Source organism: Cervus elaphus, chromosome 8 (assembly GCF_910594005.1).
Source record: "Cervus elaphus chromosome 8, mCerEla1.1, whole genome shotgun sequence".
Classification (NCBI taxonomy): Eukaryota; Metazoa; Chordata; class Mammalia; order Artiodactyla; family Cervidae; genus Cervus; species Cervus elaphus.
In genome coordinates, this window is record NC_057822.1 from 27,350,104 (window position 1) to 27,608,535 (window position 258,432).

Below are 258,432 nucleotides of genomic sequence, written 5' to 3' on the forward strand. Positions count from 1 at the left end.
CTCCCTTCCTCCCCAGAATACCACCTAATATTCATTATTCCCTTTCATAAATTCCTTTCCAGTTGAGAGTAGCTGTTGTTTGCAGCTCGGCATCCTGACTGACAGAACCAAAGAAACGGGCTCTGAGTCCAGGGCATGGGCTGAACAGGCACCAGGCATTAGAGGCATTATCAGGGAGCTGGGGAAGAGCACAAGAGAGAGAATGATATCCTATTAGCAGGCCCAGTAGCCCCGCCTTTTCTGTTACTAGTCATTCCTCACCATATTCATCCTTTAATCCTAAAGATAATGAGAAAGACGTCCCTGGAGATCCAGTAGCTAAGACTCTGCCCTCCCAGTTCAGGGGGCCCAGATTCAATCCCTAGTCAGGGAACTAGATTCCACATGCCACAACTGAATTTTCACACACTGCAACTAAAGATCCCATATGCTGCAACTAAATCCTGAGCTGCAACTAAGACCCAGTGGAGACAAATAAATAAAATTTTTAAATACAAAAAAATTTTTTTAAGATAATGGGAATTCCTGGTTGGCACAGTGGTTAAGATTCTGGGCTTTCATTGCTGTGGCCCAGGTTCAATCCCTAGTCAGGGAAATGAGACCCTGCGGGCCCCACGGTGCAGCCAACAACAATAACAACAACAAAAAAAGTAAAGGTAGCAACCATGATCATTTCATCACCCTAAATTTAGGTACAAACCACTTTAATATTCATATTCTCATGAGCTCACAACAACCCTCTAAGGTAGAGCATCTTAATCCCATTTAACAGGCGAGAAGAGTGAGGCTCAGGAAGTGCAAGCGACTTGCCTAAGGTCAAAGGCTCCTAGCCAGCATGGCCGGGAATTGAACCTGAGGACTTGTGGCTCCATGTCTAATGTTTATCCGCATACACTACAGTGCTCCCTGCCCCCACCACCACACCTTGGTGCCTTTCCATAGCTGTTAAAGACCCAGTAGAGAAAAATAAATAAATTGTGTATATTTGTAAATAAATATATAAATAAATTTATATACAAATAAATATACATATTTTGCATACAAATCTGTATACAATAATTTTGTATACAAAATATATTTTGTAAAAATATACAAACAAATATACAAATAAATAAATAAACCTTCCATGCCCAGAGAACAAACTGAAATATACCACTCACTTTCCAGATGAGTTTTTTAAGGAGACCGCATCTTTGCTACCAGAAGCCATACAGGGGAGGGATCAAGCAGCACCAGTTCATAGACCAGTCATTGGTAATTGCATGACCTGGAGCAAGTTATTTACCCTCTATGGGCCTCAGATTTCTCATGTGCAAAATGGCAATCAGAACTGGAATGATGGGCTTCCCTGGTGACTCAGTGGTAAAGAATCCGCCTGCCAGTGCAGGAGACACAGGTTTGATCCCTGGTACAGGAAGATCCCACGGCCATGGAGCAACTAAGCCCATGCACCACAACTCCCGAGCCTGTGCTCTAGAGCCCAAGAGCCACAACTACTGAGCCCACATGCTGCAACTACTGAGCCCACATGCTGCAACTACTGAGCCCACATGCTACAACTACTGAAACCCACATGCTGCAACTACTGAGCCCACATGCTGCAACTACTGAGCCACATGCTGCAACTACTGAAGCCCACATGCTGCAACTACTGAGCCACATGCTGCAACTACTGAGCCACATGCTGCAACTACTGAGCCCACATGCTGCAACTACTGAGCCACATGCTGCAACTACTGAAGCCCACATGCTGCAACTACTGAGCCACATGCTGCAACTACTGAGCCACATGCTGCAACTACTGAGCCCACATGCTGCAACTACTGAGCCACATGCTGCAACTACTGAGCCACATGCTGCAACTGCTGAGCCCACATGCTGCAACTACTGAGCCACATGCTGCAACTGCTGAAGCCCACATGCTGCTACTGAAGCCCACATGCTGCAACTACTGAGCTACATGCTGCAACTACTGAGCCCACATGCTGCAACTACTGAGCCACATGCTGCAACTACTGAGCCACATGCTGCAACTACTGAGCCCACATGCTGCAACTACTGAGCCACATGCTGCAACTACTGAGCCACATGCTGCAACTACTGAAACCCACATGCTGCAACTACTGAGCCCACATGCTGCAACTACTGAGCCACATGCTGCAACTACTGAGCCACATGCTGCAACTACTGAGCCCACATGCTGCAACTACTGAGCCACATGCTGCAACTACTGAGCCACATGCTGCAACTGCTGAGCCCACATGCTGCAACTACTGAGCCACATGCTGCAACTGCTGAAGCCCACATGCTGCTACTGAAGCCCACATGCTGCAACTACTGAGCTACATGCTGCAACTACTGAGCCCACATGCTGCAACTACTGAGCCACATGCTGCAACTACTGAAGCCCACATGCTGCAACTACTGAGCCACATGCTGCAACTACTGAAGCCCACATGCTGCAACTACTGAGCCCACATGGTGCAACTACTGAGCCACATGCTGCAACTGCTGAGCCCACATGCTGCAACTACTGAGCCACATGCTGCAACTACTGAAGCCCACATGCTGCTACTGAAGCCCACATGCTGCAACTACTGAGCCCACATGCTGCAACTACTGACCCACATGCTGCAACTACTGAAGCCCAAGCATCACAGAGCCCATGCTCTGCAGCAGGAGAAGCCACCGCTATGAGAAGCCTGCACACCGCAGCTGGAGAATAGCCCCCACTCACTGCAACTAGAGAAAAGCCTCTGCAGCAACGAAGACTCAGCACAGCCAAAAACATTTTTTTTAAGTTAAAAAAAAAGAACAGGGTTGTTAAGAGGATGACATGAACGCCTCTGTGTGAAGCACTTAGACCAGTACCTGACACATAGTGCTTGATAAACATTAAACTAGCCTCAATACTACTACAAACCAGAGACACAAAAGGTAACTCGCAGTTTGAAAAATGATGAAATGTACACACATGGAATGAGTGAAAATTGGCTTACATCTCAAAGGGCAGTGTGTCTTGCAGCCAAACTGAAGCTACCAACCACACCAGTTCAGAGAAGACAAAGATGTGATGCAAAATCTACCTCCACCAGGTAGGTTCTGACAGTCCTTGGCCAGTGGACCAAGCTTTGCATTTATAACCCTAACTTGGCAGGATGAAGAGTTTCTGGAAGACAGTAAGGTCTGGGTTCAGGTAACTCCAGGCTGTCACTGAGACTGGCCTGGAATTCCCTCTTGCCAAGAGCATCTCCTCCTTGCTCCCCAGACCAGACCACCCAGTGCTGAATGCTGTTGACTGGCCTCATTTTGTGTGTGTGTGTGTGTGTGACTCAGTCATGTCTGACTCTTTGGGACCCCATGGACTATAGCCCGCCAGACTCCTCTGTCCATGGAATTCTTCAGGCAAGAATATTGAAGTGGGTAACCATTCCCTTCAGGGGATCTTCCCAACCCAGGGATCAAAACCAGGTCTCCTGCATTGCAGGCAGATTCTTTACCATCTCAGCCACCAGGGAAGCCCCAGCCTCATGGTGAACAAGACCTTTTTTTACTAGAGAAGCAACATGGCTTTGATAAAAAGCCCAGACTCTGGAGTTAGAGATGCTATATATAAATGCCAGTTCAATGCTTGGCACAGAATAGGTGCTCAATAAATGTCATTCTTCTTATTTACTATTGTTGTTACTCTGCAGTGGTTTATCCTGTAGTAGTCCGTGTGTCCCTCAGTAAACCTGACCCAGCTTTGAAACAAACCCCTCCCAGGCTCTCACCCTACAGAGTCCACCTTTCAGCTCCAGAGGTGCAGAGTTATTTGCACTGGGGTGGCATTTTGACATGAGTCTAGGTCCTTTCACTCTCCTTCCCCAGACAACTAGCCTGCTTTAGATTTCATTATTTGGGGGAAATGGGTGAGACAGAAAGCCAGCGAGCCTTTCTGCCTTTTGTTCATTCAGAGCCAAAGTCTTGGGAAACCTAGGAAAGTCTGAAGAGGAGGAAAAGAAAAGGTTGGCAAGACCCAAAGTGTCTTGGCCAGGAGCTGGGGGCAAGGAGGGAGGTAGAGAAACTACTCTTTGCCTTCCCCCATTAGCAAAGAAGGAGGTTCCCCCACATCCCAAGGTGGGGGGCCAGGAGGAGGCGGTCAGTGAGTCCTGCCAACCCCACGGGATGGGGACTTGAAATTAAAGGTTGTGTTGAAAATGTCATGTTTCCTGCACCCCAAGTATGTAAACTGAGACCCACACACTCACTCTACACTCTACACCAGGTGTTGGGTACACATCAGTGAAGAAAATCTGACGTGGCTGCTGCCCTTAGGCACCTTACAGACAACAAGCAAGCAAATGCATAAATTTATAATTATGAAATGGGGCAAGTGCCACGGGGGGAAAGGCACATTTACAGGGAACACTCAGGTAACGTAGTTACAAACGTGCTCTGTGAGGAGGAGACAGTTATGCAAAGACCTGAATGGTGAGAATCAGTCATGCAATGAGGGGGAAGCAGGAGAAGCACTCACAGCAGAAGGAGGAGCTCTGGAAAAGCCCTGTTGTGGGAAAGAACAGCATCTGTGTGGGGATTTGGGTGCGGAAGATCTGTATGGTGGTGGGATGTGGCAGCCCGGGAACCTGGTGCCACGAGGAGACAGATTTAAAAGGACTAGAGGGTGGGTATCCTGGAAGGTCTATGAGGGTATACGGTTTCATGGAAGCAGAAAGAGAGCATGAATTTGGGATCCAGCATCCCCTTGGTGAGAATCACCTTTCTTAACCTGAGTCTCAGCTTCCTCCCCTGGAAAGCAGAGATCACACTTTTCCTTCAGGATTGTACTGAGTGCAATGATGTCAATGAAATGATTTGAACAAAGTGCTGGTCTAGAGTTTAGTCACTTCAGTCTTGTCCAACTCTTTATGACCCCATGGACTCCTATGTCCATTTGACTTCCCAGGCAAGAATACTGGAGTAGGTTACCATTTCCTTCTCCAAGTAGAACAAAGTAGATGGCCATTACGATGACCTTCTCCTTCTATAATCTTTCCCGTCCTCAAGACCCAGCTCCAAGGCGTCCTTCCCCAGTCCCTTCCTGGGAGGTAAACCCCTTGAGAGCCAGAGCCTCATATCCCACCTTCTTCTCACAGAGAGCCTAGTGCACCAAGAGTTCAATTATGTCATGGCATTGAAGGCCAGTGCACAAGTAATTATAGTAACTAATAAACTGAAGAGTGTTTTTGTGGAGGGCATAGAAGTCACTAGTTTCAAGATGATCAAATGACCAACTATGGGCCAAGAGAAACATGTCATGGCCTACTCACGTGCCGGGCACTGTCTGAGGTTCCCTTTGAAGCACCCTGGAGAATTAGCCACTCATAAACACCCAGGCAGAAGATGCAGTCTTTCCTGCTTACAAAGGACTTTTCTAGGCAACAAAGCATGTTGTACTAACAGGCAGGGTTTTTTAAAACCAGCTATTTACTGCCTCGTGGTTCACCTAGCACTTCCATGTGTATTACCACACTCAACAATTTTGTGACCTGGGTAAGTGATTGATTAGTCATCCCCTCACTGTAGACGAAGGAGCCACAGAGCAGCAAGGGCAAGTTGCCTTCCTATGGTTAAACAGTGAGATGCGAGACTAAGACATAATCTTGGATCTTTCAGATCTAAATCCCCTGTGCCTTTTCATGTGTGACCATCACACATGCTGACTCTTGAGTAGGGTGCAAACACTGGTGCAAAACACTGCACACACCCAGAGATGGGCAGAGCAACCACACAGAACAGTGGCTGAAGTTCCAGACCCAGCTACCCAATCTGGGCAAAGTCTTCTCAGAAGCTACTGCAGCAACTTGGCAAAGGAGGACACCACCCCTCAGTCCACGTGAAGTGACCCATCAGCAAAGAAAGAGGGCGAGGTTTTCAAGTTGACCTGCTCCCCTTCTTCCAAAGTTTACATCACTCAGTTTGGCAACTGATCCCCACCCCAGAGCCTCATATAAATGTTTAATATAATTTTTGAATCCTAATACTTGAGTTTTAAATATTTCTCAATAAAAAGTTTTTTAAAACCCTCAATACCACCCCTCTCCATCTACCTTGTCCCATCTTCACTTTTTTTTATTTAATAAAATATTTAATGTGTGTGTGTGCTAAGTCGCTTCAGTCGTGTCCAACTCTGTGTGACCTCATGGACTGCAGCCTGCCAGGCTCCTCTGTCCATGGGATTCTCCAGGCAAGAATGCTGGAGTGGGTTGCTGTGTCCTCCTACAGGGCATCTTCTGGGCCCAGGGATCGAATCTGCATCTCTTACATCTAACCTGCCTTGGCAGGTGGGTTCTTTACCACTAGTGCCGCATGGGAAGCCCCCAAATCCTTTTATTCCCTCCATAATCTATTTAATACAAATAGAAGTAAATGTGAATGTCTATTTCCCCCTCTCTCACCTTGTTTCTACAGAAAATGTGACATAGTGTTGTTGTGTACAATTTTAGGGAGCGAATCCTTTCTCTCCACCACCTCGGGCCTCCTCTGCCTGCAAGCCCAAGGCCAATCGGGCAATCGATAAGCACTCATTGGAAGGGAAAGGCCAGGCTGAGCGGCCAAATCGATCTCTGGGGTCAGTTCACGGTGTAGAAGGCAAGTCCTGCTGACTAACATCTATGCATGCGTGCCAGGTGGCAAAGCTGTGGTCCGTCAGAGGACTAATGTCCCAGCACCTCCTCCAGGTGGGGTGCAGGGCTGAAGGTCAGACACCCCCAGGAGCGTGATGGCCGCGGCGGACACCACCAGCACCTCTGTGCTCTGGCTCACCAAACAGCATCCACAGGACAGAGGGTGCAGAGGACTGCTCAATTGTCACAGAAAACAAAAACATGCCCAGAGATTTTAAGCAGGAGGAAATGGATGAAGCTTTTCTTTCAGGTCCCCCAGCCTCACACCGCTTTTCAGGTCACACTGAGATGACTGGAGATTATTCTACCCCATCTGAACCATGACCCAGTGGGGCTCCTGGGAATGTGCTCATCCATGGACTCAGCCTCCCTGAAAGGCGACTCTGGGCCGGCAGCTGGGGAAGGCCTTCGGTAGGACCAGCACAGACTCTTGTTTGCAGATGGTGCCAAATCACTGATGGGGAAGGGGGTGTGCTCACTGCCAACAAAGTGGACTAATATTTTTGGGAAGTTTTAATTTGCATCAATTAAAAATTCAGGCCAGCTCTGAGCAAAACAGAAGTAGGTGAACTTATTTCCTGAACCTCTGCACTGTCTTCCCTGGGCCCCTCCAGCCCTCTGCAGGCCTGTCAGTGAGGGAGCCTCCACCCTGGCCAGCGTTTCCCAATTGGCCAGTTCTCAGATTCACATGGATTTATACCCACTCTTCTGCCAGACCAGACTAGGGCCCTGTAGGGAAGGGAATAGAGAAACCATCTGGCTCCAAGAAAACAGGAAAAACCCGTCTCTGGAGCCTCAGCACCAGCCTTCAGGTCTGGGTCATGTCTATACACTGAAGCCTCTTTTCTTGAGCTTATCAGCTCTGTTTATCTTTTGACTAAAGGAATATGAGAAATGCCTGGGAAGATTAGATGCTTTAAGCAATGCATGGAACGTCATAAGGGCTCACTAAGCCATGGCATCTTGCTACAGGTGAGGACTGTTTAGGTGTGTTCCTCTGTAAATCTCCAAACCTTAAGTCCTGACCCCACCACACCCACCCTGCCGTCCTGGCCCAGAGAGCAGTTGTTTCATGGGAGTCATTTATGAGCAATGGAGAACCTCTCTTGCCCTGAGTTATGCTCTAATAGGCTCTGCGGCAGAACCTGTGTCCTTTTAACCCCTGCTGAGTGAAGGGACGGATGAACGCATCCCATCAGTGGATTTATGAATGAGTATGTAATGCACATGCTTCAGGAGACAGACAATGCTGACCCACACAGAGGCCAGGAAAGGCAGAGCTGCTAAGAGTGACCCTAACTACCCTAAATGCCTTCTTCCCACTGGGGCCCAGCAGTTCTTCTCCCTCCTCAAAATCCAAGAACCTGGAGACAGGACTTTCAGCCATTCATGGGAGCCTGAGGTTGAGTGACCGTCCCCCAGCAGTACTGATTCTTTCTCACACGGTTCCATTCTCCCAGGACCCAGAGTTTACAGAGGGCTGGGTGGGTCAAGGATGGCCAGACCCCAGAAGGATTTAAGTCTCCTCCCTGCCCCCCAGCCGAAGGAGCACCTAGGGGTGCTTTTTCCTCTATAACTCAGCTTACCTTTGTAATGAGTCCTCACTGATAACCAATAGGAAAGTTAGCTTAACATTCCAGTGAACTCAGTCCAGTGATTTAAACACAATCGGTTTGAGTCTAACTTGGTCACTTCCCCACATGGCGGCCAGGCCTATCCCATTCTCTGCAGTGGCCCCTGCACACTCTCCAGCACCCTCTCAGCTGGCTTCTGGGCCCCACTATGGGCCCACAGGATCTTCTGGGCCAGCTTCCTTCTCCAGTCGAGGAATATCTGAGCAAGTGTCATCAGCCCTATTCTTTTTTCATTTTTATTGGTATATAGTTTACAGTATTGTGTTAGCTTCAGGTATAAAGTGCATCAGTTATATACATATGTATCTCCATTGTTTTTCAGATTCTTTTCCCATATAGGCCTTACAGTTTGAGTAGAGTTCCCTGTGCTATACCGTAGATCCTTTTAGTTATCTATTTTGTATATAGGAGTGTGTGTATCAGTCCCAGTCTTCCAATTTATCCCTCCCACTGCTTTCCCCCGGTCACCAAACATTTGTTTTCCACATCTGTGACTCTGTTTTGGAAGTAAGCTCATTTGTACCATTTTTTAAATTCCACATAAAAGTAATATTATACAGCATTTGTCTCTTCCTTCACTATGACAATCTCCAGGTCCACCCATGTTGCTGCAAATGATGTTATTTCATTCTTTTTATGGCTGAATAATATTCCATTGTATATATGTACCATATCTTCTTTATCCATTCCTCTGTTAATGGACATTTACATTCTTTCCATGTCCTGGCTATTGTAAATAGTGCTGCAATAAATGCTGGGGAGCACGTTATCTTTTCAAATTACGGTTTTCTCTGGACATATGCCCAGAGTGGGATTGTTGGATCACATGGTAGCTCTATTTTTAGTTTCTTAAGAACTTCCGTACTCCATACTGGCCGTGCCAGTTTATATTCCCACAGTAGTGTAAGAGGGTTTCCTTTTCTCCACACCCTCTCCAGCATTTCTTATTTGTAGATTTTTTGACGATGGCCATTCTGACCAGGGTGAGGTGATACCTCATGGTAGTTTTGATTTGCATCTAATTACTGATGTTGAGAATCTTTTCATGTGCTTTTTGACCATCTGTATGTCTTCTTTGGAGAAACGGCTACTTAGATCTTCTGCCCATTTTTTCATTGGGTTGTGTGCCTTTTTGATACTGAGCTGCATGCGCCATTTATATAGATTAATCCTTTGTAGATTGCTTTGTTTGCAAATATTTTCTCCCATTCTGAGGGTTCATTTTCTTTATGGTTTCCTTTGCTCTGCAAATGCTTTTAAGTTTAATTAGATCCCATTTACTTATTTTTGCTTTTATGCACCAGCCCTGTTCTTCCAGGTCCTTCCAGACCGCCGAATCTCCATCTGCCATGGTGGCCTGCCCTGACAGCATCTGACAGGTCAGTGTCTTCCCTAATTCCAAACAGGGGACAGGGCCCAGGGCCCTCCACCAGGAGAACCTCCCTACAGTCCAGGGAGTTGCACCAACATTGCCTCTAATGCTCTTCTCTAAAGACCCTCCCCTCTCCCACTCCAGACCTCTTACTAGTTATGACCCCTTTCAGATCTCTTCCTACGGCTTAGTCCTTTCATTTAAAGCTGGAAGACCCAGCATCTAGTGCTTCCCAATCCAGCTGGGAGGGGTGAAAAACAGCCATGAATTAATATTTCTCTTAATATCTCACCATCTCACCATGGGAAAGAAGAAGAACTTCAAAGACGACGCTTTGGGGTCTGTCTGTCCTAGACAAGTGTACAATTATTCGAAGATCCCCAGCCCACAGCAGGGTACAGGGTGACGCCTCTGTAAGCAGGCCTGGCACAGAGGCCCAGGCACTGCAGGGAAGCGGTGGGGGTGGGGTGAAGGGGTGGAGTGTGGCACTCTCTAGGTCCAACCATGTTGCTGCAAATGCTGTTATTTCATCCTTTTTATGGCTGAGTAACATTCCATCGTATATATGTACTGTATCTTCTTTATCCATTCCTCTGTTAAAGGACATTTACACTCCTTTGCTGACAGCCCAGGTTTGAAGTCATATGAGCCTGGACCTCATCAGGTCTCCTCTACCTACTGATGGGATCATGGCCAGTCATTCACCTCCTCTCAGCCTCAGTTTCCTCACCTGTAACAAGATGCCACTGTCTCCTAGGATCTCTGCGTGGAGCAGACCACCAGCACTGAATTCAGTGTCTGGTGTGTACATGCTCCCGAAATGAAACCCACTTGTTAGTTCTCAAAACCACACACAAACTCAGCCCGAGCCGGGCTCAGGAGTTCAAAGGGAGTCCCCAACACTCCCTGCTCAAGTCCTCTCACAGGACCTCTGTACACAACTATATGGGTACCACCACTCCCCTTGGGTTATTCTTGCATGCCGGAAACAGATCCCGACTCAGGCTGCCTCAAGTCAGAGTAGGGGTGTATGCAATGAGGGCCCTTTCAGTGCCTCATATCTGGCTCAAATTAGCTAAAGCCAAAAAGAAACGAACAGGTCTCCTTTGGCTCACAAAACCAAAATTTCCAGGGATATCTGCCTCTGGGCACAGTCGGACCCCAGGACTCCATGGACACCACCCAGACTTGGCCTCATTCACCCCACCTGCCTCTCAGCTCTGACTCCCTCTCCTGGCCTGGGTACCCGCCTCTCACGATCAGCGGCTGCAGGCTTATTCTCTCAGCAGCCCTCCTGGGGGAAATCTGCCTCTTTCTTGGTTGTTCTGGCAAAAAGCCAGGCCTGAGGCTTGGTAGGCCAAACCATGGGCATTCCTGAACCACTCACCATGGCTGTGGAGACACAGGTAAAGCAGTGGGGTCAACCCACCCAGGCCCTGGGCTGAACGAGGTGGTGAGGAGAGAAGGCGGCAGGGACGGAAACCCCCAGATGCCCGCTCGCCCGTCCTCCCTCCACACCCCAGCTCTGCACACCCGCTCCCCAGTCACACTCCCTTCCAGCTCACACTGCCAGTGGCCTGAGATGCTCGTTAGTCCCCAGCTGAAACTCGAGAGAGTGGGAACCTAGCTGGCCCAGCTGTTGGTTGGGCAGGGATTTCCTCGCCAGGTCACATGACAGGCGCTGCTGGCTGAGGACGAGTGCCCGTGGGTAGGAGTCCAACTTGATCCCATCGGCGGAGCCAAAGCAGGGTTGGAAGATGGTTGGTGTTGCAGTTCACACGAGGTTGCCTGGCTGGTCCATTGTGGAAGAGCCACGGGCGGGGCAGTTTCTGTTAGAAGAAGCGGGGGACAGCAGGCCTCACGAGTGACACTTCCAGGTGCCCCCATGGCATCTGGAATGGAAACAGCTTTATTGATACCTGAGGAAAGTGCAAGAGAAACACTCCTTCTGACCACTCAGCCCATCCCCTGGGGCCAGGTCAACTAGAGGCCGGACTAGTCCTCTCACCCTGCCCATGCGCCGGGGGTCATCCGGGGCCTTGCTGGCCAGTGCCCAGAGGCCAGACGAGTCAGCGGCCAGAGTCTGGAGAGAGGACATCTGTAGCTGTGGCTTCAATGGCAGGGGCGGGGCCAGCCTGGCAGCCTCACTGGTTAAGGTCCAGAGCCTCCTGGGTCACAGTTCGGAGTCCGATGGAAAACAGCTCCTCCCAGGGCTTCCGGATCCAGGCCAGCAAGGCTGTCAGCTGCTCCGGACACACAACTCGGACTGCCCAAAAGCTCTCCAGCCGGGACACCTGGCATACAAGCAGCAGTGAGGTGAGACGCACGAGGGCCGTGCCCAAGCAGGGAGGCAGCAGGGTGGGTCTCAGGAGCACCCACTGCCCCTCCCAGTTCAAGGCATCCCCAGGCCTGTCTCTCTCCAGAAAAGATCCTGACCTAGCTTTTAAAACAGAACGCAATCGGCACTGATGGAAGACCCCCCAAAAAGGCTTTCTCGTTTACCACCTTGTATCTTTAACCCTCCCTGCTTTCAGACTGTCAGTTCTGGAGTCAGCTCCAAGGAATCGCTGGGACTTAGTTCCTGGCTCTGTCATTTATGACCTGGGCCCACTGGTTAACACCCCCCAGCCTCAGAGGCCTCAACTGTAATTGAGCTAAAACCATACTGCCTCCTCACGCAGAGGCTGTAAAAATCACACGGCTGGCGCACAGGCCCAAAGAGATACAAACTCCAAGCAGCGTTTGCTTCGTCAGGGCCTCCGAGCTAACACAAAGTTGGGCTCCAAGTCCACAGTGTTCCCACTGCCCATAACTGCTTCCTCACTACTGTCCACACCCTGTGACAGCCTCCCAGGTCCCGGCACCCTGTTCTCTGCGTTCCCCCCATCATGACTGCCTGTGGTTAAGTTCCCTAGAGCCCAGATCCGAGTCTTCCTAGACCCACTTGCCGCACCGCCCCCCGCACTCGATCCACACCTCGTCGTAGAAGACCAGCCGCAGGGCCTCCGGGGCCACGCGATACAGCAGCACGGAGCTCAGGCTGCTGAGGGGCTGCTGCTCCCTGACGCTCACTGAGGGGCCTGGCCTGGGGGGTGGGGCCTTCTCAGACGCTTCGCCAGACGCTGCTGGAGGAGGGGGCTCTGCCTGGGACTCTACAGGGTCCTCATCTAACAGGTACAGGGTGGACAGAGTCAGCAACAGGGACACAGGGCAGGCAGCGGGTCCTAGGGTATAAGAGACAGGGTAAGGCCCGGAGAAGAAGGCCCTGGAAGAGCCTAGATCCCCAGGTCAGTGTCCCAGTGCTGCTCCGGAGAGGAGAAGTGACCACACAGAGGCGGCCACAGCATGGCCTGTACCTCTAGGGGCCAAGGTCCTCCCTTTCCCAAAGTCCAGGGATCTCTAGCCTCCAAAAGCTCCGAGGCCCAAGTCAAAGGGAACTTGCCCCACCCCCATCCCCACATCAGAAAGAGGCACCCGCTCTCCCCTCACCAAAAGGGTAGGACAGGGCGGACTGAGATATCTGCTCCACTTCCCAGAGAGCCTGGGCCCCAAAGCAAAGGCAACCCAGGGCACTCCCTTGCCTCTCCAAAGAGGCTGAGACACCAAGACTGCTACTGGATGAAGTCCACATCCCAGCACTGCGAATTACTACAAAGGCACAGAGAGGTGCCCAGAGGCTGGAGGGTTGGAAGGCCGGGGCCGGACCTCACCTTCAACCAGGAACGCTCGAAGGTAGAAGAACCGGGGAGGCTCCAAGGAAGAGTCTGTCTTCAGCAGTGGCCTGGGGAAAAGGCGGCAGGCCCAGGAAGGAGCGGTCAGCCACACGGTGGGAAGAGCCACGGAAGGGTGGAGTGAGGAGGCTAGGCCCAGGTCAGGAGGCACGGGGGCTCAGGACTCCACCCGGGGCTTGTGAGGGGAGGGGCTGTGTTCCACGAGCAGCCGTCTGGGCCTCAGCCTCCTCTCCAACTCACCAGAGCCTGTGCTTCGGGGTCACCTCCTCCTCCGTGGCGCTGACACTGCTCCTCCGAGTGGGGGGCAGGGACTGCAAGACATCTGGACAGAGCCAGCCGGGGACAGAGAGCCCTCAACGACTCCGGCTCTTCCATCCCAACCTCTCCACACCTTCCCATCCTCCACGCTGCGGAACTTCCAAGAGGGATGGGTCCTGTTACCCGTCTGTCTTCACTGCGGGCGCCACTGTGGCGCTGTGGTCCACAGCCCCCCGCCCCAGCCTTCCTCCGCCCCCTGCCTCTTCTCACCAGTGAGCTCCTCCAGGAAGGCCCGGCAGCGCTTGGCCTCTCGGGGCAGCAGGACACAGGCCCCCATCCCAGCTGCCCACTCCAGCCGCAGGCTCTGTCCCGCCAGGCCCAGCTCTATGTGCCGCAGATCCTGCAGGGGAACAGCCAGGGCCGGCTGCAGCCAGCTCGCCGGGGGCCCGCTGTGGAGATGGTGAGGGCAGAGTGGCAGGAAAGTGAGAGCACAGTCAGAGCCTGGGGGCCCGGGCCCTTCCCTGGCAGCGGCCCTGCCCACTCACCAGATCTCCCCTGTCACCTTCAACACGTAGAACCTTTGGTCAGACACAACCACAAGACACAGAAATTCCCCCGGGTGGCCTGCCAGCGCCAGCGGCACCTAAGGGGAAAGGAAGGTTGACGAGAAACAGAGAGGACTAGGGAGGCAGCCGGCAGATTGAGGGCCAAGCTTCTGGTGACACTGTTCAGCCATCCGGCCTCTCCGTCGGCCTCGCTCTCTAGCCCATAGCCCCGCCTGCACTCGGACCCACGTCAGGCTCTTAGTAGGTCTCCCTGACTGTCATCTCGCCCCCTCCAGCCCACCCTCTGAGAGGACGACTGCCCCCAAACACAAAACCCACCGCCACTCCCCAGCTCCCCAGACTTCAGAAGCTCCACAGGCCTCAGGATCAAGTCCGGGCTACGACAGACACCAGACGATGCTTCCTGGCTCCTCTCGGGACACCTGCCCCGCCCACACCCTGGCTGCGCCACTCAGCCACTTCTCCCCACCAGCTCCTCTCAGGCCTCTGTGTAGTTGCTGCCTCCTTTCCCTAGAACACTCTTTTTCTCCCTCCCGTCACTCATCCTGCAGGAAGGAGAGGCTTCCCCGAACCCCACAGGCTGGGATCAGACGCCCCTCGAGGGCCTGAGCCTGATTCTGGCATGGGCACACCTCATCATGGCTGCCTGTTCCTCACACCAAGAGAGAGGATGGAGAGCGAGACTGTGGTCCTCTAGGCCCTCAGTGTCCTGCAAGCGCTCACAGATCCAGAGAGGGACCGAGAGCTAGGTGGATTTGCAACAATGGCCAGAGGCTGCACCAGGCAGCCTGCAGACACCAGCTCGCACATAGGCCACACACCCTGTGAGGTGAGCAGGGTCCTCCCCGTGGGAAAGGGGACACTTCAGAGGCTCAACTACCAAGGAGCAGGTCCAGAGCCACACTGAGAGTCACCATTGGGATTCAAACTGGAAGCCAAGCCTGGTGGCTCCAGAGTGACTGCCCAGACAGTCTGCTGTGGTGGAAACAGGCAGGGGGCACACAGGGCAGGGCGGGCTGGCACAGACCTTGAAGCAGCACTGGAACTCCTCCTGGGCATCGTTGAACACCTCGACATCCAGGAAGAGTCGGAGTCGGTGGTCCACGGAGCGGAGGCCGCAGCGCTCAGGGGCTGGGGGTGAGCAGTGGGCCGTCAGCCTGCCCGGGCCACCCCTGCACCCCTCCCCCAACACCTCTGTTTGCCTATACTCACGCGGGCTGAGGCTCCAACTGTGGTGGTCATGGGAGGCTGGGGCCTGGGATGGGGCACTGCCAGCCCCGTTGCTGGGGTCGGTGTGGCCAGGAGGGTCGTGGACAGCACTCGGGGACTGCGAGGGGGCCAGGGATTGCTCTTCCCGTCTCCGCTCCCCACTGGGGGTTCCGGGGGACACGGCCAGAAGAACCACGTGATCACTACCACAGTATGGACATACAGCAGATGATTCTGAAGGGGGGATGGAGACAGGTCATCAACCACACACATACACACATACATAATATCCCTCCCCCCTGACCCCACCCCGTTGTGCTCACAATACTTCCTCCACACTCTGGGACTCACCTGGGCCCCATCTCCAGCTTCACACGCTCCCCATGCTCCCACCCAACCTGATGCCCTCAGCAGGCCAAACTGCTGACCAATCACTCCCCATCCCAGTGATAGATGAGCAGGCCCACAAGCTCCTCAATACACCTGCCTTCTCATTTCAGGAGGCCCACACCCACCTAGGCCCTGCTGTGGGCCCCTCCCACAGCCCTGGGCTGGGCATGTACGTGAAGTCTGAGAGCCCAAAATCAACAGATAAGGGTAGAATTCCAGGTTCTCTATGCTCGGTTCCCCATCTGTGAGATGGGGATGATGACGATCCCAGAGGTTTGTCAGGACGAGTGAACGGAATTGGGTAAAGAAACCAGGCCACAGATCAGCGACGAGACAGGAAACACTCTTTGAGCAGCTATGACATGCTGGAATGTGCTAGAGCCTCTGACAGCTGTATCGAAACTCTCCTGACCCTATTGTGCAAGTAAGGAAAGCAAAGATGGAGTCACTGATGTGCCCTGCCAAGGCCATGTAGCTGGGGTCAAGGCAGCAGCTACTGTGTGTGGAAGACCTCGGTTCTGAGCCAGGCATGGTGCCTGGTGCTGTTCTGTCACACTGAACTCTCCTCATGTCACGGAGCAAGTCCATCCTCCTCTTTGCTCAGACGAGGTGACTGAGGCTCAGATCAAAGGAGGCCAGAGCACATAGGAATGTACAAGACTAATGCCACCACCGAAGGGACGCCAGGGCCACATGACCCTCGGAGGATAGACAGGGTCTGGGACCAGGTAGGGCTGTTTCTGTTATACACACTGTACTGCTGGGCTTGCAGCTGCCCAGGCAAATTCAGGTTGGAGAATGAATGAAGAGGGCTCAATTTCTGAATAAAACTTAAACCCCTGTTCCAGCTACTGCCACGGAAAAAAAAAAAATGTGATTAATAAAAATCAAACATTTCAGTGCAGGTGTTACCAAGAATATTTTTTTCTTCTTCAATGTCTTCAAAGACATGACTTTTTGACTGGTCTGCAATGGAAAAATCTGTCATCTTAACAGAGTGTGAAGAAATGCCATGAGGTGTTACTCAAGTGACTCACAAGGTCAGTCAGGGAAGGACAATCTAAGCCCCCTCACACAGCACCCCACTACGGCTGCCAGACAGCCCCGCACTGCAGGGAGTGCTCGTATGTTTTATGTGGCTTCTGAAACAGGAGCCCAAAAAAAGGAGGGAAATGCTCCAACTTATGGGAAAATAATGGATATGTTTAAGCAGTTACACAGACTGTACTTCCTGACTTAAGAGGAAAAGAGGATATAGTTTATTTTTTTGTAAATGTGGCAGGCAGACAGTTTTAATTTTTCCTCCAGGCTGAAAAGCTGGCCCCTGCTCCTTTCTTCCCTAGGGTTCCCCCTCCACACTCCCAGCTCAAAGCCATTTTCCCTGAAGCAGCAGGCGCATGGACACTGAGGTCAAGGGCAGGGCTGGTACCTGTCTTCTGGAACAGCGGCCTCCAGCCTTCCTCATTGTCCAGCCCCAACCTGGGCTCCTCTGGCTTGAACTCGCGGCCACAGCGCAGACACTGGAGTCTGTCCCCTGGCGGGCCCCCTGCTTCCTCAAGCTGATGCTGAGAGGTGGCTGCTGGCGTCAGCACAGCCAGCAGCTCCTGAAACAGGGTGGGCCGGGCACAGCTGTGAGCAGGACCCAAGTCCTCAGGCTTCCAGCCTCCCCCAGCTGCCTGGGCCCCACGCTAGGTTCTGTCACCTGGACAGCCGCCTGGGCATCTGGCTCCAGCACCACGTAGCGACGCAACTGCCGGTCGGGGCAAATGTAGGAGAAGCGGAGAGCAAGGACTGGGCCCTGGGGTCGTGGATCTGAGCCCTGCATAGGAAGAGGGGTCAGCAGGATTAGGGTTATGCTGAGAGCGTGACAGAAACGAAAGCTCTGGCCTCTGTCAAAGTGCTTTTGCTGACAGCCACGCTGCAGCCCAGAAGCTCTGCCCCTCAGCCCAGCCTCCGAGCCACCTGGGGCCTGCCTCTGCCCCCTTAGTGCCCCTCCCAGCTCCAAGCCCAGTGACAGAGCATGGGAAACACCCGGCCCAGTGCCTGACCAGGCTGTCAAGAGTCAGTTCCAGAAAAAAGCCTAGCACCCCTTCCAGAAGCCCTGCTCCCACAGCTCACCTCGGGCACCTGCTCACTCTGGGTCTGGGTCTCTGCCTCTATCTCAGCTGCCTCCAGACTCTGAAGCTCAAGCCGTTGCAGGGTTCGAGCCGCTTGGAGCTCCACCTCAAATAGGTGGCCCGTAGTGACCCAGAGAAAGCACTCGCTGCCCCGCACGCCCTCGGGCCCCTCCAGGGGACACACCAACATGGGCCGGCAGAGCTCCACTGAGGAGAGACGGAGAGGGGGACGCCGTGAGGAGGAAGAGGTGGCCAAGACTCGGCCCCCACTGTGGGGCGGCCGTCCACCCCCATACGTGGGCTCTCCTAACCCCCGGACACATGACCACCACCTGGTTCTGGCCTCCCTCGCGGCCACTGAGCGCTCACCCTCCACTTCGCTTTGCTCCTCTCCTCCCTCCTCTTCTCCCTGCTCCTCCAGCTCCTCTTCCTCCTGAGGCTCCAGCTCTGGCCGGACCTCCTCTGCCACCTCCTGCGGAGACTCCTTCTCAGGCGGTGGAGGGCTGGGCACAGGCCCTGGGCTCAGGGCGTCCGGGGACACCGTGCTGGGGGCAGAGGCCTCCAGGTGATTCCGATACTGCAGCCAGTCACAGCCAAACCGCTCCCGAAAGCTGCTCATGAGTTCCAGCTCCCGATGCTGCTGCACAAACCACCCTGGGCAGGCGGGGGAGCGCGCGGCTTAGCAAGCCCAGCCCCACCACGACCCCCAAGCCGCCCCATCTTCTGGGCGTGCCCCTCAGGGTGAGGTAAAAAAAGGGGGTGTGACAGCAGGGGATGGCCAGTTCAGAGGGAAGCCGAAGTCTGCCCCTTCGGCAGCAGGTCCTGAATGAGTTCTATATGACACTGGGGTCACAGGCAACTCAGAAACACAAAGCGCCTGACACTTAGGGAGATTGGAGAGACAGGGCAGCGCGTTTAAGGTCCGGAGACGTCCTCTGGTTTAACCCAGCTTTTCCCAAACTGATGGGGCCTCGGAACCCTCTCATTATCCAACCCGCTGACACCCAACAAAGATAACATTCCCTGAAAAACCCTTTGGAAAGTGCTGCCCAGGAGCAGTCTCTTCTCCGTCCCTCAGACTGAAACAGGAAGGAAGACGAGGTCCCCGCAATGCTCCACTCCACCAAAAAGAGAAGTCCTCCCAACTACAAGACTGGAGCGCATGGGACTGGGGCCGGGGGCCTGGGGGTGGGCCGACTCACCAGCCGGGGAGGGGTCCAGCGTCCGGGGCTCCGGGTCTGTGTCACTGGGTTCCGAGATACTCGCCCGCCTCACGCGGACTCGGCTCTGAGGTTGGGAGAGGGAACCCACGTCCTATGAAAGCCAATGGCCTCCCACCCCACCCACCCGGAACACCCACCCGCAGGCAAGGACATGCCCTGACCACTCCCAGGACACCCGCAGCCCAGAGCCCCCGTAAACGCACCCAGGCCCAGGCACGAGGCAGCCTAGGACCCCACTTACCTTCACCTTGCGGAGCGGGGGCTGGGCAACAACGCCCCCTGACGAGGGGCTGTCACTCAAGTCAGGGCCACCGGAGGTTTCGATCATACTCCCCACTGGCCAGGGCGGAGGTGGTGCCGTGGTGCTGAGCCCCGAGGACGTGGAGGTCTGGCGTGTGACGACAGGTAGGAGACAGAGGTTGGAGCCAGGGTGCACCCCTCTTCTGCTCATGCTCCCGAGAGACGGGGCCTACTTTCCAGCCGACCGGACAGATCCTTCCCCAACTCCCCTCAGTTTCCCTCGGTTAGTGCCCTTCCTTCACCTCCTCCCAAATCGATCCTGCCCCGTCACTCCCACCACACGAACCTGTAAATCAGTCAGTGACAAGGCCTTTCCGTCAAGAAGGAACTGAGCAAAGATAAAAGGGGAGGGCGGTGTCAGTGGGGAGCACACACTCTGGGGAGCCCCTAGCCAGGGTTGGGAGCCCTCCTAGTCCTGTAAGGACCAGCAGGTTCGGTGAGGGGGAAAGGCATAATAAGCCAGCAGCCTGAGGCCTCAGCCCCTCACCAAGGGATGTGGGGAAAGGCAAGAGCGTGCAGGGGTGAGGGAGGCCTAGCAGGAAAGGGAATGCGGAGCAGACACGGGCAGACACTCACCCCAGCAGCAGCATCCCGGGCGCGGGGCGACAGGTACCGGGCGGTGGCCACGCGATGTTCAGGGTGGAACCACAACGGGTTCCCCTCCAAGCAGAGCTGGGCACAGAGGAGGAGACTGAGGTGGGCCTTGGGCCTCCTTCTATGAGGAAGGGGGCTGACCAACTCAGCATGGGGGGAGGTGGGGGGAGGGCACGAAGCCAGCTCCCCGGGCCTCACCTTGCGGAGCTCCGTCAGCAGCCACAGTGGCGCCAGCTCCCTGTGTCTCTCCAGCAGGTTGTAGGCCACATCCAGGTGCCGCAGGTTCCGCAGCTGTTCCAGGCCTGGGGCAGAGATGAGAGGGGAGGTGTGAGCAAGGCTGTGGGTGAGCAAGGGTGGAGGGGTGTGGGGTGGGGCAGAGTGGAGTGGAGGGGGCGTGCTGGGGGAAGGCATGGCAGAAAGGCCAGCCTGGGCACCCCATACCTGGCTGAAGGCCGCAGGAGGCTTTGGTAGGCCATGGATCCCAGGCCACCCTGAGTCTCATACCGCCCCCATTCCCTTCCATGCTGGACCACCACCCCCACCAGCACCCCCAGCACACTCCCCCACTCACCATGCAGGCTCTGGAGCTCATTGCCCCGCAGAATCAGGGTTCCCAGAGCAGCCCCTGAGGGTCCCATTTTCGGCACCAAACGCAGGTGGTTGTAAGAGATGTCCAGGTGACAGAGCTCAGACAAATCCTGGGAGGGGATGGAGGGGACGGTGACACAGAGTCTCTCCTTGGCCACACTCTAGCCAGGCTCCTCTGAACCCGCTTCTTGACTAGGCCTCGAACTTGGCCTACAAAGACTACAGACTCTCAGCACAAATGATTTCACCTGCCCCTCTATCAACCCCCACGTTAAGACGAACAAATCTACCAGTTTCTAACAGCTCCGGAATGACCACCCCAGTCTCCTGACGTCACTTCCCAGGAAAACTGAAGGTGCCAGAAGGACTGAGTTTGCTCCAGACAACACCTGAAAGATAGGGCCCAGCTCTCTGACTCCGTGGGACTTTGACAAGTGCCGGTTAGCAAACTAGACAGGTTCACATGGACCAACGCCCCTTCCTGTTTTTCTTACACGTCCACTTTCCCAACTTCAGAGGAACCCGACTAGGGTTTGGTCAAAGAGAGAATCTGCCCAAGCCCCCACCGTCCCACTTCCCACTGCCTCATGCTCCCTTGAAAATGCTCACCTCTGCACAAATCAAACTGGAGTTCAGTTCACACCAAAAAGCTTATTACTGATTAAAACAGTTTTACTACTAATTAAATATCACCCATCTTTTTTGCCATTTTTTTGTTTGTTTGTTTGTTTTCTTTTCTTTTTTTTTTTTTTGTTTTCTGCCATTTTAACCAGAATCCAGCTTTATCTCTGACAGGGAGACATGGGAGACGGGTTCAAGTTCACCATGAAAGCTACCCTTTACTGAGCTAGACCTTCAGCTAAGTATCATCAGATCCTCTTCACAATCATTTTCATACTATAAAAGTAGGTACTCGTATGATGTATACTTTACAGATGAAAAAATTGAGAAGTTAACTAATCTGTCCCACGGAGATTAGGAGTTGAGGTTAGAACATTGGTTTGTCTTATGCCAGAGTCTGTGCCTCCAAAGAGTACTGCCTCCCAAGATGCGACTCCATGAGGAGTAGGGGTGGGGAAGCAGGGGGGTGGCAGATGAGAGGCAAGAGCAAGGTGGGAGCAAAAAGAGTCTACAAGAGAAGGTCTGAGCCGCGCAAGTGGAGGCCCAGGTGGCACCTGCCCAGCCAGGCTGTTCATACTCACCATCAGGAAGCCCTTGCAGTCCTGGACTTGATTGTGGCTCAGGTTCAAGAAGCGAAGAGCTGACAAGAGACGCTGAGGGGGGATAGGGACAGGAAGCAGAAAATCGGACATCCCTAGGCAGCCAACTGGCCCTCCACCCTAAGGGCCCATCGCTGTGGTTCCCCAGTTTCCCCAGCCCCTCCTGAGGCTCACTCACTAGGGAGCTGTCTAAGGCAGTCAGGGCATTGTAGCTGAAGTCAGCAGACAGCAGAGCCAGCCAGGGCAGGGCAGAGCAGAGGTCACCACCGCAGGCTGACAGCAGCTCCTGCACAGACAGGCGGGTGCTGTTACCTCCACTCTCCGCCCCCCACCACGCCGAGGCCACGCTCTGTCACCTGGCCGTGCATTCACTCTATATACTGAGCTCTGTCTGGAGATGCAGACTTAAAGAAAGGCCAAGGCCCCCTTCCCAAGAAATGTGAGCAGACAGAGCAGAGGGGAGGCAGACGTGAGATGTCGAATACAACATGCTCGGTGTGACTGTAAGCTCCACGGGCACAGGGTGCTGTGGGAATACAGCAGAGAGGGTGAAGACACTGTCTAGCAGGACACAGGAGGCAGGAGGCAGGGCACGCTGCAGTGAAGGGGCAACATCAGAGCTTGGTCCTCCACGTCCCTCAGGACAAGGCTGCCGGGCTTGCCCCTGACCCTCCTTACCTCTAATGCCTGGAGGCTCCTGCTGCAGATCAGGGTCTCCAGTTGGGAATAGATGCCACGGAGGCCATGGAGGCAGTGGAGGGGGACACCTCGGAGCTGGAGCAAGGGAAGGGAGGGAGGGACGGAGGGAGACTGAACTTCACGGAGGACAGATGTCTCATCCCCACCTCCCAATGGGGAGGAGGGGAACGATGACAAAGCTACCTACGGTTCAGGGCAGCCTTAAATGGAAGAGTGGGTGCGTGTCACTGCAGAGCAACAAGCATACTCCGGTCTGCCCCCCACACCCCACCAAGAGGCCACCTCCCTGTCCCTGCCCCAAATGTCTACTCGAGCTGGGTTTTATGCACCAACATCCCCCAATGCCCCATACCTCCAGCTGACGAAGGGACTTGAAGGGAAAAATTTTGATGGGCCCTGAGAGGCCAAGACCTGGGACATGGACCAGCTAAAAAAAACAAAAAACTACTCAGGTCACTGAGGCCTGGCACACGTCCCTTTCCTTGGCCTCTCTTCCCTAACACTGCCAAGCACAGCACGCTCCTCACCTGGGTCTGGACCCTGTAGATTTTGTGCATGCATGCCACACCCCCAGCCCCACCTCCCCTCTTCTTTTGTGCTCTCAGTACCCCCCATCCCATCCCCACCCCAGAACCTTGAGTGAAAGCGTTTTCTGCAGCACATCGAAGAGGAACTGAAGCTGGAGGATGATGGGGGAGTCGGCGGGATGGGAGGGCAGAGCCACAAAGCCTATCTGGCCAGGGCCCCATGGCCCCAGATGCAGCTCAAATACGTGGTTCAGGTGCTGCAATGTGGCAGTCAGCAGGGTCAGGGTGCTATGGCCAGACAGCACCACATCCCCTGCAGGGAGAGGGGCAAACAAGAGGGGTTCCATTTATTCTAAGATTTACAACCCCAGGGTACATCCACTCCCACTCACAGACCTGTTCCCATTCTCCACAACAGGATCAAACTTCACCACTCTTCCTCGCTCAAAAGTCTTCAACGGCTCTCCTCTATCTTTCAAAACGTCCTAACTTTCCTGCCTGGTAGATTGCTTCACTATAAGACTCCAACTTTTCTAAGTTTTCCTTCACCTTCTGCTCAAAAGAGCCCGGCCTACTCATAGTGCTGGAAACAGCACTGGCTCTCCAGCTTCCTCATTTTCTGACACACCCCCTTCCACTCTGCCCAGCTCAAGGCCCACCTTCTCCCGGAAGCCTTCTCAGCATGCACCACTGCTGAACTTTTCACCATAACTACTCACTTTATATGAGAGCAAATGAGAAGTTTTATCTGTATTTCTTTGTCTCATTGTACAAGGAACATGTGCACTTACAGAAACTTTCAAACAACACTAAAATGCATGTCAAAAAAGTAACCACTCATTTAAGCACTAAGGTATTGCTACTTGCTCTCCAGGTTAAAACTGCCTTCTCTCGTCCTTGAGGGCATCTTCTGGTATTCATTACTGCACCTAAAAAAATACAGCTACAAGGTCCTACTGTATAGAGCAGGGAGCTATATTTAATACCTTGTGATAAACCACAGTGGAAAAGAATACCTAGAATGTATATGTGTATATAACTGAGTCATTCACTGTACAGCAGAGCTTGGCACAACACTGTAAATAAATTATACTTCAATAAAAAAAAATAAAAGTACAACTACAAGGTAGGTACAGAGATTTTTAAGTTTCTTGGAAAAAATAAGGATTGACTAGAAGAAGTTTGCAGAAATAATACAGAGAGATCTCCATACCCTTATATGTAACCACCAATGGTTTTATTTTATATGGAGTACAATATCAAAATCAGGAAATGAGCATTGTGGACAACGTGTACATATAGTTCTATGCCATTTTGTTACATGTAGGTTCCTGTAACTACTACCACAATCAAGATATAAAACTATTTCATCACTGCAGCATTCTCCCTCCTGCTACACCTTTAGCCACTTGTGTGCCTGTGCACACGGACTCACACACACACACACACCCTATCAGCCCTAACCTCTGGAACGAAGTCAGATTCTTGCTAAATAAGTTATCAAATCCTACAACCTTGTATGAAGGATTTTCTATGTACTAGACAGTAAGGATAGATACAGACAAGGTTCAAGGACTCTCCCTACCCCGAAAGAGCCTCCCAGTCTAGAAGAGGAGATAAGACATGTGTACAGTTAATACTACAAGCCAGAAAGTAAAAATGCTATACAGATACCACCAACAGGAGTGCAGAGAGATGGAAAGGCAGCTAACATTGAATAATACGTGTCAGACGTATGTTACTCCATTTAAACTTCACCAAAATCTCCTAAAAAGCACTGTTAATACCTGCTTACAAATATGGAAACTGGAGTGCAGAAAAGTTAAGAATCTCAATTGAGATCATAAATCTGATAGGAAGTTGTTACTTCCATCTGCTCTCAAAGCCAGAACTTCTACAACTAATGCCAACCATTACTGAATAACTACAATGCCACTGTGCCTAGGCTCGGAAGAAAAAAACTATAATAATTACTACCAATTTTGAGTGCTTACCATATATGCAATCACTGTTCTAAATGCTTTATGTGAATTAAAATTAATCCCCCTAGCAGTCTTTCAGTTAAGTACAATCGTTATCCCATTTTGCTGATGAGGAGGAACTAAGGCTCAGAAAACTTGAACAATTTGGTCATATTTGAAAGAGCTGGGATTCCAACCCAGGGGCTTTTAATTATGCTATACTTCATGCTTTGCCACTGTCAACTACAAATTGGCACTTGCCACTAGCATTTGTCATCCACCTCTACAAGGATTAAATCATGTGGTACTGCAGCTGCTGATTGTCGACACCCCCTGCAAAGAGTTTAGGGTGGAGAGCAGAAATGAGGAACTTGGTGCTCTGGAACAACAATTTAAAAAAACCTGGCAGCACAGGTCTTCAGATAGATATTTTCAGGAACCAATTTTATTATGAGCCCAATTCTTGTATCTCTTCACATCTAACCCTCCTCATAAAAACACTAAAATCCTTCGTGGTGACAACTGTTGCTCATCACTAGCAGAAACGGTCTGCAAAAAAATATGTGCTTGATAGCATTTACTCTCCCTTCACCAAAATCACATATATACTGACCATCCCCCCTACCTCTTTGGAGCAGTTTCTGAGAACCATCTGAGATGCTAGCTCATGGGCTATAGTCTTCATTTTACCCAAATAACACCTTTTTTAACTTAGCGCCACAGGTCAACGATTATGACTAGTCCTTGGACTAGAAAGGCTTACGGCCAAGTAACGATCACTCCCCTCTGTGAGTATCAGAGAACGCATGAAGAAAGTAGCACCCGAGTTTGGCCTAGAAGGATGGCTAAGGTTTACACCATCAAAGACAAAGAGCGACAAAGCGAACTAACTCCGGAAGGAGTAGAGAAATTAATTCTTTGACACCCAAAACCTCGTGACCCTGAACAGCTGTAACCTCATGACTCCTAACTAGGCAGGTCTATAGAACGTAGGAAGTAGCCCCTCTCGCCCAGCCTCAGCCCAACCGGAAGTTCACTCACCGGACTCGCGCAGAAGCCCCGCGAGCTTCCACACCAGAGAGTCCCGCGGGGCGGTCGTCATGGCCACAGGACGCTGGGGGCGGAGCCAGAGAAAAGAGGAAGCGGAAGAGCTTCAGGTGGTAGTAGTGCCAAAACGCCAGGACGTCCGCGCAAACCGAAGCCTCGCGGAGGAAAAAAAAATCAAACAAGAGGGCGAGAAAGAGCTCCTCTTTGGATCCGTTTCAAAGAGCATAAGGCCTGACCAGCCAGACTGACCTTCCTGTGTGATCCTCCCACCAGCTCTACAGCCGGACGCCTATCAATAATAGACAGGAAGTCCCGCCCCGGAAGAGAGGCGCTCGGAAGGGACGGCCAGAAAGTAAGCCTGCGCTGCTGGAAAACATGCCGTAAGTCGTGCGAATGTCGAATGGGGGAGGTGCCCTCTGGTTCGGGCGAAGGCGGTCCTTTCGCGTCTCAGCGTCCTGAGCCCAAACCCCAATCCCAAGCTGGGCCTCCGCCGTCCCTGCCCCTTTGTGGGCCCCGCAATGCCTGAGACACCCGCTGAGCTCGGCTGGGGCCGCTCCGGGTCAGTGAGGAAAATCTGACTCCTTGTTTGCAGACTGGGCAGGGAAGCAAAGTTGGGAGAAAAGGAGTTTTCTGTTGCTGAGGAAAAGACTCATCCACTCATCCGAACACTCCTTTTTCAGTTAAAGGAGAGCGTGTCCGCCATGGGAGGCTGTTTTTTAACATCTGTGTGAAAGAGCTGGGGCTGACCGAGGTGCCATTTCTGGGGTCTCTTTGACCGTTTTTCCTTCATCTTCCTGCAGACTCGCTTTTCTTTTTCCTTCGTGAATATCAGCCTCTCACATTAGCTTCGTAACGCTCCACATGCACCACGACCTTTATTTTTCCTTTGTTTCGACTCCTAACACTTGAATTTAAAAGTTATTGTTTTGAGTTTGAAAATGTGAAAATAGATTCACAAAAGCCTAGGTTACTTGGGAAGGTCATTCAATAAGTAACCGATAGCTCCGAGACTGCAGCGTTCCCATTGTAGCTTTCACCTGGTCCCGGTCAAATACAGATGTTGACTACAGAATTAACGAGTAATGCCTCTTAACAGAATTTCTTGTTTTAAGGAAGGGTTTGGTTTTTTTAATGTAACACCCAATCTCCTGATTTATTTTTTAAATTAATAGTAGGCCAATTGAGATTAGGATTAAGGTCATAGTCATTTTTATTCCGAGTTACAAAATTTGAAGGATCTTCTTTTCTGAAGACAAAATATTTGAAATGGCAACTTACGCCTCTAAAGCACACAACTTGGCGACTGTGGCATACTGTGACCTGAAGCCAGAGCCTAGAAGAGTGAATCAGACTTAAGAGGAAACACATCATGAACAGCAAAGCAGTATACAAATATAAAGTAACAGTGGGACCTCAATATATTTTTGTTGATTATTAATCCCATTAAGGTGATGATTGTCAGTCCCGGTTTATCAGTAGCCTGGAACTAGGGAGTGGCTGAAACTAGGAAGTGGGTTCTCCCGTAGGCTACTGCTAATTCTCATTTTTTTAGACAAGAAGAGACAGATTGTTTTGATGTTTCTGACATTGCAGTGCTTTGAAATCAATTTCATTACTTTACAATATTGTAGTGGTTAAAAAAAAAAATCAATTTCAGGGGTGCCTCTCCAGCCCACAGAGTTTTTCACCATTCATATGGGTAGCCACCCCCACCCCCGCCAGATTCGTTCTGCATCCCCTTGAGTGTAAAAGTGGAGGCAAAGAGCAGCAAAGAAAGCTTAACTGGAAGAAGAAAATAGCTCCTGAGAGAAGCAGCAACAAGAGACTAAGCAGCCTTTTTCCCCCAGCCCTTGGTGAGGCCCATTCTCCTTTCTGCCCTTGCCTGGAGGGGAGGCCTTGGCCACCTTCCAATGAATTCTCCCCACCCCACCCCACCCCCCTTTTTCCCTCTAAGTTAGAGTGTATTTCTGTAAAGTCCTGCCATAAGGACCTAGACTAAGACAAAACCTTTGCAAAAACTTAAAGTCTTAAAGGGAAAAAAATTACCCTTTTACCATAACAGAAAAAAAAAAAAAAAGACAGCATACACTTATATTTTGAGAAATATGCAATATCTATATGCAGAAAACCAGAGAATTTTAAGGACATTAGAAATGACCTAAGTAATTGAAAAGACAACATGTTCTAATGAAAAGATTCAATATTATACTGATGTCAATTTTATGTAATTTCCATCAAAATTTCAGTGGTAAGATTTTGGAACTCGACAAGTTGATTCTAAAAGTCCTCTGGAAGACTAAACATATGAGCACTGCCAAGAAACTCTGAGGAGAAAATAGAACAAGAGGCACTTAGAGGGACCATGCCCTCCCTACCAGATAGCAGAGTGACCTGTGAAGCCACAGTAACCAAAGAAGCATGATACTGACAAAGAGATAGACAAATATCGACAGAAACAACTAAGATTACATGGCAATTTTTTTTTAACTCTCTCTTTCTCTTTTTAGTCGCTAAGCCATTACCAACTTGCGACCCCATGGACTGTAGCCTGCTAGGCTCCTCTGTCCATGGGATTCTCCAAGCAAGAATACTGGAGTGCGTTGCCATTTCTTCTCCAATTGACTTTAATGGTATAAAAAAGTGAGTTGTCCATAGTTTTGGAACAACTAGCTTTCCATCTGAAAAAAACTTAAGTTCCTAACCTTACATCACACAGATTAAATTCCAGGAGGATCAAAGAGCTAAACATTGTTTTAAAAATTAACCCTAAGGAATCTTTAAAGTTTGAAGTTCAAATTCACCTGTTAAAGAATTACTATCTTAATTTTAAAAACATGCAATGTCATTTCAAAAAAATTATCCTTAGAAAATAATAATACAGGCCTTGCTACTGCATAATTGCATATTGTTCAGTCGATAAGTCATGTCTGACTCTTTGCACCCCCAAGAGCTGCAGCATGCCAGGCTTCCCTGTCCTTCACTACCTTCCTGAGTTTGTTCAAACTCAGGTCCATTGAGTCAGTGATGCCATCTAACCATCTCATCCTCTGTGGCCCCATTCTTCTCTTGCTCTCAATCTTTCCCGGCATCAGGGACTTTTCCACATTATCATTAATAAAATTATGTTTCGCAAAGAAATGTTATGACATTATGCTCTTAATTTACGAACACCCTTCTGAGTTTTGTGCCACAGGAATCACACTCCACCTAAAATCAGAAATGTGCATTAGGTTTCATCTCCATATTATTGTGTGAGGAGGAAAGTGAGCTATAAGCAGCTGTTACTGCTAGCTTCCCTGACACCTCAAGTTGCCTGGAGTAGCATCCGCAAAATGCTTGTGTCTAAAGGGGTAAAGGAAGTTGTGCTGGTGACTAGCTTAGGCATCAAGGGAGGAGAGAAGGAAGGAAAGGTATCTTCATATAAGAATGACAAAATCAGCCACCAGAGAATGTAAACCTCAGCATCCTGGTCCAGGGCTTGTTTGTTTCTGCAGCCTTGGAGCATGCAATCCCCTGGACTGTTGCCCATGGGGGAACAGAAGTAATAGTTCATCTTTAGGACGTGAGCCTAGTCTCTGACCTGGACCTCACCACTCTGGTGCAACAGCCTCCTGCAGCAGATCAGATGACCAAAACCTAAGGATTCCTTCGTAATGAAAAGTTCACACTTGAAATTACATTGTGGGTAGGAAGGGTGAAATTGGATGCTTTGTTTCATCAACTAGGTATCTTCGAGAAGTGGAAAGGTGAGGGTTGGGGGGAACATGAAAGGGAATGAAGAGGTGCAAATATTAACCTCCAAAAGTAGATTTTGGTAAAAGAATTTGTACTAGTTAGTCTGTGTGCCTGGCACCCACAGCCCCAGAATTCAGTGGTCAGAGGCAGTCTATGTTAGAACCACATATCATGTCTCTTGGCTCTGCTCCCAGACTGAGCCACAAAAGACTGGTCCAGGAACTGACCAAGTCACCACAATCAAACATATGGGACAAGTCAGCAGTACTGGAGGAGATCTGGCTTGAGAACTCTGCGTTGGACCGCAACTAAGCAAGCCCATCCTGCCTGGTTACAGGAGAGACTGAATGTTAGGTGCACGGAGGGAAAGCTGGAGAGGCAGAAGCCGAGTTCAATATGAAATCAGCGAAAGCCTGAGAGCGAACAGCTGGCTGAGAAGCTGCAAAATAATGTTTCAGTGACCCAGCAGCAGCCGTGGTCACCCAGCCCAGGAGGAATTGCAGTTCTGCATAAGTACACTGAGGGATTCCCTGAGTGGCTTTATAGTAAACCTGAGGTCACCTGAGAGTGCCTTTAATTCTTTTCATTATCTATCCTGGCAGCCCATGGAATCATCTGAGAAGAGGGCTAAGAAGGGCTATAAAAAGATTGACCTTGGGTTTAATTCAGAACACAAAAAGGGAAAGATGGTACGAGAACTACATTCGCTATTCAAGCTCATGGGAAAACAGCAAAAGCCTGATAGGGGATGAGAGTGGAGGCAGCTATGGAGAAGAGAAGAAAGCAGACAAAAGTCACTGTTTAAGGCATAACCCATTCAAGACCTGTTGACAAAGACAGGTACATATGTGACAAGTGTCTGCCTTTGCAGTTCTGCCTACATGCAAGGCTGGAGAGAGGAAAGAAATGGTGCACAGCAAGGGAAGAAGCTGCAAATAGAATAGCAATAAAAACCTGCAAAGTGAAACAAAGAGAAGTGAGATCAGAGAGCTTAGGGTCTCCAGGACCGAGGGAAGGGGAAAGGCAGAGCCTGCTTTGGAATCTCAGAGCTTCTGTAGAACCTCAAACTTAAAGCACTCTCTCACTCATTCAGCCAGTATTTACTGAGCCCTGACTATGTGCCAGATTCTGTGCTGCATTCCTAGTAGATATAGACGACAACAGTGCGGCTCTTGTTCTCAAGAGCCAGCAGTGTAGTGGAAGAGAGACTCCAGCAATCACATATCAACGTTGTATTGCTTCCTATCATTGCTGTAACAAATGACACCAAACAGTTGCTTGAAACAACACATGTTTATTAGCTTATAATTCTGAAGATCAGGAGTCCAAAATGGATCTCATTGAGCTAAAAATTAAAGTGTCCTCGGGGCTTTGTTACTTTCTGGAGGTTCCAGGGGAGAATCTGTTTTCTTGTCTTTTCCAGCTGCCTGCATCCCCGGTGGGCGGCCCCCTTCCATCTTCGCAGCCAGCAATGACTGAGTCTTTTTGACATCACATCACTCCTGACACTGACCTTTCTGATTCCCTCTTCTCCATTTAAAGAGGATCATTGTGATTACATCGGACTCACCTGGGTGCTCCAAAATAACTTTATTTTCTGGTCAGTTGATTTACAGCTTCAATGCCATCTACAATCTTAAATCTCCCTTGCCATATAACATAACATTTTTAATTGAATAAATTTGACATATAACATTGTGTAAATTTATTAGAGTGTACATGTAACATTTGCCCAGATTCTGGGAATTAGGACATAGACCTCTTTGGGGGGAGGGGCCATTATGCTGCCTATCACAAGCATGATGCATGTTATAGTAGAGATAGTGATATGGGAGATGGGTCTCATCCCAGACTGGAAACTGAATTCCTGCTGCAGCCTCTCCCTCTCATCCCAGATAGTTAGAAATAACAAAACATATGAAAATAGGTGAATAAATTCTTAATCACCCTGGATAACAAGGAGGGCCCTTAGTGGGCCAGAAACCATGAGGAGTCCCTGAAAGAAGGATGGCAAATGGAAACTGGACAAACAAGATCACAGCCCCAAATGTGCGTAACAGTAGACTGCCACAGGAGTTGAAAACAGCCGCAAGAGCATGCCATGCCTAGAGAGGGCGGATCCTGGGAGCTCCCGGCCTCAGGAGTCATCAACAGCGCACTGATTATTCAGCATGCTGCAGCATGTCAGCCACTCCACACAGGCCCCCCCTTCTTGTCTCCTGGGGCCACGAAATTCCAGCAGAAGTATATGCCTTCAGGCGGGAGCAGTGGATAGAAGATCGTCAGATGAAGAAAAAGGACCATGTTCTTGGTGACTGGTGACATAAAGGAGGAAAAGGGAGCACCTGATTGTGGAAGATGAGCTGCCAAAACATCCTGCCTCTGAGTGTATCCCCCTGCCCACAGTAACTGACAAGATGATGATGTATACCATGACATTATCTCATACCCCATTTTGCTGAAGAGTGTACAGTCATACGGGAATCTGAGGTAAAGGAGGAGCCGCCAACCAATAATTACCATTTTTTTCTCCCAATAATTAACTTTGGGAGAAAGCATCTTAAAAGAGACAGCAGTGCATAGAGAAACTTTCATGCAGTGAAATAAATCAGAGAGCAAAAACAAGACTTTAGAAGAATTATAACATTCTTGAGTGGCAAAAGATATCACACTGACTTTTTCTAATCAACAGAAAAACTGAACATGATTATGAAGCAACAAAAATCCTCAAAAGAGTGATCAGAGTAAGCCCAGGTAAAGGATACATGTGTGACCAGGAGGATTGAGCAAATATGTGTTTTTCCAGCACATAGCTCAACACCAAATATACAAAGTATTTTATTTTTTTTAAACTAAGATACCCAGGGGATTGATCTAACACTTTCAACATCAGCTAATAATAAGGCTCTGAAGGAGAAAATAGAATATGAAAGGAAGTTATACACAAAGGAACAAAATATCCTAGAAATGAAAAAAATTACAAACGTGAATCTTCAGTTTGAAAGGTCCCATCAAATGCCAATTTGGATCCCTTTTACAGATTAACATGAGATTTAGTGTGACACAGTTTCAGATGCATGGTAAGGAGGAAATCTTGAAAATTTCCGATTGGAAAAAATAAATAGATGAAGTACAAAAGTATGAGAATCATATGAACATTAAGTCTCATTGGAAACCAGGATACAAGAAGCAGAATTTTTTAAATTCAGAGGAAAAAATCTTTGACAATAGAGTTATACCCACAGCCCAACCATCATCATTCAAGTGCAAAAATAAAAAGACTTTTTCTGTTGAAAGGACTTAGAAAGTTTATCACCTACAGACTTACTCTGAAATAAATAATAAAAGAAGGTAGATCAATACTAAGAAAAATGAGCCCAAGAAAAAGGCAAAAAGCAATGGTCAGCAAAGACATCAGTAAATTGATTCAAACTAAAGAATTTCACAACCCAGGAATGAAACCAGGGTCTCCTGCATTGCAGGCAGATTCTTTATCAACTGAGCTATCAGGGAAGCCCTCTCACACTAAAGAGGAGGACAAAATGGAGGTGGGGGGGAAGGGTGTGGGGAGAAACATTAAAAGCATAAGAAGCCAGGAGATGGTGGCAGATGGTGACGGCAGCACCTTGCCAGAGTAGGAAAGGAAGTCTTCACAGCTGTGGCCCGCACAAGCCCAGGATTTGCAGAATTTAATAAAAGTGTGAAGATCTTGCCAGGAAACCTGAAAACAAAGCGATGATGTATCAAGAAATAAATTAGCAGAACTGTATAAAGACAAAGTGAAATGCAAATCTTCCAAATCTGATAGACCTAAAGTTAGTCTTTAAGAGCCCACAGACATTTTCCCACTACTGGGGAAAACATTCACTTGTTTTAAGGAGCTGATGACCACATCATTCCGTCACCACATCATTCTATCGTAAAGGTTCTATTCAAGTGAACATGGATACAGGGAATTACATGTAATTCAACTTTCTACTGGGAAAATTGTAAATGAGCTAAAGAGTCAAGGGAACATGGGACTGCTCCTCTAAGTGAAGCCTCAGGAGCTTTGGGTCATGAGAACTCTAAGTCATCTACAGGTGGAGGATAGAGATTGGGTCATTCCTTTTGTAAGCGATCTGAATACATCAATGGAGAAAATCAGCAGCCAGATGTTAGATTCTGCTTAAACTGTGAAGCAGCAGCTTCAATTTATTTGATGGAGAATTGAGACCTTACAATGACCTAACAAATGTTCAATTTCTGAAGTCTGTTAAGAGAACTGTAACTGTCTTTGCATGTATGCCTGAAATTCAGCAACGAATATTATAAATCCTTTAAACTGGCATTATTTTGTTCATTTATTTTTAATTGACTGATAATTGCTTTACAATACTGTGTTGGTTTCCATCGTACACCAGCATATATCCTCTACCTCTTGAACCTCCTTCCCACCTCCAACCCCATCCCACCACTCTAGATTGTCTCAGAGCACCAGATTTGAGCTCATTGTGGTTTTGATTTGCATTTCTCTAATAATGAGTGATGTTTAGCATCTTTTTGTATGTTTATTAGCCATCTGTATAAACTGGCATTGCTGGCAGAACATTTCAAAAGAAATTCCTCTGGAGCTTCTGCAACTGGTTCAGAGTGGCCACGGGAACTTGGGTACAGAGGAGTATCAAGATCAGTAATACATATAACCTAGAATAAGATTCAAAGCTTTTTAGGAGATAAAGCAAAAACTTGGAAGCCTTACACCTGAAATCATTAATACACCTTCCCCCCCCAAAAAAATTCAGTACTTAATGCAGTTGTTCTTGTTGACAATTTAGTGCCAATGACAAAAATTCCAATCAGGTTAGCCAATGAGAGTCATTTGATACAAAGATTCAACATTACACACAGGATCCTGGATGTTCCAGATTTTATTGTACACTCTGTCCTGAATTTGCAACATTTTACTTATTCTTGGCCTTCATTTCCAGAGTCAACAAGAAACAGATAATTCTTAATGACATGGTACTCCAGCAACTAAAATAATATTATTCCTATCCAAGCAGTAGCAGATCAGAAAGATGGTGTGTTGTATTAATAAGAAAAATACTTCCAGCATAAAAACAATCAAATTATTTTTATTACTTTTTTTTTTATTACTTTCCAGATGCATTTTGGTTTTATTGTTATTCTATCTTCCAGCCTTAGTATAGATACATTTGGATCAGGAACAGATAAATATGTTCCAATTTTTAGTTGCAGGGCTGGTTTATGTTGAAACTTTTAAACATCCAGGCAAACCAGTTTGTTACAAGCTCAGTATTAATGTAACAATATTTGTTTGCAGGGGCAAAAAGTGAACAAAACCCCTTTTGATAAATCATTAGGTGGAATTTGCATTGAAGTTTCTCTATAATGTTTTGACCAACAGCCATTAAGAAATCTTTTTGTCAAAATAAGTTTTTTGTGATATATACTGAAAAGTATTTATATTCTGATTTTGAGCTAGTTTGATCATTCAATAATTATTTCTCCTATTAAGACATTATGCATCTTTTAACTTACTGATTTAGCTATATATTACCAAAATAAAAAAATACAGCTTGGCATTGTTACATGTAAAGCTACGACCATCATAAACTAGAAACACAAAGACATTAAGGTCAGCAATCCTTGGGAAGACATATTAAACAACATTCTATTTATTTATTTATGGCTGTGCTGGGCTTTATTGTGGCTCATGGGTTCTTCGTGGTGTGCGGGCTCTCTAGTTACAGCACACAGGCTTTGTTGCCCTGCACAATGTGGGATCTTAGTTCCCCAACTAAGGATCGAACCCTCATCCCCTGCATTAGAAAGCAATTCTTTACCACTGGACCACCAAGGAAGTCCCTAAACAGCACTTGAAAATTGAGTAATTACAGTCCCTTTCAGAGCCTATCTTGATCACACTCACTTATTCATTGAACACATTTTTCTAGGGGACACACATATATATTGGGCTTCCCTGGTGGCTCAGCAGGTAAAGAATCCGCCTGCAATGTGGGTGACCTGGGTTTGATCCCTGGGTTGGGAAGATCCCCTGGAGAAGGGAAAGGCTACCCACTCCAGTATTCTGACCTGGAGAATTCCATGGACTATATAGTCCATGAGGTTGCGAAGAGTTGGACACGACTGAGCAACTTTCACTTCTTCACTTTCATTCTAACTGTTCAACCCAGAATATATTCTACTCCAAGACAAAACTCGTGTAGAAATTCAGGAATGTGTTATTCATCAAACATACTGAATCTGAAGAATGATCCATATAAATATTCGAAATTCTGCCGGAGCCAAGTATTTCCTGGATGAGACAGACTACATCAGGAAGCAGAGAAAAGCTTTTTCTTCTCTCCAGACGCCACTTCATCTTTGGTCACTATTTCTGGTTAGTCTTCTGTTAACTGCCATAACAGAGCATCACAAGTTTGGTGGCTTAAAAGAACACAGATTAATGATCCTACAATTCCTTAGGTTAGAAGTATGATATGGGTCTCCCTGAGCTAAAATCAAGATGACAGCAGGGCTGCATTCCTTTCAGGAGGCTTGAAGGAAAAAATCAGTTCCTGGCCTTTCCAGCTTCTAGAAGCTGTCTCTGCTCCTTGACATTCAGCCCCCTTCTTCTACCTTCAAAGCTAGTAATGTTGCATCCCTCTGACTCTATCCTGTCATCACATCTCTCTGACAACAGCCAGAAAAGAGTCTCTGTTTTTAAGGACTCGTGTGATTAGATTGGGCTCACAGGATAATCCAGTTATCTCCCTGCATCTTAGGGTCTGTAGTAGCCTTAATCACATTTGCAAAGGCCACTTTGCCAGGTAAAGTAACATCACAGGCTCTGTCGGAGGCTTTGGGAGAGAATCTATTCTCAGCTTCTCCCAACCTGTGGCACCTGCTGGCATCCCTTAGCTCATGGCTGTATCACTCCAAGGCTGCAGTGACAGGTGTAAGATCTATTGGAAAGGGCTGTTACACCCCACAAAGCAGGTTGAACTTTGTATAGACAAAGTTTTTAAGTCACCTAAGGGATAAAATCATCCAAGAAGTTACCCCTGGGCACCAGGAGGGACATGGACTGGAGAGGTAGGGAGTGACTGCTTAGAGTAAGGAGGCTGCTGAGCTGCCCAATCAAGAATGGCTCTTTAGAATGTAAACTGGTGCAGCCACTGTGGAGAACGCTATGGGCAGTCCTTTTAAAACTAAAAATAGAGTTATCATATGGTCCAGCAATCTCACTCCTGTGCATATGTCCAGAAAAGACAAAAACTCTAATCCTAAAAGATATATCTACCCAGTGTTCATAGCAGCACTATTTATAATAGCCAAGACTTGGAAACAACTCAAGTGCCCATCAACAGGCGATTGGTTTAAGATGTATTGTGTGCTAAGTTGCTTCATTCATGTCTGACTCCGTGATCCCATGGACTGTAGCCCACCAGGCTCCTCTGTCCATGGGATTCTCCAGCAAGAATACTGGAGCAGGTTGCCATGCCCTCCTCCAGGGGATCTTCCGGACCCAGGGATTGAACCCGAGTCTCTTTCATCTTCTGCATTGGCCGGCAGGTTCTTTTACCACTGAACCACCCCCTGGGAAGCCCTTAAGATGCAGTGTGTGTATATAAATATATAAAATGGAATGTTAGTCATAAAAAAGAATGAAATATGCCATTTGCTGCAACATGGTTGGACTTAGAGAATATCATACTAAATAAAGTAAGTCAGAGAAAAATGAATATCATATGATATCACTTATATGTGAAATCTAAAAAAAAAAATAGTGCAAATTAATCTACATACAAAGCAGACACAGACTCATAGACATAGAAAACAAACTATGGTTACCAGAGGGGAAAGCAGGAGATAAATTAGGAGTATGGGATTAACACATATAAATTACTATATACATAAATTACATAAGCAATAAGGATTTACTGTATAACACAGGGAGCTATATTCAATACCTTGAAATAACCTATAATGAAAAATTATCTGAAAAAAATATATATAACTGAATCACTTTGCCGTACACCCGAAACTAACACAGTACTGTAAATCACTTATTCTTCAATTTAAAAAAAAAGAACTGCCCCTTAAATGGCAAAGTGGTGTTCATGTAGAGAGAGGGAAAGGGCTAGATTTGAGAACTGGGAAAAAAAACCAACAGTGCTTTCTCTCAGCATCTACCCCTCTTTGTGTGGTGATTGCACTCTGCTGAGGGGAAGCAGGGGTAACTTCACCTCCTGCTTCAGGCCCTGGACTCCAGGGGTGGGACTCCTGCTCTGAATCGTTAACTTGTTCTGTTCCCGCTTTTCCTGGAGGAGCACATGACCCTAAGCAAGATAGTCAGGCCACCAAGACCCAACCTGGGACTTCTGTAAGCAGACTCCCTCCTGCGAGACCCAGTGGCGTCACTTGGGCATCTGGGCCAGCCCCGGACAGCCGTGGACCTGAGATGGAGCCCACCCAGGGGCTTTGGAGCCGATAGCTGAATCCTGGGAGCATCTCTGAGCCCCGAATCGAGCTGTAATTTAGCCAACTGTGCTTGTGGACTTGTCATAGACTGCTGGGGTTTTTTAATTTTATTTTTTTGGTCTAAGCCAGTTTGAGTTGAATTTTCTGTTCAAATGGACTCTGAATGAAGATTATTCAGTGTCTCTAATGATTACCACTGGGAACAGGGAAAATCTCTGAAGTCTCCTGCTCTTGGTCTCATGGCCAGGAGTGGACACAGATTTTCTTAGGCACTGTTGGCCCCTCTTAGGTAGGGGTGGACATTTTTTCCTCACTTGCTAAGCTAGTGGAATCAAAGGCCTTGGAGATTCTGGAAGGGGAGGCCCAGACCAGTGACTCCCAGACTTTAGGATTTCACAGATGTTGAGATTTCACAGATTTCAGCAGCAAAATTACAAAGAAAAATCTTAGGATCCAAATTTGAATTGCCAAGTTTTAATTTTGTTAAGTAAAAATCTGAAAACAAACACATTTAAAAAAAAAACACTGCTATCTACTATCACCATAATATCATAAAAGAAATGACACTTAGACACACACCCATGAAGGATAACTGTAGAATACGGGGCAGTCATTTAAAACGAATACCCTTAGCTTAGTGACAGTTACTCTGTGGCACTCACTTCTCTCTGTCTCAGATATGTGACACTTCCCTAGCAACACCAATCTGCTAACTGACCTAGTAGAGAACCTTGTGCCCCTCAGTAGAGGGTCCCCAGCCCTCCAGTGTCACCCACATCCCTGGCAGAGTAAACGCCTGGACAGCTCTGAACATCTGTCTCAGTGGGGCCCCCAAAGCTGTGATCTCTGGCCAGCCTGTAGATCACCCAACCTTGAGCTCGTTGTCCATCAGCTAGGGCAGAGTGGGGTGGTTATGACACTTGAGTGTAAGCACTATGAGGTGTGCGTGGCAGACCACCCAGTCGACACATCAGGGCCAGCTTGTACGAGGGCCAGTTCTGGCTCCAGAGTTGCTTTCCTGAGCTGACAGCACCTGTGGGTCCTCCGCAAGCATGGTAGCTTCCCGCCAGATACACATCCAGTTACAGCTGGCAAACCCCCATCTCCTAGATCAAGTGAGGTTGAGTGACCTGAGCCCCCATAATCCCATGCTCCTGGGGTCCAGACCTCACCCCGACAAACACACTTATCAGAGAAGCCTGAGAAGACATGCCAAGTCATATGCGCTATGTCATTTATTGTCACATTCCTCGTGAAACAGGGGCAGGAATGGGGAGAGGGGAGCCTCCTGGCAGAGAGGAGGGAGGGAGCGGGCAGCCTGCCCTTCCTCCAGGCTGGTGACCGTGGGGGCTCGGGCATCAGCAGGATTCCCTTAGATGCAAGCACAGTGCTGGGTGAGAAGGTTGGGCACCATCTCATACTTAAAAGAGTAACCTCCATCCGAGGTGGTGCGGACATGTAGGGGCCTCATGGTCCCCGGGAGGGCAGCGCAACAGGGCTGGGCCCCTGGCACCAGAGAGGGGGGCTGGAAAGGGGTAGGGGGCACCCCGGGGATGGACAGGGGCAGGTCCTGTGGGGTGGGCAGCCCACACCCCCCGTGACAGTAGTGGAAGATGAAACTGGGAGGGTGCACAATCCACCGGTCCCAGCCCAGCTCCTGGAAGGAGATATTGAGGGCGGCTCTGTGGCAGTCGGCATGGGCGGCCGGCTCCTCTGGAGGCCTCTGCAGCAGGCGCAGCGCAGCGGGAGACCAAGGCCAGGGCAGCAGGGGCGTGGAGCGCCGGGCCCTCTCCCCTCCACTGGGCGGCCCGGCCCGTGTGTGGGCCACCAGGAAGGGGGTGGCCTCGGGCCGGGCGGAGCAGGAACAGAGAGGACACCGCAGCAGGAGCACCAGGATAGGGTGGGTCAGCAGAGGGAAGGCGGAGGTGGCCAGGTGCAGGACAGCCCAGCGAGGGGGGGCCTGGCCCAGCGACATGGGCACAGACGTGGGACCCCCAGATGTCAGTACCAGCAGGTCGAGCAGGGGCTCAGAGCTATTGGCGGCAGTGGTCTCCTGTCTGTCCAGTCCCGTGTGGAACCACAGCTGGGCCGAAGTCACCTGGCGGCTGCGTGTGTGCTGGGATGGCCGGAACACGTACGTGAAGAGGCCCTCCTCAGCCTCCCCAGCATCTGGCTCATCACCGCAGCTGGCACCTGCAGGGGGCAGAGGGAAGGGAGAGGGCAGCCCCAACCGGCAAAACCTGGGGCCCCTCCCCCTCAGCAGGAGGGATCTGGCTGCCACTCACGAGCCTGCCAGGCGCCACGCGGAGTGCTTGGCCAGAGACCAGGACCCTCCCCAATCTTCGGGCAACTGACAGAGACCCCCCCCATGTGTTCAGTTCCCTTCAATTCAGTCGTTCAGTCGTGTCTGACTCTTTGCAACCCCATGAACTGCAGCATACCAGGCCTCCCTGTCCATCACCAATTTCTGGAGTTTACTCAAACTTATGTCCATTGGATCGGTGATGCCATCCAACCATCTCATCCTCTGTTGTCCCCTTCTCCTCCCGCCTTCAATCTTTCCCAGCATCAGAGTCTTTTCAAATAAGTCAATTCTTTGCATCAGGTAGCCAAAGTATTGGAGTTTCAGCTTTAGCATCAGTCCTTCCAATGAATATTCAGGACTGATTTCCTTTAGGAAAATCCCCATGTGTTACTTCAGCATTAAAAGACTTAAAAAATGCGAGCCACTGCCAACTTCTCTCTGAAGTGGTTTTACCAATTAATATTCCCATTGGTGATGTGTAAGATGCCCTGCACTCTCTCCCTTCACCATTGCTTAGAATTGTTAGTTTCTATTTAAATTTTTGTTTATCTGATACTATGAAATGGTACCTTGAATGCTGTGTACACAGGCATTTGTTATATTACTCATGTAAGAAATACTGCATGAGAAATCCTTTAAAATAATTCCACTTTAAAAAGGCTAACACCAAGAAGAAGAAGGAGGAAGGCGATGGGGAGGAGAAAGGATTCAGCTCAGAATCAAAAACAGTGCTTTCTAAGAAAATGCAGTTGGCATCCTTACCCTGACAGGTATATAGACTGCATCAAACAGTCATGAACCAGCACGAGTTAAAGAACTAGCAACTAGGGCTGTACTGTTATGTGGAACATCTCATTATAAACCTCACAACAACTGATCCATCTAGCAGATGAGAATTGTTAGTCCCTCAGTCATGTCTGACTCTTTGTGACCCCATGGCCCACCAGGCTCCTCTGTCCATGGGATTCTCCAGGCCAGAATACTGGAGTGGGTTGCCATTCCCTTCTGCAGATAATCTTCCCAACCCAGGGATCGAACCTGGGTCTCTCACACTGCAGACAAATGTTTAACCATCTGAGCCACCAGGGCAAACTGAAGGTTAGAAAGATGAAAAGCCATTAAACTAAGTGCCCAGGCTGGGATTCTGCCTGATCCTAAAGCCACACTCTGTGCTGCCTGGGGCCCGAAGCACAGGGAGGCAGGGCATCCTCTCTGAAAGAAAAATGAGCCAAGTTACAAGAAGGCCCAGTCAGAGGAGGGCTTTACTCACTGAGTCAGTGCAACTGACAGGGAGATGAGAAGGGAATTCAAGAGAAGGTAGGTTAGTTTCCCAGCTAACTGTTCTCCCAAATCCCTGATATCTTCTCAAGTCTCAGCTATCTGGAGCTAAAGAAACAGTGTTCGGAGCAGGGAGCAAAAGCAAAGGTAGGAGGAAAGATGGCAGGAAGGGGCCCATGCCCAGATATCTCTGTCCCTAGAGACCCTTGGCCTTCTAGATGACTATCTTCCAAATGGCTCCTATGAACCAGGCACTCTGGATACACCATCTCACTCAATCCTGCGAAGTAGGCATTATGGCGCTTTTCACAGATGAGGAGACAGGAGGCTCAGGAAGGTTTAGTAACTGGTCCATTATTGCAAAGTCAGCTGAGTGTCAGGTCTCGGATTCAACCCCAGACCTGCCTAGCTCCCGAGCCCAGGCTACACCACACTCTTTGTCAGAGTCAAGGTGCCAGTACCCCATACTCATTACCTGCAGCCGGGAAGAGGATGGCCTGGGAGACATCTTGGTCCTCCGGCTCAGAGCCCCTGCGCATGAAGCCCACGGCATGTCTTCGGGGCAGACGCCTGACTCCAGGTTCTCCACCTTCCCCAGTCACCGGCGGGGGCCCCAAGGCATCCAGGAACAGGGCCCTCACCTTGGCCAGGACGAGTTCCCGGTCCAGCTCCGGCCCATGACAGCCATGCCTGCCCTGAGGGGCCAGCAGCAAGAGGAGCAGCTGAAGCCACATAGCTCACCTGGCCCTGCCCACCAGGAACCCACACCCTGCCCTGTGCCCCTTCTGCCAGGGTCTGCCCAGGGCCTCCCCACTCCACCCTCCCCATCCCACCACCGCCCTCTTCTACCCTTCTCACCCCAGTCTTCCCCAGCCCTTCCCACGCCCCGCAGTCGAGTTGCCCCTGCCCATGGCATTGAGACCTCCTATCTCTGACGCAGATGTCTGTGGCCCTGAGCCTTATCTCCCACTCCCGCCAGGAATGTGGGGGAGGGGCTGGAGAGGGCTTTCACCCCAAGTGACCTAAACCACACATACAAGCCCTCACCCTCCACACACACACACAGTCACAACCTAGCACCCAGCACAGAGATGACACCAGATGGGCCAGGAGCCTGTTAACCGGGGGTCTGCCAGCTCTAAAAAGCGTTATTTGTCAGGGAAACAGAGCACGCCAGGCCCTCGCAGCTTCTGGGGCCCCTTTCAACCCAGCAGCTGCTGGGCCAGTCCTGGGGGGAAGGGCCGGGGCGGGGGCTAGAACTGGGGTTAGGGCGGGGGGCAGGGGTCCCGCCTGCTCTAAACTTAGCCTGGAGGAGCCGATCTGGGCTCTTGTCCTCCAGCTGTGTCATCAGAGAATATTTTTGGGATTGGCAGCTGCAGGCTTCTCTGTCACTCAGGCCCGATCCTGGCGGACTGCTGGGGACCTGGCGGCTGGAGGTGGGAGGGAGGAGGAGAAAGAGGCCCTGGCTGTGGGAGGGGGCTGGGAAGGCCGGCTCTCCGGAGCAGGAAGCCAGGCCGCAGGCAGGGGAGGCTGCGGGGCCCCTCGCTGGTGAGGCAAACAGGAAGGACTCCCCCCGAGCCCTGGGCCCCCGGCCCGAGAATCGCTGCCGCCGCCGCCGCCGCCGCCGCAGAGCCGCAGCTCCGGGCGGAGGGTAAGGAGGCGAGCCGCGAGCGGGCGGCCAGCAGAGAGCCCCGCGGGTCCCGGCGCCCAGTCCCCGGACGCGCCCCGCCTCCCAGGCTCCCGCCGCCGCTCGCGGCCTGCCCTTGCGCCGCCGCGATGAAGGCGGGCTCGGGGGATCAGGGGAGCCCTCCGTGCTTCCTGCGCTTCCCGCGGCCCGTGCGGGTGGTAAGTGGCGCGGAGGCCGAGCTCAAGTGCGTGGTGCTGGGGGAGCCGCCGCCCATTGTCGTGTGGGAGAAGGGCGGGCAGCAGCTGGCGGCCTCCGATCGCCTGAGCTTCCCGGTGGACGGCGCCGAGCACTGCCTGCTGCTGAGCGGCGCCCTGCCCACCGACGCTGGGGTCTACGTGTGCCGCGCCCGCAACTCGGCCGGAGAGGCCTACGCGGCGGCCGCCGTCACCGTGCTGGAGCCTCCGGCCCCCGAGCCCGAGCCCCAGCTCGCCGAGCGCCCGCTGCCGCCGCCCGGAGCCGGGGAGGGCGCCCCGGTGTTCCTGACGGGGCCCCGGTCCCAGTGGGTGCTGCGGGGGGCGGAGGTGGTGCTAGAGTGCCAGGTGGGGGGCCTCCCCGCGCCCACGCTCTACTGGGAGAAGGATGGGATGGCGCTGGACGAAGTGTGGGACAGCAGCCACTTCTCACTCGAGCCGGGCCGCGTCGAGGGTCGCGCGGGCGCGGGCGCGAGCCTGGCGCTTCGCATCCTGGCGGCTCGGCTGCCCGACTCGGGCGTCTACGTGTGCCACGCCCGCAACGCGCACGGCCACGCGCGGGCCGGGGCGCTCCTGCAGGTGCAGCAGCCCCCCGAGAGCCCGCCCGAGGACCCCGACGAGGCCCCCACGCCCGTGGTGGAGCCGCTCAAGTGCGCGCCCAAGACCTTCTGGGTGAACGAGGGCAAGCACGCCAAGTTCCGCTGCTACGTGATGGGCAAGCCGGAGCCCGAGATCGAATGGCACTGGGAGGGCCGCCCGCTGCTCCCCGATCGCCGCCGCCTCATGTACCGCGACCGAGACGGCGGCTTTGTGCTCAAGGTGCTATATTGCCAGGCCAAGGACCGCGGGCTCTACGTGTGCGCCGCGCGCAATTCGGCAGGCCAGACGCTGAGTGCCGTGCAGCTGCACGTGAAAGGTACCACGGCGCCCCCGGGCGGCCGGGGCCTGGGAGGGGCCTCCAGCGCCCTCCCTGACCCCCCTAACTCCAGCCCCACTCAGTGCCTAGAAGGCAGCGAGGAGTAAGGGAGGCTGAATATTAAAATGCCATTTCCCACCTACCTCCCTCCCATCCCCCAGGGATTCGGGTTTAGGACGTCTCCAAGGTACCTGCTCCAGGAACTTCTTAGCAAGCTCTCCAAATGATTCTGAGGCAGATGGTGGAAAACCACTCTTCCATAAAGGGCTTTAAGGAGTGATTGAATGATTGACCCAGAGGGGCCTACAACTCTGGTAGTTCAGTGTTTTTCAGCCTCTTTGTTATTTCATCACCCATCCCCCAATGGAAACCCCATTGGGGGCCCCGTATATTATATAAAAGGATTGTTTTATGGGTGTAAATTTCTAAATCCAAATTTGTAACATATATTTATAAAGTCAGTCAATGAGAACAAGGGATCTGTCTTATTAAGCACACACATTTTAACCATTCATAACTGGGTCTAGCTTTTGAGCCCATGGGGAAAGCGTAGCTTCAGGTGTCACACTGACAAACTACTGATTCACACCAAAGGGAGAAAACTTGAGGGCAAAAGAAATGCCCCCCAATTTTTGACTATTCTGTCATCAGACTGCTCTCCAGGTTTGCAAGAGGAAGAAGGTGAAGGAGAGGAAATTTTATATTTCAAAGTTGAGCCTCCAATGGTAAATAAACGCTTACATTGCTCATAAATAGAAAAGTCAGGGGTGAAAAACACACCAAATTCACATTGGAAGTTAAAGCTGCCTATAATAGGAGTTCATCACAACTCATGGCATAATACCTTCACTAGTTATTACCCAACTCTTTCCCTCAGAGGAAAAATAGTTGGCAAATCTTCCGAGTCCGGCCTGGCACGCAGTCAAGCATGTGGCACCTGTACCACGGGTGGTGGCCTCTTGGGTACAGTTTGATGTGCACAAACCGGCCAGGCAGAGCTGAACTCTCACCCCCTGAGGACAGAAAAGCCCAGGACGAAGGCCAAGATTCCCAGAGCCAAGTGACAAGACAGACGTGCTCCCCTGGCAGCCTGAGTGACCCCACTGGCGGTTTCTGTCATCATGCTTTCTTTTTGTAAAATGCAGTTTTAAAAATGGTTGAAGTACTTTCAAAATGAAGTTCAACTCAAACCCTTGTAGAATTGTGTGTGGCGCCCATGAGGGGCCCCACGGAATATTTTGAAAATCCCTGATACAGCCCCAAGCCCTTTCATCCCTTTCTCTGCTTTAAAAATAAAGAAACTGCAGCCCAACATCTAAGCCCAAGATGGCCTTGGTCAAGGTGATGTGTTAGGGTCAACTAGAATTCGGGTCGTCTGACTTCCTTTCTGAGGGTTTCTCTGATTATACAACACCTCTAGCTCTGGGAGAAGAGCAAATGGCCCGAGCTACCGTGGGTTTAGGCAGTGGGTTACGGAGGAGGGTCTTTCTCCCGGTCAGGGCCCTCTCCAGAACCCTCTCTGGTCTCTACCTTCTCCACAGAGCCCCGCCTCCGCTTCTCGAGGCCGCTGCAGGACGTGGAGGGCCGGGAGCATGGAATTGCGGTGCTGGAGTGTAAAGTCCCCAACTCGCGCATTCCCACCGCCTGGTTCCGCGAGGACCAGCGGCTGCTACCCTGCCGCAAGTACGAGCAAATCGAGGAGGGCACGGTCCGCCGCCTCATCATCCACAGGCTGAAGGCGGACGACGACGGCGTCTACCTGTGCGAGATGCGCGGCCGGGTGCGCACCGTGGCCAACGTGACGGTCAAAGGTCGGCTGGCCGGTGGCGGGGGGAGGCCGAGACCGAGGCAGTCCGGTACCCAGACCGCGGGCTGATAATATCCCATCCTTGTCTCAGGGCCGATCCTGAAGCGGCTGCCCCGGAAGCTCGACGTTTTTGAGGGCGAAAACGCGGTGCTGCTGGTGGAGACTCGCGAGGCTGGGGTGGAGGGACGCTGGAGCCGCGACGGGGAGGACCTGCCGGCCACCTGCCAGAGCAGCTCGGGCCACATGCACGCCCTGGTCCTTCCAGGGGTCACCCGAGAAGATGCCGGGGAGGTCACCTTCAGTCTCGGCAACTCCCGGACCACCACTCTGCTCAGAGTCAAATGTGAGGGCCCCAAAGCCCCTAGGCAGCCTCCTCAAGGGCTGGACATGACGGTCAGGGTAGGATGGTGACCAGATGACAGAGTCTGGGTTGACAAAGTCGACTTTAGGTCGCAGGGCTGTGGGAGGCTGGAACAGGGCTCGGATGCAAACCCTGCCTCTGTCTCAGGCGTCAAGCATAATCCCCCGGGACCCCCGCTGTTGGCCGAGATGTTCAAGGGCCACAGGAACACAGTCCTGCTCACCTGGAAGCCTCCAGACCCCACCCCCGAGACCCCCTTCATCTACCGGCTGGAGCGGCAGGAGGTGGGCTCGGAAGACTGGGTCCAGTGCTTCAGCATTGAGAAAGCTGGGGCCGTGGAGGTGCCCGGGGACTGCGTGCCGACCGAGGGCGACTACCGCTTCCGAGTCTGCACCGTCAGCGAACACGGCCGCAGCCCCCACGTGGTGTTCCACGGGTCTGCTCACCTGGGTGAGTCGGTCCTGTCAGCCCAGGCTGTCAGCGGCTGTACCTGAAGTCGCGCCCTCCCCGTCACCCTTCCTCCCTTCCCCGTCTCTCTGTTACATGCTGTCTGCCTGCCAGCCTCTGCCCACCCCCTGGTTCTCATAGCTGTGCTCTGTCCAAACTCAGTGCCCACAGCTCGCCTGGTGGCTGGTCTGGAGGACGTGCAGGTGTATGACGGGGAAGACGCCATCTTCTCCCTGGATCTCTCCACCGTCATCCAGGGCACCTGGTTCCTTAACGGGGAGGAGCTCAAGAGTAAGGAGCCAGAGGGCCAGGTGGGGCCCGGGCCCCTGCGGTACCGGATGGAACAGCATGGCCTGCAGCACAGGCTCATCCTGCAGGCCGTCCGGCATCAGGACAGCGGCGCCCTGATCGGCTTCAGCTGCCCCGGTGTGCAGGACTCGGCAGCCCTCACCATCCAAGGTTGGTGCTGGTGGGGACCACAGTGGGCAGACAGGGTCAAGACATAGAAGTCCTGTTAGCAAAATGAGGCACCCGCTATTCGTGCTTCTCACATCTGGGCCAGGAACCAGGAGCATCCCAGGTGAGCTCAGATAGAGCACTCAGGGATCCAGAAGTCCAGTTTCAACCCGTGCTTAGTCGCTTAGTCGTGTCTGACTCTCTGCGACCCTGACAGGCTCCTCTGTCCATGGGGATTCTCCAGGCAAGAATACTGGTGTGGGCTGCCATTCTTTCCTCCAGGGGATCTTCCCAACCCAGGGATCAAACCTCGGTCTCGTGCATTGCAGGCCAATTCTTTACCGTCTGAGCCACCAGAGAAGCCCGTATAGGAGACCCCTTGTTATCTTCACCAGCCTCATATCCAAATTCTCTAGGGGTACTTTGTGGTTTGCAGAATTCTGTCATGTTTGTCATCTTAAAGACACAGACCTTGGCCCCTAGTCCCTGACCATTTCCTGCCCTAGTGTGTGATGGCTAACACTATCGGAGTCACTTCCTGTGTGCCAGGCACAATCCTAATTGCTTTACATGTATTAATTAGCACAGACCTCTCAACAGCCCTGCAGGATGTGTTTTTTGTCATACCATTTTACAGATTAGGGAAACAGACACAGGTTCAGTGACTTGACCAAAATCACAAAACTGATGAGTGCTAGTGCCGGATTATGAATGCAGGAGGTCCGGCTTCAGTATCGCACTCTGCCACCCTGAGGAAAGAGGAGAGGAGAGGGAATGAGGCCTCCCTGAGGATGACAGTTCTTGGCAGGAGTCTGAAAGTTCAGGGAACGCACTGGCATTTGCTATTGCACCATTGCTGGAATTTATAAGGCCAGTCATGGAATTCCTCAGTGTCCACGCACAGGACCTGGAGGCAGTTAGCCGGCAGCAGCCCAGGAGGAGGACAAAGTAAGAAATAACCACAAAGAGAGCAGCATTACTAAAATACAACCCAGGTTCAGATGGTAAAGAATCTACCTGCAATGCAGGAGACCTGGGTTCAATCCCTAGGTTGGGAAGAACTCCTGCAGAAAGAAATAGCAACCCAATCCTTCTTGCCTGGAGAATTCTGTGGACAGATTAGCCTGGCAAGCTACAGTCCATGGGGTCTCAAAGAGCCAGACACACAACTGAGCAACTAATATTTTCACTTTCTTTCACTAACATTGGGCTTCCCTGGTGATTCAGGCGGTAAAGAATCTGCCTGCAATACTGGAGACCTGGATTCGATCAGGTCAGGAAGGGTCAGGAAGCTCCCTTGGAGAGGGGAATGGCAATCCACTCCAGCATTCTTTCCTGGAGAAGTCCATGGGGTTGCAAAGAATCAGACAAGGCTGAATGACTAATACTTTCACCAACATCAGAGTCATGCTGAGGGCTGGTTTATAATGCAGATTCTTTGACCCTTGCATGCTGGGACGGGGGGTGGGGGTGGGGGGGCAAAGCCTAGGAATCCGCATTTTTAGCAGGCTCTCTGGGAATTCTTATGCACACTAAAACCACTGCTCTTGAGAGTTGGTGTGTAAGTGCAAAACGAATTTTTAAAACCAACAAATGCATCACGACAGTCGTCTGGCCTGATGTGCCCAGCCCCCTCCCCCAGCACGTGCCCTGCAGTGGGGTGCTCACTGGGTAAGCAGAGCACGACCAGGGCGCTACCCATGACCACACCTCTCCGCACGCAGAGAGCCCTGTGCACATCCTGAGCCCCCAGGACAAGGTGTCGCTGACCTTCACGACCTCGGATCGGGTGGTACTGACCTGTGAGCTCTCGCGGGTGGACTTCCCAGCGAGCTGGTACAAGGATGGGCAGCAGGTGGAGGAGAGCGAGTCACTGGTGGTGAAGATGGACGGGCGCAAACACCGCCTGATCCTGCCCGAGGCCCAGGTCCAGGACAGCGGCGAATTCGAGTGCAGGACGGAAGGCGTCTCAGCCTTCTTCATCGTCACCGTCCAAGGTCAGGGACTGAGGCGGCCTAGGCTCTCCTAGCTGAGGCTGACCCAGGGGGCTATGCCCATCCTACCCCACCCCCTGCTCTGCCCGCTTGAGGGTCCCTTCCAGGGAGGGCCTGGGGGGCCAGGGGACATGTTTGCAGATCACGCTGCCCCAACACTACCCTCCAGCACACTTGGCCCTCATGTACCCTCTGCTGGGAGGGATGTGAGGGGACCTCAGATCAGTGAAGGGCAGGGGAGGTGGGAGCTAACATTTGTTAGGCACCTGCTAGCCAAGCCCTGTGCTGGATACTTGAAATGTACACTTTCATTCAACATTCAAGGCTACGTGAGAGCCAGTATATCTCCATTCACGGATGAAGTAGCTGAGACTCAGAGAGGTTATGCAACTTGCTCACAATCACACAGCCAGCAACTATGCTATCTGGGTTCACACCCAGGACTGCTTATTCCGTGCTGCAGGAGGTCAGGGTCAAAGGAAAGCTTTAGGTGCAGTGGTCCAGAGGTTCTTGGAAGCCAGTCTATGTTCTGGCTGCTTCAGAGACACCCTGGAAACCTGTTATTAGTGCATAGCCCCTCCCCACCCCCCACCCCCACCCCAGGCCTCCAGAGCCAGAATATCCAGGACAGAGCTTTGAGATCCACTCTAGGAGGACAACTCTGGAACCATTGAACCAGCTCAGTCTTCTCACTTGAGTGGAAATCCTGTTACATCCCCATTGCCAGAAGGTCCTCTGCCCCTGTGCCCTGTGACGGGGAGCTCACTACCTGTAGGTGGTGTTACACCAAGGTGACAACACTGAATCATTCCCATCTCCCACCTCCTCCCTGTCCTGGGGTCAATGCACCAGGGACTTCCTGGTAAAAGCAGCAGCAAGCAGTGATCTCCTCTCAGCCTAGACAAAGGCCCTCTGTGTCCCCACCCAGCACCCTAGGATCCTCTGGGGACTCACAGGCCTGTCCGCAGGATCGGCGATACTGACCTGTGACTCCTCACCCACCACGCCCTGAGTACTCCACGTCATTGCCCCAGAACCCGCCCTCCTCCCAGCCACCATGGACTCAGGTGTTCCGGGTGTGGGTGTCGGTGTGACCCCATCTCTGCTCCCCCAGACCCCCCAGTGCACATCGTGGCCCCCCGGGAGCACGTGTTTGTGCACGCCATCACCTCCGAGTGCGTCATGCTGACCTGTGAGGTGGACCGGGAGGACGCCCCCGTGCACTGGTACAAGGACGGGCAGGAGGTGGAGGAGAGCGACTTCGTGCTGCTGGAGAGTGAAGGGCCCCACCGCCGCCTCGTGCTGCCCTCCGCCCAGCCTTCTGTCGGGGGCGAGTTCCAGTGCGTCGCTGGGGACGAGCGCGCCTACTTCACTGTGACCATCACAGGTGGGGCTCCAGGCGGGCCACGGGATGGGGCAGCTGTGCCCTGCTCCCTCCTGAACAGCCGGCACACTTCTGGGCTACCATTCCTAACCCCCCCAGCTGATCACACCCCACCCTTACCCCCAACCCATGGTCTGCATGCTGAGGTTCAGCCACTGCAGAAAATGCATTGTCATAAGCGCACTAGTCATAGCTACATGGCACAAGGAAGCCCGCCTTCTCTGTGCTCCTGAAGGCCCTCCAAGGGGAGCCTTAGGGATGGTAGTGGGGTGAGGAGACCCAAGCCCTAGAGAGGTCAAAGGTCTCCTGTGGGAGATCCCAGCTCCATCTGGGCACCCAGCCCTCCTCTCCCCAACCTCACCCTTCGTATAGCCCTGTCCCCACCCAGAGAATGGAGAGAGTTTCCACAGGTAAGGCTGACACCACGGTCCCCACTGTGCCACCACGCCCCTGCTGTGCTTTGGGGACCGTGGTCGTGTCTCTAGCTGTGAGTAACCGTCTGAGCCGCTGTGAGCCCTGGTCCAAGGGAAGACCCTCTTCTTCAGCATGCAGCCCACCTTCTGGGAGTAGGAAACAGGCGTGAACCGGGCAAGGTGGCTGGGCACCTCGGCCCCAGCCCCAGATGCCCAGCCACAGCTGTGTCGTGTCCTGCAGACGTCTCCTCGTGGATCGTGTACCCCAGCGGCAAGGTGTACGTGGCGGCCGTGCGCCTGGAGCGTGTGGTGCTGACCTGCGAGCTGTGCCGGCCCTGGGCCGAGGTGCGCTGGACCAAGGATGGCGAGGAGGTGGTGGAGAGTCCCGCGCTGCTCCTGCAGAAGGAGGACACGGTGCGCCGCCTGGTGCTGCCCGCCGTTCAGCTCGAAGACTCGGGCGAGTACTTGTGTGAAATCGATGACGAATCCGCCTCGTTCACGGTCACCGTCACAGGTGTGGGCCCACCCCCCGCCCCCGGGGTCACCAGAGGACAGCCCTGAGCCCTCGGGGAGCTGGCCACATAGCCCCTAGCTAGCACATTGGGGAGGGGGAGGGGGGCTTCGGGTGCATGAACTGGTGGTGGCGGGGGGGTGGTCCCTGCCCAGAAGACCCCAGGGTCCCTGTTGGAGGAAGCAGGCTCCTCCCTGGCGCCTAAGGCCGGGAATAGCTGTGCTCCACCAGCTCACTTACTGAGCACTTTATATGTGTCAGGCACTGGGCTAGGTGCTGTGGGTCGCTGATGCTTATTGCAGATAAGGTCCCTGCTCTCAGACAGCTGCCGGTCTAGCTGGGCGGAGGGTGCAGCTGTTAACCAGGGGTCGCAAACCGGCAGTCCCTTGGGCTCCATACAGCCCACAGGTGTATTGTGTTTGGCCTGCAGAGTCATACCAAAGTCAGGACAGTTCCAATAACAACCCGGAGTTATGCATCCTCTTGAAAAAGCCGAAGACCCGGCGCCTCTGGTCCCGCTTCCCCCCTTGGCGACGAACAGCTGGCGCTGAGTAGCAGCTGCCCCCATAATTCGGGGCCCACATTCCTCTGTCTCACACCCACCCCCACCCCCCACTGTTCTTTTTTGCTCCCCTTCCTAGACTGCTTCAGCCTGGCCCCCGTGGGCATTTGAGTTTGCGACCCCTGTGTTTAACCAATAAACACGCAAATAAATGTACGGTGACACTTCGTGACAAGTGCTGTGGAGGGATGGGGGCTCAAGAGAGCCCGACAGGTGGTCAGGGAGGGCCTCGGGGAGAGTCACCGTGCCACCCGCAGGAGCCAGTCCTGGGCCAGGCTCTGGACCCTCGGTAGCTCACAGACACACGTGCATCCTACGCAGGAGTGCATATCCTGGCAGGAAAGCCAGACACCTTAAGTCTTAGAGGGAGTGTCGCAGTAAGGTGCAGTGAGAGCTCAGGGCTGGGGGCTGCTAACCTGGTTGGCTAGCAGGCAGGAAGTGGCTTCAGAACAGATATTTGGAGCAGGGGCTGAGTTAGCTAAGTGGGGGTCTGGGTTTGGACTGAAAGTCAGAGGTGAATGTTCAAAGCAGGAAGGCACAGGATGATTATGGAAGTGATGGTTCATTGCCAGAAACTTTGGGGCTGCAGCTCATAGCGCCGATCCCAGTGTGTACCTGAGCGGGGCAGGGAGTGTAAAACCCAGGCGGCTCTGGGTGGCACCGAAGAACCCACCGGCTGCACTGGAGTGACCATCCTGATGCCGAAACCTTCTGGTTGCCCTCCCCACTGCCCTGCTCTAGAAACAAGGCTTCAGCCTAGATTTGAGCTACTTAGGGCCCCCCAACTCCCTGCACCCCAGACAGGACAGCCTGAAACACACAAGCCACAAAACCGAAAAAGACCTTTCTGCACATATTCTGTCCTGTAGTGGGTCCCTTCAACCTTTCCCAGCCCAAGCCCTGGCCAGACATCGTGGCTGCAGACACACACATTCCAGCCCATAATTGGCCTCCCCACAAAACACCAGATTCTTCCTGGGAAGTTCGCACAACACACCACCTTGGCTGCGGACCAGGAGAATCAGGTCCAATGCCAAGCTGCACAGCCGTGCAGGCTCCCCAGTCCCATGGCTGCATGCCATCCTCACTCCCCTGCCTCCATCACCTCCCCCTCCACTCAGGCAGCCACACTCCGACATCTCATGGCGCTGCTAGGCCCAGAGAACCAACCTGCATCCTATAGACTCTGAGAACAAGCCCGGTTAGGGAGGCAGAGGCAAGAGCTGGATGTGCACTGGTGGGCATGTCTGCCCATACTCCCCACTCCAAAGACCGAGACTGGGAAGCTAGCAGTTCCCCAGCCAGCCACAAGGGGGCCGAACGCTGAAGTACCACTTCTGAGTCTTGGAGAGGATTCTTGGAGACCTCCAAAGTGCGTAGATTCCTGGGCAGGCAGGCACTCAATGCCCTGGTCACCTCCCACATTGACATGGCTCCTTTCTGTGAAAGGCTGACCACTCCAGAGCAGTTAGAGATGAACTCGAATCGGCATTTAACATCCCCAGGGGACTCAGGCACAGATGCAAATTCATTACTGAGTTTCCTACAAGCCTTCGCTTAGAATCCCTACCACTGCTGGCAGAGTCTGTCAGTTCAGTTCAGTCGCTCAGTTGTGTCTGACTCTTTGTGACCCCATGGACTGCAGCACGCCAGGCTTCCCAGTCCATCACCAACTCCCGGAGCTTGCTCAAACTCATGTCCATCGAGTTGGTGATACCATCCAACCATCTCATCCTCTAGCATCCCCTTCTCCTCCCACCTTCAATCTTGCCCAGCATCAGGGTCTTTTCAAATGAGTCAGTTCTTCACATCAGGTGGCCAAAGTATTGGAGTTTCAGCCTCAGCATCAATCCTTCCAATGAATATTCAGGATTGATTTCCTTTAGGATGGACAGGTTGGATCTCCTTGCAGTCCAAGGGACTCTCAAGAGTCTTCTCCAACACCACAGTTCAAAAGCATCAATTCCTTGGTGCTTAGCTTTCTTTATAGTCCAACTGTCACATCCATACATGACTTTTGGAAAAACCATAGCTTTGACTAGACAGACCTTTGTCGGCAAAGTAATGTCTCTGCTTTTTAATATGCTGTCTAGGTTGGTCATAACTTTTCTTCCAAGGAGCAAGTGTCTTTTAATTTCATGACTGCAGTCACCATCTATCTGCAGTGATTTTGAAACCCAAGAAAATAAAATCTGTCATTGTTTCCACTGTTTTCCCATCTATTTGCCATGAAGTGATGGGTCCAGATGTCATGATCTTAGTTTTCTGAATGTTGAGTTTTAAGCCAACTTTTTCACTGTCTTCTTTCACTTTCATCAAGAAGCTCTTCAGTTCTTCTTCACTTCCTGCCATAAGGGTGGTGTCATCTGCAAATATAAGGTTATTGATACTTCTCTTGGCAATCTTGATTCCAGCTTGTGCTTTATCCAGCCTGGCATTTCATGTGATGTACTCTGCATATAAGTTAAACAAGCAGGGTGACAATATACAGCTTTGACATACTCCTTTCCCAATATTGAACCAGTCTATTGTTCCATGTCCAGTTCTAACTATTGCTTCTTGACCTGCAGACAGATTTCTCAAGAAGCAGGTAAGGTGGTCTGGTATTCCCATCTCTTTAAGAATTTTCCACAGTTTGTTGTGATCCACACAGTCAAAGGCTTTGGCATAGTCAATAAAGCAGAAGTATATGTTTTCTGGAACTCTCTTGCTTTTTCTATGATCCAACAGATGTTGGCAATTTTATCTCTAGTTCCTCTGCCTTTGCAAAATCCAGCTTGAACATCTGGAAGTTCACAGTTCACGTACTGTTGAAGCCTGGCTTGGAGAATTTTGAGCATTACTTTGCTAGCGTGTGAGATGAGTGCAATTGTGGGGTAGTTTGAACATTCTTTGGCACTGCCTTTCTTTGGATTGGAATGAAAACTGACCTTTTCCAGTCCTGTAGCCACTGCTGAGTTTTCCAAATTTGCTGACATATGGAGTGCAGCACTTTCATAGCATCACATAGGATTTGAAATAGCTCAACTGAAATTCCATCACCTCCACTAGCTTTGTTCATAGTGATGCTTCCTAAGGCCCACTTAACTTCGCATTCCAGGATGTCTGGCTCTAGGTGAATGATCACACCATTGTGGTTATCTGGGTCATGAAGATTTTTCTTCTGTGTATTCTTGTCACCTTTTCTTAATATCTTCTGCTTCTGTTAGGTCCATACCATTTCTGTCCTTTATTATGCCCATCTTTGCATGAAAAGTTCCCTTGGTATATCTGATTATCTTGAAGAGATCTCTAGTCTTTCCCATTCTGTTGTTTTCCTCTGTTTCTTGGCATTGATCTGTGAGGAAGGCTTTCTTATCTCTCTTGCTATTCTTTGGAACTCTGCATTCACATGGGTATAGCTTTCCTTTTCTCCTTTGCTTTTTGCTTTTCTTCTTTTTTCAGCTATGTGTAAGGCCTCCTCAGACAACCATTTCACCTTTTTGCATTTCTTTTTCTTGCGGATGGTCTTGATCACTGCCTCCTGTACAATGTTGCAAACCTCTGTCCATAGTTCTTCAGGCACTCTGTCTATCAGATCTAATCCCTTGAATCTATGTCTCACTTCCAGTGTATAATCCTAAGGGATTTGATACAGGTCATACCTGAATGGCCTACTGGTTTTCCCCACTCTCTTCAATTTAAGTTTGAATTTTGCAATAAGGAGCTTCCCTTTATCGAATGATGGTTTTTCCTCCTGCCCTAGGGTAGGTCTAGCCAGCTGTGACCATAAGGAAGTTGTTTAACCACTCTGTGCCTCAGTTTCTTTGTCTGGGAAATGAGTATAAAACAGTACCTACTCCCTAGGATTGCTATCAGGGTGTAAAGTGCTTACAACTGTCCTGGAACTTTAGCAAGCGATATACAAGTACTTACCAATACTATTGAAGATCTGCCATCCCTTATCCACAATCCTGAAACAAACAACAACAAAAAAAACCCACTTAAAATCCAAAGGCTTTTTGTACGTTTGGTATTAAAAGTTATTTCTGTAAAACCTGAGCTTAACTCTGTGAAGCTATTTGCAGTTTTAACTTATCCTGCTTAGGGTGTATCTCCATATGTTACACTGCAGAGATGTTAATATGATTGATTACGGGGGGTCCCACAGTGAGGGCTGAGGAGGAGTATATGCTATATGATAAATGCACCATTTCTAGAATTGGAAGCATCCTGGATTCTGTAACACTTGTGGCCCCGGGGATTTCAGAGAACAGATTTTGGACCTGTTACTATCTTTATCACTCTTAACGATTTGGGCGACCGGGACTTCATGCTGCCAGATGGCTCCAGGGAGGCTGACGGTGAGTCTGTGACAGGCTACGGTTGTCCCCACTCCGCAGAACCCCCAGTGCGCATCCTGTACCCCCGGGACGAGGTGACCCTGGTGGCCGTGAGCTTGGAGTGTGTGGTGCTGATGTGTGCACTGTCTCGGGAGGATGCCCCGGTGCGCTGGTACAAGGATGGGCTGGAGGTGGAGGAGAGCGAGGCCCTGGTGCTGGAGAGCGACGGGCCCCGCCGTCGCCTGGTGCTGCCCGCCGCCCAGCCCCAGGATGGGGGCGAGTTCGTATGCGATGCCGGAGACGACTCAGCCTTCTTTACTGTCACCGTCACAGGTGGGCAGTCTCTGAGACCCCCCTGGGGAGGAAGAGAGGCAGGAGGCTGAGGGACAGACACCCACCCCTCCCAGTTCCTGCACCTTTGGGGCCCCCACGTGCCGCACACAGCTTTCCCCCTGTCCAGCCTGCCCTCCTCTCCCAGCCTCCTTATTCTCAGGCATCAGAGAGCCCTGAGTTGCCTTAACCAGGTTGGGACAGTGGCCAGAGGCCTGGTGGAAAGAGCCTAGCAATCAGGAGTGCTCATTCATTCTTGTATTCAACAAACACTGATCTGCTTCGCACTGTTCTGTTGCTGACGGATTCAGTAATGAACCAAGGAGAGAAAACCTGTCTTTATGGCGCTTGCCTTCTTGTGAGAGCAGACAGACAGCAAATAAGGGAAACAGGTGGTTTTTCAGGTGGTGATCAGTTCATCGGAGGCAAAGCAGGGAAAAGAGACAGGAAATGGGGTGTAGGGAGGGCTGTGCTTTGGGGTTAGATTGATCTGTGAGTGTGGGTCTACCTCTTTCTGTCCATGCAACCCTGGGCAAGTCAGTTCCCTGTAAAGAGGCTTCAGGTCCTCATCTATAAAGTGAAGCCAGCAATAGGGAGTGTCAGGCGTAGCTGAGAAAAGAACTGTAGTGTCCTTAGCATGGCACCTGGCACACGTAAGTGCCCATGGATTGTGGGTGGTACCATTTCCCAAGAGCTGCTCTGCAAAGGGAGAGGATTGAGAAGCCAGTGGTCAGGCTGGTAGAGGCCGAGCCCACCTGCCTCTCTCTCTGTTCACCCACCAGCCCCTCCAGAGAGGATTGTGCACCCAGCAGCCCGCTCCCTGGACCTGCAGTTCAGGGCTCCAGGGCGCGTGGAGCTGCGCTGCGAGGTGGCCCCGGCTGGGTCCCAGGTGCGCTGGTACAAGGATGGGCTGGAGGTGGAAGCATCGGATGCCCTGCAGCTGGGGGCCGAGGGGCCCACCCGCACCCTGACCTTGCCTCATGCCCAGTCGGAGGACGCCGGGGAGTATGTGTGTGAGACTCGCGATGAAGCCGTCACCTTCAACGTCAGCCTGGCTGGTGGGTGCTCCTGGCCAGCCCGGGTCTGGGAGGCGGGGGCGGGGGGCATCACTGAGCTGACACACCCGCTCTCTGTCCAGAGCCCCCTGTCCAGTTCCTTGCCCCAGAGGCCGCCCCTGGCCCGCTCTGCGTGGCCCCCGGGGAGCCGGTGATGCTGAGCTGTGAACTGTCCAGAGCTGGTGCCCAGGTCTTCTGGAGCCATAACGGGAAGCCGGTGCAGGCAGGCGAGGGCCTGGAGCTCCGAGCCGAAGGACCCCGCCGCGTCCTCTGCATCCGGGCTGCAGACCCGGTCCACGCAGGCCTCTACACCTGCCAGTGTGGGGCAGCGCCCGGGGCCCCCAGCCTCAGCTTCACCGTCCAAGTGGCTGGTGAGTATAGCCCCGGACAGGAAACCTGAGAGTCTCGCCCCTAAACCCTCGCGTCTTCCCCCTCTCTAGTGCACCCAGCCCCCGCCCCTGCCCCGCGGCTCTCAGTCCCTCTCCCCATCTGGCCTCCCACCACCCTCCTCCCCAGCCCTTGAGCCATTCCCTCCCAATGACCCCCGGCCCTGACCCTACAGAGCCCCCCATGCGGGTGGTGGCCCCCGAGGCAGCCCAGACGAGGGTTCGCAGCACCCCAGGCGGGGATCTAGAGCTGGCCGTGCGCCTCTCCGGGCCGGGGGGCCCTGTGCGCTGGTACAAGGACGGGGAGCGCCTGGCCAGCCAGGGGCGGGTGCAGCTGGAGCAGGACGGGGCGAGGCAGGTGCTGCGGGTGCGGGGGGCACGGAGCAGGGACGCTGGGGAGTACCTGTGCGACACGCCCCAGGACAGCCGCATCTTCCTCGTCAGCGTGGAAGGTAACAGTGCCCCCCTCACGCCCCTGGGGCCCCGGCCTCCCACCAGGGGCCTCATGCCCACCATTCACCCCCACCCACCTCGCTGCCCACCAGTGCATGCACAGCTATCCCGTGGATGAGGGCTCAGGGCTCCCCTTTCCAGGCATCCTCAAAGAGCAGGGACAGAGGGCTCTGGAGTCAACCCCCCAGGTTCCGATCTCGAATCTCCTTCCCAGTAGTTGTCTAACACACTGGCAAGTTACTTAAACTGTCTGAGCCCCGGGTCCCGAGGGGGAGGATAGCGTTTGTCCTATAGGGCTATTGTGACAGTTACATAAGATCAGCAGGGTTCATCCTAAACAGTCTGTTACTATTAGGGAGTCAGAGAGGTGGGTACCTGGCCAGCATGAAGACGAGGTGGTAAGGAGTGGCAGGCAGGGAGTTGACATCTTGTCCTTTAAAACAGCTCATGACTGACCCACAGCTGGTCCTCGGGAAGATTTTGTTTAATAACTGGGGGATGAGGGCCTGTTACTGGGGATGAAGAGGGGCTGAGGAGGAGGGCAGTAGAAAGACCCAGCCCACCTCACTGTCTGATCCTGTCCCCCCCACCCAGAACCCCCGCTGGTGAAGCTGGTCTCAGAGCTGACGCCACTCACAGTCCACGAGGGGGATGACGCCACATTCCGGTGTGAAGTCTCCCCACCAGACGCCGACATCACTTGGCTGCGCAATGGGGTCGTTGTCACGCCAGGGCCCCAGCTAGAAATGACCCAGAATGGGTCAAGCCGCACGCTGACAGTGCGAAGCTGCCGGCTCGAGGACACAGGGACTGTGACTGCCCGGGCCGGGGGCACGTCCACGAGTGCCCGGCTGCACGTTCGAGGTTCGGTCCTGGTGGAGACGAAACAAGTTCTGTTCCCGAACCTGTTCTCCCAGCCCCAGCCCTGGCAGGAGACCAGTCCCTGAGAAGAGGGAGCCAGGGTTCGGCCCACCAGGCTCCATGGTCCGCTCTCTCTTCCTGCCCAGAAACGGAGCTGCTGTTCCTGCGGCGGCTGCAGGATGTGCGGGCGGAGGAAGGCCAGGACGTGTGCCTCGAAGTGGAGACCGGCCGTGTGGGGGCAGCAGGGGCCGTGCGCTGGGTGCGAGGTGGGGCGCCCCTGCCCCCTGACTCCCGCCTGTCCACAGCCCAGGACGGCCACGTCTACCGCCTCTTCATCCACGGCGTCGTGCTGGCCGACCAGGGCACCTACGGCTGCGAGAGCCACCATGACCGCACCCTGGCCCGGCTCAGCGTGAGGCGTGAGTGCCCTGTCTTCTCCTAACGCCTCCCTTTCCCCACAGGGCAGCCTCTCCTGGCTGGCCCAGGGCCCCTCAGACCGCCCCCCACACACACCAAAGTGCCCCTCACCAGCAAGGCAGGTCAGCCCTGGCTGACCCCCAGGAGCGTGACCCAAAGCAGCCTGCCCAAAACAAAACTTTTCTTTTTCTACTGTTTTCTATTTACCGTAGAAGTCCCTGTGGATTTTGGTTTCCATTTCATATGTCCAAGTTGGCTTTGCTATAAACATAAATATTATACTCCAGAAAGACTTGCCATATTTATCCTTCAGTCACCTGCCCCAGGATATACAAGCCCATCTGAGAAGCAGGGGTGGTTGGCAGTAGCACCCCCCCACCCCCAAGATGGAGCCCTCTATCAACTGTATGACCTCAGGCAAATTACTTAACCTCTCTGAGCCAAGTTTTCTTTAAAAAAAGGGTCTTGGAGAACCTTAATCAGGATAATATGAGAAATACCCACACAGAACTTGGTAAATGGTTGGTGGTGATGTGTATTCTTTTCTGATTTATTTCATTCATTCAATCGCAACAAACCCATGTCTCACGGCTATTAACATGTCTAATGGCTATAGTACAGTTGGGGAAACTGAGGCCCAGGGAGTTCAAGCAGTATGCCAAAGGTTACATAGCAAACTGCGTGGCAGAGTTGGGGTCTAGTCCTGATGTGTCTGACTTTAAATCTGGGCTCCTTCCAGTGTCACAGTACCCCTCACCCCAACTCCTCAGCCCCCCCAACCACACATCACCCCTTTCATGTGTCCCCTCTCCTAACCCCAGTAAGCCCCTCTCTCCACCCACATCTGGCTGGTTTCACTCCCTTCTTCCTGCTCCCTGGTTCTGAACTTTGTTCTTAGGGCCTTACTAGATTAGGGGTTAGAAGCAGACAGAGCCAAGGGGTGTGTGGGGCTCCCAAAAGCCCTGCCCAGATGTGGAGGCCTCATTTTCCCCTTTCCCCATCTCCCCCCACTAGCAAAGCAGCTAAGGGTGCTTCGACCTCTGGAGGATGTGACCGTCATCGAGGGGGGCAGTGCTACCTTCCAGCTGGAGCTGTCCCAGGAGGGGGTGACTGGGGAATGGGCCCGGGGTGGAGTCCGGCTGCAACCGGGGCCCAAGTGCCAAATTCAGGCCGAAGGCCACGCTCACCACCTGGTCCTCAGCCGCCTGGGCCTGGCTGACTCGGGCTGCATCTCCTTCACTGCGGATGCGCTGCGCTGCGCAGCCAGACTCACCGTGAGAGGTGTGGCCTCTAGGACTGCTGCCTGCCTGCTGACTGCTCCAGTGTGATTCTGCTGACCCCACTACCCGTGTGGCCCCCACTAACCCTCCCAGAGTGTGACGCCCTGACTCGCCGCGTGTGGCCCTGGTGACTGCCCTGCCTGTGTGGGCCCACTAGCCACCACTGCCTGCTGCAGCTCTGCCTGCCTGCCTGAGTGTGGTCCTCTAATCACTAAGCCTCAGCAGTGCCAAAGAGTGACTCCATGGACAACTCTGCTTCAGTGACCCCTTCTCTTGCTTACAGCCCTGGCGTGTTCCCCACTGACCACATCTACTCTGGAGTCCCCCCATTGCTCCTCTGAACCCCTGGTGTCCCTCACTGGCCAGGGTCTCCTGTCCATTCCAGCCAGTGTGACTATGCCTGCCTATGGGTGACTCCAGTGGCATCTCTGCTCCAGTCTCTCCCATGCCCCTCTGGCCCCACCATGTCCCCCACTGACCACCCCCGGCTGGGGGGTGACCCATCCCCGGCTGGCCATTCCTGCCCTGTTGACCCCTCTGATCTCACTGTGTCCCCCACTGACCAGCATCCCCTTTGGACCCCTTGTCCCAGCATGCCTCCCACTCACCAGTGGCCTCTGTTGATCTAGACAAGTGACCTTGTCTAAATGTGCCCATCAGTGACCCTTGTGTCCAAGTGCGTCCTCCTTCTCCCACTCCCAGAGGCCCCAGTGACCATTGTGCGGGGGCTCCAGGACCTTGAAGTGACCGAGGGCGACACAGCTACGTTCGAGTGCGCACTTTCCCAGGCCTTGGCTGATGTCACCTGGGAAAAGGTCAGAGCCCAGCCCCAGTCCAGCCCACCTCAGCATCATGAGAGCAGTAACAATGCCCCAACAGAAAGAACTACTACTCAGTAAGCCATGTGCCTGGCATGTGCTAAGGTTTACTTTACATTTAAGCCTCTAACCTTATAGCAGCCCGATGAGGCAGGTCTTATGATCTCCTTGTTATCTCTAAGGAGACTGATGTTCAGTGGAGTGAAGTATTGCCCCAGGCAGACAGAGTTCACATTTGAATCCAGGTTCCCTGATTCCAGAATCCACACACATGGCTGACATGATTGGTACATGACTCTCAGCTTCCCGCGTCGTGGCGCCCCTTCTCAGACCAAATGTCCCCAAAGGGTGACACCGTCCCAGTGAGACTCCTGGCGGGGCCCAGAAGGCACGGGAGGCCCCTACCCCGTAGCATAAGCGTGCCTCGAAAGTGTTTGGTATCAACAGAGGGCGCCGCCGCCTACCAGGGCCGGGGCCGCTTATTCCCGGCCGAGTTTTCACCGCGACCCTTTGCAACCCCCGCCCCTAGGATGGGCAGCCGCTCACCCCTAGCGCTCGGCTCAGGCTCCAGGCCCTCGGCACGCGCCGCCTTCTCCAGCTGCGGCGCTGCAGCCCCTTGGATGCAGGGACCTACAGCTGCGTGGTGGGGATGGCCCGAGCTGGGCCCGTTCACCTAGTGGTGCGCGGTGGGTACCAGGTGCTGCCCGGGCCGGGCGCTACTGTGGGTGCCGGGGCTGCGGACCGGACTTGCCCCGGGGACTTGCGACGCGGCGTCTATGGAGGGGGCGTGACATGGGCGGGGCCTGGTACCACCCCCTCCGCCCCGCCCTCCTCACGCCCCCTGGCTCCGCCCCAGAGCGCAAGGTGTCTGTCCTCTCTGAGCTGCGGTCCGTGAGCGCCCGCGAAGGCGACGGAGCCACGTTCGAGTGCACCGTGTCGGAGGTCGAGACAGCTGGGAGCTGGGAGCTCGGAGGCCGCCTGCTGAGACCCGGAGGCCGCGTCCGCATCCGACAGGAAGGTCTGCCGACTCTACCCACTCTGGCCCCCTTGCTGCCCCACCCACCCGGCTCAGACAGACCCCGCCCTAAGGTCCACCTCCAGCTCAGATGAGTCCCGCCCCGCGGCCCCAGAAGCTGTCTCTCCGCCTCTCCCTGACCTCCAGCTCAGGAGTCCTGGGTCCTGGACCGCCCCCTCTTCCCCCTCGGCATCCCCGTTCCTCTCCGGGACCTACTCTGGCCCCACCTTCATGCCCCCACCCTCCCCAGAGGCCGCTCCGGCCTCGCTAGCGCCCCCTATACCCCCAGGGAAGAAACACATTCTGGTGCTGAGCGAACTGCGCGCAGAGGACGCTGGTGAGGTCCGCTTCCAGGCGGGACCCGCCCAGTCCGTGGCTCAACTGGAGGTGGAGGGTAAGAACTGGGGCAAGGACGACCAGGAGTGAACACGGTTTCCCCCGGAACTAGCAGGCTGGCGATTGGTCCGAGGAAACCTGCCTCCCCACCCCTTCCTCGAGAGACTCTCTGGGGGCGGGTCACAGAGGGCAGTGCGTTTCCTGGTGAAGAGGAGACTTTGCGTTGAGGGTAGAGAGAAATGGGCTGGTGGCATAGAGATCTAAGATCAGGAATGGAGGCCAGAGCGGGAGGGAAGATGCGTCTCTCCTGGGGTCCTGCGTGTCCCTATTAACTTAATAAGCCCTCGTTCTCCACCCCCAGCACTGCCTCTGCAGATGCACCGCCGGCCCCCTCGTGAGAAGACGGTTCTGGTCGGTCGCCGGGCGGTGCTGGAGGTGACAGTGTCCCGGCCGGGGGGTCAGGTGTGCTGGTTGCTGGAAGGGGCCGAGCTGTGCCCAGGGGACAAGTATCAGCTGCGCAGCCACGGCCCCACCCACAGCCTGGTCATCCATGACGTTCGACCTGAGGATCAGGGCACCTACTGCTGCCAGGCCGGCCAAGACAGCGCCTACACACGGCTGCTGGTAGAGGGTGAGTAAAGCTGACTGGGCACAGGTCAATGAGGTGAGCCGGCTGGCCAGGGGGCTCCTAGGAGCTGGTGGGCTGAGACACACACCTCCTGCAGGTTTTCCAGGACTTGGGATGGCCAGCTGGTTCTGAGATATGTTGGAGGTGGGGAGTGGGGAGGCAGGAGATCACACATCCAAGGCTGAGAAGAGGAAGCTCTAGGGTGTCAACAGGAACCACTTGGTTCAGGGAGGCTATTCCCACCTTGCTACATCCCTTCCCGTCTGAGCTTCTCCTCCCTTCCTCCCACCTCTGGACCACACTTATCTCTCCCAAACACTCCCATTGTACCCAAGTTCCTCTCCCTCCAACCTGCTGGCCCCGGGTCTGTGCCCCCAACCTGTCCCTCATCCTCTTCTGCTCTCTGCCCATCTCAGCGAGCCCCACCTTGGCCTGGGCAGAGGGCTTCTGAGCTAGTCCATCTCTTTCCTCTTCCACATAGGAGATGCCCCACTCTCCACCTGAATTCCTGCGTTCCCTTCAGATGCCTGCCTTGCCCCACCTCTGACTGACCACCCGCACTCTCCTGCTTCAGCCCTGACAGGCCTAGAAGGGGTGGGTCAGAGGGTGAGGGCCCATTTCTTCCTGTGTGGGTACCGAGGCTCTGCCAGGGGACAGGAATGTGGTACCCACTGTCTCCCCAGCCCCACTCACAGTCATTCCTCTGCAGGTAGCTAGGAGGCCAGAACCAGGCCAGGCAGGTGCCCTCAGATAGCCTGGAGGGCACACGCCCTTACCCTGGGAGGAGGGAGGGAGGGAGGGGACCCGAGGTTTTGGGAGACAATAAAAAAGGTACAGCTCCTTTCCTGGCTCTGTGTGACATGGGAGGACAGAACTTGCCTGGAGCCCCCGCAGAGTGAGTGACGCAGGGGACCAAAGCCTGCAGTGCTTCCATCTTGGCCCCTAGAAGTGCTAGCCACCAAAGACCACCACTCCTGGCAGAAGCCGCACAGTTTGGCACATTTATAAAAGATGTAAAACAGGGTGGGGTGGGAGGAGACAGAAGCATGAGGTGTCCAGGGTGGCATGACAGACACCGGACATGCACCGCGCACTTAAGCCCCCTCCTCCAAGCCTCCTTCCCAGACCCAGCCCCGAGCAGCACCCCCCACTCCATCCCCTGCCACTCCCCTCAGGCTGGTGACTTGCAGAGGACAGGAGACCAGAGTGAGGACCACTGCAGTCTGCCCCATGGACAAGGACAAGAAGCTTAGATGAGTCTGGCTGAGAGGTGGAGGTGATGGGGGAGGAAGGCAGACTTCCTCCACTTAGACATGCAGGAGAGTGGCCCATGGGACCCCAGCAGTGGGTGAGGAGGTGGGGCCACCCTTGGAGAAGCCCTGCCAATCAGAAATCTAAGGCAAGGGTCCCAGGGTCCCCTCCAAGCCCACCCCTCCACACGCGCACACACAGGCGACACACACAACCCTGAGCACAGCCCAGCGGGGCTCACACTCGCGTCCCTCAGGAGCTCCCGGGGAGCTTGTGAGGGGGCTCTCCCCTCGGGCCAGGCCAAGCCTGAGCCAGGTCCTCCCATCTGGTGGCCAAGCCATCCCTCTCCAGGGTGGGGAAAGGAACGGCCAAAGGGCACAAGGCCAGGTGGCTGAGCCTTGGCCCAGCAGGCCTCCCCGAACCGGCAGAGCTGGTGACCGATGAGTGTAGGCGGGCAGGAGCAGCTGGACTGCTATACCCGCACGGGAGGCCCAGAGCAGGCCGTCAGCGGGCCCCGGGACCCGTACTCATAGTCCGCATCTGTGGGCGAGGCCATGAAGGAGCTCAGAGAGCTCCCGGTCTGCCGATCCCGGAAGCTCTGGATGTAACTCTGTGGGAGAGGAGAAACAGGTGTGAGAGTGCCACTGCAGACCCCTGCCCTGAAAGCTACCCAGGCAGACGGCCTCAGCCCGCGCCATCACAAGCCTGGGACCCATCCCGGTCCTCTGCCAGCCTGGGACCTCACCACCCCGAGTCCACGGCCCTGAGACCCTTCCCTGTACCATGCCTCATTAAAATCCACACTCAGGACACCTCTCCCCCACCCATCAGGCCCCTAAGTGGTGGACAAGCCCTAGGCCTTCTAGGCGGTGACCAGCCCTGGGGAAGGCCCAGTCCTGCTTGGACAGAGTCCAACACCCTCTTCTCCCCACTCCGGCTGGAGGGAAGGGCTCGGGGTGCTCACCGGGGAGAGGATATCTCCATTGAAGCGCTTGATGGGCACTGGCCTACGCCGATAAGCAGGGTCAGGGGGCCCAGGCCTCGGAGGAGCCCGAGAGCCTCTAGGGAGAGCCCTTGGGGGTCTCTTTTTGCGCCGCTTCTCCTTGCGTTCTTCTTGCTGCCGAATCCGCATCAGCTGCACACGTCGGCGCTGCCGGCTGATGACCACTGCGAAGGGTGGGGAAGAGCAGGCTCTCAGAGGCCCATGTACCTCATCTCGCCCAAGTGTCCCCACCCCTTCCTACCTGGGGACTCCAGGCCCCCAGATTCCCCTGGTCTGAAACCTCTCCTCCTTTACTCTCCTGGTCTCCCACTTGCCAGATAGGGCCTCCCACAGGTCTTTTCTTACAAAGGCCTTTAGGGGAGATTCCTAGGCTCTAGGTACCTCTTCCAGGCTGCTACCCTACCTCTCTCCTTATCTGGAGCCATAGGTGACTCACCTAGATTGGCCATCATCATCTCTAAACTGGACAACTAAGCTGCCTCCCCACTGGCTTCCTTTCTACACCTGCCTTCCCTGATGCTTTCTGCACTCAGCAGCCAGAAAATAATTAGTTTATATCCTTCCTGCTAAACTTCCAATGGCATCGCACCAGCCCTCTAATAAAATCCGGAGTCCTCATCATGGCCCACTGTGGCCACATAGTTGCCCCCCTCACCCCCTAACTCCCGCCCCACCTCCTCACCAGGCCAAGCTCGTTCCCTCTCAGGCCCTCGCCCTTGCTCTTCCCTCTTCTCTAGGTCTTTGCATGGCTGGTCCCTTATCCTTCAGGTCTCTGCTTAAATGTCACCTCTTCCATGTGACACCCCTCCTTGGCCACCCCGTCCATATGTCACATTACCCTGCACACCTCTTTCATATCAGTCCACACAATGGGAATTATCTCGTTAGTCTGCCTGTCTGTTGTCTGTCTCCCTCACCCTGAATGTAACCCTGGAAGGATGGGGGCATTTTCCGTTTTTGTCTCTGTTGCATCCCCAGATGTCTGGAAGGGGCTTGGCACAGAGCCGCTGTTCCATCTGTTGTTGTGGCATGGACAGTGGCACTGAGGTCCTACTCTCCCAGACCCTGAGCCAGTCTGCTCTCTGTAACTCAACTGAGGCCTTCTGCTGCTGGTGCCTACAGCTCCGTCCCCCATCCACAACAGCTTAGACCCCCCACCCAACCACCCATCTCTGTCATGCCCACCCTGGCCTGTACCCTCTCACCTTCCGTGTGGGAATCCCGCTCGGCCGTCACCCGCCACTGCACCAGAATGCCCATGAGGCTGAGCAGGGGCCACAGTGCCAGCAAGGCCCAGCTCCGCCAGCAGAGCGGGGGTACGGGGGCAGCCCGCAGACGCTCCACCGCATAGCGCGCCAACAGCAGCAGCTCGGCAAAGTAGTCAGCAGCTGTGGCGATGAGTGCGGCACCGGTCACCGCGGTGGCCAGGGTGGTGAGTGGGCGGGGCCAGCGCAGAGTGAGCAGGGCGCAGAGCAGGCCGCCCCCCAGCAGCAGCCCCAGGGGGCCCCAGACAGAGCCCGGCTGGTAGTAGGGTGCGGAGCCCAGCAGGGCAGCAGCGGCAAGCAGAAGGCCAAGCAGCAGGCCCACCAGGAAGAGGCCCACGCTGCGCACCAGCATGGCCACCAGCCCGCAGAGCAGCCCAATGCCCAGCGCGATGCCTGCGCTTGCCCCGGCACTCAGCTGCGTCTCCAGCACCCGCTCTCGGTAGCACAGCAGGAAGATGACCACCGAGCCAAACAGCAACCCGGTGAGAAAGAGTACTGCCTTGAAGCAACGGTAACCTGGAGGGAAACAGGGGCTAGTGAGAGGCCAAAACAAGGTCACAGGGCTGGAGGTAGGAGGTCAGAGGGGTTGAGAACAAGGAATCACAGGGGAACCAGAGGCAGGACACTAAGCTCAGAGAATTGGGGGTCCCTGGGGTCCTGAGGGCAACAGTGAAGGGACCACTGGGGTCAAAGAAGGTCAGAGAGGTAGGTCATTGGGAGTCTGTGGGAAACAGACAGTCATTAAAAGGAATGTTGGGTTTTTGAGATAGAGATAGATCATTGTATCAGTTACAGGGTCACTGGGGTCTTTGGGATCATAGAGGTCAGGGAGAGAGGTCACTGGGGTCACAGATAGATGACCAACAAAATCCCTGGAGTCCTTAGGGTGGGATTATTCAGAGAGATGAGGTATTTGGTAGTCAGAAAGAACATGAGAGACAAGGTCACACAGGTTCAGAAAAATGAAGTCTTTTCAGGTCAAGGGAATTGACAGATGTGGTATCATTGAGCGTATTAAAGGGTTTTTGAGAAAGGGTAATAATATTGGAGCCAGAAAAATGTAATCATTGAGATCATAGTGGGGGCAAACAGACAATGGGGTCGTAGGGATTCCCCTGTGTTAGGAGTAATAGAGTCAGATGGATGGAAGGTAATGAGATAGCTTGGTGGGGGGTGTCAATAGGGCTCACAAGGAGCCATAGGGAGTTAAAGAGGATTATAGGGCAAATAGTGGTGTGGAGTTTCAGAAAAATGTAGGTTAAAGAGCCATTAGGCCCAGTAAGGGTACCTGGAAGTGTGAGGGACCCTGAAAAGCTGAGAAGATGGAAGTCAGAGATGGGGGTCAAATGGTCAGGGAGAGCCAAAGAGAAAGGTTATAAAAAGGAGAATCAGTGCTAGGAATGAGAGGAAGCCCTGGAGTCCTGGAGGTTCTAGGATCAGGAAAAGGAGTAGGGCAGGCACAATGGCTCAAAGGGTCCAAGAGCCTAAGAGTGGGCACCTCCAAGAGCCACAGGGCAGGGAAGACCAGGAGAGGGATTGGCAGGCTGCATTGAGCAACTGTAGAGGGATTGGTATAAATAGTGGAGGGGGTGAGGTGACACAAACTCCTTGGAGACCCAGAATGTGTCCTGAACCTATAGAAGGGCTCTTCTTCCTGCCCACTCTGCAATTGTTCAGCCCAGAGTTTGGAGGTGGAAGGAGAGGGACCATCTGGCTTCCATGCCTGCCTACTACCCAGCCATTCTAGGGGGAGGTGTAAAGGCTGCAGAACATAAGTCCTGCCCTATTTCTGCCCAACCTGGAACTCAGACCTCGAAGCTTCCTTTGCACTTCATCCAGCCTGGAGGCTGTAATGCTCTGCCTGGAGGCTTTCCCTGGATGCTCAGCCAATAAACCTCACTTCCCTATCTGAAGTTCTGTACTTCTTGCTGTAGAGTCACTGGGCACCTACTCCACTAGACCATCTGGCACTTTGGTGCAAATTAGAAAAAGTTGTGCCTTCCTCTAGGCAAAGCAGCCTCGCACCAAGCTCTAGAGTTTGGCAAGTAGAGCATGGTCTGGATTTCAGCCCCCACTTGCCTATCCAACCGAACTCCCTTGTGTCCTGGACAACCATTCACAGTAGCACTGATTACTGGAGCTTTCCTTTTACACATATCCCCATGTATGTGATCACCATTTAGCTCCCTCTAATATGTATTGTAGGTATGAATGTGGCAGAAGTCTCTCCCTCATTAGACATTATACCCTGTGGTAAGGGACCATGTTAACTCACCCTTCTAAATGTTTTCGGAGCCTCCCTAGCATAGTGACCCAAACACATCTTCACCACAATAACTATTATTTATTGAGTGCTTATTAATTTTCACAACAACCTCATGTGAGACAAATATCATTGTTTCCACTGTTCAGATGAGAAAACTGAGGCTTAGAAAGGTTAATGTGCCCAAGGCATCGTAATTAGTAAAGTGCAGAACCACATTCAAATCCAAGCATGCCTAATTCAAAATCTGTGTTCTCTAGGATTTGGAGTGTAAATTATCTACAAACATGTAAGGGATGAAAAAAGAGAAAAGAAAGATAGTTCATGGTAAAGTTCCAAAGAAGGTTTGAGGTGCCTCAGAAAAATAATTTGGGGAACCAGCGGGGGGTGGGGGGGCGGGCAAGTGAGGAATGAGATGGGGTCTTACCGAAGAAGCAGTAGACGACTCCAAATAGACAGCACATGATGCAAACGAGGGCCGGCAGTGCCTCGTACCTGCGCTCCAGGGGCTGTTCACAGGGTGCTCCCCAGAAGGCATCATCTGGCTCTGGGGGCAGTAGCTGGAACCGAAGTGTTGCCACAGTGCCCGGCATAGTGCTGGGAACAGAAGGGAGTCACCCTCCCACGTCAGCCTGACAGAGAGGAAGTTGGGGGTCAAGGAGGAGTCCTGGGTCTCCACCAGGATGAGGGTGAGATGGGAGTGGAGAACTAGGCAAAGATACAGTGGACAAAGGAGTGGTGCCCACATTACACAGCTCTGGAAGCATCCCTGAAGTAAGGGACAAAAGACAAAAGAGGGAAAGAGTGCCTGGCTAGAGGGAGCTGGGATGAAGAAGTTAAAAGGGGGACTGAGTTGGGGGGAGATGAGGGCAGTGTGCTGCCGGTGAGAAGGCAGCCAGGACACTGGTCTGTGGGCGGCTAAATCTGGGATTATCCAAGATCTACCTGGGCTGGAGGCGACCTGAGCTTCTGAGCGAAAGAGGCTGTGCAGGGACCGGAGGGGCCGCGGTCGCCAGGCGCCAGAGCCTCCAGCTGACTGGGGTCCGGTAAAAGTCCGCGGTGAGGGGAAAGGGGCTGCTGGGCCAGAGGGACCGGTCCCTGCGCGGCGGCGACGCCGCTCCGCCTCCAACACCGGCTGGCACTCCAGTCCCGCGACGTCCGGGGACTTAGGTTGGGCCTGGGGAAGGGAAAGAAGCAGGAACAGGGGCTCGGGCTGCCCCAGAGCCGCGGCCCCATGCCCTGAGCCCGCCCGCGGCCTTTGGTGCTGATGGACAGCTCCGGCCTCTGCTCCTTACGTCACTCAGGGCGCACCATCCAGGCAGGGGCGGGCTGCTTCTGACGTCACACGGGACGCACCAACCACGCCGGGGGGGAGGTAGGGGACTCCGCCCCCGACGTCTGCCTCTCCCGCACTGAGGAGGGGGCACTTCCGGGGGTCCTTCCCCTTTAACCTCCCCCATCTCCTCCCTCTCCGGTAGCTGGAGCCCGAGACCCCACCCCGGGGGCGGGGCCCTTCCAGTGACACGTCGGACAGCGGCGGCCTCGGCGGAGGCTCCCGCGCCCAGCGCCGGGACCCTACGCGGTACCGAGCGGCAGCTGGAGGGGCACAGGACCGCGGCGCAGGGGATTCCGCTCCGGCGGCTGGCCTTGCTCGGCGGGGAGGGAGGGGACCCGCCCGCTTGGCTCAGGACCTCCGGATCCGCCCCCTCCCCGGTCCCGCCCCCTCGAAGCCTCCTTTTGCTGCTCTGGGGCTGCTCCAGGGCTGGGGGCCCGCGGTCCGGGCGCCATGCGGGCATCGCTGCTGTTGTCGGTGCTGAGGCCCGCGGGGCCCGTGGCCGTGGGTATCTCTCTGGGCTTCACTCTGAGCCTACTCAGCGTCACCTGGGTGGAGGAGCCTTGCGGCCCAGGGCCGCCCCAGCCCGGAGATTCTGAGCTGCCTCCGCGCGGCAACACCAATGCGGCGCGCCGGCCCAACTCGGTGCAGCCCGGAGCGGAGCGCGAGAGGCCTGGGGCCGGTGCAGGCGCCGGGGAGAACTGGGAGCCGCGTGTCTTGCCCTACCACCCTGCACAGCCTGGCCAGGCCGCCAAAAAGGCCGTCAGGTAGGGATTGGACCCGCCAGCCCCACCCCCTGGGAACCGGCTGGGATGGGTGCGCAGCGGAGGCCGCCTGGGGCTGGGTCAGGCCCCGGAAGGAAGGGTCTAATAAGCCAGGAAGTCTTTGGGCACCGATCATTTCCTATGGCCCTGCTCCCTGGGAAGGTTTGGAGGCCCCATCCAGACCTGGGCAGAACTCACTCGCCTCTGACCTAAACCTGCTTGACCCCCTGGACCCTCAAAGGTCTTCAGAGCTCACTGACTGGGTGTTAGGTTTAGAGAAATGAGTAGTATATAAAGTGGGTGCATTGAGAGAGGGAAAGAGAAAAGAGAGAACTAGGATTTACCTATGGGGGCTTCCCTGGTAGCTCATCAGTAAGAGAATTCGCCTGCCAATGCAGGAGACCTGGATTTGATCCCTGGGTCAGGAAGATCCCCTAGAGAAGGCAATGGCAACCCACTCCAGTATTCTTGCCTGGGAAATCCCATGGACAGAAGAGCCTGGTGGGTTACAGGGGGTCATAAAGTGTCAGATGTGACTTACTGACTAAACAACAACAAGGATTTGCCTGTATCTCCTGTTCCTGGGTGGGCACCTGGGAAAGAGAGAGGTTTGTGGGGAAAGGGTGATGTATCCATCCCATTAATGCCTCTGCCTATGAGTTGAAATAATTTCTCCTAAGTAACACTGAGTTCAAATTCCAGTTCTTCAGCTTACCTTCCGTATTATGGAAGGTAAGTTTCTGGAACCCCTGAGCCCCCCCAAACACATTCACTATGCCTCAGTGTCATCTACCCCTTTCCATCGTTTCTGTGATGTATTTGTGGTATAATGGCATATTATTTAGAAATAAGTATGTACATGATGTGTGGAGTATCTGTGTGCCAAGAATTTGGCTAAGTGTTTAAAGAGATACAATCATCCCATTTTACAGATGAGGCTACCCAAGGTTTAGGTGGGTTAAATAACTCGCTCAAAGACTCAACTACTAAATAACAAAACGGAGAATCAGACCCATAATATATCTCTCATATCTGCATGGATAATACTATCTCCCTTTTAAAAGCACTTGGGTAGGTAGGGTCAACAATTCCCTTAAATCCTCATGACCCCTGGAACAGAGTTATTCTATCATAAACGAGGAAACAGGCCCAACGAGGACATGACCTGCTGAAGCCTACGTATGCTACCCTCTGCCTGGCCTACTTGTGTTTTTGATAACCTTGTGCCATCTTTCCCCCACCCCCAGGACTCGCTACATCAGCACGGAGCTGGGCATCAGGCAGAAGTTGCTCGTGGCGGTGCTGACCTCACAGGCCACGTTGCCTACGCTGGGCGTGGCCGTGAACCGCACGCTGGGGCACAGGCTGGAGCGTGTGGTGTTCCTGACAGGCTCGAGGGGCCGCCGGGCACCACCAGGTATGGCCGTGGTGACGCTAGGCGAGGAGCGGCCCATTGGGCACCTGCACCTGGCACTGCGCCACCTGCTGGAACAGCACGGCGACGACTTCGACTGGTTCTTCCTAGTACCCGATGCCACCTACACCGAGGCACACGGACTGGCTCGCCTAGTCGGCCGTCTCAGCCTGGCAGCCGCTGCCCACCTCTATCTGGGCCGGCCCCAGGACTTCATCGGTGGAGAGCCTGCCCCAGGCCGCTACTGCCACGGGGGGTTTGGGGTACTGCTGTCGCGCACACTGCTGCAGCAGCTGCGCCCCCACCTGGAAGCCTGCCGCAATGACATCGTCAGTGCGCGCCCGGATGAGTGGCTGGGCCGCTGCATCCTTGATGCCACCGGGGTGGGCTGCACTGGCGACCACGAGGTAAGAAGAGAAGCCACCCCACTGGTGCCTCCCATCTGGGCGTGTGCGCATCCCCCTGAGAGGCAGAGAGGGTGGTTGGAGATATAGGCCTGGGTTTCTCTGCAGTTCTGTCATTTTCTATCCCTGTGACCTTGGGTAAGTTACTGAATGTCCTGAGCGTCCTCATCCATACCAATGGAAATAAGTATTTCTCAGGCTTGTTATAAGGATTAGAAAAAATAAGGGAGGCTTGCACATAGTAGGTGTTTGGTATTGGCCATTATTATTTTATTTGAGCCCCTGGACAGTTCTGAGATAGGACACACGCCTGTTTCACAGATGAGCGGGCAGAGGCTTACCCAAGGTCACACAAGCTCACAACTGGTCAAGGTAGGCCAACACCCAGAGAATTCTGACCCTAAGTCCACAACAGGTCATAGGATGGAGAGATGAGACACACACTATTGGGGGGGTGGGGCACTGTCCCTTCATACTTCCCACTGCCCTTCCTCTCCCCAGGGGGTCCACTATAGCTACCTGGAGCTGAGCCCTGGGGAGCCCGTGCAGGAGGGCGATCCTCGTTTCCGTAGTGCCCTGACTGCTCACCCTGTCCGTGACCCTGTGCACGTGTACCAGCTGCACAAGGCTTTTGCTCGAGCTGAACTGGAACGCACATACCAGGAGATCCAGGAGTTACAGGTATGGTCTGGGCTGGGGGTGAGGGGTAGGGAGTCTGGCGGGTAGGGAGTTAGTAGGGGGGTGTGGAGGGTAGGGGGTAGGGGGTGAGGAGGGGAGAGTGGGGTTTCCTAAGAGGTCTCAGAGATCCCAGGAAAATAAAAAAAATTAGCACAAGAATCAGAGCATCTCTGCTTTCTGGTCCCTGTCTGCTTCTACCTTTTCTGAGGAGCCTCTCCAATTTAATTCTTGGGCTGCCTCCCATCTGGGGAAAGGACAGGTGGGAGCATTGAGTGGGCTGAGGTTGGCAAGGGACTGGGGACTTGTGCTAAGTGCCACGTGCTCCTGCCCAGCCTCCCTGCTGCGTGCTGGCCCCCGTGGTCCGCGCCTGGCTCATGGCCTCTTTCTCCAACCCAGTGGGAGATCCAGAACACCAGCCGCCTGGCAGCAGATGGGGAGCGGGCAGCCGCCTGGCCAGTGGGCATTCCAGCACCGTCTCGCCCTGCCTCCCGCTTTGAGGTGCTGCGCTGGGACTATTTCACAGAGCAACATGCTTTCTCCTGCGCTGATGGCTCCCCCCGCTGCCCGCTGCGTGGGGCTGACCGGGCCGATGTGGCTGACGTTCTGGGGGCAGCCCTGGAGGAGCTCAACCGCCGATACCACCCGGCCCTGCGGCTCCAGAAACAGCAACTGGTTAACGGCTACCGACGCTTTGATCCTGCCCGGGGGATGGAGTACACGCTGGACTTGCAGCTGGAGGCACTGACCCCCCAGGGGGGCCGCCGGCCCCTCACCCGCCGGGTGCAGCTGCTACGGCCACTGAGCCGCGTGGAGATCTTGCCCGTGCCCTATGTCACGGAGGCCTCGCGTCTCACTGTGTTACTCCCACTGGCCGCAGCCGAGCGTGACCTGGCCCCTGCCTTCCTGGAGGCCTTTGCCACGGCGGCGCTGGAGCCTGGTGATGCTGCCGCAGCCCTGACCCTGCTGCTATTATATGAGCCCCGACAGGCCCAGCGGGCGGCCCACGCTGATGTCTTTGCCCCCGTCAAGGCCCATGTGGCAGAACTGGAGCGGCGTTTCCCTGGTGCCCGGGTGCCCTGGCTCAGCGTGCAGACAGCCGCACCCTCCCCGCTGCGCCTCATGGATCTCCTCTCCAAGAAGCACCCACTGGACACGCTGTTCCTGCTGGCCGGGCCAGACACGGTGCTCACTCCTGACTTCCTGAACCGCTGCCGCATGCATGCCATCTCTGGCTGGCAGGCCTTCTTTCCCATGCACTTCCAGGCCTTCCACCCTGCCGTGGCCCCACCCCAGGGCCCAGGCCCCCCCGAACTGGGCCGCGATACAGGCCGTTTTGATCGCCAGGCGGCCACCGAGGCCTGCTTCTACAATTCCGACTACGTGGCGGCCCGAGCACGGCTGGCAGCGTCCTCGGACCAGGAGGAGGAGCTGATGGAGAGCCTGGATGTGTACGAGCTGTTCCTGCGTTTCTCCAGCCTGCACGTGCTGCGGGCTGTGGAGCCGGCGCTGCTGCAGCGCTATCGGGCGCAGACGTGCAGTGCACGGCTCAGCGAGGACCTCTACCACCGCTGCCGCCAGAGCGCGCTCGAGAGCCTCGGCTCCCGCACGCAGCTGGCCATGCTGCTCTTTGAGCAGGAGCAGGGCAACAGCACCTGACCTCGCCCTGTGCCCCCGGAACTGGCAAGGCGGCGGCGCCCGGCCCGGCTCCTCCCCCAACCACCCGGAGCAACCTGCCAGACTCGCTGGATAGGGCTGGCCGCAGCCCCAGACCCCAGGGTCCCCTCTCTCTGGCGTGGGGTCACCCTCCGACTCAGAGCAAGCCTGGGAAGAGGTACCCTTGGAGCCACCTTTTTCTGCCCCAAATCCCGTCTCCCTGGTCCCTTGACGCTGCTGATTCAGGCTGTGGCCTCCGAATATTTATGCAGTGCAGTCTGCCTGACGCCAGCCCCACCTCCTAGGGTCAGCCCAGGGGGCCTGGGCTGCAGATGAGTTGTTGGAGAAGGGTAGCTGAGAGAGGAGGGTGGGGCATCTCCCATCTTCTCCCCTCTGCATTCCTGATGAAGCTCCCTGACTTTAATAAAATGGCTGAGTGTGGACTAATGTCTTGAGTCTTTGAAAGGTGGGCGTGGGGGCAGGGAGGACTGAGGATGGAGGCTTCCTGGTGCTGGCTGGCGCCTGGATTTCCTCTTCCAAGGGACCGAGTCATGCGTGTGCCCTGCCACGCCCAACTCCCGGCTTAGTCACATATAAACAGAGAATTCTTAATGCCTCTTTATTCCCAATTTTGTCAGCACTTTATAAAACCAGATCAGAAGCAGAGAGGCCTGAGGAAGCCCCCTTTCCCAACCCCAAGCTCAGCCAAGGTCTGGAAGAGCTGCTGCTCCCTGTGGCGCAGGCTTCGGGGAGTGGAGTTGGGGCAGGGGAAACTGGGAGCTGGGCCAGGCCGGCTGGATCACCCACTCCCCTGCCGAAAGGGGAGCCGGGTCTGGAGCAGGGCAGGAAGCAGGACCAGCCCAGCTGTCCTGAGTCCTGGGGGCCTGCCCTCTCCTGCTGACACTGCAGGACTGGGGTCCTGGCTGTCCCTAAACTACCCACCCCGATCACCATTGTCCCACCCGCCTTCTACATCGGTACCCTACCCCCACCCTGTCCTCCCAGAATATATACAAATGTACAGAGAGTTCCACTCCTGGAGTGGGCCCCTTTTTCCTCCTCCCTCTTTCCTCCCCCACCCCTTCTCTCTTCCTCAGGGGCCCACGTCCTGGTCTGCAGTTCTCCCTGGTCACCAACCTGGGGGTGGAGGGTGTGCACAAGAGGAAGCCTTGTGCAAAGCAGCTGGCGCCAGGGTGAGTGAGAGACCCCACCCTTCCAGTGGGCACCGCTCTTGCTCCCTCAGCCTTGGGCCCCCCCACCCCCACCCCAGGCCTCCTGTTCTGGGAGCCGGAGTCCAAGGGGGGATCCAAGGAGGAGTCCCAGACTCCTGGGTCCTTTTGGACACAGCACCATCCTAGCAAGCGAAGTCTTCAAAGAGGCCTCCTGGGGGGCCGTGGGGGTGGTGGTGGTTGGGGAGCAGGCTGCTGGCACCCCCGCCTTCAGCCCGGCCCCGGCTTGGGCAGGGACTCTGCAAGGTGAAAAGGGAGGGGGACAGGGAGAGATCGAGTGGAGCCCCCAGGCCTCTCACAGACAGCCTTCCCTTGTCCGTGGGGGGCAGAGGCTTCAGGAACCCCACCCTGGAGGGCTAGGTCAGAGGTTATGGGGGGATTCAGTCCTGGGAGACAGCGCTGGCTGCATACTCATCCTCACCTGCTCCTTCAGCTCCTGAAGCCCCAAAGTGGAGATGCCCCCGGTGGAGGTCCGGAGGGGGGTCTTGGGACGACGCCACGCCCGCTTCAGTCTGTCCCAGGACACCTTGGGGTTCAGGGTGGGGGGACAGCAGTGGGCTCAGGAAACTTGCTAGAGGAGAAGGACGGGCTTCACCAGCCCCACTACATAGGACTTGCTGCCGCAGCAAACCCCCACCAGGACACCCCAGCCCTCCTCCCCCATCCCCCTTCTCTTTGCCCCTCCTTGCGCTCAGACCTTCTGGCCAGTCAAGGGAAGAGGGAGGGTTAGTAAAGAACCCTGAGCTTGACTTCCTGCCAGTCCAGGTGTACCAGAAAGCCTGCCGGGCCTCTCTGCTTTCCCCTCAGCCCCTCCTCCTACCCACCGGGCCCCCGTCCCTTGCCTCGTAGATGTAGTCGAGGATCTCTAGCAATGTGAGGATGCTGGCCCCGATGAACAGTCCCATCTGTCCCCCAAGGTCTCCTGGGGAGCACGAGAGCAGGGTCAGAGGGAGGAGGCTGGCTGCTCCATCCCCGTGCAATCACAGCCCAGGCTCACCCAGCAGGGCTGACAGGCCGTAGGCTGCTCGCTGCTCCGTGGCCTCAGAGGTCAGGGCTTCAAAAAAGACATCGAGAACCAGGAAGTTCTCTCTGCAGAGACAGGAAGCAGGGTATCCCTGAGGGGCCATCGTCTCAAGGAGACAGCTGGCGGGACATCCCAGACCCAGCAGACCCAGATCTGAGGCCCCTGCACAGAGACGCTGGTGATCACCCCCAGGCTCCCAAAGGCTGTGAGGAGAAGCAGGCCCAGATTCCTGTTAGCTTCGTGTTCTGGGAGCTAGCAAAAGGCCTGGGAGAACAAAACTAAACTCCCAGGCCTGCCCTCCCTCCGGCCTTCTCTAAAGCAGCAATTAGCATTCACTTTGCCTCATCCCCGTACCTCTGTAGAACCTTCGTGTGTGTGGGTGTGCATGCATGCTAATTTGCTTCAGTCATTTCTGACTCTTTGCAACTCTATGGACTATAGCCTGCCAGGCTCCTCTGTCCAAGGGTTTCTCCAGGCAAGAATACTGGAATGGGTTGCTGTGGCCTCCTCCAGGGGATCTTCCTGACCCAGGGATCAAACCTGAGTCTCTTGTGTCTCCTGCATTGGCAAGCAGGTTCTTTACGCCTAGCTCCACCTGAGAAGCCCCACAGAACCTTCAGTGGCTCCCCATTACCCTGCAGTCTACTCCATAATTCCTCTTCCAGACTTTTAAGACTGCCCATGATCCGCTGCACTGTACGTTCTTGTCCAAACTGCACTCTTATCTGCTTCTCACCACACAGCCTTCCTGACGCCCAGGCTGGTCTCCACAGCATCCCACACATCTCTAACTGGGATTCCCCCCTCCCTCCTCTTCTCATGGACCCAAACCGGGGGTCCACAGAGGCCCAGCTCATGCCTCCCCCACTCCCCTTAACCCACCCGCAGTCGTCTCTCCTAGGGGCCTAAAAACACTTTCAAACAAGGCCTTATCCACAAACTGTGGCATGAGTTATAATCATCTCTGTCCCCACAGGGCCCAGCGCTGGGCCTGGCACTCAGAGGATGCTCAGCATTTGTAGATTGGCTACAGGATACCAGATCCAGGGCTCAGTGGGGCCACCTGTGGGCCACCTGGCTCCTCCCCAATCCCATCCAGTTCCTCTCCCTCTGCACAGAACTGGACATGCACCGAACAGTTCCCAGGTTGCTGGGGCAGAAAGACATGCAAACAGAGGGTTCTAAAACAGCAGGTTAATGCAACGATAGAGATACGGACAGCGTGCTGTGGGAGCTCAGATAAAGGCATTTGGGCTCAGAAGGGCTTCCCTGGAGGCGAAGACAAAGGATGTGACTTGGAGGGTGGGCAGGGGTTAGTTAGAAAAAAATAGATCAAGATCCTGAAAGGCATTCCTGGCAGAACGCTCATTATTAACAAAGCTGCAGTCCATTCCTAGCCTCCATCATATACTAGACCTATTGAGGGTGGTCTCCATTACACACACACACACACACACATACCGTATATAGGTCTCGTTGCGATTGTATTTTCTTGCCAGGTACCGGGCCGAGCCTCTGTTGGGGATCCTGACCATGGAGATCTCTTTCCCGTAGCGGGTCAGATTGCAGGGAGTAGGACAGAAACACGGGCCTCCGGAGCCCCCACCCAGGGAGTCTGCAACACAGAGGCAGAGAGTGCAGTGGGGGAGGGCAGGACGGCCCAGAGGCCCACCAGCTGTTGGAAGGAAGCCTCGGGGTGGTCCTAAGGCAGCCACGCCCACACGGAGGGCTGGTTCTGACCAGCTCTGGCACCAGACGGGCTTCCTGGTCCAGTTTCAGACCATTCAAGAAAGTGGGCGGGGGCAGAACCCCCAGCACATTCCTTCTCCCTCTGCTGCCCAGCCCCGCGGGGTGGAGAGGTCCTCGTGGCTTAGAGGGAGGGCTCAGCCCACCTACCAGAGCTAATCAATCATGTGAGGCCACAGACACACGAGGGGCTTGGAGAGGATGCTGGGATGAATGGAATTAATGCATGTTTTTACATAGGCCTATGGGAGAATGGATGGATGGATGAGTAGATGAATGAACAGACAGAAGAACAGTGGGCAAGATCCCTGTGCTCAGTGTACTGGGTTTTCCCTGTTCACCCCTTCAGATCCACTCTCCCCACCTGGCTCTGTCCCAGGAAGCTGATCTCTGCCAAATGCATCACCCAGACTCCCTGACCTCTGGTTTGGGGTAGAGTTTACATCTCTCCTCTTGTGGCTCCAGCTCCCAGCTCCTGTCCCTCTCGGACAGTCACAGGTGCCTCTCTGGGTGGCCCTAGTTCTGTGGAGTCTCACCCTTCCTTGTGGTCCCCTTATCCCCATTCATATCTGTTTCTTCATGAAACACTCTTCAGTCACCCGTTTGACAGATGAAGTTGTAGGACAGAGAAGGCGTGACTCTGTCCCCGGATCTCAAGCCCGCCCCTGCGGCCAGCATCTGGATTCCTCAGTGTGCTTCTGATCAATCACCGAGTCTAGTCTTCCTCCTCTCTTCCTCCTCGCCTTTCCATCCTCACATCTCATCAGAGTCCCCTTTGTAAAAGCAGAAGGCATTCTTGCCTGGCCTTAAGCCATTGTTGGCTTCCCAGGGCCTCCTCTGCGCTTACCATGCCCTCCTTTGTTCTCTGCCCTCCAGCCACACTGACCTTTCAGGGCCCCAGACTCACCTGTGCTCTCTCTGGCCACAAGTCTTAGCAAGAGCTGTTCCCACCACCTAGAAGTGTCCCCCTCTTCACCATCCTTCAAGCCTCAGCTCATATGTCACTTCCTCTGGAAATCCTCCCTGCCTGCCCAGGTGGGGCTGCCTGCCTTTGCTGGGGCCCCACAGAATCGCTGAGGTTCCCCTACCCAAGGACTAACAGGCTACATTGTGATGCCCATCCACACCCCTGCTGGGTAGTAAGCACCCCAGAGCAGGGCTCTCATTCCCATTCTTACCTCTGGCACCAGCGCAGGCTGTAAACATCTGTAGAATGAATAAATGAATGAATGAATGAAGTGTGGATCAGGTGAGATCTAAGGACAGAAGGGGTTGCCTTACCCACACTGACAGCCAGCAATGCACCTTTCCTCACACCAAGGGAGAAGTCACTTCCCTTTCCCCGGAGAGGCAAGCTCATATGCTGGACCAAGATGAGAAGCCCCGCCCCTCACTCTCAGTTCCGGTTCTCGGCAACCTCCCACCCCGCGGCCTCCACTTACCCAAGTACCACACCTGCAAAGGTCCTCAGACCCCTGGAGGTATGGGATAAGGCTCAGCCCCCAGGAAAAACCCCAGGAGGAGACTGGGAGGGGAGGAGCCAAGGCAGTGAGGAGAAAGGTGGACAGAGAGATGAAGAGGAGTGGGGCGGAGAGGCAGGACGAGAAGGCAGCACGGACCCAGTGTGTGGTCGGCACACTCGATGTAGATATTTGGCGGGCAGATGGTCTCATTGCCTGAAAGGAGAGATTATTCCTGGAGTCTATGGTTCCATCCACTCTCCACCCCGCACATTCCCAAATGTGGGCACACATGTTCATGTGCACACATGTGGGTGTTTGCACATATATGTGCATGCATGAATGTGCACGTGTTTGTGCACAGAAGCATGGAGATGTGTGCGTGCATGTGTGCATGCAAGCCATGCACGCTTGCATGGACACGACTATGCACATGCATTTACATGCACATGATGAAGTTTGTGCACACAACCCAAGTACACAAGTACAGATTACACAAGTACATGTATGCAGAAATACATAGTAACAGGCATAGATACATATGCGTATGTGAAAACATGCACAAAATCCCAAACACATACCAGGTACCCTCACGTGGGTAGACACATGCACACATGTGGTCATACACACGCAGCTGCCCCCATGCACATGAGCAGTGTTCTGCCCTCAGAGGTTCTGGAGCCTGGCAGGGTGGCACGGAGGGCTGGTGGGGGTGGGGTGCCCACCTGGCATGTGCACCATTCGGCAGTGGCAGCGCTGAAGCACGGCCTCCTTTTCACAGCGCAGCCGGCAGGCAGACACGCTGTAGGCTGAGTAGCCCTGAAGCTCAGGCTCCCCGAGCCCACTCTCCGCCCGGCAATTGCCCCAGGGCTGGGGCAGGTAAGTCAGCTGAAGAGGCAGGGCACGATGGAGTCACGCACAGAAGTCTCACCTGGCCCCCAGCACCCACAGCCCCAGCAAAGGCTGTGAAAGGGCTGGGGGTATGTGAGCTTCTGGAGGGCAGATCTGGTGAGCCTGCACTCCGGGCCCAAAGGCCCCACCCCACGGCCAACCCAGGACGCAGTTGGGCGTGCTCACCCGCTGTTCCTGGCAGGACACAAAGGTCTGAAAGCCTGGGGACACGCCGAATCCCAGCTGGTGGATGTAGGGTGGCTCCTCCTGGCTGTGGATCTGCACTCGGATGCCCGCTTCAAATGATGTCTCATCTGCACAGTGAAGATGGGGTCCTTAGGAAACCTTCGCCGCAGGCGGAGGACCCCGGCTGGAGTCCCTGTCCCTTTCCCGCCTGAGTACTTGTCTCTCTCCAGATGGGCAGGTACTCCTCCTGCTGAATGTCCAACATGATTTCCAGGCCGCTGCCCATGCCCCCCGCCCGGCTGGGCAGAGAGCTCTGCGGATCCGCGTTGAAGGTGTAACACTTTCCATAGCGAGTATAGACCTGGGGTGAGAGAGAGGAGGGGCGGGGTGTGGGATGAAAGACAATCCCTTAAGCTTTGGTGGTCTGTAAGGGCCACCAGACCAGCCTGGTCACCCCTGTCCTATATCTCAGCAACCAACCTACAGCCCAGCCGCTCCCTCAAGTTTTCTACTGATATCCTCTCTTCAATGATTAAAAGTCACCTTCAGCTTAATGGGACTTCCCTGGTGGCTCAGCCAGTAAAGAATCTGCCCTGGGTCAGGAAGATCCCCTGGAGAAGGAAATCGCAACCCACTCCAGTATTCTTGTCTGGTAAATCCTATGCACAGAGGAGCCTGGTGGGCTACAGTCCATGGGGTTGCACGAATGAGTGACCAACACTTTTACTTTTCTTTTCCAGCTTCATATACCAGTAGCAGAACTCTTGATGTTTTCCCAAATCCTGTCCCTGACTCCTTCTCCTCTTCTGAGTAAAGTGCCCCGCTCTCAACCTAGTTTCTAGGGTCGGAATCCCTGAAATCGCCTTCTCCCGGTAAGTTGGTTGCTGAGATACGGAACAGGGGTGACCAGGCATCTAATCCAGCAGCCATCTTGGGCAATTCTACTTCCGAAATCTATTTAGAATCCATCCAGTTTCCTTCCGTCTCATGTCCCACTTTCACTATCATCTGCCTCTGGCCATGGCGGCAGGCTCCTAACTAGTGTCCCTGCATCCGCCTTTGCCTCTCCCTTCCAAGTCAGACATGATTGAGCATCGGCGTGTTTAAGTTTTTTCCTGCCAAGCCATTCACAACACGGTAGCCACAGTGCTCATTCTAAATTGTGGAGATCCAATCAAGTCACTTGCCATCTTAAAGCCCAACAACTGCTTCCCATTCCCCAGAGAATAAAGCCAAGTTCCCTCCTTGCCTGAAAGTATCCACAAGAGGTGACCTTTGCCTCTCTCCTGCTTTTCCACCCCCCAGATCTTCATGACAAATTCAAACTTATGGAGCAACATCTCTCCCAGGGCCTTTGTTCATGCAGTTCCCTCTCCTGGAATGCTCCCTTCCACCCAGCTGGCATGGCCCAGCTGCTCATCTTTTAAACCTGAGCTTAAGTGTCCCTTCAGATGCACACTCATAGGTCACACCCATGTTCACAGTGTCACCCTTCCTTGATCAGTGTGTTTGTGGGTTTGCTCAAAATACTCATCAAGACCTGAGATAACCTTGCTCATCTGTTTGTCTCCCTGAGCAGCAATCATCATCCCTCACTCGACTTCATGCTACACAGAGACAGTGAGTCGAGCATCCCCAGTGCAGGGCACAAGGGATGCTTTAAGAAAAGACGACCCGCGCTGAACTGAAGCCTATCCCCGGTTTCCTCTGCGGAGAGTTCTCCCATATGGACACCAGATGGCGCCGGCGCCCCGGAGATGGAAGCCGAGGCTCCGGCGGGGACAGAGCTGCGGTTGGGAGTTAGTTGTAAGCGACTGGGGGTGGGGAGGAGGTTGAGGGAGGGAGGCAGATGGAAGTTCCCCCCTGCCGGGCTCACCCCACAGAGACCAGCCCCCGGGTCAAACCCATCACAGGCAGCACCTTCCCTGGGGGTAAGGAGGTCAGCGCACTCAATCTCTCTCTCTCTCTCCCCCTCTCCTCAGGAACATTTTCACTCTGGTGAAAGCTGGGAGGAGAAGCATGAGGAGGCCATGTAAGGGAAAAGATTCCTAAACGCCTTGCTCCAGGGAAAGGGGAGGGCTGGGTGGAGGGCAGTGCGAGTGAGGAGTTCTAGGAACTGGGGGCCGGGCGTACCCCCATAATGGGGCACGGTTGTCTCACCCTCCCATCTCTACTAGGTTAATGATCCTGCTAATTCTTCCCTCTCAGACAGTTCTATCACCCAAGCACCTCGCCTCAGATTCTCAAAACAAAAGGACTCACGTAACAAGCACTGTGCAGTTTACAAAACACGGCAACGTCTGCTGCCCCATTGCATCTCCTCGGCCACCCTGGTATCAGGTAGGTTTAATGAGCCTGATGATTACAGATGAGGAAGCCGCAGCTCAGAGAGGCGATGTGAGTTGCCCAAGGTCACACAACTAGTCAGTGGGAGAGGTGCAGCTGACTGAGATAGAACTCAGGGGTTCCCACCATCCAGTGCTGGCAACTCCCCCAACCCCAGCCTACCCTGCCCCAAGTCCCAGCCCCTGTCCCGGCCCCATCCAGCCAAAAGGAGACTGGAGTCTCAACACTCAACCCCTTTTCTTCCATCCCGCCTTCCCATTCACTCCAGTCCTCTACACCTTCCCTACTCTCTTTTCCATATCTGCGGCCTCTCGGTTCAGTCCCTCACCTGTCCCTCCCCTCCGCCTTCACACCCATGCCAGCTGCTGGGCTCCAATCGTCATTGACCGTGTCTGTCACACCCCTGCCCCAGCTCCCTGCGGTGTGGCCATCAGTGGGGCAGGAGTGGGCATGGCTGACAGTCCCAGAGCATTCGCTCTGCCCCAGGCACTGCGCTCAATGCTTCACAGGCTCTTTCCAATTCCAATCAAATCTCACAGCCACCCGACATCCTACAGATGAGGAAACTGAGGTCCCAAGGTTGGCTGATTTGCCAAGGTCTCCACGATCAGTGCTTCTTAAAGTCTAGTGTGCACACCGAACACCTAGAGGTCTTGTTAAAAGGTAGGTTCTGAGTCAGTAAACATGAGTTAGGGAGTAGGACTGAGATTCTGCATTTCTAACAACCCACTGGTCTGCAGACCACACTATGGGTCAAAAGCCCCTAGACAAAAGGGCCAGAGTCCAGCAAGACAGCCCAACTCTAGATCTGTGTTTTCACATGTCCCCATAGGGAAGAGAGCTTTGAACAGGGCTGGGGGCAAGATCACTGGATCCTCAGTGGTATGGGAAAGGCAGAGGGGGGAGAATATGTAAGCATTTGCCCCAATTCTCAAACCACTCACCCCCTTCCTATTTTGGGCCAAGCAGATGCTGGAATCAGCTTTTGATGCTGCAGCCATTTTTCAATGTGGGTTCCAGGGGGGCAGCTAAACAAGGTACCAGGCTGCATAGGGGACCCTGGTAGGGAGCTGCTCACACGTTCCCCCCAGCGTGCGGTGACTGACCCTGACCCCTGGGCACTGTCATGATCTCTCCCATGGGACCGTGGACTCCTTGAGGCTGGGAGCCCCCATTTCACCGTCTTGGTATCCCCAGTGCCTGCTAAGTCGCTTCAGTTGTGTCTGACTCTTTGCAACCCCATGGACTGTAGCCTGCTAGCCTCCTCCTCTATCCATGGGATCCTTTAGGCAAGAACACTGGAGTGGGTTGCCATGCCCTCCTCCAGGGGATCTTCCTGACCCAGGGATCGAACCTGTGTCTCTTGAATCTGAACCTGGGTGGGGCCAGGGCTGCCTCCCTACCTGATCCTTCCACCACACACACACAGACACAGACTACATGATACTGAGACTAGCCTTGTGCAGGGCAGAGCCAACTGGGAAGGCTTTGGCTCCAATGGCTTCAGATGGGGGTGGCTACCTGGTACCTCTGCCCTCGAGGAGATTGTGCAGAGAGAAGGTGACAAAGGAAGATGGGTGGAAGGACTCTGGGTCTGATGGACAATGCTCTGCAGGGAGTGGACAGGCCAGAATGGCAGGGCCAGGCCACCTGCACCGCCCGGGTCAGGCCCCACTGCTGGGCAGAGCAGAGCGTTGCCCTGGAGACAGTCCCTGGGCCAGGCAGGCAGCAGCGGGTGGAGCTGCCGGCTCCTAAGTGGCAGAACCCTGGTGGCAGCACAGTCCACAGCCTCTTCCATGGAGACGGCACGGCTGCTCGGCCACAAGGTCCCACTGGCTGCCCACTGTGCTCTCCCCAAGGACTGGCCCCAGAGGAGGGTGTGTGCACAGGAGTTGAGGCTTCAGAGTCCGGCCACAGAAAGAGGCATGTCCTGGGCCAGGATGTGCCCTGATGGACTGAGGGGCTATTTCCAGATCTGCCACCACTAGCCTCAGGCTTCAGCCTGTTCCCATCCCAGCAACACCTCCTTCTCCCGCCTGGTTCTCCCTCTTCTCGGCCCTCCTTTGCTATCTGCCCTCATTCCTAGGTCTGCCCTCCTGGACGTGGGCAGAGCCCCTCTGGGCCTGGGCTGGACAGCTTCTAGACAGTACTGTGTCCGCACTGCAGGCAGACCCCTGGACCCCTCCCCCAGCTTACTTCCTGCCAGCTCTCTGCCTGTTCCTCGCCTTCAGCGTTGGCCTGGGTCTGTCTGCCTCTCCAGCCTCCCTGTTCCCTGATCTCAGTTTGTCTGTCAAGCCTCTCTGCATCCTCTTGGGTCTTTCTGTGTCCTCAGCATTTGATCAATTATTCATCTGGCCTGTGTCTCTGCTCCATGCCCTCTGTCTGCCTGTCCATCCCCCTGGCCTGGGTACACCACCCTATCCCCCCGCCTCTCTGTTCTTTTGCCCGTTGCATCTCTGTTTGCTTTTCTGTCTATCCCCTAGACTAGGTATCCAGTGTCTTCCTCCTCTTGATTTTTCCCTGGGCCTGAAACCACCTCCCTGACCAAGAGTCCCTGCCTAAGCGCGCCTCCCTCCTTCTCCCTGCCTGCTTCTCCGGGTCTGCCCCAGATGGTGACCAATGACCAGAAACTGGGAGAGATCTGTCCACAGCGTGCTCCTCTGAGCAATGGCTTCTCTCTCAGCCCCTTGAGTTCCATCTGTCCACAGCTCCCATTGCCTTGGCTGGCTGGTATCTGCCCTCACCCCTTCCCACCCCCTCATCCTCCCTGCAGTCCTGGAGCCCACGGGGTTAACAGGCAATTAGCAGGGCCAGGGCTCAGAGCAGTAGGGGAGAGGGCTCTGGGCCTCCAGAAGATAAGAAGCAGCCAGGAGCAGCCGAGGCTGGGCTAATCCCGGCACTAATCTGCGGCCTGGGCTTTATCTCCAGTGCCTTCTGGGCACCCTGCCTCTGCCAAGGCCTTGGCACCTCCTCCCCACCCCTCTTTTCCACGGCAGCTTTATCCCTCCAAATTCCATCAGCCCTCCCCTGATGTGGTCCAGCCCCATGCCTCTCACTTCAGCACCTGGAACGAACTCCCCTTAATCCTACAGTGCTCAGGGGCCCTGGGTAGCCAGTGGAGGGGTTATATTTTCATCTGCTGTGGACCGTGACTAGCATCCCAGGTCAGATGGCTCTCCAGTCCCAGCTTCACTCAGGGGTGACCCAAGCATCCAGGTTCAAAGCCTCCTCCTTCTCTGTCCTCGCCAGGGAAGACAGTGCCAACTCAAAATGCTGGGGGTGTCTGCACTGGTCAGAACTGGGAGGTCACTTAGTCCAAAGCCTCATTGTACAAAGGCCAAATCTAAAGCCTAGAGATGGCAAGGGACATACCCAAGGGCATATAGAAAAAAGAGGGCCCATTCAGAACTAGTGTGCAGCCCCCAGCCCCCACTGGGCCCCAGCATTGTCCACTAACCCTCATTACCCACCCTGGAGGTCAGTAGACCCTGGTCCTAGCCCTGCCTCCACCAGTGACTGCTGTGTAACTTGGTTATTAAAGTGATTTACTGACTTCTTTGGTCCTCAGTTTCCTCATCTGTTGAGTGGGGATAGGAATTCCTGATCGCCTTATCTCACAGGTTGGTTTTAAGTCTCAAAAGAGATGAAGTAGGTGAAAGGCATTTGCAAGGTAAAATCACATACATGAGGCCTCAATATTAGTTATAAGGGTGTTGTGGAGATCAATAAGATCCAAACTAGGTCAGAGATCAGTCAGCGGATGTGGTGCTAGGAAAGGATCCACCTAAGATTCATAAGGTGGAAAAATAGGTGCACATTTTGAAGTCTAACAGAATAGGGTTCATATCCTGGCTCTGCCACTAACCTTGGACAAACAAGTTTGGGTGGTGATTTAACCTCTCTGAGCCTCAGATTACTCTTCTGTAAAAGGGGTAATGGTAATTCCTCCTCCTGAGGTTCACAGTGAGGATCAGAGGTAAGTCCAGAGAGATGCATGCAAAGTGCTCAAGAAAGTGGGGGAGCCCAACTGGGGCAGCCATTTGACCTTGGATCCCTCCAGGGCCCATTCTCACTGGGCACAATGCCCCTTAGTAAAGGCTCTCTCAGCAGTTGTGGGCGAGGATGAAATGCTGTCAAAGCAAAACCCCCAGGCTCTGAGATCTGGCTGTCCTACCAGAGGAGGGTGCAGGCCAGCAGCCCTGCGCTGTCTGTGAGATTCGGTTTCAGTCATTTAACCTCTCTGACCCTCCATTTTTCTTCTGTAAAATGGGAATAATAATAGGCATCGTCGGAGGTGTAATGAAAAAGAGAAAATGTATCCAATACATAAATAACAGCGACAGTTAACATTTATTCAGTGCTTACTCTGTGCCAAGCACAGTCCTAAGCCTTTTATATAAATTAACTCCTTGTGTACATGCATGCTAAGGCACTTCAGTCGTGTCTGACTCTGTGCGACCCTATGGACTATAGCAGTCCATGGAGTTGCAAAGAGTCGGACACGACTGAGCGACTGAACTGAACTGATGGCCTATAGGACTGCTGGGCTCCTCTGTCCATGGGATTCTCCAGGCAAGAATACTGGAGTCGGTTGCCAGGCCCTCCTCCAGGAGATCTTCCCGACCCAGGGACCTTAATTCTCACAAAAACCCTCTACTGGAGATGTCTTAACATCTCCTTTTTACAGACAAGACAATGGAAGACCAGAGAGGGTAAGGAGCAGGCCAGAGTCACGTGAGAGAGCAGAGGAGGGGACGGAGTCAGGGGCATGGGACTCGGGGCTCAAGGCCACTGTGTCCTGACACACCCCTGGTACAGCCCCAAGGACTAGGCGGAGCTCATGAAGTGGCAGACGTTCACAGCAGGCTTACTTGTCCTACACTGGTCCTTGAGCCTGTACAGCATGCCTGGGACTGTGCTTGCTGTTGGGGATAATTCAGAGAAAAAAATCGCTGGCTTCTGCCCTGGAGGAGTTGGCTGTTTGGCCCCAGAGGCATTTATTCATTCCAAAAGTGTTTGTTGAGCACAAACACTGGGAGCCAGGTGTACAACAGTGGAGAACAAAGCACAGAAAACCAACAATCCCCGGGACAAGCAAATGTTAGTAGCTGGGATGTGGGCTGTGATAGGGGGACGGATCCAAGTCCTATGACTGTGGAACAGGAATTCAACTTGGGTTGGAGAGTCACGCTTCCCAGAGCAAGAGCACTCACCCACCCAGGAAGGGCATCTGATCACAGAACAATCAGACCCAGAGAGCATACCCCCCTCACCCCACCCCCTTAAGGGATTCCTAAGGGGCACTAGTAGTAAAGAACCCACCTGCCAATGCAGGAGACATGAGATCCCTGGGTAGGGAAGATCCCCTGGAGGAGGACATGGCAACCCGCTCCAGTATTCTTGCGTGGAGAATCCCAAGGACAGAGGAACCTGGCGGGCTACGTCCCCCACCCCATAAGCCTGGCCCCCTCCCCTACCGCAGGGACCATGACGCAGCACACCCCAGCCCCCAGCCGCCCAGGTACTTTTCAAGGCGACTTCTTCTCCAAGGTAGTGGTGCTTGTGAGTCTAGCAGGAAATGGGCACGATGTTTCTTCAAACGTAAATGCATGAGCAGTGGTGGAGAAGTGCCAGACAGTCAAGGCCTTGCGACTCCAGGCCGAGGCCGAGCAGGAGCACGTGAGGCCGTGGGAGAACAGGGCGATTTCAGGGAGCGCCTTGTCTCCACGGAGGAGGAGAGAGGGCGGGCCCCGGGACCCAGGTAAACAGCCGGACCTGTTCCCAGTAGCGACCGCATTGGCCTTAAACCCTAGAAAGCCAGTCTTGCATAAGTGAAAGTCGCTCAGTCCCATCAACTGTGGCCCGCCAGGCTCCTCTGTCCCTGGAATTCTCCAGGCAAGAATACTGGAGTGGGTAGCCGTTCACTTCTCCAGGGGATCGAACCCAGGTCTCCCGCATTGCAGGCGGATTTTTTTTTTTTTTTTTTTAGCGTCTGAGCTACCAGGGAAGGCCCCGTCTTGCAGGCAGGAATATATTACATTTGTAACGAAGTCCCTCCCTGATGTTCCAGCCTTCGATGCAAAGTTAGTAGTTACTAGAGTTTGCTTGCACAGTGAATCGCACCCGTAGCCCGGCGGGCGTTTAGGAGCTGGGGACGAGAAGGTGGCAGCGGCGGTGAAACGGTGGGTGTGCCACCGCCCCCACCCCGCGGGTGCACCGGAGCATCCAGGCCGGGCCCACGCGCACCCAGAGGGCCGCACCCACCGCCTGGCGCTCCTCGCCGCCTCTCTCGTCCCTCCCGCGGGGTAGGCATCCATCACGGAGCCCGGGCGCCCTCCCTCCCGTCTCCTCCGGGCTCCTCCGCTTTCCTCCCTGGGTTTGCCTCATTTGCATTCCCCCGGCTCCCGGCTCCTCGGCAAAGTGACCTCCGCACACAGCCGCGCCAAAGGCTTCCACCGCGGAGGGAGACCCCGCCTCCCGCCGCCCTCCTCGGCCGGGGATGGGCGGGGGCCCCAGCGGAGGGCTGCAGAGGGGAAGGCGAGGTGCCCAGGGCCGCGGAGGGACTCCGATGGGATTTGAACCTGCGGCCTCAGATCCTCAGCGGGGCGAGAGTGGGATGTGGAGGTAGCACAGGCCGGCGAAGCTGTGCCCCCGAAATGGAACCCCTGCCGGGAACCCGGGCTCCCCAACACCCCTGTTTGCTTGCGCTGCACTCCCACTGGAGAGGAGCCAGCCCTCTACCGGGCCATTGCCTGAGGATCCCCTGCCCTTCCGGGGGCCTCCCCAGCCCCCCAGCCCCGCTCCCCTGGCCGCCGAGCCGCCTCCCCTCCCCCCGTTTGGTATTTACACCTTTCACACATTTGTAAGCTATTATCCTGTCCACGCTTAGTCACCGCTGAGCCAAGCGCCACGGATTTAGCTCCTTTAATCTTTCCTCCTAAATCAATCCTCCATTTCCCCTTAATCATCCCGTGGCTCCTCTCTGAACTCTCTCGCTGCTGCCTCGGCGGCTGCAGCCTCTGCCTGTCTTTCTGGAACTGTTCCCCCTCTGACTCAAAATGGGTGTCCCAAGGGCATAGTGACCATTTGGGGGGGGGGGGGGGGTTGGATTTTCAGTGCTGCCAGCCCCGGCCTGGGGGCTGGGAGCCAGGGAAAAACTGCAGGCACCCCTCCCTCTTCTGGAAAACTGCACTCTGAAGCCTCTGATCTCCACCCCTGGGGGGTCTCTGTCCTCCCACCCCCATTCATGTGGGATGGCTCCAAGACCCTAAGCCTCCTGCGGGATTTACCCCCTCACTCCGCCCCCCCCAAAAGAAAAAACCTCTCTTGCCTCCTGTCCACGGTTCTGACTGTCCCCACCCTCTCTGCCCACTGCTCCAAGGAGGTAGCATTACTGGGAGAGCCTGGAAGGGCAGGAAACACTGATAACTCAGCCTGAAGCTGCCCTCTCACCCGCCTCCTCCAGGGAGGCTATCCATCTCTCGAGACCACCCTGAGTCTTCACCCGCCTTCACTCCCCCTCCTCCTCCCGTGGGACTCACTGACTCAAGGGCCCCAAACTGAGTAGCCCTGAAGCTCTGCACTCGGAGTGCTCCTTGAGGTCTTCATGCCTCCCAGACCACCCCCCCCCACCCCACCCCCGCCCCAGTTCCTGATCTCTTCTGCCCCTAGCCTGGGCTTGGCGGTGGAGTCGGCCCTGCCACCAGCCAGGAGAGGGAACGTAAGGGCAGGGGTGGGGGGCCCGGAAGGAGCACAGGTAGGGGAGACACAGGGAAGACACGAATGCGGGGGCCATTTCTTCAAATGCTAATCAGCATCTTCCGGCAGTGCCACAAGAAGCTGAGTTGATAATGAGCCCAGCTCGGGGCTGATTCCTGATTAATAAAGAGGCCACCGGGCTGCTGAGTGGGGCCGGGTGGGGCACGGCCCTCCCCTTTGCCCTTGCAGACCAGCCCTGGGTAACAGTAACAGTTCCTGCCCGCGGTGTCTGGGCCACGCCACTCAAATCCCCCGCAGCAACGCCACTAGCCGATGGGAGGTACCCAGGCTGAGAGCGCCCCCTTCAGGTGGGCCAGAGGGGCAGCAGCCAGTGATGGGGTCCGCGGTGGGGAGGGCAGGCTCACTGAGTTCTGCAGTCCAAGTTGTAGGTAGCCCTTGGAATTATTTTTTTAATCAATAAATTTTTAATTAAAGTAATCAAGACTCTCGGCTTCTCTGAACAAATGGGAAAACCCTACCCCCCCCCCCTTCCCGACACCGGGCATCCTGACCCGAGGGCAACAGTTAGGTGAGGCTGAGAAGCTGCTGCTCCCTTCAAGGGTAAGTGACCGTCCCTTCTCACCCCCCCACCCTTCCCTACTGGGTGAAAGGCAGGACCAACCCTGAACTAGATGTTGAGTTAAATGTTCTCCCGGTTCTTGCCTCAGGAGAAGTTGGGGCTGGAGGGCACAGAGGGCTGGACTGGCAGTGAGGGTCAGAGGCAAGTTCATATGTAGATGAGTGCCCTGGACCAAGCTCAGCCGGAAGCCTCTCCCCTCCTGCGTCAAGGGGGCGAGCAGGGGCAGCCTTCAGGCAAAGGTATGGAGCTGGGATGTCTGCGGAGGAGCCCCTGCTACAATCAAAGAGCGGGTGTGGAGACTGTCAGTACTGGCCTGACCATACCAGGGAAGGGGGTACTGGCTTGACCACACCGCGGAAGGGGTGGGTTCAGGTGGAAGCTTGGGTTGAAGGCAGGAGATGGTGGAGGAGCCTCTAACTAGGGGCTGGGACAGCCAGAGAGTGATCTAGGGTGACTTGCTGCTCCCTCTGCCTCCGAGCCATCCTGATGGCAGCTGGGGTGGGGCTGGGAGAGGAGGGAAGAGGGCAGGGAGGGGGACTGCCCAGCTGGAAGAGGCCTTGTCTAATTGTGCCTGATTAGTAGAGAGGAAGAGAACAGGGCGAGTGATTAATAGTCACGGCAGTCACCAGCGCGTGGGGAAGGAGGGTTGGGAGGGGGAGGGAAGTCTGAGAGGGGATAGAGACAGGGAAGCGCACACAGGTCCCCGGGCACCTGCCCCTCCGGGGGGCTGCCCAGACCCCAAAGGACAAACTGAGATGAGCTGGCCTCCCTCTACCTCCTCACAGATTCTCCACCTTCCCCCTGCCTCAGTTTCCCACACAACAGAACGGAAAAGACCAAGGTCACATCCTACACCTGGGAAGTAAGGTGTACCTGCTCACGTGGTGAGCAGACACCTCGATGTCCCCAGGCACAGGCCCCATCCTTGGCTCAACCTGGAACCTTAGTAGATGGCCAGACTTCTGATCACAGCCCACCGCCACCACTTCATATCCTTTGATGCCAGTTGGAAAGCCTACCCTCCCCAACCTGGCAGCTTGAACCCCATCCCCACGACCACCTGGAGCCTCACTGTCCGATACTGCAGTCACTGGCCACGCTCGGCTGTTTGAATGGAATGTTAGTCCTCCATGCTAATCACACCGCAGATGCTCCCTGGCCAGTGTGGCTAGTGATGACCACTGTGGATAGCACAGATTCAGAATGTTTCCATCATCACAGAGTGTTCTGTGGTTCAGCATAGATTGTGAGTGTGTGCACTCCTTTGCATGCACACACATGCCTGAATCCTGGGGAGGAGTGGGGAGCATGGGGATGCTATGACAGAGGTGGGGTGTGGGCTCGAGGGTCAGGAGAGGAGCAAGGCTAGGTGGTGGAGAGCAGCGAAGATGCCAGCACACGGGTTGGAAAACAGCAGGTGGTGCTGGGAACAGGCAGGTTAAGGAGGGCCAGGAGCTGGGGTGGTGGCGTTTCTAACAGCTGACACTTTGAATGCACACTACGCGTGTGTGTGTGTGTGTGTGCGCGCCAGGCAGTGGACTAAGCCCTTTACAGCCATCTCTTTTGATTATCACAACCACCCAATTTTTTTTTAGGTTCTACTATTGTTTTTAACGAATACAGCAGTGTATGCTCACAGCAGCTTTCTGACTTCTCCAAGGCCACACAGCCAAGGTTCGAATCCAGGCAGCCTGGCTCCAGAACCCACACTCTTGATTGCTTCACCATACAATCCCCAGATGAAAGGAGATGCTGAGTTTTAGAGCTGCATTTTACAGCTGAAGAAACGAAGCCTAGGGAGAAAGAGTGATTTCTGCCTTCTAGTAAGTGGGCAGGCTCAGAGCAAGCCGCAGCCAGGGAAAGTATGGATGGGGCTTGGCACACTGGGGTGGGGGAGCCGATGGTGGTAGGAATCGAGGAGGAAGAGAGAGTATATAGGTGGTGATGGAAGGAGGAGGTGGTGGTGGGAGTGGGCTGGTATGAGACTGGGTGAGGCGGGGGGTGCAGAAAAGAGAAGAGATGGGGTGAGCTAAGTGGAGGCGCGTATGGGTGGAGAGGTGGGAGCATCCCCCACCACCCAGGAGCCCTCTCCTCTCTCTCAACCCTCTCCCCTCCTCCCTAGACCTAGCCCAGCCTGCCTCATCCCTTTTAAGCCTTCCCAGCCCTCTTCAGCAGAGTGCCTCTCCGAACCTTGGCTCTCACTATCCATGTACCTCGTTTGGCAATTAATCCTGGCGCCTCCTGACACTGCTTGCATGGCTGGTTAACTCTTGCATGGTTGGTTAAGCTCTGAAGTCTTCCCGTCCCCGCCCCACCACGAGACTGGAGGCTGCTTGAGGACAGGGACTGGGGACCGGGGCTCCCCCATTCTTTGCCCCCACAGCACCTGGCAGGGAGCCTGGCACATAGTAGGTGCTCAGAATTCCGTGTTGATTGAGTGACTGGCTGGAAGTCGGTGAGGGGACATTAGGGAGCCAAGGGTAAGAGCGATGGCAGTGGTAACAGAAGCAAGAGCTGCAGCTGAGGGGACTGGGGGAGGGTGCATTACCCAGAGTAAAAATAGGCTGGAAAATGTGACATTTATTAACTTGGATTCGGAGGAAAGGTCACAGCAGAGTGGGGAGTGGGAAGGAGAAAACGGGGAAAGCAGCAGAAAACACACACCAGCCCCTTACCTATACCCCATCCATCGCTGTCACTGTGTCTCAGCACCCATGGGCTGGAGGTTCTCATCACTGATCCCTGTACCCGTCTCCCCTCCATGGATCCCAAATCCCCATCGTGGGCTCCATATTCTCACCACAGAGTCTACTGTGACCTCACGTCCCCATCAGAGAGCCTGATGTCTTTGTCTCTCCATACCCCTTCTCCAGTCTTGCCCACACAGCACACTCCCAGTTTCCCCATTGCCGTGGATCCTCCCATCCCAACCATAATGCCAGACCGTGGTAAACGGCCAATAAGGACTCAGCCCTAGAATGCCAGGTCCAGGGAAGAGTTCCACTTGGCAGATGGGGGTTGGGGTTTGGGAGAAGGGTACGGGGCCTAGGCTGGGTGGGGGGACAGGTGGGTCCAAGGGACATTCGTCTCCCCCCGTGAGGGCTCTGCTCCTCTGCCCCTCACTGTCCTGCTGCAGCCAGAGCAGAGAACCACAGTCTTCAGTCCTTTTCTCTCCATCGCAAAGGGCCTATGGGAGATCCACCCTCAGCCGTGCCTGGCCATCCCCACATTCAAAGGGACTCACCAGCTTTGATCCCGGGACTCCCCATTCCCACATCCTGCAGGCATGTCCCCCTTCCCTGGAGGCCAGGCAGGAACCTCCGGCCTCCCTCACCTTGCTTCCTTGACCCCTATCTCTCCCTCCCCACTGAGGTTTCATCACTCTTCCCCTTTTCCTTCCACCCCCGCAATGGGGCCTGGGACACAAACTCCCACTCAGGGACACAAAGCCCCCATTGATTTCTGCCCCAACAACACCTGCTGACACTGGGCTCTGTCCCCCCACCAACCCAGAGGGGTGGGGATGTCACAGGAGGAGCCCCCGGGACCCGAGAGGCCACATTCACACACTCCTTAGGGACAATCACTTTGAGAGCAGTGATTTTTCCTGGAAGAAGGGGTGTGTGGTTGGACCACAAGGCCAGTGCCCACCTGCCCCCATTCCTCTCTCAGCACAGTCCTCCTTCTCATCCCTTCCTCCATTTCCACCCCACTGCCCCCACCCCATGGCAGGAGGACCCCGAGACTGCAGGCTTGGTGGGGGCAGGAACATGGCTGGAGCATATTTCCTGGTGCTACTGAGGCAGTGAGTGAAGGAGACCCTGGGTGGGGAGCCCTGGGTCATGACAAAGAAGAGCACCCCATTTGGGGCTGGCTTTAAAGCCTGGGCTGGACGGGCACCATGTTGATGCCATGTATTTGCATATGTGCTGGGCACGGTCACAAGAATGAAAACACACTCCCCACACTCCACACATACATAATGCCGGGAGTAAACTAGACCGGGGACAGCATTTCAAGCCCCGGCAATAACAGACACAGCCTGTGACTGTGGGTGAATGGAGCATCAACAGACAGACAGCATACAAGACACACACCCCCACACACACACACCTCACACACCTGGATTGTGGGAGGTGTGCATGGGAGGGCGGCCCCACGCCTCCATGTGAGAGTGTGTGTGCGTCTGCGTGCATTCACACATACGTGAGACAGGGAGCCGGGGCTGACATAGCTGGGGTCACAAGATGGGTCGGTATCCAGGGGGTGACCCTGTCCTGGGCAGCTGAGTAAGGGCTGGGCTGTGGGCACGTGGATGAGTAGCTCTCTGGATGCGTGCGTGGGTGTGCAGGTGTGCACATGAGTGTGGCGACAGGGACGCTGAGTGTGTGTGAGAAAGTGTGCAGGAACTATGTCCCCATGCAGTAGGTGTGTGTGTGCGTGTGTGTACACGTGTGTGTGTGTTGTACGCACGTGTGTGCTGGGGGCAGCAGTGAGGGTGAGCCACGCTCGTAAGAGTGAATGAGTGATTCTCAGTGTAAGAGCCAGAGCCAGGCAAGGGAGCAGCAAGAACCAGGAAACAGAGGGAGGGCCTGGGCAGCCGGAGAAGCTGGGAGCATGAAAGAGGGATGTGTGAGGGAGTTCGTGAAAGGGGGTGTGTGTGAGAGACACAGAGACGGCGAGAGACACTGGCATCCAGTGTCTGCAAAGATCGACTCTATCCAGTCTGCCAGCCGGGTCGGCTCCCCCAGACGCAGCCCTGAGTCCCTCCCTTGCTGGAGCCCCCAGATACGCTCTCCCCAACGCCCTTGTTTGGTGGGGGGGTAGAAAAATCCAGCGGCCACAGGAGAGAAGGGGAGTAAGAGAAAAGCAGGGGTCAGTTGGTCTGACCATGGCCTGGTGCATCCCTTCCCAGCAAACTGACTGGCTTCCAGGCCCCCCCAGGCCCATCCCAGGACCCCGGTCCAACAGACCCTGGCGCTGCGGCAGCAGGAGAGCCGGCGGAGGAGCAGCAACAGCGGCTGGGTAAGCCCCCAGGAGCGTCCACTGCTCCCCGCCAGGGAGCCCCGAGGGAAACACCAGGCTGGGGGGTGACACGAGGCCAGCCTCTGGCAGCGGAAGGAGGGGAAGCCCTGTCGAGGATGCCCTGCGCGCCACCCGCACCCCCACAACAAGCCTCCAGCCACCCCAGGCCGGCCGGGCCGCCTGGCAGGACTCACCACGGAGAAGTTGCTGGCAGAGCAGTGGTGCCCGCTGAAGTTGCAGCTCTTGAGCATGTCGGCGAGCTGGTGGCCGGTGCGGTTGAGGATGTCTACCATGTCGGGCTCTGGGTAGCGCAAGCCAGCAGCACGGTGCCCATCCCGGTCTTTGGGGGGCAGCCCGGTCAGGTTGGCCAGGTGGAAGATGTCGGCGTCGCTGAGGGCCGAATGCCGGAAGCGGTTGATGTTGCAGAGGGTGACGGCGGGGAAGCCGGCCGCCGGGGCTGGGGCAGCGGGGTCCATCACCACCAGGTGAGGCCGGGTCAGGTAGCCTCGGGCCAGGCCGGCCGCCTGGTACAGGAAGGCAGCCAGAGAGGTGAGGAGGGCCAGTGCCCAGAGGGTTCTCCGCAGTCCATGGGGGCCTGGGCCACAGGCCCGGCCCAGCCCATGCAGAGTGCTGGTGCTGGCGAAGGTGGCCAGGTCCCGGGGGGCTGCTGCCCCCTGAGCGGCCCCCAGGAGGCTCTGCTCATCCCCTGCCTCCTTCTCCTTGGGTTTCGCATCCTCCTCTGCAAATTTGATTTTGCACACAATCTCGATCGGCATCTGTCCCCAGCTGCTGGGACCAGCCGGAGCCTTCCTGCCCCTGTCCCTCCCTGGCCAGCAGCCCCGGGTGCCCTCCGGAGTGGCGGCGCTGGCAGCAGCGGCTCTTCTAAACTCAGGGCAAACGGGGAAGAGGATGGGGACAGGGTGGGGGCCGAGGTGGGGGAGTCACTCCCACTCCCAGCAGCTCCGCAGCCCTGATGATGCCTCTGCCTCTGCCGCCGCTTGTCTCTCTCCTCGATCGTCTCCTTGTGGCTTCCCTTATCAGCACCAGCACAGCTGTCAGCCCCTGCGTGTGTCCCTGCGAGCGAGCGAGTGAGCGAGGGAGCGAGCGCTGCTCCGCCACGCCGTGCAGCCCCAGCCGCTCCGCTCAGCATGTGCTCCGGAGCCCACCCCGTGCTTAATAATTCAGGACATGTCAACAGCGTTTCACCGGCGGCACGGGCGGCAGGAGCCAGGCCAGGGGAGGGGGGCAGCCCCCAGCCCCGGACAGGAATCTCCGGGCCCTGCCTGGGACCTCGTCGGGAGGCCCCCAAACTCTTGCTACACCCTCGTCACGCGTGGGGTCCCCACCTGGCCCCACTCCCAGGCCACCAGGGAAGAGGTTTGCACCCAGAGTCCTTAGCTTATTCTGCCACTTTTCTGGACCACACCCCGAGAAGGGTCAGCCAACTCCATCCCCCACCTCCTGGCCTCCCTGACTCCTAACAGCAGCACCCAACCACCACCTGACCTCGCTACCCCACTCACAGCACCTTCCAGAGAACTCCTCGGGAAAGCCACTTGTTTGAATGAGGGAGGGGAGGGGAGGGCAGAGAACGGCAGGCAAGACAGACAAGGGGTCAGTGATGGCTCCATCCAGATACTTGACTTCCTTAGAGCTTTGCTCCGGACTTAACATCCACCATGCCCCTGCCTGCTCTCCGATTTTGGCCGCCCTCTCCCCGACTTCATCTCCATCCCCAAACTCAGTCTCTCCTGTGTCTGTGATAGAGGGCACCCTGACCGGCATAAGCATCTGTGGCCACTTTGCCTCCCCAAATATTTCCCAAATCCCTTGCCACAGCCAGGCCTGTGGTGGGGGCGGGGGAACGTGTTGGGTGGCCAGGCCAGGGAGCAGAGGCTGTATGATGTGGGGGAGAGGGTATCGCATGGAGGTCAGGAAGAGCCCAAATGGGGGTTCTGGAGGGAGCCCAGATGTGCTGGGTTTGAATCAGAGGGAATGCAATCCTAAAGAAGCAGGCACAGGGGGTGCTAGGCAGAGGGGCAGGGGAGCGCTGGGGTGGCTGCACCTTGCAGAGGAGAGGCAGGATGGGGCCCATGGTGGCTGGCCCAGAAGGGATGATGCCGGGGTACCCCCAGGGTGGAGTGGTCACAGTGAGCTGCCTGTGCCCTGGATGGGGGAGCTGTGCGAGAGTGAAGCCCTCATGGGAGAGGAATCACTTGTCCCCTAGAGGAAAGGGGGGGCCTGATTAATCGGGGCGCTAATGAGCAGCAGGGAGAGGAAGCTCAGAGGGGCGGGGAAGGCGGCTCCATCGATCCGAGCCGCGGAACCAGCAGCTGAAAAAAAAAAGTGAGAAGGGAATCGATCTGAGGGAAACGGCAGCAGCCGGGGATTAGAGCCTGAGGTCCACCCGCTGCCCAGCGGCCACCCCTCCCCTGCGGCAGGCCTGCCCTGCCCCAGAAAGGGGCCCAGGAGTGGCTCCCCAGGGGGGCAGGGAACGGCTCTGCACACCCTTGGCTGCAAGCCCAGGTCAGGCCATGTCCACTGCAGGTCACCCAAGCGTGGAGCCCACACACACACACACACACACACACACACACAGAGCCCCCCCAACCCCAGCCCTGTGTAGCACCCTGCGGGGGTTGGCCCCAGCCTCTCATCAAAGTAGCTTCTTCAGGGGCCCCTTGGCCGGGCCAGCTCCTTCACTCTGAGGAGCCCAGACTCCTGGGGCCAGGGGCTTCGTCTGGCCAAGTCCCAGAGGGGACAGGGGTTGGTACTGAGAGCAGCTGCTGAGTTAGCACTCAAGAGTCGCCAAGTGACCACCGAGAGCCCCCATCGCTGCCTCCGCCCAGGCAGCCTCTGCCATGCTCACCCCTCCCTGTAGACCACCAGACCCTTCCAGCCTTCCTCCCCCACCTCCTTGTCTTCCCCAGCCTCTCTCTTCCCCCTTTCTCCTGGTATTGATTTTTCTTTACTGTTTTTTTTTTTAAGGTGATTTAATTGCTTTTTTAAGGTTACTTCAGTCTGGGGCTCTGCCAAGAAAATGGGGAGCTAACCCCCAAGCTCTCCCCCAGCACTGGTTGCTGCCCAGGACTCCGTGCATATTACTAAACTGTCCTGTGAACACAGGTCGTGCCCCCCAACATAACTGACCTCCATCATGAGCCCAAAGCACACCCTTTTCCTCCTGAGGGTGCGTCAGGAAGCCTTCAGCCTCTAGCAGGAGTGAAGTTGGGTGGTAACCCTGTGTAGGGGGCTAAGGGGGTCAGGGGGCGGAGGGTGGTGAGGGGAGTTCCAGGCCACTGCAAAGTGGAGCAGCAGTGAGCCGCATGCGCCCCCCTCTTCCTACTGCCCCACAGCCAGCTGTCTCCAATTGTTCCCAAGTCCCCACCATCCAGTCTCCCAGACCCCGGGAATATGGCTGTGCTCAGTGGGAGCCCCTCCATGTCTTTCCAGCTCATCCCTTGGCCTTCCCCCCAATCCCTCCAGCCTCCCCTGTCACCCCCACCCCATCCCCTTTACACCCCCTTCCCCTCTGGCCCCCGTCCCTTCTCCCCTCCCTCTCCCCGCTTCCCTGCCTGCCTCCCTCTCTGCCCGGCTGCAGTTGGGTGATAATCTCCCTCATTTAGCCTCCCGGCTGCTTCCCCGGCTCATTGCCCAGCTGGTCCCTGGGGCCCGGCCCAGCTTCTTCCCCACCCCCACCCCCAGCCCTGCGCCCAAGCTCCCCCTTCCTTTTCCCCCCTGCTTCTCCCACCCACTCCCAGGGGACCGGCTGCCCCCTGCAGTGAGCATCAGGGCCAAGTGTGGCTAGCTGGGACCCGGGCCGGGTGTGAGCAAGGGGGGAGGGGCTGCCCAGGACTCTGGGGGTGGGAATGTGGGTGCAGGTTGGGGGGGAGGAGTTGGGGGGAGGGGGGGAGGGCAGGGTCAAGACGTGAAGCCTTAGCCAGGCGTCCTCTGCCCACCCTCCCGTTGGCCCCACTGCCCAGACTTGTTCCCCAGTCCAGTTCTCCACACACCCCCACCCGGCTGAAGTAGGCTTCCCGACAGAGAGAGCCCGGTGGATGGACTGAGGCAGCGATTAGAGTGGTGCATCTGTGTGGCCTGACCAGGCAGGGCGGGGGAATGGGGGGCAGATAGGTGAGGGAGGGCCGGAGGGTTCTGACTCAGAGCCCCTGGTAGGGGGCATGGAGGTTTCATTTGGGCAAAGTGCTCCAGAAGGTAGACCTGGAGGCCTCTCAGGATCCAGTTTGGGGGTTCCCAACTACCTTGCCCCGCACCCTCAGGCCTTGGGTTGCCTCTTCTCCCAGCTGGGACCCCCAAGCTAAGCTACATTGGCCCCTTCCCCCCACCCTCTTCGTGGGTCTCACGTGCCCAGCCTGGGTGAACCCACTCATAAATGACATGACCCCCCAAACTCCTAGGCAGCATAGTCCTAGAGGGAGGCCCCAGCTGCCCTCAGCTCCCAGAGTACACCGCCCTGCCACCCTGCCCAGCCCAGCTGATACCTGTCCCAGGCCTGGCTCTGCTGGGGACCCCGGGCACCGGCCAGTGTGGGACAGACGTGGGTGGGAAAGGGACACGGATCGGGGGGCGGAGGCCGGGACTGGGCCAGTCCTGGCTGGTGAGCGAGCAGCGGTGACAAACGGGCTGTGCGGGGGCCGAGGGGCGGGGGGCGGACGGCGGCTGATTTATCTGGGTTATTTATGCCGCGGACGAGGCAGGAGAAGCGGTTAATGAGAGTCCCAGCGAAGGGGGTGGGGAGGCCCGGACGTGATCTGAGGCAACTGAAGAGGGTTAGCGTCCCGCCGCTGGGCCCTGCCCCCACTGGCCGCCAGCACTGGGCACCCCCTGCTCTGTCCGAGGGCCGGTTAGCCCAGCCTTGACCCGTCTCCTGTGGCTGGCACCGAAAGCCCCGCATCAGGGTTGGGGGCCCGCCCAGGCCGAGGCAGTGGGGGCAGTGGGTGACCGGGGGTTGAAGGCGACCACGTCTGGGATCGAGGGGGCCGCTGGAGGAACAAGGGGCGGGGGACAGAGAAGGGAGGGCAGGGAGGGAAGAAAGATGCAAAATCTCGGCTGGTTAGAAGCTGACCAAGTCTGTGGAGTCTGTCGGGGGAGGGTTGGGGTGGGGAGAGGCCAGTGCGGGGCCGGGTAGGCAGCTGGCAACCTCGGAGCTGAGGCTGGAGAAAGGGCCAAGGGCACTGGCGTTCGTATCTGGTGGCAGCCAGGAGTCATCGTAGGGGCCCGAGAGGCAGAGGCAGGCCGGGGGTGCGGGGTGGTGGTGGTCAGAGAGAAGAGAGGACGCGGAAGGAGGGGAAAGAAGATCCAGGGAAGGAGGGGGGAGAGGGCTTTGCAGCAGTGAAAGCTGCTGGGAGCAGATAAGGCGGTACGGCAGCGGGAGGGATTAAAGCTTCGAGGGGCCGGGGCCGGGGCCGGGGCGGGGGCGGGGTGGGGGGAGGCGGGGAGGAAAAGGCTGAGGGCCAGACCCCGGGGCCAAGGAGATGAGTGCGGGAAACGAGGGCTGCGAGGGGGCAGGATTTAACCAGAGGCCACACGTGGTCGTCGCCTGGTTGAGGAGTGGGGAGGGGACGGACTCCTCCTGCTCATCTCTGCTGAGGACGGGGTACTTTTCCGCCACTGATGGAGCCTCCATACGCTGCTCCCGTTGGGGTGGCAGAGCTGAGCGGAGAGGGGCATTCCTTGGGAGTGGGAGGCTACTGGAGACTGCCGGGGAGGCGGGTGGCAGGGGCCGGCCCTGGGAGCCTCCGAGCTCCGATTAGAACTTGGACAGACAGGACACGCAGCGCCTCCTTGAGGCGGCCAGTGGAAACCGTGTCACAGGGACCTTGTCCACAATCAAGGGCCCACTGGGGGATGGAGACCACCACTTACGTCCAGGGTGGCAAGGACCAGTGTTTCAGAGGGGAGGGTGTCTCTCTGTGGGTAGAGGCGTGGGCGCGGAGTGGGGCAGTGGCTTCCCCCAGCTCAAGCCTCAGACCCGATGCCCCTTACCACCCGCTGCCCACCTGTTCTGCAAATCTTCCAGAAGGGTGTCTGGGGAGGGAGAAATCCCCGCTCCCTACGGACGAGGGCCGAGGGCGGTTCAGAGCTGGCCCGGGCGGCGGAGGGGAGCCTCGAGGGAAGGAAGGGGAGGAGGCGGCGGAAGGGGCGAGGGCGGCGGGCGGGGCAGAGTAATTGCATGTTTGTGAGTGCTCCAGTCTCCGCGCACGAGGGAGCCTGTGTGGCGGTGGGTGTAGCTTCGCCTCCAGGAGTCTGTGTCTGTTGGCAGAGGTGTCAGGGGGTCTGGGCTCTCCCTGGCCCCCCCGCCCCCACGTCGTGTTTTGGGGAGCGCGGCTCTGGGCACACCCAGCTGTGCTCCGTGCTGATGCGGCAGATGCGGCGGGGCCCCAGCTGTGCCGGCTTCCCGGAGAGGGGGAGGGGCTGCAATCTGCTCCCCCGATAATGGCTGCTAAGTGCCAGGGGGAGGGGATGGGGACGGGGTGGGAAGGAGGCCCGGTCCCTGCCACACCCCACCCTGGCCGGCCTCCCCCCAATCTGTGCTCTTGGCTCGGCCTCTTCCCCCTGCCTGGCTCCTGAAGCCCGTCCAAATTTCTCTCCACGCTCAGGCCCCTCAGTCCCCCTCCCCAGCTCTCCTCCTCTGTCACCCCATCCAGCTTGGTGCCAGGGACCCGCCCCCCCTCCCCGGCCCCCAGCTCGCTCCCCCTCGCTGATTTTACAGAATAATCTTTTTATAGAAACTGAAAAAAAAAAAAGGCGCTAATGGCAGAAGCAAACCCCTCCCCCGCAGCCCTCCCCTCTCATCCCATACTTCCCACCCCAGTTCCCTGTTTTCCCCAGGGCCAGCACCCTCCTACCCCTACAGGGCCAACGAAGTCCCGGAGGTAGTGAAGGGGGACCCCAGAGCTCTCCCCTCAGGAGGCCGGACACTCCCACGTGCTGGGTCCTGGGATGTTCCCTTAGGGGTGGAGGGGGACTAGGCCCCTCCCAGACTATGCTTGAAGAGAGTGGAGAGCAATGGAACTTCTCTCCTTAGACGCCCCCTCTCCACCTAAGCACATAGACAACAGTGACCTGCTCTGCCTGGGGCGGGGGTGCACACCACAGGGACCTCAGCTTCACTAGCCCCCTCCACTTTTAACACTGACCCTGCCCCTGCCCCCACCCGCACTGGGCCCAGGAGGGGGTTCCTGGGGGCCAGGGCCTGACACAGACTTATTGGATTTCACGGTGTTTTGCTGAGAAAATAATTAAATTATCATATTTATGATGAAGCTGCCATGGCCTCTGCCAACCACTCGGAACAGAAGGGTCAGGACTGGGGGGAGGAGAGGAAGGGACCAGGCCCCTGGCCCCGTGGCCCACCCCTCTCCCAGCCCTTCCCTCAGGGGCTGACCCCAGCCTAGAGGAGCCATCTGCAGCCCCCTGCGGACCCCACGCAGAGGCGACAGAAGGTCGGGGCTGGAGGCAAGAGACTGGAGGGACGAGGAGTGGGAACGAGGCAAGAGGCTGAGTGAAGGCAGACTGTATTGTAGATCAGGAGTGCTGAAACCCCCGGGTAGTTTCACAGGTGCTCTGACTCGGCCTGCAGGGGCCTCCAGGGGCTGGGAGGTCACACCTAGCCCAATCCCCAGGTCAGCCTCAGCCCAGCCCCTGAGAAGGCACATCTTTCCAAGTGCCCAGCTCCAAAGCTCTGAAATCCTGGGCTTTGATAAAGGCCCTGGCACCCTGCTGCCTGCCACCCCTGCCGGCTGCCAGGACCCCCTCCTCCCTCCCACCCACGCCCTGCCCCCCCATTCTCTTCGGGTAATTAGATTCCTCTCAATTAGCAGATTACGATCATTACCAGCTCATCTGGCAACCAAGCTCTGCACCCACAGCTGGGGAAGGGGGGGGCACCAGGAGGGGCACACGGGGGTCATGGGTGAACACCAGAGAGAGCTGGGTTTCTCTGGGGCTTCAGGAATGTGAAAGAAAGACTGAGGACCTTCCACCTACCCACCCACTGGCCCGCAGAGGGCAGAGCCAGGGTGTAGGAGGTGGCCAGGGCTCCTCCCCTCCCAGAATGGAGTAGCTCCCACTGTGCTTCTGGAGAGAAGGCAGCAAGCAGCTCAGGTTCATCCTGCCTGCCAGGGACTAGAAGACAAGAGATGTGGCCTCGGGCGGGGGAGAATCCCCCCATCCTGCCAAAAGCCAAGCTGGGAGCAGATGGAGCTGGCAAAGCGGAAAGCGGGCCGGGACTGCGCAGGAACCAAAGAGACTGGACACCAGGTGATCCAACCTTGGGCCCTGGGCTCCCAGGCCCAATCCCCATGCTTGCCGCCTGCACCCCACCGGCCAACCGAAATCCCTCCCCCTTCCCCTTGGAAACCTTACACTCCGGAGCCTGAGCCAGGCCCAGTGAAGGGGAACAGGGAGGCAGCATCAGGGTGAAAGCAGGACCAGCGGGCTAGGAGCCTGGAGGGCCTTCCTCCAGAGCGGCAGAGAGGCTGAGGCAGTAGGAGGGGGAAATTTACCAGGGCTCCAGATTCATTATTCATGAGCCCGCAGCAACGACTCCAATTTAAATGCTAATGTGGGGGGGCCTGACTCAGCTGCCCCCCTTCCACCGTCACCCCCAGCCCAGGCACAAGCGGAGTCCATGCAGGCTCCAGGGTTCACCCGGGTTTATTAGGGAGTGGAGAGGGAGGGCAGAGTCCTCCGACCACCCACGTTGCTCCCCGCAAGCGTGCCTGTGAAGAGCCTGCCTGGACAGAGGCTGGCCACGCAGGCAGGCAGGAGCCTCAGGGGAGCAGACTGGAGTTCAGGGGGGCCTTCTGGCAGGCCCCCTCAGAGGATGATCTGGTTGGTGAAGCTGCGGCTCAGCTCCTTGTGTGGCAGAACAATCGAGTTCAGGATGAGCACCTCGGCAGGGATCCGGACGCGGCAGCCTGCAGTGTGGACCAGGGCACCAGGGGGAAGCCATGGGGAGGGGAGGCGAGGGGCAATGAGCTGGGGGCCACTGCCATCTGGGGGGGGGGACCCCTCCCTGCCCATCTGTGCCCCCTGTGACTTACACAGGACCTGACACACAGCAGACACTGGGTAAATGTTTGCTCAAGGAATACACGCACGCGCACACACACACACATACACATAGGCACACAAATGCTCCCACAGGGCATGGCCATCACCTGTGGAAGTTTCTTGCAGTCCAGCGGCCAAGAAAGCATACCTAGGATAGTGATGGCGGGCAGCAGCTTCCCGTCCTTGAACAGGCTCTCACTGTCCATGTGGGCTCGGGGGTCATTGGGGTTGGGGTCATTGGGGGTACCCTCCACGCGGGCCCAGCGCCCCACGGTGCTCCCCCAGCCCACGATGCTGTGCAGGACACACGTGTGCTCCTGACAAACAGCAAGAAGGGAGTGAGGGGCCAGATGCAGAGCTCATGGGGCACACCCCTCCGCTTGGCCTCTGGGGGCGCCACATGGGCAGCGTGGGCCTGGGTGCCTACCTGCAGTGTGGCTCCGTGGAGGACGATGCTCTCTCGGAGCCGCACGCCCTCGCCTATGGTCACTCCCTCGCCGATGGAGACGTTGGGGCCCAGCTGTGGAGAACAGCACAACCGTAGGCCTTGGAGGGCCCCCAATCCAGTCCCCTCACAGAACAGATAAAGGGGAAGGGACCTGTTTGAGGCCACCCTACAAGCCGTGCATGAAGGAGAGACCCCATCCTGAGCTCGGGAGAATCTGTACCACCCCACCCATTCTGATGGCCACCTCCCTTCCTCTGGGCTGGGCCACTGCTTACCACTGCCGACGGGGCCACCTTAGCCGTCGGGTGGATGTAAACATTTCCTAGAAGCAGAAGAAAGGACTGGGGGCAAATGCCCCTAAACCACACCTGGTTCAGGGAGGGTGGGGCTGAGACTTCACCTCTGGATCTGTGACCAGGAGTCACAGCTCAGAGGGGAGCAGGGCTGGGCTGGGGCGCAAGGATTAGGGATTGGGACAGGATGGGTACCTCGAATCCGTGGACCCCCTGGAGTGTGCTTGGCCAGGCGTTCTGGGTGAGTGAGCTGGTACTGGCTCAGATAGAGGCGGGAGGCATAGAGGGCTGAGCTAGGGGCCAGAAAGTGGAACCGGGGGCTCAGGGGCCAGCAGGGCCTGTGCCCACTGCCCCAAAGTCTCAAACGACCCAACCATCCCATCAGAGGCCACTCCCATACCCTGCAGACTTGATCTGGCTCCAGATCCCGTCAGTGAGGTGCACGTAGATCTGGCCCTGCCCGGCCAGGGCGGAGAACACATCCTGCTCCAGGCGGATGGTACCTGCCCCGGGCCATAGGCCTGAAGAGTCCTCCCTGGCACGGAGGGAGGGATACTGACATCAGTTCCCCAGCTGAGCCCGACTGGGGGCCAACACAATCACTTGGGGACAGGGATCAAAGCGAATCCCACGACCTCTCCAGGTCTGGTCAGATCTGCTCCAGAGGGATGCTTACATCTCAGGAAGCTCTCCCATCACCCTCGCACACGTCACACCCCTTTCCCCACCCCCACCCCCCGAGTTGCTGTGTTCCCAGGCACAGACCTGCTGCCCATCCTGCCCTTTGACCAGACCTGGGTTCTCCTCCCTTTTCCCATTCTCCCCACCATCCGCCCTCCCTCTCACTGGATGGAATGAAACACAGACAGACTCACCCCAGAGGAAGGCAGCTGGTGAGGGCAGAGACAGTCACAGAGAGAGACGGAGAGAGAGAGAAAAAGAGAGATGGTGGAGATGCCAGCTCAGCAGAAACAGACAGAGAGGCCAGGAGAGATGGAGAGAAAAGCAGAGAGATGGGTGGGAGTGAGAAAATGGTGATGCGTGAATGAGGCATGAGATGGGAGATGGGTGGGGGAGGAGGGAGTGAAGGCAGGGATCCAGGGAAGGAGCAGGTCCCAGCCTAGGAGGACGACCCTGGGCTGTGGCCGATGGTGAGCAGGGCTCTGGGGCACTGTGCTCCAGGCGGAGCCTGAGCCTGAGAGTACAGCTGTACACGCGCACGTGCGTGTGCGTGCACACACAAGCCTGTGTGCACCCAAGTGTGTGTGTTGCCGTCTGTTCAGAAAGGCATCTCTGGGACACTCAGGGGTTGAGAGAAATGGACCAGAAGGGGAGTGGGCAGGCAGTGACAGAAGACGAACTGAGATGGATAAGGAAGAGGGACAGAATGAGGTTAGGAAGGGAGGGATGGGGAGGCTCGGCTGGAGATGACAAGTGGAGACAAGAAGGACAAGGAAGGTGAGCGGGTGGACGTGGAGCCTGCGGAGACTGGGGGTGAGGTGGTGGGGTGGGGGTGGGGTCTTTGACCAGGGGCACTTGGGGTCACAGGGTCATGGGGCCTGCCTCACAGTTGCCTATCCTGCTGATTTCGCTGGAAGACATCTCGGAGGGGTTTCAGGGCTTCCGGGGAAAAGAGGTAGATGCCGCAGTTGATGATGTCACTGACGAATGTGCTGGGCTTCTCCACATAGTGCAAGACCTGAGGACAGAGTAGGCTGGGGTTAGGGGAGGAGAGGCCACTGCCACCGCCTCTAAGACCCCCTGAGCTCCAGATCCTCCCTGCTGCCAGAGCGGTCTTCCTGCAACGCAGACTACCCCCAGCTGTTGGCCTTCACCTTCAAGGTAAGTCTGAACTACATGCCTTTCTCCTTCCCACCTCCCAGTGTTCCCGGAACATAACTCCATGCTATTGCATACCTACTCCAGGAATGCCCCTTCCCGTCTCTTCATCTGAAAAACTAGGCTTTCAAAACCCAGTGTGAGTCCACTCTGCCCCAGAGCTGGCTTCTCAGATCTGGGCACCCCTGACCTCTGGCCACACCTCACATAGCACTGTATCATTTGTGATGGCTGGGTTTCCCACTAGTCTGAGATGCTTAGAAACAGGGATTGTCCTTCAGCTCTACTTCTCTTACACCTAGCTAGTGCCTAGCCCAAGACTTCAAAATAAAATTTATGCACACACGTGTGTGTGTACATGTATTTTTAATGCACAAATAAAAAGGGGTGGAATAAAAGGGGTGCATGAAAGTCAGGCTCAGGGAGCTTCACAAACAAGGACAGAGACTCTCCGCCTTGCTGCTTATGCTCTGACTTCCGTAATTCTGGAGATGCTATGTGGTTTCCTGCCTCCGGGCCTTTGCACATGCCGGTCTCTCTACATGCAATGCCGTCCGTCTCCTTCATCTAAACAGACCTTCTCCAGGTAGCCTTCCCCTCCCCCAGCCAGGTAAGGCTGGGTTGGGCCTCTTTTTGTGCTCTCAGTAGCACCCCAGGCATTTATCTACTGTGATGCCTTCACTCTCTCCAATTTCTCTAGAAGGGATACATGATGAACGACCAAGAACATGCCCCACCTGTTTGACGAGAGTGGGCCCCCCCCCCCCCCCCCCCCCCCCCCCCCCCCGCCAAAGTGGTGCAGCATTTCCAGAGGTGGAGTGGCTGGGGAATGATGACACACACAGGCCCTCCGCTCCCTCCGCCCACGCCCATCTCCGATCTCACGCCTCATTCACTCATCACCATCTTCTCATCCCTAGAGCAAGCCAGCCCCCCTCTGCTCTCACCTCGTGCGTCTGTGGATTCTCTACAATGCAGCCGTAGTTGAGGGACTGTGTCCTATTAGCCTGAAAGACAGACCCATCGAGACAGTGACCTGCTAGCTCCAGAGCAGCAGGGTCTGTTTCCTCTTTCTTTCCCTCTCCTACAGCACTTGGCACACACCCCCACGGCAGACAGGGCTTCGGCAAGGGTGAGAACTGACAGCTGCCGCCACCCCCTCACCCGCTCCCTGCGGCTGAGCAGCCAAAGGGCTTGGGATCTCCACCGCCCCCTCCACTGCTCCTGCAGTTTCTGGCACACCTCCCTCCTGATGCCCGTTCCCAGTCCAACCGCTGGGCTGCCTCCCCGACACCCTGCATTCCAGAAACATTTCTGGATTACCCCGCCTCAGCACCCTCCAGCCCCTCAGGGCCCCCTCACCGTGGTGCCAAGGAGCAAGAAAGGGTGTGGCTGGTGTCTGTGGACATCCAACATGGCACTCAAGGGGAAGTCGGAGCAGACGTCAGCATTGAGCACGAAGAAGGCTTCAGGGCTTCCAGCCAGGATCTGGTCCCGGAAATGGTAGAGACCACCCCCTGTGCCCAGGGGGGCAAATTCCTGCAGGTACCTGTCCCCAGGGACCCCAGGGCCAGCTCAGTGAGATCAGGAGAGACAGATACAAGGAGCCTCGGTACGTGACTCCTCCTGCTCCCAGAGGTACACCTGTCTGCGGCCCACAGAGAAACTCAATAAACTCAGGGATTCACAGATGCCCCAATAAGAATCCTCCTAGTGTGTGAGGGTGAAGTCTAGTGGATGGACCCCACTCCCGAGAACCAGAAGTTCAGGGCACTGCCCCCCAACCCCCACACCACCCATGTGCACAAACACCTGATGGGAAGGTTAAACTCCTGCTGGGCAGCTTCCAGGAACCGGGTAAGGGGCTCATCAGGCTGGTAGAAGCCAATGAGCAGAATCTCCTGCATCCCAGGGACCTGGGGATAAAGGAAAAGGTTGGAAGAAAAAAAATATCTGATAGGAAAGAATGAAAACGGGGAGAAATCCCTGGTGCTGGCTGCGAAGTCTGGAGACCACAGTTTCTTTCTCAGCTGTGAGGCCCCTGGGCACTCACTTTACCACTCTGGCCTGTTTCCTCCTCTGGACAATGAGGAAGTTTGGAGAAGCCTCAGTCCCTGATGTTTTCATCTTTTATTATTCTATTATCCCCTGCCCTCTCACATCTGAATTGGGGCTCACCCTAGGGAAGATTTTGCCTATCAAGCTGTGTTAAAGAATAACCCATTCATTTCCGGCCCCCCCCCGCCCCCGTATTTATCATCTGTCAATCTGAGCTTGAGATGAGGATATTATTTATCAAGCACCTATACTGTACTAGGCACTTTACAAACACGATTGCAAGCTTCGCCACCTCACAAAGCAGGTCTAATCATCTCCATTTTTACAAATAAGGAAACTAAGGCTCAGAAAGACTGGGAAATTTGCTCATGTCCTTACAGCAGGTAGAAACGAGATTCAAATAAAACCCTGCCTGCTTCAATACCAAAAGCAATAAAGAAATTAGCTCCTCAGTGAGCAAAGGTATGAGTTCTGCGCTTTGCTATCATTAAGGTTCCCCAAGCTACAGCGTTAAATTGTCTCCAAGATTTTTGCCTGATCTCACATTCCATGCTTTAAAAATAGGAGCGGAATCTGAGCAAGAGGCCAGATGAGACTAGGTTAGGAGAAGACAGTAGGGCAGCCACACAGAACAACTCCAGAGGGCAACATCCACATTTTCATTTGTAAATGGTGGTCCCTGAAGTTATGCCTTGTGGGAAGGTCATGGTTGGAAAAGGGGGAAATATGGCATGAAGGAGATGAGCAGGAAGTGAAGTGGGAGAGGGGAGCCTACGGGGTTACCTGGGCACAAGCCTCAATATGGTGCTGGATCATAGGCACCCCCGCCACAGGAAACAGGGGTTTGGGCACCTCAAATGACAAAGGCCTGAAGCGAGTCCCTGGAAGAGGAGAAAGAAGCACATTTCAGGCTTCCTGCCTCTCTCTGTGCTCACCCAGTTAACCACTTCAGCCCAACCTCCTCCCCTCATTCCCCTGGCTCCTCACCCTTTTGAGGGCCTCCAATCAGGATCACAGCTTTGAGCATGATGGCGATTGCTACCTAAACCTCAAATCCCAACAGAGAAGTCAGGCTCAGATCTCACACCCCAACCCAGGAACCTGATTCATACCCCAACTAGGCCCCAAATCCCAAATAGCAGCACTTAGCCCTCTCCAAGGATGTAAATCCAAAGTTCAGTATGCACCTGCCCAGGATACAACACCTTGTATATTTCACACAACTCAAATCCCAGCCCAGACTCCAGCTGGCCTTCAAACCCCACAATGAATCCACCCAAATTCTGAAATTCACACCCCACAATTTGACCCCTAACAGTCTTCCCTCTGGCCACAGATTCAGCAAACTCAGAAACTCAGCAAGAGACACCCTTCTCAGATCTCAAACCTCAAGAAACCTAAACTCCAAACCCATCAATTCTCAGTTGTTGCATCCTGACTCTAGATCTTAAGCCCTGTACCCCAACAGTGAACCCTGAATATTGAACCTCAGAACCCTGAGTTCCAAATACCTAACTACAATCCTAAGAATGGCTCCCAAGTACTGAACTAACTCTGATGCGTATATAATGCATCCCAAATCCAATTTAAAATAAACCTATATAGGCTGAACCTGAATCCTAAAACTAACCTCTAGGTGATGAACCCTGAGTCAAAAGACAGATTCCTTTAGCGTCCCAAACACCGAACCTACCAAGCCCTGAGCACCGACACTGACGACAAGTAATGAATCTCTGGATTCGGAGAACTGATTGTTGACCCTCTAAACTGCACAACTGACTCTAATAAATCCTAGCCTCGCGCAGCCAGAGACTGTGGGACCCACACGAGAGCGTTAGGGCGGAGAGCCAGTCGAGACCTCCGAGCCGCTCTCGGTCTACCGTCCTCTGCACTCTACCCCTTTCGGCGCCCCTCCATCAGCTTCCTTTACCACTAGTCCCCTTTCGCCAGATCTGTCGCCCGCTACTGCTTGCTCCTTCCGCGCACGTGTCTTCTCGCAACTCGCGAGAACTCCGTCGCAGAGTCTGCCGGGAATTGTAGTTCTTAACTATCCTCTTGCTTTCTAACCAGGAGCGAGGAGGTGAGATTTATGGGAGAGCTCGGGGGCGTGGCCAAGGAATCTAGGGGCGCGGATCCAAATTAGAAGAATGGAGCCTGAGAAACGGAGATTGGAATTTAAGATTAGGACCTGAGCTGTCTGGGAAAGCGCCCAGGGGTATCAGCCAAAGCAGAGAGCCAGGTCCCAGGGAAGAGCGAGGCTAGAGACCTGAGGGAGTGTGGCCAGCCTTGAGAAGGACTGGGCCAGAGTGCAAATCCCCCAGGAGAAGGTGGGGCTTGAGCTACGCCAATGAAGAGAAGACGGAGTGTTAGACTTGCAAGTGCGGGAACTTTTTGACCGTGAGAGAAGTCATATCTCAGATTCACTGTCTGCAAAATGAACCACTGGACTAGGCACCCTCCAAACATTCTGATCCCAACTTTCTGTGACCTTGGTGTGTTGATCTGGAATAAGTGTGGGGGCAAGTGCAGGGGAAATGGCGTCTCAAAAGAACAGAATAGACGCCAAGACTCAAAGAGAGCAGCTTTATTAAGCAAGATGAAGGAGGGTTGTCTGACCCACCCGCCCGGGACTCCGGCCAGGGCGACAGGTCTGAGGGTCCCTTTCAGGCCACATCCACGCGAGCGATGGATGGTCCATGCCCAGGCTGTTCTCCACGTACACCTCGTACTTGCCGCTGTCCTCCGGCGTGGCCTGGCGGATAGTCAGCGTCGTGGAGGTACTGTCGATCTCAAAGAACAATCTAGGTGGGAAGAAGGGGAGGGCAGGGCCTGGGATCAGTTTACGCGGGTTGCGGCCGGGGTACTGAGCTCCATTCTTCGTCGCCCAGTTCCCCGCCCCCGCCCCACTCCCGCCAGTTTCTGGACCCCGCCCCGCCCGAGCTCCCGCTCCAGGTGCTGTCCTTGCGCAAGTCCCCGCCCTCACCTGTAGTCTTCTTCGATGTCTTCCCCGTTCTTGACCCAGCCCACGTCGGGCGCAGGCTCACCCAGGATCTCGGCAATCAGCGTTACCGTGGCGCCTTTGCGCGCCTTAGTGTTATCCTGTCCCTTCTGAATCTTCGCTGGAACTAGAGGAAGGGAGAGGGACTGCCACCCAGTTAAGGACCTAGAGATGAGGCAGGCTGGGCATCACCTCCCCAGCTAACACCCGTCTCTAAATACTAGATGGATTTAAGCTCGCTGTGTGACGTTGGGCAGCTCTTTAACCTCGCTGGGTCATCATCTCCTCAACCGTCAAGCGGAACTAGTCCCGCCCTTCGCAGAGGTTAATGAAGAAGGATCAGTAGAGATTCTAGGGCTGAAAACCTGGAAATGTTCACACATCTAGCGGTGCCTCGGAAATTGCGCTGGGCTGAGAACCAGAAGACCAGGGCTCTAACCCTGCCTCTGCTTGTGGCTCTCGGTGACCTCGGGGCCCTGGAATCGCGTGACTGAGCCCTTAGCGGGCTTCTTAGGCTGGATGGGATGGAATTCTGGGGGTAGGAAAGGAGTACGCGCGCGGCTAGCGCTGCGCTCTGGTCTGCCGCTCAGGCTGTGCGGGGGCTGGGCCACACCCCCCTGCGGACACCGGGAGGCCCAGCGGTAAGCGCAGCAAGACCAGGCTGTGGGCGCCCGCCAGCTGGTGCTGCTCCGCGCGGTGACACTGCGGCCAGGGCGAGTAGTACCTTCCCCAAGGATGCGCGCCGAGTCGGAGCACTGGCCGAAGGGGTTGCTTACGTTGATGCTGTACTGGCTCAGATCTGCCAGCTCGCGATCGCGCACCACCAGTGCCACTACGTCAGGGTCCTTGAAGACAGAACGATACTTGGGCCCGTTGCGCAGTTCCTTGCGGCCCTTGCCCCAGCGGATGAATGGGTCCGGGAACGCCGAAACAGGGCAAGTCAGTTTCGCCGCGCTGCACTCCATCAGCAGCACCACGTCCTTCAGCGGCTCCAGCACTCTCGGCGGCCCTTTCTCGCGCAGCTCCTTCCGGGACCTACTAGCACGGTCCAGGTCAGGGCCCCAAGCTCTCATGACACGGCCCGGGCCCGCCTGCAGCCCTGTCCATCCGTACAGCATCCCCTGCTCCCCTCCCCCACCTCAGCCCACTAGACCCTTAAACGTGTGGGGGTGGGTAGGGAAGGCAGCCGCTCCTGAATTGTTAGTAAAATTGTCTACTCTGGCAGCCACCCCTCCTCCCCTCAGAAACCGCTCTCCTCTAAGTCCAGTGACCCTATAGGTACATGACACTGTGCTCAGTCGTGTCCGACTCTTTCCGACCCGGTGGACTGCACATGCCAGGCTTCCCTGTCCATCACCAATTCCCAGAGCTTACTCAAACTCGTGTCCATCAAGTCGGTGATGCCAGCCAACCATCCATCCATTCTCCTCCCTCCTTCAATCTTTCCCAGCATGAGGGTCTTTTCCAATGAGTCAGGTCTTTGCATCAGGTGGCCAAAGTATTGGAATTCCAGCTTCAGCATCAGTCTCCCCCCACCCCCCAAATACAGTGTTCAGTCTACCCCCATCCCCCAAATGCAATTGTGAACCTTCTGCAGCTCCAGCTCCCTTCCTCCAGCAATTCTCCAGAGCTCCCCCTTACCTGTGGTCCTGGTAAGAGGCCTGGATGAGAATGGCTGCTTTCTGAACCTGGGGGTCGTTGATATCCAGTGTACATCCAGGGGGAGGGGCCGCTGGTTTTTTGGCGGGAGCTGCTTTGGACATCTGGGGAGCAGGAAACAAACAAAGAGGTCTAGGCTGACACAGAGATTCTGAACTTCAGACTTTTCCCTGTAGGTTCAGAACATCCCTCTATGTGGGAATGTCTAGGCTGACCTGAAGATCTAGACTCGTGAGGGCTCAAGTTCAGGACGTGGGTCAACTAGCTGGGTGGCAGGCAGCATGCCCTTCCAAACGGCAGGGCCAGGGCGTGGGTAGGTGTTCAGCCCTAGGCCCAGGTTTTATACATGGCTCCCCTCCTTGCCTTCTTTGGCGTGGTTGCCCCAAGCCCCCGGGGACCCCAGCCCCCATTCCCTGACCCACACAGTCTCCTTATTTAGCCTGAGGATGCCTGGGATGCTAGCTCAGCCACTGGGGCAGCCCCCAGGGGAAACCTGAGCAGCTCTGGGGTGCACCACACGTCAGCACCCAGAGAACTGGGCAGCTGGGCATGGCCCCATCCCCTTCCCAGAGCAGGGGCTCTCCATCTCACTCCCAGGAGAACTAGGCACGGCTTCAGGTAGACAGGAGGCTCAGCTCCCTGCTGGGGCAGTTTACACTCAGGTCAGTCCCTAGAGAGAGGAACAACACATCGTTCCTGGATACAGTCAGTTAAGGGGTGTGAGTGTTTATGGAGGTGCCCTTGAATGAAGCCATAGTGGCGATGGGCTTCACTGTCCAGCTAGCCAATTAGGAGGGGCCCACATGGCAGTCAGGACCAATCTGGAAAGACCTTACTCCCCCCAACCCAGGAGTCTAGGGTTGTCATTTCCACACTGTGCCTCCTGGTGGTGAACAGATAAACCTAGAAGGGACCTTAAGGATTTTTGAGAACAGCATCCTCTCCTGCCTCCCCATTCCCACACTCCCCTCCATGTGACATCATAGGGTCTGGCTGGGCTACACTGTCCCTGGAGATTGGCCCTGACTCTGACACTCTAGGTCTGCCCAAACTCCCTCCCTGGGCATAAGCTGGTGTATAGGGGCATAAGACCACCAGGGGTGAAGGGGTTAACTCCTCTGAGATTTGCCTGGAGTCCAGTCTACCCAGGCCAGGGCACTAGGTAAGCCTTGCTTCCCTTCACTGTAACTGCCTGCCCAGGTGCAGAGTGCTGTCAGCTTTTGATCAGAGCAGTTTTGACACGGCTCTGCTGACATAAATTACCTTTGCTCCTCCGAGTTTGGAACAAGCAGTTCACATGCCATTTCCAATGGAGATGAGAGGGAAGCTCAAGATCAGAGGGGGGACGGGAGAAGAATTTTACCATTTATCAAGATATGAGTTCAGGCACCTCATTTTTATATGAAAACACTTGCAGTGTGTAGGGGATTAGAGACTCACAGGCAACCTGTATATCTTCATTGCTAAAATGGCAGGTGGGAAAGGTGGCTCTCTGGCCCCTTCCAGCTGGCCCTAACATCCTGTTATTTTATGATGATGGGGTTTGGCTCTTCCCTGGTGTTCTGAGAAGCCAGAGAGGCTGGGCTGGGCAAAAGGTGGTTTGGACTACAGCCAAGGGACCCTCAACCTTGATCAGCAACACACCAGCCCCAGCTCCCTGTGCTCATGGTGAAAGGCTTTATTCCTTTTACATTGCCAAGAACAGAATATTCAGTCTGGGGAGAGACAGGGGGGCACAGTCCCTCTGGACAAAGAACTGGCTCCCCCTCCATCCACCTCAGGGCAGGGCAGCCCAGTTATAGGACCCAGTGACCCTTCTGTGGCACTGCAGGGGGTCAGCTAGAGTCAAGGCACCTTAGCACCCAGTGGGAATGAGAAGGGCCAGGCTGAGTGTCCCTGGGCCCCAGGAAAGTCCTCATCTATGGCCCCATCACAGCAGGCGCACTGACTGCAGCACTCACAGATGCCCCGTGTGTCCTGATTGGTGCTCTGACTCAGAGCATGGGCTCGTGAGCCTGTCCTGCTTTCCCCTACAGCTCTTCTCACCATCTGCTCTCACCAATCATCATGATGAAACCCCCTCTGCTCCAGGGGTCAGGACCAGAGCTGCCCTGTCCCCTGAACAGAGTGAAGAAGGCTGAGCCAGGATGGGGGTGTGGGCTGGTCCCTTCCAGAGCCCAGCATCCTCCCATTGTGATGATGGAACATGTGAGAAGAGGTGGGGGCCACCTGTATGGTTAGAGGCTGGTGGTGGGGATTCAGTGGTCCTGCCAGGATTTCAGAAACTTTAGAGGGAGAAACAGACCCACATCTTTCCTCTCAAGGAATTAGGGACAGGTGAGGGGCCAGGAGGGTCAGGGGGCAGGGGAGGAAGGTCCTAAGGTGCTAGGTGATATACCTCAGTTCTCACTGGCCCCGAAAAGGCTGGAATGCCCTGTCCCAGTACCCCAGCATCGTGTACACGCAGTACCCCCAGCCATCCCTCCCCATAGACAACACACATAGGTCCTGCTGCTTGCCGTTTTTATTTTCCTTGTGACAGACAGACAGACAGCTGCACAGACAGCTGGATGGCTGGGGGTGGGGATGGTCAGGACAACATAGGCAAGAGGGATTGGATGGCAGGGAGACTTCATAAAAGTCAATAAATAAATAAATATGAATGAGAAGGAGGGTGAAGGCCACAGAGAGGCGGCGGGGACATCCTCGGGCCAGCGCAGAGGGCCCAGCGCTGCATTCACCGGGATAGAGGAGAGCGCTGCTGGCTTGAGAGACCCCGCCTCCAGCCTTCAGCCCTCCACGCCTCTCCTTCTGGGGAGGCTGGCAGCTGGCCGCCCGCCCCCACCTGAGTCCTCTCTCCTCTCCCTCTCCCACCTTGCTGCCCTCTCTCACGTACTGCCTCTGGCTCCCTGACACTGTCTCCACGTCCTGTCCCTACTTCAGTGACACTCCCAGCCCCTGGCCTGTAGACACCCTGGGCTCCCCACATTTCCTCCTCTCCATTCATTCACACCCTCCTGGGTTGGTTCTCCCCCAGATGCTCTGTCTCCCTCCCCCAGAACCTCAGTAGAGTCTCCCCCTCCCTATGCCTCGGCTTCTTTCCCTCACTTGCCCATTCCCGCCTTGTCCCTCTTGACCTGATCCTGACCCCACCCAGCCTGGCCCATGGGTCTCCCACTCTGGCTCCAGCTGGGTGGCATCGGCTGAAGCCCAGGGTCTCTGTCCCCACAGGTCCATGAGGTAATAGCCCGGCCGGATGTTGCTGCTGGTGGTGTCCGAAGCCCCCCCGGGCCCACCCGGCTCCGCGGGGACCCTGGAATGTCCCGGGGCATCAGCGGGAACCCCGAGTCGAAGCCCGTGGCTGGGCTGTGGTCCGAGGCGCTAGGGGCTGCCTGGGTAAGAGCGGAGCAGCACCTTGTGGCGGGTGGCAGCCTCGGCCCGGCGGCGCCGCTGCTCGCTCAGGAACTCCTTGAGCCGGTTGGTGGTGAAGGTGAGCGTCTGGCGGCGCAGTTTCATCAGGTAGGCATCCTGCAGCCACGGGTGGGCCAGGCAGTCCTGCACGGAGGGCCGGCTCCTGCCAGGCCAAGCCAGGGACAGTGAGCCTGGAGGCATGGCTCCCGGAGCAGAACAGACTCCACCCTCCCAGAGAGAGGACTCCCAATCCAGGATTCACCCCTAGGGAGTGAGCTTGGACAACTCTGGGACTCAGTTTCTCAGTCTCTGAAATGGGGACAATGATTCTGCCCGTGTCATAGGGCTGTTATGGACTTTAAATGGTGGTAGAACAGCCACTTAGGAGAAGTAGGAGTACTAACCGTAGTAATAGCAGCAGCAGCGTATTATTGGTGTGGGGTAGGAGTTGGGGGGCTTAGGTGTGGGCTGGGCCAGGGCCGTGTGAGGCTAGGAGAAGGTCATGCTGGGAGGCTGGCAGGTGTTAAGACCCACTCACCAGGGATGCACTGAGAGGACCTTTCGCAAGAAGAGGGTGGCACTCTGGGATGTGTTGGGGTACAGCTGGAAGGCATCAAAGCGGCCCCCCACAATGCGAGCCTCTGTTTCCTGGGGGTCTGGCTCATAGAATGGGGAGCGTCCACTGAGCCTGTAGAGGAGACAGTTCGGTTAACAGATGCAGACTGAGGGTCAACTCACAGGTCCAGGAGGATAGTAATGTGGGGGTTTCTAGGGGCACAGCACTCAGGGACAAGGCTACTTGTGTACTTGTGTGTGTACATGCATGTGTGTGTGCGTGCACAAGTTATGCACATGCATGTGTGTGTGTGTGCACAAGTTGTGCACATGCACGTGTGGCTGGGGAGGTGGGGGGTGCAGGCAGAGGGCGGGGCCTGGGGGTACTCACATGATGTAAGTGAGCACACCCGCTCCCCAGATGTCCGTGGCAGAACCGATGGGGTCTCCCTTTACCATTTCAGGAGCTGACAGGAGATAAGAGACCACGGTGAACCAGTTTCCGGGTAGCAAGGGAGCAGAGAGAGGCAGAGTATGCCCCTGGGGGCTTGGGAAGCAGGACGGTGCCAGGTCACCAGACCACAGGTACAAGCAGAGCAGCAGGCCCCGGATACTGGTGAGCTGCATGGCCCCCAAGGGAGACTTGGGACACCTGAGGAATCAGCCCAGGCACTGAATGTGGGGGGCGGGGGGCATCCCCAGAACCACAGAGGAGCTAAGAAGCAGATGATCACAAGCTCTTTCAGATCAGCTCCAAAGGTGGGCGCCCATTCACAAAGAGTGTGGCCAACACCGAGATTAAGAGCCTCTGAAATCAGCCGGGCTGGTTCTAATCCCAGCCTGCCCGTTCTAGTGACAGGACCCTGAGCAATGTATTAAACCCATCTGGCTTTCCATCTCCTCCTCTGTAAAGTGTGGCTTGCACAGTTATTCTAGGGAATAGAGATGATGAACAGAGTATTTAGCAGGTAGCTAAATGGTAGCTAGTTTCCCTTATTTATATAAATTAATAATCAATTCCCCTGTCTTTTCAACTTTATCACATCCTGGGTCTACCATGTACACTGATACTGAACAAACACCTCCCTGCACCTCTGTTTCCTCATCTGTAAAATAGGGATAATATTATGCCAATCTCCAGGGCTATTGTAAAGAAAAATTGAAAAAAACCCATGAAAAGGACTTAATTCGCTGCTTACATACAGTAAGCACTCAATAAATGGCATGTATGTGGGTGAAGTGGGTGGAGCCCTGGCTGCTGCCCCTTTGGCAGTAACCCATCCCCCCCTTGGATGGCATGGTGCCCTCACCCATGAACTCCAGTGTGCCCGTGCGGTGACCCAGGGGCCGCAGGGCCTGGGGGTTGTAGGGCTGGGCACTGCCGAAGTCCACGATCTTGAGGGCGTTGTCAGGGGCCAGCAGCAGGTTGTCTGGCTTGATGTCCAGGTGCAGCACGTGGCGGCCATGGAGGTAGTCCAGGCCTTGTAGCAGCTGCACCACATAGGTGGCCACATCGTCCTCTGAATACCGGAATCTGGAGGGGTGGGGGGGTCAGGGGATAGCCGAGCCCAGCTCCCCCCAGCCCCTGCTCTCTGCTCCCCCAGATGCCCAGCTACCTGTCGCTGAGCCCACAGAGGAGTTCCCGGTTGCCGCAGCTCTCGGCGATGAGCACGAGGTAGCGCGGGGTGATGTAGGCCTCGTGCAGGGCCATGAGCCGCTCGTGGTGCAGGGTCCTCAACACCTCGTACTCCTGCAGCACCCGCCGCTTGCCCTCGGCCGCATACGGCACGATCTTGGCCACGAATGTTCGCCCGGTGGCATTCTCCCGGCAGGCACGCACCACACCAAAGCGACCCCTATGCATCAGGGGGCATATCATAGGCTCAGAGGAGCGAGGGGACACTTGCACTGTGCCGGCTAAGCAGAGGGTAAGCAGGGACCCCTGGGAGCAAGGATGCTATGGTTCCCAGGGTGGGAACCTGGGTTTGAGTCCCAGCTCTGCCCTTCACTTCAGGCATATCCCATAACCTCCCCAACCCATCCATGGAATGGAATAATGCAGCGTCCCTCTCAGTTGTGAAAATTAAGGTCACGTGGCCAAAGCACTGGGCATGATGCCTGGCACAGAGAAAATCTGAACTTAACTGTGCTAAGGACCCAGATCTCATCTCCCCAGGCACCCCAACACCCCTGGCGGGCTGGTCTTCTCTCTGAATCCCCGTTGTTGCTAAAGCTCCATGCACTCCCCACCTCTGTCCTCCTTCCCTCCCCCAACCCTGCTCCCGCTTGCCTGGCCTTCTCCTCCAGGAAGGTGTAGGGTTTCTGAGGGGGGCCCTGTCGAAGAGTGGTGCCCTCTGGCCCAGGAGCCCTGGGGGGACCACCCCCAGGGGTGCCGACCACCTCCTTGGCCGGGCTGAGGCTCCGCACAGTCACTTTAGTGGGCTCAGGAGGGGGTTCAGGGGCTGGGGGCTCAGGGGCTGGTGGTGCAGACACAAAGGAGGTCACCATATACAGGGGCATTGAGGAAGAAGCTGTTTTCACCGCTTGAGGGGTGGAGGCAGGGGTAGGGGTCCCAGTATCAGGGACGGAAGACTTGGGCTCGCCCGGGGAGTCCTGGGCACTGGGTGGGGTAGGTTCTACTCGTTGGGCAGCCTGCAGGCCCCGGTGCTTCCGTGGGGGGGTTTGGGGTGGTGGACCCACAGCCTTGAGGGAGGACAAGGCCTGGCTGGGGGGTGCGGGGGAAGATGAGGAACTGAGAGGGGCTGCCTGGGGGCCTGGGGGAGCAGGAGCTGGGGAGGGGCTCAGTGGAGGGGCCAGTGAGGTAGGAGCGTCAGGAGGCGGGGCCCTGGCTGGCCCTGAGGTAACAGGGGCATCTCTGTGAACAGCAGATGGCAGAGCTGAGGAATCTAAGTAGAGACAGAGAAAACCATCACCCTGGTGCCTCGGGGGCAAAACCAGGTGCTCCAAGGAGGGGCCGGACCCTGGGCCCAGTGACCCTGCCCTCCCTGGCCACTCCCGCCCTGTCCCACTGACCTTGCACGCCCCTGACGAGGACCTTTTCAGAAGGGTTGCTGAAAGGCCCTTGCCCAGCACGATTGGCACAGGCCACACGGAACCTCACAGTCACGCCGACTGGTAGGTGGGTCACATTGTAGTAGCAGTCGGGGATGCCCGAGCTCACGGGATGCCAGGAAGACTCCCCTGCAGGGAGCATGAGGCAGGGATTGAGGCCACAGAAGAGGTGGCCCAAGCTCCCGGTGCCATCTGTGAGGAGCTCAGGGAAGGTACATGTCTCCCCAGCTTCTCCACCCTCCACTGGCCCCCCACCCCTGACCAGCCTGCCAGTCCCTTACCATCCACCCGCCGCTCCAGCGTGTATGTGCAGGGTGCCTTGCTGTCTCCCGGCTTCCAGAGCACCAGTGCCGTGTCCTGGTAGGTCTGGGGCACCTCGGGAGGAGCCAGCTTTCCTGGGGTACCTGGTAAGAGAAGTGGAGCCCCAGTGAGCCCCTGCACCCCATCGAGCCCTGTCCCACCACCCGCATCACTACCTCCTGGGTCCCTGCCCTGGACTCACGAGCCACAGCCACGGTACAGGAGCTGGTGATGCTGCCCAGGACGTTGGTGGCGGAACACTCGTAGAGCCCCGCGTGCCGCTTGCCCGCCCGGGGGATGCTCAGTAGCTGACGACCATCTTTGCAGGACACGATGATCACCGAGGGCTCTGACCGCAGGGACTGCTTGTCTGTGGGCAAAGGAGGAGAGGGAGGGGTTGCAGAGTGAAGTAGCACACGTGTCCTCTGGGCCCCCTCAGCTGCCACTTCCCACTGAACATCCCCTGGCCATGGGGCCACTTGCCTACCCCTCTCTCTGGGGGAGACGTGATCGCCTCACCTTTCATCCAGGAGATGTGGGGTGCAGGGCAAGCCGCCGGCAGGCAGAGCAGGGTGGCTGCCTCTCCCTCCAGCAGCACCTGGTCCTTGAGTTTGATGTGGAAGACTGGGGGAAAGTCTGGAGCAAGAGCAAAGATGGTCATGGGTCTGCAGGGACCCTGGCTCCCTCACCGCTAATGGAGGGGATGAGGCATGCGAGAGCTAGCGCTGCCTGCAGAGAGCAGAGTGAAAGGCCATCTCTTCTCAGGCAGATAGGGGAAGGAGGTGTTGCCTTTGAGAATTTTCTCTGGGGTGAGCATCACTTTCCCAGGCACTTGCTGTGTGTAGAATGATCTTTTCCTTTCACTGATTATTGAAGACATGCCGTAGTTGCTACCTCGTATGTTTATAAGTCACTTTAAGCACACCTTGGCACTAAGTAAGTGCTCTACAAACACCTGGTTTTGTTTTATTTTTGTTTATTTGGCTATGCTGCACGGCATGCAAGATCTTAGTTCCCCGACCAGGGATTGAACTCGCGCCCCCTTGCAGTGGTAGCACAGAGTCTTAACCACTGGAAAGCCAGGGAAATCCCTATAAGCACTTGCTAAATAAGATGAAAACAAATATTGAAAAATTACAATGGTTAAGCTCCTGCAATACCCATTCATTCTGGGGTACCGTAGGGCAAGTGACAGGAGCTGGTGACCTGACCTGAGACTCCCAAGACTGAACATATGTTCAATCAAAATGTGCAATTTCAAAAGACCTAAAGTCAAGGCAAACCTGGGGCAGACCCCCAAAGTGTGTCAGTCTCCCCCATCCCTCGTCCCCCCAGGGTCTGGGGCACCTGTCCCAGACCTTCTACACCCTCCCGCAGATCAGCTAAGTGGCGAGAGTTTTTGAAACGGAAGGACACCAGATCTGCATGACCTTGGACCATGTCTGTAAATTGAGGAAAATAATAACACCAAGCTCACAGAGTTGTCATGAGCATTCAAAGAGGCAAGTAAAGCACTTAGCAGATGTCTAACATATAATAAACGCTCATAGATGCTAGCTTCTATTGCTGTGATTATTATCTCGTTAACATGCCCGGTGGAGAAGCCAGGCACAGACCCCCAGAGAAAGAGGCTGTTTCAGCAAAGCTGGCTTCACAGCAGACTGGTGAATGGGCCCACGGCAGGGCTGCAGATGGCCACTGTCTTTGCTCCAGGTCTTTGCTGGCCTGTGGCTCGTTAGTGCCCTAAGGATTTGCACTCCTGCTCCCTGGGAATGTCTTTTTAGAAAAATCCCATCCTGGTCTGGGGATGGTAGTGGTGGTGGTGGGGGAGGTGGATTTCTTTCATGTGGACTGACAGGTAGATACACCTGGGAGCCCTGGCTCCTGCCTGTCTGCAGAACCAGCAGGGGGCAGGGTGTGGATGAGCTGGGAGAAGAGGATCTGCAGAAGAGGCTGACAGGACGTCAGCCTGCCCCTTTTCCCACTGTACCCCAGCGTTCCCCTAGGAGGGCTCCCACACCCAGGTGCCATCAACATAAAGGGAATATGGTTTTGTCAATGACCACCTTCAGATCAAGGGAGGATCTTGGGTAGTGGGGAGAGAGAGGGAGCCAAGGAGAAGGAGAGATGAAAGGTGACCCTGGTCCAGCTCTGCCAGTCCCACTCACGATCCTCCCAGGGGCCAGCCCGACTTGGGAAGGTGGACGTGGGACAGCCTTCTTCCCGAGGGGAGAAGGGCAGAGGCTGAAGTAAGAAGACACAGCCTCGGCAAGAAACCAGCTGCACAAGCAAAACAGTCAGGAGGGGGGCCCCAGATGGGAAGGGATAAACTGTCCCCAGGCCTCGGGCTGGTTTCTCTCTCTACGCAACACCGCCCCACCCGCACCTCCTTCACTGCCCCTGCGCCCGCCATCTGGCCTCCCTCCCTCCTCTTCCCTCACTACAGCCCTCTCCACCCACTGCCTAGAGTGAGATGCCCAGGTTCCCCCTGGCCAAGGAGGGACGAGGTCACATGTTCAGTCACGAGCCCTGCTGAGATGCATCTGGAACAGTTCTGAGTTTTATCGGAAACTGGAGAAGAAGAGATCGGTGACTGATAAAGGCCCTGCATGTAGCCTGGTGTGGTGGGCCTGCTCCTCTCTGCAGGTTGGTCTGGAAACCCTGGCCTCCTGAACTTCTGCCATCCATGAGTAATGCTCCCCACTTTCAAGTGGAGGACTGAGGTGACCCAGGGAGGAAATACCTCCCCCGCCACAGCCCTGGGACATGTGGGCAGAGAGATAGACCAGGGCATATCCCAGGTGTTGCTCCCCGCAGCAAAGAGCCCCGGAGGAGGCTTGTCTGGGTGCAGAGTCTTCGGTGGGGGCAGAGGGGATAGAGAGGGGCGATCAGGTGTTTGGGGCTATAGAAAAATGGAAGGTTGAAGGCACAGTCCAGACTGTGGGCCTCTAGGCTGGGAGAGAAAGAGTGTCTTTGGGAGCATGTTCACGGGCTTCTCAGATCGCTCAGGGGGTAAAGAATCTGCCTGCTAATGCAGGAGACTCAAGAGACGAGGGTTCGATCCCTGGGTCGGGAAGATCCCCTGGAGTGGGAAATGGCAACCCACCCCAGTATTCATGCCTAGAAAATTCCATGGACAGAGGAGCCTGGTGGGCTATAATCCATGGGGTCGCAAAGCGTCGGATGCAAATGAGAACACACACAACAATCCCACGTACACACAGCATCAGGGGGTGCTGAGGGGCAGGGAGTCCGATCCTGAGCTCCCTCAGAACCACACCCAGGGACAGACATTCTGGGGAGAGGGTGGCTGGCCAAAGAAAGGCATGAGTACAGTGTCACAAAGGCACTTCTGGGCTCTGGGTGCAGAGGGTCATATAATCCAACTTACTACCAGCTCTGTGACTTGGACAAGCTACTTAGCATGGCTAAGCCTCTGTTCCCTCACCTGTAAAATGGGCAGATGACAAGACTAGCTCCTAAGCAAACATGCGAGGGGTGAGTGAGGCAATGCTTGTTAACCGCTTAAAGGACACTTGGTGCTACTAATTAATGACAGCTGAAGCTATTATGATCATTGTTGTTCTCTCCTGGCCCCCTCCACCACTGCCAGGGGTCCTCCAAGCTACAACTTGTAGCCAAGTTGTACCCGGCTATAACTTTTCCCTGGGGCTCGCAGGGGGCTACTCATCCAGCAGGCCTGGATTACCTGACTCACTGCGCACATACTGGTGACCCAAATCCTCCTGGACACTGCCAGAGAGGTTTGGCTGTGACAACCCCTTGTCCTTCCGCAGCCGAGAGAGGCCCCAGCGTAGGCGGCTTCGGCTTTCTGCAGGAGCTGTGAAGAACCAAGCCTGTGAGCACTTGCCTGGCCTCTACCAGGGAACAGAGGACTTTTAGCCCCGACCCTTCCCTGGTGGTGGTGGTTCAGTCGGTAAAGAATCTGCCTGAAATGCAGGAAACCCAGGGTTCAATCCCTGGGTCTAGAAGATCCCCTGGAGAAGGGCATGGCAACCCACTCCAGTATTCTTGCTTGGAGAATTCCATGAACAAAGGAGCCTGGCAGGCCACAGTCCATAGGGTCCCAAAGAGTCACAAAGACACGAAGCGACTAACACACAGCCTCGACTCTGGCCGACTCCTCCAAGAGCCTCTACCCTTCAGCCTCCCGCGGCCCCAGTCCTGCCAGTTCTGTCCTGGGGGCCTCCAGAAATCTCTGCTTCTTTGCGCTGGGAGTCCCTGGCCCTCTCCTTCTCAGCGCACCTGACATCCCAGCCCCGCATCCCCAGATCCCACCACACCTGTTTACATTTTCACCCTCCACTCGCCCCCGGGGGCCCCTTCTCACCCGAGGAGCCGGACGTAGCGCTGGCCTCGGAGCCCAGGGACTCCGCGGAAGGCGTGGCGGCGCCGGCTTGGGCCGCCAGCTGGTTGTGCGCGAGGCCCAGGCGCCGCAGACTCTCGCCCTCGGAGGTGGCCCTACGCAGCCGGCCGAACAGCGGCGTGCTGCGGCCCGAAGCGCCCCCCGAGTCCTCGCTGCTGCCGCTGCGCTGCAACCGGCTCGACAGCCGCTCCAGCGTGGAGCTGAGCCTCCGGCGCACCGTCAGCACTGGGGAGCCCCGCGCCGAGCTGCCGCCCTCCGAGCTCTCGCCGTCCGCGCCGCGGGGCTCCCAGGCCGGGTGGCGCTGCGCGGGCGGGGTCCGACGCAGGCGCTGGGACAGCGACAGCGAGAGGCGGCGCACGAGGCCCGGCTCCCCGACCGCCCTGAGGTCCTGCACGGAGCGCGAGCGCTCGGGCCGTCGTACCAGCTCCAGCGGCGTGCCCGCCGGGCTGGGCCGGTAGATGCCGTCCTCCTCCTCCGCCCCGCGGAAGGGACCGCGCTCCTCCGACCGCGAGCGGCTCAGCAGCCGCAGCCCCCGCGACAGGGGCGACTCCCGGCTGCGCTTGAACTTGGCCTCGAACACGGCCTCCGACTCCAGGTTCTCGATGCTGCTGCTGAGACTGCTCCCTGGCCTGCGGGGCACCGCAGGGACCCGGGCTTTCTCGGCTGGCCCAGGGGTTGCCCCGGCTCCCGGGAGCAGGCGCTTCTCGGAGGCTCCCGGAGGTGGGGAGGCCACCCTGGAGAACACAGCCGGGTGGGGCTTGGGCTCCAACCGAGATGCCGGAGACCGAGATGCAGGAGACCGAGATGCAGGAGATACGACTGCGCCCTGCGGGGGACCTTGCGCCTGGCCTGACAGCTGGAGCGACTGCATGATCTGGGCGTAGGGAGTGAGCGGAGGCGCCAGGGTTTGCAGAGCTGTCGGGGGCTGTGCGGGCTTAGGGGCCCGGGCTGGTTCTGGTGTGGATTCTGGGGCCTTCTCTCGGGCAGGCTGGGGTGCTGGGGGCTGTGCAGCCTCACTGCGGGTGCCCACAGGAGGTTCTGAAGCCTTAGGGGTGCTGGGCTTGGCCACACTAGGCCGCACGGGGCTAGGTGGCTGGGCCTCGCTGAGGGCGGACAGGGAGGGGGACTCCTGCAGCTTGCGGGCCCCCAGCCGGGCCACGGGGATCTCGAGGGGTGCCCCCGCTCGGCGGTGCCGGCCCCGGGGCTCCGCCTCACCCTGCGAGAAGCTGCTGCTCTTCTGCAGGCCCCGAGCCTCAGGTGGGTGCTGGTGGTGGGGTGCTGCCTCGCTGGAGGCCGCCCGCGCCAGCCGGGGGTCCCGAGCCCGGCCCCCCAGGCTCTCCAGCAGGGGACCCCTGAGGCCACTGACCTTGCCATCATCGGGGCCACCCCTCAGCAGCCGCTGGCGCAGGGCCTGCAGCCTCTGGGCATACTCGCCCTCGCCCAGGCCTCCTCGGGTCAGGCGGGTGGCCCCCGGGCTGGGGCTTCGGCGCTGCGGCAGCTCCACGGACGCTGCCTTGTGCAGGCCCCGGCCCGGTTCCCTCGGCCCGGCCCGGGGCAGGGCGCTCTCAGCCGAGCTGCCCCTGCGGAGCTCTCCCCGACGGGGGCTGAGCCCAGACGGGGACTCCTGGCCTGGGGAGGGGAGTGCCTGAGGGCTGGGGGCCTCCTGGTCCTGAGAGGGTGCCTTTCCTTGTTCCTGCCAATCCATGGGGGTGGCCACCCCAGCCTCCGGGGCCCCGAGGGCCTCATCCTCGGTGGGAATGTCAGTGAGGGACACCCGGGAGCCCGAGAACTCGGGCTGCAGAGGTCGGGGCACAGAGGGCAGCTCCTCCAGCTCTTCCTCTTCAGAGTCGGACGACGATGACAGCCCTCCACTGGGGGGTGGTCTTCGGGGCACGGCCACCCACACCCGCTCCGGGGGCGCCCGCAGCAGCTCCGGGATGGGGCGCAGCACCAGGTGGCACTTGTAGCTGATCTGGGAGCGCTGGAGACAGGGTGCCATGGTCAGACCTGAGGGCCCCCCAGGGCCAAACGGACCACTCGGGCCCATCTCAGCCCCAGGGGAGAAGGCTTAACACAGGCAGATGTGGCAGCTGAGAGAATTAAAAAGTGGATGAAGACAGATGCGCAGAAGTGAGAGCATCTGACAGAAAAGGCAGCATTAGAGACAGAAAGTTGCAGAATGTCGAAGATGAAGACAGAGAGGCGGGGCCCAGCCAAGCTCACCTGCCACCTCCGCCGGGAGAGGAATAACTTTAGGTGATCCGTGCTCACCTCTGCACCCTTTGCCTGTGCCTGTAAACCAAGCAAGAGGGCCTGAGGGAAAGTCCTCCGTCAACCCTAACCCTTCAGCTTTGGCAGTGCAGAGATAATGTCTACAGGAGGGGACAGCAGATACAGCAGCATCGAGTCTGGGCTCCTGAGGCTCCCTTCCCAGGGGGTCTGTCACAACAACTCCCACCACCAAGGTGCCCACATGTGGACAAATTCCCCCCTGAACCTAAATGGAGAGGCACCTCAGGCTTCCCACATGGTGCTAGTGGTAAAGAACCTGCTTGCCAATGCAGAAGACATTAGAGATGTGGGTTCAACCCCTGGGTCAGGAAGATCCCCTGGAGGAAGGCACGGCAACCCACTCCAGTATTCTTGTCTGGAGAATCCCATGGATGGAGGAGCCTGGTGGGCTAATGTCCACAGCGTTGCAAAGAGGCAGACACGACTGAAGCTATTGAGCACATGCAAGTACCGAGAGAGGAAATCGGTGGCTTCCAGACTCCAGCCCGTACGCCACGGCTCAAGGCCCGATCATGGTACACTGGCTGCCCTGGGAGGCCTGTGCTCAGGCGTCTCACTTGAAACCTGCTCCCCAGTTTACCAGCTGTCTTCCTGAAGAGCCAGAGCCCCAGACATCTGCAGCCTTGGTGGGCCAGACCTCAGATACTCTCCTCAGCCACCCACCCAGGCTGTCCTTTTCAGAGCTCGTTTCTGATCTGAGTGACCAGGCTTGTATTCCAAGCACAGATACCAGAATGACCTCAGCCTTCTGTTGACCCAGCACAGTTCTCCCTGAACAGTTTGCTTTGACTGGGTCATTTGCTGAACCCCTCTCTCTGCCTGGTGCTATGCCCTGCGGTGCTGGGGGTCTGAAGATGAGTGAGAACTCTGCCCACAGACAATTCAAAACCAAGAGGACAAACCAGTCAGGCCACCCACCAACCACAGTATGCAGGACCCGGGCAGGACAGAGGTGAGCCCCAGGAGTGAGGACACCCAGGACTGGTCTCAGGAGCCAAGGAGAACTCTCATGAGGATGCCTAGGATGTTGGGGGGGCGGGTCAGACCTGTGCCTCACAGTCTGTGATACCCCAATTTGAGCCTCGGATTCCTTATCAGCCAAAGGGGAGTGATAGAGCTATTGTGAGGCGAACAGATTATACGTAAATAAAATGCATAGCATGGTTACTGCACACAGGAGGGACTCAATAAATGGAGCTGCTAATAATGTTCTCTCCTTCCACCTCTTTACCACCACTTCGCAAGACTCACTTTAAACCAAGGATGTTCGAGGGTCTCCTCTGCAGTAGGCCTCCTGTAAAGGAAGGAGCATTAAAAAGGCATTTATCATTCATTCATTCAGTAAATGTTTGGGAAAATGGGGCCCCTAAGGAGCTGGGGGACTGACTGTCTACAGGCAAAGCCTTGGGCCGGAGCAGGGGCGGCGTGAGGGGGCCCTGCAGCGGGGAGGCTCCTGGACCTCCTACTCACAGCCGGTCGCGCACAAGCACTTTGATGAGGAAGCCCCGGGCCTCCCTGCTCAGGCTCAGGAACGTGGTCTCCTCGAAGGCCACATTGTAGTTTCGGATGTTCATCAGTGTCGTCCGATCGTTTTCCCCAACGAACGGGGAGATTCCCGTCAGGCTGCAGGGGTGGAGAGGGCTGGAGTGAGAGGGGGGCCCGGGGCTGAGAGGAGACAGAGTAGGATGCCCACAGGAGCACAGGGCTGGGGATGGGGGGTGGGGGGAGGCTGGGTGAATCCGGGCAGAATCTTGCCTGTCCTGCCCCTACTCGTCCCCCTGATGGCAGCACTGCCTTGCGCCCTGGGCAGCCAGACCCCTGCCCTCGGCCCATGCTCTAGCATACCTGTGCCAGCCCTCCCCCAGCCGCAGCCTGTCCCTGCAGCGAGGAGTCTGTGCCAAGGGGATATGTCCCCGGAGCCTGGCCCTTCCCTTTCTAGCCCATCTTCTGGACTGGTCCCTTGTCTTAATAGCACTGAGTCAGCACTGGCCTTCCCAAGCATGCTATCAGTGTGTCTGCCCCTCATGGAGGCACGTGGTGGTGGACAAAGCTAGGGCAGGCAGGCAGGGTGTCCACGTTTATGCTCATGAGGCCCCTTCCAGGGCAGGAAGCAGCCAGGGTATGGAAGAGAAGGGGCAGGCTGCAGCCCTCAAATGTTCTGTTACCCTAGGCTCTGCTAACGTTTGGACCTGCTACGAGAAACTGGTAGGAGACGGGGATCCTGAGAGCAGAGGGCTTCTTACCAGAGGAAGGCGACGACACCCACGGGCCTGTGGGGAAAGGACAGTGAGCGGGTAAGAGGGCAGCCCCGCCCCACCAGAAGTGAGCAATCCTCTCGCTACCACTGATGACTGAGGAAGGGTCCTCCCTGTGAACACTGCCATGGACAAATGGGCACAGGGGTGCCTCCTTTGGGGGAAGACCCTGAACCCAGAGGTCATGACGTGCCTGGAGGACTCAAGGATCATGGCAGGGCTGGCCTAGGAAGTCTGGAGGAATCTGGGGACTAAGAAACTGTGCCTGCTTCACTGGTGGGGAGGCCCAGCACCCAGGACTACAGGCCTGAGGCTTTGAGTGGTTAGGTCGGCCCTGCGGGAGGAGAGGGAGGTAGTAACAAGGGCAAGAGACCTGTGAGCAAGGTCAGCAGCTGACTGTCAGAGAAGGCAGGCATCCGGGCTTAGTAAAGCTCCTCTCTGCCCCTGAGTGAATCCTCAGCATGGCATGGGGGGAAGCTGCCCCGGCCCACCCCAGCAGCCCAGCATGCCAACGTTACCAGATATCAGTGACTCCAGACACAGGGGTCTGGTTGACAATCTCGGGTGCCACGAACTCAGGTGTGCCATACTGGCAATACTGGGGTTCTCCTGGTGTCAGCTCCTGAGCGTTCCCAAAGTCACAGATCCTCACCTGCTCCTCGCCCTCAACACCATCCCACACCAGCAAGTTCTCGGGCTGCAGGACACAAGGCGAGACATGGGAACTGAGGGCCTAGGGGAGGACACCCCAGGGCCTGGCTCCCACAGGTGCTGCCTGCTTCCACCCGCCACCTGCATCTCACCTTGACGTCCAGGTGCAGCACGTGGTTCTCGTGCAAGTAGCCTATTCCTTCTAGCACCTGCCGCATGTAGGCCCGGATCTGTGGAGACAGGAGGCCCAGAGTCCGGGGAGTATTATGTTTGATCACCACCAGGGCTGTGGCAAGAAGCCAGGATATGCCTGGGAAGTGGCCTTCAGGAGGGGGCCGAAACACAGGCTTGGGGTTACTGAAGTCCAGGGTTTCCATGGACAGCTGCACGGGCTGAGCAGAGCACAATTAGAGGAGGGCACCATTTACATGCTAATAAGGAGAACTGTGCAGTGCACAATTTGTACAACCCTACACGGCAGGACAGCACTGAGACTGGACGAGTCTGGATGGGGCTCCTTCTGGGGTAACGTCTGAGTGACCTTTATGTGAGGAAGGCCGAAAAACAACAGAGCTGGGGGCCAGGGTGGGTGCTGAGATTTACAGAAGACAGTGCAAGTCCCAGCGTGGGGGTCTGCTCTGAGCAGGGAAGGAGGCTCTGCTGCCTGCCTAACAGTGCTATCCACACCACCCTGGCCTGATTATGGGCACAGATGGCATGCCCGGGATGCACCCCTCGGGTCTCAGAGCTCAGGTGGGTGAACGCTGGTGCCCAGCCTGGCCCCTCCCACCCACTGCCCTCACCTCAGACTCACACACGGTGGGTTTCCTGGCCATTCGCTCCAGAAGCTCCTCTGTGCAGCTATGTCCTGGATCAAGGAGAACAGTGACCACTGCCAACAGCCGGGCCCACCTTAGGCAGTGCCCTCTACTCCCAGAGCTCCGGTTGGGTCCCAGCTCAGCACAGGGTTCTCTTTTCCCCAAAAGCACATCTGCTACCAGCTATCAACTGCATCTTCCCCTTCCCCTGTCATCCGGGTGCGTAGATGGGACAACCCTGCTTGAACTCTCACTTGCTGTGGGATCTCAGGCAAGTCACCTAACCTCTCTGAGCCTAGGTTCCTGCCGTTGTCAAAGAGGGATAATGTTCTTCTCACCTACCCTGTGAAGTGTCTGTAAGGCTCAAGTTGGAGCAGCATTTTGTTGATTGTGGATGGAACCTCCTGACTCTGTTTGAGAATGACCCAGAGGGCCCATGACACATAGTAATTTGTCATTTTGCTGAGGTCTGGGTTCTAACACTGCAGACTAGGAAGCTAGTGTGTAAGACATGGTCACCCTGCTAGTGGCAGTCACAAGCCACTAGCATCCTTACCTCAGTGTGACTTTGTTTAACTACAGCTCTTATGAAGGAATAAAATCTTTGTCTGTATGAGAAGAGCCTCCCAAATAAAACCAAGTATTAACGTGTATCTGAAATGCAGTTGCTGCAAATGTTTGGATATACTGTACTGCATTTCATGATAAAAATCATGTGCCTCTTGCCAACTGTGTGATCTCGGGTGAGTTACTTTATCTCTCTACACCTTAGTTTCATCATCTATAAAATGGGGAAAGTAAAATTCCGAGAGATAAATATATATGATGATGAAACAGATATTGGTAAAACTCCCAGAACACTGCCAGGCACACATCAAGTACTTTGTAAATTTAAGCTAAAAAATGTTGGTCTTCACACAGGTCTCCGTTCTCCATTCTGTGAAGTGTTTATAAGATGTCTTGGACTTCCCTGGGGGTCCAGTGGTTAAGAACCCACCTGCCAGTGCAGGGGACACGGGTTTGATCCCTGGTCCGAGAAGATCTCACATGCCTCCGAGCAACTAAGTCTGTGTGCCACAACTCCTGGAGCCCATGCTCTCTAGAGCCTGTGCTCCGCAACAAGAGAAGCCACTGCAGTGAGAAGCCTGTGCTTCTATCAAAGAGTAGCCCCTGCTCGCTGCAACTAGAGAAAGCCTGCACGCAGCCACAAAATAACCCAGTGCAGCCAAAAATAATAAAAATTAAAAAAAATAAAGATGCCTCGAGAAATCCCAGTTGTCGACGGGACCACTTTGTAAAGTGTAAAACATGTTGCTAATTGGCTGTTCCAAGGACCAGTTGTTCAGGCCGCCCACCCGCCCAGACTGTCCCAGGATACAGCTCGGTGACGATGACCAGTCCCCGGCGCCTCTCGAAGGCCTCGTGGAAGTAGAGGACACAGTCATGCTGGAGCCGGGCCAGCAGCCGGGCCTCCCGCCATGCTGATGCCTTTGGCTTGGCCTGACTGGGGATGAACTTGGCTGCAAACTCCAGTCCGGAGCTTCGCTCCACTACACGGCGCAGGTAGGAGAAGGCACCCCTGGGTGAGGATGCGAGGAGAGGACGGGGCTCAGGTGTTGCTGAGCCTCAGGCCCAGCCTCTATCGGCCCCCAGACACCATACCCACTCTGAGCCCCACACCTGCCGATCTCCTGGTGGATGTCATAGAAGTCACTGAGCCTCCTTCCTCGCTGCTCCTCATCTTCCCCAATCCCTTCCACCTCCATAGCTGTCTGGGCTAAGGAAGAGATGCCTGGTGTTAGGTGGGAAGGACAAGACAAGGGACGGGGCAGAGACTCGCCTGGGCGGGGCAGACAGAGGGCACAGAAGAGAAGCACTAATGTTGGAGCTGGGGCTGGAGGAGGGAATGGTCTAGAGTGAAGGGCTGGGCGAATGTTTCCCGGTCGGGGGCCCACATCATTGGATCCCTGGGTGAGCACTCAGCATTGCTCCCCTTGAGTTCCAGCCCACCTGACTGCACAGCCAGCTCTGCTTTGCAGGAGACTTCGCCAGCCAGGTTACGGGCTGTGCAGGTGTAGACCCCTCCATCCTGGGCTCCCGCGCTGAGCACCACCAGGGAGCACTCGTTCTCCTCGTACACGAAGCTCACATGGTTGCTCTCGGTCAGCAGCGCCTCGTCCTGCAGAGGTGGCCGTCACCCCAACCCAGGCCTGACTTCCTGTCTGCCTGGGACCCAGTTCTACCTCCACACCAGAGACCCAATCTCACCCTGCCCTCAGGGCCTAGCGCTAGCTCCCCTAGGGGCCTGGCGCCACCCTTGTTTCCCAGCGTCACCAATGCCTCTGGGTCCCACTTTCTCCTCCTCTCTGTCCAGGCTTCCCTGATCCCCTCCACATCCCCCAGAAAGTCACCCCTCCATTCCCTCCACCTCCACCCATGCTCGGAAGGAGGCCGCAGCCAGCCTCTGACCTTGTACCACATGATGTCCGGCAGGGGCTTCCCGTCCACCACCACGGCGAAGCGAGCGGTCTCTCCAGCCCCCACCTCCACATCCTCCATGATGGACTCAAACCGGGGGGCCTCTGAAACACAGGCAGTGGTGGTGGGGAAACAGAACGTGGGGGTCACAAGGGCCTCCCTCCTCAGCCCCTCTCTGAGCCTTCCCTCAGGCAGAACATCAGACCCCGCCCCCCTCCCACACCCCTCTGAGTCCCAACACCCCACCCTGGGGCTCTCAAACTTGGCCTGAAGAACATGAATTCCTGGCCTGAACCAAGCATTCTCCCTGTAAATCTAAACGTGATGTTCTGCAAATCTCGGGAAACCTCAGCCAGGGGGTACAGGCTTGCTTTGCTGGGCTCTCGGGATTCATTGGCCAGCTTTGAAATTAGGAGATTTTCACACACAAAAGAAATCTGGATTTCCTGCCTCTATTGGAAAAACAGGACTGGCTGTCCTGAGCTGCTTCCCTCACTGCATTAATGGGCTGTTGCGGAGTGGCCCGACACTGCCCCCTGTGGGTGGTGGCCCTCAGCACAGTCCTGCTGCGGGCCTCTCTGACTGTACCCATCCGGGGCCGGTGGGCGGCTCAGTCTGTGACCCCGCGTGGAGTTCACGGATGGCACAGCCTCCATCTTGAGGTTTTCTCTCTGAATCTTATTTAAATATTTAAGGGGCCTTCTACCATCTGGAAGATGGCAAGATGAATAGTCACCGATTCTCAGTTTAGTTCTCCCCCATGTGACTGATTTTATTCTCCACACATATCATGTTATTTCCTGGTTAAAGCAGCTCCTAATTCTCATGACAGAATTCAATACATATTCCAATGTGCTTGTGTTTTTTTGGAGAAACTTCTGGTGCCCTCCCCCTCCTTTCAGAGTGTTGGAGGATCTGGGCTTTAAGGGGAGTAGGGGGGAAAGCAGGGGTGCTGGGCGGGGAGCACCACCCAGCCGCAGGCACACACAGCTCGACTTCTGCACCGAACAAAAGGGGCAGCATCCTGGGGAAAATGCATCCACGGCCCGGTGTGGAGGGAAGGGACCACGCCACCCACGTGGGGGACAGGGGTGGGCACAACAGAAAGGGGTGTGGTCCAAGCCCAGGCCTGCTCTAGCTCTGGCAAATGGGACTCAGTCTCCCTCAGTCACTGCCCCACCCAGGCTGGCTGCTGCTCTCTCAGTGTCCAGGGCCCCCCCAAACCCCTGGGCTCCTCCTACATCTGGGAAGAAAGATGAATCCTACAGGCGGTACTAACAAGGAGCAAGTGGTTGGCACGTCCCTAGTGGTCTAGGGATTAGGACTCTGCTTCCTGGGGCTCAGGTTTGATCCCTAGTTGGGGAACTGAGATCCCATAAGTCATGCAGTATGACCAAAAAACCTCCCCCAAAACAGAAAAAATCACAACCAAGAAGCAAAGGGGTGGCTGAGTGGGAAGTGCCGGGGTGGGATAGGGTGGGAGGATGCGGGGCAGAGGGGAAGACAGAAAACGGAAACCAGGGACCCGGACCATCAGTGGCCCCACCCCATCCACCGTCCACAGCAGGGCCAGAAGGGCCCCCATATCTCCTCCTCACACACCCTACGGCCACCTCTCTCCCACTTTAAAGCTGCCCGTCCTGCCCTCTAGGAATCTGGTCCCTAGTCTGCTGGGTATGGGATGGAGGCGGTGGCAGGGGTCAGTCTACGAAGGTCAAAAGGATCAGAAAGTTTCAAGTGGACTTCAACAATTTCTTTAAAGCACCATAAGATGCACATTTACCCCGTGATAAGATGGCCTGTGCTAACTAAAATGTCACTTTCTTTGCATTTGCTTGGAATCTTATCTACTCAGCAGGTAACTGTTTGCTCACGCTGATCCGAAGTTCTGAGTGGCAGTTACATGTGTCTAGAGTTAATTAACAAACCGGAAAACAAGACAATTACTAGTTAATGCAGGCTACGGTCTGAGAGACTACATCTTGAAAGGAGAAACCTCTCTGCAAAGGTTGGGAGGCTCTGTCAAACAGGTTTGTGCAAAAGGGCAGCAGCCAGGATCCCAGAGCTGGGAGTCTGATGATAAGATGCTCTCACTTGCGCCTTTTTCTCCACCTTCATCCCCGCCCTGCCCTCCCCACACTCCTCCAACCCCCACCCCCGCCCCCACCCCAGTTTGTTATTCTGGAAGTACTATTTCCTGCTATGTTTAACACAGGAGTTAGGAACACTGTCTGGCTTTGGAGTAGGGCATCCAGGCTTGAATCTTAGCTCCTGACTTATTACATTGTGTGACTCCGGGCCTGTTACTTAGCACATTCTCTGGGCCTCAGTTTCCCCATCTGTAAAATGCAGATAATAGCTGACTCCATCTCACAGGGTTGATCTAAATATTAAACAAATAATAAATGTAAGGTACTCAACACCGAGCCTACCACATACTCAATAAATTCTCAATAAATATCTTATTAGTACTAGTACCATTATTTTTACTACTACTGCAGTTATCATGGTCATTAGATGGACAAGTCTGAGCAGAGGCACCTAGGATGGTCAGGTGGGTGTGTACCCCTGGGGGATGAGGAGAGGGCTGCGGGCCTCAGAGCAGGGAGAGAAAAAGAGGCCGCAGTCACCCACCTGCCAGCTCCAGGGTGACCGAGCAGGCCTGTGTGCCGTGGCGGTTGCGAGCAGTGCAAGTGAGGGCTCCCAGGTCCCGGCGGCTCACCCGGCAGATCCGAAGAGAGTACTGGTCGTCATCCGGCTGGCTCAGCTCGTACACACCTGCCCGGGCCTCTAGGAGGGCCCCTCGGCAGCTGAGGGACACAGGACGGGGCGGTCACCCAGGATCCAGCCCCAGGGAGGTCAGCCTGGCCGGCTGGAGCCGGGCGCCTCATGTGAGGAGTAGGGCAGGCAAGGCAGGGCCCACCTCCTCCAGACGACCTGGGCCTCCACATGGTTGAAGGTGACGGTGACACTGGCGGGCTGTCCCTCCACCACATACACGATGTCTGGCTTGTCCAGCACGGCAGGTGCCTCCTCCAGGGGTGGGCCTGGGAACAGGAGAGCTGGCTCAGTGCTGAGCCTGACATCAGATCCTCAGCACCCACTGCTCTTGGAAGCCTCCCCATCACCATGTGAGCTCCATTTTTTTATAGACGAGGAAGCTGAGGTTCAAAGAGGTTTAGCAACTCGTCTAGGGAACTCAGCCAGGAGCGGCAGAGCTGGGATTGGACCCCCAGCTCCTCCGACCCAGAGCCTCAGCCTCAACCACAGTGCGTGCAGCTTTCAGGAGGGAGAAGGAAGCACTCTTGACAGGCAGGGGGTGTGCGCAGCCATGCCAATCCTGCCAGTTATTGCATCCACACCAGCCCTGGAGCCTCCTCCACGGACACCCAGTCCCCTGGCCCGATGGCTCTCGCCTGCCCCCTCCAGGAACACCAGGCTTACCACGCTCCAGCAGCTGCACAGGCTCAGACGGGGGCGAGGGCTTGCTGCTGCTCTTGATGGTGGTGCTGAGAACCCGGAAGACGTGCTGGACCCCCTTTCGCAACCCGGTGGCTGCCCACCCGGGCTGCCGCAGGCCCGTGACCAGCGCCGTCCACTGGTCTGAGCCCAGCACCTGGTGCTGCACGGTGTAGGTCAGGGCGTCTGGGTCTGGTGGGGAGGCAGCTGCTAGAGGCGGGCCTGGTTGGGGCGCCCCCCGCCCCCGTTCTGCTGGCTCGGGACCCAGGGACTCATCATCAGTCTGGTCTGAGGACCTGCCTCAGTTTCTCCTGTCACTTCTGCCGGTTCCCCCACCTGCTCCTGCCCAACCACAGGTGGGGGAAGGCTCAGAGACCATGAGGTGTCAGGCATGCAGTCCAGTTATAGGCAGGGAGGGAGCTTGCTGCTGCTGCTAAGTCACTTCAGTCGTGTCCGACTCTGTGCGACCCCATAGACGGCAGCCCACCAGGCTCCCCTATCCCTGGGATTCTCCAGGCAAGAATACTGGAGTGGGTTGCCATTTCCCTCTCCAATGCATGAAAGTGAAAAATGAAAGTGAAGTCGCTCAGTCATATCCGACTCTTATCGACCCCATGGACTGCAGCCTACCAGGCTCCTCTGTCCATGGGATTTACCAGGCAAGAGTCCTGGAGGGGAGGGAGCTTAACTTAGTTCTAATTCCTTGCTACCACCCGAGGTAGACAGACTGAGGCGCAGAACAGGAGGAAACTGTGCAAGGGGAAGAACCACAACCCAGGCACCCAGTCCCTCTGAGACGAGAAGGCAACATGGCAGCCCCCACTTTGTCTCCTCCCCTGACCCAGAGCCAGGGCTCTGTCAACCATGGGGAGCGGGCCCGCAAAGCCACTTCTGTCCTGTTCCCAATGCTCCATCCACCCCCACTCCGACCTGTATGTCCCCCTGGGCCTTGCCTTCCTCTCCTGGCCCCCCGGGTGCCCTGCCTGAGCCTGTCTTGTCCATGCCCCACCTCCCCACCCACGGCCCCGTGTGGCCGGAACCCACCGATAGCCATGTCCAGACTCCTGGGGGGGTTCCATGCAAGCGTGATCATCCTCCCGGTCACAGCCACTACCTGAGGGGCGCCATCTGGGGGGCCTGGAACCACATCTGAAAGCCACAGGTCCGGCGTCCGTGGGGGTCCTTTAGGGCCCAACAGCCCCCATGGGATCGCCAAGCCCCGGGGGCACAGGCAAGGCCAGGTGGCTCCCCAGAGAACGGAGGAGAAAGAGAGCTGGTGCAGAGGCCCTGCCCTCACCCAGGTCCCCAGGTGGGCCAGAGGCCAGACTGTGTACCCAGCTGACCGGAGGGTACCTGCCTCACCTGTGACGTAGAGATGAGCATAGCAGGCGGCTTTGCCCAGCTTGTTAGCGATGACGCTCTTGTAGACGCCAGCATGCTGAGGTCCCACGGCGGGGAACACCAAGCGATGGACATCCCTGTCTGGGGGCGGGGAGGGACATGACACTGGGCCTGAGCTGGGAGGATACTCCGGAGGGTGGGCCCACGCCATCCAGGCCTGGCCCTTCACCGCCCACTCCCGCCCAACCTGCTACAGGCGGGAAGGAAGGGCAGGGCAGACACAGAAGGGAGTCACAGTCTAGGTCCAGGCTGCCCGTCCACACCTGCGGCCCTGCCCCTCCCGCCCAGTCCCCCAACACTCAGGCCCAGACCTTCTCATCATCCTCCACAACACTTCACCCTCTGCAGGTTCCTACCCCAGACAGTTCTCTCTTTTCCATCCTCAGCGCCACTGCCCATCCCATCTCAAGCGCAGAGTCCATGAAAGCCTCCACTTGTGTGGTCCACACCCTACCAGCCGCATCACGTGTGATCTCTCCATCTGAGGCCCTTCATGGCACCTACTGCCAAACAGGTGGCCTCCAAAGCCCTCAGTCCAAACTCTCATCCACCCCTGTCTCCTGCTCTTCTTCCATGTCCTGATCCTGACCCACCATCAGGTCCCTGAACAAGCCACATGAGACCCATCTCCAGGTCTCTGCTCACAAAATTCCTCTCTTCTGGACTGTTCTTCTCTTACCTGAGGCCACCTTCTCCTTCAAGATGTAGTTTAGTGAGTGTCAGCCCTGGGCACTCCTCTCCATGTCCCTGGTCCCCTCTGCACCTCCATCTCTGACTCCCTCCCCAGGACCCCCAGCACCCAGCCCACTGCTTCAGGTGGTCCTTCCTCTTTTCTTGCACGTGTCCTGCTTCCTGTAAGCTCCTTGAAGACAGAGCTGATTTGTCCTACCAGGCTCAGAATTGAATGCCTTGCATGCAGTAAATGCCAAATACATTAGATTATAAATTACAGTAAAATTTGTTAGCACTGTGCCCAGTCCGTGCCAGATATTTGATGTGCATTTCTTTCTCCATATCCTTTCAACAATCCTGCAAGAGTGTCCTCGTGTTACCAATGAGGTCAGAGATATTAACAGACTTGTTCCAAGGTCACATCACTAATAGACGATGAAGCCATGGCTCGAACTTGGTTCCCTCTGATTCCCAAGGTCTCTCTCTACACCATGCTTCCTGAATGATGGTGAGGAGGCCATCCCCCGGAGGGACATGAAGGGGAAGAGACCTGCATTGTCCTTCCTCCTCGACGTCAGGGCTGTCCCCAAACACCCCTCCCCACTCTTAGAGGTTATCTCTGCCCAGAACAGCCACCCATTCATTTATCTCTGCTGACACTATTTATAAAGGAAGAGAAGCCCAGGGCCACTGCTGACCCCAGATACAGACAGAAACAGAGGCGCCGGCTCAGACCCTGAGACAGACGCTCAGCTTGGGCCTCAGAGCAGATTGGGAGATGGGAAGCCTGTGGGCTGAGCAAACACAGCAGTGGATGGGGATGGAGGGGAGGGTCAGCACCAAGGCGGTGACACTGGGGAAGGGAGGGGTGAGTAGAGCACGGGTGACAGGAGATGTCCTGGTTAGGAAGTCAGATGGTATTTGTCTGCCTTTAGGTAAACCTCTCCCTCTGTAAGCCTCAGTTTGCCCATCTGTAAACAGGGACCATAATACTTGCCTTACAGGCCTGTGGTGAGGAAGGTGGGATTCTCATGTCAGGCCTTTAGCATCAGGGCCTGACACTCAAGAAGTGCTTACCAAAGGCGAGTTTTGTCACACTGCAGCAGCAGTTAGAGGAACCCATCACGGGTCGTGGGGTGGCACTGTCTGAGACGGTGTAGGTAGACCTTCTCACATGAGGCTCAGATTCCTTCAAGGATGGAACTGAGCTACTCCTTGAGAAAATACCCCGGGCTAGGAGGACACCATCCCAAATATGTTCCTCTGTAATTTTCCTGCAGCTCTTTCTTCTTTATTTGTTATTGAACAACCCTGGACCAAGCATCCTTTTGATGCAGACGCTACCCACGTCGGGTTTTTCACTGGAATTTCTCCAGGAGGGTGTGAGCAGCATCACTTTATCAACAAGGATGATGGTAATGGTAACAATAGCAGCCATAACAGTGACACTTAACACTCACTGGCCCCTTGCTATTTGCCCTAAATGCTCTCTGTGTATTAACTGATTCAATTCCCACAACAAGCCTACCACAGATGAGGAAACTAAGGCCTGGAGAGTTCTGTATCTTGCCCACAGTCAGTACCAGGCTGGACTGCTGGGCCAGTAAGTACTAATGGGCCTCTGAGGCCGAGAGTGGTGACCTAGCAGATGGGGGCCGGGTGGGCTCAAGGCAGGAGGCTGTGACCCCACAGCCTCTCAGGGCTCCCAGGCACCCCCATCCCTGACCAGGTGAGAGAAGGAAGGCCTGAGGGTGGGGAGAGGGGATGGGCTCTTGCAAGCAAAGAGGGTGCTGGAGGGGACAGTCCCAGGGTCCCTTCCCGGACACGTACACTGTGTCATGCGCCGATCATCGCTGCTCTGGATGCGGTGGCCGTTGTGGAACCAGCTGATGGTGGGGTAGGGCAGGCCGGTCACCTGGCACTCCAGCATGGCCTCCTTGGCCAGTCCCACGTCCAGGTCCTGCAGCGGCCGCAGGAAGTCAGGCATGGACAGCCGCTCCAGCTCACCCTGCTCCGGCTCCTCAGGGATGGAGGGCATCTTCTCCAGCTTGGAGCTGTAAGAACCACACAGTGGCCCAGGGGCCCGGAGTCATACCTCCTGCCACAGGGCTGGGGCCCCCAGAGGCAGCCCCGGCCGTGGGGCGGGGGTGCCCAGGGTGGTACCTAGGGCCGGTGGCGGCTGTCCGAGGCTCCTCCACGTAAAGCTGGGCCGAGCAGTGGGCCTGGCCATGGGTGTTGGCAGCACTGACCGCATAGAGCCCCTCATCCTCACTGCCCACGTGCGCGATGTGCAGCGAATGCAGGCCCCCATCCTGCCGCAGCCGCACGTTCTCGCTCTCCTCCACGGGGCGGCCTGCGAGGGACGGGGGCAGGCGGCAGCCTCAGCCAGGGGCCCTGCCCTCTGACCCCTGGGAGTTCCCCGCCCCCGACATCTGCGGGGTGGAGGGCCATACCAAAGTGAGTCCAGGTAACGGAGGGGGGCGGGCTCCCGCTGATCTTGCAGTCGAAGCGGGCCGCGCGGCCCTCCAGCACTTCCACATCCTCCAGCAGCCTCGTGAACAGGGGCGCCAGCGAGGGCCGCACGGTCAGCCGGGCACTGCAGGTCAGTTCATCTGGCGGGGAGGGGTCAGCACTGGGGCAGGGAAGGCTGTGGAGCCCTGGCACCCCAACCTGCCAGTCCCGCCCTCGTGCTGGGCAGGTAAAAGGAGCTCGGACAAAAATTGGAGCCTGCGAAGAGCCCAGCCAGGTCCCGGGGCACCAGACTGAGGCCACGGGCAAGATCGAGACGCCGGACCATCTCCAGAGGCTGGTGGGCAGCGAGAGGAGGCAGCAGGCTGCTGGGGCAGTGGGGACACGTGGGAGACAAGGGCATGGCCTGGCTCTCCCCTCCTCACCTTGTCCTACCCACCCAGGGTGAACCTCAGCACAGCTCTAAGAGAAGGGCCTAAAGCCAAGCCCACTCCATCCTCGACACCCCTTCCCCCTACCCTTGGAACTCTCCTCTATGCCCAGGTCGTGCCCACACTCCCTCGCCCCCATCCCAGACCCAGAGCACATGCCCCTGTGCCCCACACTACCACGGCACGCAGGATCTTCTGGGGAAAACAGCAGCCTCTGACGCTGACCTGATCCCTTCCTGCTTATAAAGGCCTCAGTATCCCCTTTAGGTGCACGTCACCACAACCAGATGAGGCATGATCTCAGCTCCTCAAATGAGGACGGGGACCAGGTCAGAGATGTCATTAATAATAATAACAGCAGACATTCATTAGGCACCATCCTTCACCAGGAGCTCAGCTTTGTCCATCCATACATTATCTCATTAGTCCTAGCGCTCCTCCTACGAGGCAGGCATTATCACGATCCCTGTTTACAGCCGAATGGCCTGAAGCTCAGAGAAATGAAGTGACTTGTCCAGTTACGTGGCTGCCATGTGGCAGGGCAGGACCTGGAACCCCCGTCCAGGTGTGGTTGCTACACGTTGGCAGTGGGCTTCCCCAACAGGAACGAGAGTGAACACTGACACCGTGTCAAACACCTGCTTTGTGCTGACTTGATGGAGGCAGATGTACTGCACTCTCTCCCACCCCCACGGCTCTTTTCCCTGGAGATGGAGGCCCATTTTCTGGTCTTATTCGACACCAGCTCCATCGGGGCTCCTTCACTTCCACTCCCCTCCCTCCAGCTCTTGGGAGCCGGCGGCAGCCCTCGGGCCCAAGTGGGCAGTTACCTTTGGCTGTGCTGAGCTTGCAGGTGTAGACGCCGCTGTCGTCCTCATGCACAGAGGTGAGCAGCAGCTTGCATTTGCGGCCATCGAAATGCATCTTGCATTTGAGTAGTGCGGGCTGCAGCAGGCGGCCTCGGCACAGCCAGTCTACCTCCACGTCGGTGGGACCCGCCACCAGGCACTCAAACAGCGCCATCTCCCCGGCCCCCACGTCCACGTCCTGCAGAGGGGCCAGCACGGCCAGGGACCGGCTTTCAGGGTGTGCTGGGTGGGGGAAGCGGCCACAGGGGGCACACACGGAGCAGAGAAACACGGGGCGAGGGAGACACACACGCACATACACAGGGAGACAGACAGACACAGAGAGAGAGATGCATTTTGTTCCTTTGGAGACAGGGAAAGCCCGCCCGCCCAGCAGGCCAAGACAGCAAGGAGCTCCCAGGCCTGGCTTCCGCATGGCCATCCCACCTGGGCCGGAGAGGGGGCACTCAGGGGAAGCGGGAGAGAATCAAGGGCATGGAAACCGAGAGGGCCACATGGGGACAGAGACGGCGGCGGAAAAAGAAGACACAGCACACCAGCTGGGTACAAACTGGACTTTATTTGAACTAAGAAACAGGTATCTCTGAATACGTCCACACCCGCTACAGCAGGCCCCTACTCCTGCGCCAAGCCTGGCTAACTGTCATTCTCAATAGAGCATCCCTGGCCCTGATGGTGAACAAGGGAGCCCCAAAGGGCCCTAAGCCTGCCGCCCAGGGCCAGGCCTCAGCCAGGCCTCCTCATCAGCACAGGGCCCAAGGAAGGGCCTCTGGTTTTTGGTCTCTTGTGAAATAGAAAGGATTGTGCCATTTGAAACCCATTTCCGGAATGGTCAGTGCCCCCTGAGCCCCTTGCCCACAGCCCCCTGCCCCTCTGGTTCCCTCCATCCTACGGACGCCAGGCCACGTCCTCTCCCCCTCTGCCTGACACCACGCCAGCTGGGGGGCATCCTTCCCTGACTGTCACAGACACACAGACAGACAAACAGAAAGACAGACAGGGCCTATAGCAGCGGCAGCACATGCACTCGCTGGGTGCTCCCCTTCGGGGAGAGACTGGGGGGTGGTCTTGATACCCCTCACAGCCGCCTCCCCCTCCTGGCACCCAGTCCGTGGGGGAGCTCCCAGCCTGCCCGACCACGTGTCCGCTTGGGGAGGGAGGGTCCATAGGGGCTCATGGGCTGTCCCAGGACGCTGCGTGGGTGGGGAGGGGAGGGGAGGCTGGGACAGGGTCCGGGCCGGCAGGGTCTGTGGGCAGGAGGCAGTGAAACACAGCGAGGTCCGAGAGGTGCCTGAGACAGGGGCGCGGCTCGGAGGGTAGCGGGGGGAGCGCAGGCGGCCCCCTGAGCTCACTCGCCTGTGTACAGACAAAAACCTCAGTCAGCAAGCGGCAGGTTAGTGCGGCACACGCACACGCAGGCACGCACACGCACGCAGACCTGGCTAGGGCCCCTCTTAAGACTGCCAGGGTGGCATGGCTACTTTCGGCTTCCCCCAGGTCGGCCCTGGGGGGAGGGGGCGGCAGTCAGCCAGGGGCCAGGTCTCCAGGGTTCCTGGGCAGGCAGAGGCCCTGGGCAACCAAGAGAAAGGCATTCCTAGGCGTCAGGAGCACCCCCACAGCCTGGGGGACACTGGGAGGAATCCCAAAGAGAGAAGCACCGAGAGACGTGGGTTAACACAGAAAAGCAAGGCAGAGCCAGGCCCTGGGGGGGGTGGGGGAGTGGGGGGACGGGGAAGGAGCAGGACAGGGAAGGGGGCTGGGCTTGGGGAGGGTGTGAGTGGGAGGAGAGCTAAAGAATTAAGAGATGTAAGAGGTGGCAGCCCCAGACACTGCAGGCATGGGCATGGTCGGTCACTAAGCGCGTGGGGACCGGGGAGGTGACCATGACTCTCAGGGTCCAGGCTCCAACAGGGGGCTGGGGGGCTCCTCAGAGCTGGCCTCTGCCAGGAGGAGGGGGTGGTGGCTGAGTGTGGAGCTGGGGAGAGGGGTTCCTGGCCCTGAACTGCCCACAGGGAAGTGGGGGGGAGTAGAAGGTAAGGCAGACGGCCTGCACTAGGGAGGAAAAGCATCAGCCCCAAGGGTTGCCTGCAGTCCCTGAGGCCTAGAGGCCACCTGCCCTTATGCCCCAACTCCAGGGGCCCAGTCCTCTCCATCTCTTCCCAGCTCTGCTCACCCTGGTGACCCCGGGGTCCCTGCAATGCTCCATGCCTAAGTCACTCCGAGGGCCCCTCCGGACGGGTCCGACTATCAAACACTCCCCACTGCCACCCCCAACCACGGTATCACCCACACAGCGATGGGATGGGTGGAAGAGGCAAGAGAGGAGCAGGGAGTGGGTGTGAGGAAGGGGCCTGGCGAGGTGACCAAGGCCTAGAAGAGTGTGAGATGAGGCCCGCCGGCGACAGGAAGCAGGGTCTCTCCACCTGGCACCAGAGCAGGCGTGATGGAGCGTGGGGAGGGCAGTACTGTGGAGTAAGCTGAGCGCTCAACAATTTGCTGTGTGACCTCGGGCAAACTGCCTCCCCTCTCTGGGTCTCAGCTTACTCACTACAGCATGAGCAGCTGAACCTGGGGACCTCGAAGGCCCTTTCAGTTGTGGCACGCCATTAACTAAGCTTGTGTGAAAATTGGCAACCGGGCAGGGATGAGGCCGGGGCCAGGGTGAGGGTTCGTGGAGAGCATGAGGTACTCACCTCTGACCTCCAGGCGCGCCTCGCACTGTCGAGCGCCATACTCGTTGACCGCCTTGCAGGTGTAGAAGCCCGCATCGCCCCGCTCAGCAGCCAGGATCCGAAGCCGGCACAGCCCATCCTCTGCCTCCTCGGCAAAGCGCCGCTGGTCTGGGCGCACGGGCTGACGGTTTCTCAGCCTGTCGGGAGGGAGAGAACTCAGTCCCCGGGCCTCGTGAGTATGGGGCTGCAGAGCCAAGCAGGCCTCCCACCCCAACATCGTTTGTCCATTCCCCAGATATGTCTCACTGGGCATGGGTACCCCTGAGTTACAGGGCTTGCTTTTCACCCTGACTCGAAATCCCACCACCATGCCCCCCCAGGAACTTCCAGACACCCTCTGCCCACCTGGGTCACTCCCTTCTTGGAACCTAACTGCACTTGTGTGTCCGTGTGTGTGTGTGCTTACTGGCATCCAACTCTTTGTGACCCTATGGACTGTAGCCCACCAGGCTCCTCTGTCCATGGGGTTTTCCAGGCAATTGCAGTTAAGAGTAACACCTTAAGCTATTCAGCTCTTGATAATCCTTAGATTTTGTCTTGTTTTTACTTATGTTAATGGACAGATAGCTTTCTCACTTCCCAAAAGGAATAGGAAATAACTTACAGTGTTAAGAAACCACACTGGGGGAAAAAAAAAAACCACACTGGGGACTAGATAATCATTTAAAATTGAAAAAGAGAACCCAAACCAATAGAAAGCTAAATCAAATGAGTCATCAAATGGCACCTGGGATGAGACCTGCAGCTAAGGCCGAGGTTTAACTCTGGGTGCTGACAGCTCAGAAACAAATTATTAAGTGTGGGCCCAGTGCAGGGCTGGGCACAGGCCTCAGAAAATCACCCTATTGTCAACCACAGGGCTGAGGTTGGGATGGAAGTTGGGAGGCTTCTTCAGGAGTGAGAGGACACCTGGTCATTCATGCCAAGCAGGCAGACAGGAGACCATCTGTTACCCAAACCCCTCGCAGAGGGGAAGCCCTGAGTGAGTGTGAACACCAGGGCAGGGGTGGGGCCACGGTGCACATAGCCTGGGATCCCACTGTGCCTGGGATGATGCCCCTTCAGACAGACTGAGGTCCACAAAGGGTTCACTGCACCCCCACCCTAAGCCAGGCTTCACAGGGCCCAGCCCGGAGTGAGCAAAGCTGGAAGATGGTAGTCAGGGGCTGCTACTCACCAGGAGACCACCGGCTTGGGCTCTCCCAGCACACGGATGCTCATGGTGACATCTTGGCCTTCCCTTACTGACTGGTCCATAAGTGAGACCTGCAGGGGACCCCGAGGTGTCAAATGGGACAGGGCCCAGCTTTGGCTCCTAGCGGCGGGGGGAACCCTGGGTCAGAGGTCTTTTCCACACCAGTCTGACAGAGGCCAACTCTGGATAAGAAGGGTTGATGGGACAAAAAGCCCCAGGCCTTGCTGGAGCCTGGTGTGGTTCCAAGAACAAAGGGCCACACAAAGGAACAGGGAGCTGGGGGCTGGCCTTAGGGGGTCTGACCTTGAAGGTAGGGGGCGCCCTGGAGCCGGTGTCCGAGGAACGGCGATTCTGGCCGGGACTGAGCTTCATGGTGGTGGCTCGGGGCCAGGTCTCCCCAGGTTCTGGGAACTCCTCTGGGGGGCTCAGATACTCCTCGTCAGAGGTGATAGGACTGCTGAAAGGAGATGTAGACCCACCTGGAGAAGAGACAGAGGAGAAACAGTGGCATAGAGAGAGATGTCTGGGAGAAGGGGTGGGTGTGGGCAGGGAGACTGAGATAGCTGGTGGAATAGTCTGGGGTCAAGAACCTGATAAGGTCTGCAAAGTCACAGAGTCCAGGAGCTGCAGTAGCTCTGTAAAGGCCCAGGAGCCAAGGAAGCTCCGTAGGCCAGCCCTGCCCTGACTTCACATCCCGGGGCTCCTACTCACTCGCTGTGTGACCTTGCCCAGGTGTTTCCTGTCCCAGAGCCCTGGACTCGTGATCTGCCAGACACTCCCAGCCCTGACCCTGCTGATCCTCGTGAGTGGGGCAACCATAGGGAATGGCCTGGGGCAAAGAGTTCGGGCCCCAGAGGGGCCGTTCCCGGACCCTGTGGGAGACTTGGGATTCCCCCGGAGCAGGGAACCCGCATTCCCAGCACCCAACTGCAGGCCCCAGTGCAGGTGGTTCATGTCTCTGGACCCCAGAGTGGTACAATCAGGACACCCGTTTCTCGGGTGAGCTGGGCCTGGTGCAGAGGAACACACACCTCGGACAAGCCCCATCCTGACCTCAGTGCCAGGGCCCATGAGGCGGCACTGTCCAGCCAGCCCTTCCCCCACTCCCTTCTCAGCTTCCTGCCCCAGATACCCCAGGGGCACCTGTTGGCCCCAGCCCTGGAGCACAAACCCCTAAACTCTCAGAGGCTGGGAAGGCAGAGTTTTGAGTCATCCACAGAGAAGGGCGGCTCAGGGGAAGAGGAGGGGGCGCCAGCACTGCTTTGGGAGAGGGGTGTCCCCAGGGCCCTGACGCCCTCCCCTGCAACTGGCTAAGGGCCCAGCCTCACTGAGCTGGCTCCAATCCGACTGCCAAATACAGACATGAATCTGCCACAGCCCCCTGGCCCCTCCTCCTGGTCCCCCACCCCAAGCCCCTTTGGCTTCGCCCAGGGGCAGGGCTTGCACCCCAACTTACCCCACGAGACTCTGCACACGGACCCCAGCCGGCACTTGTCCTGAAGGCTCTGTCCTGGCACCAGGCCTCCTGCAGCCTGCCCACTGCCCACTGCCTACCCCTCCAGCTCCCCAGGGAGCCGGAGCCCAGCCTGCCCAGCCCCACTCACTCTGCTGAGGCTCTGCACGAGGTCCGGGGGGAGGGGAAGGAGCCTGGGGAGGGGGAAGGAGGAGGTAGGGGCTGGCCTGGCCGGGACAGGCTGGGTGGCAGGCAGGCAGCTGGCCGGGGGAGGTGGTGCCTGGGCCCTGGAGCGGAGGGGGAGGAGAGGGGAGGGGCAGAGCAGCCTCCCTATTTAGCCACCCTGCTCATTCCCAAGCGGCGGGATCTGCCTTTTCTCTCCCTACGACTTCTGGACCCTGACAAACAAGAAGCCCCCTTAACAGTGTCTCGGCTCAAAGGGTGGGGGGGCACTCAGTCCCCAGCGGAAGATGATAGTGACAGTTGGCTGCAGCAGTCAAGACACCTGCACTGACCCATCTGTCTTGCAGTGTCCACCACAGGAGGTATTGACAGCAAACGGCCCCTATGATGCCCTTTTCCCTGACCAAATGGCCAAGCTCCCTGACGCTGGAATCCACACCACCAAGCCTCAACTGCTAGAGCTGGGCCATACCCAGTCCTCCCTGGTGCTGAGGATGAGAGCTGTCGGGACCCTTGACTTCTACTTGAGGGGACCGGAGTCCCCCCTCTGCCTCCCCAGTCCTGTCACAGCAGGTGTGGCCCCGCAGCGACCGTGGGTTCCTGAGCCTTGCACCCAGCCCCCTCCTCTACAGGCTCTACCAGGGACGGGTCAGCGACATCCCTCATCCTCTCTGCCCACCAGAGCCAACAGGTCAGGAGGACAGAGGCCGCTGCCCACAGTGACCCCCCACCACTAGCACCCGTCTGCACTTGGATGGGCATGGGGCTTGGAGACAGAGCAGCAGAGCAGGGGAGCTGTTGAGGAGAGGTCACATGGTGTTCTCCCGCCTGCAATCACCCCCCGCCCCGCGGCCACATTCCCAAGCTATGACCTGTGTTTCCCAGCACTGCCAGTGAAGAAGGGGGGAGGGCCCACCATTCAGGTTGGCTGTCCTGACATGGAGGTGCAGAGGGAAGTCAGGACGGCACTTGATGAGCATCTGCTCAGGGTTTGACCACTAGTTGATGCCGAGATCACAGGCCTAGGCCCCGGAGGCAGACGTCCCCCTCCCCTCCGTGGAGTCTGGTGACCTCTGGGGTCACCGGCAGGTTGGACAGCACTGAGGCAGCTCAAGTGCCCAAAGAGAGACGTCTTGCAGAGATTAGAGCATGACCAGCAGGGTTTGCAGGGAGCCTGGGACCCCTGGTGGTGGCTGGGGGAATAGCACCTGGGGCATGATTCAGGAATCAACCTGCAATGCAGGAGATTCCGGTTCGATTTCTGGGCCGGGATGATCCGCTGCAGAAGGGGTAGGCTACCCACTCCAGTATTCTTGGGCTTCCCTCGTGGCTCAGCTGGTAAAGAATCTGCCTGCAATGTGGGAGACCTGGGTTCGATCCCTGGGTTGGGAAGATCCCCTGGAGAAGGGAAAGGCTACCCACTCCAGTATTCTGGCCTAGAGAATTCCATGGACTCTATAATCCATGGGGTCGCAAAGAGTTGGACATGACTGAGCGACTTTCACTTTCAAGTCCCTTAGCGGCTTCCTGGGTAGCTTAGCTGGTAAAGAATTTGCCTGCAACTCAGGAGGCCCCGGTTCGATTCCTGGGTTGGGAATTAGGAAGCCCACAATTCGGGGAGCTCTCTCTCTTAAGACCAGTGCATCTCAACATCCCCAGAGGTGTCGCTGGTATAGATACAGTCACAGCCACCTACATGAAAAGCCTCTATATCAGGGCTTCTCAAAGTGGTCCTGAACCACCCATATCAGGACCACCTGACAGCCTATTTAAACTATAGATTTCTGACCTGAAGAATTAAGATTTCCTGAAACAGGAGAAATTTTTTTAAATGGCACGTCCCCAGGGAGATTCTTATGCATAGAAACATTTAGGGACCCCAGGACCCTCAGCAGACGAGGACAACCTGAAGAAGTGAGATCACTGAGTCCCACCTCAGCCGGCCAACAAACTTCAAGGCCAAGCTCCAAACCTTGGAGGACTGGCTTCACTGGCCTCTCACCTGGCACAAGGCCCCTGACTCACGGTGGTGCTTCTCAGAGTTCACCTGGCACCAGAATTGTGTGGAGAGCTCCTTAAACTGCAGTTCGCTGGGCCCCAGCCCCCGAGTTTCTAATGCTGTATGTCTGGCTGGGGCTGTTATCTCCATCTCTAACACATCCCCAAGCTGATACTGATGCTCCCGGTCTGGGGTCCACACCTGGGGGACCACTATTCCATGGTCTCTACTGCCATCCCAACCTCCACTCTCAGGCAGATCCTCATTACCCTTGGCAGATTCGCATCCCACCAAGCCTCTGCATGTGACCTAGGCTTTTCCAGGGGTTTGTGAAAGCTTCTACCCTCACTGCCACTTCTACCACTCCAGCCCTGGCTGTCCAGGAGGGCCTCCAGGTATGACTGGAAGGGCTGGCAGGGGTGAAGACAAGAGTGGTGTCCTCAGGAAACTTCCAGCTGGTTGAGATGACAAACCAGATACACACACGACTATAACAGCAAGCATGAATAAGGTGGCAAGAGTGGGGCTTACTGATAAGGGCCAGATGAATACAGAGAACAGGATGTTACTTGCGGCTCAGGGAAGAAGGGAGAACTGATGGAAGGGTGGTTATTAGAATTCATAGTTTGGTTTAAGTAGGGAAAAGCATTCCTGGCAGAGGAAACCAGCTGAGCAAATGCTCAAAGGCAGAAAGCGTGTGCAGTGAGCTGTAGCTCATCCTTCTGGCTCAAAACTAGGTAAAGAAGAAAGAAGTGGGACGTGACAGTGTCAGTGTCTCTGGCCATCGCGGGGTCATGCTCAGGCCCAGGTGGTCAAGGTCTGCTTCAGGGGTGCGGCCTTCACTCTGAGGGCAAACGGGACCTCTGGGAGGTGCCTGAGGAAGGGGTAAGGTGCCGGAGGCTCACAGCACTGACATATGTGGTCGGGTTGTTCACAGCCCGCTCTTCACACGCACTGTCTCGGGAGGTCCTCTAGAGGCGATTCCTCTAAGTGTCTGCTGGGTAACCCTGCCGTGGAAGTGAGGGGAGGGAGGGCACAGGCTGGCCTGCAGCCGGCAGCGTCCACAGGCGCTGCCAGGAAGTGTCCCCCCTTAGAGAAGGAGAAGGGCTGTGCTGAGAGTGTTTCTGTTTTGGCTTAAAATGGACCTGGGAGTGGAGAGAATTTCACGTGGTCGGCCTGACCTAGCCATGGAAGCGGTTAACTCCCTACCTGGGGCTGCCGCACGTTTAGATAAATTGGCTCTAATGGTGGATGAGGTCCCCATTCTTTTTTTTTCTTTTTTGGCCACACCGCATGGCTTGTGAGATCTTAGTTCTCCGACCAGGGATCGAACCCAGGGCCTTCAGTGGTGAAAGCACGAAGTCCTAACCACTGGACACCCCCTCATTCTTCTGCCAGCTGTGTGTGATGAGTCCCACTCTGCGATAGCAGCTTTTGTGGGCCAACCTGCTTCTGGTAGAGCAGTGTGGGGGTGGGCTGAGTCAGGTCAAGGGACCATACTGCTTGCTTAGATGCTGTCCAAACCGCCAGCAAAGATGGACAAAAGGGCTGTGTGGCACTTCAAGGTCCCATCCATGGGCAGCTGCTGCCTTCCCAAGGAAAAACCTGTGATTCTGCAGCAACAGGCCAAGACCAGAGGCCAGAAGAAGCGGGGGGGAGGGGGGGGGGGCGGGTGTGGATGTTGGTGCCATGATTTCTTCTTCCTTTCCTTTTACACTCATGACCTCCAATAAACCACTTCTTCCCTATTATGATAGTGTTGGTCCTATTAGTGGGACCAGAATGAGCTTTGTTAAGCCTTATCCTCTGGCCCAAATGTCCTTAGCCTAATCATTAGCCCCACAGAGCCTCACAAATCTTGCCAAGGAAAGTAGCCCAGGAGTTACAAAGTGACCCTTGCTTTGTAGACAAGAACACGTGGCTAGCTAGAGCCAAGGTCTCAGCTGAAAAATGCTAGAACCCTAGACTCAAATATAGAAGACCTGTGTTTGAGGGGAGGGCTGAAGGCAGCTGGATGGAGGCCTGGGTGCATGAATCCCCCGTGTCTCCCCTCCTCCTGACCAGAGCCTGCAGTGGGGGAGAGCTGAGTACAGCCACCAGGTACGCAGGGAAACAAAGCAGCATCATAGCGATGGGGAAGGTGGGGACTCAGAGAGGAAGGACAGAGGCCCTCCCCCAGGCTGACCAACCCACAGCGGGCATGGACAGTCTCTGCCCCCCGCCCTAGGAGCTCCAGAGCACAATTTTAACCTTGTGCTTCGAGCCTTGACCCCTTTAGGGTAGCAGAAGTGGGGATGGTACAGTGCAGTGATTAGGAGGACAAACTTGGGAGACCCAGGGACAGAGCTTCAAATCATGATCTGGCCTCCGCTCCTAGAGCTGAGCACCCAACAGGGTAGCCACCCGCTGGCTGAGACAATTTCAGTTCACTTTAACTAACATGAAATAAAACAAAAAAGTCAGCTCTTCGGTCACACTGGCCACCTTTCATGTCCTCAACAGCCACCTATAGTTAGTGGCTACATTATTAGAGCAAGTAAGAACGTTTCTATCATCACAGGAAGTTCTATGATCAGTGATGCTCTGGAGCAATTTGCTAAGGCTTCCCAAGTCTCTGTTTCCTCATCTGTAACATGGTCATGACAAACTGAGACAGTGTGCTGAAAAGCAGAGACATTACTCTGCTGACAAAGGTCCATATATAGTCAAGGCCATGGTCTTCCCAACTCATGTTGAGAGTTGGACCGTAAAGAAGGCGGAAAGCAGAACAGATGCCTTCGAACTATGGTCCTGGAGAAGACTCCTGAGGGTCCCTTGGACAGCAAGGAGATCTAATCAGTCAGTCTTACGAGAACTCAACCCTGCACTCATTCAAAGGACTGATGCTGAAGTTGAAACTCCATTATTTTGGTCATTTAATGTGAACAGCTGACTCACTGGAAAAGTCCCTGATGCTGGGAAAGACTGCGGGCAGAAGGAGAAGAGGGCGTCAGAGGATGAGATGGCTGGATGGCATCACCAATGCAATGGACATGAACTTGGGCAAACTCTGGGAGATGGTGAGAGACAGAAAGGCCTGGCGTGCTGCAGTCCATGGGGTCGGAAAGAGTCAGACATGACTAGGCAACTGAACAACAACAATGACAGGGGCATAGTAATAAAGCCTACCTCCCAGGGTGGGATTACATGTGAGAACCTAATCAACACCTGGTACACATAAAAAGCAGAGACATCACTTTGCTGACAAAGGTCTGTATAGTCAAAGCTATGGTTTTTCCAGTAGTCATGTATGGATGTGAGAGTTGGACCATAAACAAGGCTGAGCACCGAAGAATTGATGCTTTCAAACTGTGGTGCTTGAGAAGACTCGAAGAGTCCCTTGCACAGCAAGGAGATCCAACCAGTCAATCCTAAAGGAAATCAACCCTGAATATTCATTGGAAGGACTGATGCTGAAGCTGAAGCTCCAGTTCTTTGGCCACCTGATTCAAAGAGCCGACTCACTGGAAAAGACCCTGATGGTGGGAAAGACTGAGGGCAGGAGGAGAAGTGGGTGACAGAGGATGAGATGGTTGCATGGCATCATCGACTCAATGGACGTGAGTTTGAACAAACTCCAGGAGACAGGGAAGGACAGGGAAGCCTGGCATGCTGCAGTCTATGGGGTTGCAAACAGTTGGCTACAACTCACTAACTGAACAACAATAATATGTTACCTTATTCTGCCATCCATGCTAAGTTTATTTGTTTCATGGGTGAGTATTTCCATTGCTCTAAATCACCTGTTGTTTCTAACATTCTGAAGCAGATTACAGATGCTCAATAAAGGCTGCTGCCCTTGTGCTAACTCTGTCACTTTACCCTTTCATCATCCCGTCTATAAAGCGGCAATGTTACTCCCTGAGATGTCCCTCTCCAAGGGGTATATGTGGTGGGATGCAGCTTAAGTGAAGGGAGAAATGTGAAAGTTTGGAAAAAAGTATCTGGCACTCTCCAAACACAAGAAACTGCTCAGAGACATGAAGTACTTGGCACCCAGTTGGTGCTCAGTAAATGCGTGTTTGATGGATGCGGGCAGCATTGAGAATGCTTAGCTTCAGTCAGGCACACCTCCCACACACCCCCACCACTCGCCCCCCACCCCCAACACACACCCCTTGGGAGCATGATTGGGTCTCCACAGAGTTATCCAGTGGGGTAGGGCGGTTGGGGAGGGAACCAGGGCTGGGGTGGGGCTGCAGAGGCAGCGAGGGCAGGCTCTGCCCTGCAAATCCAGCACCCAGGGAACTCTGTTCTTCAGTTATCCCATCCCGAAGTTCCCAGCCAGGAACTGAGATCTGTTGGATCTCAAAAGTTTGTCCTGTTGGAGGGGGGGATCCCCAAGAGGGCACTGGGCAGCCATCCCTGGTGACCAAGGGGGAGCAAAAAGAAGCAAGAAAAAGGAAGGTGGTTCCGAGAGGCCTCTTCCTACAAGACACCCTACCTTCCCTCCCTCAACCCACTCCCACACTGCCTGACACCCTACCCTTGCCCCACCCCCTCCATCCCCACAGACTCAAGGCCTGGGACCCCCTCCTTTGCCAAATGTCTGTGCCACCCACAGGTTCCGCCCATCCCTGCTGCTCTCTAGGTCCACTGGCCCCTGTCCAGCTGCTCTGGACCAAACAGCGCCTTGTAGGGTAAGAAAATCTGCTTTCTCCACGACAGCCACGTCTAGACTCACGTGCTTGTCCCTCAAGCCTGGGGGCCCTCCAGCCGGCCTGGCTTATGGGAACTGCTCCTTGGCCAGTGTCTGGTGCAGCTGACTAATGTGATGAAGCCTTCTGGCTCCCCAGGCTGGAGGAGACACAGAGATGCTGTGGCAGGCTGAAGACCCAGGGACTGGGAAATACAGAGGGGCTGTGGGCTGCAGGCCTGGGGAGGGCAGGGAAGGAGTCCCCAAGGCACAGATAGGCTGAAGGAAGGGCAGAAAAGGAAGAGGCAGTTTCCTGGGAGCCTTCTGGAAACCCATGTTCCTGTGCTCAACGTCACCCCTTAATAATGCTAACAACTAACATTTGTCTACAGCTTTACAGTTCATAAAGCTCATTCACACATTTGCTTTCGTTCGTGAGGCTGGTATAATTATCTCTGGTTTACAAACAAGGAAACTAAAGTACAGGGAGGTTCAGTGTGGTGAACGCAGAACTCCCAGTCAAGTGCTGACAGTTACCCCAAGCCTCCTTCCCAACCTTAAAAGGCTTTCAAATGGCCCTGAGCCAGTATTGGGGCAAACCGCACCCCCACCCCCCCCCCACCACGCACAAACAACCCTCGGCCAAATCTCAGCCCAAGCCAGGTATTGACCGGAGTCCTGGAGCCAGGCCTGGGCCCCCTAAGGGGAGCAGGGAGCTGAGTCAGAAGCCAGATCCCGGAGGTGATGGAAGGATGGAAGCATGCAGTGGAGGGATGGGTATGATTCAGCGTGGTGGGAGGGGTGAGCAGCAGGAGAATACCTAACACGTGGGCTCCTGGGAGGGGGATGTGAGCTAAGGAAGAGGCAGGCCTGCAGGCCTGCAAAGCCAGACAGGTGCCACCCAAAGGACCTAATGCAGGACTGGGACGCAGGTCAGACACCGCCAAGAACTCCCTAATCTCTCTAATCGTGAAGGTGCTGAGGACCCAGGACCACAGCAAAATGGGCTCTGTAATCTTGTCTCTGGCAGAACTGAGTGAAAGTGAAGGACAGAACAAGGCGTACTACTCCCCGTCCAGGCACGCCCAGCCCCTCCCCCGACCCGTCTAATTCCCAGGCTCCTTCAGGGCTCTGATGTCTCTCAGTCCAGGCTCTCAGAACACCAAGAGACCGCTTGGCCAGTCTAGGGACCAGGTTCATCTACCCTGCACTGTCCTCTATCCCAGGTCCACTAGGTTGATTACCCAGTGGTAATCTCCTTAATGAACTTCCCTGCTGGCTCAGATGGTACAGTGTCTGCCTACAATGCAGGAGACTCAGATTCAATCCCTGGGTCAGGAAGATCTCCTGGAGAAGGAAATGGCAACCCACTCCAGTATTCTTGCCTAGAAAATCCCACTGATGGAGGAGCCTGGTAGGCTACAGTCCATGTGCGACTTTTCCTTTTGAAACACTCCCTACCCTCTCTCATCTCCCCACCCCACCCCACCCCCCCACTGCCCAGGGCCAGCACTCTGTCAGCCCAGCAACCTGAATGACTTGAACTGGCCATGCACACCGACACCACTCCTCAACCTGAAAGAAACCGGGCTCAAATCCAAAGGAAGTAGTCTGACACCAAGAAAGGACTTTCATAAAAATAGAAAATGAGGCAGCCTCAGCTACGTCCCAAGAGGTACTCTCAGATGCATCTTCTTTTGGGCTCTGGGTTCAACTGAAGGAGCAAGGGAGCAGAGGAAGGCTGTGGCACTTAAAAGCATCTGTTTTTACAGGAGGTGGGAATCAGGGTGGCCATTCTAGAAAGGAAATGACCTCAGAAGACTCCTGATGGCTTTTAAACCCTTTGAGCTGGGAGATTCTTTATCTCTGAGACTCAAGGATAATTTGCTTTCCCCACAGAACCCAGTTCAGGGACACGCCATGGGAGGAGGGCATTTAGAGGATGTCGAAAGACACACTTCAGTGACTTCATGAACTGGCCTCTCTGGCATGTGCCTTGGGAATTTGGCCACTGCCTTGGGGCCAGGGCCATTTAAAATGCTTCCACTAGAGCAGCCAACACAGGAGAATGGACTAGAATGCACACTGGTTGAGAGCCCAAGCACCAGGCTAGGAGTGGGAAGGGTCACTGCTCACCCCGCCCAGCCCCGGGGCCCGCGGGCTCCCTACCAGGTCTCACGGCCAGCGTGGCAGCACAGCGGGCCTGGCCCAGCTCGTTGGTGGCAGTGGCTGCATAGCTCCCGGCATCGGCGGCCCGGGCCTCCCGGAGCAGCAGGGTATGCCGCTCGCCTTCTGCCCGGATGAGAAGGCGGCCATCACTGCGCAGCGGGGACCCATCCTTCTGCCAGGACACTGTGGGGAAGCAGCGGGGTGACCAGGTTGTCCTTGCCCACAGGGGCCCACTGGGGCCAATCTCCCCCCACCCCACCCCACACAGGGCCCACAGCACTCCTCTCCCCACCCCAGGGAATCCCGAGGACTGGCCCCTCAGTCACAAAAATCCAGGCCCACCTTCCCCTCTCTCCAGGGACTGTGACCCCCTAACACACACACACACACACACGAGACACAGTAGTCCAGCACACACACACACACACACACACGAGACACAGTAGTCCAGCCAGCCCCATGGAATGGATGATCTCCCCATCTGGCCCCCGTACCCCCTCCCCCCAAGGACTGGGGTGGGAGGCAGGGACGGGGGAGTCTCCCCTCCTTCTCTCAGTCTTAACCTGAGCCCAGGCCTAGCGCTCACCTTGGGGCGGGGGGTTGGCGGTGACAATACACTTGAGCAGCACGTCCACCCCCGGGGCCACCGCTGCATCTTGCAGGGGGATCTCAAACACGGGGGCCTCCAGGGGCTCTTCTCCAGCAGACACGTAGGAGTCATCCGAAGACTCTGCCGGACACGTGGGCGAGAGGGTGAGGGGACACGTCCCTGTGGGGATGACTCAGGGGAGAGGGGGCAAACCCAGAGAGAGGGCCTTCTGGAAGGCAAGGGCTGGAGAGCAAAGGGTCTCTCTCCCGAACCTCCTGAGGCAGGGGAGAAAGGAAAACAGAAGGGAGTTCTCAAACAGAACAGGGCGGCGAGACTCTATGGCGGTTTGGCTACTTAATTTTAGCCACAGTTAGGGGGCCGGTTTCTGGAGGACGACAGGAACTGTGCCGTGTGTGTCTTTACACAAATCAGTCATCAACAATCGTAGATCAGGCCCTGTGCAAGGTGCTTTGAGGGGCACATGACTTCATAAGCTTCCACACAGAGAACAAGCCAATAGCAACCCAAGACCTAAGCAATGCTAGTGTGACAGGGCAATGTGGGGTAAACTGTCAAACTAATGAAGCCACTGGATTAAAAATGGGAGCAGCAGGTGCTTCCGGTAGCCAGGAGAGGCCTCATGAAGGTCAGCTTTGACTGTCCATTCACCAAACTGTAAGACTGCACTCACTGCTTACTCTGTATGGGTACCAGGGACACAGCAGGAAATAAGAGGCAGTCCCTGCTTACAGGAAGCTCGAACACACGAAGAGACCATAAAACTCCACGGTCGTGACTCTCTCTGGGTATCTTCTAATTCTGACATCCTATAAGCTAGATAACGGGCTTCCCAGATGGCGATAGTGATAAAGAACCCGCCTGCTAATGCAGGAGAACCAAAAGACGCCGGTTCAATCCCTGGGTTGGGAAGATTCCCTGGAGAAGAAAATGGCAACCCACTCCAGTATTCTTGCTGGAAAATCCCATGGACAGAGAAGCCTGGGCAGGCTACAGTACATGGGGTCGCAAAGAGTCGGACATGACTAAAGTGACTTAACACAATACACGAGCTAGACAACACACAGTGTCTGCAGCCAAAAGAGCCATGAAGATCTCAGTTATGCTCTTTTCTAGCTACAAAACCTTGGACAAATTAGATAATCTCTGTGCCTCAGTTTTATCTGTAAAATGGAGCTGAAAAATAACACCCAACATCCTAGAGAACTGGCATGTAGATTAAAATAAAGTAACACACCCAGTTCACACAACGCCTGGAACACGGCTGTGGACACGCAATAACGTGGCTAACAGAACGATGAACAGGTGCTTAATCATCTGTAAAGGTTTTGAGACAATAATATGAAAATGAAGAATAATGTGATGAAAAAAAGGGGGGAGATAAGTGCACTGAAAAGAGACACCGACAATGTGTCTTAAGTGCAAAGGGTAGACATTATCTGGCCTAGGAAAACAGCAGAGGCAGGAGTGAGCTGAGGATGGCTTCCGCAGTCTTGCACCAGAAGTGGCCCCAAGTTGATGTTCAGTTGAGCAGAGTTAGGGGCAGAGGCATTTGGGGTACTGGCCACCATCCACAGGAGTGTGAGACAACACACTGGTTGGCATGTGATCACAGTCAGCTCAGCCACGCAGGGACTCAAAAGATAGGAGAGATGAGGCTAGAAGGGAGGCTGGGTGAGATCTTAGTAGCCCTGATGGGTCAGGTGATTTGTGGGGAGGAGAAGATTAATACTGAGAGCTGGCTGGCCCTAAGCTCAACAGTAAGAGGGACACGACCAATTATTTACCGAGATGGACTTTGGTCTCTTCCCCCACAGACCAGTGGGGGTGTGGAGGGTTTCCCCCCACCATTAGATCCTTGAACCAACAGCTCAGCAGGCCACTGGACCCAAGAAACATTATAGAAGGCATGGGGCATGGGATCTCTGCCCACATCTCGGCTCCGCCCAGCCTCCATCAAAACATTCTTCACTCTCACCATCGGACAGGTCATACACAAGGGGCCTTCAACAATCTTTCACTCAAACTGGAACCTGGGACCATGCCTTTCTTCTGAAACCACACCCTCGCAACTGCCTAGCAGTCTCGCTCTTTCCAGACATGCTCCCACCCAGGTCTCAGTCAGCACCTTCTCTACCCTCCCCGAAGCCTTACCGAGCTCAGGCGAGGTGGGCCGGGCCCGGCGACCTCTGCCCTGGCTGCGGGCCCCTCGGCGGTCCCAGGCCCCCCAAGGACCGTCCTCCTCCGGCCCTCTGCGCAGCCTCTTCTCGGCCTCGGGCCCCGCCCTGTTCTTCTCCAAGGTCTGGGGTACAGCAGCGCCCTCCTGGCCCGGCGTGGCCCAGGGCAGGAAGCGCACGGCCTGCGGCGGGGGCTCCCGCTTCCGACCCGGGGGAGCTTTCGTCCTGGTCTCGGGGGGCTCGGAGGTGGGGGGTGGCACCGGGCTCCGGCACTCCTGGATGGCTCTGCTCCGGGTCAGCGGGAACTGGTCCCGGCGCCTAACCTCCTGCTGCGGGCCTTCCCCCGGCTCAGTCCTGCCCGCTGGCCCGCGGCCCCGGGGCCTCCCTGGCTCATCCCCAGGCTTTTCCGCGACGCTCGCAGGGGGCGGCTGGGCGGCGGCGGGGCTCAAGGCCCGCGGGGTCTTGGGGGTGGAGGGCTGGGAGAAGAGCGGCGGCTCGCCGGGCTCTCGGGGGGACGGGGCGCGCTGCAGCGTGGCGCGCAGGGACTCGTGAGAACGCACCAGCTCCTCCCGCGACGTGGAGCGGCGGATGCGGCCCAGCTCCTGGGCGAAGCGCAGCTCGAGGTCGGACGCCGGGCTGCGCTGACGCGTGCGCTCGTCCAGCGAGGCCGCCTTCTGCTGGAATAGGCGGCGGCGCTCGGCCACGCTGCCCGCCGGCGCCCGCAGCTCCTCCTGCGAGGCCCCGGGCGTGCCCCACGGCCCGCCGCCCTCGGACTTGGGCTGCTCCAGGGAACGGGCCTTGCGCAGGGGCACCCAGGGCCGCAGGGGCGCCGGCGGCGAGTCGCTGCGCTCCAGGCTGCGCCGGCGCTCCTCGAAGAACTGCAGCTTGTCCAGGATGCGGGAGCCAGCGCGCACCAGCCTCGGGGAGCGCCCCAGCGCCGACTGGCGGCCCGAGGCCTCGCTCAGGGGCGTCTGGGGCCGGGACTCCGCCGTGCCCGCTAGCGAGGGCCCGGATGACTTGGACTTTTTCCCTCGCTTCTCTTCGGCGGTGGCGTCCTCGGGCGGCACCGGCTCCCGAGAGCGCCGGTGGGGCGGCGTGGGGGTGGTCAGGGGCTGGCCGCCGGGTCCCGGCGGGGGCCGCTTACCCACCCGAGGGGACGGTGGGGGCAGCAGCGCGGATTTGGAGGGGGGCGGCAGGGCTGGGCGACGGGGGGCTTCGCTGGCGGGCTGAGGCTGAAGGTCAGGCTCCTCCTTGTGCGGTCCGCTCTGAGGGACACTGCTGCGGGACCAAGACGAAGAGGGGCAGGAGATTCAGGGGGCCTTCCCTCCTAGACCTTCGGGTCGTGACAGGAATCGGGCGGTGGGCATGCTGGAAAGGCTTGGGGGTGACATCGGCCAGCCCCTCCCCCGCCCCCCCCCCCCCCCCAGAGGAAGGCACAGCCAGAGCAGGTGCTGGGGAGAGGCTGGCGGCTCTGGCCCCGGAAGATTGGGCTGGTGGCTGGGTCCAGGAACAGACTCAGTCCCAGGGGCTCTGGCCAGCCCCCTCTCCCCCGCCCCAGAAGCTGGGAAAGAGCAGAAACAGAAACTGAGTGGTGGGGGGAAATAAAAGGATGAGGCTGAAGACCCAAAAGATGAAGTGGGCAGGGAAGGCGGAAGGGTGGGATAGGGCGGGGCCCTCTCAGGAATTCAGCCTCCCACTCATTCCTGCCCCCAGCTGGCCCCCACAGCCCTGCCCTTCCTCAGCTGGGCATACCCCTTCACTGTGCCCCAGGAAGAACAGACACATGCCTTCCAGGAGCAGTGCCCTCATCCCCGGGATTGCCTAGCACCTCCTCAGACCTGAGCCCCCACCACTGCTGACAGCAGGTGACAGCTGAGGTCCCTGGAGTTGGAGACGAGGGCACCCAGGTTCCCTTGCCCTTTGATCAATCTGCCCCCGGTACAAGGCCTTTGACTTTGTCCTGCCCCTGGGAAAGTTACCTCGAGTCCTTGGAAACCACCCCCTGAGAAACACAGAAGCTCCCCAAAGGGGTATGCTCAGGAATAACTCAGCTCCAAAATAACTACTGCGTGGGCCTGAACAGTGGGTGTGGGAGAAGAGGAGGAAGGAAGGAGCTGGGCAGCCCCAGACTGCCCCTTTCACCTCCAGAACTTTGATGCCCAAGAGCTGGGCCTCAGTTTCCCCCATCTGGACTCTTGGGGGCACACTAAACATAGAGATTAGCAAGAAAAGGAATTGGAGATATTAGCGTCCTACCTAACACATTAGAGAGAGCTTAATAAAAACTTATGAAATGGCTCATTGAGTACTTATTGTGTGTCAGGCATGTACTGAATGCTTAAAATGCATTGAGTCATTTAATCCTCACAACAATCCTTTGCGACAAGGACTGTTATTATCTCCATTTACAGATGAAGAAACTGAGGTTTAGAGAGGTGAGGTGCCTTACCAAGGTAACACAGCTAGGAAATAGTTGGTGCTAGATTGAAACCCCAGTGGTCTGGCTTCTAAGCCCTTGTTCCCTCCAAAATGTCTAGGATTCTGGGGGCACAGAGAGGGAAGAAATAGTATGGTATTGGCCATGAGCATAAATTCTCCGGTGCCTGAGTGTCAGGCTACCTGGATCAGCCACCTACACAGCAAACCTCACCTCCAGCAGGGTGTGGGGTGGGGGTGGGGGGCATGCAATCTAGAGTGCCCTAGGGAGAAAAACCTCAACCAGCCACCTGCAGGGAGGCAGAGTCTACTCTGGGGGAGGGACAGCAGAGGCCCTGAGGAATGGCCTGTGGGAACTGGGTGAGGCAGGGAGAGAAATTGGGGACAGCGGAGGAGATCTCTTGCTGGCAGTTTCAAGCTCCAGGCCAGCCTGTGTACCACAGACATCACTAAGGAAATGGGTTCCTCGGAAGTTGCCATAGCAACTCCAGGCTCCGGCTGGGGCCTGGCAAAGAAAGGCAGGGAAGGAAAAGGCAAGTCCAGGGCATGGGAGCGCCTGGTTAATGCCAGCCAGATAAAGCAAGGGCGCCTCCTCTGCACCTGCCCCCAGACCTCTTCCCTGCCTACCACCAGCCACCTCAGCCACCCGCAAAAAGGCCTCCCCCCACCAGGCTCTTTATTTCTCCTCCATGGTGGTACCTCCCCCCCACACACCCATACCCATCACAAATCAGGTCCCCCTCAGCTCCCCAAATGCCCCCTGATAACCTCTCTCATCAGCCACTCCCCTCTTCTACCATAGCACTCCCTTCTGTATCTGCCAGTCCCACATCTCCAAAACCGGCTCCAACGCCTCACTGCCAACACCTCGGCGCCTCACCATGGCCTCCCAGGACCACCTTCAACCCCACCCTGAGGCGTCTCCCACATAGGGTCCTCACATGCCCCCACCTCTATCACTCCGAGCCCTCTGCCTCCAGCCTAGCCCCCCCAGCCCCCAATCTCCATCCCACCCTGCCCCAGCCCCCTGCCGCCCACACACTTCACATCCCCTGCTCTCCCAGGCCCCTGGCCCCAACAACCCCCTGACCACCTCGCTCTCTTCTGTCTCCTGGTTGTGCTGTCGCTCGCTCCCTCCTGCTCTCCCGGGAGCTGCCGTGCAGAAAGGTTCCGTTCCTCCCAGAAAAAGGCCCACATGGGAACAGGAATGTGCAGAGATGAAAAGGCAGCAGCTGCTGAGACAGCAGGCACGGAGGGGCCCCTGGGGGGGGGGGGGAGTGGGGATCCTGGGGACAACTGGAGCCTGAATGGGTGAGGCGGGAGAGGGCCCCCGGGAGAGTGGAAATCTTGCAGGAGATAAGGAAGGGAGAGAGGGGTCCACGAGACCATGGAGATGACACAGTGAGCCAGGACAGGTGGGAGCGGGAGCATGTGGGTGGTGATGGAACAGGAGGAGGATGGCGCTGTGTGGGAAGACAGAGTGGGCAGCTGGGGCCAGGAGAGGAAGCAATGGGGGGGTGGAGAAGTGCACAGAGGGATGGATGGTGCAGGGGACGTGGGGCGTGGACGCTGACGGACGGTGAGGGGCAGTGAGGGACGGCATGGTGAGGTGGGATAGTGAAGGGCCCAGGTAAGGCCGTTACTTACACGTGGATCGAGAGCGCCCGTCCTCTGTACAGGCTGAATGCGCTGCCGTACAGGTCACTGGCCACCGAAAGGCTATCCTCTGACCCCCAGCTTGCGCCCACCAGATTAGCTCGAGACGCCCGTACCAGCGGCTCCACCCCCAGGTGCCGTGGCCCGGCCCCGGTTGCCTGTGCTTGCCTTGGGCTGCCCGGGAGGCGGCGGGTGCCAGCCCTGCTGCCCGCTTCCTGCTCCAGGACCGTCTGCCCGCTGCCCCACCAGCTCACTTGCTCCTCTGAGGTGCCTGTCACGGAGGTCGGGGGTGTGTCCAGGGAGGTGCCCACCAGGGTATCAGAGCCCCCTAGGGAGAGGAACACGGTGAAGCCAGGCACCTTTGGAGGGAAGGCCACCTGCTGGCTCTGTGTGCACCCCAGAGAGCTCACCCGTGGGGGTGCTGAAGGCCCCGTCATCCCGAAGCTCCAGGCGCTGGGTCCCCTGCACGTCGCTGATGTCATCCTCGCCCGTCTCCGAGTCTGGAGGAGAAGGGGTCTGTGTGGGCAGGGCTCTCCTCCCCCTGACTCCGACTCTTCCCTCCTGCCTCCCCCGCAGCAGGCTCCGCGTCGCCACCAGAAGGACTTCCAGCATCTATCTTTTCTCCCCTTTAGCTCCCAACGCCCCGTTGCCCATCCTGGGAGCCTCGGGGTCACCCCTCCCATGCCGGTCCTCTGGCTCCTCACCCCTGCCTCCGTGGTAGTGCCCTCAAAGCTACCTGCAGTCCCCCCACCCGGCCACTTGATGGACTGCAGGGCTGTAGCCCCTCCCCCTCCTCTCCGTCAGTGATAACTTAAGTTCCCGCACAGCCCCCCGAATAACAAGATCCTAGGTTCCAAGGCTCTAAAGTCTGGGTTCTGGTACCCAGGAACAAAGGGGAGTCACCTCAGAGTCGTATTGTCAGGGCACTTGACCAACCGCAGGGCCAGCCTGTCCTCCACCCCAGACCAGCCGGAACACATCAGGGTGCAGCTGAGGCAGGGTGAGGAGAGGCCGGGCCGGGCAGGGAAGCAGGGGAGTGGAGGGCTAGGGCAGGAGCCAGTTTCCTACCGTAACTTTGCTTTCTGCAGGAGCGGAAAACTTCGCTTCCATAGGAGCAGCAGGAGAGAGACATGGACAGACTGTTATAAGAGCGTTTGTGGGGTAGGGCATGGTGGGTAGGCAGGACAGAGGGGCCATCAGGGTACCCGGTGCCCAAAGATGCCCTGTGGGGATGGGGGTCGGGGGAGGGAGACACCTGGGATGAGCAAAGCATCTCATTCGCTGCCTGCCTGCCGGCCCCAGTGGGCCCAGCACTGGGGAGCCAGATCTTTGGGGGATTCTTCCAATGACCTCAGTGATTCTGCACCCTTTGCACTTTCACCGGTGCTCCCACTGGCCACACACACACACACACACACACACGTACACACACATACACCCACTTGTACTCAGCCCAGCCACAGACCCAGGCCCCCCATTAGGGGTCAGGCCCACCTTCTGGTACAATATCTGCACTGTGCTTCGACCTCTCAAAAGAACCTTTCCATCTGTTCGGCATCATGACGTGACCTGCACCCTCTTCCCAAACCCTCTCTGCTACTGCTGAATCGTCCTCAAAAATGCGGTCATGCTGGGAGCAAAGTTTCTTGGGCATGTTTCTTTTAACTTTCCCAGATTCTATCAGGTTCTGTGCCTCAGTTTCTCCCTGAGTGCCATGACAAGCAGGAGCCACGTGCTGGTTGTAGAAGCATGGCACTTAACTCATCCCCACCTGGCCCACAGATGAAGAATAATAAGCCTGGGACCCATGACGGGGTGTGCCAGCTAACCCCCATCCCTTTTGCTAGGTCCTTTCTCAGCAGCAAGGGGCTTTCTTGGGTGGGTGGGTAGGTGGTTAGGTAGATAGGTAGGTAGGTAGGTGGGGGAATGTGGAGGTCCTGTATCTCATGGGCCGTCTTCAGGCCTGGGTGCCTCATGAAGGGACATGGACCAAGAGGAGGAGTGTGCACGGGCTAGAGCAGGCAGCTCACGGTCCACGCACCATGGGTGAGTCGGCCAAAGGCCCGGCGGGAGTGGCCGGTTTTCTGAAAGAGAAAAGCCAGAACGAGGAGTTGAGGGGAAGGCTTCACTCCTGATGCTCTGACCTCCCTATACCTCTCGTCCAAACCTCTGTATCAATCAGAAACTCGGCCCAGGGGCCACTGGGGGCAGGAGAAGTGGAAAAGACCCCGGCAGCCAGCTTCCCCTAAAGGGAATAAATATCTCCCGTTTTCCTTGCTTGTCAGCCCTCCCAGCTGGAGCTCCAGCGAGGCTCTGGGGAGGAGCTGGGGAGGAAGGAGGTAGGACTAAGGGTCAAACGCTGGTCAGAGGACTGGGGACCTGAGAGACACTCCCGGAGATAGAGAGGATGACTGATGTGAAGGAAGAGATTGGGAGGGGGGGCATGCTTGGATGACTGGGAGATGGAGGGACAAGGACACAGATTCCTGCTGGGGAGGCGGGGAAGGACAGACACCTGAGATAGGTGTCAAGAGGGCAGGAGGGTGATGCGGGGGCAGAGGGCAAGGTCCCCCAAAGGACGGTGAGCCTCAGGATAGCAAGAAGGCGGCCCGGGTCCACGGAGAACAGGGCAGGGCTAGTGGAATGCACTGAGCTCAGCGCGGATCCCTGCGCCGTTGCTTCCAGGAGCCCCGGAAGATGGAAGGCTCCGGAGTGGGGGGCTGGGGAGAGCCAGCCAGGGGCACGGAGGGGTTGGACAGCGGCGAGAGGTGGTACAGAAGCCCGTGGGCGCTCCACGCCGAGGGCGGCTGCGGGGGGGGGGGGGCCCGGGGGTCGCGGCGATCGCGGGTGCTGTGGGTTGGGGGGGGCGGGGGGCTCTGCCCTTGGGCGCGGGGAGGGGCCTGACGTAGGCCGGGGAGCCCCCTGGAGCGCGCCCTGCCCGCTGCCTGGGCCGCCGGGGTGGGGCAGGCTCGGCTCCGGCGCCCCCTCCCCCGGGCCCCGCCGCGGCGACCCGCCCTCCCTCCGGGGCGCCCAGCCCTTCCTGCCCCCTCCCGGCGCCGCCCGCCCCCGGAGCCCTCACCTGGAAACGCTTCTTCACCCACAGCTTCTTCATGGCGGGGGAGGGGGCCGGGCCGGCGGCCGGGCGAGGAGGGGACGGGCGGGGGCGGGGCGGAGTCGGAGGCGGGGCCGGGGGCGAGGCGGGGAGCTGGCGGGGGCCGGCGCCGGTGGCGGAAGGAGCCTCGGGGCCGCGGGAGCCGGGGCGGGGGGAAGACGGCGACGGCGGCGGCGGCGGCGGCCGGAGCCCGCCCTTCCCCCGCCAGCCCGCACCCCCCCAGGAGCCCCTTCCCTTGCTGGCTGCCCTGCGTCCCCGGGGGCGGCGATCACCTGCCTCGCGGCTCCCCCACCCCGCATCGGCCTCCTGGGTCCTGGGCACATGGGGAAACTGAGGCACAGAAAAGGGTGCAGTGGCCCCTAGGAGAGTTCGGGCCACTCGCTCATTGGCCGCCCAGCGCGGCGTCCACACCACCCCGCCCGCCTCCCGCGGGGCCGCTCCAGAAGGTCAGCCGCATCTCCACTGGCTCACTCCACAAACATGCGCGCCCGTCCGCCTTGCCAGGCAGTACCCGACACATCGCAGGGCTGCGGCGCCGGGCGGGGGCGCCCGGATCATACACAGGGCACGGTCCTCCTAGTGACCTGCACCCAGAACGCGAACCCCCTCAGGCTGCTCAGGAAGGTCAGAGAAGGCCCTCAAGTTCCCTTATTTTAGGTCCTCTGTCCCTGCACCCTGGCATACACACACACACACACACACACACACACACGAGCTAAGGTGCCCAAAGATTTTCCTGTTATTCACAAATATAACCCAACTTCTCATGTGATGGGTGAGCACACATCAAATTTTCTTTATCCTCCTGGCATTTCGTACCATGCATATTTTGCCTGCACAAAACGCTACCCCTCCCCACCCCCACACACAGTCATTATAACTAAGTTTCCTAAACATTTATTAAGTGCCAGGCACTTTATCAGGCTTCCCTGGTGGTTCAGATGGTAAAGAATCTGCCTGCCATGCAGGAGACCTGGGTTTGATCCCTGGGTTGGAAGATCCCCTGGAGAAGGGAATAGCAACCCACTCCAGTATTCTTGCCTGGGAAACCCCATGGACAGAGGAGCCTGGAGGGCTACAGTCCATGGGGTCGCAAAGAGTCAGACATGACTGAGCAACTTCAGGCACTTTATAAACGTTACCTCACTGACAACAACCCTGTGAGCTTGAAACTCTTATGAACATTTAACTGACTCCATGTAATCAACAAGTGACTAAGGCTCAGACAAGTCCTATCACTTAGCCAAAGCCGCACAGGTTCTGTGCCTCCATGATTGCCCAGATCGGAATCCCCACCCCAGTACACACAAGTGGTGCCAATCCTGGTTGCTGAGATGTGACTACAAAGTCATTAACACTGACAGCATGCTTAGTATTTACCAGGCAATGGCCTAGGCACTTTATATGAATAAACTCAATCTGTGCACAGAGGCACAGAGAGGTTACTTGCCCAAGGTCACAGAGCCTGTAGTTGGGAGCCAGGGATTCTCACCCAGGCACCGTGACTGAGTTACTGACCACCATGCCATAAAACCTCATATGCTGATTGGTTAGGAGGACCCTAACTTTTTTTCTTTAAAGCATGGGTCCAAAATAAATACTGAGCCAACTGATGAGTTTTGTTCAGCCTGCACAATATTTTAAGTGGGGCAAGCCTGCTCAAATTCAACTGCTGACAAGACCACCCCTCTCCTTTTCAGTTTCTACTTGGCTCCCGAAGTTGTTTGAGTTTTGTGGCTCTTTAAAGTTTTAGGGTCATGTCTTGTACGTTCTGAGTGCCTGCAGGCAGTCCTGTTACCCAGACCCCCAGACGCAGAGGTCGCACCTACAGACACACACACAGGACGTGCAATGAGAAGGGGACACGTGTATGTCTTTATCAGTTCCAGCCGGAGGACTCTGGACACACATAGGCAATTTCCCTGCCCACCCCCAAACACACCCACTCACAGATGGGGGAGCTTAGTAAGGAGAGGGGGTAACTTGAGCCCCTGTTCCCCAGGAGAATCCGAGGGGCTGGCACATTCCATAGCAAAAATAACCAATGGGCAGCAGGCGTGAGTGACGGGACAGCTGGGCTGAAGAGGGGCACATGAGACTCGGTTCCTGCTCTGGGCTCGCACTGCTCACCCACACAGGCCAGCCTGGGGCATGCTCTCAGGGTGGGCCTCCCCGAGCTGGCCCCTGAATGCCCCATTTTCTTCCAAGGCTGGGCAGCTGGGCCGCCCTGCCATTTCTCCAAACCAGACTTCCAACTTCTGCCCCGCCAGCATGTCCCCTTAACCACAGAAAAGCCATCATCATACCACGTCTCATCTCTCACAAAGACCCTCCACTGAGCCAGACACCCACACCCCCCTCTTTCCTGCCCTGCTCTAGCCTTCTCCCTTCCTTCCTCCTGCTCACCCTGCTCTGATTTTCTGACATACTATATAATTTTCATAAAGTTATGATTATTGCATACATAATGTGTTCCCTCCCTGGAATGTCATCTCTAAGAGGACAGGGATTTTGGTCTTCCCCCCTCCCCCGACTCATAAATCTCAAGCACCTAGCACAGTGACGGGCACTCGGTGGGCACTCCGGGAGGGGGCACAGAGCTGCTGGTGGTGAGGATGGGGGTGGGGCGATGGGGACTATGAATCTTGCTGGAGCAGGTCATTCTCCAGTCTTCCTCCCGTCTCTGTTCTGACCCAGACCCTTTTCTAGAAACTGGAGACGTGACCATCTTGTTTCTTCCTGGGAGGGCTGCCCTCCCTTTAGGAAAGTTCTCCTGTGTGGGCTTTGGCTGACTTCACAGCCTCTCTGTTCTCTTTCTCCCCTTCCAGGGCTCCTCACTGCTCCCGATCTGGCCCCTCCCCCTCTCCCTAGTTAGGACTTGGCATGAATGGAGGGGGCCACTCTCCATACCCATTCCCAACTCCATGCTGGTTTCCTCCTGGCTTTTCTTCCACACTGTCCACATTCTAGGTGAAATAGATGATACTGTATCATCCAGCTGCAGGCAGTTCCTGCTGGAGTCCCCAACCTTTCTCTTGCTAAATTGGCCTTCCCTCCTTCTCTCTAATCTCTCCTCTCCATGCCTTCAAGTCTCCTGCATGGTTTACTACCATCTGTTAACCTTTGGCCCTTCTGGTTGGCACTGGGGTCCCCCAGGCCCTGGCTATGAGACTTCTGACTGCCAAACACGGTGAGCATCATCAGCTTGTGCCTTCCCTTGGCTGTCCTCTCTTCTTCTTAACCCCCACCCTTCAGTACAGGCCTCCCTCTCCAGTCACACATGCCCCAAGCTTTGAGGGTGGCGCTTGCCCTGATTACTTGACTGGCACATAGTTTCTCAGCCCATCCAAATGGGAGCCTGATGTTTTGACAGAGAAGAATGCCTGCCTATTTTGGAGACAGCAGAGGCTAGGGAGAGAGTGGAGATGCTGGCAGAGGGATACTTGGGGATACCGACAGAGGGATAATTGCTAGATCCTAGCCTCAGTCTTCCCACGCTTCTCTTTCTGAGGACAGGCACTGTGGACCTAGACTCAGATCTGGCTCTGTCACCTCATTCGCTATGTGACGCTGGGTAAATTCCCTCTTTGAACTCCAGTTTTTCTTCTATGTATAATGGTCATAACAGTAACCTGGAACTTAGAAGACTAAATACTGAAATAAGACAGGGTGCTTTACACATGTTAAATACTCTACAAGTATCCTGCATCTCTGCCATCTTCACTATTCCTAGTCTTTCCTCATTTCTATACCCCCAAATCCCACCCTCCTATTTTGCATCCTCCAAATTCTCCAGCCTGCAGCCCTCTTGTCTTCTCAAGGCCCCAGCTTCCCCAACCATGCCAATATCCCTCTATCCCTGAGCTAACATCTTGGGCTTCAGAAGTGCCAGGAACCTTAGCATCACCCCGTCTTGCCGAGCCAGATGGCAATCCCAGCCAGGAAACTGCCTCCTTCTCTCTGAAGCCAGGTCCTGGCTGGACTTCCTCGAGAACCCTGAAGTCCTCCTGGTATTGATCCCAACCAAGAAAGTTTTCCATGAGGAAGTCTGAGCAATGCTGAGCTGTTTGCCCAACTGACCTTGACCAGACCTCTCGCTGGGCAGGAACTGGTGGAAGGTGGGTAGTAGGAAGAGGAGGAAGCCAGACTCAGCCAACATCACCAAAGCAAAGCCCCTCCCTCACCAATCAGGTGGGAGGGGCATAGTAGTCAAGTCCGTGGTTCTTGGCAGTGGGACAGACCCAGGCTTCCATCCCTGCCTTGCCACCTCCTATCAGTACAACCAAGATGCTTCATTTAATCCCTCTGGGCCTCAGGTTCCCTAGGGCTGCTGTGGGACTTAAATGATACATCAAAGGGTACAAGAGCATATTGCCTGCCACACAGCAGCATATTACAATTCATTGCTACTAAGAATTATTACCAATGAATCACAATTGCAAAGCTGCTATTGGGGCAAAGCTTTTACCAGTATGAAAAAGTTCTCAGGTGTGACTTGCTGCAGCCCAACCCTCTTCCTGTTTTGACATGAGTGGCAAAAGGTCTCCAATCCAGTCCCCCAGCACCCAGGGTCCTTTCCTCACCCCAGCCTTTCAAACATGCAATTCCACTACAGCAGCCTGCAGACTGGCCTCCTGGCCTCTGGCTAGGTATGCCCAGCCAGGGCTCAGCTCTGCTGACCCTGCTACCTGGATTCCAGAGGGGCTGGGGGCGCTCTAGCATCCTGTCACTCCCCCCACTCTGGGGGACCAAGGAGGTTCTCATCGTCAGAAAGGCCCTCCCCTCCATACAAAGGACAGCTCCGCCTCCCTTTTCTCTCTCCTCCCTCCAGAACTTTAGAGGTAAAAAGGCCCCCAGAGCCCAAACTCAGAGGACTGGGTTCTGAGATCTGGGATGGGCATAACTAGCTGTTTGTCTTTAAGCAGACAGCTAGTCATGGCCTCCCCCTCTGCTCTGGATTACAGCATCCTCACCCGTAAAAGGCAGCCTTTGGGACGTGCAGTTCTCTGTGGTTCTTTCTGACTCTAAACAAACATAATGACACCAAGCTCCTTCTCAGCACTTCGCTCTGCCCCGTATCTCTCTCCTCCAAGTGTGTTCTCATCAACCTATAGATTGTGCCTTTATTTATGTTCTGTTTTCAGCCCCCTTTGCCCCTGAACAAAGACCCCCAAGGAGTCTGATCCCTCCCCAGCTCAGAGTTCTGCCAGGACGAGCCCCAGCCCTTGAACCCAGAGTGGATGCGAGGAAAGCCTGTACCTGGCCCGGTGTGAAGCCAACCAAAACAAGCCAGCCTTGGCCTTCTCGGTCATTGAAGAGGAAGGTGGGCAGGGCAGAGCTAGGGAGAGAGTGGAGATGCTGGCAGAGGGAGGCTGAGCCCCTGCTCTAGCTCCTGACAGCTGCACCCCACGGCCTTCTTTACCCTCTGGCTGCTGAGTTCCTTCAGGATGCTAGAGCCGTGCAGCCCGCTATACCCGGAGAGCATGGTATGCCTCCTCTTCAGCCCCTCAGCATGTCCCCCTATATGACACTACCCAGCCAGAGTGAGAATTCCCTCCTGAAAATGTCCAGGACAAACTCATGATCTCCAAGCTCTTTGCCATCTCCCTCAATTGCAGTTTTCTTCCTCGGAAGTCTATTTCTTAAGACTCAGTCTGCTGAGATTCTGTCTTCAGCCTAGAGAAGAACTGGTTGAGGGGCCGAGGAAGTCAAAAAGGAAGCCTAAAACACTGACCCAAGGAGATTCGGCCCTGGCCTGCACCCATACCAGCCCCAGCAGGACCCTGAGCACAGGGCCAAGTCTTATGCCCCTTCCCTTCCACCTGCGACCATCACCCACCCCTTCACACACACAGGCAGGGCCATGCCCCCTTCCATGCCCTTTGAACCTCGGGTAGACATGGCCCATGCACTTCCCATACCAATTCCACAAACCCCTCATCTGCTGGCACCACCAGACCCCTGCACTGCCCACCCGTGCACATGCACATGGGCGTGCTTGCGTGTGGATTCTCAGGCATTCCCCTCCATCTGTGCTGGGAACCCCCAACCCAGGCTCTACCGCCTGCTGCTCTGCACCTTCTCCGTACTTGTCCACCCACTGGCCCCTTCCAACCAGCCTAGTGCTGACCACACCAACCTACCCTGGCACTGGACTTTGAGGAGTTCTGACCCATCCCCTCAACACCACAGCCAGACCAGGGGAGCCCGTCTCCTCCTTAAGACATACAGGCACGTCTGAAGAGGCAGATTCCGAGTCTAAATTATGAGAGCTGGTGAAAACAGTTTCCCCAGGATGCCCCTCTCTACAGGGAAACTAGGAGGGTTCCCACTATGCAATGCTCAGAGAGGCCTGAGTGGGGCTCAGGCTTGGCTTACCAAACGCTGACCCTTAACCTCTGACCTTGACACCCGCTTTTCCTGCACTTTCCTCTTGACGGGCACTCCTGGGTCAGTACAGCTAAGAAGCCAGAGCACCCGGAGAAAGACTGATGAACAGACGCCTCCACCGAGCAGCGGCCCGGCCCGGGTAACCTTCTCTACCTGTGAGCACCCCCCTCCCCCCGGCTTGGCCCCCACCTCCCCATTACCTCCGACCTCCAGCACAGTGAGAACCGCCTCGCAGGAGGCCTGGCCCCGCTCGTTCTGGGCCCTGCAGCTGTACACGCCGGCATCCCGCGGCCCGCAGCTCCGCAGCCACAGGCAGCTGGGCTCGGGGGCCGGCGGGGGCAAGCGCTGCCCATCCCGGAACCAGCTGAGGCTGGGCTGGGGCGTCCCGCTCACCACCACCCGCAGCCGCACGTCGCTGCCCGCAGACACCGCCGCGTCCTTCAGGGGCCGCAGGAAGACCGGCGCCCCGGCCACCGCGGCCGCCGCCCCTCCGCCGGCCCCCACTTTGGCCCTCTTCGGGGGCACCCCGGGGCTGGGGGGTGCCCTGGTGCCCGCGTCCTCGCCTCGCGTGCCCCGGGCTTTCTGCATGGCCTCTGCGAGTTGAGCTGGGGAGACGCCGGAACTGGACGGCCACGGGGGCACCCGGGGGATGTTGCCCTGGGAGATGAGTCCTGGGGGGCCGGCGCCCTGCCTTCCTGCCGCCCGCCCGCCTTCGGCCTGTGCTACCCAGAAGGTCACCGGGGCGGCCGCGGTTGCGCCTCGGGGGCTATTTTTAGGCCCCCCGGCTCGGGTTGCGAGGGCGCAGTGGGGGGAGGGGGCGGCAGAGGAGGGGACTTGGACTCGACTCTGCTTCTTCTCCCCCCTTTAGGAGTCCCCGTCGCCCCCCCACTTGGCTTACAGGGGTCCCCGAGGCCTTTTCCAAGCCCTCTACCCTGTGGTGTGCCCCGCCCCCCAGCCACCCACTCATGGAGTCGGGTTACCCTTGGGCTAAATCCCATTTCCCTTCCTCCCTTCTCCTGGGTCTCTGATTCCCAGCCCCACGCGGCTGGGGGAGAGAGAGAGAGAAGGTCCGGGTGGGCAAGCAGGCCCAAGTGGAGGTGAGCAGAGGCTGGGGAAGAGGGACCAGTGGCTTCCCCCAGCCTCCATGACGGCCGTGGTGAACGGAAAGACCTGGAGCAGGAAGTCAGGTGGACCGGCGCCCAGCTAGTCCCTGCCCTTACTTGCTGGGTGACATCAAACCTCTCTCAACCTCCACATCCTCATTTGTAAGAACTGAGTCGTTGTACAGAGTTGCAACAGGCAGAAAAGAGTGGGAAGGACGTTCCAGGCAGAGGGAACAGCATGACCAAAATCAGAGCATGATGAAAGTAGATGATGTGTGCTAAGAATGAGAGGAGTCTGGGGAATTCCTTGGCCGTCCAGTGGTTAGAACTCCGCTCCGCACTTTGATTGCCAAACGCACAGGGTTCGAGCTCTGGTAGCAGAAGGAAAATCTCACAAGCCACCCAGCGAAGCCAAAAGGAGAATCAGAGGAGTCTGCAAGGATTGAGCCTCAGTGGGCCAGGTGAGAGGTGGGACCTGACAGGACATTTGCTTGATAAGGTCTCTATCCTGATGGCCTAGGGCGAGGCAGGGCAGTGGCGCGCTGCAGGGCATTAAGCGGTAGGATAATATGGTCAGAGCTGTTTTTTAGAAGGATCCCTCTGGCAGCCACAGTGGGGAGGGTGGATTCAAGCTGGGAGACTTGGAAGCCAGTTAGAACCTGTGGTTCTCAAAGTATTGTGTACTGTGCCAGGCCACTTCCATTGTGTCCGACTTTTTGCGACCCCATGGACCATGGCCCACCAGGCTCCCCTGTCCATGGGCCTCTGTTAAAAGCACAGCTTTCCAAGCTCCACTCCCAGAGGTGCAGGTAAAGTATGGGGCCCTGGAGGGCCCAGAATTGGCCCGTCAGTAGCCCAGTGACTCTGACGCACCTGAGAGCCATACTTTGAGAAAAGTCAAGCGAGGACATTATTGCTTTTAAAAGTCTAAGTAAGACTTTTATGATGAGACGATCTGTGTCTTAACTCTGATGGTAGTCATGTGAATCTACACATGTAATAAAATTGCATAGAACCAAATACCTGCGCGCACACACACACACACACACACACACTAATGAGTGCACAAACTGATAAAATCTGAAGAAGATGGTGGACTGTATCAATGGCAGTTTCCTGGCTGTGATATTGCACTAGAATTATCTAAGATGTTACCATTCGAGGAAACCAGATGAATGATACACAGGATCTCTCTGTACTGTTTCTTAGAACTGCATGTGAATCTACAATGATCTCAAAATAAAAAGCTTAAAAAACGTTTAGGTGAGAGACCCAGACCTGACCTTGAGCCCTGAGGGAAGAAGCCTGGGAAAAGCACGGAGGAGCTGGGAGTCATTATATGGAGAAAGTTTCCCTTATCCCTCCCTGCACCCTCCTTCTCCAGGAGATCTTCCCCACCCAGGGATTGAACCCAGGTCTCCTGCATTGCAGGCAGACGTTTTACCCTCTGAGCCACCGGGGAAGCTAACCCTCCCCCACCCCTAATGTCATTCTGGGAGGCTCAAGTCAAAGTGTGCTTGTGTGTGTGTGTACACTGAGAGGGCAGAGAAGAAACCATGTAAACACTGGATTATGTCTACAGGGATGAGAGCCTTGCGGAATGAAATCTTTGGCTTTAGTTTACGTATATTAACACTTACTTTTTGTGCTGTGCAGTTCTGCTGGTTTTGACAAATGCAGACGACTGTGCCCCTGGTTCCCCAGGACGATACAGAACAGTCTCATCACCCTAAAGATGGGCCTGAGCTTCTCCTTCATAGTCAACCATGCCCCCTCCACCAACTCAGGCAACCACTGATGTTGAATTCTCAAACGTAAATTGAATTCTATAAAGTAAAAATGGGGAGGGGAGGAAGACATTGTAAGCAAACGGAACACCAAGACTGAAAGATTTGAGACTATTTTTAAAAAACCAATAACCCAAAACCTCCTAGCACTATACCTCAACAATTTGCATGGAATGTGGTAGGTGGTCTGCAAATAAACGTTGGCTGGTTGGTTGAATAAATTAACTCTGTGATCTTGATCAAGTTATTTAACATCTTTAAGCCTCAGTTTCCTCAACTATAAATTGGGAGTAGCCCAACTCAGGGTTTATTCATTCATTCAACAGACATTTTTGAGTTCCTCCAGTGTGCCTGGCACTGTGCTGGCCACTAGGGAAATAGCAGCAAACAAAACAGACAAGGGAGACTTCCCTGGTGGTCCGGTCATTGGGAATCTGCCTGCCAATGCAGGGGACATGGGTTTGATCCCTAGTCCAGGAAGATTTCCATTTGCCGAAGGACAGCTAATCCCATGCCACAACTACCAGAGCCTGTGCTCCAGAGCCTGTGTTCCGCAACAAGGGAAGCCACCACAAGGAAACACCCATATGCACCACAACTAGAGAGTAGCCCCTACTCGCCTCAATTAGAGAAAGATTGCAACAGCAACAAAGACCCAGTGCAGCCAAAAATAAATAAATTTTTAAAAAGAAACAGACAAGGCTTCCTACCCCCCTGTTGCTTATATTCAAGGAAGGAGACAACTATAGAGAAACAAATTATAAAGATCAGTAGAAGATAAGTATTCTGAGGCAATGAAGCAGGATAAGGGAGATGGGAGTGGGGGGTACTGCCCAGGTGGTGCTAGTGGTAAACGAACCACCTGCCAATGCAGGAGGTGCAGGAAACTCGGGTTCGATCCCTGGGTCAGAAAGATCCCCTGGAGGAGGAAATGGCGACCCATTCCAGTATTCTTGCCTGGAGAATCCTATGGACAGAGTACCTGGTGGGCTACAGTCCACAGCATCACAAAGAGTTGGACACAACTAAAGTGACTTCACACACACACACACACACACGGGAGATGGGAGTGTGGTGGGGGGCTTGCACTTTGAAACAGAGTGGTAGGAATTGGCCTCACGCAGAATAGTTGAGCCAATCTTGAAGGGGTGAGGAGGCAGAGGGAGCAGAAGTCTGGGCAGGACTGCTCCAGGAAGCATATACCCTGTGGGCTCCAGAAGAGCAGGGCTGAGGGCAGTGTGGGGGAGCTGGAGGGACAGGTCAGACAGGCAGCAGGGGCCAGATAGCCTAGCATCTTGTAGGCCATGACTCTTTTATTCCTAGTGAAACGAGAAGCCATCTCAGAGGATTCTGAGCCGAGGAATTACATGATCTGACTTAGGTTGTTGTGATGGCTTTAAATTATTATATTAAATATTAAAACAAATATTAACTATTTAAAAGGGCCTGGCACAGAGCCTGGAACGTCGCTCATCCTCTCCTGGTTGAATGACCACAATGGGGGCTTTCGCTGAGGTGTGGGCAGGAGTGTGCGGGCCTGGGTCAGGAGGGCACAGGCCCTGGCAAGTCGCGGGCGCCCTCTCCTGGAGGAGCCCGCACTGGCTGTGACGCCGGAAACCCTTCGGCCCTCGCCAGGGCCCTCACCCAGAGCAGCTGGCTGCAAGGCGCTCATCTGTCCCTCAGAGCGGCCCCACTGTGCCCCGAGGCCTGGCGCCCGGCTGGTGTGTGCTGCCAGTCTGCCCTGCTTTGCAATCACAAGCCTGTGGTGTCATGGAAAGAAATCTGCGCTCTGGAGGCCAAGGAGCAGGGGCCCCCGTCCTCTGCCAATGATACGCTGTGTGACCTTGGCAGTCCACCCATCTCTCTGGGCCGTGGAGACATTCCTCCAAGTCATAATGAGGCACCATGTGCCTGGCACATGGCAAAAGCTTACTGATGAATCAGTGAATGAAGTGGGGACCGTCAACCTTTCTGGTAAATATTTAATTTAGAGAAAAGTAAATAAAAGTGCCCAGTGGGTATTCATTCAACAAGTATTTAAATATTTGATGGGCACCTTCTATGGACAAAGCCCTCTTCCGGGCACCTGGAGTAGTGAATATAATGAATGAAAACCTTGTTCTTGGTTAGCTGACATTTTAGGTGTTGAATCAAAGGTCAGTGATTTGCATATGAGTCCTGGGCAGGCTGGTGGTCAGAGGAGGAGTGAGAGAAGTGGGGAGTGAGTGGAATGCTTTGTCTCCAGGCACAGGGGTGGCGGGATAGCCAGAGTGGACAGACAGGATAGGAAACGGCCTGCTGAGACGTCAGTTCTTGGCTTATGGACATGTTTGCCTCCACAATCCTTCCCATTCCACGTGCTCAGGTGGGGCCTGAGTTGGTCTGGAACTGCTCCCATGGTGGGAAGCTGGTCAGCCCTCTGAACCCTCTTATTTCTCAGTGTTCAGACGCCAGTTCCCAAGGAGTAGGGAGAGTTTTAGCCATGGAGGGGGTGGGGTGTATGTGTGCGTGGGTGCACCTGAAGATCTGGGTGTATGTGTATGACCACCGGAGACCCAGATCTTTTTCAGTTTATTTTTGTCCATTCTCTGGGATCAGGCCACATGCATCTCCTCTGCCCCAGATTCCTAGGTCACTGTCCAACTCCCAGGGAGACGGGCAAAGCAGAGGGCTTAGAACCAGAAACCCCAGTCCAGGAAGGCTCAACTCAGACCATGCTTTCCCCTGGGCCTCCTCCCTTCTCTGAGGACAGATGGGTAGCCATCACAGGGACATGTGTGAGAAGGAAGGGCTTTCTGATCTTCAGAGCTGTCCCAGCAAGAAGGGGCCCCTGAAGAGGCAATGTGTTCTTAGACCCCAGAGACATTCAAGCGGAGCCTGAGGACAGCTGGTCAAGATGTGGGGCAAGGCCCCAGGGGGCAAGTCATGGTCTGGGGGCCTTTGAGGTCTGGATCTGCCAGTCTAGAGTCCTCCACTCTCTCCTTCTAGTGACCAGTCTGCACCTAAGCCTTTTTTGGGAAAGTAGGGAAGCCTCTAAGCCTTTCTCTGACCTCATGTCCCTTTATCCTTTGTGGGGTAGATAAGTGCTCAGAACTCATTCAAGGGGAAGAGCAAGCTGAGAGACTCCAGAGGTTACTCACAGGTACACGTACACCACCACATCCACGTGGGCCCACCTCACCCAGGAGTCTCTCTCACACAGAGAGGAGCTCAGATTCCAGGGCCCCCCATAGGCTCAGGATAAGAAGGTGCCACCCGCCTCCATCACAGTGTGCACAGGAAATGCTCCTGCTTATTTCTCTTGGGGGCCCACCACCGGTTAATTGCGGGGATGGAGTGTTCTAGGGCCTGCAGGGTTCACTCTGTTGGAGGATTGGGGGGAAAGGAAGGGAGGGTGAGGGACATGAGGTTTAGCTCCAGATGCTCCCAGGGCAAGATGAAGGATAGCATACCTTGAAAAGGGGGTCCTTCCTGGAGCCCTGGAGGGAGGGACCACACAAGTTACGGGGGAAGCCTGGCAACTCATGAGCCAGGGCTGCATCCAGGAAGGGGGAGGAGACACCAGAAAGGCTTTTGGAACCTTCTGAGAAAAGCCAGTTAGGAACAGCATACTAAGGACTTTAGGACTAAATCTCTATTGGATTTATTTCCCTTACAAAATGTCCGAATTTATCATGTTTGTGATCTCTACCCTCTTCCTGCTTCTAAAGGGTAACCTCTTAAATCTGAGGGGTGGTTGGAAGACAGAGACCTACATGGATCTATCAAGCTTCCTAAATCTCTGATCCACCTGGAATTTAATTTTTGAAAGGAGTGAAAAGACAGATTTCACCGCTGCCCCAGTCCATAGCTACCATGCCCAGTACTGAATAATTAAGGTTTCCCCACAGAAACCTTTAAGATATATGTTAATATTTTATTTTATGATTTTCTGGGTTTTTTTTTTTTTCATACGTCCTACATTCCCTCCTATCTTCCCAAATTCTCCCAAAATTTCCCTTTGGTATTTTAGTTAAGATTGTATTTATTTATTTTTATATTTGTTTTTATTTTAGTTAAGATTGTATTACACTGAAATTATAAGCTAACATAGGGTGACTTGACATCTTTAGAGCAGTGAGTCTTCTTCTCCAAGGATAAGATAGAGCTTTCTGTTTTTCTTAACAAGGTTATTTTTCCTGAATTGGCCTTTGAGCTTCGAAGATGCAGGTTTAGTGGGAAGAGGGTGTAAGCTACCTTAGGCAAGGACCACAGGAGCCCTACTTCAGAGAAGTCCGTGGGGGCAGTCCTGGTAATGGGGCCTAGCAAGAGGTATGTGTGAGTCCCCAACAAAAGCTCCCCCCACCATATGCTACACACATACAGCCAGGCTGCGAGGCTCTGGGAACCGAAGGGGTGACAGGCTCTGGGGGACAGTCTGGCTGGGCAGGAGGGCAGCACACAGTCCACCTCAAGAGGTGATACAAGGAATTTCCTGGTGGTCCAGTGGTTAGGACTCCATGCTTCCCTTGCAAGGGCATAGGTTCAATCCCTGGTTGGGGAACTAAGATCTCACATGTTGTGTTATGTGGCCAAAAAAAAAAAAAAAAGATAGGTAGTGCGACAAGGCTCTCTGAGAAGACTTGGCAGTCAAAACAGCAGGGGCCGTACTAGGCTTGTGCTTAACTTTTTATTGTTTCTGTTCAGAGCCCCTGCAGCAGGGAAGGGGCAGGCACGGGGAGGTGGGCCCCCCTGCCACCTGCCTGAGACCGCTCTCTCCTCTCTCCTCTTCTCTCCAGCATCTCGCCCACCCTCTCTCTTTCTGCATCTCCTGCTCCCACATCTGGCACCTTCGGGGGTTCTCTCTTGCAGCCCCTGCTTTGTAAGCCCACCTCGGGAAAGTAAGGGACCACGGGGTCAGTCTCAAGCCCCCCAGTCCCCACGGGGGTCTATGTCCCCAGTTACCTGCCCGGCTTGCTAAGGATGCTGCCTTTCTGACTCAGGCTGGGGAGGGGGCAGTGGGGAGGTCCACAGGGCTTGACCTGACCCTGAGGGGTTCCTACATCCTGCTCTGGAGTCCTCTCCAAAGCCACACGCTAGAGCCTGAGGTCATGGAGGTGGGAAGGGCAGGGTCAGTGCCTTGTCTTGGCTCCAGTCTGGCCCTGCCCAGCACACTCCAGGGGTGGCCCAGGGCCAGGCCCCCTCACTTCAACATCCAGACCTCACATAGCAGGGGCTCCCTGTGCCTGGGAGGGTTGGGCCATGTCCCCTGTGGGGACCAGGAGGGGTGGTCGCAGTGAGCAGGGGTCAGAGGCTGTGAGGGGAGCACTGTGGCTGGGGGTGGTGCCCTGGGACGGAGGGAGGCTGGCTTTAGGAGGCAGTGAGGACAGAAGTGAGCACGGTCTCTGGTGGCAGAGAGGTCTCTGGCTTTAGAGCACCTCATGCTGCTGCTGTGTGGCCTCACTGACGACCTGGAGAGGAAGAGAAACCCAGTCTAACCCAGGGCTGGCTGGAGTCATGACCGGATGGAGTCATGACCCCAGAACGCCTCGTTCCCAGCGTGGAAGACCCCTATGCCCCCAGGCAGAACCAACACAGCTGGTAGAAGACACCTGGCTGACAGCTCCCCTAGACACACCCCACAGACCCCCCCACCTCAGGGGTAAGGGGACTAGGCAGACCACTCACCTCCCCGTCCCGGGTCTCAATGGTCTTGATCATCACCGTCTTCTTGGTATGGACCTCAGAACCCCTCTGCTCGGGGCTTGTTTCTGTAACAGATTCATCCACACACTCAGCCTGACCCAGGCCAGACCTGGGCTGTTCCTGTGGCTGGGAGTCCTTCCCTGGTCTCACCGGGCAGAGCCCAGAAGACGCCCACCCCCTCAATATGGGCCTGTTACTTTTTCAGCAAAACATCTTCACCTGTCCTGGTGCCCAGCACCCAGTAGGTGGCTCTGCAGACCCAAGGGGCTGTCCCAGGGCTGAGAGAAGACGAGGAGCCAACAGGTGTGCTTGAGGTGTTGGCAGGTTCAAGAGGGTGGGGGATCACCTAGGCCCCAGGCCACCCAGCATTCCACCCCCACCGGCACCCCTCCTCGCTCCCTCTCCACCCCTGGTCCCCAGGAGATCCCTGCAGGAATTTGTACCCTGACAGTTAGGACCCTAGAGCCCAGAACCAAGGCACTCTTTTGAAGGATCTCATGGTCCCCAGCCCCCTTTGTCTCCGGATGAACAACTTGATGTCTTAATGAAAGAGAGATGGACAGGAATCAGTCACTGATGTATTGTGCGGATGGCCAGTCACTTGCCCCTCCATGCCTCAGTTTCCCCACTGTGAAATAAATGGTAGCAGCGGTACTTGCCCTGTCATGGCCCAGAACTATTGACTTGAAAAAGCATTAAGCGATTTTAAATGCAAGGCTCACACTTGGTATCTGCATAAACTGCTAACGGAAAAGAGCCATTCTGAGTTTTATTGGAAGGGTCAAATTTAGGTCCTTGGTGTTATGAGTTTGGTGTTCATAAATCTCCTTAGCAGTCAGCCAGCCTGTGATGAACATTGCAGCTCGGTGGAGCACGGCATGTATTTTTTTCTGATGGAAATGAACATCGAATATATAAAAGATTTGATCTAGGAAAGGCGAAGCTGCCAAGGACTCCAACTTGCTTTCCTAATGTATCATTAGAGCGTGTTTTTCTGCTCTCCGGGTTGGAAAGCCACTCGATCTGCATATTACTAATGTCAGAATGGCAGAATGCCCTAGGAGTTCGTTCTTTTAATTGTTTGGCTTTGCTAAGGTTTGGCTTCATTTTTTAAAGCAAGCACCCAACATCTTGCTCCAGAAAGCTGGAAATATTCAACAAGCAGCTGGAGGGCAGTGGGGGGTGCTTGGCATCTTATCAAACAGACAGTAAGTGGTGGGTGCCTTGTAGCTCAGGCATAGGGTTCTAGATGCTTCTGCTGCCAGGTCCCCAAGGATACCGCTAGTACCTCCTCAGAGTTTGGATACATTAGAAAAAAGAAACTGTTGGCCACTTAATATGCCCAGAAGATGCAGGGGACATGGTCATACAATACAACACCATGAAATAAAAAAGTAAAATAAAAATCTTCCTTTGTCAGAAGATGCCTCTACCTAAACTTCCCCATTCTCCTGTAGCAGCCCCCTTTCGGTTCCCCAGACCCCAGTCCTTTCCCTGTGGTGTATACTCCCCTCCTGGCTGGCCTTGGGCAGTGCCCATGTTGGCCTCTTACCCTCTGCCACTCCAGCCTCCACTTGCTAACACACACTCACCTCGGAAGTTGAGGGCAGAGAAGGTCTGGATAGGGAGGTTGATCCTAAAAGGAGAGAGACCAGGCCCCCAAAGGGTTAGGACCCTCCATCTCTCTCATCACCACCCCTCAAAGCTTGCCCTGATCCTCTGTGAACACCATCCTCAGCTGTCCCAGTCCCACTGACTTCAACACTGCTTGGGGCATGGGGCCAAAGGCCAACTCGAGCTGTCCCAGGAACTGTCCCTTCTATCACCCAGTCCATCTCTGACCTGCTGGTGTGACACCAGGACCCCCACTGCACCCTCCACTGTACCCGGATATCTTTCTTGCCCTTGGCATTGCAGGGTGTATCAACAGGAGCTGTGGATGACATCCACTGCATGTGCCCACCCTCCAGTCACTCTGGGAATCTCTGGTCCACTCACATGAAGGCAAGTTCCAGGAACTGCCACCCCTGTTTATGCCTAGAGCTGGGAAAATGCAATGTGACCTTAGCTACCTCAAGGGGTCATTATATGCGGATATTATTCTACAGTATCTGAAATCTTCCTCTCTATAAATCTGTATCTAAATATGTCAGCTGATTTTTTTAAACTTCAGATTTTATCATTGTTGTGAGCATCAGTGGGCATCATTTTGTTGAGTAAATGACCTGTTTTGAATTGACATTAGGTTTACATAGTGAAATGTACAGATCTTTACAGTTCAATCCAGTGAGTTTTGATCAGTGTCTACATCCAAGTAACCACCAGTCCAAATCAAGATATAGAACATTTCCATCAACAAAGAAGGTTCCCTTGTGTCCCTTTTTGGTTGTATGGTGTTTTTGTGTCTAAAGGTGATTTGTTCTGAGCATGTCATTGCATCTTTTCCTGTGAGCATATGTGTGTGTGTACACGTGCGTGTGTGTGTGCACCCTCTGAGCATGAGTCTCTGCACCTTCTCTCCTAGCCTATCATGTCCCGGTTCCATTTGTCTCTATTCATCTCTCTCTGCCCCATCCCTTTCCTTCCTCATCACTCCCGGCTCTGCTTCTATCTCTCCCTTGACTGGCAGTGATGTTTTATTACTAGTTGCTGAATATGGTTTTATGCTGCTGGTTCTTAATTCTGAAGGTGGATGTGGGAATACTTATATTTCTCTTTTTATAAAAGCTATTAATTAAATCACTTTTTACCCAGGTGGCTTTGGTTAATTTTCTATAATTAGCGGAGTGGTGGCCTCTTGTATAACATTGTTTCTAGATCTTGTGATGGTGATCCTGAGCCCCGCTTCAGGGCAGGAAGGGGCCCTCACCACAACCCCCTCCAGGACCCCACAGTCAGCCTCTGCCTCGCCCCTCACCGGCTCTCCTCGCCCTCCAGCAGCTTCCGGTAGGTGGCAATCTCCACGTCCAAGGCCATCTTGACATTGAGCAGGTCCTGGTACTCGCGCAGGTGGCGGGCCATCTCATCCTTGAGGTGTCGGATCTCCTCCTCCAGGCGGGCGATGTTGTCCTGGTAGCCGCTGGCCTCACTAGCAAAGCGGTCCTCCAGCTCCCTCATCTGCCTCATCAGTGAGTCGTTCTGCAGGGGAGGGGTGCCCAGGTCAAGGATGGGCTGTGCTGGCGGTCGGGGGGACAGGCAGGGCCCAGCATGGAGAGAGGCACAGTCTCTGGGCTGCGAGGCACCCCAGATGGCCAAGCCTAGGACTTGTCAGAGTCCTCTGAGCCAGGGAACTCGGAACTCAAATGAAGCCTTATGTGGAATCTCAGAGAATACAGCTGATACAAGGGAGCACGGCTGCCCACGCTCCCTGCCTCCACGCAGGAGTCCCACGATTCCTGAGAGCATCCCCCTGCCCCGGGAGTCCACCTGTCTGTTTCTACCCCTGTGGTAGATATGAGGAGACAGAGGCCCAGAGAGGGTGTGTGGTGGGCTGGAGGTCACAGACCGTGAGCCGCAGATGGGAAGGGCTGGGCCAGGTGAGGTGGGCAGGGACTCACGGTGCCCTTGAGGGCGTCAATCTCGCAGGTGTAGGACTGAATCTGGTGGCGGTACTCCATCATCTCCTGCTTGGCCTGGCGCAGCGCGTCATTGTTCTTGTTGGCTGCCTGGGTCAGGTCGGACACCTAAGGGCAAAGAGAGAGGGTCCCTGAGATGACAGGGAGGATGCAGGATACCGGAAGGGGTGGGCAAGGAAGCATGGAGACCCCGGGCTCACCCTCCTCCCCAGGGATGGAGCCATAGGAAATACCTCCAAACTGGGAATGAGGGGGCCAGAGGAGCTGCCAGAGTCTCACCTTTGACTTGTACCATTCCTCGGCTTCCGAGATATTCTTGGCCGCGATGGTCTCATACTGAGCACGGATGTCCCTGAGGGCAGCAGTGAGGTCTGGTTTCGACATGTCCATCTCCACCTGGACCTGCTGTTCCTGAAGCTGGGCCTGTAGCTCGCGGATCTCCTGCAGGGTATGGCTAGGCTTCAGTCCCCAACCAGCCCCCATACGTAGCCTCACACCCCAACTCCCAGAGTCCAGCAGCACCACCATCCACTCCAGCCACTTTCACCAGGGCATAGTACCTCTTCGTGCACTTTCTTAAGGAACGCGATTTCCTCGTTGAGAGATTCGATCCTGCGCTCCAGGTCAATTCGAGCTAGAGTGGCTGCATCCACGTCCTGGGAAAGGTCAAGCGAGAGGGAAAGGGACACTGATCACCCGGGCAGGGCAGAGGGAGACCAGGCGTGACATAGAGGGGACAGAAGGGGTAGGGCAGCTGGAGAACCAAGAGGACTCACGGCTCGGAAGGCAGCCAAATTGTTCTCCGCTTCTTCTTTCAGCTGAATTTCCTCTTGCAGCCTGGCAGACACAGGCAGAAGGACAGACAGATGGTGAGGATCAAACAGGCTGGGGAGAAGACTGACTGGGGGCTGCCCAGGGAGTGGGCTCAGAATAGAGTGAGGAGGGCCCGCCCACACAGGGAGGGGACAGGAAGTGGCTCCAATCTCTGCCCTGGAACCACACCCTGGAAGTCCGCGTCCTCGCTAGTGTGTGACCTCCCTGGGATTAAGAACCGCGTCTTATTTTATCCACCTCAGGGTTCTTATTTTATCCACCTCCAGGTTCCCGGGCCCCAGCCCCAGCCTGGCCCATGTAGGTGCTCATTTAATGTTTGTGACCTGGGTGGTAGGACAGTGATCACTTGGGCAGAAAAGCAGGACCCACCAGTATTTGCTTTTTTCTTGCTGCCTGAAGCACAGGGAGCCTGGTGGAGCCCACAATCAGTCTTCCAATCTGTCTGAGGGCTGCAACCTCCCACCCCCACTCACTCTCCCCTTTCCTCCAGCTTATCCATCCCTCCCTGTAAAGCTTAAGTCTGGCCAGGGGTCAAGATCCCCTCTCTACCCAGAACCACAGGGCTTCATCACAGATGAACTGAGAGCTACTGCTGGCCCCAGATTTCCTTGTCTCTTACCAACCTGTCCCCTCCCTCCCACTGCCTATGGGCCTGCTTTCTCCTTCCATGTGCCCACCTGAACCCAGAAACATCACCCCAGCATCTTAAGATGCTTTTAAGAAGCACCTGGTCTCCCAAGGTCGCCCATTACCACTCCATGATGTCCCCAAGAAAACTGGGACCGTAGCCTCGTCTGCAGCCTGAGAGCACAGGGAGAGAGAGGCAAGGCGTCTCTCCCCCCTCTCCCGGGAACACAGCTAGACCACCCTCACCCTGGGTACGACGGGGTACTGACCACTGGACCCAGCCCCAGGCCTAGCCCGTGCCCGGCCCCTGGAGAGGGAGGGGGTTCTGGGGGCGCTCGCGGATGCTCACTTGGCCTTGAGCCGCTGCAGGTCGTCCAGCAGGTTGTCCCGCTCGACGTCGACGCGGGCGCGCTGGTTAGTAAGCACCTCCACCTGGCGCCGCAGCTCGCGCAGCTCCTCCTCGTAGATCTCGGCCACGCGCGTCGGCTCCCGGCCCTTGAGCCGGTTCACCTCGGCGGCAAGCGCCGCGTTCTGCTGCTCCAGGAAGCGCACCTTCTCGATGTAGTTGGCGAAGCGATCATTGAGCTCCTGCAGCTCCACCTTCTCGTTGGTGCGCGTGGTCAGGAACTCCTGGTTCACGGCATCGGCCAGCGAGAAGTCCAGCAGCTCGCCCGCGCCGTAGGAGGAGGGCACGCGGGTCGCGCCCAGCCGGCTGGCCCGCAGCGCCCCCAGGCCCCCGGCCCCGCCCGACGTGCGCGACACCTGGTACACGCGGGATGTCACCGAGCTCGAGGAGCCCTTGGTGCCGAAGCCCGCGCGCGGGAACACCGGCGAGCTCAGCGGGGAGCCGAGCGGGAAGCTGGGGGCCCCGCCGAAGGTGCGGCGGTAGGACGACACCCGCTGGCTGGACGAGTAGGCCTGGCTCATGGTGGCGGCGCGGGCGAGGCTGGGCGGCGCGGAGAAGGAGGCGGCGGGCGGCCGGCCGGAGAGTGGATGTGGCGAGGGGAGACAGGGCCCCCGGCCGTCCGCACTATTTGTATCCCTCCTGACATCAGCCCCCGCCGCCCCTCCCCTGACAGCTGCAGGATCCCGCTGTCCTGCCAGGAAAGGGCGGCCCCTGGCGTGGGGGCGGGGAGGCCAGCTCCCCCGCAAGAGGCCTGAGCCCCTCAGCGGGCGGGTGCGTGGGGGCCCCTGCGGGATGTGGGAGAGGCTGGCGGACCTAGGGGGGCAGAGGTTGGGCAGGCCTGCCAGCCGCTTCACCGGGGCGCAAGCGTGTCTGGAGCCCCCGGCCAGACCCCTTTCAGTCTTTGGGTGCCTGCCTCCTCCTGGGGTGGTCAGGGGAGAGAGCTGGGGAGAGGCTTCCATTTAGTGTGAGGGGGTTTCTTTTGGCTCCAAGGAGATACTTCGGGTCATTTCCTGAAGAGCCAAGGCCTATTTCCAAGACAGTCTCCAAATCACCTTTGTTTTTCTTTTTCTTTTTTTCTAAAGATTCTCTGAAAGTGGCAAACATTTAGGAGGGCTCAGGCAAAGACCAGGAATGCCCCAGCCAGGCCTAGTGGAGGAGGGTCTCTGACAGGCAGGGAGGATGGGAAGGCCTCCCTGGGGCAGGCAGCCATCCCCGCTGGAGCCCACCTCCTCAGGCATGTCCACTAGCACCTGCATTCCAGCTCCCAGCCTCAGTTTCCCTCTGGATTCCTGAAGGCCCTTTTCCACCCCACCCCTACCAATGAGGGTGCAGCCTCAAGTTTATAAACAGCAGGGTGATTTCCAGAAAGGGCCTGGTAGGCTCTCAGTTTCCAATTATAACAATTATAACTGTACACTCTCACCCCCACAGGGCCAACTTCTCTGGGCTTCTGTTCCCCTGAGCCCACCCCACCCCCTCTCTGATTCATCCCCCTTCCTCCCCCACCCCCACACACCAGGGGTTTCTGTTTTGTCAGGAGCCTCATGTCAACCCAGCCATCTCCCTGGCAGCAACAGCTGCCAACCCCAAATACCAGAGCTGGTATTTATAGAGGAGAATGCATCAGTCCGGGGAACAAGCACACAGGAGAGGCGCTCTGGGGGGGTGGGGGTGGGGTACCTGAGGAGACATGGGTGTCAGATGGTGGAGGAAGGTTTGAGGTAATGAGCCCCAATCACTTCCCACCCACTTCATGCTCCAGGCCCCCAGCAGAGAAGCCCCGAATAGGGCTTGTCCATCCCTTCACATGTCTCCTCCTTAGTACAAGGCACTGGCTGACCCCTAAGGACATTTCCGCTTCTCCATGAATATTGGCTGTCTCTCCATACCTCCACCTGGCACTATTCAGGTCTCTCTTTAGGCCTGACCCTTTAGGAATGCAAAGTTTGGAAATAGAGATCTGGTCTTATCCTAGCTCTGCCATCACCTGAAGATGTAATTACAATCAGGCAAGTCCTTCCCTTCTCTGAGTCCTCACTATAAAGTAGGAATGGTCACCCTGGCGGTGTCTATCGGCTATGGGTTTGAAGAGGCTCAAATAACAATATACAAATAATACTACCTTGTGTATTCTGAGCACCCACCGTGTGTCACTCTGCTAAGCGCTCCCCACCCATGATCCCCAATTCTCTTGACACCCCATGTTGCAGCTCAGGAAGCTGAGGCAGCCTGACTTCAGAGCCCATGCTTGTCCCCAGGGTATGTGCGAATGTGCCAGGTTAACTGCAAAGAGCTTTGTGGCTGCTGTCTTTGCAAAGCCCTTTCACATTCAGTTTCTAATTTTTATCCCAGAGACAAGCTTATGAGGTGGGTGGGGAGTTCCAGATATTCTTATCCAGCCTTCGAGTCAGTGCAAGCTGTTGCGTTCTGGTTATTTTTGTGTCTCGTCTCCCATACTACATTGTAGGCTCCTGGAGAATTTTTGGGAGACCATGTGACTCTTTTGCACGTCCCTTTGGACAGGCAGCACTGTCCTTGTTCAAAGTAGCCTGCAAGATTTCTTTCCCATCCCCTTCTTTTGTTAACATATGCTGCGTGCACACAAACACACATGTCCATGAGACACACCTGTCCACGAGTGGACAGGTGATCCCAGCCACTCTTATAACTGCATCCCTCTGACTGCAGCGGTTGGCTCAAGGGGCAGGCCTGGACCTGACCAGGGCCAATCAGAGACCCACCCTGGAATTTATACACGGAACTGGGATTACTAAACTGGAGCCTCTGGCAACCATGTTTCCTGCCCACTGGGGAGGTCTTTCTGGCATAGGAAGAAAAAGAGGTCAGCGTGCCGGGAGAAGCAGAGACACCCAGAGAGAAGGAGAATGTGAGGCTGGAAGTCCTAAATTCCATCTCCTGGGACCCTGGTTCTTCAGTTCTCTATTTTGTGAGCTCCCCCAGTATCCTTCCTGGGTTTGGGGCCAATAAACTTTTCTTTTCTTTTTTTTTTTTTGACTGAAGAGACTTGGTATTGGCTACTGCCATTTGTAATCAAAACAACCCTGGCTAATATGCTGTAAGGAGACTGTGCGCCCATTTCCACAACACTAAAGAGGCCAGAACACTTTTGGGACTCCTCTCTGTGAACAGTCTCCAGACCACATAAGGAAATTGCCCTTTGGACTAGCCTGAGGCCTCAGTTCCTTAGTGAAATGAGACAGAAAGCAAATAAATAAATTATACCATCTACTCTCTAGTCAAAATCAACATCTACCAGACTTGGCTCTGAACCACTTGGAGCTGTTTCCAAAATGTTGGTTCCACCCCTAAGGATTTGCTACCATGGAGGGCAGCAAAACAACGCTAGAAGGCTCGGAGGGCAGGTGAAAGAGGAGCATTCCAAAGCATGTTCTGAACCAGGCAGCACCACTGAAGTAAGAGTTTAGACTCCCCTTGGGACTTCTTAGAACTAGACATGCTAAAAATAATGATAATTTATCTGGATGGGTAATGAACTTAGCATAAAATGCAAAAGGTCTCATTCTGTGGATTGCCTTTTCACTCTCTTGATAGTATCCTTTGATGCACAAAAGTTTTTAATTTTGATGAAGTCCAGTTCATCTATGTATTCTTTTATTGCCTATGCTTTGGGTGTCATATCCAAGAAATCATTGCCAAGTCTAATGTGAAGAATGTTATCCCCTGTGTTTTCTTCTGAGAGCTTTACAGTTTTATGTCTTTGATCCATTATGAATTAATTTTCATACACAGTATAAGTTAAGGGTCCAACTTCATTCTTTTTCATATTAATGTTATATGAATATTATATGATAGATAATTTTCCCAGCACCATTTGTTGACAAGACTGTCCTTTTCCTCTTATTGAAAACAATTTAGCCATATATGCAAAGTGTTTTTTTTTTCTAGGCTCTCTGTTATGGTCCATTGGCCTAGGTATCTGTCCTCACACCACTACCACACTGCCTTGATTACTATAGCTTTGTAATAACTTTTGAAATCAGGAAGTGTGACTTCTCCAACTTTGTTGTTTTTTTTCAAGATGTTTTGGCTATACAGGTTCCATTGAGATTCCATTTTGAATTTTAAATGGAATGAATTTTTCTATTTCTTAAAAAAAAATTTGGTGAGATTTTTACAGGGGTTGCATTGAATCTGCAGATTCCTTTGGGTAGTATTGAAAGCTTAACAATATTAAGTCTTCCAATCAATGAATACTGGATGTCTTTCCATTTTTGTGTCTTCTTTATTTCAGAAATGTTTTGTAGCTTTCAATGTGCAAGCCTTACTCTTCCTTAGTTATGTTTATTTCTAAGTATTTTATTCTTTTTGATGCTATTGTAGACGAAGTTGACAATAAGGGCTTTTCCCTTTATTCTGTTAATGTGATATATTATACTGATTGGTTTTCATATGTTAAACTAACCCTGCATTCCAGAAAAAAGTCCCATGTCATCATGTATATAATCCTTTTAATATGCTGTTGAGTTTTGCTTTGCTAGCGTTTTGTTGAGAAGTTTAACATCAATATTTATAAGGAATATGGATCTGCAGCTTTATTTTCTTGTATGTCTTTGTCTGACTTTGGTATCAGACTAATGCTAACCTCATAGAATGTGTTAAGAAATACTTCCTTTTCAAATTTTTAGAAGATTTTGAGAAGGGTTGGTGTTAATTCTGAAATGTTTAGTAGAATTCAACAAGGAAGCCATCTTGTCTTACTCTTTTCTTTATTGGGAGATTTTGAGTCATTCTTCTTAATCATTCTTCTTAATATCCTCATTTTTATTTCACTGCATGTACTTACCATCTTTGGCCAATTTTTTATTGATAAACATTTCCAATCTTTTGCTATTATAAACAATGCTGGTATGAACATCCTTGGAACAAAACAAAATACCTATTTACTTATTTGGCTGTGACAGGTCTTAGTTGCAGCACATGGGATATTCATTCCATCGTGAGAGATCTTTCTCTAGCTGTGGTGCAGGGGCTTTTCAGTCGTGGTACACAGGCTTAATTGCTCCTTGGCATGTGGGATCTTAGTTCCCTGATCAGGGGTCAAACCCATGTCCCCTGTATTACAAGCTGGATTCTTAACTGCTGGACCACCAGGGAAGTCCCAGGACAAACTTCTGAATATATAAAGTTTGGTAAGGCATTTTATTGGTCATTGGAAAGACTGATGCTGAAGCTGAAACTCCAATACTTTGGCCACCTCATGCGAAGAGTTGACTCGCCGGAAAAGACCCTGATGCTGGGAGGGATTGGGGGCAGGAGAAGAAGGGGATGACAGAGGATGAGATGGCTGGATGGCATCACTGACTCGATGGGCATGAGTTTGAGTAAACTCCGGGAGTTTGTGATGGGCAGGGAGGCCTGGCGTGCTGCAATTCATGGGGTCGCAAAGAGTTGGACACGACTGAGCAACTGAACTGAACTGAAGGCATTTTATTATTTTGGTAACGTATCACATTATTTTATGGTCACATCTCTCACCTGAGCTAAGTGATATTGGAAATGGGAAGGTCCACCAAGACAGACCTTTTCATTCATCATTTGCCAGAAAAGGGGGACAATTTATAAATGTGTGTTCATGGTACAGTCCCTTGTATTTAATACAATGCACATTACCAATATATTTTGTTGAATTCGTTAAAGAAGAAAGTCAGTCCTGATGTTTGCTTGAAATCTTCCCACATTACTCTAACCTTGGAGAGTCTTGGAAACTTAAGGTTGGAAGTAACTTCATAGGTCATGATGTCAAGCAGTCCCACACTCCCACTTCTCAATGAAGGCTTAAAATGTTTCTACTGTGACTCCAGCAAGCACTGCTCCACTTTGAATCCCTCTACTGCCTGGGGACGCAGTGTCTCCAGGGTGCCCACTCCACTCCACTCCACAAAGAGTATTGGGTAACTAACATGCCTTGGTCATGGGACAACAGACAGCCCTGCTGTTCAAAAACATTTCCTTATATTTGAACCCAGGAGATGTCTCTGCTATACCTATTATTCCGCCCTGGGAGCCAAACAGAGCAAAAAGAAATCCCTTTCAGAATATTTCAACTTCAAATATTTGGGGGTAGTGCTCACGTCTTTTGGAGACTTTGCCTATTTCACCATTCCCAATTTCTCTCCCTTCCCTAAACTAATGGACCGGCAAAACCCAAATTCATCATAGCCTCCAAAGCCCCACAGAACTGGCCCTGCCCATCTTGCTAACCTCAGCTCACTCACCTCTCCTTTGGGCTCACCTCACACAGCCTCTTTTTTGTTGGCTGACACTGCCAAGCTTTTCCCTGCCTTCCTCTAAGCTCAGTGACTGAGGGCTTGTGGATGCCTGGGTAGATCTCTGAACCTCATGGAGGGCGCCTTAGAAGACAAGGGCCCTGGTACCATAGGACCTCCCAGGCCCCATGGATGGCATGGATAGGGAGCAGGTAGCCGGTATGGATGAATCACCAGGATGCGGACACCGACTTGGCCACCATAGGGCATCTGAATTGAGGAAAAAACTGAAAAAGGTCAAAAAGGAGAGAGCCATAAGCGACTTTTCCACCTTGCCCTGTCTGGGAGCATCCCCCAGCTCTGGTCTACTCCAGGATGCCAGACGCAAGACAGTGCGGGTGCCTCCCCACCACGCGCCCCCCTCCACCAGCTGACCCCCACCTCCAGGGCTGCCTTTGGCCCTTTGCCCAGGGCCCCTCCTCCTCTTTCTATTTCCCAGCATCTCTGTGCTTCCATCCCAAGCTGGGTTGGGCCAGGAGACAGCCGCGGCGTCAGAGCTTGGGGACAGTGTGGCAGGTGTGGACTCTGGGACCCTGGCTCTTGCCTGAGCTTCAGCACTTGGTGGGGAGGTAGGAGACCCAAGCAAGGGGGTCTGGAGGTGAGGCAGTCAGCCAGAGGCTAAGATATGGCTGCTTAGCATGGAGGTTCACCCACTAACCATCTGTACCCCCTGGGCAAGTCCCATTTCCTGCCTGGCCCCGCATGTCCAGGTGTGAAAGGGGATCAGATCCGGTCATCTCCAAAGCCCCCTCAGCTTCTGACATTCTGAGTCTCTGGGCCCAGGGGGTGGGACACTGAGGGGTCCCTGGCAGAGCCCTCCCCGCCTCAGTGCTCCCAGAGCCCCAGCCCTCCACAGTCCCTTCCATGCTGCCCGCCCGCCCCCGCCGGGCCCCTTCCTCTCAGCTGTAGGGCTGCTTAACCTCCACAGGCGGCTGAGGAGCCAGAGTGACTGTAAAAGGGAAGGAATGTCCAGAGGCAATTGTTTCTTCCTGATATCACCAGGGGGGAGGTTGAGTTGGGGGGCCCGGCTGGAACGGCGGCGTCAGGATTATCCCTGAGACTCATCCCCCGCCACCCTGGCCTCCCCCCTGCACTGGCCCCCCTGGCCTTGGCTCAGCCAGCAATCCACCCCTCTCATCCGCCACCCTCCACATCTCACTGGCTTAAGACCTCCAGGCCTCCCTCTCCCACCTCTCTCCACCTTCTGACCCCAGACCCTCCCTTGGGACCCCTCCTTCATGGCACCCCCACCCCAGCTCTTATAAATTCCTCCCACACCTCCTCCTCATCACCCCCACACCCCTGACCTAGCTCCTTCTCTGGGGAGGCCCCACAGGCTGGCTCCAACCCCCTCCTGCCCCACGCTCCTTTTACAGACATGGAGTGCTGCGGGTTTTCTGCCAAAGTAGGAGAAGTCTGAGGCTGATCTCACCTCCTCCCAGCTCTCCACCAAATAGGCTGCCTTGCAGGCTGGGGAGGAGGTGGTGGGGACAGGGAGGCTGAGCCTCAAGGGGAGGAGCTAGTAGATGGAGGTGAAAGTGCTTTGCGGACTCTGCGCATCAGGTAGATTTCAGGTGTTATTGGAATCAGTAAGAGGTTTGAGGCGAGGAGGATGGAGACAGGAAGTCAGGTTGAAGGAAGAGGAGGGGGCTTTGCTAGCATGAAGGGAAGGTCCCCAGGAAGGCATCCTGGTGCCCTGGGAGCAGCATATGGCTGGAAGTTTAGGAGGCCAGAGTCCTGGCCAGCCCCAGATAAGCTGTGCGACCTTGGACTGGTTGCATCTCCTCTCTGGGTTGCAGTTTCTCTTTGCTTAAAATGAAATATCCTGGACATCCCTACCTATCCTGACCCCCAAAAGAGGAGGTAGAGAGGCCCTTTCTTATGAAAAGGTGCCTCCCTGGGCTGCTCGTCTGAAGCCTTTTTGCTCAGACAGACTCCTATCAAGCCAAATCCAGACATTGGCGCATGCCTAGAACAGACCCAACCCCACCATGTGTTGAAGAGAGGTGGCTACCCCTGCTATCAGAAATGGAATCAGCCTCGTCCGTAGACACACATTCTCCCGCCCTGCAGGTCCCTCCTGCCCGCGCTGTCTCTGTTGGCTCCGTCCTCACTGTGTGAGCACCTGGTCCTGCCCCACAAAACAGACACGGCCCCCACCTCCTCATGGGTTCCTGGCATCTCAGCTGTCCTGGTACATTGCTCCCCCACCACATCGCTCCCCCGGCCACCTCCCCACAGTTCCCAGCCGTCTGGGAGGACACCCCTGAATTCTCCAAGTCCCCTCAGTCCTGAGCCATTACCTGAAGAGGCAGGGGAGCCCTCTCTTCCCAACACAAATATGCACTGTCCCCTCAGCTGAAACCCAAGGAGAATAAGAGAAAACTCTCCTTGATCAGACTAGGGTTTATCAGGGTGGAGGAGGGGCAGGGGTGTGAGAACTGGGGTGGGAAGGTGTCAGGGTGAGTTGGGAGCAGCTGAGCTGGTGTAGGGTGGCACCCAGCCCTGCTCCAACCTCCATGAAAGGAGATTTCATGGGTTTCTCTACCTACCTACGGACTCATACCCTAGAGTCGCTAAAGGCCTAACTCTAACCTGTCTGCTCAAATATAAGTTCCTTCTTTCTTGGATAGAGAAATAGAGCTTCCTTTCTTCCCTGGGATTCTCTGCCATTCTTAGTGCCATCATTCAGCACCTCTCTTCATCATTCAGCCCTCTCTTCTTCCTGATTTATCCCCATTCCTTTTGTCTTTCTTCATAGGCTTTTTTTGGTTTCAACCCCTCCAGTTTGGTCATATCCCTGCCGTCCTGGGCGCTTTCCAGGTTTCCTACATCCCTCTGAGGCTGTGGAGTGCTTTAAACAGAGCCTGAGCAAGTTGGCAATGACCTCACGGGGCCACTATGCACAGTTGCTATCTATAGCCTTATAGGATCATCCTCCTCTTCCTCCAGCCAGCTGAGTCACAGTCAGCTTGGGGTCCACTCAGACCCCAGGGTCTTCTCTGCCACTCCTGACCACAGCCCATTACAGCACCCTGAGCTGTTCTCACTGCTGGGTCAGATGCTTATTCTCCAAATTTTCCAAGTACACAATGAAAGTGAGTCTTGGGTTCCAGAAAATGGCCATTTTAAAAAATTAACTAATTAATTGGGGGAGGGGTGCACCGCATGAAGCATGCAGGATTAGTTCCCTGACCAGGCATCAAACCTGAGCCCCTTGAGTGGAAAGGCTCTGCCTTTCTAACCACTGGACCACCAGAGAAGTCCCAGAATATACCCATTCTTGAACCTTCAGTGTTTTTATAGCCCCAGATAGAAATCTTCTCACACCTGTCCAGACAGCCAACCAATGGCCTAAGTTCCATTTGACTTTGCAGGGATATGGGACAAAGGGAGGAATTTGGGGAGCAGCTCCTGGGCCACTGCTTGGGTTCAAATTGGATCTACCACTCTTGAGTGAGTTGCTTCACCCCTCTGAGCCTCAGTTTCCTCATCTGTAAAATGATTATAATAACATAGGGTTTGGGGAAGACTGAATGAGAAACGGACTATAAAGCACTTAGCACTTAGCCTAGCACACAGTGAATGTTCAGTAAGTGCCAGCCATTACTAATATCTTATCCCGTTTGGACCAATAGGAAATAGACTCCTGGAGGTCCAGGTGTGGCTTGAGTTCTTGCTTTAGGACAGCAGGTAGAGGCCAAGATTCACAGCCAAGACTGCCTAACTCCAAAGCTCTCTATCACAGGCTATGCTGCCTCTGATAATAGCATAGCTAACACTTACTGAGGGCTTCCCATGTGGTTCAGTGGTAAAGAATCCACCTGTCAATGCAGAAGACTCGGGTTCGATCCCTGGGTCAGGGATATTTCCTAGAGGAGAAAGGGGAAACCTGCTCCAATTCCTCCCTGGAAAATTCCATGGACAGAGGAGCCTGGTGGGCTACTGTCAATAGGGTTCCAAAGAGTCAAACAGGACTGAACTGAACACACACCACTTATTGAGCACCTACTGTATACTTCAGAGGAATATGATGGAGTGGAAGGACGTGCGCACATCTTTTCCTGTGAGAACTCCAAAATTACAACTCCCTGCTGAACAACCATCAACAGGAGAATGTTGGATTCCCACCAAACAAAGATACCCCACATCCAAGGGCAAAGGAGAAGCCCCAGGAAGATGGTAGGAGGGGCGAAATTGCTTTTAGAATCAAAACCCATACCCGCCCTCGGAGGGCTCAAACAAACCTTGGGCACACTGCAACCCAGAGACCTCACAGAGACTGAGCCAGAACTGTGTTTGGGTGTCTCCTGCAGAGGTTTGGGCCAGCAGTGGCCTGCCGCAGGGACAAGGGCTCTGGGTGCAATAGACCTGGGTAAGGCATAAGCTCTCTTGGAAGAGGTCACCATTAACTCCACCACACAGTCACCAGAACTTACACAGGACTGGGGAAACAGGCTCTTTGAGGGCACAAACAAAACCTTGTGTGCACCAGGACCCAGGAGAAAGCAGCAGTGACCCCAAAAGAGACTGATCCAGACTTGCCTGTGAGTTCCCAGGAGTCTCCGGCAGAGGCGTGGGTGGGCAGCAGCCTGCTGCAGGGTCGGGGGCTCTCAGTGTAGCAGCACACGCATGGGACCTTTTGAAGGAGGTCGCCATTATCTTCATTACCTCCACCATAGTTTGGCCTCAAGTCAAACAACAGGGAAGGAACACAGCCCTGCCCATCAACAGAAAATTGGATTAAAGATTTACTCAACTGTGGTGTTGGAGAAGACTATTGAGGGCCCCTTGGATTGTAAGGAGATCCAACCAATCAATCCTAAAGGAAATCAGTCCTGAATATTCATTGGAAAGACTGATGCTGAAGCTGAAGTTCCAATATTTTGGCCACTTGATGCAAAGAACTGACTGATTAGAAAAGACCTTGATGCTGGGAACGACTGAAGGCAGGAGGAGAAGGGGAAGACAGAGGATGAGATGGTTGAATGGCATCACCGACTCGATGGACATGAGTTTAAGTAAGCTCCAGGAGTTGGTGATGGACAGGGAAGCCTGGCATGCTGCAGTCCATGGGGTGGCAAAGAGTCAGACACGACTGAGTGACTGAACTGAACTGAACTGAGCATTGCCCCACTCATCAGAACAAGGCCCAGCTTCCCCCTCAGTCAGTCTCTCCCATCAGGAAGTTTCCATAAGCTTCTTATCCTTACCCATCAGAGGGCCAACAAAATGAAAACCACAATCACAGAAAACTAATCAAACTGATCACATGGACCACAGCCTTGTCTAACTCGATGAAACCATGAGCCATGCCATGTAGGCCCACCCAAGATGGGTGGGTCAGGTGGAGAGTTCTGACAAAATGTGGTGCACTGGAGAAGGAAATGGCACACCATTTCAGTATTCTTGCCTTGAGAACCCCATGAATAGTATGAAAAGGCAAAATGATAGGACACTGAAAGAGGAACTCCCCAGGTCAGTAGGTGCCCAATATGCTACTGGAGATCAGTGGAGACCTAACTCCAGAAAGAATGAAGAGACAGAAGCAAAGCAAAAACAACACCCAGTTGTGGATGTGACTGGAGATGGAAGTAAAATCAACGCTGTAAAGAACAATACTGCATAGGAACCTGGGATGTTAGGTCCATGAGTCAAGGCAAATTGGAAGTGGTCAAACAGGAGATGGCAAGAGTGAATGTCGACATTCTAGGAATCAGTGAACTAATATGGACTGGAATGTGTGAATTTAACTCAGATGACCATTATATCTACTCCTGTGGGCAAGGATCCCTTAGAAGAAATGGAGTAGCCATCATAGTCAACAAGAGAGTCCGAAATGCAGTACTTGGATGCAATGTCAAAAACGACAGAATGATCTCTGTTCATTTCCAAGGCAAACCATTCAATATCACAGTAATCCAAGTCTATGCTTTGACCTGTAATGCTGAAGAAGCTGAAGCTGAATGGTTCTATGAAGACCTACAAGATCTTCTAGAACACACATCCGAAAAAGATGTCCTTTTTATTATAAGGGACTGGAATGCAAAAGTAGGAAGTCAAGAAACACCTGGAGTAACAGATAAATTTGGCCTTGGAGTACAAAACAAAGCAGGTCAAAGGCTAACAGAGTTTTGCCAACAGAACACACTGGTCATAGCAAACACCCTCTTCCAACAACATAAGAGAAGACTCTACACACGGACATCACCAGATGGTTAATACTGAAATCAGATTGATTATATTCACTGCAGCCAAAGATGGAGAAGCTCTATCTATACAGTCAGCAAAAACAAGGCTGGGAGCTGACTGTGGCTCAGATCATGAACTCCTTATTACCAAATTCAGACTTAAACTGAAGAAAGTAGGGAAAACCACTAGACCATTCAAGTATGACATAAATCAAATCCCTTACAATTATACAGTGGAAGTGACAAATAGATTCAAGGGATTAGATCTGATAGACAGAGTGCCAGAAGAACTATGGACAGAGGTTCGTGACATTGTACAGGAGGCAGTGATCAAGACCATTTCCAAGAAAAAGAAATGCAAAAAGGCAAAATGGTTGTCTGAGGAGACCTTACAAATAGCCATGAAAAGAAGAGAAGCTAAAGGCAAAGGAGAAAAGGAAAGATACACTCATTTGAATGCAGAATTCCAAAGAATAGCATGGAGACACAAGAAAGCCTTCCTCAGTGTTCATTGCAAAGAAATAGAGGAAAACAATAGAATGGGAAAGACTAGAGATCTCTTCAAGAAAATTAGAGATACCAAGGGAACATTTCATGCAAAGATGGGCATAATAAAGGACAGAAATGGTATGGACCTAACAGAAGCAGAAGATATTAAGAAGAGGTGGTAGAATACACAGAACTATACAAAAAAAGATCTTCATGACCCAGATAACCACAATGGTGTGTTCACTCACCTAGAGCCAGAAATCCTGGAATGTGAAGTCAAGTGGGCCTTAGGAAGCATTACTGTGAATAAAGCTAGCGGAGGTGATGGACTTCCAGTTGAGCTATTTCAAATCCTGAAAGATGATGCTGTGAAAATGCTGCACTAAATATGCCAGCGAATTTGGAAAACTCAGCAGTGGTCATAGGACTGGAAAAGGTCAGTTTTCATCCCAATCCCAAAGAAATGCAATGCCAAAGAATGCTTAAACTACCGCACAATTACACTCATCTCACACACTAGCCAAGTAATGCTCAAAATTCTCCAAGCCAGGCTTCAACAGTATGTGAACCATGAACTTCCAGATGTCCAAACTAGTTTTAGAAAAGGCAGAGGAACCAGAGATCAAATTGCCAACATCCATTAGATCATTGAAAATGTACGAGAATTCCAGAAAAACATCTACTTCTGCTTTATTAACTATGCCAAAGTCTTTGACTGTGTGGATCACAATAAACTGTGGAAAATTCTTCAAGATATGGGAATACCAGACCACCTGACCTGCCTCTTGAGATGTCTGTATGCAGGTCAAGAAGCAACAGTTAGAACTGGACATGGAACAACAGACTGTTTCCAAATTGGGATAGGAGTACGTCAGGGCTGTATATTGTCACCCTGCTTATTTAACTTATATGCAGAGTACATCATGCAAAATTCCAGGCTGGATGAAGCACAAGCTGAAATCAAGATTGCCGGGAGAAATATCAATAACCTCAGATATGCAGATGATACCACCCTTATGGAAGAAAGTGAAAAAGAACTAAAGAGCCTCTTGATGAAAGTGAAAGAGGAGGGTGAAAAAGTTGACTTAAAATTCAACATTCAGAACAGTAAGATCATGGCATCTGGTCCCATCACTTCATGGCAAATCAATGGGGAAATAATGGAAACAGTGAGAGACTTTATTTTGGGGGGCTCCAAAATCACTGCAGATGGTGACTGCAGCCATGAAATTAAAAGACACTTGCTCCTTGGAAGAAAAGCTATGACTAACCTAGACAGCATATTAAAAAGCAGAGACATTACTTTACCAACAAAAGCCCGTCTAGTCAAAGGTATGGTTTTTCCAGTAGTCATGTATGGATATCAGAGTTGGACTATAAAGAAAGCTGAAGAATTGATGCTTTTGAACTGTGGTGTTGGAGAAGACTCTTGAGAGTCCCTTGGACTGCAAGGAGATCCAACCAATCTTAAAGGAAATCAGTCCTAAATATTCATTGGAAGGACTGATGCTGAAGCTGAAACTCCAGTACTTTGGCCACCTGGGCGAAGACCTGACTCACTGGAAAAGACCCTGATCCTGGCAAAGATTGAAGGTGGAAGGAGAAGGGGATGAGAGAGGATGAGATGGTTGAATGGCGTCACCGACTCGATGGACATGAGTTTGAGTAAGCTCCGGGAGTTGGTGATGGACAGGGAAGCCTGGTGTGTTGCAGTCCATGGGGTCACAGAGTCAGACACAACTGAGCAACTGAACTGAACTGTATACTTGGCATATTCTGGATACCTGCTATGTAAAATCACTATCTCTAATCTTCATGACACTGGGAAGTAACTATTAACCTCATTTTGCAGTTATAGACATTATGCTCAGAGAGGTTGGGTTAGTTCCCTAAGGTTGCACAGGAAGTAAAATCAAAGTCTGGATTTGAACTAAGGTTCAAATCTTTGCCCATGGTTCCTAGAAACCCAGCTCATTTCTCTGTGTGGTCAGTAAGGCCTTGCCATAAACCGAGTTGGCAGGCTCAGCTCTAGGTCCTTCCCCTTTTAACTTGGCCCTAGCTGGGGATCTCCACTGAAAAGTCCCTTGTCCAGTTGACAAGTGTGTCTGGACATTCTGCCCTGCTCCTCTCCCCAACCCCACTGCCCTCAGATAGGGGGCTGGGCTTCGAAAGAGCAGCAGAGGACTCTGGCCTTCATCACACAGGAGTTGGGGAGGGGGGCACTAAAGATTTCCTATCTGGGAAATATAAGGGCCACCCTGCCCTGTGCCACCCTGAGGCCGATCAGGCACTGGGGCTCCCCCACAGGCTGGAGAGGCTCCCCTGAGTGCACCCTGGCCCCAGACTGCCCCCCACTGGCCTGGGAGGAGGCTTGGGACAACAGCACCCTCAATTCTCTTGGAGAGGCTGCCTGGAAGACTGGGACTGGGGGCTGGGCTTGGGTCCTGTGTCCTCAAAGTTCTAAAGAAAGTCTGGGGTCCACTGTCAGCTGCTTGGGGATTCCCATTGCCCAAGCTCTCAGGACGCGCATACACTCTGCTTTCCAATTTTAAAGGGCCTGAGAGATAAAATTTGTTGAAAACAGAGCACTACAATATTTTTTCTCCCCAGCCAGCAGTGGTCAGAAATCTACCTCCCCGGCTGTCCCAAAGAGCCCTCCCCATTGCCCCCTTCCATCTAGCCTCGAAAAGAAGGGCCAGCACACCCTCCCCCACCCCCGACCCCAACCCCTCCGCCCTTCTCCAGGCTCCCCAGCCACCCTGGGTACCAGAATAGACCACTGACCACCTGCCCTGGGGGCTAGGAGGGGCCACAGCCGGTGCTGCCACTCAGACTGGGGTAGAGGATGGAAAAGGTGGGGCGAGGACGGCAGGAGGGCGCTCCGGGGGCCCCAGGCCATGGCCAGCTGCTTCCCTGGGGGAGTGCAGCGGGCTCCCCACCAACTCTGGACGGGCAACCTGTGCCCCCTGCTTGCCAGCGAGACAAGCTGGAATCGCTAGAAGCCCTCTCAGCTCAGGCTGTCTCCGCTCCCCCCGCCCCCGCCCCGGCTCCGGCCCCATCTCTAGTCTCAGCTCGCCTCCCCTCCCCTGCAGGTCACTCCTCTTTCTCTCCCCGCCTCCTCGACCTCTAGGTCTGTGTCCACATCCCCCAGGGGCTCAGCCCGCCAGCTCCGTCCCCGGTTCTCCGGTCTCTGCCCCTCCCCTCCCCCAGCTCCATCTAAGCGAGAAGGCCCTGGCTTGGTGATCCCACATTCCAGCCTTACTGGGGTCAAGAGGGCTTCCGGCCCGATGTGGGATCCCTGCCCCCACCCCGAGCTCCCGGCAGCCTCTCCCGGTAGTCCAGCCGCAGGCCCTTCGCAGCTCCCTTCTCCGACACCTCCCCCAGCCCCAAGCCCAATTTAGCTCCTTTAATCTTCCCTGTAATCCAATCCGACCGTTTCCTGAGCACACGCCGCACTTCCCAAACTGTTGGTCCCTGGAGAGGGGTGGGGTGGGGGCAGGGCGGCTCGGCTCGTCCCTGCACCGGAGCACCCGCGTCCCGGCCCGGCCCAGGCACTCCTGCTGTGCCCCTCTTCTTTTCCCCACCCTCAGGAGGCCCCAGGGAGCTCTGGCTGACCAAGCCTCACCATCTGGCCTCTGTAGCCCAGGCCTGAGACGATCCTGACTGCTGACCGCCGGTTTCCCCTGCTAGTCGGAGCTTTCGCGTGGTGCTAATTCCCTGGGCCCGAAACACCCTCCCCTCCACAGCGCACTTCCTGGGAAACTCTTACCCTCTCCTCTCTCAAGCGCCAGCTCCAGCCTGGTTTCCCAAATTCATTCCAGAGACTGCCTGGGCCGCTGACCCCAGGTCTGGCTGGAACCAGCCATGTGGCCCTGGGCAGGTTGCTTCCCTCTCCAGGTCTCCATTTCCTCATCTGTAAATGGGGATCATAATAGTGCATCCCTCACAGAGTGGCTATGAGTTACTTGACACAAGGTGGTTAGAACAGTTCCCAGTGAATGGTAAGTGCTGTTTAAGTTTTTGATGAAAATAGCTTTAACTGTCTTGTATTACAATGACTTCATTTCCTCCAAGTTAAGACATCATAAATTGTGAAACACTTCATTTATTTAATAACATTATTTCCAGCGGAATAAAAGGAACAATACCATGTAAAATGTACAAAGTATCCGTAAGCCATCTTCCAACTTCATGTATGTGTAAATTGTTCAATGAGAATATTTGTGTAGCAGACTCTCTGCTTCTGTTCAGCTTCATGTATATTCATTGTTTATGATGGGTGTCCAAGACCTTGGGTTCAAGTTCTTATTCCCAAATTGCATTTAGCTAGGGGGTTTTAGGTAAATTCTTTGGCTCCTTTAAGCCTCGATTTTTACTAAATCGCTAATTAACAATAATCGTAGTGAATATTAAACGAGATGATATATGTTTAAGGCATTGAGGCCCTCATTGGATATTCAGCCGGGAGAGCTATCATTATTGTGATCATTTTAAAACGTTTGTTGAATCTGGGCTCTCCAAAGATTGGAGGCGGACAACTGCTATTTTAAGGTCCAAGTGCCCTCCAGTGGCCATGTGGAAAAACTGCAGGCTTCAGGTGTGCTTGGGGGGGTCCTTCCTTTGCTGGCCCAGGAACTAGCTCAAGCCAGCCCTACCTCCAGATCAGGCTTATTCAGCCCTCCTGGATTTCTTCACATTATCTTTCTTTTTACAGAGGCCTTAAGAGACTAGGAGCAGAGCTTTATCCCAGGAAGGTTACAGCCTGGACAGACACTGTCTCTCAAAGCTTGCGGGCCCAAGGCCCTGTGACTGGTAGGGTGGTGGAGAGCATCTGTTCTTCTCTGACCTGGACACGTGGGATCTGGCCTATGAGACCCCTCATGCTGCCCACATCCAAAACTCTAAGGGAGAACATGTGTACCCCTTCCAACTATCTACTTCTGTGCTGTGACAGATGCGTGTTTTATCTTTCCTTCCTCCCTCACCCTCTCCCCACTCCCCACCTTGTTTTCTTCCTTCCTTCCTCCATCCATCGATATTTATTGAACATTGGCTGTGTAGCAAGCCCCACATCCTAGGTGCTGGGGGTTAAAAAGATCAATCTTAACAGAGACAGAAACACAGCCACCAAGAGTTGTTCACAATGTCCCAGACACCACACGCAGAGTTAATCCTTGCATTTGAGTGTTTATAGCTTCTCTGTGTGGCTGAGTGGGAGGGCAGACACAGGAAAATCAGATCCAGGCTGCCTGATTTCCTCTAATGAAATGTGTCCACAGTGGAAGCTTTGTCTGGCCAGATTTGAGGGCTGACTTCCTCCTCCCAGGCCACACTGCTTCCCATAGCAAACACTGACCACATTCCCAGCATCACCAGCATGGGGATACCCAAGCTCCCTTACCTTCCCCCCACCACTGCCCTTTTCCCCAGGGCTGGGAGTCAGCCAATACTTAGCATCTAAACCCAGTTCACAGGCCAGCTCCCCATTATCCAGGATGGAGAGAAAGGAGCCTTTTGGAGTCACTGCATCGGAGGGTGGCTGGAGGTACCACACATTTTTGGAAGATGTCAGGAACGGAAGGAAGAGAGGGGTCAGGGGGTCAGTGATGTGTGCATTGTTCATGGACCTCTGTTGCCTCCTTCAGCTGCCATGCTCCCTCCTTCATGATCAAACTGCTCAAACGTCTTCCCACACCCACCCTCAGTGTCCTGTTGCTTGTTCCGTATTGTTGCATTTCCTCAGAATTCTTCTCAAATCTAGTTGCACAGGGCACTGGTCCCTCGCTGGGTCCCCTCAACTCCTAGACCAGTGTCGTCCACAGAAATGTAACGGGAGCCACATGTGTCATTTCAGATGTTCTAGTAGCCACATCTTAAAATGGTAAAAGAAACCAGTGAGGTTAATTTTGATAATAGATTTAACCCAATGTATCCAAAACATTGGGCTTCCCAGATGGTGCAGTGGTAAAGAATCTACCTGCCAATGCAGGAGATGTGGGTTGGATCCCTGGGTCAGGAAGATCCCCTGGAGGAGAAAATGGCAACCCACCCCATTATTCTTGCCTGGAAAATTCCATAGACAGAGGAGTCTGGAGGGCTACAGTCCATGGGGTCACAAAGAGTCGGACGCAACTAAGCATACACATACATCCAAAACATTATTTCAAACATGTAAGCAGCGTTCAAAAATTGAGAGATATATTTTGTCATAATCCAATGTACACATTATTCTATATGTATAGCACCTCTCAATTTGGACTGGCCACATTTCAAGGTGCTCAGGTGGCTAGTGGCTAGTGTGTTGCAGTTCTAGAACCTTCTTCCACTTCTCAGCATACACTCTTTCACTCGGTGTGGTTCATCATCTCATTTCCATGTGTCCTGTCTCCCCAGAGAGATTTGAAGCCTCCTGGGTCAGGATCCTCACTTTTTCATCCCTGTATCTCCCATGGCTCCTTAAAGCTGTGCACCACTCTCGCGAGGCCCTGCAAGCATGTTTGTTGATGGGAGTGAGCGCTGGGAATTGATTTTTGTGGTTTCGTTATGGCTGTAAATGGTGTATTATAGATTGCCTCTATAGATGCACCCTGCTGCAATATTAGCAGAAACAAGCAGCCTGGTTGTCAGCACAGACGGGGGCCTGGGGCAGATGAGGCTCTCAGACTCAGGCAGGGGAAATCCTGCCAGACCACATACCATTTTTCTGTCTTCAGGACCTGTCGTTGCCACCGTGTGTGCTCCTCCCTACAACCCCATCTCCCTTAGATCTCAGATAGAGCCCTTGTCAGGGAACATTACACAAAGGATGTGTCTCCGGCATCCTCCCAGCGGGCTGGGAGCTCCTCTGGGCAGGAAAGGAGTTTTATTCAGATGGACAAGAGCCTGACCTCCAACAGATGCCACAGAACATGCTTGTCGGGTGAATAAAAGAGTGGATAGCTGGAGCCAGCCAGTCCTCTCATTCATATACTCTTGTACCCAGAAAAATCTTTGAGTGCTTACTATGTGTCAGTAGATACTAAGGACTCAGCCTGAACAAAGTGGATGTGGGCTGTGCCCTCCTGGAGCTCACATTCTGCAGGTAGGGGGGTTGGATACAGACCTATGGAGCCCCCTGGAATACAGGACAGCCTCCTCCAAGTCAAGGGTTATCCTTTAGACCCTGGGCCACAGTAGGCTACCCCCTGAAGCCCGGGTGCTGTGAGGCCCTTCCTATTTCAGATTGCATTGATGATGTCATAATGGGCCCTGTGGGATGGACCGAGGACCCTGCAGGTCAGAGCAGAGGAGCCAAGGCAGAAGGAGCTGGTGGTGTCCATTCGACCTCCGACAGACCTAGCTTCAGCTCCAGAGGAGGCAGCAGGTGACCATGGCACTCAGCCTCTCTGCCACATCCATTCCCAACAACTGGCTCCCAGGCTACCCTGAGGTAACCAGGCCTGTGTTCTAGGGCTGTCTTGGTGGGAGCGCCCCAGCCAGTGCAGAGCGCAAGCTGTGAGCCATGCACTGCCCCGGGGGATAAAAAGATGACCAGGACTTCAGGCAGGGACCCTCAAGTTGCTGGTAAACTAGACCTTGAGCAAGTGGCTTACCACAACATAATCACCGTCCTCTTGGCTAACCTGGGCACAGCAGTGTGCTAAGTGGTGATGAAAATCACTCCAGTCCAGTGGTTAGGACTCGGCGCTTTCACTGCTGAGGGTGTGGGTTCAATCCCTGGTTGGGAAACTAAGGTCCCAAAAGCCTCATAGCATGGCCAAAAAAATGGAAATAACTCCATACAGCCCGATCTGGTTCCTTGGCTTCTCCCATGTCATCCCTGAGCATTGCACTGCGCTCAAGGGCTGCCCTTGACACTCTTGGTTTGGAGAATCTAGTGTTTCTCAGAATGGTCTAAAGATAGAATTATTTGCAGCATGGTTAAAAATGCATATCACCGGGCCTTCGCGTAAATCTTCCAAAGCAGAATTTTCAAGGGTAGGGCGCGTGAATCTGCATTTTAAAAAACACTCTCAGTAATTCTTACCTTAAGCACTGTCCTTGGGTGGAAATACCTACCAGAGTCCCCGAGTCCCATATCTGACTGACCAGGGTTGGCTAGTTTCTCTGTCCAGAGATGGGTGTCGGCTTTTGATATTGTATTACTGATGAAAAGCCATGATTCAGAGGCTACTGGCGGCCAGCCGTCACTTGGAAGGAATCAGCGGCCACTGAGAACAGAATTCTCTATCTTTTTGACTCATCTATAAAATGCTTACCTGAGCAGACACTGTTTAAAGGCCATTAAAATACCAGACACAGAATAAGCCAGTCCCTGGGACTTTATAGACATATTTACTCAAACCCAAGTGCTTGCAAAGAGTAAATAATAGGGAAGCAAAATGAGCAGCACCCCTAGAAATACAAACTGAAAGTAAACAGCCCTGTTCACTAAAATAAACAGGACAAATCCAGCAAGGATTAAATGACCTCTAGTCAGAGAGGCTCAGAGCCAGCAATGCTCGCTCCATCTTGGCTCCTAGAAGAAGGGGAGCTAAGGGCCTGTCCCCGCCACCTGGGGGCATCAGCTGGGCCAGTGGGGGGCAGGGTGGGACATCAGGAGGTCAGGGCCAGGTCTCCAAGGACAGACAGTAGTCTTGGGGGGTGTGAGTGCTTCCCAGAACTCCCTGGCAGCCTGCCACAGGGCCTGAAACCTCCAAGATTAAAGGCCTCTGGTAAAATGTACATTTTCTGGAGGTATAGCACCTCAAGTCACTACTATTTGTGGTTTGTTCATTAATTTCCCAAACATTTGTTTAACACTTACTGCGTTTCAGGCCCTGTGCCAGTCACTAAAGATATCAAGGTGAGTAAGGCATAAACCTGCTCTCAAGTTGCTCACAGTTTAATATGAGAGATAAGACTGAGGAAATAATAATAGCTAACTTTTTCTTGGGCTTCCTGGTTGGTCCTAGTGTTAAAGAACCTGCCTGCCAATGCAGGAGACATAAGAGATGCGGGTTCGATCCCCAGGTTGGGAAGATTCCCAGAGGAGGGCATGGCTGCCCACTCCAGTATTCTTGCCTGGAGAATCCCATGGACAGAGGAGCCTGGTGGGCTATAGTCCATAGTGTCACAAAGAGTTGGGCACAACTCAAGTGATTTAGCATGCACGCAACTTTTTCTTAATCTTTTTTCTATTGAAATATAATTAATTTACAATGCTGTGTTAGTTTCAGGTGTATAGCAAAATGATTCAGTTATATATATTATATATATATATTATATATAATATATGGACTGTATATATTCCATGGACTGAATTCCCTATGGACTATAGCCCGCCAGGCTCCTCTGTCCATGGGATTCTCCAGGCAAGAATACTGGAGTGGGCTGCCATGCCCTTCTCTGGGAATCTTCCCAACCTGGGGATCGAACCCCCATCTCTTATGTCTCCTGCATTGGCAGGCAGGCATATAAAAGGAATATATATATTCCTTTTCAGATTCTTTTCCATGATAGGTTATTACAAGATATTGAATATAGCTCCCTGTGCTATACACTAGGTCCTTATTGTTACCTACTTTCTATATAGTAGGGTAAGGAAATGGCAACCCACTCCAGTACTCTTGCCTGTAAAATCCCATGGATGGAGGAGCCTGGTAGGCTACAGTTCACGGGGTCACAAAGAGTCGGGCATGACTGAGTGACTTTCACTTTCACTTTCTCCCATTTTACAGATGTGGAAATTGAGGTTCAACATCTGTTGATGTTGGTATGATGGTAAATGTTTAACAGCTTGCTTTCTGGAGGAAAAAACAAAGCCCTGATTTGTAGGATGTGCCAATCACTGTAGTGTGGATACTCCTAGGCCAGTCTCAAGCCACCAGCCTGCTGTCGCTGAACGTGGAGTTGGAAGGGGTGGGAGCGTGAGCTGCCTCCAGCACAGCCCTGCAAGTGGCCAGTCGACAGAGGAGCCAGAACTTGAACGTAGGGGTGTCTGATCCTGAGCCCTCGCACATAACCACTGTTATACTGTCAATAAGTACACAAGATCACTGACATTTGAGAGGGAAACACCTCAAGACCTTTGTGAAGTTCTGGTTTTACAGTGCCCCATAAAGCTCCCAAGGTTAATAAGCAGCACTTCCCTGTATCTCTGTTTTAATCACCAACAGAAACAGTTGGTTTTCTTTGGAGGGTCATGAAAAAAAAACGTTTTATCTTGAAGTAATTATACATTCGTAGAAATAGTCAGAGAGGCCCCATGTACCCTTCACCAGATATCCCCCAGTGGTTCCATGTTACACAACTGCAGTACAATACCACAACTGGGCCAGTGACATTGGTGAAGTATGTGTGTATATTTCTATGCCATATTATCCAGGATTACCAGATATAGCAAATACAAATACAGGACACTCAGTTAAAAACCTGTTTTTGGTGAAAATATGAAAATGCAAGTGTTAGTTGCTTGATTGTGTCCGACTCTTTGTGACCCCATGGACTGTAGCCCACCAGGCTCCTCTGTCCATAGAATTCTCCAGGCAAGAATACTGGAGTGGGTTGCCATGCCCTCCCCCAGGGGATCTTCCCAACCCAGGGATGAACCCAGCTCTCCTGAATTGCAGGCAGATTCTTCACTGTCTGAGCCCCCAGGGAAGCCCATGCACTCTTTGGGACACACTTAGATTAAGAAGTTATCCTTTGTTTATCTGGAATTCAAACTTCACCGGGTGTCCTGTGTTTTAACAGGTATCTCTCTAACTTTATCACATGTGTAATCATGCAACCACTATCATAATCAAGGTGTGGAACCATTCCACCACCATCAAGGTGCTCCCTGTGGTGCTCTTTGAGAGTCACGCCCATCCCTTTCTCCACCTTCCCTGGCCCTTGGCAACCACTCCTCTGTTCTCTAAGTCTATAATTTTGTCATTTTCTTTGCTTAGCGTATTGCCTGTGAGATCCATTCAAGTTGCTGTGGTTAGCAGTAGTTTGTTCCTTTTTATTGCTGGGGATTATTCTATGAGGACCATTTCTTGTTAGTACTTTTTGGCTGCGCTGGGTCTTAGTTGCAGGCTGTGGGTGCTTCATTGGGGTGCGAAGGCTTACTCTAGCTGTGGCCCAAGGACTTCTCCATGTGGTGGGATGAGAGGCATCTCTTGCAAATAACAAAAATTTTATTCCCCAACAGTCCAGTGGTTAAGGGGCTTTCCAGGTGGTGCAGTTAGTAAAGAATCCACCAGCCATTGCAGGAGACACAAGAGACAAGGGTTTGATCCCTGGGTCAGGAAGATTCCCTGGAGAAGGGAATGGCTACCCACTCCAGTATCTTTGCCTGGGAAATCCCATGGACAGAGGAGCCTGGCGGACTATAGTTCATGTGGTTGCAAAAGTGTTGGACCCAACTGAGTGACTAAACAACAACAATAATTAGAAGACTGAGGAATATTTTCTCACATGGCTATATAATAATTTTGCCAGTCATTTGTAGTTGGACACTTAAGTTATTTCAGTTGTTCACTATTCTGAAGGACACCACACTGAAAAAGTAGCTTACATCTGAATTTGTGTACCTCCATTTCAATCCTGAAGATAAGTGGTAAGGATTGAGTTGTTGTATAACAGGATAGAGGCCCTGATGGCTTAGACAGCAAAGAATCTGCCCGAAATGCAGGAGGCCTGGGTTAGATCCCTGGGTCAGGACGATCCCCTGGAGAAGGGCATGGCAAACCACACCAGTATTCTTGCTTGGAGAATTCCACAGACAGAGGAGCCTGGCAGGCTACAGCCCATGGGGTTGAAGAGAGTCAGACACGACTGAGCATGCACACAGTTATCAATATCCAGTGGTTAAGACTCCACACTTTCACTCCTGGCACCCGGGTTCAATCCCTGGTCAGGGAACTAAGATCCCACAAGCCACTTAGTGCAGAGAAAAAAAAAATTAATTCACCTAATAAATATTCATTATTCATCTACTATGTGCCAGGTGCAGACATGAGGCATGGGGAACTGGCTGAGTCAGTCAGAGTTTTCACCAGGCAAGTAAGCAAACCTAGAGTGAGCCAAGGACTGGAGGCGTGTGCAAGGGCGTGATTACAATGATGGAGCAGATGAGTTGTACTGAGTTGGAGGGGAGTGAAGAGGAGGGGAGTGAGGAAAAGGGAAGAGGTAGGATCAATAGTTTTTAGCTCCTGTGCAGGTGAGGAATTGACAGAGTTGAGTACACTTTTCTGAAGGTTTTCCTGTCTCATTCCCAATTTATTTTTTGTTTAAAATATCAGTATCAAAAGACAACCATTTCCATATCAGAGGGTAATACAGCTTTGGGGGGGTGTTTTTTTATTTTTTAAAATATTTATTTATTTATTACACTGTGCCAGGTCTTAGTTGCACCGTGTGAAACCTTCAATCTCTGTTGTGGCATGCAGGATCTTTAGTTGGGACCTGGGAACTCTTAATTGTGACATGTGAGATCTAGTTCCCTGATCAGGGATCGAATCCAGGCCCCCTACATTGAGAGTGCAGAGTCTTGGCCACTGGATCACCAGGGAAGCCCCAAGTGGGGCTTTTTTAAACTGAAAGGTGTAGGGTTAAACCTCAACCAACAAATGCTTACCTACTCAATCACGGTGCAGAAGACAACAAAAATTTAGTCACAGAAAGTACTCAAAGATTATTTTGCCACCTGTTACTTTTTAGTTTCAGCTTTAGTTTTTTAAAACACTTTTTCTTATTTACTTTTTAAAAGCTTTACTATGTACACACATAGAAAAAAATTCAAAAAGTGCAAAAAGATTTATAGGAATCCTTTTTATAGGATAAAGGAAGTGTCCCTCTACCCTCAACTGTCAGCTATCACTTTTCTCCTTCCCAGAGTCAGTTACCATTTTTTGTGTTTCTTGACATGTATTAAACACATAAGGATATGTAGTCATATATTTATACACATGAATGACAGCATACCATAACTGCTATTCTGTACCATTTTTTTTCCACTTAATAATATATCTTGGAAATTGTACCTGTACAGGCACTTCATTCTTTTTAACTAAATACAATGCTTTTTCAAACCTCCCTCCTGCAACCTTGGTTGAAAATTATAATCTTGCATGAGCAACTCTCCTCCAGGCAGTCTGGGATTTGTAGTTCTTACACAGCTGAGTCTTGCTCGGAAAACAAGACTTGAGCAGAAAACACGTGTTGGAAACTTAAGTGCCCGTCCAACAACAACATGAGAGAACAAATTGTACCGTGTTATGCAAGACCTGGAAGTGAATTATTTACTTAGTTAAACAACCAAGATATCTACCAGCTATGAAATATCCAGGGCTATCTTAGCATCAGGAAATCAAGATCTTCTGATTCAGCTTCTCACTGCATCCATTTTAGCAGACAGGGCAGGACACACACACACACACACACACACACACACACACACACACACACACACACACACACACACACACACACACACACACACACACACACACACACACTAAATGCCTTCTCCTCCCTACAGCATTGCTTTGGTCTTTTCTATCCCAAATGCATTATGTGACAAATTACGACTTAGGAACCGTCTCTCATAAACTGCTCAGAAAGGACACACATTTCAAATCAACTCACACTGAAATGTGTAATAGATTGCTGTGTTAACACACAGGCATTTGCACTTTAACAGTTGTTCAACCAAAAGGATAAATAATAAATGGTAGCATTGTAAACACCAGATAAGGGCTGGTGGGGAAGATTTTCTTGAGGTGGCTGAAGGCAAGAATGATTCCCAGAGACAATTTTTGGATAGATGAGGTCCCTTCTTGACTCTTCACTTCACAGCCATTGCCATTTCCTTATCCAGAGATGGCCACTGTCCTTCCAAACACATTGCCATGAATTTACTTACATATTTATTTAAAATCTAGAAATTTAGCTCATTGTGTGAGTTTTACCAAAATATTCTTGTCCTATAAACATTATTCTGGAAATTGCTCTTTTCCTCCCTCAACAGTATATTTGGCACCTTTTTTCCTATCATAATACATAAAGATTGACCTTACATTATTTCTTAATGCCACATGGTACTCTGAAACATTGTGTCTCAAACTTTAATGTGAATACAAATCATCAAGGGGTCTCGTTAACATGCAGCTCTGATTTGGTAGATCTGGGGTAAGCCCTGAGATTCTGAATTTCTGAAAAATTCCCAAGTCAACCAATCACACCTTGCAGAACAGAGGTGTAGAATATGGGTGAAGTGGTGTGTTAGAATCGGCTTGGACCAGCTCATGAGAAGTGATCATCAAATTTCTAGGAATTTTGTGATCATATTGTTAAACACAGCAGTCACTAAAAATGAAATTGTATGAAGTTACAACCAAATAAATTATATTAAAACAGAGGTTATAAATACTCAAAAATCATCACTTTCTTAATTATTTTACTACAAATCTATGTTCCTGAGGTTATTTGTGTCTACTTGTATCCGTTTGGTAGAAATCTACACAATGGTTTGCTTTCCCAAATTCCTTCTCAACTCCACTTTCAGTTCATGTTGGCAGTCTACAATCAGCCATAGGGAGTGTTTATACCACAAAAATTGGGTAGAAAGACATACATGACCCCAGGCTTTCTCCTGCATTTGATATTACCAATCTTTTTCATTTTTGCTAATCTGACAAATCAAAAATGCTATTTCACTTTTAACATGCATTTCCCTGTCTACTTGAGATTGGGTCACACAGATGCTCGTTCCTAGTAATTTAACAGTTTCTCTTGTTCTGGTAAATAGGACCTTTCTATGATTATATTTTCTGGTTGATTATTGTACAGGAAAGCCGATGATTTTTCAAATCAGGCCACCTCTTCTTCCAGTTCTAACAGTTCTAAGTTTATTGTCTTGGTAATTGTGAAAGTGGAAGTTGCTCAGTCCTGTCCGACTTTTGCAACCCCATATAGTTCATGGAGTTCTCCAGGCCAGAACACTGGAGTGGGTAGCCATTCCCTTCTCCAGGGGATCTTCCCAACCCAGGGATCAAAGCAAGATCCTCCCGTGTTGCAGGCGGATTCTTTACCAGCTGAGTCACAAGGGAAGCCCTTGGTAATTATATAACCTGCAAAGAGGGACAGATTGTGCTTTTACATATAAAACTGTTTTCTGGCACTGGCTCTGACTTTAGATCCACATTGATTACCAGTGATAACAGCTAATCAGCTTCTGATTTGAACAGGGATACTTATATATTTCCTCACTAATGTCTGCTGTAGATTTCTGGAAAACAGCCTTTATCCTTTCTCTTCTCGTTTCTTAAGAGGATTTTGTTTTTGTTTTTTGGTGGTTCCTTTTTTTTCTTTTGGCTGTGCTTGAAACTGCACTCTTGGCAGTGAAAGTGTGGAGTCCTAACCACTGGACTGCTAGGGAATTCCCTGGTTTTGTTTTTATTAAGACTGGATGTTCAATTTTTCAAACATTTACTTTCACTTTTTAAGTTTTGCATTTTATTGATGTTTGAATTGCTCACATTAACATGTACTTTTTTAAAAAACATGATACATTTTACTTTTTATTTGAATTGTTTCATTTATTTATTTTTATTCAAGTATAGTTGATTTGCAGTTGTGAACAAGTACTCTTTTTTGTGATCAGAACATTAAAGAGTTTTGAGCTAAGTCTCCCTCCCTGACCCTGTTTGCATCCCTGATTTTGCTCTTGTCACTGTCCTTGAATGTGTTCCTTCACCAGTAGCCAGCCTCTGGCTCCTCAGAGAGCAAGAATGTTCCCTTCATGTCCCACTCAGCAGTGAATCTTCATACATAATGGCATTCCAGGGAATGATGAGGGAACGCCATGAATTTAACCCATCACCTCGTGTGTATATTCCTGAATGTGCTTAGTCGCTGTGTTGGGTCCGACTCTTTGCAACCCCACAGACTGTAGCCCACCAGGCTCCTCTGTCCGCGGGGATTCTCCAGGCAAGAACACTGGAGTGGGTTTCCATGCCCTGCTCCAGGGGATCTTCCTGACCCATGAATTGAACCATGGTCTCCTGCATTGCAGGTGGATTCTTTACCACCTGAGCCACCAGGGAAGCCCATGTTCCTGAATACGACATTATAATATCTATTCCTTTGAGTTGAGGGCTGCAGGATCTTTCCAACTACTCCTCACTCCCTGGACATTCCTACTCCAGTACATAAACAGCAGATTGCTCCATCAACCTGTGATCCCTGGAATGTTTATAACACCCCTGTGTTGAACCTAAGAGCCACCAAGAGTCCTGATCAGAATCAGTGGCTAGGCAAGCACCTGGATTTTTGTTTTGTTTTTAAATATTAACTATACTTCAATAAAAATTGTAGTACAGTTTACAATGTTGTGTTACTTTCTGCTGTAGAGCAAAGTGAATCAGTTATACATATACATATATACACTCCTTTTTAAGGTTCTTTTCCCATATAGATCACTACAGAGTACTGAGTAGAGTTCCCTGTGCTACACAGTAGGTGCTTATTATCTATTTTATATACAGTAGTGTTTACATGTCAATCCCAATCTCCAAACTTCCCCTTCCCCTCCTTCCCCCTTGGGAACCATAACTTTGTTTGCTACATTTGTGACTTTAGTTCTGTTTTGTAAGTAAGTTGATTTATAGCATATTTTTAGATTCCACATATAAGTGATATCATATATTTGTCTTTCTCTGTCTTACCTCACTAAATATGACAATCTCTGGGTCCATCCTTTTCATTGCAAATGGTATTATATTATTGGTTTTTTTTAATGACTGGGTAATATACCATTGTATATATGTACCACATCTTCTTTATCTATTTTGTTTATCCATCGATGGACATTTAGGTAGCATCCATGTCCCAGCTATTGGAAACAGGGCTGCAGTGAACATTGGGGTGCATGCATCTTTTCTCTCTCTCTCTTTTAAATACTGATTTGGCTGTGCTGGGTCTTAGTTGCGGCATGTGGAATCTTTTTGTTGCTGAGTAGTGGCACAGGCTTAGTTGTCTGCAACATGTGGGATCTTAGTTCCCACCAGGGATCAAAACCAGATCCGTTGCATTGGAAGGCTGAGTCTGGTTAAGCACTGAAGCACCAGGGAAGTCCCATGTATCTTTTGAAATATGACTTTCACCAGATATATGCCCAGGAGTGGGATTGCTGGGCATATACCATATGTTAGCTCTAGTTTTAGTTTTCTAAGGAACCTCCATACTGTTCTTCCTAGTGGATAGACCAATTTAATTCCCACCAACAGTGTAAGAGGATTCCCTTTTCTCCACACCCTCTGCAGAATTGATTGTAGATTTTAAAATGATGGCCATTATGACCAAATGTGTTCCTGGGTTTTAAAAATTACTACTTACTTACTCTTGACATAGGAATATTGGAATTGCCTCCAAGAACATATGGAGTTTGTCTTTTTCTGTCTTTTTTTTTTTTTTTCTTCACAGCTGCTTTCGAGATCTAGTTCCCTGACCAGGGACAGTAAAGATATAAAGTTGAAAGGGCAATGAAGATTAAACTACCTAGCTCATTAAGCTTTATTATAAAGCTAAAACTTATCATGAACATTAACCATGTTGCTTTTATTATCACCAGAGTGCCTGTGGAGAGAGAGAGCACTTTGTACAACACCCAGGTGACCAGGTGAGCTGGCGGAGGCGTTTTCTCCTGGACTCCCTAACTTGGGAGTGAGGGTGCAAGAATCGGGGCAGACGGTTCCAGGCTGTCCTAGCACCTCCGGGTCGGCAGAGGGCGTCCGCCACCCCCGTGGAAGGGGCGGAGGGTGGGGCGGGGCGAGCCGCAGGGCCGGGGGCGGGGCTACAGCGGCGGGAGTAGGGGCGGGCTGTGCGCAGGGGCCGGACACCGGGACGCAGGCCCACGCGTACGGCCATGCAGGTAGGTGGCCTCTGTTCGTCCCGGACGAACTTCGATCTTAGACCCGGCCAGGTGTCCGCTCGGGTCCAAGCTCAGCAGCGCGCTTGCTGACGTGGGGGGCTCCCCTCGACCCTAAACGAAACCGAAAGTCTGATCTCAAGTGACTTTACCTTCCCGGGTTGTTCAGGGGTGAGACCCAGGTGGGGTGTTCCCTAGGGGACAGGGCTTTGGTTGCGGGGTGGGGTCGCGGACGTGGTGTACGGGCCGGCTCAGAGTTTGGGAACTGACCGGGATTTCCAGCTGGTCAGTCACGTGGGGATGGACTTGGTGGGGCCGGACTGAAACTCGGATTAGGGGGCGGGCCGTCTGGGACCAGCTGGGCCGGGAGCGCAGCGGGAGGGTTGTGATACTTCCCGGTGGGTTGGAGCCCGGCCTTCTGCGTCTCTTGGTGGGGGGAAAGGGGCGGAAGCCGAGATCTGAGCCTGCGATCCCTCACTCGGTGGGGATTGGCTGGGGAGGTTCCCGAAGCCGAGATGGGTCAGGCGTCCTAGACCTCGTAGGCGTATGAGCGCCCCCTGTCCCCTAGGTGGCCATGAGCGGCAGGGCCCGCAAAGAGGCGGTGCAGGCCGCGGCCCGGGAACTGCTCAAGTTCGTCAACCGGAGCCCCTCTCCTTTCCACGGTGAGTGACCAGGGCAGGGGGCGGGTAGGGAGCGGGTGTGCCTCCTCCCGGCTTCCATCAACCGTGAGAGGCTTCTTTCCCTACAGCGGTGGCCGAGTGCCGCAACCGCCTCCTCCAGGCCGGCTTCCATGAACTCAAGGAGACCGAGAGCTGGGATATCAAGCCGGAGAGCAAGGTACTGGGGGTGGGGTGGGGGCGGAGAGGTAGGAACCTGGGCTGGGGCTTGAAGTCCCGTGCTCTGGCTAATCCAGCTCTAAACCCCCACCCCAGTACTTCCTGACCAGGAACTCCTCCACCATCATCGCATTTGCTGTGGGGGGCCAGTACGTTCCCGGCAATGGTTTCAGCCTCATTGGGGCCCACACGGACAGCCCCTGCCTCCGGGTAAGGAAGTGGGGCTGCCTGGGAGAGGGGAGGCATCAGGGGGTGTGCAGAGAAGACTTGTCAGCTCCTTCCTCCCCACTTGGGGCCCTTCTGGGTCACACTACCTGTCCTCTCAGCGCCAAATCCTGCCACCTGGCCTTTTCTGAATGCTTGTTCCCCGCTGTCCCTCTCAGGTGAAGCGGCGGTCTCGCCGCAGCCAGGTGGGCTTCCAGCAGGTTGGTGTGGAGACCTACGGTGGTGGCATCTGGAGCACCTGGTTTGATCGTGACCTGACCTTGGCTGGACGTGTCATTGTCAAGGTGGGGCCTGGGATTGGATCTGGGAGGCCCTGAGCTTTCAGCTGCCTGAAGGCTGACTGTCACCTCCCTTCAGGGAACCTGAGAGCCCCCCAGGGAAGGGGGGAAGGGGCAGCCCAGGTCAGAGGCCCACCTTGGTTAGTCTGGGCGAAGTGGGGGGTTTAACCAGCTGCGGATGCAGGGCCCCCCAGCCTGGGCTGACCCTGTCTGTTTGGCCACAGTGCCCTACCTCAGGCCGGCTGGAGCAGCGGCTGGTGCACGTGGACAGGCCCATTCTTCGCATTCCGCACCTGGCCATCCATCTGCAGAGAAATGTCAATGAGAACTTTGGGCCCAACATGGAGATGCACTTGTGAGATGGGGGTGAAGGCAGTGGTGACCCGGAGCTGGGGAGGGTGTGGCATGGGTGATTGGAGGGGGGGCCCTGCTGGGATCTGGGAGACCACTCCCTAACGGTGGCCACAGTCAGGTTCTATCCCAGGGACCCAGCAGATGTCCAGGGGCCCTGAGAGCTCTGCTTTTTGGAGAGGGACCTGGGAATTGTGGGACCGGGGAAGTTCCCCATCAGGGGATGCCTGAGCCCAGGGTCCTGATGCAGGGTGTCCCACCTGGCTGTGCCCTCCAGCCCTCCCCCCACGCCCCCCTCACGTGTCTCCCCACAGGGTCCCCATTCTTGCCACATCCATCCAGGAGGAGCTGGAGAAGGGGACTCCAGAACCAGGCCCCCTCAATGCTGCAGTAAGAGCCACCTGCTCGTGGGGAGGGGTGCACAGAGGGGAAGAGACTGGTTCCCGGAGAAGGGGAGAGAGCGGGGAGTGGACCCGCCTCTCAGCAACCCCCTGCCCTGCAGGATGAGCGGCACCACTCCGTCCTCATGTCCCTTCTCTGCGCCCACCTGGGGCTGAGCCCCGAGGACATCTTGGAGATGGAGCTGTGTCTCGCTGACACTCAACCTGCGGTGAGGAACTCATGGGTGGGGACCCTGGGATCCTAGCTGGCCCCAACATATTTTCCCTCATAGCTCAGTTGGTAAAGAATCTGCCTGCAATTCAGAAGACCCCAGTACAATTCCTGGGTCAGGGAAATGTGCTGGAGAAGGGATCAGCAACCCACGTCAGTATTCTTGGGCTTCCCTGTGGCTCAGCTAGTAAAGAATCTGCCTGCAGTGCGGGATACCTGGGTTCGATTCCTGGGTTGGGAAGACCCCCAGGAGAAGGGAATGGCTACCCACTCCAGTATTCTGGCCTAGAGAATACAGTCCATGGTGTTGCAAAGAGTTGGACATGACTGAGCGGCTTTCACTTTCACTTCACTGTTTTCCCAGTAGATACCAACCCACTCTGCTTCTAGGGCAGTGGTTCTCAAAAATGGCAGGTTTCCCATGCCAGGTCTGCCTGCTTGGGCTGTCTGGGGTGGGGGCGTAAGCTTTCCACAATTTCAGGAGGAGTTTCCGCTACTGGGGTCCCTGTCCACTTTGACCTGTGCTGGCTCCCAACCTCCGAGGACAGGAGGCCTGGATGTGCCCCACCCCGCCTTCCTGGAGCCTGTCCTTGTATCTCTCCCAGTTGCTGACCGTAGGAGACGGCCATGTCTTTGGATGCTCGCCCATGTTTGAACATGTGCTAACTTTCTATTTCTCGCCTAGTCTCCTCTGTTTAGTTCCTCGGCTTTCTTCTCTTCTTGTTTGGTCTCTGCCTTGTCCTGCCCCATAGGAACTGGTCAGGAACCGCAGGCCTGCACCCTCCTGTCCCTCAGCTCCAGCCTGGCCCTTCTCTGTTCTCCGCTCAGCTCGGCATAGCGGGCTGAGTGCTCTAGGCCAGAGGCTGGGAGAGGTTGGGCAAGGAACCAAGGAGACGAGTTCAGACACAGCCCCTAGGAAGCAGGGAGAAGAGGCTGAGTCCCGGGGCGGGGATGAAGATCAGGATGACCGTCCTGTCTGTCTAGGTCCTGGGTGGTGCCTACGAGGAGTTCATCTTTGCCCCTCGGCTGGACAACCTGCACAGCTGCTTCTGTGCCCTGCAGGTGAGGAGCCGGGGCACTCCCAGGAGCACGGGGCGGGAGGACTGCCTGGAGTCCTATGGGTCATGAGAAGACCCCTGATGCGGGTGGACCATGGGGAGGGGCCTAAATGCTGCAGCCTCAGCATCGCTCCTCCGGGCCCCGTCTTTGCACCGGCTGGGCCGGGGCGGGGGATGAGGTCGGCAGAAGGCCGAGAAGTTGTTCAGGGCCTCACCGAGTCTTGTCCTGCTTCTCCTTTAAGTTAAGCTATGCCTTAAAGGAAAGACCCTAGCATCCTGTATAGCAGTATCATCCCCCTCCTCTAGCCTTCCCCCCCAGGCCCTGGCTTAAGCTCACCCAGCTGCCTTTGAGCCTTGGCATCTCATTGGGTGGTTGCATTGATATTCCCCACCTTCCTTCTACCCTGGTCACTTCCCCCTGTTCCTCACCTCTCATCCCTGCTCCTCCCTCTGTCGTTTCCATACTCCCGTTTGCACCCCGTCCTGTTCTCAGAGACAGGCTTTGGGCTGTAACTGAGGCCAGAGCCAGACCTGGGACTCAGAGCCACTTGGGCATCCAGCCAGCCAGTCGCATCACCTCAGTGGAGTCACAGTCACCTCTTTGGACCTCAGTGTCGATGCTGAGACCAACTAGCTTACGTGAGCTGTGCGGTCCTTTTGACTTGCCAGGATTCTCAGCCCTTCCCCTCCGTCTTACACACCCTCCTGCCTTTTGTGTGGGAAGGCATGTGAGGGAGGAGAGGGAGCTTTTCCCTCAGCTCATCGAAAAGGCCCCCCACATGTCCTCCCACCCGGCAGCGCCCTGAGAGATGCAGACCAGTGACCGCAGGAACCCGCTTCACTCCAGCTGTGATGGCGGGAGGCGGGCAAGTGAGCCTCCCAGGTGTTGGTGGGCTGAGTTATGGGAGGTGGACTGGGGAGGATGATGCTTTTGCCCCCTCCCCAAACAGGCCTTGATCGATTCCTGCTCAGCCCCTGCCTCCCTGGCCGCAGATCCTCACGTGCGCATGATCGCCCTCTACGACAATGAAGAGGTGCGTGGGGAGCTCTGGGGAGGGTCTCTTCTGGGGAGTCTTCTGCAGCCAGTGGTGTCCAGCAGCTGCCACAGGCCAGGGCTCCTCTGGAGGCTCCAAGGATGAGCCAGACACTGCCTGTGCTTCCTCAGCTCTGGGTGTCCCCTCCGGCTCAGCTTGTACCTGCTCCTGGTGTGATGACACCTCCCACGTCTCCGGGTGCCACGTGGTGAGCTCCTGGAGGACAGGGACTTTGCCCTTTCACACTGGCAGCCCCAGGGCCCAGTGCAGGCTGGATCCTCACCCTGCGTGCTTGGGTTAGGGTGCTGGCTGAGACGCCTGCACAACTACACAGCTTCCTGTAACCGCACAGGTCAGAGTTAGCAGTTCCTGTCACATGCACCAAAGAAGATTGACCAGGGAGATGGGGCACCTGGGCTGCACCCCAGATGGTCAGGGAGAAGGAAGGCCAGCCAGGAATGGAAGTGGACTGGACAGTTCTCTTTCTGCCCTGGAGATGGCCAAGCATTAGACGGTCGCCCCAGCTCACCATCAGCTTTTTGGTGGTATAGGGTTGGGGAAGTGGCTGATAACAGTCCGCATTCCCACCCACTGATTCAGTGGGGATCCTGAGCCAGTCTGGGCAGTGGGCCCCACTTCCTGGCCTCCAGCTCCAGCCCCCCAGACCAGATCCCCAGAGCCAGGCCCCTGTCATCACCAGGTGGGGTCAGAGAGCGCGCAGGGCGCACAGTCACTGCTGACGGAGCTGGTGCTGCGGCGGATCTCGGCTTCGCCCCAGCACCTGACGGCCTTCGAGGAAGCCATCCCCAAGTCCTACATGATCAGCGCAGACATGGCCCATGCCGTGCACCCCAACTACCTGTGAGTCTCCTGCGCCGGGCACATAGGCCTCACACAGCCAGGGACTGGAGCGTGACCTGGCTTCAGGCTCAGCCCTGGCCTTGGGGCTCCGCCTCTCCCCTTCCCCTTCCTCCTCATTCTGCCAGGAGGTTCCATGGGGACTTCCTTTTGACTGCTCTGTAGCCTGACTTGGTCAAAGTCACATCATGCCTAACCCATCCAAATAGATTCTGTCTACAGACTTACTTCCCCCACCCCTCGTTGCAAGAGGCTGCCTGGAGCCCGGTGTTTAGCTTGACTTTGAGGTCCTGCAGGCTGGGTGGGAAAGAATGCTGTATTGGTGATGTCTGCCATGAGCGACTGGTGTGTGTTGACAGCTGCTGTTGGCCATCCCTGGCCTTTCTCGGTCTCTTACAGGGACAAGCATGAGGAGAACCACAGGCCCCTATTCCACAAGGTGAGGCGCTCCTGCTTCTCCTCTGGTATCTGGAGGCCTGGCTGGCTCCAGGCCCCGTCCTCTTCCCTGTGGACCTGTTAGGCATCTCTGCCTCCCTCTAGACTCCTGGTTTCCCTCTCCCCAGGGCCCTGTGATCAAGGTGAACAGCAAGCAACGCTACGCCTCGAATGCGGTTTCAGAGGCCCTGATCCGAGAGGTGGCCAGCAATGTCGGGGTGCCCCTGCAGGTGAGGGTGGACCCTGCCTGGGAAGGTGGGATGGGGAGCACAGGCAGGTGGTCCCCCATAAGGGGGGCCTGGTAGACAGGCTTTAGAGGAGGAGGGTCCTAGTCGAGTGAGGAGCGGTGGGGTTGGATATAGGCAGAGCCGGGAACAGTTCTGGTTCTGATGGGATGCTAGTCCTGTGACCCTGGACTCGTCTCCTAATTTCCTTTGACTTTGTTTCCACTCCTGGAAAATGGGGTTAAAGGTGCAGTGTCCTCATGGCACATAGAGAGTTAGTCCTACCACTCTCCCTCCCAGCACCTCCAGTTCCCCTGTGTCTCTCTTACACTCCTTGGGGGCTTCCACAAGGGACGTTCAGGGCCAGGAAACCTGGAACTCATTGTCATTCTTGCCTTGGCCACGGCCCATCTAGTCAGAGAGAGAAGGAGGGAGGAAGAAATATGCAGTGATTAAGATCTGTGTTAGGATAATATATGTTTCAAGGGCTGGAGCCCAGGTGGTCTGGTGATAGACATAGCAGGGAGTTCCTGATAAGTCACGACTAGGACCCTGGCATCCTGAACTCCAGCCTCAGGCTCTCTCTGCCCGTATAGCTTCCCCCACCTCACATTGTAGAACTGAATTGTTCCATTCTCAGTAAGGCCTCTCTGAGGAGGTGACGTATGAGCTGAGACCTAAGCATTGAGAATGAGGCTGCTATGAGCAAATAGCATCCCTGCCCGAGGGTGAGCATTAGTCATTCAGTTGTGTCCGAGTCTTTGTGACCCCATGGACTATAGCCCGCCTGGCTCCGCTGTCCATGGAATTCTCCAGGCAAGAATACTGGAGTGGCTTGCCATTCCCTTCTCCAGGGGATCTTTCTGACCCAGGGATTGAACCTGAGTCTCCCGCACTGCAGGCACATTATTTACTGTCTGAGCCACCAGCGAAGCCCCAAGGCAAAAGCCCCCAGTGGGCAGGAGTGACCTTGGTCCATTAGGAGCAGCCGGAGCCGCAGTGGCAGAGCCAGGCTGAGTATGAGGGGGAGGAGCCAGCCCTGCTGGGCCTCCTAGGCAGGAAGGGTGTTTGGATCTTCTTCTAAGGCAGTAGGAGGACATTGGGGGATTTCTCTTTAACAGCTTACAGCAGAAGCAGGGCATGTGTGCTTTAGAAAATATAAATGGAAGTGAGAAAATAAAACATTAATCCCGAGAGATTTGTACGTACTCTTCCAGATTTTTTTCTATGTATATACTTAACACACGTTTTGTTTAAAAAATGAAATCATCTTGGATATATCTTTTGTTTCCTCTTTTCACTCAGTATTCTCCATCTTTCTATTTCAGAAAATTTTAGTTTCAGTAAATTTATGTCTCATTTCATACACAGATCATTTTCAGTGATCCCCAAAACATTCTTTACAGTTTGTCCCACTTTGGTTTCCAGTTCAGGACCATGTGTTATATCTGGTTGTTTATCTAGCACAGCTACCCCACCTACTTTTGTTGTTGTTGTTCTTTTTTAAATAACATTGACTTATTGAAGAAACCAGGCTCATCATCCCATATGATGTCATCTTCCTTTTTGGATTTTCCTGGGTGCTTCCTCATGGTATCGTTGAGTTTAAGCCTCTAGCCCGTGTATTTCCTGTAATCTCTAATTCATATCTAAAGGCTTGATGGATTCAGGTTAAACCGTTTTGGCCAGAAGACATCGTGACAGGTGTGTCCTTCATGTTGCATCATCCACATACTCTATGGGTAATTCACCCTTAGTGATAATAAGATTGATCGCCAGAAAGGGAGGGCTGCCCTCGGTCCCTCCACCTCATGGAGGTATTCCTCCTTTGACTGCACAGTAACCTGTACAGGTGATGAGCTTCCCATCAATCAGACAAGTGCTGAGTTTTAGCACCAATTGATAATCTTTGCCTAAATCCATAATTTCATTAGTGTTTACTGAAAAAATGCCCCCCCTCCATTTTTTTTATTCCTTTTACATTTATTAGCTGTCATTCTTCTGTGAAGTAGAACTTTCTCCCATCCAGTAGGGCCATCTGGTTATTGTGAAGTATGGTTCCTCCTGGAAAGTCAGGACAAATACTTACTGTTCCCTTTAATAACCAGCTTTCAAGGTGAAGTGTTTTAATGGCTGCCTCAAGTGCTAACAAATAAAAGGTTCTCTTTTTGATGATCATTGTATATTTAGAATCATAGATTTTTGTTGGTTCAGTGTAGATCTGGTCCCCATAGTCGTGTCATTTCACGCTCAATTTGTCATGACTTTGACCAGCGGGAGTCCTTTCCATGTGACTCCTGTGTTCTTTGTCATGACTCTGGGAAGTTGTCTTGCTTTTTGGCCCAAAAGGAAATTGCAGGCTCATCTTGCTCATTTCTCTCCCCAGACTTGGTGGCTTTTGATGGATATTGATGTTAGAGGCTAGTGTAGCATCATAAGTGTTCATTGTTATTGTGGGGGCGGGGGGGAGGAATGCTTTGGGGTCATTTCTAAGGACATAGCTAGGAAAAAATGCACATATTTTAAAAATCGTGAGTTAATACTGCGATTCTCATTTTTAAAAACAGAGCAGTTACTACTTACTTTACTTGGTTTTGTAATTCTCTTTTATGTGGAAAATCTTGATGTCCACCATCATATTATGATGGTATATTTACCATCATATATTTACTTTTGTTTACCAGAATACAAATCAAGTAGTTTAAAACTGCCCATAGCCATATTTTTAAATCCACTAAGATTATTGAGTGATTTTTCTTTGTGTGTGGGTGGGGTGGGGGGTGCATGTTATGAAGCAAGGGGACATAAAGGGTACATGTATATTCCCAGTCCCCCTGCCCACTGTGTGGGGAATGGATTGTGTGAAAGGCAGTATGAGGTAGCTGGAACTGAGGTGGTGGTAGTGCAGATGGAGAGGATGGGACCAGTCCAGAATATCCTGTCCTTTGGGCCTGCCTTAGTGTCAGCCTTGTGATTTTACACCGGCCACATCCACTCTTTGGGGAGGTCAGTGTGAGCGATGTACCAGACTCCTTTCAGCCCCGCAGTTCTTAGGTGACTTCCTCCTGGGTCTTAAGAAACAGGTGTTACATGTTGCTCATGAACGGCTCTTCCTCCCCGCAGGATCTCATGGTCCGGAATGACTCGCCCTGCGGCACCACCATTGGACCTATCTTGGCTTCTCGGCTAGGTCTGCGGGTGCTGGATTTGGGCAGCCCCCAGCTGGCCATGCACTCCATCCGGGAGACAGCCTGCACCACAGGAGTACTCCAGACCCTCACTCTCTTTAAGGTGACTCTGAACCCCCTCCCCATCACTGTGGGAGCCAGGCTCCCTCCCCATCTGGTACCCGCATCAGTCCTGGGGCACCATCCGGCCCGTGCATGGGGCTGGCTGGCTTAGAGCTACCTTGTAGGAAAGGAAGGGTCCCCCTTCTTCTCAAAGCTCAGGGCCCCTCATCAGCCCCCAGAGGATAGTAAAGGGTTGGAGAGGAGATTGGGGATGAGAAGGCTTTGACAGCGGTCAAGTGTGGGTGAAGCAACTACGCCTTCCTCTCTTGCTGGGCCGTGTTGGTGGCCAGTGAGCAGTGGGGCACCCCCGACCTGGTCTCCACTAACCCCAAATCCCATGTTGCCTTCTCTTTTAGGGCTTCTTTGAGCTGTTCCCTTCTCTGAGCCGTAACCTCCTGGTAGACTGAGACCTCTTGGAGAGACTTCTCTCACACGTGAGAGGGGAAGTTCTCAGCTGAGCTGAAGCTGGATTATTAAAGTGGATTTTTCACTCAAGCTCATTCCATTGTACTTATTTGGAGGTTGGAGGGGTGGGGGGTTCGGGCCTGGCTTAAACCTCTGAAAGCAGAACAGGTGGGGAAGTTTGGGTACAGGTAGAGGAGGCTGCAGATCCTGGGAGAGCTCATGGAGACTGGATTTCAAGTCTCTTTTTCTTTTTTCTTAAGCTCATGCCTAAGTGGATGGAGGTGGGTAAGTTCACAATGGGAAGGTTACGTCTTCTCCGATCCCCAGTCCTTCCATTCCCAGAATAGTTTGGGAGCCCGGCCTGGCCCTCGGGTCCGAGTGCTCAGCATTAGATGCCCCCAGAGCCTCCCTGGGCAGCTCAGGCTGTTCCCCTTTCTACCCATCCCTTTCCCACCCCTCCCAGGCACTGCCAGGAGAAGGACAGAATCTGGGCTTCAGCTTTGCCCTTCATCAACAACTTCACTTAGCAGCTGCTGCTGTTACTTGCGGAGAAGGCAATGGCACCCCACTCCAATACTCTTGCCTGGAAAATCCCATGGACGGAGGAGCCTGGTAGGCTGCAGTCCATGGGGTCACTACAAGTCGGACACAACTGAGTGACTTCACTTTCACTTTTCACTTTCATGCATTGGAGAAGGAAATGGCAACCCACTCCAATATTCTTGCCTGGAGAAACCCAGGGACGGGGGAGCCTGGTGGGCTGCCGTCTATGGGGTCGCCCAGAGTCGGACATGACTGAAGTGACTTAGCAGCAGCAGCAGCAGCAGCAGCTGTTACTTGATTGTTAACATATGACCAAGAAACTATTATCACTGAAAAAAACCAAAATAGGAGAAGTCCACAAGTCTGCTTGTAAACTCTTCTATCAAAATAATTGTGCTAGCTGGTGTCTTTCCAACTTTTTGGTTACCGATGCAAAAATTAATTTTTATGTATATATGACCATTAGGTTTTAAAAAACAGTACGATGCATAAAACAATAATGATGCCTGTAGGATTTAAAATACATATGATTAAACTGTATAACCACAATAGCATAAAACTCAGGAGAGAGAAACATGTTAAAGCGTGCTAACTTAAGTGTGTTTAAACTTACTGTTAAGTGTCTTGTTATGTTCAGGAGGAGAGTGAAGGAATCAATTCAATACTAGAAGTCAAGGATACATATTGTAGTTTTTAGGAAAGATACTAAAAGAGTTTGAGTCTGTAGCTTCTATTAGGGGTTGGATTGTCCCCTGAAAGATGCTGAAATCCTAAGCCCCCAGGATCTGTCAATGCAATGTTATTTGGGAAAAGGGTCCTGCCGATGATCAAGTTAAGATGAAGTCATTATAGGGGTCCCTTATCCAACAGGACTGTGTCCTTATAAAAAGGGGAAATTTGGACACAGAGATGTAGAGAGTGAAAGAGATGCGGAGACAGCAAGAGTGCCATGTGAAAATGGAGGATCAGAGTGTTGCATGTACAAACCAAGGCATGTCAGAGATGACCAGCAAACCACAGGAAACTAGGAAGAGGCAAGGAAGGATTCCCCTACAGGTTTCAGAGGGAGCGTGGCCTTGCCAACACCCGGATTTCAGACTCCCAAGCCTCCAGACTGTAAGAGAACCAATTTCCATTGTGTTAAGCCAACCAGTTCATGGTACTTTGTTACAGCAGCCCGAGGAAACAAATGCAACTTCAAACTAATTGAGTGAGGAAAATGGGATAATAAAAAATAATCGGTCTATTCTGCAACTTCGCTTCAAATGGTTCAGCAAAACCATATTATGTATATGTGTGTGTGTGCTATCAAATAGTAAAATAGGTTGGCTCTAAGTTTAAAAGCATTGCCTCTAAGTGGAGAGACTGGGGGTGTTCATTGTACTATTTTTTTGTTTTTCAAATTTTGTATGTTTGAACATTTTTATACTAAAAATGTGGGGAAGTTTTTTAAAAATTTAAAAGGAGAAATGAAAAAAGCAGTAGAAACCATTTAAGATGGTAGACTGAAACCCAGTATCTCTACTTAAAACATTAATAAGTTGACTAATTGTATCATATCTCAAAGTTTTTTTTAAAAAAACAAGTAGACTATTTTAGTCAAAATACAAAGATTGTCAGACTCAAAAAATTATAGCTGTTTATAAGAGACACAGCTAAAATAAAAGGATACAGAAGATTGACAAAACCCTATGGATTTGTTGCTTTTTTAATTCCACAAATTTCATATGTGAAACCATACTCTTTTTGTACAAATTCTCAGATTTCTTTTTTAACTTGTCTGGCTTTTGATTAACAAGATTTTGATTATGCCAATAAAATGGATAACTTGGAAGAAATGGACAAATTCTTAGAAAAGTATAGCATAGTATTTTTGAGATTTATCTATGTAGTTGCATGTGGAAGTAGTCCTTTTTTGCTGAATATTTTACACATACCATATTTTGCTGAATAATAAAATAATAAACACCATATTCAGCAAAATATACCATATACCATGGTGTCTTTCTTCATTTTCCTATTGATGGTATTTGAGTTGCTTCCAGTGTTTGTCTATGATGAAGAAAGCTCTTGTCAGCATTCTTACGCAAGTATATTTGTGGACAAATATTCATTACTCTTGGATATATACCTAGGAATAGAATTACAGGTTAAGGGTAGGTGTCTGCTTGTCTTATAAGGAACTTCTAAACTATTTTACAGAGTGGCTGTGCCATTTTACACACCCACCAGGAAAGTTCCAGTTGCTCTGCACCCTCACCAACACTTGATATTGTCAGTCTCTTTAATTATAGCCATTCTGTTAAGTGTGTGGTGGATTTTAGTTTGCGTTTTCCTGGTAAGCAATATTGAGCACGTCTTCACCGGCCATTTGGATAACCTCATGTGAAGTTGCTCTGTCACTATAGGTTGGTTTGCATTTTTTGGAATTTTTCATAAAAGGAATCATGCAGTACATGCTTTTTGTGTCTGGTGTATCATCAGCTGATAGTTTCTCCTTAGAACAATTAATGTAGGCAATTATGCTGATGGATTTTCCTAATATCAAGCCATACTTATATTCCCAGAACAAGTCCCACTTGGTCATGTCATGTTCTTTTTTAAGGGATCATTAATTGTATTTGACATTTTATTTCACTTTATTTGGGATTTTGACATGTATATTCATAAATAAGATTGATTTGCAGGGTTTGTTGGTGTGTTAAGTTTAGCTATTAATGTTACTCTTGCTTCATAAAAATTTTTTTGACATTTTCCTGGTTTTATTTATTTATGCACTAATTTTTGTGAATTTTATGTTTTTAGAAATTAGTCAAGTTATCCATTTGCATTTATTTGCCCAGTTTAAAGCAGTCTCATTACCATTTCCCCCCACCCTCTGGTTAATCATTTCCCACTTAATTTCCTCTCTCCCCGCTCTCCTTTTTTTCTCCCTTTCTTCTTTTTCTTGTGTTTGTTCGTTCTCCTTTTTTTCTCTTAAGTTAGCCAGTAGTTTCCCAATAGCGTGGATTTTTTCCTGAGTGCCAGCAGTTGTTTATATTTGTTAGTGCTAAGTGTTGGTGGTGAGCGCTGCCTGCTCTTGTATCGCAGTTACCAAGCCTCTCCCTGGCTGAGGCAGGCAGTATCAATGAGAGGGGTCACCCCCTAGTGTGGATGTGATAACGGGGTTTCAGGACGGCAGAGACCAGGTGGCAGCACTTTACCGCCCAAGTTTGTAGTATTTTCTGCCTCTTAATTAGGCTGTCAGCTAGAGTGATGACTGTTTTTTTGTTTTTGTTTTTTTTCCTTTGGCTGCTTGGCCTGTGGACTCTTGTTTCCCTGACCAGAGATTGAACCTGTGTCCTCTGCATTGGAAGGTGGATCCTTAACCACTGGGCCACCAGGGAATTCCCCAGTAATGAGTAATTTTATTTCCTTCTTTCTGTTTAACTGTATGACTTTTGAGGGATGCACAGAGACATTTAGACTTAGGCAGCTGCTGATATCCTATGGGGACTGCAACTGTTACTTGTGATAATAAAATGTTGAATTAAATAGAGGACATTTGGAACCCTAGATCATTTTTTTTTTTTTAATGAAATAAAAAGTTGAAGGGTTTTGTAAAAGACACTGTGGGTAACCCACCTCTGGGTCTCACTTTTCCCATTTCAGTGCATTTGGCCCCACTTCCAACCACCAATATCTGTTCTTCTTTACCTGCAGGCTTTCCTTTGCTGCTTAACTAGTTTTCCACTCACATGGCAGTTGGAAATGCCAGGGAACTAATACAGTTTACCCCAGAGCAGTTTAACCAGCGACTGGTGAGATTTTGTGTGTGGATACCCAGCTCCACATGTCTTGGGTAAAGTAACTCTGATGTGTGTGGTTTATACTGGCTCCCACAGTCTCTCCAGCAAAATTAAGCTCCAGAATGAAGCCTGATAACAAACCCCTTCATCAGCCACCCTCCTTTCCTTGTCTCCCACCCCTCCCAATGTTCTCCTTCACCTCCCAAGTATACTTCTTGCCCTCAGATTCTTGTCTAGGGTCTGCTTCTGGGGAAACACAAACTAAATTAGAATTCCTTTGAGATTAAGAATAAGGCAATCTCCTACTCTGGGCTTCCCAGGTGCAGGTGGCGCTAGTGGTAAAGAATCTGCCTGCCAAAAAAAAAAAAAAGAATCTGCCTGCCAATGCAGGAGACATAAGAGATGTGGATTAGATCCCTGCGTCTGGAAGATCCCCTGGAGGAGGAAATGGCAATCCGCTCCAGTAGTCTTGCCTGGAGAATCCCATGGACAGAGGAGCCTGGTGGGCTATGATTCATAGGGTCACAAAGAGTCAGACACGACTAAGGTGACTTAGCAGCAGCAGCCTACTATTCTATTTCTCTTCCACACTGTACTGTATGCAGGTCCCTAGGGAGGTGATAAAGTGAGGAAAGTAATAAAAGAAAGACAGGCTGGAAAGGGAGGAGTAAATTTCCTTTCGATATGATTTGTTACATAGAAAAATCCAAAAGCGCTATTATTTGAATTAGTAAGAGTTCATCAAGATAGCTGGCTGTACACTCAATATACAAAATCAATTCTATTTCTATATACCAGTCATGAATGGTTAGAAAGTGAAATTTTTAAAGGATTCCTCCTACAAAGCATACAAATCAAGAACCTATGAATAAACACAAAAATATGTGAGATCTCTACAGAGAAAATTAAATGAAACTAAGTCCAAACAATTTGGAAGATATATGTTATTTGTGGATGTGCAACTCAATACTGTAAAAATATCAGTTATCCTCCAAATTGATATACAGATTCAAGGCAACCCTAATAAAACTGTCATGGGTTCTCCTCCTCCTCCTTGCTTTTCTTGTTCTTTTGTGTGAGTTGACAAGCTGATTCTATAATATATATAATATACTATATGGAAACAGCTAGGGCTTTCCCAACAACTCAGCAGGTAAAGAATCTGCCTGCAATGCAGGAGATGCAGGTTCAATGCCTGGGTCAGGAAGATCCCCTGGAGAAGGAAATGGCAACCCAATCCAGTATTCTTGCCTGAAAAATCCCATGATCAGAGGAGCCTGGAGGGCTCCAGTCCAAAGAGTCGCGAAGAGTTGGACACAGCTGAGCTACTAAGCACAATATGGAAACAGCTAAGACATCTTTGAAGAAGGTGGCTGCCTTACCAGTTATTGAAGCTTGTTGCAAAGCTGTAGTAATTAAGACAGTGTATTGTTGGTTCAACAATAGACTGACCAATAAAACTAAGAGAGACAATTGAATATCTGATATTTGATTTGTGATAAAAGTGACAATTCAGATGGGTCTTTTCAATAAATTGTGCTGTGAAAATTGGATGTCCATGTGCAAAAATTAAATTGGAACCCTCTCTCCCACAATACACAAAATCAATTGCAAGTAGGCATTACATCTAAATATAGATGACAAACTAATAGAACTTTTAGAAAACATTCAGTTCAGTTCAGTTCAGTTGCTCAGTCGTGTCTGACTCTTTGCAACCCCATGGACTGCAGCATGCCAGGCTTCCTGGTCCATCACCAACTCCTGGAGCTTGCTCAAACTCATGGCCATTGATTCAGTGATGCCATCCAACCATTTCATCCTCTGTCATCCCCTTCTCCTCCTGCCTTCAATATTTCCCAGCATCAGGGTCTTTTCCAATGAGTCAGTTCATTGCATCAGGTGGCCAAAGTGTTGGACTTTCAGCCTCAACATCAGTCCTTCCAATGAATATTCAGGACTGATTTCCTTTAGGATGGACTGGTTGGATCTCCTTGCAGTCCAAGGGACTCTCAAGAATCTTCTCCAACACCACAGTTCAAAAGCATCAATTCTTCAGTGCTCAGCTTTCTTTATAGTCCAACTCTCACATGCATACATGACTACTGGAAAAACCATAGCCTTGACTAGATGGACCTTTGTTGACAAAGTAATGTCTCTGCTTTTTAATATGCTGTCTAGGTTGGTCATAGCTTTTCTTCCAAGGAGCAAGTGTCTTTTAATTTCATGGCTGCAGTCACCATCTGCAGTGGTTTTGGAGCCCAAGAAAACAGTCTGTCATTGTTTCCATTGTTTCCCATCTATTTGCCATGAAGTGATGTTATGGATGCCATGATCTTAGTTTCTTGAATGTTGAGTTTTAAACCAGCTTTTTCATTCTCCTCTTTCAGGAGAATATCTTTACCACCTTGGTTAGGGGAAGGTTTAAACAGGATACAAAGAACACTAAACAAAAAGAAAACATTGGCAAATTTTGCCTCATTAAAATGAAGATATCATTAAGAGAATTAGATGACAAGTTGCGAAGTGAGACAGACATTTGAAAGACATATAATTGACATAGAGCTCATATTCAGAGTATATAAAGACCTACAAGTAGGTAGGAAACATCAGACATCCAAAAGAAAAATGAGCAAACTACTTGAACAGGCATTTCATAAAAGAAGAGGCAATCCATTAAATGGGCATTAAATACATGAAAACATGCTCTACTTCATAAGTCATCAGAGAAATATTAGATTAAATAATGTAAAATAAACTGTGGTTGACCATTTTGACCTGCAAAGTGGCAATGTCATTTGGTTTAACCTAACACAAACTGAAACCAAGCTGAGACACCACTACACTCATTATAATACACTGAAATTTTTTCACCTGACAATTCCAAGTGCTGGTGAGGCTGTGGAGCAATAGAAATTCTCGACCAAGGTTAGTTGGAGTGTAACTTGCCAACAGCTTAGGACACGAGCATTGCCCTCTCTGACCCAGCTATTCTACTCTAGGCGTACACCCTCAGTAAATGTATTTGCATGGGCACCAGGAGACATGTGCAAGGATGTTCATAGCAGCACTGTTTATGAGAATCCCAAACTGGGAATAACCCAAGGGCCCGTAAACAGCACAGCAGATTATAGGAGAGATGTTAGTTTTGTAGGAGTTGAAACATATAAAATTTGAGGACCCTCTTTAAGTAGCAGAAAAAAATTACAAATAAAATTTTAGTATGAAAGAAAATGTTTAATTAGAACAAGGAATGAGCATTTAAGGAAGAGTTAACACCAATTCTCACAAACTCTCTCAAAAAGTGAAAGAGAAGACAACATGAATATAATCCTGATACCAAAGTTAGACAAAGACACCACATGAAAAGGAAAGAAAGTCATCCCTTATGAATGAGATGCAAAAATTCTCAACAAAACAGCAAACTGAATTCAGCAAGTAAAAGTACTATACACATGACAAAGTGAGATTTATCCCAGGAATGCAAGCTTGGTTCAACTTATGAAAAGCCATCTGAAACACACTATGTTAGTAGAATTAAGGACAAAAACCACATGATCATCTCAACAGATGCAGAAAAAGAATTTAATAAAATCCAACATTCTCTCATGATAAAAATATTCAGCACCCAGAAACAGAAGGGAACATCCTCAATCTGATAAAGGGTATCTTGAGATATCCACAGATAACCTTATATTCAATGATGAAAGGCTGTAATCTTCCTTCCTAAGATCAGGCACAAGACAGGAGTGTCTTTTCTCCCCACTTTTAGTCAACATTGTATTGGAGCTTCTATCCTGGGCAATTAGGCAAGAAAAAGATGTAAATGGAATGAGAAAATGTAATGTATTACTTTTGCAAATCACACATAAAGATCTGATCATGTGAACACATAGCTGGGGCTTCTTCCAGAGCCTTGGAAAGAGTCCATGAAGGTGAAGACTTCCAAAGCTGAAGCTCTGTTAGCCTCACAGTACATCCTACTCTGAATTGCAATGTAATGATATCACATAGTGGAAGGCAATGAAAATGAATAGAATGTATATTTATTATACTCAATATAGTTATAGTCAACAACATGGGTGATTCTTTATAACATAATGTTGAACAAAAAGTCAGCACAAGATAATACATATTGTATTTAGTGAGTTGAATAGTGTCTCCCCCCAAATTCATGCCTACCTGGAACCTTAGAATATGCCCTATTTTGGAAATAGGGTCTTGCAGATGTAATTAGTTGAGAATCTTGAGATGAAATTATCCTAGATTTAGAGTGGGCCTTAAATCCAATGGTAACCCACTCCAGTATTCTTGCCTGGAAAATCCAATGGACGGAGAAGGCTGGTAGGCTACGGGCCATGGGGTCGCAAAGAGTCAGACACGACTGAGTGACTTCACTTTCACTTTCACTTAAATCCAATTGGACTTCCCCGTGGCTCAGCTGGTAAAGAATCTGCCTGCAATGCGGGAGACCTGGGTTTGATGCCTGGGTTGGGAAGATTCCCTGGAGAAGGGAAAGGCTACCCACTCCAGTATTCTGGCCTGGAGAATCCCATGAACCAGTCCATGGGGGTCACAAAGAGTCGGACACGACTGAACAACTTTCACTTAAATCCAATGCTTAGTGTCTTTATAAGAAAAAAGAGAGGTTTGAACACAGGAAGACACAGAGAAGAAGTCCATGTGAAGACAGAGGCGGAAATTGGAGTTATGCTTCCACAAGCCAAGGAATGCCAGGGGGGTCCCCAGAAGGTATAAAAGGAAAAAAACGTTACTCCAGAGAGCCTTTGGAGGAAGCTCAGTCCTTCCAACACCTTGATTTCCTGATTCTGGACTCTAGAACTGTGAGAGAATAAATTTCTTTTGTTTTAAGCCATCAAGATTGTGGTAATTTGTTTCAGTCACCACAGGAAGCTAATACACCTTAAAATCGTGTTTGTAAACACTACTCTTTAGAAATGGAGAAGGAAATGGCAACCCACTCCAGTATTCTTTTTTTTTTTTTTCATTTATTTTTATTAGTCAGAGACTAATTACTTTACAATATTGTAGTGGTTTTTGGTCATACATTGACATGAATCAGCCATGGATTTACATGTATTCCCCATCCTGATCCCCCCTCAACGATAACCCTATATGCAATCCAGTATTCTTGCCTAGAGAATTCTGTGGACAGAGGAGCCTGGTGGGCCTGCTGTCAATGGGATCGCACAGAGTCGGACACGAATGAAGCGACTTAGCATGCATGCATGCATTGGAAAGGAATTGGCAACCCACTCCAGTGTTCTTGCCTGGAGAATCCCAGGGACGGGGGAGCCTGTGGGGTCACACAGAGTCAGACATGACTGAAGTGACTTAGCAGCAGCAGCAGCAGCAGCACTCTTTAGAAATGTGTACTTATTTATGTTACATTACAGCAAAGATAAGGAAGGACGTTATGCCCATAAAGTCAAGAGAGTGATTAACTTTGGGATGAAGGAAAGAAGAAAGAGTTGTAATCTGGAAGGGACAAGATGTTTCTGGGGTTATGGACAATGTTCTCTTGCCTGGAGACTTTGACATGGTTATTCACACTCTAACAATCTGTTGAGCTTCACGTTTATATTTTACCCATTTTTCTTTATATGTACTTTCACAATCATAAAGTAAAATACTTACTTAAAAAGGGGGAAAAAAGCATAAAGTCCTCTAGACACAAAAGTTAGCATCAGAAACATTCTAAATTGAAAGAGGAGAGGAGTTGCTTCTAAGAAGTGAAGTGAAGTGAGTCGCTCAGTTGTGTCCGACTCTTTGCAACCCCATGGAGTCCATGGAATTCTCCAGGCCAGAATACTGGAATGAGAAGCCTTTTCCTTCTCCAGGGGATCTTCCCAACCTAGGGATCTCGAACCCAGGTCTCCTGCATTGCAGGCGGATTCTTTATCTGCTGAGCCACCAGAGAAGCCCAAGAATACTGAAGTGGATAGCCTATTCCTTCTCCAGGGGAACTTCCCAACCCAGGGATCGAACTAGGGTCTCCTGCATTGCAGGTGGATTCCTTACCAACTGAGCAGTCAGGGAAGCCTGGATTATTAGAAGTAATGAAACGCCCTCTTTTTGCCTAATAAACCTGCGAAACTCAAGATCAGCCCTGGACAGAGAAGAGTCAAGCTGGGCAATTAGGGTCAGGAAAACCTCCTTCCCCGGCCCTTCTCTCTGGCTTCCCCCAGGGGGCGCTGCTCTCCACTGAACTCAGCTTCCAGGGAGGAGAGCCAGCCCTTCCTTTGCTTCCCTAGGGCACCGCTCACGGAAGACTGAAATGTTCAAACAAAAATGAACCAGAAATAAAGCCTTGGCAGAGGGGTCCAAAGACAGAGAGGACAGAGAGTCTGCACACTCTGGAAGCAAGCGAGAGCCTGTTCTCCAGGCTCTGGATGCCTTTTGTCCATGTACTGTCTCAGCAGTAAAAGGCACTCCTTCCCTAGTGTCCCCACTCCTGGCTCCTGCTTTCCTCCACACGGGTGACATTTCTGTTTGCATGTGTGTGCCAGCACACCTTTATACACACAAGTGCAACACGTACATGCTCATGCACACCTTCATGTACATACACACGTACATACCTCACACACATACATGAACGTAACACATGCACAAGTATACACATACACGGACACACATATACACATACAAATGCACATACATAACCATATGCACACATAGGCACAATGAATACTCATCGGCACACACACACACAAATAAATACACATACCCTTGTTGTCGTTCAGTCCCTAAGTCTTGTCCGACTCTTTGCAACTCCATGAACTGCAGCATGCCAAGCTCCTCTGTCCTTCACTATCTCCTGGAGCTTGCTCAAACTCATGTCCATTAGGTCAGTGATGCCATCCAACCATCTCATCCTCTGTTGCCTCCTTATCCTCTTGCCCTCAATCTTTCCCAGCATCAGGGTCTTTTAAAATGAGTCAGCTGTTTTCATCAGGTGGCCCAAGTATTGGAGCTTCAGCATTAGCATCAGTCCTTCTGATGAATATTCAGGGTTTATTTCTTTTTGGATTGACAGGTTTGATCTTCTTGCTGTCCAAGGGACTCTGAAGAGTCTTCTCCAGCACCACAGTTTGAAAACATCATTTCTTCAGTGCTCAGTCTTCTTTATGATCCGACTCTCACATATGTACACAACTACTGGAAAAACCATAGCTTTGACTAGACGGACCTTTGTCAGCAAAGTAATGTCTGCCTTTTAATATGTTGTCTAGGTTGGCCATAGCTTTTTTTCCAAGGAGCAAGTAAATGTCTTTTAAATTCGTGACTGCAGTCACTGTCCACAGTGATTTTGGAGTCAAAGAAGAAAATCTGTCACTGTTTCCACTTTTCCCCCATCTATTTGCCATAAAGCATGTCTAAATATACTCATCCATCCACATACACACAAAACTTATATACGTATATATACAAGCCCACATACACACACAAACACACACAACGCCATACACAATCCTGCGTGCACACACTGCACTTGGTACCCAGTGCAGTGGATGGCTGGAGTGGTAGGATTCTTCCAAGGATCCTACTTCCTATTATTTGGGCCACTGTGCCCTCTTCTTCCACAATGTATTGGGGTTGGTCTGTGTGGCCAGTAGAATGTGATAGAATGATAGTATGTGACTTCTGAGGCTAGGTTATAAAAACATAGTGGCTTCTGTCTGTTCCCTCTTTCTCGAGTCACTCCTAGAGGAAGGCAACTGCTGTGTTGTAAAGACACTCAAGCAGCCATACGGAGCAGCTGACATGGCTAGGAACTGAGGCCTCTGGCCAATAGCCAGCACCAAGTTGCCAGCAGGTGAGTGAGCCCCATTGAGAGGGAATCAGGCCCAGTCAGGCCTTTAGGTGAATATAGCCCTGGCTGACATCTTGACTATACTTTCATGAGGGACTCTGAGCCAGAAATACCCAGCTAATCTTCTCTCAGATTCTCAGTTCACAGAAACTGTGTGAGATAGATGTTTATTGTCATAGCTACTAAACTTTGAGGTGATTTTGCTACACAGTAATAGAGCAATAAATAGTGAATGCAAATAAATACACTGCACATGAACATACATTGGCATATGGTTGTTGTTTTCGTTCAGTCGCCCAGCTGTGTCCAACTCTTTGCGACTCCATGGACTGCAGCATGCCAGACTTCCCTGTCCCTGACCACCTCCTGAAGTTTGCCCAAGTTCATGTTCATTGCATCAGTGATGCCGTCCAGCCATCTCATCCTCTGATGCCCTCTTCTCCTTCTGCCTTCAATCTTTCCCAGCATTAGTGACTTTTCCAATGAATCACCTGTTCACATCAGATGCCAAAATCCTGGAGCTTCAGCTTCAGTTCTTTCAGTGAATATGCAGAGTTGATCTCCCTTAAGATTGACTGGTTTGATCTCCTTGCTGTCCAAGGGACTCTCAGGAGTCTTCTCCAGCATCACAGTTTGAAGGCATCAATTCTTTGGCATTCTGCCTTCTTTATTGTCCAGCTCTCACAACCGTACATGACCACTGGGAAGACCATAGCCTTGACTATATGGACCTTTGTCAGCAGAGTAATGTCTCTGCTTTTCAACTGTCTAGGTTTGCCATCGCTTTCCTGCCAAGAAGCAATCATCTTCTGATTTCATGGCTGCAGTCACCATGTGCAGTGATTTTAGAGCCAGAGAAGAAGAAATCTGTCACTGCTTCCACCTTTTCTCCTTCTATTTGCCATGCAGCAATGGGGGTGGATGCCATGATCTTAGTTTTTTTTTTAATATTTAGTTTTAAGCCTGCTCTTTCACTCTCCTTCAGCCTCACCAAGAGGCTCTTTAGATCCTCTTTGCTTTCTGCTGTTGGAGTGGTATCATATGCATATCTGAGGTTGTTGATGTTTCACCTGCCTATCTTTTTTTTTCATTTATTTTTATTAGTTGGAGGCTAATTACTTTACAATATTGTAGTGGGTTTTGTCATACATTGACATGAATCAGCCATGGAGTTACATGTATTCCCCATCCCGATCCCCCCTCCCACCTCCCTTTCTACCCGATCCCTCTGGGTCTTCCCAGTGCACCAGGCCCAAGCACTTGTCTCATGCATCCAACCTGGGCTGGTGATCTGTTTCACCATAGATAATATACATGTTTTGATGCTGTTCTCTCGAAACATCCCACCCTCGCCTTCTCCCACAGAGTTCAAAAGTCTGTTCTGTACATCTGTGTCTCTTTTTCTGTTTTGCATATAGGGTTATCATTACCATCTTTCTAAGTTCCATATATATGTGTTAGTATGCTGTAATGTTCTTTATCTTTCTGGCTTACTTCACTCTGTATAATGGGCTCCAGTTTCATCCATCTCATTAGAACTGATTCAAATGAATTCTTTTTAATGGCTGAGTAATATTCCATGGTGTATATGTACCACAGCTTCCTTATCCATTCATCTGCTGATGGGCATCTAGGTTGCTTCCATGTCCTGGCTATTATAAACAGTGCTGTGATGAACATTGGGGTGCATGTGTCTCTTTCAGATCTGGTTTCCTTGGTGTGTATGCCCAGAAGTGGTATTGCTGGGTCATATGGCAGTTCTATTTCCAGTTTTTTAAGAAATCTCCACACTGTTCTCCATAGTGACTGTACTAGTTTGCATTCCCACCAACAGTGTAAGAGGGTTCCCTTTTCTCCACACCCTCTCCAGCATTTATTGCTTGTAGACTTTTGGATAGCAGCCATCCTGACTGGCGTGTAATGGTACCTCATTGTGGTTTTGATTTGCATTTCTCTGATAATGAGTGATGTTGAACATCTTTTCATGTGTTTGTTAGCCATCTGTATGTCTTCTTTGGAGAAATGTCTGTTTAGTTCTTTGGCCCACTTTTTGATTGGGTCATTTATTTTTCTGGAATTGAGCTACAGGAGTTGCTTGTATATTTTTGAGATTAATCCTTTGTCTGTTTCTTCATTTGCTATTATTTTCTGCCAATCTGAGGGCTGTCTTCTCACCTTGCTTATAGTTTCTCTCCTGCCTATCTTGACTCCAGTTTGGAACTCATCCAGGCTGGCATTTCTCATAATGTGCTCAGCGTGTAGGTTAAACAAACAGGATGACGGTGGACAGCCCTGACGTACTCCTTTCTCTCCTTTTTTTGGCTGCACTGGGTCTTCGTTGCTTTCCGGGGGCTATTCTGTGTTGTAGTGCTCAGGTTTCTCATCTCGGTGGCTCCTCTTGTTGCAGAGCATGGGCTCTAGACATGCAGGCTTCAGTTGTGACTTGCAGGCTCTAGAGCACAGGCTCAGTAGTTGTGATGCATGGGCTTAATTGCTCCGTGGTATGTGGGATCTTCCTTGACCAGGGATTGAACCGGTGTCCCTTGCTTTGGCAGGCAGATTCTAAACCACTGGACCGTAGGGAAGTCTCTGAGAAGCCCCCTTAAAGAGTCTTCGGGCTATTCGTCATCCAGATACCCTCCTAATTCTGACCCAGCTCTGAGAAGCTGCTTCTTTTTCAGGAGATCTCCATCAGACATGATCATGTCCTTGGAAGACCCTGTTCCCTGACAAAGGGCATGGCCTGGATCTTGCAGACCTCAACACAACGGTAGTATCTCCAGCTGGGATATCCAAGAGGATATCAGCGGCCCATGAGTCACTCACCGCCTCTCAGCCAAACTGACCGACAGGCAGGAAGCTCCTAGGAGCCTCCAAAGCTGAGGCCTGCTTCAGTCCAGCTTTGGTGCAGCTCATTCAGGGGCTCCTTGTCCCATCAGGGTGAAAGTGAAAGTGTTAGTCACTCAGCTGTGTCTGGCTCTTTGTGAGTCACAATGGACTGTAGCCCACCAGGCTCCTCTGTTCATGGAATTCTCCAGGCAAGAGTACTGAGTGGATAGCCATTCCCTTCTCCAGGGGATCTTTCCCACCCAGGGATTGAACCTGAGTCTCCTGTGTTGCAGGCAGATACATTACCATCTGAGCGACCAGGGAAGGAGGCAGTCTCTGTTCTCCTGGATGAGCTAGGGTCTCCCACTGCTTCTCCCTGGTGAGCTGTGAAGCCAAACTCCTGAGTTCTGCTCCTGATTCTCCACCACACCGTGCCTGACCTTCTTGGCTTCCAGTTTGCTCACCCACTAATGGGGCTTGGGCTGAGGTCTGAGAATCCCAGGGAGGGTGAAGCTGAAGTGAAGCAGAAATCGACTCACCACGTATTCTTACAACAAGAGGCTGTTTTCACAGGGTCGTTTCAATTCATGTTCACAGTCACCACCATGAGGTACCCAATGAACAGATGAGAACATTGAGGCAGAGAAGTTTCATAGGGGTCTCTGGACCCAAAATCTCTTTCATTTATTCAACAAATATTATTGAATATTCATTCACTCCAGTAGGTAGACACTGAGGATGTATCAATGAAACAAACATGTCCTCTGCCCTCTTGGGACTTACACTCCAATGGAGACAAAACAACAAACAAGGAAACAAAGGAATTAGTCATTATTAATAGTGATTAGTGTCTAAGGAAATGAAATAATAATGGATTATAGGGAGAAGAAACATTCAAGGGCTTCTCTGAGAAGGTGGGATCTACAGGGAAACAAAGAGGGTGGAGGATGGGGAGGTCACTTTTGAGAAGAGCTCAGGCATTCAAAGAATGGAGAGGAGGCTGCTGAGGCTGGAACACAGAGGAGAGGAGAGAACTGTCTGGAGAGGAAGGCAAGGCTAGATACTGCCGGCCATACCGGGTTTAGTGTTTACTGGAAAGTGTAATGGAGAGCCATGGAGGAATATTAAACCCGGGAGTGAGGAGCTTCAAGTTGAATTTTAGAAAGCTCCCCTGGGCCTTATTAAGAGCTTTTAAGGAGGTAAGAGTATACTCACCGAGAACTACAGTGTATCAGACACGATTCTAGGCTCCTGCAACACAGCGCAAGTTGTCAGGTACTCCAAGCAACCAGCTAAGATGCAAGTTCAGTAACAGGTTTTTAAAATTTAATTAAATTAATTAATTTGCTTGTTTATTTCTCTGCTCTGGCTCTTAGCTGCAGCACCTGGGATCTTCCTTCTTCACTGCCCCTGTGGGATCCTTAGTTGCTGCATAGGAACTCTTTGTTTCCCGCAGGTGGGATCTGGTTCCCAACTTGCAGCCACCTCCAGACCAGTCCCTGCCGCGCCTGGCCCAGGGTTTCAGTGCTGCTGAGAGCAGGGACTGTGCCCTGGCGTGCCTCCTCTACCTGTAAGCCCTGGGACCTCCACCTCAAAGGCCCAACTCCCCTCCCCAAGCCCCTTCTGTTGCCACCTTACGGCTCCCTCTCTTTCATTTTTAATTTTTTCTTTGTTTTGTAATTACCTCCAATCTTTGTCAGTGGATACTGGTTTTCCATTTACAGCGGCAAAGTTTCTTTTTAAAATCATTTTACTTAGATAAAAAACATGAATCAACCTAAAAGAGAAAGCCAAGAAGATAAGTTTGGGAAAAGTTGTTTTAAGCTATAACGCTTCCATTTTGTTTAACTAAATTTAAGGATGACTTGTAAATAATAACTTTATGGAGATATAATCTACCCACTTAAATAGTTTTACCATATTTGTGGAGTTGTGCAACCATCACTACAATCAATTTTGTAACATTTTCATCATCCCTTTCTTGAAGAAACCTGTAACTTTTAGCAGTTACTATCCATTCTCTTCTCTCAGCCCCCATCCTCTGGCCCTAGGCAACTACCAACTGACTTTCTGTCTCTTTGGATTTGCTTATGCTGGACATTTCATGTAAATGGAATCCCACAATATGCATTGTGATTGGCTTTTTTTTTTTAAACTTAGGATAATGTTTTCAAGGTTCATCTATGTTGTAGCGTGTGTCAGAACTTCATTTCTTTTTATTAATGAATAATATTCCATTATGTGGATATACCACATTTTATTTGTCCATTCATCAGTTGATGGACACTTAGGTTTCCATTTTGGGGCTATTATGAATAATGCTGCTGTGAACATTCATGCAGAGGTTTCTGTGTGGACATAATGCTCTCATTTCTCTTGTGGGTGTACTTAGGAGGGGAATTGCTGGATTAAACAGTAACTCTGTATTTAATCTTTTGATGAAGTACCAGACTGTTTTCCACAGCAACTGCAACCCTTTACATTCCCACCAGCAGTGTATAAAGCTTCCAGTTTCTCCATATCCTCACTGGCACTTGTTATTATCTGTCTTTTTGCTTCTTGCCACCCGTTTGGGTGTGAAGTGGTACGTCATCATGGGTGTGATTTGCAGTTCCCTGATGGCTAATGATATTAGCATCTTTTCACGTGCATATTAGCCATTTGAATATTTTCTTTGGAGAGATTGTCTGTTCAGATTCTTTCTCTGTTTTAAAACTGGGTTGTCTTTTTATGGAGGTCTTCACCTTTCTGTATCAGTGTTAGGATATGCTTGTGAACTGGAGAAGGAGAGAGAGTCAGGATAAAAAGGAAAATAAAAAGGCTTCTCCTCCACTCCAGTTCATCTACTTCGACTGAAGAGAGTCTGTGTAGTAGAAGCTCATACCACACATTGTGTAGTTGGATGTACTGTGGCTTTGAGGAAAAGAACCTGGACTTGCCAGCCCTACCTGTATGAAACCAAGTTCTATGTTTTTACTCTTCCAAGGATTCCAGAACTCTTTCCAGCTCTCCTCCCAGGAAGCAGCTTAATTTCTCCTCCTATTCCTACCATGTTTTGTTTGTTTTTTTTTGGTCTGTCTATTCAGTTTTTGTAGCCATCTAGTGCTCTGCGCATCTGTCCATCCACAGGTCTACAGGTCTACAGTTTGTCCAAAGACTGCTCTTACCTGCAAGTCTGTGCCAAGGGTGAGTGAGACCCAGAGGATGAAGAGACAAAGGATGGATGTGAAGGGAGAGCACGGATGGGGGGAGGGGGAGGTGATCTGGGAGTGACAGTAGAGAACGTGCTTCTCCTGTGCAACCCGGACCTTTGGAAGACTTTTGACCAAGGTCTCTGCTGATGCCATTCTTATGCCCTTAGAGGGACAGAGCCAGGTGGACGTGCAGCTGGCCAGACCCCAACAAGAGGTTGCCAACCTGACCATCTAATACTGGCAAGGTGTGCCCCGGCAGCTGGTGCCTCAAGGAGAGACCGAAAGAGCTAGAGGAGGGAGGCTGGACCTGTTAGCTATAGAGGCAGGGAGGGAACTTCCAACCTAAGATTAAAAGCTCCTTTCCCGGGTTTCTCATCACACCCATCCCTGGAGCCTCACCTGCCCAGACCCTCGGCGAAATGGGGGTAGTGTTCTCCCAGCCTTCACGGGGCAGCTACTTTTACCTGGACTCCTTACAGAAGCATGGTAGAGGCAACTAGAAGTCCCTGGAAGAGGCCTGCATCCATCTCCTTGGGACTAGCCCAGTCTTCAGTGCTGTCCAAGTGCTCCAGAGCCAGAAACCATGGGGTCCCCAGCCAGAACTTCTCCCCCACACCATGCACATATCCTGGACTCATAATTGGGAATTGGGCAGCTCTGAGTGTATAGCAGATAGAAGACATGAAAGACGGACATGGAGAGTGGGGGACGAGCCTTCCTAGAAGCAGAGTTTCATGTTGCAGGGTTCAGAAGGGAGCTCTGTTTTGAGTTCGAATTACTACTGCTGATAACCACTGTGTCTAGTGTGTAAGTAATGTTTAGTGTTTTCAAAGCACTCTTTACATCCTCAGCCTCATTTGCTTCTCACAGCATCACTATTAATTTGCCATGTGATCACTTATTACTTGTCAAGTACTGTGCTAAGAAACTTCAACGCACTACTTCCTGCCACTCTCAACAACCCTATGAGATTAGTCATTTCATGGATGAGAAAACTGAAGCTGAGAAAGTTTAAGCTTTCCAGGATCACAGAGCTATTCAATACTAAGAACAGGGACTCAAACACCGAGGTGGACAGAAGGCAAACTCCTGTACCCCAGCCAGTCTCCAGTGCCCTAAGGTTCCGATGCACTTTGGGGAAGGCAGAAATTCTTATCACACTCTGGCTTTGGGGCTGGGCCCATCAGACTATCTATCCTAAGTGTCAACTCATTCCATCCTTCCACCATGATGTCACTCAATATGCGAAGACTCAGAAGATGGAGCGCATGCCCAGCTCCCTGACCCAGAGTCCTGCTCAAGGGATGAGCTGGCAGCCTTTCCCACCAAAACCACCAGGCTGAGGTGTGGGAAGGGCTGCGCTCTGTCCGTGCTGTACATGAATGGTAGGCAGAGCACTGGGAAGGGGATGAGGGTTAGGGCTGCAGGTAGGAGCTGTCAGAAATCCAGTGAATAGAATAAAGAGAAGGCTTGTCTGATTTCAGTCAGAGGCAACTCTATGAGCCATTAGTGATCTTGGCAAAGGGAGGGGTTGGGGAAGCCTGGCACCCATTTACTGCTGTTCTTTATGGTGAGGTTCACTCAGGGATTTTGAAATTCTTCATTTGAGCCTCCTGTCTTTTTCTCTGAGCTCTTTGACCATTTTATCTTCACCCTTGACTCCGGGTTTGCCTCCCCTCAGACCCCAGGGACCAGCGTGAACTGGGAGCAGCATGAACTCAGAAGTGGTTTCGGATGGAGGTCCTGAACCAAGAGATGACCGGCCCCACCCAAGGCCTCACTGCAGGTGACGGCCTAACCTTACCAGGAAGGTTGAGCCCATCAAGAGCCCATTTAAGGAGGGAGGCAGGGGGCAGGAGGGGGTGAATGTTGGTTGATAAGGAGAGACAGGACTCCTCTGAGCCTGATGGAGAGCCTTCTGAAAGAGAGGGCCTGGAGAATGGGAAAGAATAGCACTCTCAGTACAGACAGAGCCAACCCAGTCCTGGTTCTGCCGCTGCCAGCTGTGACCTGGGACCCATTATCTAAGCTCTTCAAGTCCCTTCTTCCACAGCTGTGAAATGGGGATGGTAGTAACTGCAGCCCTCACAGAGGTGGCTGTGAGGATTAAAGACAATGTGTGAGAAATGTGTAGATGGTGAAGGACAGGGAAGCCTGCCGTGCTGCAGTCCACACGGTCCCAAAGAGCCGGACGTGACTGAGCGGCTGAACCACGATGAAAAATGCCTGCCAGGGTGGCCGGATTCTAAGGGAGATTCTGCCCCTCCCCACTAGAGGGCGCCCCGTGTTCCTCGTCTCACACACCTTCACACAGATTTCATCAACGGTGGGATGCTGGGGCTCTGGGCCTCCAACAGCCCAGGGCTCTGTAAAATCAAGCATAGGAACAGAGCCTGAAGCGCGTGCAGAAATCTACTTCAGAGCTTTCCTAAATTAAAAAATATATATACATACAGGTTCTGCTTTTCTAAGAAAATCTTGAGTATGACATGACCCTAATCCTCCCCTCCTCCCTCCATCCGTAAACATTGTGTGACTATACCAGAAGTTTTTGTCCTTAAATGGGAGTGAAGTACCCAGAGCCCCTTGCATTCGGCTCCCCCCTTGCTCTCCTCTGTGTTGTGGAGGAAGTCCACCGAGCAAGGCTTTCAGACATCTCCCTGGGACCCTTGAGCTCTCTGGAGCCCAGATACCTGCCCATCCAGCAGGTATCCATCCATCTTCATAGCTGAGAAGCTGAGCGGGCAAGCGTGGGGCAGGACCAGGCCAAGTCCCAGCCTTCCCCCGCGCTGCCGCACCCTTCCTCAAAAAGACCCCTCCGTAGAGGTTGGGCTGCTTCACACCTCAGATATCTTCACACTAAGGACAGCCTGAGAAGGTGACTCTTTAAAGTTTGACTTAAATGACACAAGGAAACAGCCCTCGTGTGTACTGAAAGAATAGCACTTTTAGTAGAGAGTGGAGATTTGGAGGAAGAGCCCCTAAGCCAGGGAGAACTGCAAGTGCAGTTGCCTTTAGGTTTGTGATGATGGTAGGGCTCTTAGGAAAACAGCTTGACATGAGGCCCAGGACTGCTCAGTCAGCTTTTTGGCTTTATTCACAATGCAGTGGGAAATCATCAGGGGATTTCAAAGGAAAGGCATAGGAAAATACAAGCATTTTCTAAAGATACATTGATGCTGGTGGGAAACAGATTATGAAACAGAGAAGAGTAGGGACAAGTAACCTGTGTGGGGCTAGTGAATTATCCAGGTGGAATCTATTGGTACCTTGGCAGCATTGCTGGGCATTTCCTAGCTGGGCTCCATCTGGAGGCAGCCGGCACCTCAGAGGGGCTCCAGCCCCTCACCCTTTTCAAAGACACTGATCTCCATCCCTGTCATCACGGCAGCTGGGCCTCTTTAGCTTGGATTGGCTGCTGCACCTCATCAGTGGTTCTGTGACTGACCCCGTGGTGGAGACTGGTCACCATGGTTCCACCAAGTTGGTATACAAGGAGCTGCCAATCTCCTCTGGGCTCAGGGGATGGACCAGCCCTGTGTCTAATGGAAAATCCCCAGAAGGAAGTGGGATTAGATATGGGGACAAGGGAAGGGGCTGCAGTCTGACAGTTCCTGAGTCACTAGTCCTAGAGCTTATTCAGATCTAGACGACTGTTGAGACTTTTTCTGAATTTGGTTGTGGGTGAGGGGGGCTGACGGAGGAAGTGGCAACACCTGCCTCATGGCATTCATTGAAAATCCCTAGTTTCTTCCCATTTTAGGATGTCTTTGAGCTGTTCCCTACTCTGAGTCACAACTTTGCAGCTGATTAAAGCCTCAGGGGAAGACTCCCACCCCCACACCTTCCCTGATGCTTTCAAGAAGCAGTTTCAGGCTGACCCAAATTTGGATTATTCATGCCGATTTTCAAGCAAACTCTTCCTACAGGCTTGTCTGGAGGCAGGAAGTGGTGTTTAGAATTGATCAGAGTCTCCGAGGTGAGAGAAGTGGGATCCAAACACAGGGCATGGGGTGTGGAGAGCACTGAAAGCCTGGTTTCAGATCGCTTCCTCCTCCCACAGACCATTTCTGAGGCGGGTAAAAGGCAAGGTAGAAGAGTAGCTGGAACAGCCACCATCCCCACCCACAGCCCTCCTTCTGTGGAGGGAAAGTCTTCCCTCTAGACCCTGAGAAATCACACAGGGGATAACATGGCCAAGGCTTTGCACATTCAGCAGGTTGATACCTATGGCCAGTTTGCCCCTGGGAGCGGAGAGATCAGCCCAACCAAACTCCAGCTGTCCCATGCCTTGGGCTTTATAATTTCTCAAAGCACCTTCATACTCAGTTCATTCGATCCTCACAAATGGTAGCACACTGGAAAGTATCAAGCCCACTGTTTTACTCTGTTCAGGCTTCTATGCCAAAACACCATAAACTTGGTGGCTTACAAACAATGGAAATTTATTTCCCACAGTTCTAGAGGCTGTGGAGACTAAGCTTAAGGCACTGGCAGGTCAGGTGACTGGTGAGGGCCTGCTTCCTGGTTTATAGAAGGCTCTATCTTGCTATAACCTCACATAGTAGAAGGGCAAGGGGTCTCTCTAGGGTCCCTTTTATAAGGGCACTAATTCCATTCATGAGATCTCAACTCTCAGGACCTAATCACCTCCCAAAGGCCCCACTTCCAAATACTATCACCTTTGGGGTTAGGATTTCAGACCACAGAACTCACCCACTTACATAGCCCAGCGAAATTAAGAGACACTCCTCTTGTTGTTGCTGATGTTCAGTCGCTTGGTCGTGTCCACCTCCTTGTGACGCCATGGACTGCAGCACTCCAGGCTTCCTTGTCCTTCACTATCTCCCAGAGTTTGCTCAAACTCATATTCATTGAGTCGATGATGCCATCCAACCATCTCATCCTCTGTTGCCCCCTTCTCCTCTTGACCTCAATCTTTCCCAGCATCAGGGTCTTTTCCACTGAGTCGGCTTTGCATCAGGTGACCAAAGTATTAGAGCTTCAGCTTCAGCATCAGTCCTTCCAGTGAATATTCAGGTTTGATCTCCCTGCAGTCCAGGTGACTCTGTAACACAGGCTTAAACATGCTGCCAACCATGTCCTCCCATCTTATCCTCGCATCTAAGGACATAGCTAAACATAACCCTCAGCCTGTTTCTCTATATCTAGTTCTTATTAACTAGGTTGACCCCAATCACCCACCTTGCTTTTTCCCATCATATATTCACTGTGCCTGGCCACTGCAATGCATGGTTCCTGCCTCAAGGCAGTTGAAGGCTAGTCAGGGAAGAGAGTCTTAGATTCATACAATAGTTATGTAGCTGACCCCGCAGAAGCCCTGTTTCCTGTCCCCTGACCTATCTCTGTGCTTACATGTAGCTGCAGGTGGAGGGTGTCTGCATGGGCTTCTTCTCATCCAGTGGATTTTCTGGAATGCCTGGGGAAGTTGCCTACCTATGCTCAAGACAGGCTTGAAATATTTGGGGATTAACACCCTCTGAGGCTGCCGTCAACCAATTAAGGACTTAATTTAGTGGATACATGCTCTAGTATATCCTTCCCTTGGTGGGAGTCGATCTGAAATAAGTTCTACACAGACCCTCAGGGGTCCCCAGCAAGGTTCACTCCAGTTGCTCACTATGATGATTAATTTTCTGTGTCAATTCAACTGGGCTAAGGGATGCCTAGACAGCTAGGAAAATATTATTTCTAAGTGTGCCTGTGAAAGTGTCTCTGGAAGAGATTAAATTTGAAATCAGTAGATTGAGTAAAGAATGCCAACGCTGCTGCTGCTAAGTCGCTTCAGTCGTGTCCGACTCTGTGCGACCCCATAGACGGCAGCCCACCAGGCTCCTCCATCCATGGGATTTTCCAGGCAAGAGTACCGGAGTGGGGTGCCATTGCCTTCTCTGGAATGCCAATGAAGGGTATTCAAGTTCAATTCCTGGTCAGGGAACTAAGATCCCACATACCCTGAGACAACTAAGCCTGTGCCTGGCAACTAGAGAGTCCTAGTATTGCAACTACTGAGCCTGCATGCTCTAGAGCCCATGCCCTGCAACAAGAGAAGCCTGAGCACTGCAATGAAGACCCTGTACAGTCAAAAAAAAAAAAAGAGAGAAAGTAAAGAAGACCATCCATGCAGGTAGGCATCATCCAATTCATAGAGGATCTTAATAGAATAAAAAGACGGAGGAAGGGCAAATTTTCTCTCTCTGCTTGAGCTAAGATGTCCATTTTCTCTTGTCCCTGTATGTCATAGTAAAGAATACTAGTTCTTACACAAAGGGCAGAAGAAAATCACCAGAGGTTTTAAGGAAATGAATAGAATAATGATGTAAAAATTTTAAAAGACTATCTTGGCACTGTTGGAGAATGTACTGAGAGAGGGCAAGAGTAGAATACATAGATCTGCTAGGAAGTATTGTCTCAGCTCAAGGGATGCTCTGGAGGCTTGGACTGGGCAACTGCACAAGGCTGAGCACCTCCAGCTGGCCAAGAACTCTACCCAGAGGAGCTTGAGCCTCAGGGGGAATCCAGACCCGCACACTCACCTAGGGAGCAGCTTCTGACTCCTTTCACCATGGTAACTGTGCTTCCTTCGCCCAGATCGGTTGCTAGGGTAACACATCAGCTCTGAGTGACTGAGCCCCATGATAAGAACTGGTTACCATGGTGTAAAGTCTGCAAGCAAGAATCTGCTGTTTTCCAGGTGAGGGTCCTTGACTGGCTATAAAAAAAAAGGCGGGGAGGTGGAAATCAAGGGGCTGGAGAGAAGATCAAACACAGACGCCAAGGTGAGGCCAGTTTGTGGGGCAGGTGCTGACTCACTGTGCCTCAGGGCTTGTGCAAATCAGGACTGTTATTAGAACCTGTCCTTTATTGGGGGAGGAGGAATTTACATTTCAGAGGGGGTGATATAGCACATATACACAGAAATTGAGAATCCCACGTTTCCTGCCATTGTAGGGTTTCTTTGAACTATTGCCTTCTCCAAGGAAAACTTTGCAGCTAATTGAAGCATTTCTGTCCTCCCCGCCAGCCACCTTGCTATCTACAGGGGCAGTTCCAGGACAGCCTGTTTTTGAAATTTTTAAGTCATATGAAGCATGTTCTCAGGCCACATTTAATTAAAAAATAAACAAACAGCCAAAAAACCTTTAAAAATCCCCGATAGCAACATCCTTTTAAATAATCCATGGGTCCAAGGAGTCACAAGAAAAATCAGAAAACATTAATTATTGATAGTCAAAACATGAAAAACTAATGCTTAAAGGGAAACGTATAGATCTACATGCCTTTATTGCAAAGAAGAAAACATTTAAATCAATGATCTAAGCTACCAACTCAAGAAGTTAGGAAGTAATAAATGAAACTCAAAAAAATAGAAGGAAATAATAATAAAGAATGGATATCAATAAAATGGGCAAACCATAGAGAAAAAGCAATAAGGCCAAAAGTCAGTTCTTGAAAATGATCAATAATATTTTTCTGTAGCTACATTGATGAATAAAAAGACAGAAAAATACAAAGTATCAAAATCAGGAATTTAAAAAGTGAAATTACTTCAAGTATCTATAGCTATTTAAAGGATAATAAAGAAATATGAATATGTTTATGCTAACAAATATGATAGCTTAAATACTGTGAATAAATTTTTTGAAAAATTCAAGTCTCCAAAAGAGATGTGAAAAGAAGTAGAATATCTGAATAGCTAAAGAAATTAAAATTGTAATAAAACTCACAAAGAAATTCCAACTCCATACACTCAGAAAAGTAATACCAATCATACAGAAACTGCTGGAGAGGGTGCGGAGAAGCCTCCTACACTGTTGGTGGGAATGTAAATTGGAACAGCCACTATGGAGGACAGTGTGGAGTTTCCTTAAAATATTAAAAATAGAGCTACCATATGTGCACACGTGCTAAGTAGCTTCACTCATGTCCGACTCTGCAACTTTATGGACTATAGCCTGCCAGGCTCTTCTGTCCATGGAATTCTCCAGGCAAGAATACTGGAGTAGGTTGCTGTGTTCTCCTCCAGGGGATCTTCCTGACCCAGGGATTGAAATTGCATCTCAAGTCTACTGCATTAGCAGGCAGTTTTTGTTTTTGTTTTTTTTTAACCACTAGTGCCACCTGGGAAGCCCAGAGCTACCATATGACCCTGCAGTTCCATTCCTGGGCATATATCTGGAAGAAAACATGATCCAAAATGATACATGCATCCCAATGTTCATTG

The 258,432-nt window shown here is 53.7% G+C and overlaps 11 protein-coding genes, 2 long non-coding RNA genes and 1 pseudogene across 49 annotated transcripts; 6 read left to right on the forward strand and 8 right to left on the reverse strand.

Moving 5' to 3' along the window:
* Positions 1-11,539: 11,539 nt before the first annotated feature.
* Positions 11,540-26,425, reverse strand: LOC122698638 (serine/threonine kinase 11 interacting protein). 10 transcript variants are annotated; one of them, XR_006342385.1, is made up of 25 exons: positions 26,099-26,387; positions 23,204-23,409; positions 22,922-22,996; positions 22,549-22,644; positions 22,049-22,156; positions 21,853-21,924; positions 20,634-20,760; positions 20,261-20,364; positions 20,045-20,140; positions 19,755-19,796; positions 19,410-19,556; positions 19,148-19,232; positions 18,315-18,599; positions 17,947-18,152; positions 17,531-17,647; positions 17,258-17,432; positions 15,442-15,672; positions 15,257-15,360; positions 14,209-14,306; positions 13,934-14,112; positions 13,646-13,727; positions 13,385-13,455; positions 12,651-12,898; positions 11,683-11,968; positions 11,540-11,566 (listed from the first exon to the last, which is right to left on the reverse strand). XR_006342385.1 is itself a non-coding variant. In XM_043909906.1 (25 exons), the coding sequence occupies exons 2-25, from the start codon at positions 26,157-26,159 to the stop codon at positions 11,819-11,821; spliced, it is 3,165 nt and encodes a 1,054-aa protein (XP_043765841.1). In that variant the 5' UTR covers positions 26,160-26,171; positions 26,354-26,425; the 3' UTR covers positions 11,540-11,818. The 10 variants fall into 10 exon arrangements, 9 of the variants coding, with proteins under 9 accessions (XP_043765841.1, XP_043765837.1, XP_043765836.1 ...); XM_043909906.1 differs by having other exon boundaries at positions 11,540-11,968; positions 26,099-26,171; positions 26,354-26,425; XM_043909902.1 differs by having other exon boundaries at positions 11,540-11,968; positions 12,651-12,841; positions 26,099-26,390.
* LOC122698640 lies at positions 26,348-31,526 on the forward strand. Its single transcript, XR_006342387.1, has 3 exons — positions 26,348-26,484; positions 28,612-28,744; positions 31,263-31,526. It is a non-coding gene; the product is annotated as an uncharacterized LOC122698640 (long non-coding RNA).
* Positions 31,527-33,438: 1,912 nt separating this feature from the next.
* LOC122698196 lies at positions 33,439-34,153 on the forward strand (annotated as a pseudogene).
* Positions 34,154-39,546: 5,393 nt separating this feature from the next.
* On the reverse strand, positions 39,547-43,393 carry INHA (inhibin subunit alpha). Its single transcript, XM_043909920.1, has 2 exons — positions 42,388-43,393; positions 39,547-40,522 (listed from the first exon to the last, which is right to left on the reverse strand). The coding sequence occupies exons 1-2, from the start codon at positions 42,644-42,646 to the stop codon at positions 39,702-39,704; spliced, it is 1,080 nt and encodes a 359-aa protein (XP_043765855.1). The 5' UTR covers positions 42,647-43,393; the 3' UTR covers positions 39,547-39,701.
* A 16-nt stretch (positions 43,394-43,409) lies between these two features.
* OBSL1 (obscurin like cytoskeletal adaptor 1) lies at positions 43,410-65,385 on the forward strand. Of its 7 annotated transcripts, none has more exons than XM_043909910.1 (21): positions 43,410-44,706; positions 46,248-46,517; positions 46,605-46,856; positions 47,022-47,324; positions 47,484-47,780; positions 49,502-49,774; positions 50,886-51,170; positions 51,810-52,082; positions 57,024-57,296; positions 58,076-58,351; positions 58,432-58,719; positions 58,911-59,186; positions 59,782-60,051; positions 60,195-60,467; positions 61,480-61,746; positions 62,448-62,560; positions 63,093-63,249; positions 63,420-63,581; positions 63,868-63,972; positions 64,276-64,545; positions 65,024-65,385. In XM_043909910.1, exons 1-21 carry the CDS (start codon positions 43,689-43,691, stop codon positions 65,044-65,046), a joined length of 5,724 nt encoding a protein of 1,907 aa, XP_043765845.1. In that variant the 5' UTR covers positions 43,410-43,688; the 3' UTR covers positions 65,047-65,385. The 7 variants fall into 7 exon arrangements, with proteins under 7 accessions (XP_043765845.1, XP_043765851.1, XP_043765846.1 ...); XM_043909911.1 differs by having other exon boundaries at positions 43,411-44,706; positions 50,886-51,158; XM_043909912.1 differs by lacking the exon at positions 61,480-61,746 and having other exon boundaries at positions 43,411-44,706.
* Positions 65,386-65,529: 144 nt separating this feature from the next.
* Positions 65,530-71,751, reverse strand: TMEM198 (transmembrane protein 198). The gene is made up of 6 exons (XM_043909919.1): positions 71,620-71,751; positions 71,270-71,501; positions 70,752-70,956; positions 68,002-68,577; positions 66,758-66,960; positions 65,530-66,403 (listed from the first exon to the last, which is right to left on the reverse strand). The coding sequence occupies exons 3-6, from the start codon at positions 70,915-70,917 to the stop codon at positions 66,266-66,268; spliced, it is 1,083 nt and encodes a 360-aa protein (XP_043765854.1). The 5' UTR covers positions 70,918-70,956; positions 71,270-71,501; positions 71,620-71,751; the 3' UTR covers positions 65,530-66,265.
* A 70-nt stretch (positions 71,752-71,821) lies between these two features.
* CHPF (chondroitin polymerizing factor) lies at positions 71,822-77,013 on the forward strand. Its single transcript, XM_043909918.1, has 4 exons — positions 71,822-72,424; positions 73,669-74,242; positions 74,741-74,920; positions 75,314-77,013. Exons 1-4 carry the CDS (start codon positions 72,111-72,113, stop codon positions 76,571-76,573), a joined length of 2,328 nt encoding a protein of 775 aa, XP_043765853.1. The 5' UTR covers positions 71,822-72,110; the 3' UTR covers positions 76,574-77,013.
* A 162-nt stretch (positions 77,014-77,175) lies between these two features.
* On the reverse strand, positions 77,176-104,227 carry ASIC4 (acid sensing ion channel subunit family member 4). Of its 2 annotated transcripts, XM_043909921.1 has the most exons (10): positions 99,010-104,227; positions 83,323-83,467; positions 83,107-83,234; positions 82,755-82,917; positions 82,189-82,245; positions 80,285-80,438; positions 78,797-78,888; positions 78,642-78,721; positions 78,221-78,325; positions 77,176-78,038 (listed from the first exon to the last, which is right to left on the reverse strand). In XM_043909921.1, exons 1-10 carry the CDS (start codon positions 99,589-99,591, stop codon positions 77,925-77,927), a joined length of 1,620 nt encoding a protein of 539 aa, XP_043765856.1. In that variant the 5' UTR covers positions 99,592-104,227; the 3' UTR covers positions 77,176-77,924. The 2 variants fall into 2 exon arrangements, with proteins under 2 accessions (XP_043765856.1, XP_043765858.1); XM_043909923.1 differs by lacking the exons at positions 77,176-78,038; positions 78,797-78,888 and adding an exon at positions 81,748-81,775.
* Positions 104,228-107,478: 3,251 nt separating this feature from the next.
* On the reverse strand, positions 107,479-114,545 carry GMPPA (GDP-mannose pyrophosphorylase A). Of its 4 annotated transcripts, none has more exons than XM_043909926.1 (13): positions 114,462-114,545; positions 113,519-113,579; positions 113,315-113,412; positions 112,286-112,389; positions 111,836-112,022; positions 111,421-111,480; positions 110,203-110,333; positions 109,035-109,169; positions 108,830-108,927; positions 108,617-108,663; positions 108,321-108,413; positions 108,042-108,210; positions 107,479-107,757 (listed from the first exon to the last, which is right to left on the reverse strand). In XM_043909926.1, the coding sequence occupies exons 2-13, from the start codon at positions 113,556-113,558 to the stop codon at positions 107,657-107,659; spliced, it is 1,263 nt and encodes a 420-aa protein (XP_043765861.1). In that variant the 5' UTR covers positions 113,559-113,579; positions 114,462-114,545; the 3' UTR covers positions 107,479-107,656. The 4 variants fall into 4 exon arrangements, with proteins under 4 accessions (XP_043765861.1, XP_043765860.1, XP_043765862.1 ...); XM_043909925.1 differs by having other exon boundaries at positions 114,225-114,513; XM_043909927.1 differs by lacking the exon at positions 113,519-113,579 and having other exon boundaries at positions 114,225-114,513.
* A 649-nt stretch (positions 114,546-115,194) lies between these two features.
* On the reverse strand, positions 115,195-117,292 carry SPEGNB (SPEG neighbor). Its single transcript, XM_043910603.1, is given in 5 exon segments — positions 115,195-115,223; positions 115,226-115,332; positions 115,515-115,656; positions 116,254-116,564; positions 117,171-117,292. Coding segments are annotated over 5 exon segments (711 nt in total).
* A 2,402-nt stretch (positions 117,293-119,694) lies between these two features.
* Positions 119,695-180,455, reverse strand: SPEG (striated muscle enriched protein kinase). 16 transcript variants are annotated; one of them, XM_043909936.1, is made up of 43 exons: positions 180,236-180,455; positions 170,032-170,074; positions 169,059-169,093; positions 168,401-168,490; positions 168,159-168,318; positions 163,876-165,176; positions 161,701-161,844; positions 161,115-161,297; positions 150,939-151,114; positions 150,618-150,706; positions 149,402-149,577; positions 146,670-146,930; positions 145,393-145,551; positions 145,103-145,292; positions 144,770-144,993; positions 142,229-142,348; positions 141,911-142,015; positions 140,852-141,058; positions 140,331-140,454; positions 140,042-140,217; positions 137,399-137,511; positions 136,940-137,108; positions 136,610-136,706; positions 136,308-136,508; positions 134,915-134,972; positions 134,264-134,341; positions 133,979-134,157; positions 133,449-133,475; positions 132,676-132,828; positions 132,457-132,499; positions 131,137-131,205; positions 128,878-130,894; positions 128,236-128,367; positions 125,046-125,162; positions 124,729-124,896; positions 124,508-124,630; positions 124,188-124,355; positions 123,445-124,060; positions 122,771-123,010; positions 122,465-122,688; positions 121,546-121,621; positions 121,138-121,287; positions 119,695-120,762 (listed from the first exon to the last, which is right to left on the reverse strand). In XM_043909936.1, exons 1-43 carry the CDS (start codon positions 180,453-180,455, stop codon positions 120,570-120,572), a joined length of 9,594 nt encoding a protein of 3,197 aa, XP_043765871.1. In that variant the 3' UTR covers positions 119,695-120,569. The 16 variants fall into 16 exon arrangements, with proteins under 16 accessions (XP_043765871.1, XP_043765872.1, XP_043765875.1 ...); XM_043909937.1 differs by lacking the exon at positions 180,236-180,455 and adding an exon at positions 171,070-171,151 and having other exon boundaries at positions 167,982-168,318; positions 169,059-169,088; XM_043909940.1 differs by lacking the exon at positions 180,236-180,455 and adding an exon at positions 171,070-171,115 and having other exon boundaries at positions 167,982-168,318.
* Positions 177,384-180,382, forward strand: LOC122698649. The gene is made up of 3 exons (XR_006342388.1): positions 177,384-177,647; positions 178,957-179,056; positions 180,252-180,382. It is a non-coding gene; the product is annotated as an uncharacterized LOC122698649 (long non-coding RNA).
* Positions 180,456-185,032: 4,577 nt separating the features above from the next.
* On the reverse strand, positions 185,033-192,227 carry DES (desmin). Its single transcript, XM_043909946.1, has 9 exons — positions 191,453-192,227; positions 190,419-190,479; positions 190,203-190,298; positions 189,922-190,083; positions 189,625-189,750; positions 188,985-189,205; positions 187,660-187,703; positions 186,050-186,132; positions 185,033-185,832 (listed from the first exon to the last, which is right to left on the reverse strand). Exons 1-9 carry the CDS (start codon positions 192,028-192,030, stop codon positions 185,791-185,793), a joined length of 1,413 nt encoding a protein of 470 aa, XP_043765881.1. The 5' UTR covers positions 192,031-192,227; the 3' UTR covers positions 185,033-185,790.
* Positions 192,228-222,282: 30,055 nt separating this feature from the next.
* Positions 222,283-232,089, forward strand: LOC122698651 (aspartyl aminopeptidase). 3 transcript variants are annotated; one of them, XM_043909947.1, is made up of 15 exons: positions 222,283-222,396; positions 222,962-223,055; positions 223,142-223,230; positions 223,326-223,439; positions 223,613-223,738; positions 223,957-224,087; positions 224,398-224,473; positions 224,586-224,693; positions 225,680-225,757; positions 226,704-226,787; positions 227,488-227,648; positions 228,045-228,084; positions 228,209-228,310; positions 231,428-231,595; positions 231,951-232,089. In XM_043909947.1, the coding sequence occupies exons 1-15, from the start codon at positions 222,391-222,393 to the stop codon at positions 231,999-232,001; spliced, it is 1,428 nt and encodes a 475-aa protein (XP_043765882.1). In that variant the 5' UTR covers positions 222,283-222,390; the 3' UTR covers positions 232,002-232,089. The 3 variants fall into 3 exon arrangements, with proteins under 3 accessions (XP_043765882.1, XP_043765884.1, XP_043765883.1); XM_043909949.1 differs by lacking the exon at positions 222,283-222,396 and adding an exon at positions 222,432-222,564; XM_043909948.1 differs by lacking the exon at positions 222,283-222,396 and adding an exon at positions 222,437-222,575.
* The last annotated feature ends 26,343 nt before the right edge of the window (positions 232,090-258,432 follow it).

Bases quoted from the DNA above. Each gene is read 5' to 3' on its own strand.
- LOC122698638 (XM_043909906.1), bottom strand. From the start codon at position 26,159: ATGACGACCGCCCCGCGGGACTCTCTGGTGTGGAAGCTCGCGGGGCTT. The intron at 22,997-23,203 runs GTTCTGGGGTGG...TGTTTTTTTTAG, and splicing joins AGAAAACGCTTTCACTCAAG to CTGGTCCATGTCCCAGGTCT. The intron at 19,557-19,754 runs GTTCGTGTGGTG...GTCACACGCCAG, and splicing joins TGTCACTGACTGATTTACAG to ACCTCCACGTCCTCGGGGCT.
- INHA (XM_043909920.1), bottom strand. From the start codon at position 42,646: ATGTGGCTTCAGCTGCTCCTCTTGCTGCTGGCCCCTCAGGGCAGGCAT. The intron at 40,523-42,387 runs GTAATGAGTATG...TGCCCCCTGCAG, and splicing joins CATCCTCTTCCCGGCTGCAG to GTGCCAGCTGCGGTGATGAG.
- OBSL1 (XM_043909910.1), top strand. From the start codon at position 43,689: ATGAAGGCGGGCTCGGGGGATCAGGGGAGCCCTCCGTGCTTCCTGCGC. The intron at 51,171-51,809 runs GCGGGCCACGGG...CGTGTCCTGCAG, and splicing joins CATCACAGGTGGGGCTCCAG to ACGTCTCCTCGTGGATCGTG. The intron at 64,546-65,023 runs GTGAGTAAAGCT...TCTTCCACATAG, and splicing joins CACACGGCTGCTGGTAGAGG to GAGATGCCCCACTCTCCACC.
- TMEM198 (XM_043909919.1), bottom strand. From the start codon at position 70,917: ATGCCGGGCACTGTGGCAACACTTCGGTTCCAGCTACTGCCCCCAGAG. The intron at 68,578-70,751 runs GTAAGACCCCAT...GTTTCCCTCCAG, and splicing joins AGTCGTCTACTGCTTCTTCG to GTTACCGTTGCTTCAAGGCA. The intron at 66,404-66,757 runs GTGAGCACCCCG...CCTCTCCCACAG, and splicing joins ATGGAGATATCCTCTCCCCG to AGTTACATCCAGAGCTTCCG.
- CHPF (XM_043909918.1), top strand. From the start codon at position 72,111: ATGCGGGCATCGCTGCTGTTGTCGGTGCTGAGGCCCGCGGGGCCCGTG. The intron at 74,243-74,740 runs GTAAGAAGAGAA...TCCTCTCCCCAG, and splicing joins GCTGCACTGGCGACCACGAG to GGGGTCCACTATAGCTACCT. The intron at 74,921-75,313 runs GTATGGTCTGGG...TCTCCAACCCAG, and splicing joins AGGAGATCCAGGAGTTACAG to TGGGAGATCCAGAACACCAG.
- ASIC4 (XM_043909921.1), bottom strand. From the start codon at position 99,591: ATGCCGATCGAGATTGTGTGCAAAATCAAATTTGCAGAGGAGGATGCG. The intron at 83,235-83,322 runs GTACTCAGGCGG...TTCACTGTGCAG, and splicing joins GCCCATCTGGAGAGAGACAA to ATGAGACATCATTTGAAGCG. The intron at 82,918-83,106 runs GTGAGCACGCCC...CTGCCTCTTCAG, and splicing joins TGTCCTGCCAGGAACAGCGG to CTGACTTACCTGCCCCAGCC.
- GMPPA (XM_043909926.1), bottom strand. From the start codon at position 113,558: ATGCTCAAAGCTGTGATCCTGATTGGAGGCCCTCAAAAGG. The intron at 113,413-113,518 runs GTGAGGAGCCAG...CTCCTCTTCCAG, and splicing joins GATTGGAGGCCCTCAAAAGG to GGACTCGCTTCAGGCCTTTG. The intron at 110,334-111,420 runs GTGAGAGCAGAG...CTCTGTCCTCAG, and splicing joins AGAATCCACAGACGCACGAG to GTCTTGCACTATGTGGAGAA.
- SPEG (XM_043909928.1), bottom strand. From the start codon at position 178,080: ATGCAGAAAGCCCGGGGCACGCGAGGCGAGGACGCGGGCACCAGGGCA. The intron at 168,319-168,400 runs GTGAGCTCTCTG...TCCTCTCCCTAG, and splicing joins GGCCTTCAGCACCCCCACGG to GGGGCTCTGATACCCTGGTG. The intron at 121,288-121,545 runs GTGAGTACCCCC...TCTCCTCTACAG, and splicing joins GGTGTGCTCACTTACATCAT to GCTCAGTGGACGCTCCCCAT.
- DES (XM_043909946.1), bottom strand. From the start codon at position 192,030: ATGAGCCAGGCCTACTCGTCCAGCCAGCGGGTGTCGTCCTACCGCCGC. The intron at 190,084-190,202 runs GTACTATGCCCT...CATACCCTGCAG, and splicing joins TTAAGAAAGTGCACGAAGAG to GAGATCCGCGAGCTACAGGC. The intron at 185,833-186,049 runs GTGAGTGGTCTG...CTTCCTCTCCAG, and splicing joins TTGAGACCCGGGACGGGGAG to GTCGTCAGTGAGGCCACACA.
- LOC122698651 (XM_043909947.1), top strand. The intron at 223,739-223,956 runs GTGGGGCCTGGG...GTTTGGCCACAG, and splicing joins CTGGACGTGTCATTGTCAAG to TGCCCTACCTCAGGCCGGCT. The intron at 231,596-231,950 runs GTGACTCTGAAC...CTTCTCTTTTAG, and splicing joins AGACCCTCACTCTCTTTAAG to GGCTTCTTTGAGCTGTTCCC.